Source organism: Channa argus, chromosome 3, assembly GCF_033026475.1.
Source record: "Channa argus isolate prfri chromosome 3, Channa argus male v1.0, whole genome shotgun sequence".
Taxonomy (NCBI): Eukaryota; Metazoa; Chordata; class Actinopteri; order Anabantiformes; family Channidae; genus Channa; species Channa argus.
The window spans coordinates 8956647-9234277 of record NC_090199.1 but is presented as its reverse complement, the minus strand read 5'-3'; the positions used below and the strand labels follow the sequence as shown (position 1 = coordinate 9234277).

The 277631-nt window shown below is 39.8% G+C and overlaps 12 protein-coding genes across 42 annotated transcripts; 7 read left to right on the top strand and 5 right to left on the bottom strand.

Moving 5' to 3' along the window:
- Positions 1 to 105024: 105024 nt before the first annotated feature.
- Positions 105025 to 109940, bottom strand: cyp4v2a (cytochrome P450, family 4, subfamily V, member 2a). Its single transcript, XM_067498702.1, has 11 exons — positions 109509 to 109940; positions 109237 to 109349; positions 108952 to 109037; positions 108216 to 108406; positions 108014 to 108083; positions 107793 to 107919; positions 107535 to 107708; positions 107034 to 107136; positions 106408 to 106542; positions 105697 to 105876; positions 105025 to 105556 (listed from the first exon to the last, which is right to left on the bottom strand). The coding sequence occupies exons 1-11, from the start codon at positions 109696 to 109698 to the stop codon at positions 105378 to 105380; spliced, it is 1548 nt and encodes a 515-aa protein (XP_067354803.1). The 5' UTR covers positions 109699 to 109940; the 3' UTR covers positions 105025 to 105377.
- A 1061-nt stretch (positions 109941 to 111001) lies between these two features.
- On the bottom strand, positions 111002 to 116082 carry tlr3 (toll-like receptor 3). Of its 4 annotated transcripts, none has more exons than XR_010913906.1 (8): positions 115958 to 116082; positions 115587 to 115808; positions 115144 to 115241; positions 114318 to 114779; positions 113855 to 114049; positions 111863 to 113718; positions 111399 to 111691; positions 111002 to 111298 (listed from the first exon to the last, which is right to left on the bottom strand). XR_010913906.1 is itself a non-coding variant. In XM_067498700.1 (7 exons), exons 3-7 carry the CDS (start codon positions 115159 to 115161, stop codon positions 111460 to 111462), a joined length of 2763 nt encoding a protein of 920 aa, XP_067354801.1. In that variant the 5' UTR covers positions 115162 to 115340; positions 115587 to 115808; positions 115958 to 116082; the 3' UTR covers positions 111002 to 111459. The 4 variants fall into 4 exon arrangements, 2 of the variants coding, with proteins under 2 accessions (XP_067354801.1, XP_067354800.1); XR_010913907.1 differs by having other exon boundaries at positions 111002 to 111295; XM_067498700.1 differs by having other exon boundaries at positions 111002 to 111691; positions 115144 to 115340.
- Positions 116083 to 127348: 11266 nt separating this feature from the next.
- On the top strand, positions 127349 to 176808 carry LOC137123558 (sorbin and SH3 domain-containing protein 2-like). 27 transcript variants are annotated; one of them, XM_067497482.1, is made up of 29 exons: positions 127350 to 127494; positions 127719 to 127829; positions 138226 to 138396; positions 146002 to 146063; positions 147298 to 147387; positions 148664 to 148690; positions 148821 to 148945; positions 150533 to 150964; positions 152771 to 152897; positions 153182 to 153357; positions 154614 to 154680; positions 158690 to 158740; positions 158848 to 159061; positions 159316 to 159430; positions 162007 to 162078; positions 163661 to 163717; positions 164495 to 164544; positions 165256 to 165431; positions 168470 to 168549; positions 168715 to 168812; positions 169225 to 169339; positions 169451 to 169579; positions 170807 to 171001; positions 171364 to 172377; positions 172715 to 173182; positions 173608 to 173691; positions 173976 to 174013; positions 174374 to 174480; positions 175191 to 176808. In XM_067497482.1, exons 4-29 carry the CDS (start codon positions 146054 to 146056, stop codon positions 175250 to 175252), a joined length of 4179 nt encoding a protein of 1392 aa, XP_067353583.1. In that variant the 5' UTR covers positions 127350 to 127494; positions 127719 to 127829; positions 138226 to 138396; positions 146002 to 146053; the 3' UTR covers positions 175253 to 176808. The 27 variants fall into 27 exon arrangements, with proteins under 27 accessions (XP_067353584.1, XP_067353583.1, XP_067353582.1 ...); XM_067497481.1 differs by having other exon boundaries at positions 158845 to 159061; XM_067497479.1 differs by lacking the exon at positions 150533 to 150964 and adding an exon at positions 149223 to 149876 and having other exon boundaries at positions 153182 to 153231.
- Positions 176809 to 179603: 2795 nt separating this feature from the next.
- On the top strand, positions 179604 to 191793 carry LOC137124217 (PDZ and LIM domain protein 3-like). Its single transcript, XM_067498970.1, has 7 exons — positions 179604 to 179778; positions 184199 to 184350; positions 184965 to 185049; positions 185170 to 185357; positions 186679 to 186806; positions 187137 to 187248; positions 188120 to 191793. Exons 1-7 carry the CDS (start codon positions 179686 to 179688, stop codon positions 188307 to 188309), a joined length of 948 nt encoding a protein of 315 aa, XP_067355071.1. The 5' UTR covers positions 179604 to 179685; the 3' UTR covers positions 188310 to 191793.
- A 2759-nt stretch (positions 191794 to 194552) lies between these two features.
- npy2r (neuropeptide Y receptor Y2) lies at positions 194553 to 195736 on the bottom strand. The gene has a single exon (XM_067498950.1). The coding sequence runs from the start codon at positions 195660 to 195662 to the stop codon at positions 194553 to 194555; it is 1110 nt and encodes a 369-aa protein (XP_067355051.1). The 5' UTR covers positions 195663 to 195736.
- A 5991-nt stretch (positions 195737 to 201727) lies between these two features.
- On the bottom strand, positions 201728 to 203611 carry si:dkey-30k22.5 (lecithin retinol acyltransferase family protein). The gene is made up of 2 exons (XM_067498834.1): positions 203125 to 203611; positions 201728 to 202270 (listed from the first exon to the last, which is right to left on the bottom strand). The coding sequence occupies exons 1-2, from the start codon at positions 203608 to 203610 to the stop codon at positions 202115 to 202117; spliced, it is 642 nt and encodes a 213-aa protein (XP_067354935.1). The 5' UTR covers position 203611; the 3' UTR covers positions 201728 to 202114.
- Positions 203612 to 203998: 387 nt separating this feature from the next.
- On the bottom strand, positions 203999 to 205488 carry lrata (lecithin retinol acyltransferase a). Its single transcript, XM_067499691.1, has 2 exons — positions 204816 to 205488; positions 203999 to 204497 (listed from the first exon to the last, which is right to left on the bottom strand). The coding sequence occupies exons 1-2, from the start codon at positions 205347 to 205349 to the stop codon at positions 204345 to 204347; spliced, it is 687 nt and encodes a 228-aa protein (XP_067355792.1). The 5' UTR covers positions 205350 to 205488; the 3' UTR covers positions 203999 to 204344.
- Positions 205489 to 211496: 6008 nt separating this feature from the next.
- fgg (fibrinogen gamma chain) lies at positions 211497 to 215310 on the top strand. The gene is made up of 9 exons (XM_067499076.1): positions 211497 to 211679; positions 211787 to 211834; positions 211952 to 212138; positions 212345 to 212429; positions 212930 to 213060; positions 213402 to 213535; positions 214075 to 214259; positions 214433 to 214710; positions 214854 to 215310. Exons 1-9 carry the CDS (start codon positions 211617 to 211619, stop codon positions 215027 to 215029), a joined length of 1287 nt encoding a protein of 428 aa, XP_067355177.1. The 5' UTR covers positions 211497 to 211616; the 3' UTR covers positions 215030 to 215310.
- Positions 215311 to 217101: 1791 nt separating this feature from the next.
- plrg1 (pleiotropic regulator 1) lies at positions 217102 to 222882 on the top strand. The gene is made up of 15 exons (XM_067498386.1): positions 217102 to 217261; positions 217486 to 217592; positions 218443 to 218579; positions 218695 to 218748; positions 218866 to 218959; positions 219271 to 219349; positions 219456 to 219554; positions 219852 to 219944; positions 220229 to 220378; positions 220481 to 220582; positions 221231 to 221333; positions 221446 to 221554; positions 221770 to 221909; positions 222079 to 222272; positions 222369 to 222882. Exons 1-15 carry the CDS (start codon positions 217253 to 217255, stop codon positions 222426 to 222428), a joined length of 1530 nt encoding a protein of 509 aa, XP_067354487.1. The 5' UTR covers positions 217102 to 217252; the 3' UTR covers positions 222429 to 222882.
- A 681-nt stretch (positions 222883 to 223563) lies between these two features.
- On the top strand, positions 223564 to 252077 carry dchs2 (dachsous cadherin-related 2). Of its 2 annotated transcripts, none has more exons than XM_067498385.1 (20): positions 223564 to 225981; positions 228502 to 228693; positions 228880 to 229111; positions 230053 to 230289; positions 232681 to 233709; positions 233806 to 233993; positions 234516 to 234615; positions 234713 to 234876; positions 235412 to 236255; positions 236857 to 237096; positions 238781 to 238915; positions 241495 to 241704; positions 242114 to 242974; positions 243062 to 243175; positions 243886 to 244097; positions 244213 to 244364; positions 245015 to 245145; positions 245301 to 245587; positions 247271 to 247412; positions 248777 to 252077. In XM_067498385.1, exons 1-20 carry the CDS (start codon positions 224236 to 224238, stop codon positions 251377 to 251379), a joined length of 9819 nt encoding a protein of 3272 aa, XP_067354486.1. In that variant the 5' UTR covers positions 223564 to 224235; the 3' UTR covers positions 251380 to 252077. The 2 variants fall into 2 exon arrangements, with proteins under 2 accessions (XP_067354486.1, XP_067354485.1); XM_067498384.1 differs by having other exon boundaries at positions 234710 to 234876; positions 248777 to 252076.
- Positions 252078 to 265185: 13108 nt separating this feature from the next.
- sfrp2 (secreted frizzled-related protein 2) lies at positions 265186 to 267854 on the top strand. Its single transcript, XM_067499304.1, has 3 exons — positions 265186 to 265789; positions 265986 to 266066; positions 266322 to 267854. Exons 1-3 carry the CDS (start codon positions 265288 to 265290, stop codon positions 266624 to 266626), a joined length of 888 nt encoding a protein of 295 aa, XP_067355405.1. The 5' UTR covers positions 265186 to 265287; the 3' UTR covers positions 266627 to 267854.
- Positions 267855 to 270856: 3002 nt separating this feature from the next.
- Positions 270857 to 274122, top strand: tnip2 (TNFAIP3 interacting protein 2). The gene is made up of 6 exons (XM_067499198.1): positions 270857 to 271566; positions 271859 to 272158; positions 272288 to 272377; positions 272512 to 272757; positions 272896 to 273012; positions 273145 to 274122. Exons 1-6 carry the CDS (start codon positions 271252 to 271254, stop codon positions 273409 to 273411), a joined length of 1335 nt encoding a protein of 444 aa, XP_067355299.1. The 5' UTR covers positions 270857 to 271251; the 3' UTR covers positions 273412 to 274122.
- Positions 274123 to 277631: the final 3509 nt, after the last annotated feature.

Sequence of the window (277631 nt, the reverse complement as noted above, 5' to 3'; positions counted from 1 at the left end):
GATTATTTAAGCCATTTTATTTTGGATGAAAAAAATGAATAAGTAATAAGAATTAATCCGTTTATACAAGGAAAACTATGTATAATTAACTGGACTTGTACTTAAAAGACACCTTGGCTGATATTGAACTTGCTTATTTTGGATTTAGTTTGAGTAGGACATGTAAATGAATTCCAATAAACGTCCCTCTGACTTCCCTATGTTAAAATATCTCTCATCTTCTAGCTGAAAAATGCCTCCAGACGACATCAGTTGGAGGTCAACCTGGTTTACAGAGCTTCTCCAGATGACATCATTTGAACTGTGATGTCATCTGAAGGAGTTTTTTTTTAATATATTTTAATACAGGGAAGCCAGAGAGAAGTTAAAAGCATTAATATACATATACATCTGAAACTAAAGCCAAAGAAAGCAATTTGATAATTGGTGACTTTGCCCTTAAAACCTATACGCTCAGCTTTTCTAATATGTCAGTATTTTGTACAAATACTTCATAATGTACTGTTCATAATGTACCTGGATTACTGCGGCTGATGCACCAATCCTTTCCTCAGTCTCATGGTCCAATTTACCCTCATTCGTTGATAAGACCCCGACAATATGTTTCAATCCACTCAGGGGCAGCAACTCACTCCCAATCTAAAGGGACCAATATACTGTTTTCCAGCGGACCATCTTGTCCTCATACTGTCATGGCTGTCATCTCAGGTGCTTCACCTGGCTGGAACCCCCGCAACCTATCTGGGCCTGGGAAGACCACGGCATCCCCGCGGAGGAGTTGATGAATCTAGCCGGGGAGTGGGACGTCTTTACTACATATAAAAATCAGCTGCTCTAACAGATTCTAGATCGTGTAAATAGGGTCAGTTTTAGTTGAGCCTATTCCATAAACACACTCAAATTGGCTCCTGTCCTCTATCCGTACTTCTGCCAAGGACAAACTCTGCTAAAAATCTGCCCTAGTAATGTCACAATGGAAGTGAAACCGGTAAATATGATAGGGCTTTAACGGGTTGTCAAGCTTTTTTTTTTTTCCTTCTGCATTATGACTCATGCTGTGTGTGTGGTAGCCCCAAAACAGAAGCTATCAGGTTCTGTCAGCAAACAACGGTGAGCATATAAAATGTGTTGGTGGGCCCTACATGGAGGACTGTGTAGTGCATAGGAGACAGCGCATAAGGGCAGCACGGTCCACTACATCCCTGCTCGCATGTGTGTTCCATAGCGTGCGTGGGCTAGTCAGTTAGTGAAATGCAGACAAAGGCATCACAGAGAAGGGCTCAGCTATGCATTTGAAATCCACTTGGCTTACATAACTGCCGCTGACCATCATCATCAAAGCAAAAGCTCAAAGAGCCTGCTCCCAGTGGACTCCCTGCCCCCTTCTCTATCCATTTAATCCCAAGAGCTGTGTGTGGTAGGAAAAGCACTGAACGGGTTGGGGATGAGCAAATGTAAAAATCCCAGGGATTTACACTGCCCCCAAACAGAGTTATACAGTAATCTGCGGCCAAAGATTTTTATAGCCCAGGGTGAACCAAATGGAAGAGAAAAGTCAGGTGATGAACCGATTTAGGCCATTTCTTTCCCACCGATTAAGTGCAACAGTTGGGTATAAAAGTTTGGATCCCCTTATTTTCAACTGGCAACATAACATCAACATAGCATTTAATGCACAGTTTTTACACGGGATGCCCTTCCTGACGGAACCCTCCCCAATTTCTACCGGGTTTGGGACCAGCACTGCACTATTATCATAATTTTTCTATACCTTTTTTTATATGCACTACTTGAGCATTTTTGTTGCTTCTGATGATTAAGTAACATTTGTACGAGTCAAATGTGCATTGATATACTCAAGATGGCGCCCGTGTGTGTGGCTCGCCATCTGTCGCCCCCAGCTGTGTTTGTGTTTGTGCTGTATTCAACACTTGTCTTTGTCTTTGTCAACTTTACTGCTGGTGTACAGCCGCCAAACTTTTCTGGATCTTAGGCCAAATGCCAACAATCGAGTGTGGATCACACAGGATGGACATAGAACGTTGCTGCCATTACTATCGGGAATTCTAGCGAAGTTTCCCTGCACTCCTGTGCCACCTTCCTGTAAGAAACGCCATCGTTGCCGTGGTAATCCCAGTGGGAGGCTGGTTAGCCTGAAGGCCTGCTTGGTTCATTGTTCTGTTACCTCTCTGGAGGTATGGAGCGGTTCATTGCTTCTTTCCTTCGCGGCACTCCCTGGAGCCTGTCAATGCTTGCTTGGTATTGATCGTCGTTCCTGATGAGCTCTCTGAACTTTGTTTATTCGAGCTTGGCTGCTCTCACCCTGTGCTATCTGCTGTGGTCTGTAGACCACCAAAATACAATAAGGATGTTATAAATGACTTTGCTGACTTCCTGGCAGAGGTCATGTCCAAATATGTGTCCTCCTTTTAATATTCCCCTGTGATGCCCAAACAAACCTATGGCTAATGACTTTTAAACCTTATTGACTCTTTTCATTTATTGCAGTGTGTGTCTGGGCCCACGTAAGAGCGTGGCCACACACTTGATCTGGTTTTATCGTATGGTCTGCCAGTTTTTAATTTGGAGGGCTGTGACGTTGTTTTCTCAGATCATATGCCTGTGGTATTCAATATTTCCCTGCCTTGTAACGCTTTTTAAAGTCACGCGCTTGCTCTCGTGTTTTCCACCCCTCCACTGCTGCTCAGTTCTCAGTCCTCTTCAGTCAGAACTGTGTCATCCCTGAGTCCGTGGGAAACTATACAGATTAGCTCAGCAGCTGCTTTGACTCGATCTGCCAGACTGTATTGGATGCCTCCACTCCACCTAAAAGCAGGCAGCCTGAAGCTAAATCTGAGTCCTGGCTGAATGCTGAGACTCGTGCTGTGAGGCGGGAAAAAGGATAAACTGCAAGTGTCCTTTCAAACGTTGAGACACCGTTGGCATCTTTTGAGTCCACAGTAAATGTTACTAAAAGGAAACACTTTGCTAATGTTATTATTTCTAACCGTCACAAACCCTTTGTGTTGTTTCAGTCTATTGACAAAAGTGTTTTAAGGTTCAGGAGATTGTTGGTTATTTGCAGCCCTTGAGTTCACCTTGTGATGCTCTTCCTCCCCAACTTATTTAAGAGGTTTTTCTAACTTTAGGGCCACCTGTTCTCCCCAATAATTATGGTAGTCTAACCTCTGGGTTGGTCCCCAAAAAATTTAAACATGCCAAAAGTTCAATCCCTCATCAGGAAACCCGTGCTAGATCCACACGTTCTTGCTAATTTTACTCTCCAGCTTTTTAGAGTTAATAGCGTTCTTTAAATGAGCACAACCTACTTGAGACTTTCCAATCTGGTTTTAGAACGTTAAGAAGTTATTCATCTAGTGGGGCTCCCCCTGTAGACTTGGGACCCTTGTCTGAATAATCTGAGATTATTAACCTAAAATGGATACTGACCTGACGCTCAAAAGCCAGATCCGGTCTGTTGTCAGGTCTACTTTCTTCCACCTGAGGCAGCTGACCAAAGTCCAACCCATTCTTACAAAGCAGCACTTTGAAATAGTAATCCATGCCTTCGTTACCACCCGGCTGGATTACTGGACTGCACTTTATCTTGGCGTCTGTCAGTCATCAGAGTTTACCAAAAACTAAATGTAAGCTCAGAGGGTTTTCTGGTAGCTGCTCCAAAAGTGTGAAACGAGGCCACATCCTTCCCATTTTTAAAAATCCCTTCTTAAAACCTACTTGTTTTCACTGGCCTTTGTCACAGCCTGAGTTGTATGTTAAATTGGTTTTATTGCATGCTTTCTGTGCTATTGCATACTTTTGTGCTGCTTTTATTTCTGTTCATTTTATGTTTTTAACCTGTACAGCACTTTAGTCAACATAATTCAAAAGTTAAAAGTTACAAGTGATATTATGGTTGGGGTTAAGTTTGCCTTCTCCTTACATCCCATTGTATTATAGGGGGATTCAAACTTTTGCACCCAACTGTATGAAAAGGAGAACGTGTCTTTCAGCACGACAAAGCCATTGATCAAAGCTCTAGTAGCTCCTCTGAAAAAATGTGCCTTTTAAAATAAATCATCTCCTCCTACAGGCTCTCAGTCAACTAGACCCTGCAGTGATACTCTGTGGAATATCTAAAAACAAATCAACAGACCACAACAGGGTTAATCCACCCATAACCTAAAAAACAAGAAATTATATTCCATCAATTACATTCAATAGTTCTTCTTTGAAAAATAAAATAAAAAGTAAAATAAAAGTTAGGGCTAAGAGACACGGACGGTTTTTCACCAGAGAGTCACGCTGCTGCTGAAAATTTCAAACATAGTTTTCACTGCTTTCAGTGTCATGAACCAATTTCTGCTGAGCTGCATTGTTCCGAGACGGTGGGAAACGTCTCGGAAACAAATATCTCAACATGCTGCCAAATAAAACCAAACTGCATTTTCGATGACTAGAATAAGAGCGGTGGGTGGGAGTGGGCCGTGTCTTCTACAGACCTTAGCAATTCATTCCAGAGTTTCAAAATTCAATATCGTAAGGCTTACCTGCTGTCAATCACATTATCATGTGACCAAGTCAGTCTCTCAGTTCACCAGAAGATTCCCGAGCAAGTTCAATAGGCTGAAGAAGCCAGTGTGGTGAGGTCAAAAGTTCAGAAAAAAGCTTATAATTTAAATAAACATTCATTTCACTCTCGTGTACTTTTACATCGTGATGTTGATTCTGTTGGTTTTTTTTGTCCTTGTATATATTTTAGTTGTTCTCTTACAGAAACTGCATTTTAGACCAGCCTGTGAGCTCCATTACACTGTGGTGTTATAGCTTGACAAAGGACTTTTTACCACATGAGACAAAGGTTTGAGTCCAACATGAGACACTGTGCACTTTAATGATGATGTTTACACCGTGTTACAAACATATAAAGTAAGGAAGTACATACAGTAATCTTCTGACTGTATATATTTTATTTTACCTTGAAGCTTTGCCTAATCCTAACCCAGTTGTGTTTGTGTGTAAAGTCAACCAAAATGTGAGGTTTAACATGAACTTTAATGGAGCATGTCATGACACAGCAGCATCATTGCTGTGACATCCCCAGGCATCCAATAGCGACGGCAAACAGGACCTGTAGAGTCCATAAGACATGCCAAAGGAGATAAATCATCCATCAATTATCTTTAACTGCTTATCCCGTTCAGGGTCATGGGGGGCTGGAGCCTATTAAAGCTGTCATTGGGTGAGAGGCGGGGTATATTCTAGACAGACAACCATTCAAAGGCACATTCACACCTACGGTCAATTTAGAGTCACCAATTAACCAAACATGCATGACTTCAGACTGTTGGAGGAAACCGGAGTACCTGTAGGAAACCCACAGAAGCACGGTAGGAACATGAAAGCTCCTCACCGAGAGACCACAGCCGCCCAGGGAATCAAACCAGGGACCTTCTAGCTGTGAGGCAGCAGTGCTAACCACTTCTCCACCGCGCTGCCCCCAAAGGAGATAATAAACGTCAGTATTTGAAACATTGGGAAGCATCATTATATGACACACATTTCATTATCATGTCTTCACTTGTCAGTTGTTGTGCTACGATTACTGAACAACTTTCTCTGAGAGCAAATATTAAAGCAATCTATTGTTAACTGACTGTTGGTAAAAAACCTCGATGGTGGATGCAGGCAGGAAAAAACAACCCTGAGGACTGTTTTGCACATTTTCAGCTGGCTCATCTGTCCACAGGTAACCGCATGTCGCTGTTGGACACAAGGTTAATAAAAGTAGCAAGTCAACAGCAGCCCAGTCCAATAGAGTAAAAGGTCAACACACACACACACACACACACACACACACACACACACACACACTCACACACACATCTACTTCACCCGGGTGCTGAGGCCAGAAAAAACACTCAAAGTCAATGAATTCATTTAAAAAAGACTTGCTACTGTATGCTGCAAATAATTTAAATGTTTTTTTTTCATTATTACATTTTAAATGAGCAATAAAGAAATGAAATAAAAATGCACTTTCAACCAGCAACAGACCCATTACATCAAAACAATAAACTAAAAGATATTAAAAAAAACTTGGTAATGAAGGGAGCATCCTGTTAATGGAAATAATAATTTTGTCACAACAAGCATCAAATATGACATAACAGATCATTAACACTGTACAGCTCTGTGAATGTGAAACTGTAATGGATGTAACGTGATCAGTCATCATTTCTTCCTTGTTTGTTGTCACTGCCTGTGAATAAAAAAATAAATAAATGCTAGAAAACACAGGTCTGTCCTCATTTGGATCTTGCAGAGACATAATCCACAGCTGAATTACCACAGTCACCTGGGCCCCTGGAAGCTCCTCAGCACTGTCAAAGCCAGGCATACAGTAACACTTCACAGTCCTAGAAAGACACAGCAGAGAGGAGATCGTAATGATCCTGCTAGAAGCTCAGTTACGTAAAGTGAGTTGACAAAGGCATGTGTTGAAAAGAGATGGAAAAAGTAGCAATCTAGGGTTTTGTACTCTGTACAAAAGTTACAAAAACCATTAACTCTATAATTTCAGGTTAAATTACATGCTTTTAATTTCAAAAAGGTTCAGCAGCATGACATTAAACCAGTCTTAAAGGTGATATATAAACAAGAGACCATTTTCACTTCTTTATCACTGCCCTGTATATTTATTTCACTCTTTCCACCAGGAGAGGCAGCTTCACTCATCCGGTCATTCTCTCCCGCAGGTTTTGTGTAGCTTTCTTTTCATTTCATAATGGAAGTTGTTTTCACATACCTTTTATCACCTTTTCCCAGCAGAGTATAGCATGTCAGCTCTGGTTTCTTTCTGACCACACAGGACTCATTAAAAGCTGTTCAGAGCACGGAGAGAGAGAAAAGATGTGAAAGAAAAACAATGGCGAACATACAGGAATAAGTGGATAAAAGCTTTTCAGTTTCTTTCAACCTTTCAAACAGGATGGTTGGATAGTGCATCTTGTGTTACTGTATATGTTTTCCAAATGGAAATACTTTTGTGATCCTCTTTTTCTTAATCCCTCTGTAGCAGCCACTTCAAATGTAACATACCTGTCAATCAGTGTTGTTATCAGCACCACAGCTTTGGCCCAAAAGGTACTGCACTTGCCTCAGATATGAGTAGGCTCAGCAGGTCGTATCATAGGATTTTATGTGTTGCTATGTTGTTTGGTTTAGCCACAGGATGATTAGGATTTATAATTATGGAAAGATGGCAGCATAATGGTGGAGTGCTTAGCGCTGCTGTCTCAAAGCTACAAGGGGCCCGGTTCCAATCCCTGGCCAGCTTCTGCCTTTCTGTGTGAAGTTTGCATGTTGTCTCCCTGCTTGCGTGCGTTCCTTTGACCCTTAACGGTTTAAGCAGTCACAGATACTGTATGGATGGATTATGAAAGATTGGATAAGGCCACTGACCGAAATGGACAAACTGGTGTCTTCATTTCAGTGTGTTTTGTTACCCTCCTGTCCACCACAATCCCATCCTCACAAGAACATTGTTGATTTTTTTGTTCATCAAGGAAGCAGAGATGGCATTTATAGCAAATTCAAATGGAAGTATGGAAAGAACAATTACTAAGTACAAGACAAAAAACTTGCCACAATAATAATAACAATAAAGAGAATTAGACTGAGAAATCTTTATGAGCCATCAGAAACCAATCTAATGGGAGTTATTACACCTGTAACTAAGCAGAGATAGTGGATTATGTACGTTTTAATTATCCCAAAATATTAATTATATATCATTTTATATTATTATATATTAATTATTATTAGTGATTAAAGATGAAGGTGAATGAAGAGGGAATTATCTTAAACAAGTGTTCTCTTATAATATTGGGATTAAAGTCCTTAAATTCAATGTGTCTTATCTTTATTGAACAGCAAAGTGTCACTATGCTGGTGATAATGCTCCTAATAGTAGCAATTTGTAAAAAAAAAAAAAGCAGCAGCAGAGGAAGAGAGTTGGTGGCCAGGCTAAGAACATCATATTCATGTTCGTAACTGAACACAGAAATGCGAAAGCAGAAAAGATAGTTAAGCAATAAAAAGAAATCTGCAACACTCACACAACGAGTTCTTTCTATCTGTGGATTCCCAATATGGTACTTAAGCACCTTGCTGACTGGTGAAGTAGCGAAAGCACAACTCTCCTACAGATAAGTTAGTAAAGCAAACAATGAGGAAACACATATTTGAAGTCAACATTAAGAGACTGAAAGAATAAGTTCATTTTAGAATGAATTCAGAGATGCAACAGAACTGGAAAAGTAGAACTAAAGGAACATTTACATACCTTATGGGTAGGCGTAGCAACGAGCAGAGGCATAAATAGGAATGAGCAGAGGAGCTGGTGATAATTAGCAGAAGGAGGAAACAGTAATCTTAACAGCACTGTTTTTATATAGAATAACACCCAAAAGACCAATGTGACCATTGGCAGGAGACTATGAAACTATTCACCGTGTCATCATGAAGAAATTGTTCACCCGATCAAGACAATTACAACAATTGCGACTGTCAGGTTGAAAAGTATATTAGAAAATGAAAGCAGTGATGGGGCAGATGATTTTTGTTGTTTTGTATATATAAAGATAATTGGACTAATTAACTGACTATAGAGGAACAATTCAAGGGACAAAGAAGAGGTAAAGAAGAAGAAGAAGAAAAAGAATTTTTCGGTTGCCAACCATTAGAAAGCAGGTTGAGAATGGTACGTGAGAACAATCATGACTAGAGGGAAAGTGATGATCACAGCAATGATTTTAACAGTAGTTTTTTTTTTTTAATTTTCACTTAGCTAAGAAGGTGAGATTGTATTCTAGCCAAGCTGACATTAATTATAACAAGCAACACAAATAGTGTTTATCACCATGAAATCTAATTTTCACACTTAAAAAAACTTTATTATTTTTAATTACTATCCCCTTGAGTCAGGATATATTTCTATGTATTTTTTACTAAAGAAAAACCAGTAGTTTTGGTTTGGTGATTAAACTTATTTCACTATTGTTCATTATAGTTCAGACCCATGTGAGGTTTCCAGGGAGGCAAGTCTGTGAAAGGTCAGTTGACTGGCACCTATACAGTAGTTGAAAGAATATTTTAGATTTTGACTTTGGTTAAACCCCCTGACTCCCCCTTTTTGTCTTTGATTGATGTGTGACAGTCTTTATTGCTACGGTGTGAATTAATTCCATTGGTGTCAGGGTTGAAAGCTAATTTATTCTAAAGGATAAAGGTGGAAAGGTTACCTGAAAATTAGTGTCAGTTCATCCACTTATCAGATAATCCACTTTCACGTTTACATTACATTTACTCACTTGGCAGATGCTTTAATTCAAAGCCACTTACAGTATAAGTGAAGGACCTACACACACAGGAGTAACTTAGGATTCAGTGTCTTGCTCAAGGACACACATCCAAATATGCTGGAGGAGCTGGAGACTCAACTGCCAACCCCTGTGCTTGGTATTCTGTATCATAACTCCCCACCCCTCACCCCTACCCGATCCACGTTTTGCTACCAACTTTTTCTTTTATTAATTTGAAACCTAACAAAGAAAAAAAATTTGGAAGTGGGAAAACTGACTTGTTTGCTAAGAGGCAGAGATGGAGACCAGTCCCACTAAGCTCGATTAAAACCCCAAATGGTCAATTTAAAACCTGCAGGCCTCTCAAGTCTCTAACACTGAAGTTCAGCTGTCCCCTGCTATATTTTTCTTTATGTCATGCTGCAGAATCTTGTTCATATTTCATGTAATTTAATCAATCAGTTTTGGTTATTAACCAATTAATAATGAACAAATATTTTTTCCGTATATCATGTTGTCAAAGGAAAATACTAATGGCTGTGCAAAATTGACAAAAATCATTGTCGGATCATTGTCCACATGTTGATTTGGCACAGTTTTTATGCCGGATGCCCTTCCTGACCCAACCCTCCCCAATTTCTGCCGGGCTTGGACCAGCACTGCACAGCTGGGGATGGGAATTGGCTGTTAGGGGTTCAGTGTCCTGCCCAGAGACACTTCGACATATATCGACAACGTACCAACTGAGCTACAAAATGGCCTACCTACCTATACTAATTGAATTTGTGCTTAAACATCAGGTGACCTACACTCTCTACTATCCGTGAACGCATCCAAACGCCACCACCTTGCTAGCAGGTGGCTAATGCTACGGCTACTGGTGACAAGGTGGTGCTCTCTTTTAAGGTCAAACACAAAGACACGCTAAAGAGAGAGGGAGTGGGATGTCATTTCCATATCACTGACGTAACATTTTTATTATTTTATGTAGTCACCTGCTGCGGCCGCCATTACTCCACCTTGTTAACCAGCAAAGCCGACGCGCAGTGGCGTCTCCAAGGAAACGGAGACAGCTCACGTTACTGTCGTAACTCCAGAGAACTGCATTTGCTGCAATTTGAGTGACGGCAGAGGAGAAGCTCCAAACTATTTCAACTATTTGTTTCCCAGCCTCTCTACAGCAGGTTTATTCGGACTGCCCATCTAGCGAAGTGGACTCTGTAAGTGCACACGGTTAAATCATTGTTTTCAGTTTACAGTAACATTTTGATGCCACAAACTTCCTAGGAATCAGGGTCTGAGTTAGTGTGGGTGGATAACGTGTCTTTGTTATCTCCTAACAACATCCAGTTCTTATCTAAGAAGATTATAATGTCAACATGACAAAACGGCATCAAGTGTATGGAGTTAGGGATCAGGGGCAGTCAAATTCCCTTTTAGCTGACACGTTTTGCTTGAAATGATTTTAGTATGACGCAGACTGAGCTACAGTGACATTTAAGAGTTTGGAGTGAGGAGATTACAGAGGAAAATTTGCTTTAAGAGGTATGATAGGTGTCAAACTGGAGTTATGTTGTGTAGAAGTGGCTGAAATAAAGTAAGAATAATCTTTTTAAAATGTGTTATGAATGTGAGCATTGCATTGTTTTACCGGGAGATACTGCAAGGACTAATATTTGAGGAACTGGGTTTCAGGTGGTAACATTTCTTCTAGCTCCATCTTTTATTACTTTGAGAATTTGAACACGCCTTGTGGTACCCTAGTGTGTGCACGTGCATTGCATGTAATGAAGAACCATGCAGCCACTGTTAGCGTGAACACTTGCCAGGGGAGCGTGAGGCCGATTTCCTAATAGAGTGAAATGAGTTGTCTGCGCCCTAATTAGTGTGATACCACTTTTACTTTGTAAGATATTTAGAATTTATATAAAAGTCACTTTGCAGGTGATGTCATTGTCTACCATGAGACGATGACGCAAGTGCACCACACAGACACACACACACCCACACACACACACACACACACACTGGTAGAAGTTTTTTTTAATCTAAAACGTCAAAATGTCTTATAGTGTTATCTAACACCCAGGATATTGAGATGGTTGTTTTAAATAAGTTTTATTACCTCATTAAGAACACGTTGGAATCTTTTTATAGAGGTCCACAATTGGAAGCATGTTTTCCAGCTATATACAGTTCTACTGTATCATGAAGACAGTCTAATGCACGTGGCTACACTGTGGGAGTCAGATCTACTTAGATCAACTGTGGATGTAATGTAAATCCCATGTAAATCCAGACTGACTTGATAATGTTTAGATAAGGATTCTGTGGGGACCTCTGCTAGAGGACTCTCTGTTCTTGTTCCTGAGTATAGCATTACAATGTCATGTTACAGAATGAACTGATGACTGATCAGTCACCTTTGTAATGATGTGTGATAGAAAATAATCTGAAAATATTATAAAACACCTGCATAGTAGCACATTTCTATGTGTCTGTGCTGCAGAGCGGTATCAGTAACAGGTCACACAGTTGGTTTAAAGAGGACCTGAAGACATACATCTCCTAAATCTAAACTTGTGTCGAGCAAGCTGATTCGATTGTTCTATCTAAATTCTGTTGCCAATGTACGTGTGTTTAAAACAACGTTGAATATGATAATAATTCATATCTCCATTTGACTGGCGTGCACATTTGGTTACGAGGGCTTCCTGTGCTGTTAATAGAGAGGACTAATCCATTAAGGAACCATAATGATAACTAATCCATGACTGCTAAACAAACAAAAACTATTTATATATCATAACTAAGTTGCTATGTTTTTTTGTGTTTTTTTTTATTTTAATTCGATTTTCCTAATTATCCTTATAGTCAATCCCATGTTTTTGGGGGGATTCTGGAGGGTGCAAACATCACTGGTATCATCCAAAGTAACATCAGCATTGATCAACACCCACAAGCAGAGAGAAGGCAGATGATTGAAGTAGGAATCTGGATGAAAGGAAACGTTTAAAAAAGTTTTCTTGATTGGGTTGAAGTCCATTTCAAAACTGTAGCGTGCAAAAAGTCGTAGTATACATTTGAAGCCACTCATGGTTTATTGCATTATTTACATTGATGTGCAGTCATATTTCATTTAATGTTTGAATCTATTTTTAGAAACCAGAGAGTAGTGTACGGACAGAAGGTTTTCTGGGTCGAATGTAATTCCGAGCATGTGTATCACTGTTTGTGTATGGAAGTACAGAGAGTGTTCAGCTCCGTACATTACAGATGTCAGTGCAGGATAATTAAGAGAATATGAGCAGAAATATTATTTGCAACCTGATGACATGCCAATGAAAATGATCATATTTTCCATCGCTGAAGTTGTCATAACATTGTCAATGTCAAGTTAATTTGCTAGGATGAATTAATTTTAAAATCCAGTTAAATGGATTGTTCACTTAATTATTTCGGGACAGTCCATCCATCCATCCATCCATCCATCCATCCATCCATCCATCCATGTCTTCATTATCTTTACCCCCTTATCCTGTTCAGAGGGACTGTGCAAACTCCAGACACGCAGTTTTTCCTTTAAAACTGCAAAGTCAGGTATCTCTCTCTTAGCCTATGTCCAAATTCGGAGGCTAGATTCACCCAAGTCTCCATTTTCAGATTAAATACATCATAAGAGGTGGACAAAGACTGTCCTATTTTTAGTTAATGTCCTATTAACATTTCACCAAAGGGAACCAAGAAATTCTTGCGTCATGCAGTTGATGTCTGTCTTGCAGTCATCAGTTTGGGACATCAAGGTGGTCGTTATGACCTTTATAAAGATAGTAAATATAATTTCCTATGGTATTGTATTACATATGCTTATTTTGTCATCGTTTTGTTAAATATGAAAATTATTTACATTGCAAAACTGAAAAATATTTCAGTGCACTTGTGATTTTAAAGTATGTGTCTTGTTTTTTGGACTGTTCGTTTATTGGATGTACCTGAAGCGTAAGTTCAGCTGAGTGCAGCCAGGACGTGCTGCCTGGAGAGGTTTTGCTGGTTGGGTGCACCCAGGAGTTTGTTTATGTCACAGTTGGTTGGTTGGGGTTTACAATGCCTACAATGTAAGTCAGTGAATGACACAGTACAGTTGCTCTGATTAAACAGGCCAGTGATTATCAACTGTGGGGCTCAGTATCAAATATGTACTAAAAAATACAGTTGGTACATCGATTTGCAAGTCATTTTAGTATTGGTGAGATATCACAAAATAAAACTTAATGCTCCACACTCTTACTAATTTGATTTGCAACCACCATTTTTTTCTGGAAATGTTTTTCTACTTTTCTTCATTATTCACGGTCGGACAAACCGCATAACCTGGTTTTCCTTGGTTCTACCATAATTGTGAGATCAGCTCTTGAAATCAGAAGAAAAGCATCTTAAATTTTTCCAAAAAAAGAGTGTTGTGGTACTCAAATTTATTATGTTGAAAGAAACTAGATTATACTTTCATTGTAATTTCTATTGACAAAGCCGCAGTGGGTACTGTATATATGAATGCAAAAAGAACTCAAACACTACATTTCTGTCAGTGTTACGGTTCAGTAAACCAAGGTTTGGACTAAAAGACACAACTTTTGCATAAGTTAAGGAGATTTAAGTTAAGTTTAATTTGTCAGAAAGGTAGGAAATGAACTACACCTTTCAAAAGAAGCAAGTTCAAATGATTATAAGTAAGATCTGGCAAGTATTTGCACTTTTATTAATGACACTGCCATTTATTTTAAGTCAGATTTAAAAACATTTTTACAAAATATGTTTAGATTTGTTTTGTTGGTTTGCAAATTTATAAAAACATCAGAACTGCAATTTGCTATATACAGTATTCAGACCTGCAGTGATCGTGCAGTGATTTTCCCATATAGAATCCTGTCGGTTTTTAATGCTGGAAGGGTCTTTTCTTTAGGGTCTTAAGTCTTTATTTTAGTAAAACATGTAGCCAAATATCATATATTTTAGAAAAAATTGTATCTACAAATTTTAAATATGCTTTAGAATATTATATTTGTATTGCTGCTTTTTTTCCATCATTGATCAGGTTCATTAATTAGTCATCATTATCTATTTATTTATTTATTAAAGGGCAACAACCAAATTTCAACTTGATCCTCATGGCTTTAGTTTAGTGTGTTAATATATACAATAATGCTTTTAAACTTCTCTGAAGTTAAGTAAATTCACTTTAGGTACCGTGTCGATGTTTTAACCACAAGTGGCGCTATGGAGCATTTTTAACCAGTTTTAAAATGTTGATTTGTCACATTTGCACTAATGATAGATAGAGGCAGTTCTAACTTTTTTTTTTTTTTTTGGTCCTTTCAGCTTATCCCGTGAGTTCAGGGTCGCCACAGCGGATCATTGTCCGCATGTTGATTTGGCACAATGTATTGGCCCTTCCTGACACACCCCTCCCCGATTTAGTTTAGAAGTTTAAAAGCAAGCTGCATGGGGAGGCTGTTAGGGGTTCAGTGTCTTGCCCAGAGATACTTCAACATATAGCAGGGACCGGGGATCGAACCACTGACCCTGTGGTCAGTGGACGACTGCCTTACCAACTGAGCTTATTACCTATTATAAGTCCTTAAATTAGAACTACATAATGTGTCAATGTGTACTTTGCAAAAATGAAGTTATGACAATGTGAATTAAAAGGTTGTTTTGAGGTGAATTTTGATAGCAGGGATAACCGGCTTAGTCAGCAGCCTTGAGTCACAACAGTCCTGCAGACTATGACATGAATAATTCCGGTCTATGCTGAGCCTCCACAGTTTGTGAGACTCTGGCCATCTCTGTCTACATCATGTCAAACTGTGGAAGTTGAGTGAAGCTTGCGTGAATTCTATGTTATTCATTCTGTCCCTGCCGGGAAGTTAACGCTATGTATCTAGCTGTCTACAGATATCAGGTTGATGTCGTTTCTACACAAACAGGGCAGATGAATTAGTAAGCAGACTTTCAGTTTCTGCCCTCTCTGTGCTCAAAGTGATAATTAAAGTGGATGTGCTGTACTTTGTTGAAACATCTGGTATGACAGTCCATGCATAGCTGTATAAGCAAGCTTTTCTTTTTTTTGAATTTGCATAATAATGATGCCCTTGCAAGTAGTTCAGGTCTTTTAATTTTGCACATGTAGCCCTTGAAATTTATAGATGTGTCCTGTTCATTTTGCATTAATCCAAGAAAATAAAGCCATATTCCTCAGTTTGAAAACTGCTCAAAATCTCCATCTTCTTTTCAGTATTCCTAACAAAATACACAACAAACACGCAGAAAGAAATCTTATTACCGCAGTACTTTAATATGCTGAAGCTTTAATGTCTTCATAACATGAACAGAAAACAAAAGTCCTGGAGGCCGCATTAAATGATTTCATGATATCATGCTATGATTTTAACTTGATGCTGTTTCTGTCAGTAGCTATAGTAGCTACTGACAGAATATAATGTTTTTTTTTAAATGGCAACACATGGACAGTTGGTTTTACTTTTGTAGGCTTTATCAAAGACAGCAGTGCAGCAGCCTTTGTGGGACCAGATCATTATGCAGCTTGGTCCATTTATGTCTGTTCAGTAACTGAAATAGGGCAATTATTTTTCAAGGCTATGTAACAGTGATGGTTTTATAATGTTTAAATTACACGGACCACAGACCAGTTTTACTGTAAGTTTGAAAGCCCAACCACCACCTTAAGCTGATAATAGGGTCATTTATTAAGATTGAGCAGTTTAAACATAAGCAAGTGGAAGTAATTAATAAATGATAAATTACCGGGAAAATTGAACACCTCATTATATCTGAATGTGTACAATTGAAGATAAAAGCTGAAAGGAAAGACAACATAAACTGATAGCTGCACTGAAGAAAGGTGTAAGTGTAAGTGACCCCCTGTAAGTGACTTGGAGAGTTCGTCAGAGGACATCATTTATTGGCACGAAGTTAGCAACTCTTTTGGCCTTTACACTTTATAACGCATGTGATCAAGGCAGGAAACTACTTTATGTTATGTTAAATTACGTTATGTAATATTGAGCTGTAATATAGGTATTGGTGTCTGTACAGAGTTATTAGTTAGTGTAGCTTAGCACGAACACTGGAGAAGTTGGAGACAGCTCAAGTTAAAAAATAAATTTATTAGCATATATAAAAGTTATGTGTTCAGGCAGGTTAATGCTTAAAACTTTTTGAACTCTTTATCTCAAAGTAAAGTCAAATGCCAAAAATGTATCAATTTTACCTACTATAGTTAACAACCTTTAATTTTTATGTTAAGTTAAAACAACCTGCCTGTGATCCTCCCTGTAATCGTGTTCAGTTCCTCCAAGAATTGGCGATATTGTAATTGCAACAATTAATTCAGTCAATCCTTATCAATTTTGCCCGACCTGGCAATTTAAAACCTCATAAAAACATTGCAACACACATCATAATTTCTTTAGAAAAGCTGTGGCAAAATGGTGTGTTTTAGGCCACCAAATTCTGGAGAGACTGATCGCTATATCATTGAATCATTGTAAGCCTCATGATCTAAGTGGTTTTTTGGTTGGGTTTGTACTATAAATTATATTTCATTAAAAATATAGGCAGTAGATGCACATATTTCTTTTATCGGAGTGATAATAATCAGTAATGACTCCACCATTTCCCCACCAGTTCAGTTCTCCCAAGTGCCTGAAGATTTCCCATTAAATAGATGGATACTGTGCATTGACATCTCAACGAGAATTAAGGAAGTCTTGATGGTTTTTCAAATGGATAAATCACTGTATTAAAAATGAGTGGATAGTTATTTTTAGCTCTCTTCATTATAAAGTGGCGAATTCAGACCATCAAGTCTGTTCCTTTGATGGAGGGCTGATGGCGTCTGAATGAGGTCTAAGCACATGTCTGCACAACGTCTTTGTGACTTTTTTAAACTTTTAATGACTGTATTAATTAAGACGTCCTCCTCTGGATCTGGATAAAGCGAAAAGGCAGTGATGGGGACAATGACAGAAAAGGAGTCAAAGACGGTAAGAGAGACCCTCGAGCGTGGCTATAGCAGGTCATAGCGGCCTGCTCTCTGTTTCAGTGCACAGCAGGGGTTCAATCTGTGACACTTTCTCCTACTGAAGAGGAGGAAGACAGCTATTTGGACATGCCACCGTTAAACTGTAAACAGGCCCACACACACACACACACACAGACTTACTGTAGACTGTACACCAACAACCACATGTATTTCTTAGCAAAAACAGAAAAATCTAATGCTGGGATGAACAGATGTGGCCATAGCTTCACCTTGACTTAACAAGGTCAATAAACTCTCATTGAAAAATCACCAAACAGAAGCTGGCATACAGATGTAGAATTACAGTGTGCTGAGTATAATTAGATACTCGAAGCCAACATGCCAGCAAGTTTTCAACATGTTAAAAATGAAAATGTGATTTTGAAGAAAACATCACCCTTAATGATTATTTTTAGATCTGTAATATTCTCTGGGGGGGGGGGGGGGGGAACAAAACACCCGATGGGGCTGCCAAATCCAAAGTCACCTTGTCTCAATTTGGCTGGATGTAACAGGACTTCAGATACCTTCAGTGTAATGTTGCTGCCTCCATATCTGCTGCTTGGACTGCTCATATTATCTGTCATGATAAAGCTGAGAATTAATTTCATTTTCTTTCTTTTTCCATCAAGCTCCTCTCACTGTATCCACTCCCTACTGGTCACTCTATGAAATTGATCACAATGGAAATGATGCACCTTAAAAACCTCAACTGTGAAAATGAAAGTTGGTTCCAAAGCTGACCAAGCTGTACATCTGTCACTTTTAAATTTCATCACAGGCTTTTCGTTTCTCTGATGAGAAGACTTTAGAGATTTTCAGCTTTTACTTTTCATCCCTTGCAAATCACGATGACATTTCACCTAGCTTTTCTTGTCAGAATTGTAACAACTTTTTTTTCTCAATCTTGTGAATGTTAATGCACAAAATCCAATTTTAATAAACAGTCAGCCACAGAATCCCTGGATTTAAGAGGGGATTGGCTTTTTGTCAATTTAGCTGTGAACAGTCTTTCTACCAAGGCTGCTCACATCAGAAACCTTTTTGGACATACTTGCTCTCCAAAGATATAATAAAAGGTTTTGCAGTGCTCTGTGCATATTCACAATCAGGAGGGAAGACATTAATTAATTTAAAAAAAAGTCTTTAACAAGGAAAAGAATGGCTGAGCTATTCTACCGTATATAAATGTGGACATTGTGGTGATGAGTGCTCTATGCAATTACAGTTATATTTGATTTTTTTTTGTAAAGAAGCTTTCAAAACAAATGTTGCAAAGTTCTTTACAAACAGCCTTTTAGTTCTTGCATCTTGCATAAGCGTCCAAAAGCTGACCTGAAACCCTAAAGTTTCTATATGGGCACAGTCGTTCAGAGGTGTACAGTACTTGGAGGGCTTCACCAAGTAGCGCCTAACACCACACCCATATTTATAATTCAAACTCAATAACACATTTAGGCAGAGACTCGTTCACACAATAGAACGGACACTAAAACACAATAAGACTAATATATTTGGAGACACCATAAAGGCTTCTACCGAAACGATGGCCCAGAACAGGAGGAGCAACAGCACAGGACTCAAATCAGCAGTGGATCTTCAGCTGAAGGACAAAGGACACTTATTTTTGGACTATAATGTACACAGAGAAGATAGATGGTTTTTCGAGAGGAGTGAAAGAAGCCATCCATGTTCAAGTGTAAAATCCTTTCCTTAACAGAGATGGGGGTCTCATGCATGGTCTGACTTATATTTTTCATACTGCTTTTTCATCTATCCCCTAGAAGTCTAAAGGCCAAGTCACACTTTCCACTCCGCATGTATCCATGATGTAAATGTTACCGTCACCTAAATCCTTGAGGGTTCTAATGGAATAGCTCTTTCCAAAAGAGTGAAAATTGCTGTATGTAAGTAAAAGTACTTACATTGGAATACTTTTTTGTTTTGTCAATTGTTTTGATTCTAGCATGACTTGTTGGACAGTCATCAATTCCCTGCACAGTTAAGCTAATGAGAGACACTGGCAGACACTTAAACACTGTTTCCTCTAACTGTTTGTCTCTTGACAGTTTAGAAAAGTGCATCCCTGATAATTGGAGGTAGACCAAACCTGCCAATCCTGCAAGAGCAGAAATTTCCACGTGTTCTTCTGCCAAAACAAATATGGTGGCAGCCAGCACTTTATAAATGGAGCAACCTTTGCTGAAAAGAACAAAAAGAAGGTAGATTTGTCACATTTATGTTTCCTATTGTCACTTATCTTAAAACAGCTCCAAACCCCTGACATTGTTCTACTTTGGTTAACATGGTAACAGGGGCAGTATCGGGGAAGATTTTCAAGTACAAGTACACAAGCACCAAATCAGACCCGATAGTTAGTTCTGGTATCAGAACATTGCTAGAATGGACTCTTTATAAATGTCTATCTGCAGTTCAACAATTTGCTTGCACAGACTTTTCAGAGTACCAGACAAGTAAACTAGATGCTCATTGCATATACTGAAGCTGTGTAATCTTTACTTCCACATCCTTGACAAAGTGAATGCAAAGAGACTACAAAACAAGTCAATTTGAGAAAACTTCAGGACATTCGTCAGCTTCCGGGTTGGCATTTTGTTTGTGTATTACTTAGATTCTTACCTTTCACTTACAAGTAAAGCTGAGTATCATCTGCATAAAAGTGAAAGAATTTTATCACGCACAGTTCTGTGCTTGTAACTTTATGATAGGAAAATGTAATAAAAGAGATTATAGTGTGACACCATCATCCATCCACCATCAGAAGCTACGATAACAGCACTAACTGTAATTGTAGCAGGCCTATTGGATCAGTGGTAGACCATTAGATTGGGATGCGGAATGCTGCGGGTTCGAATCCCACCCCACCAGGTGTGGCCCAGCCTATCCACTAAGGGCCACCTTGGAGCTGGTCCTGAGCCTGGGTTGTGACAGCAACGGTATCATGCCAAATCAACGTGCAGAACATGTTCTGCTGTGGTCAAAAGCCACTGATTTATACTATAGAACATCCTCAGACACTTCAAACCATAAATTGTCATGGTAGTAAAGTATTACATTTATCTCTCCTAGTTAAAAATGACCCCTGGGCCAATGTCACCCATTGGCTCCAGGCCCTCTGCCACCCTCTACAGGATCAGTAGAGGTAGGAGTCAGTCAGTTGTATGGGTAAATGATGTCTGGATGGATTGATGGTTAAAAATTACTCATTCATTTACATGTTCAGTTTATGTCCGGTCTTACATGCCCATATAAAATGGGATGGAAGTGACTCACATCTAACCAGCTTGTTCATTTGGCACTGACATTTCTTTGCTCTACTTTACTGCAGGTTTGGGGTGTGAGGACATATGGGGTTAATGAAGTGTGCTGTACCGGACATATGTCTTCTCCAGCTTGGAAGAGGGCTGCTCCTCTCTTCTTCCAGGTGGCTGTATCAACCATGGTACTGCGCTATAATATCCCACTGTGAACTGCGACACTCCAAAGGTCAGTGTGTTTTGCCTTTGAGTGTACATGTTTCTGTTTGTATAAAATACCCATTGATCTTCAGCGTTACTTAGTTGGGATGAACACATGTTTTATGTCTCTTCCATGTAAATTATTTTGAGATGATCATACCTAAGCACATGAAAGGAAATGACTTTTTAAAGGGCCTGTCACAGCCCACTTTTCCATAATATGTGGAAGCTGCACTCTTGATTTAGTAATTTGCCAGTCAAGTGATGGAAATGGTCATGACTTATTTCATATTTAATGGCCATAGATTACCACTGCTATCAAGTGAGCAGGTGTGATTTCAGTAAAAAGAGTTAGAAGATTTAAATAGTCATTCAGACAAAGAGTTCCATTGGTGTGAGTGTGATGGGGTGGAACACACTGTGAGTTAACTTGATATTATAGCTCATTATTTATCCACAGGGTGAGCTACTTAATGTCTGAGATTACACCATGATGGCGTGAAAATACCTTGTGTGATGACAAGGATGAGGTCATTCTACAGTGAAAGATTATAGCAGAGCATGCTAATTGTTCCCAAAGACAGAATCCTGTTCTCGCTTGGTAGTATTTCTTGGCTGTTGCCTTAAAACAGTTTGCATTTACATTCGCTTAAGTATTGCGGTTACATTTTGCTAAGCTGTCGATATATTTATGCAGAAATGAAAAGAAAACCATTTCCTTGTCTGATAATTTGCAGCCTTGCCCAATCTGGAAGCCCCACACACTGTAAATATTCTTAAAATAAAGAACTTTTTTGCATGTTATTTGCTTGTTTGACAAGCAAAGATGAGTAAAATATGCTGTGCTGCAATAGAATGTATAATATTTCAAGAAATTACCCTGAGACTCTCTTACCATGTAAAACATCCTAAGAAAGATACTAGATGGCTTGGAGACATAGCAGTACTGGAAATATTTATAGTTTCCTCCAAAAACTAAAATGCACAAACTATATTCTAAAATAAATTTTTTATAATAAGTTTTACAAATGTATAAAGTTTTTTTTAAGTTTTACAGATTTACTCTTTAAGTACTCTCCTTCACTGGGCTTTGAGACAATTGCTGCATTAAAATGTTAATACTACAAAATTCAGATTAGTGGAATTATGGGGAACTGACAGCAGACTAAACATGTGCAAATGTGATAAATAATATTTAAACAAAACACTATTCTTTCAAATGGAAAACAAACAATCATGAGTACAGGAGATCTGACCTCAGCTTCTCTATGTTAAGATTCATCTATCAGTATTCACATGCCTTTTCATATTTGTAGACACAACATACTCCTATGTCTTGTTAAATTATGGTGTCTACTTTTCCCATGATGCATGTGTGTATGAGCAGCCTCAAGCCGAGATGAGGAGCTCACTTCTTTCCAACTTCACATTTCTAGACGGTAATGGATCAATCTTGTAGTTTTCCGCCACATCTGACCCTGTGAAACTTTGCACTGTTCACCGTGGTGCTTTACAATGCTTTGACATTTTAATTAGTAACCAAAACCTATAATCAGACTTTAAATAAAATTGGCACATTTAACTTCTTCTCACAGAAAAGTATCTACTGTAAAGCTTTTGTAGGCAGTCATTGTAAAGTTCCCCCACTCTCCTGAGAAGACCTTAAACTTACAGCAGACAAACTGACACTGAATATGACCTTGTTAGAGCAAACGAGCAGCAATACCTGCTTATTTACTGACGGAGATAAAGAGAGAGATGGGATTAGAGTGTATTGGAAAAAGAAAGAGCAACTCATGAGCGAGGTAAGGACAGAGTGATAAAGGGTGCGTGCACGTGTGTGCATTTGGCTTGCTTGCTGCATGGTTGGCATATTCTCAGTTGGATGAGAGGACATTTATGTGATGTCAGCAAGCATTAACCTCTCTGAAAATACATCGGAAACAAACAGGGACACATGTGCCCAGATCCCACCAGCCCTAAGTAACAAGGCTCTGGAAGCAAAAGCTATGCTGGACAACACACAGCAGATCCAAAAATAGACATCGCAGGGAGATCAAAGTGGAAACATCTTGGAGGAGAGGAAACAGAGGCTTTCTAAGATTCATGACATGGTAGATCAAATTTTGAAGTCACAATCAAGATGGATTCCAGTATTTTTATGCTAAATCAGTCGAGTGAGTGGCCAATCCTAGGCTTTATGCAAAGAACAGAAAGCCATTACTACACATCGTATTGCCAAAAACATGACAGTCTGACGTGTTGCTCTGGCTCTGACAAAATATTTAACATATTTTGTTTAAAAGGTCACAATTTCCATTTAACCATGTTGGAATGTGTCAATATATTAGATGAGAAAGCAGCGAGACACAGTTGAAACATCTTCAACCAGCTTTTAAACATTGATATATTCTTGGCCTCAGCTAAAATGAATGAATGTAAATATCTGCACTAAGCAGTATTTGGTTACTGTACTTTAGGAGTAACTGGAGGAGCGGCTGTAGCTCAGTCTGTAAGGTTGTGGATCGATCCCCAGTTCCGGGGAAGAAATTGGGGAGGGTTGCATTGGGAAGGGCATCCGGCCTTGGTGCCGAAAGGACAAAAAAAAAAAAAAGAACTGTAACTGTAATTTTGCCAAAAACTGAAAATTTCTGCTTTGCCTCTTTAATGATGAGAATAACTAATGGACAAAATTGGCAATGCTTATGTGCGTGATTAGAAAAACAGACTAGGTTAATAATTAACCTGACCTTTTGAATGCTCAATGGATGTGATTGGCTTTTGTACAAATTGGACTGATTTTCATGCAGTGTGCAGTGTATTTTGACTGCAGACACACCTGAGAGTAAATGTGTGGGCTGTAATGTCTGTGAGATACAGAGGTGTGTTCTTTTCTCACATTAAATAATGAACTCAACTCTACACTTTAATTGTTACGTCCACCCCCTTGAACACCCTTGTTTTTCGCTTTCTTCACTGTAATGAAACCATCCACCTACTGCTTCTATCTCTCCCACTCACTCTCTAAAACCTTGAGCCAAAGGCAGCGAGGGCTGCTCTGGCCCTCTGGGCTTTGTCAGCTAGCTCCTGGCTCCCACGTTACAGACAGTCCAGTGTTTTCCTAGTACTGCCCTGTGGGCAGAGATGCTAATTTGAAGTGTTCCTAGATGAGACAGCTCTGCCAGAATATAAGCCGGAGTCCGCAGAGAAGGATTTATAATGCCTCCGTGCTTTAATGCTCTTCTATCACAAGCACAAACATGAGAGCTGGTTTTGGAAACCTAAATTATCCTGGCACTCTGTCCTACCCAAGGAAAGGTAGCTTTTGTCGGTTGTGGCTCCCAAAAATAGTTTCACAAGGCATTGGCTTGGTAAATTTTTAATGTCTGTGTCTGTCCAAATAAACAAGTTTCACAATATGTAATATTTATTACATGCTAAGATTAGATTAAATATGTTACCCGAGAATTCACAGGACTGTTAAACTGAACAGCTTTGCCTTCTAGCCTGTTGATCAACTCTGGGTTAGATGTTTAGAGTTTAACTATTGGAGAGGTTGTTTCTTTCAATATAGTGCAGCCCAATTATATGCTATAAAATTATTATTAAGAATAATAATTATAGCCAAGGCTGTATTATAATAGTCCAGTGTGGCAGACCAACAGCAAATCAGGTGGGATTTTCCGTTGAAAAGTCTGGAGTGAGTCCAGGTTAAGCTGCTATTTGGATGATAATTACTCTTTCACACCTCCATGACCACTGTCCAGGTGCCTGCGATTCTTTTGCCACAGCTTTTGGCACAGTTGAATGGAAATGTCAGAGGCTGTAAACAGTTGTTAATTGCCTGGAATTAATGAGCTTTTCAGGCATTCAAGAGCCCAAAACTCGTCTCCCTCGCCCCACTGTAAGGGCATCTTAAAGGGCATCCCCCTCTCATTTGCTCTGCTGTAAGGGCACCTTAAATTACACTTTATCCTGTTTGTTCTACTGGACAGACACTATAGTGGTCACTTCATTGCTTTAGTGCTACTACAGACCTGTACATATTTTACTTAGTAGCTACACACTTGTGAAGGAGAAATCGCACCAATGCACTTTGATACCAAAGCACACAAAAGCTCTCTGGTGTGAGTAATTCGAGGTGTTTAGACATCTTTTTCTTTTTTTCATAGGCCAGGTGACAAGACATGAAGCCAACATACTACAACATGTTTGGCAATCATAATGCCCAGACAAGTTGCCTGTGTGCCTTCTGAAAATCTTTAAAATAAAGGCCATATGGCCTATCCCTTCAAATTCTGAAAGTTATGGCCTGATGGTGAGATTGACCAAATGTGCATGTACTTAAGCCTCTGTCAGTGAGCATGTAGTCCATAAACAAAAATCATTCTGTCTATTTTTTGGTGCATTCTCAGTCAGAAATGATTTCTTACCTTAAGATTGGGCATAAAGTCAGAACTTAATTCAATAAATATTTTCCTGTCAGAGTTTATATTAAGCTAATGTATATGGTTCAGTTTTTATTTTGAGATGCACTCTAATTTTGAGTTTACATTTCTGATATTAATAAATGAGTGGACTGTCAAAAATATAGGCCACTGTGTGTTATGCCTGTTTTTCGCCGCTGAAATATTTTTTGGCATAAGGTGGTATTGCAGGTCTTTCTTCAAAGTTGGCAGGTCTGGTACGGAAAGGGCCCACTAGAGTCCACTTTTGCTATATTGGTTTTTATTCTTGTGGGCACCAGAGTGCACTTATGTCTGGCATATTAGTAGTCTGATTATGCAGTATTATGTAGTGAGTAAAAACTGATAGCACATAATAAGCCGGATGATCTCATTTCACTTTTCACTTATTACTCTACATAAAAAGAAGGTTTTTCTCTTTACAGGGACACTTTGTAAAGTAAATTTTCATTTTGTTCCACAGCAGGTTCTCATTCAGCCAAATATAAAACGTAACTGTCGTAACTGTGGCCAAAATCTCCTGCTAAGTGCTTAGCGGTAATGAGGATAGTATAACGTGTCTTCTCTGTCTGTAAAGGGCACAAGCAGAAGTCAGTAATGTAAAGTGCAACGTTAAAAAGAAATAATTTAGTAAATCTCAAAATGTAACAGAAATGTAGTTGTAATTTTTTTATGACTGTAATGCATTATGGATTACTAGAATTAAGGGAAACTTTGCACAAAAGATTTATTAAATTTCAGGGCCTTTATATATATATTTTTATATTTCAATAGAATAAATCTTCTAGCTCTTTAGCACTCAGACATAAGTCGTAGTGAAAGTGGGTAAAAGTATGTCCCAAAATATTGAACTACTTTTTTAATCTATTTATAAGCTGCCTGTTTTCTTACGGTATCTGATTTAAGCTCCAAAACTTGCAGAGACTTTGCTCTCCCAGTCTTTCTCGTTATCCTCTTTAAAACTGGCATCAATAGCTGTAATTGGTTATAACCAAGGTGCAAATAAATGAGCAGGGATTTAAAAAAGAGACTAGATTTCCAATTAAGCTCTGTCTGTAACAGCCTAGACCTCAGTGTATAATAACTTTAGCTCCAGCTTAGTCGTGTCCAAAACCATTCAGGCTCTTAGCAATACTGTAAATGATGGGGCTCTAAAGATGTCCGACGTTAATGGAACTAGATCCTTTAGAAACATAGTTCAATTTTTGTGGATTCACTTTACTGGAATAACTGTGCGAGGCCTTCTATTGCCTTTGCGTTTGGTGATACTGCCGTACACTCGTACACAGAGTAGCTCTATTATTAATTTTATCTTTAGCCAGCAGAGTGATAAGACCACCATCACTGTACCACGTAATCTCTTGATAGATCCAAGGTCACCTCATGCCCACTCTGTACTAACCACCTTGTGTCTCTAGCTCTTGTTTGAAGCTCTCAGTGAGGACTTTTTGGTTTCGTCCTCCAGAGCAGCAGAGGAGGGAAAATGCTTTGTATGCACTTTATGCACATACTTGGCACGTACATAGGTTTGTTTTTTTTTCACTCAAATAATCATTTGTTTGTAAGCTTTGCCAACTCGGCTCAGGGCAAGCTGTTGTCATGGAAACACTTGTCCATTTGGATTATAGGAGCACTGTCACTGCAACCAATTCAGCAAAAGGATTTTAGCTGCCTGGTAACATTTGCACCTATTTAGTACAAATGTAGAATCTTTTTCGTGAACCAATTCTAGAAAACTAATGAAGAATTTTTGAGTCATACAGTATGTCCTCGTGAAATGGATCGACTGCGGCATATGTTGCCCAGTCCACGGGGTCATGAGTGATGACCCACATCTGAATTGATGGCACCTGCACAGAACGACATAGGTACATTTGCAATGGTCACTGTGATTTTAAATGTGCACAGTTTTCTGAGAAAATGCAACAGAGTAATCCCATTAAATACATGACTGTGTATTAATAATAACGCAGTACTGTGTACAGTAGGCTTTCTGTCATATCTGTTTTCGTACCATTCACGTGTCATTCAGTCAAGTATAATTCATCTACACTGTAGTGGAAAAACAACTAATTTGAAGGCCTGGGTGAAAGGAGTTGATGAATTTGAAAACAATGCTTGTCACTCAATAAACAGTGGCGTCGGGAGTACTTAATCTCATGCATATTTAATAAGGAGATATTAAAAACGTGCTCACTCATATTGGGCACGCTGAGCTGTGTGCTGGTGCTATTTTTAGATCTTCTGTTTCTGGCTCTGCACGTGAGGCTTTGGGAATGTCAACAGAAGGCTGCAGATAAGAAGATGGAAAATGGGAAATGTCAGAGATGACAGAGCTGCTGCGAGTATCTGTGTGCATTTTTCTAAATATTGTCGCCACGATTAGCGTCAGGCTTAGAGGTGAAACATTGGCCTTTTGCCTGTCAGATACGTAGCTATTTAGATTTGACACTGTTTTTCCTTTAGTGAGAAGGTGATCGGGGGTATTGTTACTACTGTTCATAGTATAGTGTAGTCATGTGTGAGACAGTGAGATAAAGAGAGACAATTATAAGCGAGATGAGTGTCTAAGTGCTTTAGCCACTTATTGACCATCTTAAATCTTACAATGAAACATCCCAAGCCTTAAATTGTTTTGTTTTGGGTTTTTTTGGTCAAGATGCATAAAAGGAATTCACATAGATAACACCTTCAACCATGGTTTTCATGTTTACAGGTGTTACTTTTGTCATTACAAGGAAAAAGACATTTAGTTGTTCACACACTGAGCCACACAGCCAAACTACGTTAAGTAATAAAGAATAATTTAAAATAGACCACATATAGCGGTAGATTAAATGACACACTTTTATTCATATTGGGTCAACTGGCCTTTCAATTTTGCAAGTTGTTTTTTCTTGGTACAAACGTTACTTTGCCCACAGTGATCACTCTAAAATTTCACCGAACCACTGCGGTTGGTCCCAGTCCTCACAATTACCAAGCTGCATCTGGAGCAGGGGCCAAAATTTGGTCTCCATCTGGATATTGGTTTCTAATGCCTTTGAGGATTTTTGTTGTCCTCCCAGTGAGACTCCCAGGGACCATAATGCTTCGAATTTAATCCAAACTTAAATATTGCCATAAATCAGTCAATCACAGCTCACTTGGGATGCCAAGAATCCCCTGCTGCTTTTTTAAAAGTCGAACTTAGTGGTTGTGATCTGACATCATCAAAATATGGGACTGACAGAACCTGTTTGTTTATTATGAAAGTATATCCGCTGTAGTGAAAGATGAACGGCTTTCAGCTTGTCCCTTCAGGGGTCACCACAGCGGAACATGTTCGGCACGTTGATTTGGCGTGTGTTTTTACACCGGATGCCCCTTCCTGCCACAACCCTCCCATTTTTTTGTCTGGGCTCGTGACCGGCACCAAGGTTGCCCTTGGTGGCGGGGTGGGGCCACACCTGGTGGGGTGGGATTTGGGCCCGCTCCCTTCTGCATCCCAACCCAATGCTCTACCACTGATCCACCAGGCCCCCATCTAAAGTATATCGCTGTAGTGGTAGCTATAATCTCATTTGATATTCTCTAATGTGTCTAATTCTAGTATAGAGTGACCGATCAAATTGGAGAGACTTGACATTAAAACACTACAATCCAATAACACATTTCATGGATAGAATGCTTTAAATTTTGAGCTCCAATAGTAACACTTTTATAACGGTAACACTGGCAGTCAGGGTTTTAGGGTGTACTCACTCCATACTGTACCTGAGCATGTTTGACACATAGAGCCTGGTTTGTTTGACTAGTGTGCTCGTTTCATTCCGTGCTGGGGCCACAATATTGTGCAAGGTGAGCAGACCACTGGAGAGGTGAGGGGACAATAGTCATACTCAGGCATGGTACAAGGCAAGCATGCCTATAGGAGTTCAACCTTGGAGAAAGTCTCCAAGGTTAAAACTCATGTGAAAGTCTTCCTTAAACTCGCATACAAAAACCGGCATTGGAGAATCCTTGAATGCACAAACAGCTACTTGTAATCAAAAACAAAGCAACTTGTAAATAAAAAATTTAAATGCTTATGGCAATTAAAATCAACGGAACTAACTCACAAATGACTCAAAATGTACATGTCTGATTAAAGTTTGTTTTTCCTTTGTTACAATTATCACTAATACAACAGTGTAAGCAGATAATTTCTATTCTAAACAATACAGACAATATACATTTTTTGCCAATGTATGATGGGAATTATCTTCTACTCTTTTTTTACTTTCTAATCAACCTCCTTTTGATGTGATGTGAAATAAATCGACTGAGTGGTGATGTAATGATTAGTGTGTGGAAATCAGCTCAGCCCGTCAATCATCATGCCATCACAGCACCCATCAAAGCCTGAGAGAAATGAAAGCCAAGGGCACAATGATAAGACTGACAGAGGGGGAAAAAGGATGCTGGAGGTAAATATGAAGCTCAGATGGTGGCGGAATTTAGGAAAAGGCTTGTTAGGAAAAAGGGAAGGGGAGAAGCGAAAAATATAAATTTGTGAATATAAGAACCCAGACAGCATGGAAAGACATAAAAAGTGTGTTTGTACTAAACAGCCAATCAAGGGATATGGTGATTACAGTATTCAAAATCTTTGGGGCTTATTATACTGTCATTCACACTAGGCTTCAGCTCCTAACCTGATTCCCAATAGAACTGTAAATCCATACATCTTTATTCCTATGCTCACCAATAATATAAGCCAATAAAGAGTGGTTTACATTCTGCTGGTGCAAAACTTTCACACTAATTTCTGCGGTAAAGTTAAGGTCAATCCTCTAAAAACTCTATATACCTGCACAACTACACTACAAACCAGTGTAGCGTGTAGAGAGTAATGCTTGGCAAAAAGAGGCATCTACAGTACATGTAGTGTAATAGTTTTTTCATTTTAGATTCTGTTCATTCTTTAATGATTTGTTTTCCCTCTGTTGCTATGATAAATAAAATAGTTTGCTCTAAAGGTGTGAAATTAGTTTTAACACGTTAATATGAATGTGCAACTTTGAGCCAGAGAAGAAAACAAAAATGTCTTAAAATGTCATAAAATCAATGAGCAGTGAGATAAAATGGCAGCAGGCGAAAAACAAAGGAGAGAAAAAAAAAGGATTCAGCTTCCACGGATTTCTTACAGTATGACTCTTTCATGCTTGATGTGAAAATCGATTCCTTACTCGATCTTGAAGGACATTCGAAGAATTTAACTGTGCTTAAGAGTGAGGAGGGATGTTTGAGGAGAGAGAAGCAGAGGCACCTCTTTAGTGGAAACATGTAAAAAAGCTGGGGTCACTATAAATGTGTCTGTATGGTGAAAGACTTCCTTGAAGGCCAATCTAAGTGTATCCTTGCTCCCTCGCTCATTAAATATCCCTACTTGCTCTTTGGCCGTCGCCCCACAGAGCTGAAATAGGATGTTTGGGACGTCCTTCGACATGGCGAGGAGGCACAGTAATTTAAGTGTCTTGGGGTGCACCCTCTAGAATCTTTACAGGTGAATGACTTGGTACGAAATGGCAGCATGGTCGATGTTGCATGCAAGAATTTGTCAGCAGGCCGGCAGCAGGGGAAAAAACAAGAGTGGAGGTGAAATGAGGATCAAGTCCTGAGAGCCAAACACTAGTTTAAATACAAGAGTTTAGAAACCGGATGGGGAATTGCACATGGAGGCAATGAAACAGAACAGATAGGTAAATGGTTGAAAACTTGGGAGGGGAGGCTGAAGATAAGACCAACCTCGATGTATTACCACAATCTGTTTGTGTTTTGGTTAGATCCTAATTGCCCTGACTGGGCTGCAGGTGGTTATGGGTTTATCGAGTGGGACAGACGGGAACATATAACAAAGTAATAGTGGACAGGCTGGGGGCTGAGTTATTTTGACCAGCTAGGCCAAAATGGTTAGACAGATGCAGAATGTTGACCAGGCAGGAGAAAAAGACGAGCAGAAAATAAACAAGGGGCAAAACTGTGACACTGTGGTGGTAATTACCAAGGTCTGTTTTACATAAATGTGGGAAAGCTCCTCTCCATGTTACAGTGGCAAACATTTCCTCAGCATGCCTGAGGAAGTAACCTGCCAGATCAACAGCTCGACCCGAGCATTCTGACCTATGGTCGTCTAATTGTACAAGAGATAACACTGGACCAGGGTTTCCAATCCGCTGATACCCAGAGGGGATGTAGAGACAACATGCTGCAGGCAGATGCAGCTGAACAGATGCTTTGAGACCTGTCAGTCCAGGAGAAGATGCCTGAGATGAGGTCATGACTGTAGGAATAGTCCTCTAAATGTCACATTGCTTTTCAGCTGAATAAAAGTGGATGCCAACTTCCAAGGTGCCCCTTTCTATTTGGTCATGGGAAATAGCTGGGCTTGTTCTGATTGGCCAAGCAATGCACTTTCCAGTGTGGTTTGAATCATGAAACACACTTGTATAACTACAGTATCTGCTAATGTTGTTAAGGCCACAACAAATATGATGCCAGCAGCAGCATTTTTTAAACCTGGTTCCATAAAACTAAATGCATCACATCTCAGATTTCTGCAGTACGCACACAGGTCCACTGTTGTGGCCGTGATGGCTTCTTCCCCATATGAAATCAGTTTATTTCCTACAATGGCTACTTAGTCAGCAAACTGCAATAATGAGAGAAACGTATTTATCGAAATTAGTTAAGGAATGTTAAATGCAAACGGCTTCTAACAACTGACACAGATACTTTCATGTCATATGAAAATGAAATTAATGGGACAAGTAGGTTCTGAGATCCTGCTTTAACCACACTGGTCAGTTTTCCTATTGGTTATGAAGTGTTCGGTTAGAATAGTTTATTTACATCATTCTGTTGTCTTTGTGGATTTGCTGTTAGATTTTAGTTTGCTTATGTTGATAAAGTCAGACAAGGCAGCAGAGTGACACTGACTCAGAAACTGATGTTGTTCTGTCGGTTCCTAGTGCAGCAACAGTTTCTCTCCTTTTAATGAATTGTTTATTCAAGGTAAAGGTGAGAGTGCTGGCTGTTATTATCAGTAGTTAGATATCCTTCAGATCCTTGTGAATTAAAGCTAACTTTACCTGAAGCCGTAGAACTCCCTTGGTTGTCACTAACATCAGTGGTAAATATGAACCATGTTTGAAATGCTCATTGTGAGCTGGCAGCGACTGGATGTTAAGGTTTTAGCAGAGCAAAGGTGGCAATTGACTTTCCTTTTGTTCTCATCACTTTTGTTAAAATGCCTCCAAGCTGTTGGCCTTTTTCAACCTCTTTCTGCTAAAGCAATGTGAGGTTCACATAAAGTACAACCATGTGCTGTATCTGAGAAGTTTTAAGTGTACAACTACACAAAGGCAGTATCTGATCCTATACTAGTATCAGTGCTGGGACATCTTTACTTCCTTCAATTTTGTTCCCGCTTTTGTCAGTGAATTTAACCGTGAAAGCACAGTTACCCCTTTGGACGCTCTGGCTGAAGGACAATTTTAATTTAACACAAATTAAAATGAACTAGTTCAAAATAACTGTAAATAAAACATTTTGAATTTAAATTGCAGTGCCCCAAAATGAAATGAACTAGTCCATTTCTTTGAAATGAAAGAAAAAGTCCATGAGATACCTCTGTTGTTTATAGGGGCTTGGAGGTGGAGTTGCAGGGTGTGTACAGACCAAACCTTGGCTGTTACAAAACACAACTAAACGCATCCCTTACTTACACGTCAATGAACCGTGGCAGAAAGCTGGTGCCTGACCCGAGTGTTAAATGTATGTAAATGGAAGAAAGTTCCGTTCGGTTCATCAATAAATGAGCGTGTTCAGTGACCGGCTGTCTTTCAGCGTGTTCATGCACAACGCTGCCTGGCTGCCTATGGCCCATCCATAAAGCAGACCCTGACTTGGTCAAATACTTTCATGCCTGTTTAGAAAAGTCAAACTGACTGGTTATTACTCTAATCTATATCGTTATACCATATTTTCCTTATTATTCAGCTTTTGCTTTTTTTTTTAGTTCATGAACTATTAAGGTGGCACAGTGAGACTTTGATTTTTTAAAGTAGTATTGTTAAGAACAGGGAACAAAGGAAGTTGCAGAGACTGGCCAGTGAGGGTGGAATGGCTGCATGTGGAGTACGTAAGTAGAGTGCTACCCGCTTCCCGCACTGCCACCAGCTTCAGATCCTAGTAATGGTGTCTCCATCTTCGTCATACATTTCAGCACTGACAGATAGCGACAGTCTCCTGTTAGTCATTTGGGGCACCTTAAATTAGGTTGGTAGAATCTGTGGGTGGTGTGATTCTATTTAGTGGGGCCAGGCCATTCAAATATGGTACATTTAGATTGCTGTTGCTTTTTAGATCTTTGAAAGTAGTTCGGTGGAACAGTGGAGTACAGGTGTCAGAGAGTCGGTGTAGTCTTTGTAGGATGTTGTGACCTACACAGTATTACTGTTAGTCGTGGATGTGACATTGACTTCACAGGACGATAACAGCAGAGTTGCATGTGCCATGTGTCGGATACAGATAAATTTAAAAAAAATCAAAACTTCATTTGTTCATTTAAAAGATAACGCAACAATTCTAGTCAGCTTCATTTTTCTGTTATGATATTAAGCTCGATAATGGGCCAAAATTTCATGGTTGATTTCTTTGACCTTTCATTATACACTTGTTTGCCCCCCCCCCCCGTACCTTGTACATAGAGCTTGTGTTAAAGATTGTGATTTTAGAGGGTTTTGCATGTGGGCTTGGTTGATCGGCTCTTCTGTAGCCTCTTCCTGCCATTTTACATTTGCGCTTACATTCACCATCCCTCTGTGTATTTTGTTCTTCATCCTAATGAGAAAGGTTCGGCATCCTTCTCAGGCAGGTCATAGATCTGTCAGTCATCTCAGACCCACCTTGCTGGAGGTCGAGAAGGGTTGATAGTTATTATCTGTACAGTGCCACGCTGCTCTTCAGTGTCTGACCTCCTCTGTCCTTGATGTAGGTGTGACAGTGGTTAGCCTCTCCGAGGAACTGAATGTATTGTATTCAAAGTGACTGCAAAGTCTGCTTTTCCTTTAACCCTGCATGTTACATTTCTCCCTTTTACACTTTGATATTCTTAGGTTTTTTTTAATATGCAAATTGAAAATGTGCATAAAAACTAGTGAGTGGAAGCCCCTTCGCCCTAAGTGGAAATACTGTATGTGTGTCTACCGGTATAGACCATTTTCACAGCAGATGTTTTGATTTGTCTTAGTATAAAAAGTAGAGGTGAGATACATTTTATTAATGATGGTTTCTTAGTTACACCAAGTGTGGAAAGTCGGTCATTTTTAATATCATTCATCCCACTCTTCTATTTCTGCAATGACATGCTGAAATGTCTGCTCTGAAAATGATCCAATGCTGCGTCAGTCTAGAGCAAAGTACAGAACATGAGAAACTACCTATGCAAAGTGTTTGCCGTGTGTCTTTTCGTGTCACACCTTCAAGTAAAACAGCAGCACTTAATGCACTGAGAAGATGGCTCCTGTAGCCTGCCACATCAGCAATTCCAGCAGCAGGTTGTGGTAAATGAAAGAAACATGCCAAAGGAAAAAAAAAAAACCTTCTGCAGTGGCTTACTGGGAAGCTTTTATTTCTGCAAAACTGAGGCTTGTCCTGTTATCCTTATCTTTATTATTATTGTTTTATTGTGTCCCTACATTTTTTGGAAATTACTGTAATTACTAAAGGCTACTTTCGGCTAGTATTTAGATTTCAATATATTATACTCTTTTTTTTAAAATATTACCTTTTTCAGCAATTTCTTCTCATTCAAATGTATGGAGAGACTTTTCAGCTACTTTTCAGCTTTGTTCCCTTTCAGCTTTAACCAGCTGGGCATACTTCAGTTAGAGAGCCCATTCAACCTTTCAGCAAATCACAAGACCTTCAGCTATCAGCCTCGTATTCCGCTTATTAATATCTTTTACATTTTTTGAATAACCGCAGTTTTACTTTTATGCAGTTTTTGGAAATTTCTGCTGTCCTCCAGCAGAGTGGTGATGAGATTACACACTCTAACTGCTGCTCTTTAACTTGCTTCTTATTTCTATGAGACTTATGGTTTTGAAAGATTTGGCCAAAAGCACAGGCAGTGCCACCCAACTCCCCCATTAAAAGCCATTGTGAGAGGGCAGAATTTTCTGAGCAGACCCAGATGAAAGCTGTTCGTAACATGCGACTGTGAATTTATTTTTTTTTAGAATTTCTTCACATAAAGTATATCATTGTGTTTGCTGGCACCTTCTGACACTCCCGGTGAAGACATATCTTTTAAATATGACTTGTAGTTTTTTATTTATTACCCTGTTACAGAGGCAAAGTCTTTTCTGCCATGTGTCTGTGTATAAACAAATGTCTCTCACCCATGTCCTCTCTCTTTTTCATCTCTATGGAAACAGTATCAAACAAGCACAAACACAAAAAAGACAGAGACAGAAGAATAAGAGAACTTTTTTAATTTGGTGATCATTTTGACTGTGTTACAGCTCATGGCAGGATTTTTTTTGCAAGAACTTTTCTTTTTAGTACATTTTTTGAAATCCAATTTGTTTTATTGCACTTTACTTTTTTACATTTTTATAATAAGTTTCAGCTTTTTGGGCAAAAACAGTTCAGCTTTTTTCAACATTGCTGGTATAATCATTCCAGTGCTGAATCATTCACAGTGCATTTTCTTTTTGAAAATGCATTTTCTAGTTGTAAAATAGAAACCAAATGAAAAAGACAAGTTACAGTTTATTTAGATACAGTATGATTCAAACATGCATTAGTGTGAGTGCATGTGCATGTTAATGGTCATTGCAATAGTTATACGAGTTGTGTTGCTGACACCACCATTGTAGGTCTGATTTCAGAGGGGCAAAGACACTAGAAGGAGGAGGTACAGCAGCTGTTCTATTGGACTTAAAGCCACTGTTTATCCTGTTCAGGGGTACGGGGAGCTGGAGCCTATCCCATCTGTCATACTAATAGTATATTTGTATTTCCTTGTTAATATCTACTCAAGTAAAACATTTTGTTGTTGTATTAATTTGTCTGTTCACCTGCAATTTGCAGTATGTCATAAAATCATCTGATCTCACAACTGTGTGCTTAATAAAAAAAATAGCTCTCCATCTGTTGAAAAATTCCCATTGGAAGATGCAATACATGTCAGTGGATCCATTATTCACACAACACATTTAATATGAGAGCTGCTTAATTTGTTGAGCTGAATGTTCCTGTGAGTCGCTTCTGTGCTCAATACTAGCAGTTACAGTAGAGCAGATCACATGGAAGTGAATTGAGTTTTGTTGATTTGACAGCCAGGATGTGAAATGTTTCCTAAAATATATGTCCTGTGGAGATTACCAATAGGACAGGATCTGAAGTCTATAGACACTCATAGTGTTCGTGAAGTGTGATGCTAAAAAAAAATCATTCTAATTAAGTCAAAATTGTTGCTCCTCTCTGATTTGTCTGAATTTGTGCCCACTCTGCACTGCTGCCAGTGCTGTTCAGTGAGTCGCTGTCAAAATTTTAAAAATGTAGTTTTGACAAAAAAGGAGCCCACCCACCACTGGAGAAAGTTAAAAACGTGGAGGACCTTCCATTCCTGTGAGTCCAAATCACAAATAATCCTACAGGGAATGTAGGCACCCTCTAGGTTGTGAGACACACAAAGGAAAAAGACTACTTGTCTCGAGGAAGTTAAAACAGGCCCAACTACCCCATCTACTCCATATAAACGTCCACCGAAGTGCTATAGAGAGAATTGTCTCACACTGCTCAGATCTGTGGTAGACAGGCTGTACAGCAGAGAAGTGCAGAGACCTGTACAGGGTCATTAACTCAGCGCAAAGAGTCATTAAGTCACAGCTACCTCATTGTGAATGTAAATGTAAACAGTAAATGTTTACACTAGCAGTCTGAAAATGAGGGCTAGCAACATCAGTAAAAACCCCACACAGCCTGCTCATCACCTGTTTGTCCTTCTACCTTCTGTCAAAAGATGCGTAACATTACACACACACAGACGGCTAAACACTAATACTAGTGGTCTTAATAAGAAGGAAAATAAGTACACAAATTCAAACTTTAATATTTTACTCAAGTAAAAGTACTAAACACATTATCTACATTTTACTGAAAGTAGAAAAGTAAAAGTACTCTGATAAATAATCAATTTTAAACAATAGTGATTATTATGGCAAAGCATAAGTATATAATTATGGCAAAAGATGAATATTAAATACAAAAAATAAGGCTCAAAGGTCACGGTTGGTAAAGGTGGAGTGGATTTTAATCACTTCATCTACAGTGCTGTCAAAATTCACACATTTCTATATTTGTTTTATCTCCAGATGTCTGATTTTTAGTTTCTATATTGCAAGAGAAGCCAAACACATTTTCTTATAACACCTACAAATACACTGATAAATCTTACATGTAAAAATATATCTCTAATTTCCAAGGTCTGGATCTCACTGTCTGTGCAATTACTAAAATATCTGCAGTGAAATAACACTTTCTAGGAGATGAGAGTAAAGGTAGGCAGCAGAAGGTGAAAGAGAAGCTTAATGTTGAAGTTTCTCTGTTTGTTTTGCAGTTGAACAGAGTGGGAGCAAAAGAGATAAAGATGTATTAAGGGTTTATTTCCAAGCTCTGAGCTGAGTTCATTATCCCAAAAAGCAAAGCCACAAAGAGGAAAACACAAACACTGTGATCTGCCGTATTCCAGTGTATGGTGTGCAAATGCATTTGTCAGTTATTTAACCAATTCTATATTTTGATGTCTTTTTAAACATCTACTTGTGTAAAATTACTTTCTTTTCATTTTATTCTGCTGTCTATGAGCCTTTGATTTCCAGTGTCATAAAATCATCTGATCTCAGAATTTCTACTTGTCTGTATTGTGTGCTAAATATAACATTAGCACTCCATCTGTTGAAAAGAAGAAGAAATTCCCATTGAAGGATGGAATAAATGTCAGTGAATCCATTATTTAAACAATACCTGCATGTGAACTGCTTCATGCGTCTCACTTTTGTGCTAAATGCTAGATTTTAGATGCATTTCCAGTTACAGATCACATGGAAGTGAATAATTACATTTATTGACACTGGTGGTGTTGGTAAAGTAGAGGCAGTGAATGATTGAGGGGAACCTTTGCGAGGTGTCCTTGGAGGTTGTGGTGGTGACGGGGCGGAAGTGGGCAGTGCAATAATAGGTCTGAAAGACACATGGGCAGAATTGCAAAGAAATTTTAAAGAACAGCAAGAGCCAGTTATTTATTCGAACAAAGGTCATTGGTCAGATATGATGATATTGGCATTATGAATAGGGGAAATTGGACAGCGTGAGAAAGCAGAGAGGATTAGTTCATTGGACATTAACCCACAGTGGAACATGGTGTAAGGAAGCAATCTTCTTTATTGTACTTTTGGCTGAAGCTTAATTTTGTGTAATACTAAATGAAACAGAACCAAAAATGAAATGAGAGAGTATGAGAATATTCCAGAGAAATAAGGTGAAAATTTGAAGACTAAATGAAACACTCCATCTCTCAGATAACTGATAATATTTTTATTATATGAAATGCATATACAGTAATAAAGTGCTGTGAAAGCAGTGGACATTCAAGTGGAAACAGTTTGTTTCCCACTTCCAACAGACAAATGTTTCTCTAAAACTGTCCTTGATGGTTTTTGTGGTTAAATCTAACCACACAGCATCTGCTTTCAAGCGTTTAGCCCCTTCAAATTACGATTACATTAAACCGAATATTAGATAGCTGAAGCACTTAAAGGTTTTGTTTAATGAGACCTGTATTCATTTTATTTTATTCATTTATACAGGGAATTCATTGGGAATTATAGTCATTTGGCAAATGCTTTTATGCAAAGTGACTTAGTGAAATTCAAATCAAGTCAAAATTCTACCGCATGGAGTAAAGTATGAAAACACATTTTCTATTTCATGAGATGCAAGTGAAAGACAGGGCAGAGTGTCTTTGACAGTTTTTGGAGTCTTGGGAGTGAGGCGGCTAAGTTTACAGAGTTTGGTAGCTTGTCTCACTATTGTGGGACCACTGAGCTGAAGAGCTTTGCTCAAAATCTTTTGCTGTGTGGTGCAGGGATTACCAGACACCATTTGTTGCCACAGCTCAGTGGGCAGGAGCGATTGTAGACCTGGATAAGGGAGTTCAGGTAGGAAGGTGCTGTTGAGGTGAGCACACTGTAGTCAATGCTTTGGACATGATGCGGGCAGCTACCAGTGTCTATATTCTGTAGTAAAATCATTGTTAATTTTTGATAATTTATCAATGGGGATGCAAATTTCTGCACCAATCTGAACATAATAACAAAACCTATTCAGTTTTTACTGTTTTCAACTTTATTTAGCACTTTACTTTAGCACTTTATTTATCCCCCATGTGACATTGTGATTGTGCATACTATAGACAACTGACTTCAAACAACATCTCATGCCACAAAAAGTACATTTTGTTAAATGTTTAAAGGTGAAGCATCTTTAGAGGATCTCATATGAAGCAAAACAAGTGCATAGATGATCTGTGCTACATTAAATGTTTTACAGTGGGAATCAAAGATTCAAATTGGCTTAATTATTACCAATAGCATTCACTCATGTCGGCTATTTAGTTAAATGCCGTCCCTCTGAGCTTTAATACAGTACAGCTATACTGGATTTGTGCTTTTTGCATTTTTTTGTTTTAGTGTGTACTGACACAAGACAAGACAAGAAAATCAACAACAGATTGAAAGGAGAACTAATTGACTGATATAGAGCCAAACATTGTCATGAGATGATAGCAGAGCTTGACAGACGGTATGGTGTGAGGATGGGAAAATGTTTGCCAGTTCATATAAAAAGCCTCAATAGAACACTGCATTGACTCTGGGTTGTATAGATAAAGAGGAAATAAGGAAATTTCAATTTATTCTGATGTTTTTGATAATTCTCATTTATTCTAATTTCACGACGGCCATTTCCTGAAGCATTGGACAGAGCATTGTGGAGTGTAGCAGATTACGCTTATAATACCAAGGAAAGCTAGTATCTTTCTGTCTTTCTGCTGATCTGGTTGTGCAGGTCACTGCACGATGGGATTTATCACATTTTGGCTGCTTATGTCTGTGTTCACTGAAGCACAGGTGTGTGAGGGATATGTGGAAAAACCTCTCACTGCAACATGATAAGTCAAAAATAGTTTTCTAGAAGTGACACTGTGTCAGATCTATGGGTACAGCATTATTACAATGTAACACTCAGTCATTTGCAATGCGGTGTTATGTAAATGTGCACTGGATGAGAACAGCAAGTGTATTTGTTTTTTAAACAAAGAAACATGGATCAGTTTTGCTGCTTATTTATAGGCTCATCTTACCGTTACCTATAAAAATACATTGAAAAAAATACATGATTCCCATATATATTTTTTTGGTATTAGCATAGCTACACTATACAACTTAAACTAGCACTAATGTGAGAGGGAGAATCAGTCTGTTTTTCACTGCCCAGCCCAGACTCTTCCTCTCTCTGTGCTGATGCAGGTTTGCTTTGCTCTTCACACACTTCTATCCTCTGTAGTATGCAGTACTGCAGTCCAAACACAAAGAATATGTCATTACACAGTTGCACCTGTACAAAGCAGAACTGCAACCTAAGTACTGGTGCACAGATTTTAACCTTATAGTGGCCACTTTCTGATTTTGTGTGTGTGTGTGTTGCAGCAGAGTGACAGTGCGGGTGAGAAAGGAGAAACACAGCTGATCCGCAACGAGAACTGTCTGAACTTAAAAAAATCAGTGGGGGGAAAGTGACATATTTAGACTCCTACATGGCACTTTGAGTTAGTAAAAGTTTCTGCCAGACTTTGTTTGAAAAAAGAGGCGCCATTGCCCCGTTAATGATCTCCAGCCTTTCTCTCAGCTGCAGGTTCCTGTCTGCAGCTTTTTGTTACGCACATGCACAGTTGGAGAAAGCTGATTGGAAACCTGGTTGCGCATATACATGGCAAAGAAATCGTCAGACACAGATATGTTTATCTCATATTGGGCACTACTCCATCTAGACTCATCAAGGTCTTCATACAAGTGATTGACAAACACATCTTTTCAAAGCAAATCCCAATTCAAGTCTCCAGTCCTTGACTACACATTAACATTTTTTAGAAGTAAATGGTAAATGTCCTCCAGGTGTTATGGTCCGGGTTGGAATGTTTTGTTCATTGTCCTTTCCTTCGTTTCCCCGATATCCTGTTCTTCTTGCCCTTGATCTCCACTTTTACACACACAAACGTCTCTGTTTGCCTGCTCATCTCATCCGTTGTGTATCTGCCCACTGAGACACTGGCACTGCAACACACACAGAATTTGAGCCACCTCACACATCCTTGCTGGTTTTGTTTTGTTTCTGCTGGTGTCCTCTGCTCATCTTCAGAGTGCTTTCACCATTTTATTGTGTGTGTTCTCGCCTCTGGCAACTCTCCATGCTGGTGCGTCACACTTTCTTCATGTATCTCCTTATCAAAGTGGCACTCAGCTAGAACGGTACAGGCAATTTTTTGTGTGCTTCATGTCACTAGCAGAGATACGCGCTCTTAGAGTATTGCCAGGGCTTTCGTTTATGTTGAGGAAGAAGTGGCTTTGTTGGTCAGGGATAATCAGGCCTGAGTCTGCCCCTTGTGGCTGACCTCTTAAATCCTTTAGACATACACAAGAGCCCTCTGTAAGTTATTTGGGACCACTGGTGGGCACACACTTTTATAAACGATTTGTCAAAAAAAAATTGTCCATTTTATAACTGACAATACAAATTATATTTGCTGTTATATTTGTTAGAAACAGGCCTCTCCGCAGAGAGAAAAGGTATAATTACCAATGTTATTCATGAATCTTCTGCTTTTAATGGTCAGTGAGACAGCATGCACAACAATGCACCCTATCTGGTATACACAATTGCAGTACAGCCATGATTAATGTTACTAATTACGCCTGTTAGTGTCCTGCTATAAAATAAATAAAGTCTGAATATGTGTGCACGTCTGTGGTCACCACAAACTTCAGCCCACAGAGGTCAGTACTGCAATTTGTTTTTCTGCCTACATGCAATATTTAGGACTGAGGTACTGTTTAAGTGGCACATGTTCCAACAGTACTTTGGCCACACCTGTTTTCCCACAGCACTCGTAACAAGCTTTTGTGCCGTGTAAAGTTAATTAGCACTGACATATTCAGTCCATGCAATCATGAATGTAGTGTGCATTTCCATTCTTACTTTTAGTGATCTTGACATTGCTCTAAGCAACACTGCAGACATGGTCTCTTTCTGGACTGTGAAATTTTGCCTGAATTAAATTACACTCATGTCACAGTTTTATAGTTGCCTGTCTGTGTCTTCTCATTGCTGTGAAGGGAGTTCACGTTGAAAGGTCTCAATGTGTGTATGTGTGAGAGACACCGATGGACACACAGAGACAGTCTTGGTCATTCGTGGGCATGCATGCATACAAGTGGATGTTCCTGTCACTTCATCTTTTTTGATTGTCACTGTGATGTCTCAGAGCTGTCCATCAAGAAATCATGCGAGTTCATGTGAGGGACATATTCCACAACAATGCCTCAGACCACTGAGATGCTAAAGGCTTTTGCATAATGCTTCATCTCTAATGGAATGGGAAGGTCATTTTCAGTGTTGGACTCCTTACTTAAAAAATATATTAATCAATACTCTATTCAAAATTAATATTATTACTTTACTTTTTACTCCCTTACTCAAAAGTAAGTTGTTATATTATCTCTTCTGAAGGGCTGGGATTTAAATTACCTCCAAACCTTTAGCCATCAAAGGTTTTTCGCAGGGGAAATTTTATCACTACCTCACATTACTTTTGTGTCACAATGTTCTTATCACCTTTCATCCAAGCAAAAAATCAAAGTAAACATTTCCAGCTGCTGAAAGTAGACACTTCCACAGCAGCTTACTGCTTATGACGCTGATTTTAGATATGTGTGAAGCGAAGACTACGAATATTAGATGTGAGATTTGAAATTAGTTATTGCTGCGGTAACAAGTTGTTTTTGGAGCGAACAACTGCAATATTATTCCGGAAATTTTATTTGTAACTTTATACACTACTCATTATTGTGAGAAGACACTGACTCACTAACAGCCCATTCCCCATCTCCAGCTGTGCACTGCTGGTCCAAGCCCGGTAGAAATTGGGGAGGGTTGTGTCAGGAAGGGCATCCAGCGTAAAAACTGTGCCAAATCAACATGTGGACAATGATCCCCTGTGGCGTCCCTGAACTCACGGGACAAGCCGAAAGAACAAAAAAAAAAAAGAGAAAAAAAATTATTATCACAGTACTAGTAGCCTGTTATGGCCCAACACTGGTCATTTTAGGTCTTGTTACAATCTTCTGCAACAAATGTAATGGTGTCAATGTGCATCATAGGCTGATTTTCTTATCTGTACATTTATTTGTTTGCTACTGGGAGCAGAGAAAAGGGCCCAGAGGAGGTAAAATGATATCATTGTATCAATTACTCGATATCTTAGCTTTACAGTGATGCGTCTGTCTGTGGAACAAAACACACTTGAACAGTTAATAGTTTAAGCACTGGAGCTCTATGTAATGTAACTTTGAGACACTTTTTTAAAAATAGCTCCATGTCTGCAAATAATTAATAATTCAGTAACATATTGAAAAGCAGGAATGCATGTTTTAGAAATCCATGCTAATGCAAGTGTGTTAGTCACTATCGGCGGGTCGGTCAAGACAGGTCACAAGGGGACGGCTTGAGTATCACTATACAGTTTCACAAAACAGACAAATGTCACAAGCCCAAATGTACAGTAACAAAGAACTTAAGCATCAGTTTAATTTGCCCTAGGATGGCGAGACTGTGATAAGTAAATTTTTGTTATGAGTTTTAAATTGTAATGTTGCTATTATGTTTCCTTTTAAAAGCAGTTATGCCTCACATCTTACAGAAAACAATGGGGAAAAAATTATCATAATTTATTTTATATGGGTTAGATTTCAAATGATCAGGCCTTAAATCTCCGATGTAATAAATACTGGACTGGTTGCTCTCACACACACACACACACACACATAGATTAGATAGGCCTGTGCTATATATTTGTTCAAACAAAAGAAAAAAGGAGAAGACATGAAATTTGTGAAAACAACCAAGGCATACACACAATATAGCGCTGTGAAGTGTAGGTTTGGGGAACCTACTGCATCACCTGGGGCATGTGATATTTTGCATTACTGAACAGTCTCAGCTGCGGGTGTTTACACCTATGATGAGTCCTGAGGGGAAACATGTCAGTCAGTCCCAGCCTGCACTGCTGGTCAGTTTTAAAAGTGTGGCAGATACCCAGATTTCTAGGACTAGGACTTCGATCCAGAGCTATGGTGGGACTACGACTATTTGGCCTATTATTTAAAGTCTCTGCACCTACAACTGTTTGACCTTTGTTGTGTCACCTGACAGTAGCAGGTTGTGTCAAACAGCAGTACTTAATGTGGATCTGCTGTGCAGTTGACAGAGGCATTTTGTCCTTCAGACTGTTACACAGGTTGGTGTCAGAGGCTTGTGGTTCCCTGTCAGGACCCTGAACCTCACTGTCTGTCAGGACAGTCTGTCCTATGGAAAGAATGCGGGGAGCAGTTTTGGCCCCGTAAAAAAAAAAGCTATTGTGCTCTGATCGGGGTGAGTCACAGCTTTACTCCTAGACAGGTGTGAAGCCTAATAGTTCTACTGGCACCATCCAGCACATGTAGCACACAGATACTCTACAAATGAACACATTGAACTCCCATCAGCGGAGCCACTATCTCTCTTACTCACACAAAAGACTGTTCAGAGACTGCCATGCTTTTTACACACTGCTGCTAGTGAACTTTCTCGCCAATTATTGCTTTCCTGTGAACCGTCATCTGCACGATTGTCCGTTTCTGATGATGGCAGCTGAGCTGGTTCAGCTGTAAGTCAGACTTATTAAAGTTAGTGTTGTGACATTTAGACTTCGGAATTTGCCTATATACACACTCTCCAAATAATAGTTAGGATGCGCAGTTACCATAGTCAGCACAGTGTGTTCTTTCTTTCTGTCTGCCAGTGTTGTGATAAATGTGATAAACATCTCAAATTCTAAAAACCTGCATTTTGTATTTTGTTATGGTCGGATCAAACTACAAAGTGTAAATGTTCTTCCCTGAGCAGATGCTGGATGCACATAGGTCCATAAATGCCAGCAATTCATTTGTATTACTGCTGTTTATTTACCTCTGTATCAATTGTCTAAACAAAAAAATTAAAACACAATTTCTGGCGAAGTAGCAATTTTACTCAGTACTTTATTTGAAGCACCTTTGGCAGCAATTACAGCCTTGAGTCATTTTGAGTATAAAGCTTTTCACATCAGTATTGGGTGATTTTCTTCCATTCTTCTTTGCAAATCCTCTCAAGATCAGTCAGGTTGGATGGGACCTGTTGTTGGACGGCCATTTTCAGGTCTGTCCTGAGATGTTCAATCGCGTATGGTGACTGGGCCACTCTAGGACATTCACAGAGTTGTCCCTAAGTCGCGTGCTTCAGAGTGAAGGAGGTCCAAAAACTTTCCAAATGCACTGTATGTCTGCTTATCTCTACTAAGACACTGACTGAGAATATTGGTCTCTTTACCGAGCTCCTCTTTTTTTGAGATGGGAGTGACTTTATAGCATCTGTCCTTTGGTGTATGAGTAATATTTCACAGCAACATGTAGAGCAAGTTGTAGCCAGAGGATAAAAGAAACACGTACAAGTACTTTGTCTCCTGGTGACAATTACCTCAGGTAAGCCCCTTCAGTTAAATGGGAGGCAAATGGTGATCGTGGGCCTGGAGCAATGACAAACTTTTCCGTCTCCATAGATCTGCCCCCTGGCCCTCGAGAACCAACAACTGTCATTTGGAAAAAGGCAAAACACAGGACATGCTGCTCCAAGTAGAAAATATTTTAACAGCTAAATAGTTATTTCCAAGCAGTGACATTAACCAGCGGTGGAGTAGCTCTGTATGCAAATGGCTCAAAGCCATTTGATGGCGTACCTGCTGCTGTACAGCTGCCTAAGCTTCCTACATCTGTGTGGTTTCCTGCGGACATTGCATCTGTTCCTGTCGATTTTCCTGCACTGAATCGCACTGGTCACAAATAAACACATCAAATGAGCGAGACCGTATATACAGCCATTAATTTGTTAAACAAATAAATTCATGTTCTGCATGGGTCGTGTCCAGCACTTTTGGAGCGTGGCAACTGTGAAGCAGCAGATGCTTGTGTAACCACTGAATGCACTTTGCACTACAAAGCAGATTTCATACCGTATTTTTAGTCAGACTGATTACTCATGGCTGTTCAATCTGTCTCTCTTTTATACTGTTTTACTTTGTGGCTAGATAAGTGCCCTAGAACAACTGCCTTTTGGACTGAGGCAAGTATCATTTCCTTGCCTATTTGCTCCTCTGTTCTTTAGCCAGAGAGCAAGAAATTAATCAGCAATCACAGTCTTGAAGAATTTAACAATTCCCCCCCCACCCCCACCCCCCCTCAAAATAAAAGGCGTTGGGAAACTATTACTGACTGGATTTTGCAGATTAATTGGAGGCTGCATCTGATGAGACTGTCATAGCAGACTGGCTGAAACTAGAAACCTGGGTCATCCCCACAGAGACTACTAGTTAAAAAAAGCATGAGTGATGCAAGCTGATGGATAAACGGTTCTGAGAATATCTAACGCTGACTGTTCTAGCTGGAACCGAGTTCAGTCTGCTATGTGAGGATCAAATTTTAAATAATGACCTTCAGAGTGATACAAAGTGTCTGATTTACTAAAGAAGCAAACTATTCTTTCGGGACATTTTCTGCTTTGGTAGCTTCTCTGTGTCTGAAACACTGACACAGATTCTGATCTCGTACTTTGCAGAGGTCAAAGTAAAACACCCATTATACAACTTCCCATGAAAAATTGAAAACTGTATAGAACCCTTTTGGTCACATAATTAGAAAAACTTCTCTCTGGGACAAAACTTTTTTAAACCTTAGAGAACTACCAGTCTGTGACCACAAGTGACACTTCATAAATCACAATATGTGATTCAATTAACAATCACCTCAAATTTGTCTTCTCTGTCTGCTTTTCACATTGTGGAGGATAGATTTGAATAAAGCGGCAACTACTTCTACTACTACTTGTGTTTGTAAATTACAATGAGAAAGCTCTTTTATCTTTGCTCATCTCTTTCGATCTTCCTGTGGTGGAGAAGATGGATGATACCCCACTATCATCAATGAGGGTTGTTTAATACACTAATCCACTGGCTAACTCGTCTTTTGAGACGAGATGCTTGTGAGGCTCAAAGTTGTTGTCCTCATTTTTATATACTGTGTTGCATAGACTTATTTTATTATCATTGATTTTGTGATCAGCTTGTATTTATTTTTTATATTGACAAAGTCTTGACAAAGAATAGGTGTTATAAAGGGGAGTATCATCTAATAATGAGCAACCTACGTTTCTGGCCAATGCTACATCTATCACAACTCATTTGGATTCATTTATGTTGCATATATTCAGTATTTAAAGTCTAAAACTTTGTGTGTGTGTTTTTAAAATCTGAACTGAGGCTGTACATTTTGTAGTCAGGAGCTCAGCGTGTTCTGAATCCCCTCTATACAACCTCTGAACATCTGTTTTTCTTGTCCCACCCTCCTCTCTGTCCTTCTCAACATCTGGGCTCACATCTCTAAACACTATATCTGAGGATTGTTTGTACCTGTCAACAGGTCATTTAGGAAATGAGTAACATGGAAGACAGCGGGCTGTCTTGTCTTGCTCTTTGGTTCCATCAGCAGTTCCATGATGCTGAGAAATGCATCGACAGTTGTATAATTACTTGGGTGAATGAGGATGAGTCTAGATTCTTTCGACAGCATTATACAGACACGTTTCAGTTATTTCAACTATGTTGTCATTGACATAAAGAGGGTGGACAAAACAGTGAAGCCGCTTTGTCGGTATGAGCCAGCACATTCCAGCAGTACCACAAATTGCAGCCTGCAACATGAAACAGAATAAAGCATCATTGTCAAACATGTGAACTAAAACTGGATATTATCACCTTCTCTGTGCCTTCTAATGAACTCTAGATGTGTTGGTCTATATTTATAAACCATATATACTAGTATATGTCATGACAATGATGCAAAATTTGAAGGATACAGTAAGTTGTGCCTCATTTCGCCACAGATAAACAACACTTAAAGCCGCTACTGACTGTAGTAAATGAGGAAGTTGCCTTGCACCATTTCACACATTGAAAACTGCATGTGTCTGTCACAATGTAGACAGAAAGACACACACACACATCCTTCAACCATTTCAGATGAAAGAAGCTTGGGGCAACCCCAGGGATGAACCACGGGCCGGCACTGAACATACACAGCCATTCTTATCACCTAGGGAAAGATGCAGTGACAGTGGCAGGTAGGGTTACAGAACATTAAATGCCTCATAGCAACAACCACATTACAGGGCATAAAAGGAAACACTGGTCCATTCATTTAGCCCAAACTGTGAAGAATACAGCTGGATTCTGGTTAGATGCAGTTTACCACATTGTTTTAGAAGGACAAACTCAAATGATGTATTTGCACAGTTTCAACATAAAAAAATTCCAGGAAAAAATTTGTGAGTTGTGTAGAATTTAGAGCAAGAACATGTGTTTGATTAGGCCAGTATCCGAGCACAGGTTTTTTTTAAATACCTCCATGACAGGAAAATAATTTAGTCAGAAAAATGGAGAATAGACGGAACAGAAAAAGACACGGCACTGTAATACAAAACTGATTACACATTTGAAAAACTGTCCACCCGCGTTCTCTTTGCGTACATTACATTACATGCATACATATTCAAGTATTATGGCACTTTTAGTGCTGATCCATACTCATTGCAATCAAGTGGAAACTTTAATCAAGTTTGACATTTTGAGAAAAACGTTTCTCTGTGTGAGTTATATAAGAGGCTGGATAGCACTTGCATGTACGTCCGATGAATTTGTAGGTGGATCTAACACCCTGTTGTCTAGCATATAGATGCCCAGGTATGCTTATAGATGACAAACCTGTCTCTCTAAAAAAAGGGGGGGATATTTGACTATTTCATGTTTATTGCTTTTCTGTTGTTAGTTTTGCTTTTTTGTATGAAATAAATAAACAAGTGAGCTTTAGGGGTGCTGATATACTTATTTTGATACCTTCGGACAGGGCCAGGCTAGGTCATCTCTAATTTACAGCATTTGTGCCAAGCAGAGCTAACTTGATTCTGGCTAACTTCAGATTTAACAGACGAGGGTGTTGTATGCGGGTGGCACAGTGGGGGAGTGGTTAGCGCTGCCGCCTCACAGTTGTCTGCGCTTGCCCTGAGTTACAATGGCGGCCTGTCCAGGGTGTGTCCTGCCTCTCGCTAAATGGCAGCTGGGACATGCTTCAGGCCCACCTGAGATCCTTACCACAATGGATGGATGCTGTGTGCAAGTGCTATTAATCTTTTCATTCTGTCAGCAAGGAAACTCATTTTTTGTCAACTCAGAGACCATACAAAACTCTAGCTACTTTTTCATTCTTCGTTTCCAAACCTGAACAGCGCTGTGCAAGTTCACACATTAAACAAATGATTTTACATGACATTTATCATTCATAGTTTTTAATTTTAATGTAAGGCATGTGCTGGATGCCTACTTTACATGAATACTTTTGCCATTTACATTTATAACGTATCATGAGTTATGTATTTTAGCAGCATATTGTTGATATTCTTTGTTGTTCACATTCACCTTGTATATTAACAATAATCATATTTGTCAGTTTAAACAGTTAAGTTCACTGTTGACATGAGTGGCTTCTGTTATCACACCCTTTTAGCACATTGATATCCTACTTCTGGAGAAGTCATTGGTATCATTAGTATCACTCTGCTGTCCAGCATTGTCCAGTACCATTACAAAGTACTTTTACAGTACAGAGTACCTTTATAAAGTACCTTAGGTGTCACTCATTGTTTTTCTCATTCATCCATTGCCACAGTTCACACACACTGATGTGCATGTGCATGTCATGTTCGTTGGCGATGGTCTGTGTTGATCTGTGATGATCTGTTCCACAGCACAGCGGGGGGTCGGAGCTGTAAGTCTGATGCTCACTGTGCCCCAGGCATTCAGCACATGCAGTCTCTGTGGAAATGAGTGTGCTCAGACACACTCGGATTCTCTTTAACGCGCTTTCTCCTCTCAGTGAAAAATGCCTGTATCTTCTTTCAATGTGTGAATGTGACCAGGTTATTAAATTATTTACAAAGGTGAACTTAAACACAAATTTGTGTACTAATCTTAGTTTTGTAAGTGTGTGATTCACACCCTGCTCCTTGTGAAAATACTGTCTCTAATGTCGAAAACAGGTTACGCCCGATGCTGTAAAGGATATATGCTGCTGTATTTACTTTATTTTATTTTATCTTGCACTGCTCTATTATTTTTGCTCATTTACCTTTTCACTCACACGCTGCATTATTTATTATTATTACTTGGCTTTACTTATTCCAAATTAGAATTTCTTATTCGGAGAACTGAGACCTAATGCAGTTAGTTTTCTCATGTTTACATGTGCGAGTGTGAGAGTGAATCCTTGATTAACATGCAATATCCAACATCCATCTATTGTATTTTTTTAAACATTCACTCTTCTTCAAGAGATCGGTGCCTAAAAAATGGAACTTATTAATGCAACGAAGTTTTAGAACTATTTGATCAAATATGTACTGTATGTTTCATAAATAATGCTTTTGCTATTAATTTGTTTATTCAAATGTTTTAATCAAAATCATACATATTCACATTCCAACTGAGGTTAAAGGTAATGATACTTAAGTAATTATTTACAAGCAAACTATATTTAGGAAAGGTAGCGGTAAGTACTTCACCAGACGTACTGCAGGCTGGCTGAAGGCCACTGTATTGCTGGGGGAATCCCATATATGGAGAATTTCACCACGTCTTTGCACAGATGAGAGGTTTTTCACATAAAAGGGGATGCATCTCATCTGCTACTCTTAAATATGTCTCTGCTGTAAGTCTTCAGTCTTGGGAATAATCCAGAGAGTGTGAACTGAGATTGGTCAGATAATCTTGTCATTTCTGACATTCTTGTAATAAAACACTGCAGACCTTTTCACAACTCAAGAAAAATAGATTAAAACCTAATAATAGTCCAGAGTCGACAAATCAACATTTTATATATAATTTAACATAACCCCAATATATTATTGTCTAACAAATGTTGGAACTTTAGAATATTTTCGTGTTTTCAGAAAGTGGATATGGAAATGGATCCAAATAGAAAATCCTCAACCAGTGACTCAATGCATGACTGGTTATTTTAAGGCCTTGTTAATCGTATGAACGATGCCGCCAGTGATGCTGGCGTCGGCATGCATACACATTGGTTAACAGAGTCTCCATTATTATCTGGCTTACTGTGTTTTTTGGTGTTTGCTTGATGCTTGGTTGTGTTGATTAGAAGACAAGTCCATCAGCAGATATTGAGCGCATTAGTGTATAGCTGTTTTGTTTTGTTCACTCTGTGTTAAGTTAGCCCACATTTTATAGAGTTACTTTAGTTGGCTTACAGTTGTGTTTCTGTTTGTGCCAACTTTGACCAACACATATGAAGAAAACTGACTGAGCAGAGCCCCAGAGTTTTGTTTGATTAGTATGCACATCACATTTGACAAGATGCTTACAGAAAACCAGTAAGTCCTTGCTATGCTGCTGTTAGTGTTACTCAATACACAATATATACAATATAAAGCTATGCAGAGTCACATTTGTATAAAATGCTGTAATATTACTTTCCAGTGTTAGTCGACATTATTCTTTGGTTGCTGACACTTTTTTTTCTGGTCCACTAACAGCTTCAGCTTGTAAACAAATCCATGTCCCTGAGGAAGGGTCAGAGCGCAACACTGGTGAAAAAGTGAGTTTTATTTAGCAATGTAAGAGGGAGCCACATGGAAAAAGTATCAAATTCTGCTGACTGGGGCTTTAAGTAGCAGCAGGGTATAAAAAATATTTTGAAACACAGAGAGACAACATGTTGAGTGTATGAAAATTCAACATGGCCCATGAATTGAATTCATGAATGTTGGTAAAACCTATTAAAAGACGTCTGTTTAAACAGTTTTTCTGTTACCAATTTTTTTCCTCAGCCTTCTGGCATTAGTGGTGGACAGGCTAGTAATTTTAAAAGATGTAGTTTTCCAAGCTACTAACTTAACTTCTTACCCAGCGTAAATTAAACGGCCACTTATATAAGCACTTTTTTCCAAATGTTGGAAACCTTCTCGTGTCGCTTTTCATCCACCCATTCACACACACACTCACACACCGATGGTGGTGGCTGTAATGCCAGGTGCTCACCTGACCCATCAGGAGCAACTTGGGGTTCAGTTTGCTCCTGGTGGCTCACTTCGACACGTAGGTGGGACCGGGGATCAAACCACTGACCCTGTGGCTTTTATGAGGTTTTCAGCTCATGGGTTCTGCAAGCACAATGTCGTTATAGGTCTGAAATGTGTCTGTATACTCAAATATTGAACTTAAGAGATGTTTACCACTTTTTAACATAAAGCTAGCGGCATCCAGTCTGGAATTTTAATTAGTAACAATTAGTAATTTCAAGTCAATCCTTCTTTTTGTAGTACTATTTTCTTTCTTAGTGGAATAAAAAACTAGTCTTTGAACTATTCAGCACCTTATCTGAATTTCTCCTTGCTGTGTTGAATATTTGAAGACTGCCAGCCAAAGAAAAAAAGCCAATGCAAGGATTCTTCTGATCTTGCCAGCTATGACCTTTTTCAAGAGGACCTTTCATTTCCAAAGTGTTGAAGAGGATTGTCTCAGGACAACTCATGAAGGTCTAGGATAATAACATTTTTGAAAGCAGCACAGCCACAAACATCTTGTCAGGGTTGTAAACGCCATCTTGTTGAACGCTTGTGCTGGTGAGGACACTGTGTCGTGCTCCTTGACATTTCTGCAGCTTTTGATTTTGTTGACCATAACATTCCTATTGACAGACTGGATCCGTCGGCTGGTATCTTGGCAACAGTTTCTTCTGCTGATGGAGACATCCAGTGTCTTTGGATGGGTTTTTCCTTCTGTGAAGTGCATCAAAGTTCAGTCCTTTGGGTATATTTTGCCTAAATAAAAATTGAAATAAACACAATCTGAACGAGAATTACAGTCCAAGATCTGTCCATCCGTCCATTATCTTTACTGTTATGGATTATGGAGGCGCAGTAGCCAATCACAGCTGGCACTGGGCAAACAGTAATATATACCTGCACTGGGCTCACGCAGTCTGAAAACCATTCACACTTTTAGAGTTACAAATTTGCTTAACATACACAGCTTTGGACTGTGAGTGGAAACCTGAGTACCTGGAGAAAGTGCCATTATCACTGTACAACAAGGTTGAACTGGCATGATGCTGAGAATCACTTTCACACAATATCCATGTGTCAGTGTGCGTTTATTTTCTTTTAACAACGGATCTTCCCACAGTACAGCTGCAGAGAACATAAAACACCAAGATCATGTTTGCATGAACTTTAAATAGCGCTGGTACAGCGTACAATGTTGTGATTTTCCTGTTGGGATGAATAAAACATCTATGTCATAAAGCCAACATGGGGCTCCAAATTTACACTGCTCATATCAGATGGTGGCGACAACCTCTTTTGTTGTTTGACCTGGGGCAGCTGTCATGGTAGAAACAATAATGGCTTCACCTAAACAAACACTAATCTGACTCCTTATATGATCTTAATTGAGGTCATAAAGCTATAGAGAGAAATGTGCACATGTTATCAGCTGTTTTTTTAAGAAACTTAATGAGCTTACAGAAAGACCTACTGTAATAAACTCTATGCACATTTGATTTTGAATGTTGCCACTCAAAACCTAGAATAGTTGAAAGATGAAATATGCTGCAGAAAATGTTTAAACCATATTTAATAATGTTTTGGACTCCTTGAAACTGAAAACGGTGAGGTCTGCCAGTTATCCTGTTTAAATTTCAGGAAAGACAAACCACAGGTGAGTTGTGTCGAGATTTAAAACCACAGACAAAATACACCTCTTTTGTAAAAGATCGGTGACAAACCTGGTCAAAAAAACACCTACATGTTCCTTTAATTTTCAGTTTTAGCGCGAGGGGCTACTAACCATTTTCTTTTTCATTTTTTTTTTAATCCATTTTTAATCCTATCAACCATGATCTTTCCTTCTTGTAAACAATCTAACTTAAGAAGTGAAAGGTAAAGACAAAGGCCAAAAAGGAAAAGCAGTTTAAACATCTTCTGTCAACGTAATATATTTCACCCTTAGGTTGCATGTGTTCAGATGCGTGATGTCCGTGATGCCAGGAGCCGGGTGTCTAAAGTGTAGTATGAAAGCCAGAAATCTCATCATCTTGTTCAAGTAATTTTTTAATCATTTCCATTAAGGTAGATCATATGAAATAGGTTTGATTAATTATGTTGTGGCAGTTTTGTCTCTTGAAAGAGTAAAACTCTTGACCGGTTTCTATTTCGAGGCAATCTATTTTTAGCCACAGAATTTGTCAAATTGAAAAGCGGTACACGTGACAGACGTAGCTTCTGCAGTTCACCGCCTCCTCCTCCTCCCTGCATGCATCTGTCTTCGTTCTTTCCTACATCTCATTAAAGAGTTTGTTTTTCCCTTCTCCCTCCCTTACGTTTCGTCGCTCATTCTCTTTGTCTATACCTCCATCACCTGCCCCCTCATTCAAATCGTTTTCTATCTTACTCATGCTCTCTGTTCTCCATTCAGTCATGAAGCACTGACTACACAGTCACGTTTCGCTTCATACTTTCACAAACCCCTAAAGGCAAGCCATTTCAGGATATTTCACAGCAGAGCAACACACTAACTCTGTCACTCTCACAGACGTGGGCACACAAGCCAGCACAAACACACACACACACACACACACACACACACACACACACACACACACACACACTTGCTTCTTTTTGCTTCCCATGTGAATCCTTAACCTGCCACAACTGATAAGGTTTCACCGCACCAAGATGTTTTGTGTGCTGTGTAGGAATAACCCAAGCGGCAACAAAAGCAAGGATGGGATTTATTGAAGGCAAGAAACAGCACAATTAATACATAGCTTCATAAATGTATGAATGCAACTAAGCTAAAAATAAAGCTAGTTTTATTTATTTATTAAACCCTCCCTCCTTTACTCCCCCACCCCCCTCGCAAAATCATTCAGCTCATGCTTCTGGTTTGCTCCCAGAGGACATGTGCTAAAAATAGAGGTGTTTCCCGTGCACGTTTCCAGAATTATTTCCCTCAGCCGCTAAGCCTCATCCCCCCCCCTCCCTCCCTGTCTCTTCTCCTCGCACGCATTCACCACTCTCTAGCAGTCCCCTGCCAGCCACGTACACAACACACAGTCATTTCAGTTGGGTACTTAATGTATGCTGCCACATGGGCGGGGGTCACTTTTCCTTATCTAAACACACACATTTGTATGTATTAAATATCAATAACCCTTTGGTTAAAAAAAACACATAGGACATTGGAGGTTTATTCATTGTTAAGTGATAAACTGCCTGTCTTTTGTGCTGTGCTTCAAATTAGTTTGGTGATAAACATAATTGCCGCCTCCATTATGTTCAGTGAAAACATTTAATTTTCACTCTACAAAGTGATGGGTATGCATTAAGTCATAACAGGATGACTGTCACCTGGATATATTCCAGTTTGCACTAAACAATGATAAATCCACATTGATGTGAGCCTTTAATTCTATCTGCATTTACAGTCTGTGTGAAATTACATCTGATTTACATAAGCAGTTAATTACAGAGTCAGCTACTGTAGTCGTGCATGAAACGAGGTTAAATTCATTAGGAAGAAGCTTTAAGCAAATTTAAGCAAAAGGAAAAGAGGAGATGGAAAAACAAATGCATAAAAAACACAAGACACAGAACTCGCGTGATCACAGCAGATTATTAGCAGTGTGGCGAAAGTCAAACTTCTTGTTTACATTTTGGAAAGTGTTTTGATTGTTGGGCTTGATTCGAGGGGGAAATGTTAAGAACTGTTGTTCCCACAAAGTCAACATACATTTCTTCAAACTCATGTTCCCCCTTAAGCTGTGCAAACTGAAACAGCCACGATCACATGCTTTTCACATGTACCTTGCAGAAGATATACAGACTTGCATTATTATGGTCCCGTTTGACAGCAGATAGACGTCCTGCCATGGCCTCTCGCTATAGCCAAGCCGTGTATTAACTAATTGGTTCAATGCACATGCTGTCAAGCTGCAGACTACAAAGAAAGCACCATTTTAAATCTCTCTCTATGTGCAGCTCCCATGTCATTGTAGCTCAATCTCCGGGTTGCTGTTTAGTTCCTGTGTTCTCGTCTATAATTTTATCTAACACATATCGGCATCACTCTTTATGGATTGTTTTCCTACAACTGTACCGCAGCTGTAATTGCTGTGCTAATTTAAGGCTACTGCAAGATCAACATGCCTCCTGCTAGAAACCAGCAGGACATTTTATCACACAGGAAACTGCTCTGCCATTGTTGAATTTAGACACCTCCATGCAACTATTTTATCTTTGGATCAATTTTAAATACCGCCAAGGGTGGGAGGGTTATATCAGAGTAAGGAGTCTCAATAAACCATTACAGTAGATTGGGATGAGCAGTCAACAGCCTCTCTCGTAGTTTGTACGAACCAGCTGACCTATATCATTAAACAATACCTTTCACTTATCATCCCGGAAAACCGTTGGCGTTGTGTTGAGTAACAAGAGCATCAACTGTGGCTAAAAACTGGTGGTATTATAGACGAATATTTATCAGTTCTTGTCGGAAAAATCGAGAAAATGTTATGGTTCCAGTTTAATTATAGGTAAGTCACTGAACTGAATTTCATATTGCTATGCAGTCAGCGTTCTCCATATATAATTTTTCCTGAGCTTCAACTTCAGAGTGGCAAGACCTTTGACAGCCTGTAAAAAGTGAGCAGATAAAAGACTAGCTGCTGTCAGTGCCATGTAAGTGTGTTAAGACATGGTTGGCACTGCTAGCAAAGTAGTGATGCAGTTTCCCGACAACAGTGTTAGGTTGGAGCTAATGGAAAGTCTGTGTTATTGAAAGGCTGATGCCCATGAGGAGAAATTAGGTGTTGTAAATGATGGGACTGCATGAGCAGAAAATGGCAGTTGATGTGTTTTACATCAATATACCGTACACTGCCCGGTGCACCTCAGGTAGTTACTGAGTTCTTCTAGCCGGAGCTGAAAATGCAGCTTCCTGACTAAAAGCTGGTTCACCAAGGAACATTTTGGACAATCTTGTCTAAACGTCTTGGACTCTGGCTACCCACAAAGTCATCATTTTAATATTTCTTTCTAAATTTTAAAGGTTTTTCCTCCTCCAATATTGGTATTCTGTTTGGGTTTTTTTTGGTCCTTTCAGCTTATCCTGTGAGTTCAGTCGCCACAGCGGATCATTAGTCCGCATGTTGATTTGGCGCAGTTTTTATGTCAGATGCCCTTCCTGACCCAACCTGACCCAACTGCTCTGCAAGACAATCGAGTCTTGCGGATGCCATATCTTTCACAAATACTGATATGACGTCAACAAATAATGGCCAGAAAGCAATAGATCTGTGAAAACAACCTCAGTTCTGTTATACAGATCCTTCTTATATCAGTGTTGGCTTTCATCTCAGAAACTCAATGAGGGTGTTTACAGGAAGTGGTAAACCAGACGGTACACTACCATGTGGCTGTTAGGAAAAACAAGGTTTTTTCGCGTTCGTTTGCAAGGTTGAAAAGACCCAGGCAGTTGAGCCATAAGTAATTATCTTTATCTTTATTATTTTACCTTGATATCTGTCAAATATATAGGTTTAAATTTGTGCATAGTTGATTTAAATACTCTGAAATTAGGGGACAACCACATTTAACAACAAAGTGGTTTGACAAAGTGTTATAACTGTGTTATAACATAAATGATTTCTACACAGGAATCAAGTGAACTAAAGCATAACACGAACCCACTGCTAGTGCAACCAATCTCACGGAGAATCAACACCCATTAGTGCAGTTGTTTTTTTAGATTTTAGCTTTTTTCTTTTTTTTTTAATTTGCTGGTAATTGCGGTTGAATTTCAACCCAAACGTTAGAAAAGTGCTGGGATATCTGGTGATTCTGGAAAACCCCATGAAGCAACAGTAAAAGTTAGGAAGCAACGTTGTTGCACCATATGTTTCAACCCTGTCTCCTACACGGTTATTATTAATTGTACTTTCTCATACTAGATTTTATTTTGATATTGATTTTTTCATTATCATTTAGTTTTAGTTAGTTTCACTAGTAGTTTAGTTTAGCTTATAGTTTATGGACTTGATGAATGTTGATAAAAGTTGTCAAAAACCTGAGTACTGATCATAAAGATAAACTTTATTAGGCCGTAGGCTGCAATACATTGGTTTCAAACTGGCAATAAAGGAAGTAGTTTGATATGTGAACTACAACATCACGTTTCTTTCAGTGCTGATTTTAAACATTTGTTGGTGTTTCCACTTTATTTCTACACCACAGATGCCATAACCTGACGTGATGACTCTGACACAGACTGACTATATATTTTTTCTTGTACTTGAACCACATGACTACTAATTTGAAATAGTCCCACACAGTTCTCCCACATTTTCTCCCTGGCTTCCGACCTTGCTTCTTCACTTGATGTGATCTAGATTTAGATCCTGTAGTGCTATGTTACCATCTCGCTTTTAGCAGAACTTGTAGGTAAGAGCTACACAGACTGCCCTGTAGCCATGGGTGGGGGAGACACACTCAGTGATTTCCAATAGAACATAGCCCTGAACTATTATTTATTTTAGTAAAGTTAGATTTTTTTTTTAGAAGACTTTATAGTCCTACGACAATTGGATGTTATAATGCAACATACGGTTTGGGAAAATCATAATTATCGTTAAAGCAAATGTTAGTTTACAAATCTTCTACATTCAATTCACTCATTACTCTCTCATTTAAAAGCCAAGGTTACTGTGTCCTACTTTAAAGGACACCTAACACTACTTCTTGCATGAACATAGTCATTAGACAGAAATGGAGCTTTGTCCAATAGAAACACCGACAGGAATACTGGGCTGCTAATACAGTCTATAAATAAAACTGTCTCCTGGATGTGTTGTCAGTTAATTGATAACAGATCGGCCTTAAGCACTTGACATGTAAGTGATAAAATGAGGTTAACAGGGATTTATTCAGCCCTCCACTGGTCACACATCAATTATGGCAGCTGAACACTACTTGGCCTAAAGGCATTTGTTGTACTATTGAAAAACAAAGACCCAGGAAAACTCTTCCTCACCCAGATTTAACTGACTAATAAGTTCTTCCACTTAGCAACTATGTCTTTTAAATGATTTGAATCCTTTGTGTGTTATCTATACTATTCAAGTGTTCTGGTTAGTCTGAACTCAGACTGATTGTCTTTCCCCTACATTTAAATTATAACTCATTAGCACGATCACCAGGTTAAATTCTCTTTCTGTTAGTGTAACAATACCCCCCCCCCCCCCCCCCCCCCCCCACACACACACACACACACACACACACTTTTTTTTTTTTTGCTTTACACAGTGTATTATTATTCACTGTTCCGTTTTGTTCTCCAACTCATTAATGTCGGACAATAAGATGAAGGAGCAGTACACTGTAGAGGACACTTGCGATACTAAGACTGATCCCCTTATTTTGGATTCCAAATTAGTTTTTATGCCTTATGTGCCCTACTTGTTTGATGTTGCGTGTCTGTTAAGCTTCTTGAGAAATATTACAAGTTTACTTAGACAAATGGCAGTGACCCACAAAAAAAGAAGTGCAAATAATGAAAAACTGGAATTAAAGTTCATTCCAATAGATAGTATTTTAAGCACAAGATATGAACAGCATAATGCTTTACTAAAGTACAAATGACCTTATTCAACCTTTTAATGGTATTAAACATTTTTCCAACTTATATCAAGTCCAAGATCTATTTTTCTTTAAGTTAATGTATAATTGAGATTAAAATCTGAAATACTATTGGCCTTGCTATTTTTTTTATTAGTTTTTTTTAAAGAAATGGCTGAGCACTATGGGATATTTTCTTATTTGCTTTGGAGATTAGCAGATTGACACCACTTGCATGTTTGTGCATGAGGCAGGGAGCTTGACTAGCCAAACTTATAATAACATGGCAAGTTTTTTTATTATTACTTATTATTACTATTACTTATTTTTCTACCTATTGGTACCCAAAGCACTTTACACTGCTTCTCATTCACCCACCCGCACTCACGTGTCTTGCTCAAGGACACATGAGAGGAGGAGATGCCACAGTCCCCACTCTCCTAAAAATGTTGTTTGTATTTGGTTTTGTAAACCAAATGTCCCTTAAATGTCTTGTTTTAGCTACTAACAATGTTATACAATATTAAGTAAAAAAAAACTGCTATGATAAAAATGTACTTAACAATGTAGAATCTATGTTACAAAATATGTTTGATTTGTCTTTTTTCTTAGGCAGTGACACTTTTTATTTTTTTAAGTCCTCCAATAAAAAAATGTTTTCTTCTGGAAAGGATCAGCTCGCACAACTCAACACACAAATAAAACCTGTATAGTTCATCAAAACAGTCCTGTAGGTGCACGTTGTGCGGGCTGCTAGTTTAGAGTAACATTCCTATTCAAGCATTGCTGTAAGCCACTTAGCAACTTCTCTATTCTTTTTGGGAGACCAACAAAAAAGAAAAGCAATCATGACATGAAAAGTATCTTCAAAATACTACGACCAAACAACAGCTTATGTCTGATGCCATAACCTAGATATCTTCATTTCAAAGTAAACAAAGGTTAAGAATAAAATGCCTCACCTCATTCCATGATTGTTGTGCACAGGGAAAATAGAATTGTCAAGCACCGTCTGTCCAGCTTACGTTGAGCTGGTTAGTGTCCTCCAACTTATGGAGGACAAGTCCTAGCTTACTAGAACGGTAAATCAATATAAATAATAAAAAAGACAACGATAACCAGGTGGATAAGGCGTATTAGTGTATTTTGTTAGTGGTACTGCCAGATGTTTGTTGATTTTATTTAACGCCATTAATTAAGATTTAAGTGTGAAAATGGACAATGTTTTTTAATTGATATCCTTGTCTGTTCCGTCTACTTGAATCTTAGGAAACAGAGAAATAAATCCAGATAACTAATTTAATTCACTTCCATTTGTGGTCTTGTACTGAGTTCTGCATGGAAAGTTTGGCACCACAAGAAAGTTTTTATTACCCCAGGAGTCACTTGATTGATTTATAATTGCAGTAAACTCTCAAAGCAAACTGACTAAAAATAAGTTAGACATCTGACCTCAACTTAATACAAATACTGATTCCCGACTCTGCATGTGAACAGTCAAAATATTAAAGGAGTTATGCCAATTTGTGAGACTGTCCTTCTAAAAATATGACTCTCCAGGTTGTTTGTAAAAGTAAAAACTACCAAGAGAGACAGGTTTTACTTTAGGTAACATGTTGGCTGTAGCAGAAACAAGCTGTCCCCTAGTACTGAGTCAGTGGACTTTCCCACAGGAGACCAGAGATTAACTCCGGTGTCCAACACGTTTTTGTTGCTTATTGTAACTAATCATGAGACTTGAGAGCAGGAAATTCTCACATGTTCTTGTGACTGTTCAAATGGGAAATGTGATTTTTAAATTTTTTTTTTTTTTACTTAACAATTGTACGTAAAAGAACAAAAGAAGGAATAAAAGCAGCAGATTCGTGAATGTAAAGACAAACTATAGAGCCTATCGCAGGAATGATCAGAGTTTCCAACCTACCTAGTCATATTTTACAGGAGGGAAGTCTCCCTTTAGCAGAGCTGATATAGAAGCTGCTGACATTTGCATTGCTTTATATATGCATCCAAAATGGCTCCGAATGCAGCAAATTAAGTTTATTTTGAGGCAGCTAGGGACCAAATGACATTACCAGCACGTATAGGTAGGCAAAGCACTGCCTAACACACATGGAGTAAAACCATTGTTTCCTGTGTACTGGACAAATTGTCATGTCTTGAGCACGATAATATCGAGTGGTCACAAGCTTTGGGGGTCCATATACATGTTCAGTAGTTACACGCTGTAGCTTCTTTTTCATGAACAACAGAAAACAAAAACCGAACGGAAAACAATACTGTGCCAACCTGTTGTTGCAAATAAATTGTTTCATCACATACTAAAGCTACAAATGGTCACATTTATGTATTTGTGTTTAAAAAAATTGTTTGTACCTGATCTAGTTCATTTTAAATTGTATTTGTTTTTCATTTGTCTGCCACACGGTTGTTGACAAATCATCAAGAGGCCTCTATATTTAATTTACTGTACCTATGTAGTGTCAAGACATTAGGCCATTGCCTTCAGGTGAACGTTTATGTGTTCGGTCAAACATTTGATGAGACCTACAATCTTAACAGTAATAATTAGAGTTGTAATTTGTATTAGATTGTATCAGTTATAATTAAGTGGCTCTGCAGCAATTTGCCAGCAATCTCATGTGGGAATATCATTTATTATCATGTGACATCTGAGATGGACACGGTTATGCTCCAATTAATTAAATCGCTGTCACTGAGTACCTCTGAGTCGTAAGCAGACCCCGGCCATTTGGACTGAGCCTTAAGGATTAAGTCCTTTGCATAAATAACCAGCATTGTGCGGATGTTGGATCGTCGATGTTATATCTGCTTCGGTTCTAGTGAAATGAGGGTGTGCCTGCATTTATGGACAAACACTTCATTGTTAGTGCAGACAGGTTACAGTTGAATTAATTCGCAACCAGAGAAAAAAGATGAGCTAGAGACATTATTTGCACTAAAAGAAATGATTATATTTGTCCCCTCCATGACAATTGACATACAGTAATGAAAACAGAGTATCCAGTATTACGGGTCTGACACTTTGTATGTTTGTAATTTAGGAATCAATTATGAGTTATGAATCAAATTTTTAATCATGAGACAGACTTGATGAACCAGATTCTACTATGTGTGTATGCATGATTTAAGCACAATAAATAAGACTTAAATAAGACAATAAATAAGACCACCCAAATGTATTAAGCTGAAATATCATAAGAAGACTGACAAGACCATGTCTTCATTAGGACAATACAACTCCTAGTCGCTTTGGTGGAAAATTGGAGACAACAATGAACTGCAAACAAAGGAAACTGAAATCAACAGAGCAAACTGAAATCAAAGTGATTTGGTTCGCACCCAATTTCTCACAAGGGATTAAGGGGAATTCTGAGAAAGACCCATTTGTTGGAGTAATGACACTGGTTTCCTTAAATACATGCCTTTTTTTTTTTTTCCCAGAGTCCGGGTTTAATGTCATGTGCTTTTATTTAAACACCCCACTGGACTTTTTTTCAGTCCCTTTCTTCCAACCTGTCAGTTCTGTCATGATGTTTAGAATTCTTAGGTCTTGTAATAAGTTATTTGTTGGAAAAATGCAGATCGTGTTATTGACCCTTCACCTTGACTTGGCTTATTTATATGAAGTACTAGAGTTACAGAGTTGTTGTTTTTTTTTTTTTTTATATTGAAATGTATATTTTCTCACCGTAAGCAGCCAAGGCCACATTCACACACTGATTATTTATTCAACACATCCGATCTGAAATGGTAAGAAGGGATATTTTCAATAATATAAATATTACAGGTTCACACATCACTGAAAGGCAGAATATCATTAATGTCTTGCTGAAGTCCGCAGATTACTCAGTGTCTCTCAGATACCGCAGAAACTCCAGTCATCCTGAGATAATAGCACAACTCCAGGCCTTCCCGCAGAGCCTGGACCAAGTCAGCACCAGGGAGCTGTGCTGCACTGGAAGCTCTCATTATAATGACATTGGCTCCAGCTGTGTCGGGCCAGGAGAAGAGCTTTTTTTCCTACCAAGATAGACACCTTGACTGAATACCAAGGTGTCAAGGTGTCCACTTTCACACAGCGTCATGCAGTTTGCAGTGATAATAGTTACAGATGTACCTTTCGGAATTTGTAGTGAATTTTGACAGTGTGTTCTTGATTTCTGATACCTGTAGACAAAATCTAACAGTTTTATTTCTGCCAGAAACTGTCGGTTTTGTCAATGGTTTCATGCATTTTATTTATTTATTTTTGTTTTGATTTAAGACTTTGTTAGGAACAAATACATCAGGGCTAAGTTTAAGCACTAAATAGATATGATAGGAGGAGCATAAAAAGTTGTGGTTTGCTGTTTTAGAAATAATTATACTGCAGATAAACTATTTTTATTTTACACGTTTAATCAATTTTTATTATTTTTTTATTTTTTATTTTTTTTAGAGATGATGTTTAGATATTAGATTTTTGTTTTATTTTTTCCTACTAAAGCCCCAAGCAAATTGTATTAACACATAGAGGCGGCCTGTTGTGCTTTGTTTGGCCACTATGACTGAACAATCCTTGTTTGGGTGAGGGTTTTAGCAAATGTTCAGCATGAGAATCTAAAGGCACAATAAAGAAATAGTAAAGGAAATCAATAAGCTTGTTATCTCAGGTTTGATAGTATATTATTTTTTTTTATTATATCTTATTAAAAAGAGGATTCATAGAATGGGAAGTCTCAGCTGCAAGCGGTGCTAAAGATGAAGCAGCGGAGGTCATTGGTTGAAGTATACTCACACTCACACACACACACAGAGAAACACAAAAGCCTTTTAACATCAATTCCATCTCTGTTTCACCCTTAGCCTTCTTTAACTATTGAAGAGAGAGAGGTCAAGGATATCACAGAAATGACACAATTACAGTTAACTTTTTTGGCCAACAATGGCACTGCAGTGCACTTAACATAGTGAATCAGGTGGGCAGTACTGGTCTTTATCCTTTCAGTGGTGGTCACTGTGCCCTGATGCCAGCACTGTAGGAAGATTTGATTTACTAATAGGGATATACTAAAAGGATATTGATCACACGGTAAAGGTGACACAGTAAAGGCAATAAAGTAGTTTGGCTCAGTCAGAATTCATAGGAATGACACACTAAGGGAGGGGAGACTCTACATCAAGCCAGTTGCAATCAGCATCAGGCTGTAAATAAAGGAACACACTGTCTTTTATTATAGTTTCATTACGAGCAAAAACGCAGGAAGTTTAACATGACTTACTGTTCATAAATCTTTTCAATAACAGACAAAACAGATTTAAAAATAAATTACAGTGTGGAGCTTCAAGTGAAAATGCAGCTCAGTATCAAGGACAAAGCAGTCACCTCATCCATCCATGATCTTAAACTGCTTATCCTATTAAGGTTCGTCGAGCATGTTGGAGCCGACCTCAACTGTCACTAGGCAAACGGGGAGAAACTGTCCATGGACAGGACACCGGTCTATCTCAGGACTGAAACAGAGAGACAGACGGTCTAGTTACCATTTAATCTAGCATGCATGCATTTGGACTGTGGCGAGAACTTGCTAACCCCGAACAGAGACAGCCCTCCACCAGCCAGTCGAGCATCGAAAACCGGGCTCTTTCAGGAGGTAGCAGTGCCAACCCTCCCACCAGTAGAAGAACAGTAGAGGTTTGCACCAAGCCAGCATTCTCCACATCAGTCTGCTCCCCTAAATTCTGAAACCGAGACACAAATTGTTCAAGTGATGGAACATTATGTGGATCAGCTATATTTTGCCGATTAAACTTTAAATCGTAACCCCTTACACTGCTCAGTGCATGTAATAACATTACTGCAAGTATGGTGCACTTTTTAAATTTGGAGACAAGCTAACCCTGAGTACTCAACAGATAATAATGCTTTTAGCCATGTTTTCCGCTGCCATGATAGTACCTATAATATTATTATGGATTATATAAAGCAGTGTTGCATAGCGAGCATACATACAGCCTTGTAAACACACGAATACACAGTGTGTGTATTGGACCAAATTGAGATTCTAGATTTTGGTTTGGGGACCGGCGAGGGAACAGCCTTATTTGTCCTTTGTCCATGTTGCACTCCTAACACCTAGACAAGGGCGTAACACATGTGTGGAATAAAACTTGCATATTTCTTGACCTTCTGTTAACTACAGACCTTATTTCAGGCATTTAAGCAAAAACCCATTTATACAAAACCAGTAGACCTTGTCATGAGGTTAGTGGAGTAGAAAAATCGATTTTTGGTTTTTAGGGCTTGCTCATATTGCAATCTATAGCAAAAGCAAATTAATGAAAGCAGTAATAATAAAGAAGCGGAAGAAGTGAGAAGCTGATTACAGGTCATAAATGGTGACTGGAGTGTTTTATTGTTCTCAATCAACTCCTACTTATTATCTGCATACTTGTTGCGAGGATGTTCACTTTTACTAAGAGGTTTAACTTTTATGATGTGAGTTTGAAAAGAAGGGGCTGTAATTATGAGCTTTGGATAGTAGAACAGTTTTTCTTTCATCTGTCAGCAGCCATTAAGTACCACCATAACACCGCCGAGCTAAACAAGGTTGGCTCTTGGTACTCTCTTCTCACTCTATGCAAATTGGTGGCTTTGATGTTGAACCAACAGCACAGCGAAGGACAGCGTGAGGAAGAGAAGACACGAGAAGGAGGGGAGATAGGAAGATGACGAGATGAGCTTGTTTTTAATCAGCAACTGTTATAATGAGGACCTGTGTCAGCAAAAACAACCCGGCTATGCTGCTGACCGACCTAAGTATTTAAAATATTATTTAGAACCAAAGGATTTTATGTAAATGGCTGCTAGACTTTTTTTGTTGTTTTGGTTGTTATTCTTGCTTTTATGTTGTTTTGGGTTTTGGCTAAAAATCAAACAAGGACCAGAGTCCAGGGTGGGTTTAGGAACAAGAGCATTAGTTCTGGAAACTATAAAATATTTCCACAACAACACATTATTTAGAAAGTTGTGTAAAAAATTACTTCATTATCCTTTTGGTTCTTACCTCTTCCATGAATTAGGTGTGTTATATAAATACAATCTGTGGTTGCTTGTGTTCAAATGGGGCTTCCATTAGGCAGCCATAATTGTAATGGCAAAGGGTCGAACAATGAAAATACACACACACATACAGCACTGAAATCCCAACCAAAGCTGTATGTCCCTACACACACACACACACGCACACACACACACACACACACACACACACACACACACACACACACACTATCATTTCACCTTATCAGATGATAGTTGGCAGCAGTTTTTCAATTAAAAGTCACAATGATTTCACTGAGAACTGCTACTGTGGAACTGATACAGTGTTAAGTTATTGGAGTTTAATTGAAGAATTAATGAGAGGGGAACTCAATTTTCTCTTGGTAAGTAGAACATAAAGAAATGTGCAGCTGTGGGAAAGTAGAATCCATATATATGTCTTTGGATGAAAAGCTGTGGGGTGAGGTGGAGGTTGCAGAGAGACTCCTGGAGATGCAGTGAAATGTGCAGCAACAATCAGCTTGCACTGATTTCTAACAAATACATTATAATAAATTCCTTAGACTTTATTTAGATCTCCTCTGTTGTCTTTTACTCACCGGCTTTTATAGAGATGCACAATGAGAAAAAAACATTTTATTTTATCCTAGTATTTTTTGCTCCTGTGAGTTCAGGGTCGCCACAGCGGGTCATTTGTCTGCATGTGGATTTGGCACAGTTTTTACGCCGGATGCCCTTCCTGACACCACCCTCTGCAATTTTTACGGGGCTTGGGACCGGCACTGCGCAGCTGGGGATGGAAATGGACTGCAGAGGTTTCAGTGTCTTGTCCAGGGAGCCTTGGACATGCGGTCGGGAAGAGCAGGGCGCAAATCTCCAACCCTATGGTCAGTAGGCAGCCTCTCTACTAATAATGAAAAATCATAAAACATCCTACAGTATATGTTAAGGTGTTGGCTGCTCCAGTTGGGATGTCAAGGAATTTGAGACATATGATGTGTGTAAAATTAGTACTGATCATCGTGTTTACATTCAAAACTCTTATGTAAGTGCAGAGTGGGACACCTTAGGTAAAATTGTTTAATGTCTCTAACATTATGAAAAAAACGGAATAAAATAGTAATTAGTAAGGTACAACATGAACTGAAAACTACATGAAAATGCTAATTGAACAATCACGTACTGAGTCATCACAACACAGGATGCATAATAAACATACTCAGCACTATCATTGTAAATTGGGGTCCAACAGTCAAACAGTCAAAGTCTCAGGATAATGAAGACAAGATAGAGACAGAGATCCTAAGTACACTGCAACCACAGGAAACTCCCTAAAAATTAATATGTATTTGTCTCTGTGCATTATATATAATTTTTGAGGGAACCTTTTATTTTATTAATCTCTATACGCGACCTTTGAGCAGTCAGTGACGTCACTTTCTGCAGGGTCATGCTGATTTCCTCAGTTTAGGCCAGATGTCTTGCTGAGCAGAGGTGAGGCAGTGTGGGTGCTCTTGTTTTTATATTGCTAAAACAGGGGAAAAAAAGCTAAATAATGTCTGAAGGTTATGGCTCAAGTCTTCAAGCTATAGGCTGCCGAAGCAAACAGTTGATTTCTCGTGTGCTCTTTTTTTTTTCGAAGGTGCATGTAGGAGCCACCTCAAATGAAGTTGCTTTACTGATTTTTAAAAATCTTTTTAAATTTCATTTTACACAGGTATGTCAGCTTCCACAATGTTTATTTGTTCATATTTGTGTTTTATTCGAATTGAATTCCATTTATTACATTGTGCAACTTTTTCTTTGTATTCACTGTTGAATTTTATTTTGCCTTATTTAAAATTATAAAAATGCCACTATTAGGTGAAAATGAGGAAAATTGTTGCCTAAATGTTGTGTGTTTATATGATGTTATGCTGCTGTGGTTAATTTCGTTTTATTGAACTTTGATGCACTGTTTTTGGGCAGGGGTCTTGCTGAGGAGAGGTGCATGTAGGAGCCCAGTCAAATGAAGTTTTTAGAGAGTTTTTAAAATTTCATTTTACACAGAATTTTGACGACAGAGAATAAACTCCCTTCCGGTTGGCAAGACAGCGGTTGTCCTCACGTCATTCCACATTACTCATAACACAACGCAGGTTTTCCCACTGAAAGAAGAGGTTTCAGCTGAGGCCCGGTCACATCTGCATGTGCACGCAGGTATTGTACTTTAATGGTGCTGCAGCAAGTAAAACAAAAACCCATAGCTGTATAGTAAACTTTCAATTTGTCGATGTTTACCAAAAATGCTCACTATTAATTTAATAGCTAGAAAATGTTCTCATTTTTTACAAGATACTTTTATGTTATAATGAGATATGGTTAATGTTTTTCTAACTAAGCCATTTTTAGCCGTTTGTATTTATTTATGTATTTTTGCATTTCCATACCCTGTTTTTTATACTTACATCGCTGTAGTTTGCTTAATTCATAAGAATAAAGTGACTGCTGATAAAAATAACTTTACATGGAATACATGCCGTTACCTTGTTAAATGATGCTGGAGTGACCGTGATTGGTTAACCCAAGGATGACATTCTGGCGTGTCAGAGAGTGACTGAACCTACAAGAATGACTTTCTGAGTCGCTTTATGTCCTCAGTGTATTGTATTTCCATTAGTTCCTCTGCATCAAAACAAATGAGACAAAAACAGACACTTGGTCATTTTGCTAAACATTGTATGAACATATAGAGTCCAATAGGTGTTCCAATAAATGGGATGACATCTGGTGTGAGTTTGGCAGGCCCTGCCCCGAGAGAAATATCTTGTTCTTCACTTTCCAAATCAGATCTTGACAATACAGATTTCTAGAAGCATTTTATGGTTCATACAAAAGAGATTTCTAAAGACCTTAGAAAAAGAGTTGTTGCTCACATGGCTGGAAAGCGTATATATATAACAGAAGTGCCACTCTCAGGGTAGTGTGATCAACAAAGATCAAACCAATACCAGGAAGGTTAGAGTTTCATGTCTTAAACTGGATCATTGAGCAAGACAATGACCCTAAACACACAAGATGTTGTGTTGGTTAAATGTGTGAGTCAAAGTCTTGACCTTAATTCTGTAGAAATGCTGTGGAAGGACCTGAAGAAGGCAGGCAGTGCAAATAAACCATCTAATATCCTGAGCTGAAACTGTTCTGTAAAGAGAAGGGGAGTAAAATCCCTTCAAGTCAATGTGCAGATAGTAAACATAAATGTTATCTATCAAATTTTGGGATATGTTCATTTTTATTGTATAAATCTCACATACTTCTACTAGTGAAGGGCTTAATGAATACAGATGAACCTTTTTTCCCATAGCTTCATAAGGACCTATAATTTGTTCACTCCTATAACACTAGACAATGTATTCCATGGTGGAATAGATGGCCACTGGGAGCAAAGCAATTTCTATTCACAAAATAATTATCTAGAAGCGTTCCTGAAAGTCTCACTTGCATGTTACTGTCTTCTGCCATTCATCCCTTTTTAATGTTGCCAATTTAGTTCCTAGAAAATTGCTACTCTAGCTTAAAATGTCTTCATCATATGGAAATTTGTATGCATATCATATTTTCTGGTACCCTCTCTCCCTTGGTGATACTAAATTATCACAATCCTTTAACTCGTAAACCAGAAAGGAAGTCAGCACGAACAGTGTAGATTTTTGACCAGAATCAAAATGTCAACAGGGTGGTGATTTTCACCAGTTCTTTTTAAATTGCAAGACACACTCATCAAGTTGCAAAGAGTGTGTTATTTTGATGTGGAGGTTCGAGCACTGGTCGTTGAAACAGTCGAGTTTGGCTGTGTTCCCATTGGCAGGTCAACCTTCTGTGTGTTCTGTTGGATGGGGCTGTCACAAAGTCGACCCAAAGCAGCTGCCCATTGTCTGGAGCGTGTCTCTGGGCAGCTAGCATCAAACAAAACTAAGAGGTCATTTGAATCGGCTGAGAGACTGTCTGTGCTACAGCTGATTGCCTCAATTAAAGGCAGTTTGTAACATGGCAGGGACAGAATCCGCAGTGAACAGCCCAACTCTGGATATGCTCAACAGGAAGGGTTTGATAAAACAAATATCCTAAATGAGATTGGCAACAAATGTAATATTTTATTGGCTTCATTTTGCACACATGCTCAGAATTTAGGCTTCTAGATGAAATAGTTGTTCTCTATCATTATTTGTGCCCTATTTATCATTACTGCTTGTCCTAGATGGTGACAGCAATGCAGTCAAAATACTAGTTAACTTCAGTTCCAACACTACACTGCTCTGATCTGAGTGATATTCTTATTCATACAAATTATTGAAATTAAGATGTTAGGCTGTATCTCTTGCACTGAAAGGAGCCAAAGGAGGTGCTTGCGACATCTGATTAACGTAGTCCCCCGATACTTTTGCATTACCTCGCAGAAGAACCTGAGACCGAGCCAGAACCTGCTGGAGGGATTAGAAAGTTTATGCCATCTGCCCAAGGAATGTTGGGTAAAGGGCATCAGAGCTACTTTGCTTAGCCAATTCCCTTATAAAAAAGAATAAATATGACAAATAGCAGCAACGACATTCAATAAAAAAGGCAAAATGTTTTAGTCTTCAGACCAATATCAAGAAAAGATCGTATAAACAAATGGATGCAAGAACATATTGTATTGCAACCTTAAAATGGTAATAATAATAATAATATTTCCACTCACACTGACCAGTCCAGAGAATGAAAACTGATTTAAACCAGAGGAACGTTATCTACAATGTCTTCTTTCCTACCACCAGTTTTTAAAAAAAAAAAAAAAAAAAAAAACAGCCTCAGGCTCACAATCTGTTTCCCTGCTCAAATAAAATACAGAGCAAATACAAGCTATTAGGCATAAAATCTAAGCCACTGATAAAACCTTCACTGCCTGTGCCATGTTTGAACACAAAGCCAAGTTATACGACTGCCAACACTTACCCTCACTTTGGCTGTACTAATGGGGTGTGGTGGCATCTAGGGGCATTTGCTGATAATTCAGATCCTCCCATGAGCAGATTGCTGCTGCTTGCGTCTGTCAAATTATTCCTCACATCGCTAAATTTAAAGCATTTAAACGGAACTTCTGTGGAAACGGAAAGTGCACCAGTCAATCATCAAGCTAATGTATTGACAAGCGAAAGCTGTTATTGCTTTGAAGTTTTCTGTTGAGAAAAACTGCACAGCTTTAATGGGCATTCAACAAAACCATGTGTATAGATTTTCATAAGCCATGTACTAAAGCAAAGCTTTCCCTCAGCTGTGAGGTGGATACAAAACTGGCTTTGAAGCTCGGAGCTGTGTGGTGACTGAAGATGCTTCATAGTGTTACTGCAAAACCTGCATTAGGCTTCACACCTGTTTCATCATAACTTCTATATCCACTATCTGTTCTTGGAAAACTAGATAAACAAGACCTCCTAAAAATGCAACTTGCCAAAGTTATAACCAAAGGAGCTGTAAATACACACACATACGCTTTGTTTTGACTTGGGATGGGATGGATGTTTACGCACACGATTGCCAATTATCACACAGCGGGTTGACAAAAGCAGGCTCACACCTACACAATGCAGTCCATTAGCCTTGACATCAGCAATTAGATACATGTGATAGGAAAATAACATTAAAACATGTGGTGGAAATGTTAGTGAGCAGTTAGTATGAAAACAAAAATCACAAGAAAAGAGAAGCAATACAGTTTATTGTCTCTGGTTATGACATATGGTTCCAATATTCTATAAACATCTGTCACTGCAGATGTAATAATGCCTGTTATTCTTGAGGGACACTGCATCAAAAGAATAGCCCAAGCAGTACATGCAAATCATTACCCTAGTTGCGAAAAAAAACTTTGTCTTATTTGTCAAAGGCCTTGCATATCAAACAAGGGAAACTTTTGCTGATTCTCATAACAGCAGAAAGCCACCATGCTGCACTTTGAGACCACTCAGCAGGGCTTTGAAGCCTCATTCATCACAATGGTGAATATTTAAAAAGAAACTTATATCCCCCCACCTTACCTCCCACGAGCTTTGCCTTTGATCTGTGATTGACAGATGTAGTAATTAGCTAGTTAGAACAACAACTTGATGGACTGTGGAGCAGAGCTTCACAGCTGAGGACACGAAGCCTTTTTTGTCAGTGATGCACGTGACCACTTAGGCTGAATTATTCGACAGAAATTAGGCAGGAGTTGTCCTTTTAGCCGACAATAGAGGGCACAGAAATGTAAAGTGGTTAACAAATGTGCAAAGGTGTCATGTTCAATTTCAAGCTGTCTATAATATGGGATTTTTAAAAAATAGTTTGACAGCTATAGTTACTTGTAGTGCTAAGTGGATCTCAAGGCCAAATCTGAAAACCTTTGATTCTTCCTTACATGTTTTAGAATAGAATGGAAGCTTTACAGATACATTTACATATACATTTTACAATGAGATGTGTCTTCTGGATTTAACCCATTCCCCATTTGACCAAGGATACACCTGTTGTGTGAGCTGAGATTTGAGCCAGGAGACTTTTGCATACCAGCCAGATGTCCTTTCCGTTGAACCACCAGCACACTTGACATTTTTAATATAGCCGTATTGTAGCACCAGATGATTGTGTATTGCCCCAGATGTACCTTGGCAATCATCAGACTCACACACAGATCCATGCATAAAGGGCCCCTGTGCTTCAGGAGGCTGAGCAGGTCCTCTGCTAACTACAGGGTCAGTGGTTTGACAGCTAGCGTCTCTGGTTTACGAGTATCCTTGGGCCAAACACTGACACCTAAATGCTCCTGTGTGAGTGTATTTTACTACTTCTTTAGTTCCATTTGGACATAACAATGTTTTAAACCCAGATGTCCTCAGGACAATCCTATTATTTGCTATCTGCAATTGTGTATGTGTATATGCTGTATGTTCTTATTCATTTTCCTCTGCTGTGTACTCATAAGGTACCCAGGCAAATATGCATTAGCCTATGCTCCATATGCCACTAGCCAACTAACACCGTGATAATGCAAAAATGTTGTAAAAAGAATAAACCTGTAAAGTAAAATGCATAGTTATTGGCAAAACTACACAACAGTGTAGAAAGTCCCTCTTAGATTTTTCCAAATGTTTGGCATTGTTTTTATGCAAAACATTTTATTTTATTTGTCAGGACCCACAGAGGGCCACATGCTAGGCGAGCATCGGCTCAACCCGAGTTCTTTGTCGCGGTGAAACTGCTGTATGGATGGTATTTGGATTTTGGCTGAGCTGAGAAAGGAGGACTAGTTGACCCGCCACCAACGGAAGCTCTCGCGGCAGCTTATCTGGGACTTTCTTGCAACCAGGGAGTGTGGGGGACCACTCTCTTCCCATCCAAAACGCTGCATGCTTTTCTCTGCCCATCTCTACCCAGTTTGGATGTTCAGGCAAACACTGCCCGTGCGCTGAGCTTCGTAACCCTGCTCTGCCTGAAATTACAGTGGCTAGAAATCGTCCTTTCTTAAAAATCAAACCAAAGCTTAAAGGTCAGTTTAAAAAAAGTCAGACTGAATACATACCATTTCTTTAAATATATGTAGCACTACTACATGTCTGTATTGCAAGGGAACGAGTGTTTTCACCGTCACCACCACAACCCATGTTTCCGAAAGCCACTCGAGCCTGTGATGATGCACAAGATGCATGTAGTACCAGCTTCCTTTCTAGTGCCAGCTGAAAACTGGTTCCATCTGCTGCTACAAACCCACCAAAATACTGAAAATGCTACAAAAAAAAAACACTTAATCTAAAATTATGTTTGACTAATGTACTGTGTAATGGACCACTTCAGTCTCTGACATGTCATTCTTTCTTTAAGTCAAGGGCAGCTCATAATCCTATTGCATCGTTCACTCATCCTTTATATCTGCAGTGTGTGTTGTAAACCTCTTCCCATCCCCTATGGTGCCTGTTGTCCTTAGTGCTATGACAGTTACAATGACCACTTATCCTTCACAAAAGTCATGGATGTTATGAATCAGCAAACCAGCATCACGGCAGCGACTGCAATGACAGCATGCTTGCTATTTTTAAAGAAACCCGATGGTTATTGCACAGGTAAGCTGCAGGAGTAGGACAGTGAAAGCTAAGCACTTGGGTGTTTATCACATGTGCATCACTATGTTTGGCTCATGCTGACAAGTGTTTTGTGTTCATTATTTCTGTGACAATCTCATGAAGGTCAAGTGTTTCTACAATGTTTTTTCTCACAGTGAATGTAATGAGCTGCTCTGTCTTCTGATAATGTGAACAGGCTGCTCTATCTCAATAGCTGCATCACTGTGAAGGAGAAATTGGTCCTATAGTCTAGAAGGGTCTAAAATATTGACCTGGCCACAAAGCAATATATATATTTGTTGGACTCATGCAGCCACAGTGGCCTTTATGTCCTTATCAGACTTAACAGCTCTGAACTCCATCACATCATCTCAGTTCTGACAGTTATTGTAATTGATCTCAGCTCTCCCAACAACAGCTTCTTAAAATTGCAGCTACAGTGTAAATGGCCACTAAGTCATTCATTTGTTCATGTTCAATCACTCGTGTAAGTTAGTTGGCTGAATGGAGTCCAGAAGCAAGAAATGATAAAAAATGATTTTTAAAAACTCTGATGTTCTCAGTCAAGAGACATTATGTTTCTAATTTCTTAATTCCCTTTTTTTGTCTCCTAGGAATTGCAACTTAATGTTTGGATTATATTCATGTGTTGTATTTCAGAAAAAAACACCACAGTTTGCTACTGTGTGTCCCTGATAATGCATAACGTGCCCTGTAGCTGTGTCGTGTCATGTTCTGACTTACTATTTATTGGATCTACATTCTACCTTCCGTCGGTGTGAGACAGTGTCTGAAAGCAGACGTGTGTTTGAGGAGACAGAGCTGGGGGTGTGATGTAGATGTCCAGCTCTGCTCCATTTCACAGTGTAGCCCGTTTGAGAGCAGTGTCATTACAGAATATGGACCTTCCACTCAACTGCTATAGGCACAGTTGGCCACTAAACAATCCAAAATTATAGGAACACTGTGTCTCTTCTGAAGCCTTTTTCTGTTTTTTCTCACTTTGAGAAAAGTGTAGGGAGATTTCATACAGTGTGCTCCAGTATGTTGACACACAATATGAATTAGTACAAAATATTATGTGGTGGTGATTTGTTTCCCTGAACAACAACAGTTACAGGAGTCTTCAACTCATCAAAACAAAACGAAAGGACACGCTGTCTGTTATTGTCAGAGTATCGGCTAATTGTCTCATCAGGCTCCAAGCCGTGCAGTTGGCGTTGTAAATAGGAGCTGCTGTAAACAAACGTGAGTGTTTTTTTTGTTTTTGTTTTTTTGAAGTCACACACAACGCTTGTCCATTGCAAACAGAAACTCTGTCAATTTCCTTTTTTACCAAATATTATATGAATTTGCTCTTGCACTTTATGTTGATCAGCACGGTGGATTTAATCCTACTAAAAAGTAGGACAATAAAGAGACGCACGGGGGAAGAAAGCCAGCACAACTACCTGTCAGAGGATGGGGGTTTGCATTCATATTTAAATAAAATCGTCACTGCGATTCACACCAATTAGTGAGGCTAAGTTGAAGTTTGTTTTGGGGAATTTGTCACGACAGTAAATTTGCAAGTGTGACAGAACAAAAGCAAACTGAAAATGCTGACACACAGCTGCAGAGCTCCTGTATCTCCAACATCTGGTCAAATTTATAGAATTAGTTCGGATAAACTGCTAAATTGACATTTACTGCATGTTCAGGTAGGACCTGCACTTTTAAAGGTGATATGTCAGTTCAGGAGAAGAGAGAGCGAGAGACACTTTTTATAAGCCAAAGTGGTCTCTAACATTAGGCTATAGGGGGGGGAAAAAAGCATAACCAATTTGTTGTATAAATCATACGTCATTGCATGGGAAAATCAGTATATTCGATGTTGAGATGATGTTGAGGTGGACAAAACATGACAGCAGCCCATGATGAATACAAACTATAAGAACAAATGTTGTTCAGCCAATCTAAGTAATTCACTTAACATTTAACTGTGCAACATATACACAATGTGCTCCAGTGCACAGAATGTCCAACTGCGAGCATGTGTGTCAACTGATAACCTGGACGGTTACAGATTAAAAGAATTTAATCAAATATATAATCTAAAATACTTTAAAGCTAAATGACGGCTGATTATGGCTTAGCAGTGAAAAACATCACAGTGCTGGCCCGAAGTCCAAATTGAACTTACGCCTTTGGTAGCTCTGCATTTATTCTAAAAACAAGTTGCAGTGAGATATATTTTAAACATTACATATGTTCCCCACAAAATGATATTACCTTTGCGGTTTAGTTGATTAGAAACCATGTAGGGTGACAGGGTGACAACCGTGGAAAAACAAATCTCATCATGACTCGTAACACGAAGTACACACAGTATAGGACAAAATATAGGAAATCGTTTCCAACCCATTATGTGACAAGTCAGCACAAGCCAAGAAACTGTTTGTTCACCCACAGACACTAGAATACAGTTTTGTGACTGTGGATGAGGAAGCAATTTTATGACGCCTGGTGGCTGAAAGAAGAACTGTGGGTTGGATTTTATGAGGCTGGTTCACGAGTAAAACACACTGCATTCCTGACGCAATGCCATCGACATAGTAGCACAAACATACGGTGTAAAAGTAGGACACTTTTAATGCCTTCATCCGTAAATGAATTGCTTGCACTCATTTCAAAGTTGTTGTGTTTCAGATCATTTGAGCCAAATAAACTGGTTAATGTATTCAAATGAATTCAAGGCACAAAGATATCTCACAGCTCCAGGGCTCTGGCACAAGCCTTGGTATGGATCTGCTTCTGTCAGGATGCCCTTGTATTTGAATGTGTATGTATGTGACTGTGTGTGTCTGTGTTTCTCTCTGTGTGTACACTATGTGGGCATGCAATGGGCCAATGTGAAGCCCAGAACCGATAGAAACTTGGCTTCAGTTTTGTGCCCTGTTGTGCTGTACTCAAAGGTCGTTGAAGAGTCTTTCATCTCAACAGATGAAATGTAGCCACAGCTATAGTTTTTTGTATCGTATAGTATCTTGCTATTGTAAATACAGTAGTGTTTTGGTGTTTACAGATTTTGGAACAGTAATCTTGTAATATAACTTCATATGTATCAAACTGTTATGATTTTTGAAGCCTGAATTCTGTGTAAAACCTGACAGAATTCACAAGAAAGGAAAACACTTGATTGACACGGACACAGAAAATTAATTGATGCCACCGATTATCAAAATGAGAATATGGCTGACTCGAGCCTATTTAGGCGGCAGGTAAATGTGCTTTTCATGTGACAGTTAAGAATAAAAGTGGCCAAGGAGAGAGACAGGTTTTCTCACTGCCCTCTCATCTCACTCAGGACAGTGGACCTGGCTCCCTATTAGATAAACTATTTCCATGATGTGTTACTGTGAATGATGCTGAATTAAAAAAAATAGGATCAGGATTTTTTTAAATGTAATTTGAATTGCAATTTATGTATCTTTAATTTGTATTGTGGCAAAGGCTGCTAAATCCTAAGGATACACCAAAGTGAGTGGCTGTGCAATATTTAATAGAATGACCACAAAGGATTTCTGTGAAATAACATTGATCTTTGAGGCGGAGTGGATACTAAATTTGAATTTGAAGAAATTACGTTAAGGCAGGGCTGTGATATCGCGTTCACAGAAACGGGACAGAGATGAGGCCACGTTGACCTCAGCCACTGATGTTTGACCATCAAAATCAGATCAGTTCATCCTTGAGTTCAAAGTGGATGTTTGTTCCAGATTTGAAGAAATCACTTCATGGCGTTATGCCTCCGGCCATGACTGCTGCCAGCATGGAGGCTGAAATGCAGGAGCATGTGAGTCCTTGTAGGCTGAAAAAAACAAACTGCTGTTAACTGTTGAAAGCTACATCCTTTAAACAGATTTGGAGCTGTGTGGTCAGCCTGAATTTATGTCTGTTCCAGTTGTATCACTTAAAAAAAAGATCTTTTTGGTTCAAACACAAGTGCCTCATATTTGCATTTGTCTAGCTTTATGCAGGTTTTACAATTAGTTTATAGTTGATATATTAGTCTAATTCTAATCATATTTTTGAAACATACAACTTCGTTTTCACATTAATGTAGTGGATTCGCAATATATTTAGTAACTTGACTGAACTGGAGTTTTACAGGTTTCTGCTTTCAGACTTTTTTAAAGTGCTGATTAGGCTGATGTTTCTTGACCACTGACTATGCTCCCTATCTGAACAAGACCTTGATGTGAAGCCTTTATCAAAGAGGATAACTGAAGAGAAATCAAGCAGAATGCTTTTCACAGTTGATTACATGATAGAAAATGCCAAATGCTTCTCACAAGAGGGTTATTCAGTAAACAACTTTGAATGTGATAAAAGGCAGTCGGCTAAAATCGTAAACAACCACCATGTTGTAGGGATCATCTACAATATGGTAGATCTTTCATAGACTTTTACCCAGAGGTGTGAAACAGTTTTAATCTGAGCTGTTGAGAGGGTGATTTGACTGCACAGGGGGTTTCCTCGGGTCATGCAGGTACATGATTGTGTAGACTGTTCTTTGAAGCTGCAAAACTGATGTGGCATGAGTCAAGCCCTCCTAAAAACAATCACTGGGGGAACATCATTCAGGCAGTAATCTAGCAAATCACCCCAGACTTTTAGTCATTAACCATTTATACTGGTTGACTTTGTGAACTCCCACTGCGATTTCTACTAACTGTTAAAACAGCTGCACAGTGCTGGGCTTACAGGTCACGCCACCAATTGCAGGTTGTAGTGTTGGTATTGTCAGTTTTTCACACTGCATGCACGCACACACAACACACACCCACGTACCCAGACACATAATAGTAGGTCAGGAGAAAAGATGTCACAGCAAGTACAGCTTTATAAGGAACAAATTGGACAAAGATCAGCAAGGTGACTGGCAATTCCAATGGTGCTTTTCTGCTGAAAAGGTGTTTGTGCCGTATGTTTCAAAGACTAAAGCTCATAGTTATAGAACAACGTGAGGCTTGTGTTTGTGGAAATGACTTACATATCTGTTGATTGCCAAAATATCACTTTACATATTTATATATAAACTGCCATAATGTAGGACAGCGTATCTATACTGTTTTTGGCTCTCTCAGAGAATATGCATTATCTTTTAATATTAAGGATGACATAAAAACAAAAAAACCTCTTCTATATAGAAAGCATGTAGAAACATAGTCATTTTATTGAACTTTATTTGGTGCTATTACTTCCTGACCCTTCAGACTGATAAAAGACTAAAACACCAGGACCTACTGACGCCAGCTATCACTGCATAAATTTGGTCAGATTAAATATCATCAAATATGCAGCCAGCATCCAGGGGCCTAGTTGGCAAAACCACGCACCACATGCTACCTGGCACAGCAGAACATATGTCAACTCCCTGGGAATTCTGTTCATGTTGGATGATTCACCAGCAAGCAGTTTATGCTCAGTGTCGAGTGCCAACATTGAGAGCCAGTGCAGGAGGTACCTTTATGGAGCAACGTAAAAAGTGAGGTTATGGAAATGTGAGTAGAGCTTACAGCTTTCCTTGTGTCCCAACACAAAAGAAATTGCTGATCCTTAGGTAATTGTAAATGGTCTGCACATATATTTTGCTTTTCTACCTTATCGATACCCAAAGCCCTTCACAGTTCTCCCCATTGACACTCACACACTGCTGCCGTGCAGTTAGCTTGACCCACCAGGAATTTAAGCATCAACCCTGCGATCGGTGGACAACTGCTCTACCTCCTGAACCACCGTCGCGTGTGTGCAAATTATTTTTGTGTATAACACAAGATTTTCAGAATAATGTCAAAGAGCAGCAGTGAGAGTTGACATTAATTCTGACACAGGAGCTTTAACCAAAGACCCAGTAGCTTGTAGCAATACAGAGCTAATGTTAACAAGATGCTAACATTGCTGAGTTGCCATTAATTCTGCCTGCTGTGACTGACATCTCTTTTCATGTTTGTGCAGATTAATTTGCTTTATGTTGAAGTGGTCATTTTCCATTTTACCGTGTTTTGCGAAGTTTGTGGTCAAGCTGGGACGTCTGTGTCTCCAAACAAGCAACGCTTGCAGCCTGGAGCTGGCTTGTCACATGACTGACAGACCGATGTAGCCAGTTGTGTTGGATGTAGCAGTTCCAAAGTTGGTGAGAAGTAAGAAAATCCAGACTATAAAAGTATGTAGAGGCAACCCAACAAATCCCCCTTGAGCAAGCCCTAGGCAACGATGGACAGGAAACACTCCCTTTAACGGAAGAAACCTCCAGCAGAACCAGGCTCTGGGTGGGCGGCCATCTGCCTTGACCGGTTTGGGGTGAGTGGAAAGTGAAGAGAGAAAAGAAAAAGCAACAAAAAGCAACAACAAAATATCGGGCAGGTTGGTGGGACCAGTAGCTGCACACTGGAAAACACATGGCACATGGAGAGAGGGAGACAGAGAAGGAGAAAGACAACTACGGGAGAGAGAAGACACAAAGTTAATTGCATGCAGTGGAGACAAATAAATGTCTAGAGAGGAGAGGAGGGCGTTGGTGTCCCCCAACACTCAATACCTATAGCATCATAACTAAGAGCTAGTTCAGGTTCACTAAGCAGCTTTAACTATAAGCTTTATTGAAACAGAAGGTTTTAAGCCTAGTCTTTGAAGTACAGATCATGTCTGCCTCCCGAATCTGGATTTGGAGCTGGTTCCAAATAAGAGGGGCTTAAGAGGAGCTTAAGCCTCCGCCTCCCATTCTACTATTGGAAACTCTAGGAACCACAAGTAGGCCTGTATTCTGAGAAGAAGTGGTCTCATCGGATCATACGGTATTATGAGGTCTTTTAAATATGATGGAGCTTGAACATTAAGAGCTTTGTATGTAAGGAGGGTTTTGAATTCTATTCTAGATTTTATGGGAAGCCAATGGAGAGAAGCATTTTGAATTAATTGAATTACTAGGGAAACCTAAAAGTAGGGAATTACTACTATATACTACTACTACTAATTTCTACTATTGGACTAGTTTTTTTAGCAACACTTTGAGTCAGGATGCTCCTAATTTTGGCAATGTTCCGTTCTAGAGATTTGTCTTATGTATGAGGTAAAGGACAAATCCTGGTCAAAGATAACTCACAGTAGTAGTGGAGGCCAAAGTTTTGCCATCTAAAGTAACGATACAATAATTTCAGTTTTGTCTGAATTTAGAAGTAGGAAATTATAGCACATCCAGGCCATTATATCTTTTAGGCATGCGTGAAGTTTGACTAATTGGTTAATATCTTATGGTTTTACAGATAAACATAGCTGGGTATCATTTGCATAACAGTGGAAGTTTATGGAATGTTTCCTAATAATGTTGCCTAGAGGTGACGTATACAGAGTGAAAAGTATTGGCCCTAACACAGAACCCTGTGGAACTCCATATCTAACGTTTGTGCTTATAGAAGATTCATCATTAACATGAACAAATTGGTATCTAAAAGACATGTTGTTGGTTTTGAAAAAGCAATAGTAAAGTTAGCTCAGCAAGATCTATGGGTAAAAAGCAGCCTTAAGAGGGACTGGGGTCTTATTGGTGATTGTAGAGCTGTTGTACATAAAGATCTATCTGGGGAGGAAGTGATGATTTTTTTCTCTAAGGGAAACAATTTTATTTATAAAGAAATTCATGAAGTCATTGCTGCTCCGAGTTACAGGAATAGTAGGCTCAACAGAACTCTGGCTCTTAGTCAGCCTGGCTACAGTGCTGAAGAGAAACCGAGGGTTGTTCTTGTTTTCCTCTATTAGTGCTGAATCACATGCTGTTCTGGTGTTACAGAGGGCTCTTTTATACATTATTAAACAGTTTTTCCAGGCTAAATGGGATTCCTCTAAATTAGTGGAACACCATTTCCTCCTACCTTTCGTGATGCCTTCTTAAAGCTGCGTACTTGTGAGTTGTACCATGGAGGTCGTGTCCTCTGATTCACTGCGTTCTTTTTTTAGAGGGGTGACAGTATCTAGTATCATATGCAGTGAGGCTGCAGAATCATTACCTAGAGAATGAACAGGAGTAAGATAAAGGTGGCTACTCACCACTGTATTGACACATGGTGGTGAAAATGCTAAATTTGTTCACAGCATTTTTCACATTTCACGTGTTGTAGTGCTGTATAGTCCATTATTGTAAATTCAGATATTATTAGAAAATGGTCATGTGCAATTTTACAAAACTTTATTTACAGATAAAGTTAAAATAAAGTTTTCAGATACAAAGTTAAATGCAAAAAAAACTTGCTAATAATGTAGAAAATTGAATTTATAATTTAAGAATAAATTAGTATTCCATATTCCCCCCCCCACCCCCCCCCAAAAAAACACCACCAAAACATATTACAACAGCAAATTACTATGTTTTGGAAACAAGCAGAATTCTCTATTATATTGACAAGATGATGGATCATACAGCTGGGAGATGAAGTTGGTGATGAACCTAATTCATCTTGGTCATGGCAAATTTATTTACGGTGTTATAAACTGTCAACAAGAATTAATAACTCAAAGGAATTAACTTTACTCTGTGTCCGCATGAAAGATCAAAGGGTGATAACAGGCGGTCTTTATATCAATTATATGTTTTTGTCCACATGAAGACCATGTTGTATGAGGTCACTGGAACAACCACACGTGAGCCGAAATACTAAAGCCGCTGGTGGAATACCAGCTGTCTAAACACAATGTCATGCGCCTGGGCTCTGGATTTAACACTCAGGCGCTTTCCCAAAATGATTCCTAGCCTCTAACCCTGCAGTGTTACTATGTATGAAGGCTGTGGAGGGCAATCAGTATTAAAGAGGAGTGAATAAAAGCTGTTAAACTGTGGGGACACAGTTGTCACTCTTTGCCAGCATCAAGAAACATTAGTCAACATGGATACTCACATATAACTTGCACGACCGGGAGTCCTGCTCATACAGCTATTGAGTTACCTTATGTTATCTGCTGACTGATTAACTTATTTTACATCTCCCAAAACAGTCCACAATTGCTTTAAAATAAAAATACGTTTAATATTAATTCATTGTTAGGTCAGTCATAACTTTGGAAACAGCAGTTGACAGTGTTGGTGAGAATGTTGACGAAGTAGCAGGACTTTGGGGACATCCCACATTCTTTAATTGCATCTACATTTCTCTCACTTCCATCTTTTCATTATGTCTTAGTTGCTACCATTAAAGATGCATGGGGGGGGGGGGGGTGCAATGAAAAGATGCCAACAGAGAGACATGCAAAGAGAAATCAAGGGATTATGTTTGTTATGCAAATATAGGCAATCTCCATATAGGCTTTATTTCCTCATGGACATGAAGATGAAAAACCAAAATAGTTTATTGCTGCATCACATGCTCTGCATCTCATTGAGAATGTTATTCACTGTAGCGAAAAAAAAAAAATTCTTATGTACAATTCTATCTATCTGTGTATGTATGTATGTATATGTATATATATATGTGTGTATAGCGATTCTGAAATGATACTAAGGCATAAATGTGATACATCAGAAAAGGAAATAAGTGATAGTTGGCAGAACTAAACAATAAAAGCTATGGATTTTGAAAAAAGCCTGATAGGAAGGCTAGAGTGCATTCAGTAGAGTGCAGACCTTTAGCAAGGAGCTAAATTGGGTCAGTCAATTTGTCTTCAGTGTGGTACTTTTGCAGACAGACTTTGTAGTGTCCATTGATTCGCCTTGACTGTCGGCTCTATAAGCAAAATAATGCTGCATTTTGCTTTGTGCATCTGCTTTGTCTTCAAGCTGTGTTTACGTCTTGAAGAGCTCTTGTTCTTGCAGCTGCGTCTCTTATTCACCATGGGAGGCGCCTGCCTGCAGTGTACAGATGACAGGCACACCCAACACACCTGCAGGCAGGCAGTGCAAACGGAGCGCCGCTCCCGCACACTGTACCGCTGTAACACTTCAAAGCAACTCGGGGTAATAAAGTGTGATCAAAACCCTACTTTCAAAAATTGTGGCTTAATATCAATTTTAGCCACAGGTTAGAGCCATCGATAGATAAAGGGGTGTGTCTGTCCAGTGAAAGACTTCGGTGAAGGATGCTCTGGTGTATGAGTGCTTCTCCTCATACATTGCCTCTTGCTTCTCGGGACAGAATAACAAGGTTTCGGGACATCGTTCAACACAGAGGCACAATTCAAGGAGCAAGGAACAGTCAATTAAGGGAGCTGGGATCCACCAGGTGTCAGGTAAACAGGAACTCTCACAGGGTTTCCCACCTGTGTTAGCGACCTGAGCTCGCTCTCCACTGCAAACCTGTCCTTCATTACTGCAGCTATTTGCTAAAATGTAAATCCTGCATAGTTGTAATCACTTACGTGTTTTGGACTAAATGCCTTTTAACTTAAAGCATGCAGCTGGAATCAAATATGCTTTTTTTAAATTTTGTTTTTTTGGTAAAAAATCTCCTAATCAACAATGTATTATTTCAAATACGCCATCTGCAGCAAGCAAGCCCAATATTTCCTGCTTACGATGTAAATCTAATCTACAATTACTCACAAACTCACAACGCTCCATTACTTTCCAGAGCAGCCGGTCGCTGTAGGCTTTAGCTAACATTACTCACACTGCAGTAAACGGTGCCTTACTTTGGACAAATACGCATTTAATGTGCTAGAGATTATTTAGCACTGCCCATTTTCTTTGTAATAAACCAACGTGTCGTCCTCTGCAACAATGGGGCTCATAACAGACAGAATTGTTCTTTAATTAAGACTATAAAATCTGCCTGTCCCAAAGATATTATCTCCAACCCTTGAATGCATTACCAATAAAAACGTAATTTAATTCCAGCAGGAAGTCAGTGGAGTGTAGACTCTCTCTTTGACGTTTTTTACGTTGAGCTCATCTCCATCTTAGCCGGATGCGGACAGCCCTAAACATGACACGCCTCTGCCAAAATGAACACAGATGCAGAGCGAATAGTGTGTGGGCATCAGATTGAGACAGAGTTGCAGTGAAATACAGTCCAAGACTTGCTCCATTGCTCAGACAAACACATACAGGAAGATATTTTCCCTCCTTGAACACCTGTTAGCAGCGGGAACAGCGTGTGCCAAACAAACTTTCATATTCATGTGTTGTGCGGGCTTCAAGGAACACGACATATGCAGATGTTGTCATTTGTGCGACAGAGACAGACAGTGAGAGCAACTAGTAATATGCTCATTGGAAAGCGGGCGGCAGGAATCTCATTAGTTTTGGCCATTTCATAATTAGGCAGGGGATTTATTATTAACCAGGCCATTAAGCATGGAAGGGCTCAGTCTTGTCCCATGCCCCTTCCTACTCCCCATCCCACTGCTCCTTTTCACATGGGCTTGATTGACATTGCCATGGGTGTGACTGTATTAAAATGAGACCTCAGCTGCTCGACCTTGGCATAAACAGAATACTAAAATGGCACGAGGGAGTCTTTCTTTACAATCACAATGGGGGGAAAAGTTTAACTCGCGGTTACCTGCCTGTTTCATCTCAGCTGTCATCAACACTCATAAATACACATAAGCCGGCAGCTTTTCACCACCCTGCCTCCTTAAATCTCTTTTAGGTCTTTACCCAGAAGTCTGTGCTGTTATCCAGTTACACCACATTATGAATTAATCCTCCTCAGCTGTCTGACCCAGAATCTTCCCCCCGCTGTGGCAGTGTGCATGCGGCTTCCTGACTTCTGTCAATTATTCCATTAGTGACCCTTATTAGCCTAAAGTGGCCTTTCAAGTAGCTGGAAAAACTTGCTTTTTAAAGCATCTATCAACTGTAATTGTGCTGCACCCCTGGGTCAAGACTATGTACTATGTACTCAGTACACTCTCCAGTAGTTTTTCTTCCTTACACCTTTTAGCAAAATGTTTATAATATATCCCTGTTTTGTTTAATCTCTGCCTGGATATGTTTTTCTGTATAATGTTTTAGGAACACACACACCCCCCCCCCCACACACACACACACACAATTTCTTGTATTCTCTTTTGCCAACATTTGCTCTTTCACTGCTGCTTTTGTTACAGGTCATCTCAGCCAAAGGGGTTTAGTACATTTAGTAATAATCAACACATATTTCTCATCTACTTTATTTGTTTTCCAGAAACAATTTTTGAACTGAGCACCACAGGATGTTGTTTGCAATTGTGAGCTTTTACACAGCATTTTTTTTAAACCTTGTATATTTTTAAAAAATATAAATTTTTAAAAAATATTTTTTAAAGGTCCTGACTTCCATACCTGTGGAAGTGAGATGTGTGGGAGCTACTATTGTGATCCCTGTAGCCTTTCACACATGAACTGTGGACAGTGTCCAGAGAGTCAGGTCTGGACATTGTCTGAAGTTGTCTTTTGAGACTTGTAGCACAGAGTTGGAGATCGTCCGTGTCAGAAGCTTCCTCGCACAGAGAGAAACTCTGCTTGATTTAATGGAGGCATCAAGTACATCGAGGTCAACTCAAGACCATCTAACTTGGACATTTGCGTACTACCATTTACTGCCTCTGGGTAAAGTCTTCCAGCGCATATGTGGGAGGCTTGTGGCAGTTGTTTTGTGTTTATATGCCAAAGTTTAAAAGGAAATGAAAGGATTATGTTCAGGTAGTAAGGGCATCACTGTTTTGAATGTATTAAACTTTGTGTTTGTAACATTTGACATGTCATGTACTTTGGAGAATACAGGAGATACTGTTTTCCCATAATATAAATACACAAGCTGTTCCGGCCTCCCTTGCCGATTCCCCTCATTATGCACATGGCTTCCGACAAACGGGGACATTTCTATGTATCCATGTGTATTTTGGCCTAGTTGGAGTCATTTGCATTTAGATGAGGAGCAAAAGAATTCAAGCAATACCTCCTGTCAGATTTTTCAAGAGGGACCTTGCTGATGAAGTCCCACCTTCTTTTTCTTACACTGTACATTGTGGAAGCAAGCAGTACTATCATGTTTCCATTCAAAATAGGATCGGCCTGTTCACCAGTGTACCAGGGTGTCAGGGGTGTATGTGACCACAACATGACTTTGGTAAGAATCCAGATCAGAGATCTTGTTCCTGGTCAAAGACCCTTTAACAATAATTGTGGCTGATAATCATCTGCTCCAGTGCACATGTGGATCATAACACACCCATTTATAACTGTTTATTTGAATCAGTTAAATGAACTAGGACCCAAAGAGGATGGAAGTTCTGATACTTTTGAAAGTTTGTCATTATCATTTTTATCTAGTAACTTTTAGAACTTGCAAAAGGATTCAGCTGGACCATTTTAAAATGTTTAGACAATGTGTTTTTTGTATCCTAAAGAGATCCATACAGACAGAGCTAATTGTCATTGATTTATTTATAGGCTCAGTAAAAACCTTAAATTAGAACCATCACTTATTAAGCCCCCTCATCACTTGATTGAAGAAAAATAATCAAGGTTACTGCTGTGTGGACTCTCCTCCTCCTACGACACATATGCACATGCTCACATTTACACACAACAGACCACACACACTCCCACTATGTAGAGCTGTCTGATGAGGATTAGTGATTGAAAGGCAGAGGCGTGGGAACCACTTCCTCTCCCAGAATTTCTGTGTTGAAGTCAGGTCTCTTGAGGGAAATGACATCAGCACGGCTCAAAGAATGATCGGTTCTGAAACAAAGAGAGTGCAGCTCAAGGGCGAGCAGCAGGTCCATGTCTAATATACTGTAGGCAGGAGGTGCACAGGTCCTCACTGATGAGTGCAACAAGACAACTTTTCAAAGATAGTGACAACTCAACTCCATGGACCTGCAGATTCTCATCACAGTGTAGCCTGGTGGCAAATTGAACAGACTGTAGTTTTCCGCTGAGAAGACCTAAGAGCTCTTCCTCCGAGACACTGCCAACTAAGATTTTAAGGAGCGGCTTTAGATTTACATACAAGGGGAAGAGATTTCATGGAAAGTTCACCCAAGTGCCGTTAATGACTGTTGACGGCTGTGTTTCCAGTTGATTGGCAAGTGTGCAAAAAATTCTAAACATGCTGTTGTATCCAAAGAAAGCGTACTGGTCTTAAATGTGTTTATAGGGCAGTAAACGATGTGTTAAGTCGTGCAGTTACTGTGGCTGATTTGGAATATAAGTCTATTGGAAAGGTACTGTTCATGTCTGGGTTATTTTTAGGTCTGTGGACGGCACAGAATAAACAGAGTGAGGGCAAAATCATTAGTTGCGAAGGTTATTGGGCATAAACATGAACTTTAACCAGATGATTGCACATGTCAGGGGTGATGTTTCATTATGTTATTACTGTTTACGCTGATGGGGAACCCAGAGGTCCATCATTTCAAAACTGAGATATTTCGGTCTTGACCAGAGCACTCAACTGGACGACCAACATTAACTCCATTACATAAACTGTACTGTTGTTTTTCTGTAGGTGGACACTGAAACGGTTTCTTGAAAGAACATCATCTATACGGAGCATGTTACCCACCCTGTTGTCACATTGAGGTTGCCAGGTTTGTCTATAAAGATTAATACTTGTGACTTTTTACCTAATTAAGATGTCTCCCCTTAATTTTCTCTACTCTCTTCTCTTTCTCCTGAGGATTTTATGACCTACTTTGAGAAGGTTGCAAAGCTCTTTTAACCATCTGGGCTCTGCCATAATCAATCACAACCTCAGTTTTTCTCTCTACAGACTTTTATTCACTGGCAATGAAAAGGCTTTCTGCTAATTTCCCCCAGCATGGTTTCTGTCTGTTCCCTCAGCTCTCGCTGCTCCTCAGATAGGTGCCCACCGTTCTCTGATTGTTGCCAAATGCACTGGTTCAACATGGCAAGCACAACCTGTGATACATCTTCCCACACAGTGTCAAGGAAAAGATAAAATAAAACAAAATTCTTTTCTGGATGCACAACATCTTCTTAATGCAATACATTTTTTGGTTTTCCTAATTTCTCTGGCTGATGTGTAGCCACAATTTGTTTCGATCTGTTTTCAGGTCACTCCGGCTTTGATTCCTTTTCCCTCAAATAAAAAATAGAATATAAATAGGTTCCACCTTCAATAAATCCAATGTACGTCTAGGTAAGAGCAGTGGAATGTAATTGTAAAGTTAATATTACCCTAAAGTACTATAAAACTGCTGATCAGCGAATTGATTTCCTTGCTCACTAACTACCACTGCAGCTTTCTAGTTAGGTTCCACGTTTTCTTCGACCTTGACATCGATTTTTGCGGCACCATTTTTCAATTACTCACACAGCCTCTTGTTTGCCTTTTAAAAAGTAATTTCAACAAAAACAACCTTAACAAAGACCAGCTTCGAGATAATACTTGTAAGCTCTGTTCAATCTTGGCTTTTCACATAGCAATGAGCTGACACGGGAAATGTGAGGGAAACCATGGAGGGAAGCAAAAGTCAAAACGGAGACAGAGACGCAAGGGAGAAGTGATCCCAACAGACAGAAAGATAAATCTTAAGGAATTAGCAGTCGGTATTTTGAATCAATCTACCAGTATCAATAAGGGAGCAGGAAAGCCTCCCTCTTGTGTGACTTAATGATTAAGCCTTGCGGTACATCCCTGAGTGGATCTTAGATGAGCGGTCCAGGCAGAGCGAGACAACACGAGCGGACAGACAGAGGATTTAACGATGGCAGACAGTGAGTCACTGGGGGAAACGTGACAACAGCTATAAATTACAATTATGGCGTTAACCAGCCAGAGAAGTCCAGCACTGTGAAAGGTGATCAGAGCAGAAGATGAGCCTGATTCCTCTGGTCCACAAAAGCAAAGTGACACGATGGAACGGTGGATTGAAGAATGTGGAAGGGAGATATTCCCATGCGGTGCTGCATATCTGCTCTCAGCATCTTTAGTATGATCGACACACATGTTTGCAGCAGTATTTGCTTCTAATACATGTGTTTTTATTTTAGGTTACAGTAACTGTACTGTTCATAATTGCCATGGTCACATGCTGTAATACCTGCTATATAATAATACAGTCAAACTGTCTTAAAATTAACACAGTTATTACTTATTGGTTGAGGTGTTCAATATTTGATCTTCTGTATAGTTAAACTACATTGAAAATATCCTGTTAACACAAGAGCTTTCCCAGTTTAACATGGTCCAACATGTTTGGTGCGGACCTGACCGGGACTGCCACTGTGACTGCAGAGTGCCGATCATCAAACGTGGAAGTGGGAGTGTGCTGAATGGAAAGATGGCTGAGTCTCAAGAAGCTAGGCAGGAGAGAAATGTTTTAGCATGACAATTATGCTAAATGCACTGTGAAAATCAGACTTTTTATAAAGAAAAATCTCCCTTGAATGGAATAGAACACCCTCAGCTCGGTGAATTGTCTTTAACTTGCCCTTGTTTGTCCTCAACTCATCATTAACTGGTCTGGCAGCCACAGTAGAGGGATTGTTGCTATGTTACCTGAAATTTAATAAATCTGCGCAATGTACAGTGGTTTCACCTCCGCTCCTAGAAAGAGCTTTGAGCTGTGATAGTTTGTCGACATTCATTTTTGCTTTAAATGAATTTTAACAATGAACAAAATGAACTATTATTACTAAAAAATGCAATCCCTTCATTTGTTCTTGAATTTAAAACCATCATATAATGGATTTCTTCCCCGCTTTCAAATTTGCAATTTCAGTTTAATCTAACACAAGACTGAAATGATTGATGGGCTTCATTTTGATCCAGCATGAGTCTTCAATCTTTAACAGACTGAGATATAATCATCAGATAATCACAATCCAGGCTGAAATCTCCCTAATTTGCCAATAATTTTTGGTAGCTGGTTCAGCATATCCCTGATTCATAAACAGAAGCTCATGGAACATGGTACTTGGAGATATTTCAACTCATCCCAGACCATGAACAGTGAGAGTGTGGGGCCAAAGGCTGATTGTTAAGCAGGAAGAGTGAAGAGTAGCCGAAAAGTTTGGACTAGTCCAACAAAAGAACCACTGTAGCACAAAACCATAATTGGGCTTGGCTGTTGTCTTATTTCCAACCCGTCATTAATCATTTGAACAATCACTTACTGCCTTGTTATTTTGCTGCCACTGTTTAAACAGTGTCAATGCGCCTCCCTAACGCTGATTGATGTACTGCACTCACTCAAATGTATCAGGACGTCCCCTTATGTTCCCTGGGTTTCACAGCACTGAAACAGGTGTCGGCGGTGTTTCCAGGAACATGGAGGTGTCACATCTCCATTACATCCTATGATCCCTGTACTGCGAAGGTGAAGAGATGGACGCACAGCAGATGATTCTGAGGGCTGAGTCTCTTTCCCTCCTAATAAACTGTTTCCGAGCTCATTTCAGACTTTTTCATGAGCTAATCCTCTCCACTTGGCTTATACAGAACAATTCCACTCAGTTACACACTTCCCCTTTTTAAGTAAGTGTAGTGTAAATCCCAAAAGTAATTATGACATTTATATGGTGACTGCAATTACTGAGTCATTGCACAACAGGGGAAGCTGGTGGAGGAGGAGATACAATAATGTGACCTGGGTCCTGGTTCCTCAAAGCAACTTAAGGCTAAGATCAGTGTCTTAAGTGCTAAGATGGAAGAAATGGGGGATTTTATGATGTCTGTTAGAGCACTGTGGTCCATTTGGGATGGAGAGCCACAGCTCCAGACGTATTGATGTCTGTCCTCACTTTGCACGTAGCGGGACAGCTATACATTAGACTAAACACAATTCTTAAGATGTGTTCAGCAAAGCATCATTAAAGCAAAATTAACTGCTGAATCATTTGTGTTTAACAACCCTGTGTGTGTAGGAGTGTGACTGAAATTATATCTCACCAGACACTCACGTTCTTTCTGGGGTAAAAGGCAATGAGGTGAAACAACGGGACGTAACATAGAGAGGTTAAAGGGATTCTTACATGTGTATGTTAGATATATTTCCTGTGTGCGATCAGAGGAATGTGCAGGTACTGTATGTGGGAGGATGAAGAGGCAAAAAAAGAAGACCTACATAAATAGATGTTTGTTGTAACAATACGGCCAGCTCGGATTTTGCAGCGGTTCAGCGCAGCCTCGGAGCGAAGTGAAACAGCAAAGGGAATTTTAGGTGTCTACCAATTCACTGGAAAGACACTAATGTGCATGAGTATGCACGCTCATTTGCACTAGATGCTCATTTGCATCTAGCTGGCAACAGTTAACACCTGTACAGTTATGTTTCTGGCTGTCAGTGGTGGATAACCACAGGCTGCAAAAACACTAAAGCGGCCACATTCACAGGAAATTTTGTTTCATGTTCAGTCTGAGGTTCTATGTTTCGGTCAGTGTGGACATTAGATGCTTATGGTGTCCTGGGTCACGCTTAAACTTGGATGTTTGGCGTCATTTCATTTGTATAACTAGTACAAGCTTAGCGAACATAGTGAGAGACTTTTACTCAATCTATGAAGTACGTGTTCTCCATGACTCCTTGCATTATTAACACTTTAAATTAAATAAAACTAGTTGAATTAAACACACTATAAATGGTTGTGCTCTCAGTTTAGTCCGACCTTGAAGCCCAAAGCATGAGCAGATCTGTCTGGCTGACTGTGGGGATGTCTATCACCTATAGATATCTGTGAGGCCCTGGAGTCTTATTGGAATGAGAGATCTGTCGGCTTCATCATAGCTTCAGGCTCGAGTTGAAGAAGACACGGGCTGTTGCATTAAGCCCTCAAAGGATCAATCGGTGCGTGTCGCTCCTGAAAACTTCACGTAAAACATAAATAGCACTGGATCTTTTGCACACTTGAGCAAACTTTAATCTACGGTGCAAACGTCTAATGATTTTTTCAGTTTACTTACTGACATCACTTTGTCTGGTGCCTCTTTCACTGCAGTGATGACTAGTCTTTTCTGGTTTTTCTTCACACTGGCTGTCAAGGCACTTCCTCTGGATTCCTTCCAGCTACACCAGTTTCCTCCCACAGTCCAAAAACATGCAGTTAGGTTAATTGGTGGCTCTTAACTGCCTGTAGGTGCCCAGTGATAGACTGGTGGTGTCTACAGGTTGTACCGCGCCCGGATGACAGATGGGCGAGGCTCCAGCACCCCCTGCAGCCTTGAGCAGGGTAAGCGGGTGAGTTCATGGATGGATGGATAGAAATGTTTATTTATTTCATTTCATTGCAAGGGATCAGCAACTCAACACAAGTTGGTGCTTTACAGTAGCACCAAGCATTTCATAAGGTTTCATTTTATTAGGATTTATTTTGAGTCTTGACAATTAAATGAACATTCCTCGTGCATATCAGTGCATCTTTCTACAACTCACAGTATGTGTTCCACTTGATGATACTCGATGTCCTCTCAAATGAGACCGAAAGGGAGTAGGCTGAAGCCGAAGCTTATTTATAACCTACCCCTTTGTAACTGCCTACACATTTGTCGTTTTTAATCCTCTCAACATCCCCAGTAAGACAAACATATAAATAAGGCATAGCTGGAAATGGTGGGCCTCCTCAGAAAAGTATTTTAAATTATAGTATTTATACAGTAAGTTGTTCACTGTTTGCTACTAGTGTATATGAAAACAAGTGTGTGAAAGAATGTTGGTGTATGTGCAGTATAAGAGCTGTAATGTTTTTGCATACACTGTGCTGTTCTTATGCAAACGTATGTTATTTATGTCCAGGTATGTATTTATGTGAGCCAGTGAATCACAAACAACTTCTGGGGCGTGTGTTTTACAAGTGCAGATGCAGACTGTAAAAAACGTTTTTTCCAGCGTGGAGGTGTAATTTGAGTGTGGGTGTCTGTCTCCCGCGATGTTCTGATTGGTGTCATGCTGAATTGTTCGAGTTCCTGTGAGATCAGAAGTCCTGACGTCAGAGGAGGCAGTAGGATAATCTCCGTTATTATGTGTGAAAGCTCATCTTCACCTTATCATGTGCTGTGAGCTTATTTATAACTGGGAGACATAATCTGTCAGACCCACGCTTGTGCATGTGTGTGGAATACAGTACATTAAAAACCAGCTCGGATTGTAACACTGGCAATGCTGTGGACACAACAGTTTGTGGTTATAATTGTATGTTATGCACACAGTCCCACAGAATCGGTGTAAATTCAGGTTTTGGCACAAGGCCTTGGTCTTTCTCAGGCTTGCAAAAAGAGTAAATGGTCCACACTTTGAGTAAGAAGTGACATTGCTACCACAGACAATACAAGGTTCATCTACTCAGAGTCCTGAGTAGAATAGTTTTGCAAATCCACATTTTCCCCAACCTACAAAGCTTGATAGAGGAAGCAAGTGGTTTGGTTAAAAATCGTACACAAAACATTATTATTATTATTATACAAAAGATTTTTGAGCTTAAAGTCGAGCTGCACGATTTGGAAAAAACCTGACCCTGGACTCTGGCCACCTTCCCTTTTAGACCCTCCCTGCACCAGTCTACCTGCTGTCTGTTCCTAGACCTGCACTCTCCCTCTCTGCCTCTCCTCTTCTGTCTCCTTCTGTCTTCCCATCAGTCTCCCTCCCTTTCCTCTCTCTCCCTGTTTCCCTGACCGGCCTGACTGTGGTTTAGTTTATTTATTTATTTACTTAGTCCGTTGGTGTATGTTAACCTCCTAGTTCGCTTTACTCAGGTCTATGCTTAGTCTGTACTTTATTCTGCCCGGTTCCCGTTTAGATTATTTCATTTGTTTAATTTAATTTAATGTGGCCATTGAGTTTCCACCGTTCATTTATTTTTTACTTCTCTTCGTTTTAAGTTCATGTTGGTTCTCTCCTCCCTTTTCGGAGTGATTTTTTTTAGTTACCTTAGTTAAATTCTGTCTTCATGGTCCTTTTCTTGTCCTTACTATTATTGGTCCATACATGAATACATATGTATGCATAAACTGAAATTGTGACAACATTGCAAATTTTTTTCTTACTGCAATATATATTGCAATGTAAAGAATACAGGACGATGACTTGAATACCTTTGATTAGAAAGAAACGATTATGAGGATAAACAGACTTGCTTCTGTATTCTGAACATAAATGTATATAGAACTTGTCATTAGAGTGGCTCGAACACAGCAGTCAATTTTCACTTAGATTTTAGCCCATTTTGTGTCATTTTGATAAGCACCACAATCCAGTGGCAAAACCTTATTTCCTTTTTGATTTTGCCATACAAAACACTTATGCCCATTTAAATCCTGGAAATGACTGTGTAAACATTAATGACAGACAGCTGATAGACACACCATGAAAGACCAGCTAGTCTACTAGCTCTGTTGATCTTTGCGTCAAACTGTGATTGCCTTTTATGGTGAGGTGAGAGGACCGTTGGAGAGCTGGAATGAGAAACAGAGAGAGGGTAGGTGTGAGGTTACCGTGGGATAATTGAATTTTGATGTTTATTTAGCTGGCATATTGTTTCATGTGCAGATGAGCAGACACAGAACGTATCAACATCTTAAATCCTAATAAAGACATTTCCAAGTACAGTAATTTCCAGTGGAACGTGCAATATTTCCTTTATCAAGTGGCTTCAGTAATGGTTCCTCCTATTGTGTTCACACAAGGTGAGAAGGAGGTAGAGGATGATGAATTTGCATGTTTATCTTATACACGTCCAAACAGGGCACATTTGCTTTCCCATCATGCACGGTAAAGATTTGGCCAAACATAGCTCGCAGGATAAATATTTCATGACAGTTTTGGCTGTTTGGTCGAGCAAGTGACCCATCACACGTCATCCTGCATCTCTCTGTTGTGCAAGATTTTACTTACCAAACGCATTCTTTGAAATACAGGGAAGGAAAACAGAGTAGATACAGTACAGTGACTTAGCAGTAAGTAATATTATATTATTATTGTGTTTTGTGTGTGTGTGTGTGTGTGTGTGTGTGTGTGTGTGTTCACACAAATACCACAGAACATTTCCAGCACAATCCCTAGACTTAAGTAAACTCAACTGACCGTGAAAGAGTGGCATGGGAAGTCCAGCATGGGAGCAGTTATTTCAAATCAATCTCTGTGATTAAAGAAAAACAAATTGCTCGGCAGGAAAACAAAGTCACTGGTTAGAAGGACCCTCAAGCTAAAGTTTTAATGTCCATCTTTGGAGAAATGTTCATGTTTTGAAGGAGACTGTGTTGAAAAGAAGGAAGAGTGAAGGTTTTTTTTTTGTGACACTTAAACGAACTCTTAAAGTCTTTAGCTTTAACCTTGGTGAAGCTTTAACCTTGGCCCTCTTGTGCATGTCAGACCCCACTAATGATTAGGCCACGTTGCTTCTCCTAACACACTCCTCTGCCCTCCAAATGCTAATCACACACTGCTCTCTAGTTCAGGTCCATTTTGGATGCTGCGCTATCCTCTCTGCATGCAGTTCATCTCTTTCTTTCCCTCTTTTTCTTTGTGCCCACTGGGAACCCCGGGGGGCTCGTGAAGGGGCTGGTCATGGAGAGCCTGATAAGGTGCAGACTTTGAAAAGCATGTAAAAGCCATCACTTTCTCCCTGTCGGTTTCTCTCTGCTTCCTCTATAGTAGGGCGAACCTGCTCAGAGGTCACCTATCAGATGTCCTACTCTGCATTCAACTTGAGCTGTGTGGTGGGTTTGACTGATAACTAAACTGAAAGTGTGCAGAAGGCTTATTTTCTTTCCATGTCATCGCCCAGTTAAACAAGCTATTACGTTTTTGTGCTGTGGCCTTTTTATTCTAGTAATAGATGTACAGATCAGTCACATGTCACTGATCACTGATTTGATTTAAGTGGGTGTGATTTCGTTTCTGTCAGCCTCCTGCATGTGGTAAAAAAATAATTTTGTAGATTTAAGAATTATGTACATGTATCCTAAACCACAGTTGTTTCAACTTTACTGCACTGTACCTCTGTTCACATTAGTTTATAGGATAACAGGTTCCTTTATTGGCTGCACGTGCACTGTCTTGTATTTTCTCACAGTATGGAGGCTGGCTACATTTGGGTAATTAACTGATTCTACACAATTTATTTCCATCTCTGTTATGTGGATGATCAGATCGTGTGTATGCAGGCACGCATACCCATCAGCACACGCAGCTTTTGTGGACACTGTGTGTGAAAGACACCGTTGGGATGAATAAGGTTAGGGTTAGGCACTAAATGCAGCCTCTAGACGTCCACAAAGTGTAACGTGTATCGCTGCTCATTTTTGACGGCCACCACAAACCTGCTCGGTTGTAATTCACTGATGGACATCATCCTTTCAGCACAATATCGCAGTTCTGACCAATAGAGAGACCCCATCAAACACAAACGCATTCTCCACACACGAGAAAATTCCGTGTCACCAGTTAAGATAACATGCATGTCTTTGGAGGGTGGGAGGACACCAGAATACCCAGAGGACACCCACACTGACACAGTATGAACATTGAGACTCCACACAGAGAGGACCGAATCACACAGCAGGTTAGAGCCCAGCGACTGTCTTGCTGTACCACCACACTGTGTGCATCCATGATTTTTAAGTCTTTATCAGCCAAATGCAGGAGCCACAGATTGGCATTTCCACCTGCAAAATGTAGAGTTATTGGCTACAAGGCCGCGTTGCATCCATGTTAGCTGCTTATCTTGTTAAAGGTGATCGGGGGGTGTATCCCAGGCTACACCCGAAACAAGTCGCCAGTCTAGGTTATTAGTACATATTTGAATATTAAAATTTACTACATTGTAAGAAACAATAAATAAGAATGAGGCTTAGTAAATGGACAGTTCCTGGATGTGTCTTTGATTGACAAACAGAAAAGAAAACCATTAAAATGATTTTGTCCACACACGACCACCCTGTCTCCTAACACACACACACGATTGTTTTTTTGTTTTTTTTAATGAAAGTGAAAATACACTAACTTAACATTCACTTACATGAACATTCCTTAAGCTGCCACGTCCTTCTTTGGACGTCTCATCAGCAGCTTCAACAAATTGTTTCCGTCCCCGTCCAACACCTTTGTTTACCTGCAGGTGCTTATAATTGAAACTTGGCATGAAGCGTGTCCAGAAACTTCTCTGATTAATGAGAAATGGAAATAGAAGGATGTGTTGTGGAGTCGAGGTACAAGAGGGACTCAGCATTGATGTATTGAGCTGTGGTAGGTGTTTAAGTCTTACCCCACTGTAGTAAAATTGGAGCCATGACCTACATTTCAAACAATTTAGCTGTGAGATTAAGTATTGGTGTACTTCAAAGGAAATGAAGAATGCGTGGCCTTAGCGCCTTCAGCAACGTGCACCCTTCCACCTCAAAATTGCTGGCCACATGTTTCTATGGGAGCAGAAAAGATGGCAGGCAGATGGGGTTTAACCCAAAGAAATCCCTTCTTTGCTCTGACTGATATTTGGTTTGTGTGATTTATTAATTTTTTTGTCCTTTCGGCGTATCCTGTGGGTTCAGGGTCGCCACAGTGGATCATTTGATCGCACGTTGATTTGGCACAGTGTTTACGCTCAATGCCCCTCCCCAATTTCTACCGGGCTCTGGACCGGCACCGCGCAGGGGATGGGCTGTTGGGGATTCAGTGTCTTTCCCAGGGACACTTCGACATGTGGACTGGAAGAGCGGGCGCAAACCTCCCACCCTCTGGTCAGTAGGGGGCCACTCTACCAACTGAGCCACATTTTGTTTTTGTTGTATCTGGTTTGTGTGATCATTACTTCTCACTAATCCTTATTTTCAATTTGTCCTTCGTCAGTCTTCTCGTCTCACACTTTCACCCAGCCTGATATCTCATTTGCTCTCCCTTGATCACTTCCTCCTCGCCTCTTCCCATTTTCCATCCACATACTGTATCTGTACTCTCTTCCACCTTGGACAATGCGATCTTGATCTCTGTTTGGTTTCTAATAGGGGCACTCTTTTGATGTGAAAGTAGACTGAAATCCAGCCTGTAGGAGGAAGGAAAGTAAAAGGGAAAGGTGCTGGAAACAAGTGGGTGGCTTAAGTGTGAGTGGCGGTGTGTGTTTGTGCACGCATACGTGTGTGTGGGAGAGTGACTAAAAGCAGCCAATAGAGAGAGCAGTGTGTCATAAAGCTCCAGCATGGTGCTCAGTCAGATCCAGTGATACTGTCACATCCTATTTTCATCAGTGGTCTCTGTGCTCTGTGGGCCAGCAAAGTCTATAAGACATCGCAGAGATTTAGATGTAAAGATATCAATTAGCTTTTTATCTACAGTCCTAAGGAAACTGCAGCTTCAGTCTCTGGTACTGGTCTTAATCGTTGGTAAAAAACGGGTTTGACTGTTGTTTTAAGCAAACAGCATTGATGATTTGAAGATGAAATTTTAGATTTTTAGCTCACAGGAATATTTAGACTGCACTCACAAAAGAGTTTTGACTCTAATATTGTGTTCTGGCTGATAAGGGGATCGGTTTAATCAGAAATATTGTTTTTAATAGAATTTAACATTTTCAAATAGATAATCTTTTAAGTTCTCACTTAAATTTTCCTTTTCTCTATATTTTACTTATTGTCAACAAATTAGCACCAAAGCCAATGTTTTAGTGTCTCCGTCCATTCTCTGCCTGAATAATTGTCACTTAAGAAGTAGATCTTCTCTTGTAAATCTGAAAATTATGTATATTTTAATTTTTGATCCCCATTACTGAACAAAGAGGAGATTATGGCATATTTGGTGCTCTAATCCACAGTGGAATAAGACTCCTCAACATTGTTTGGATATATGTGTGAGTTAGTGACATATATTTTTTACAATTAAAGGTAAAATATCACAAGCCCAGTCTTTGAATTTTATGTTTTGCCTGGATTCTAATTTTAGATAAAAATATCTTCTATCCACATCAGGTGATTTTGGATGATTTTTTTTTCCCTACTGCCTCAGGAATTGGTTGAGACAATGTGAACCCATGTGCCATTTGCAAATAACAGCCAGTAGTTTGCTTTTTGCCTGTGGTGTGTTTGTGTCATTGTTAGATTGAGCATGTCATATGTAAATCACAGAGAGATGTGAAGCGTAACGGCATGAGAGAATCTGAACTGTAAATGTTGTGCATCTGAGCTACACTGTTCCTGAGAGTGGACACGTGTTAATTAAACTATTTTAAAAAAAGGCATTGCACATTTATCATGTGTCATTCAAGTGTCAGAACACTGCAAATCGGAAACTCACAGGCTATAAACTGTACACATGCTGAATACAGCTGTCACTCACATTAACGTGCAGCTCCCGGCAACTAAGACAGAAAAAAAACTGCAGATACACTCTGCTGTTTGTGCTGTTCTTTCAATCCCCTCACACACACACACACACACACACACACACACACACACACACACAAACTCATTGTAATCTTGCTCTACTGCACACACTTAGAAAAGCATACACTGCTGCCTCTGTCTGGACGTTAGTTTTCACTGCACGGTGTTTAAAAGCAGGTCACTTCACTTCTGGTTATTTTATAATCTACTGCTTCTCATTCTCCTATAAGACCTCCAGACCTCACTTTGGCTTTGGAGAGCGGGGGACTTTTAGTTTTGCTTTGGGCTAACACTTTTTTCTAATTTATTCAACGAAATGTCAATGGTGGGAGTAAAATGGGAAAATCTATCATCATTTTACTTCTCAAAGTGATTTCATTTAATTTCATCACATAGCCCAAGGCTGTGTGTGAGTCTCTGAGGGAACCTACTGACATTAAAATGTGACTGAAGACTTTCATGTTGTTTTTACTTACTTCATAGCATTTCATTTGTTTCTAGCAAACTTTATTAAAAAGGCAGCTAAAAGTATATTTTCAGGAGAATTGAGATATTTTAAGACTACATTGAGAAGACTTGTATTACAGGAACTTTCCAGTGACTGTACTAAACTCAGTAATACTCTCTTTATGTAAAGGCTTGTTCACTGACTTACTGGACGTACAGTAGAGTTCAGGTTGGGTTCAATGGGCAAACTGCTGGGTTCTGTTGAGGTGCTGTTAAGTAAGCCAATATTGTGAAATAAAATAATTTAAATATTTTTTATTCACTGTAACAGGCTTTAGTCCTGTTAAAATAGTCATTGTATGTCGTGTGTCATGCAGATATCTGGATAAACACCAAAGGCTTTAAACTGTAGAATGTAAAATGTTTTTAATAATAATAATCTTAAATTAATGTCTCTTCAAAAGAACCTGCAGAGATAGGAGATACTTTATTGGGATTCAAAGGAAAAATATTGACAGTTAATTGTCCGCTAACTGTGACCAGACTCACATTATTCTTCCTTCTCAAACTTAATTTGGGTATTAGTAAAGGAAATGGATCTTTTCATGATTACATTTGTTTTCTACCATTTAAAACCTCATTAGCCATCAGATTTCTCTTGTGGCTCCTCAGTGGGTCCTGATCCCCAGGTTGGGAACCAGTACTTTGTTAGTTCACCCAGTATCTGTTTTGACTCGGACTCGGACTTTGAACAGGCTGCTGTTTGACTTCCTGCCTACAATTGAGTCGTCACTGGTCCAACTCTCTGTGAATTATTCTTCTGTCTGTGGTGTGAACATGTTGTATTTCAATGGAAGAAACCAAAAAATTTCTTAATACATGGAATTTTGTCTTCAAGTAAATGTTGTTGAAAGTCATTTTGTAACTCCAACACAGTTAAATGATTGCCAGGAATTGCAGAATTGAAAAGCACCTTGAGGCATGAGGTCAAACATGAGGTCACCTCAGCTTCTTCCAAGAGGGAATTTTGTATTAAAGCACAAGAAAATTAGTAAATTGGCATGCATTAATACATTCTTCTATAAAAGTATAAGTCTTTGCATACTAACATTCAAATACTTATGAAACAGTCTCTATGAATATTATTATGAAGTACTTTTTTTAGCAAAGCACTCACTGTAAACAAACTTAACAGAGGCACAATGTCCAGAAAACAAATCCCATGCAAAAACACTGCTGACGTAGCTCTGCACACAAAGTTAGCAAAAGTTCCTCTGGTCAGTTCAATTCTGAGAGAATCTCAGATAAATGAAGTCTCAATGCTTTATTTGGAGCTCGGGCACTTCGGCTCCATCCAGCCATTGATTAGAGATGTTCTCAATAATTCAAATTATAGCATCGGAAAAGATCATGCGATACATCATCAGTCATGTCATTTTGGTGTTCGGCAATGACCCTCGCAGGCAAGCCAGCTAAATCATTCTATGACATTATGGATGGGGTCATTTGTAACTGTGTCATGCTATGATTCCTACTTTGTTACAAAGGATCCTTCTGACCTTAATGTGATTCGGTGAGTAAAGAGTTTTGCTCGTTATGATCATGCACTGACTGTACTTTCATGAGGGTTATAGTGACCAAAAGAAAAGTTTGAGTCACGCGAGTTTAAAACATGAGCTCATTAATCTCAAAGAAAGAAGAGAAAGAAATATTTGTCATTCACGCCTTCTTTTCATTACGCATCACACAGGGGGATCAGCCAGTTGACCACATCTCTATTATACTAGGGTAGTAAAGTAGATGGTAAAAAAGGAGAAATTAAACTAGAAAAGTAGAAATGGTAGTTTATTGTAAAAGGCCAGGTAATATTAATATTAGTGATAATGTTACCCTTTGCTGTTGTGTGTGTAAGTAAGCACTTGTTTGCTATAAAGTGTAGTTTGATAATAAAGCATGCAACTACGAGGATTTGTAGTTGGCCTAATTATACAATTGGTTTTTAACTTATTTGCTCTGGCCACCATAAAGGAAACCTAAGCGATGTTGAGCAGACTACAGCAAAGAAGATAAAAAATTAACATTATCGTTGTTGTGGTGTTTGTTCAATGTTATTGTAATGTAACATTTCCGTTATAGTGTTTGTTACTAAGTTCTTTTCTGCATTTGTGAGTTAGAAACTCGAAGCATTTGCGTTTCGTCTTTTAAAACTCTATGTCGAATGAGTTAAACTCTAATCCTATGGCTAGACTGAGTCCCAAAGGTTGCATATTGTAGCTTTAAGCTTTAAGATTTGGTCTAAATACAAACATATGTAGCCTGCATGAGTTTGCTTTTTCTTTTTTTTTTTATAGTCTGTTGGCTAGAAATGGATGGTATTGTCCAACTCCACCTCGCTTTCATCAGGTTAATGATCGATCAGATGTTTCGTAATGACTATTTAATTTTCTAAAAGTAATATGCTCTTACTTTGCTAAAGAATGTTTTTATTTTCTCATTTAATTCCCAAAGAGATTATAGCATTTTAATATTTCAAAATACATTATTGCATAATTGTACAGTTATTTTGTGTTAAAACATTTCTTGGTTCTTGATTCAGAACGGTGCATCATGAAGCCTTTCCCCCTTTAATTAAGCTATAAAAAATTCATCTCAATTCATTTTAAAAGCTTAGCTTTTGTAATTAAAATCAACACAAAGGCCACTACTCTCTGTGACCTCTGTAAAAACATTGTGGCGTCCACCCTATCAGACTCAATGAACTGTAGATAAAGACCATAATGAAAATGACTGGTGAAAAGGTGTCGACATTGATGCCAATGCTAATTTGACGAAGTCTGCGGCATCTTCTTTTCCAGTTTGATCCAGATGCCCTTCTCTGGTCGGAGGATGAGCTCTCCTACCGGACGTAGCTCTTCGCGTTGCTGACAAGCTTCCACATTGAAGTTGCGCAAAATTGACGACAAAATCACTTTTTCTTCCATTAGTGCAAAACGCTGACCTAAGGACCATTACAGACGAACGCACACACACTCAATGCTAGATTTAAAACACATTTTAACAGCCTCATCCAGTCGGTACTGCACAGTATGTATATGGAAATGGACAAAAGTAATGAAAGTTTATCAGCCTTGTTGTTACCTATACAGTTGCGAAGTCCAGCAGAGAAGGGGATGTATGCATATGGTGGCCTTCCCACCGAATTCTCAGGAAGAAAACGTTCAGGCCTGAACTCCTCAGGCTCAGGGAAGTATCTTGGGTCACGATGGAGAGCGTAGGTGATGATAATAGCATTGGCACCTTTGGGAACCTTATAGCCATCTACAGGTAAAAACACATCAATAAGGACCTTGTCTTTTCTAAGCCAATAGGAATCAGGATATTAAAAACTAAAATAGTCTTTAAACCGCTTTAACCGCTGGTACGAACTTGTTTGTAAGCACCTTATCACATTTACATTATTCCGCACCTGCAGATCTCGTGGAGTAAAATGCAAAGAATGAAGATTGATATTTTTTTTCTTAGGATGGACACTGTACTTGTATTACCTTGAACAAACCTAAAATGATTATCTATCATACAAGATTAATTTTACTTTTTCATGACACAAACTGACAATATTCCACATGATCTAATGCACACTGGAAGAAATCATTTAAATAAAATAGGGAGAAGATGGCTGCAATAACAGCATAACGAAGAAAACACTTTTTCAAAAGAAAATAATAGGGAGAGCCTGGATTCCCCTGGTTTCGTGTAAAAAAACTAAAACAAACAAACAAAAAAAACTACTTCTGGGATTTGCACTCAACAAATGAATGTTTCATTCAAGTGTCATCGACTGTAACTCACTTATATGGCAGTCTTCACCAAGGCTGCGGGCAAAGAAAGGCACAGAGGGAAACAGTCGCAGGGCCTCCTTAATCACACAGTCCAGGTATTTGAGCTTCTTCAGATCCTCTGTATTACTTGGGCGGTCAGACGTACCTTTGTGCATTAAACAGGAAACACCGTTTACATACAATAGAGAGTAAACCATAGGTCGGAGGACTGTTCCCAAGTTTGAGCTCCAGTTTCTTGCTGTTGCACTTTCACTCACTTCTATATCCTTGACATATTCCTCACCTTGCCCCAGTATCTACAGTACAGATAAGAGTTTAATGGTCCTGTTCGACTCGAGAGGTGGTCCTGTGGTTCATGCATCGATACGGCATAACATACACAGCTTCAGCAGTTCTTTACTGTTTCCTTTGATTTTACTGCAAGCATATACAAAGATAAGTTCCTTCTTCTAGGCCATAAATTAACAATTACTAATAGAACTATAAAACTATAAATGTGATTTTATTTTGGAAATAGATGTGCTGGGAACAAACTAAAATGCTCTCTGTGTATTTTTGCAAACATTTTCACATGTGTCCTGCTCCTCTAAAATGAACTATTTCACCAAAGTGAGAAGGTGGGCATGTTACTGTTACCGAACACCTCCTGAAGCTCTTGTTGAACTTTGCTGTGTGCCTCAGGGTGGGAGCCCAGCAGATGGAGGGCCCAGTTCATAGAAGCTGCTGTGGTATCATGACCCTGCAAAAAAAAAAAGCAGTCGAATACAGCTGAAGCAACTCCTTTTTAAATTTAAATGAATTGGCAGAAATACAGGTTTGTCCATTTAGAAAGAGTTAAGAGAACAATGGCCTACACCTCAAGCAAACATTAATATTCATTTGGAATTGTTTTTCTAGCACTAATTAGCAGGAAAAGACTGATATTCTTTCACCTTTTCACTCTATTCTGGGCTCCGATGCCTGAGGAAACTATCTAACCCTCAGCCTGCTGAATTCCGCCTCTGTGCCCCAGCTACCTGTTAACTTTGTCTGCCACGTCAAGCTTGTTGGTATAAAATATTCATTAGTGCGGTGTTGGGTTCTTTTTTTTTATTGCAGTTTTACATCTCTTGAATTACACTGCTTTTGACCACTAACCCTAAACATAAAGGTGTCCACTTCCTCCTGGATATCCTGGTTGCTCATCCTGTTGCCTTCCTCGTCTGTGGTCTTCAAGAGCATGTCAAGAAATGCTCGTCTTTTCCGTGTGCCCTGGTCGGAGTCGCTGTCTGAATCATTACAGGAAATATTTTCTGCTCTCTCACTTATAACCTGAGAAGGAAATGATGGTAAAAGCAGAATGTCGCCTTCAGTTGCCTCTGATGAGCCCCAGTGACCACTGACCCCTTTACTCACACTTTCTGTAAAGGAATGGAGTATCTTCAGTGTCCTGTCATGCTCCCGCCCATCCCCAAAGTAATTGTACACAAAGTCGGGCCAAAACCAAGGTGTCCTCTGTCTGCGGCTGACAATGTCACTCATTCTGTGCACAATGTTAAGTAAAGGACAACCAATGTGAAATAAAAATATATATGATCATATACTGTTTATAGTCTGTAAAAGAAAAAAAAACTTACCTGTACACACATTTAACATATTCTGAATCAGAATTACTCTGGGCGTAAATTTTTCTTCCCATTGCAGTTTCTGAAAAAAAATATTTAAAGTGTATTTTCTTTAATGGTCAGATGACTCCATAATCTACCACAGGGCTTTGAGTTTTTCTTCTCATCGTGCAGATACATGCAGACATTTTGACGTTACAGTACATTTGCTTACCACAGATGATGTCCAAGGCACAGAGGGTGATGTCGCTGAAGCAGTTAAATGGACCCTTCCCTGCCTGTTTTTCCAGCTTCTCCACCAGAATGTCTGCCTGCTCATTCATTACTTCCAAGAAGTCTGTCAGGATGGAGAAGTGGAAGGTGGGAGTCAACATCTTCCGCCGCTGACGCCACTTAAGCCCAGTGCTGATGAAAGGAGGAAAACAAATGCAGAAGCACAACATCTCCTTTACGTCCAGCTGGTTTAGTCGTCATCAACTGAATCTTTATTGGAAAACACATTTTCCCTGTGACACTTTGGCTACTGCTTCTTATCACAATACTGTTTTTAGAAATAAAATCTACGTAGAACTCATTCAACTTGTCCAAAAAAGGACAAATTATGTCTTTGTCGGTCTTTCCTTTAGCCAACCACTGAGACATACATAATACATTTTATTAAGTGAATTTCATGGTAAAATTTAACATCAAATTCAAAATGAATAAATTGTGAATAAAATATTTGTTAATGAGACTGTACATTTTTCCAACTTTTACAGATTAACTTCATAAAATCCACTTTTTGTACTTATATTCACCCACAGGATATTTCATTACCTTTCCTCTACCAGTCTGTCTTAATGCACTATTGTATATACTAACAACTCGATTTAGGGAACAGTATGCATTTCAGACAAAGTTATGGCATTTGCATTCTTGCAGTTGTATTGATGCAGGCTTCAGGTACGTACCTAGTAAGCAGACCGGTTCCGAGCCAAGAATGGAGGAACTTGTAAGCATACGCTTTGTCCATGTGGACAGGGTTCGTGAGGACTGTCTGCAAAAGAGTTTTGAGTTTTTAGAGGAACAAAAATCTCTATATATTTTAAACAGAAATATATAGTCAATCAAATCTGACTCTGTGTACATAATTCAGTGTGTTGTAATGTGGCTGCAGGCTGAGGTTGAGCTCTCTGACAGAATATACAGTAGCGTGAGTGTGTGTGGATTTGAATCTGTGCAGTTAGTCAGCATACCTCAACAGTTTCAGCATGAAACAGAACCACGAATGGCACTGGTCCAACCCAGAGTTTGAAGAGCGGTACATTATTGAACTCACGGGTATAATCCTGAATTTGGCGAAAGAAATCTGAAACCAAGAAAACACATTTACCATGTAGAACTTTAAACAGCATTAATCTACTAAGGTGTTTATGTCAGTTTTGCAGCACACAAGGTCCCCCACTGTGCCCACAACCCAGTCCATGCAATCTCATGTAGCTGTACACTAAATGACTTCCTCTCTTACCTCCTGCGTTGGTTTTGAACTCAAGTGCGTTTCCAATAAAGGGGTAAGTTTGTCCCAACTCAGGAATGGGCTTCATCTCAAGCCACTTGTGCAGGTAATCGGCGAGCAGCTTGTACGTGATGTAGGTCAGAAGTGCAACGAAGATGCTGACTCCAAGTAAAGGTATGTAACTACCAAGTAAAACTGCCATCTTGCCTTTGCCGTGTGTATGAAGAGTTTGTGCGTATGTTGAAGTAGCAGCACCAGGCTGCTCCCCGTGTGCCTTGACAGTAATGTAGCTGTTGCCTGTGTTCTGCTTTTAAAATGAGCAAAAACAGAGGGAGTGTAAGTATTGACATATATTATACAATCAAGATGTTAATTATTTACCGTATGATTGCTGACTGTTGTAGACCAAGGCTAGTCTGACCTATTCTCTCCTAGTCTGGTATTTTTTATTAACAATCTTTCATGTCTTGCCCAGCCTAATGGCTAATAAGTAACAGCCTTATCTTAGCATTGGATATACAGTATTTTATGAATTGAACAGTTTTCTCTTGTAGCATGTTGTTACTTTTCACTGTGATAAATTGTCTATGTACAGTAGGTGGTTATTTTACAGTTGGGTTTTTCTTAATTTTATTTCATTTTTTTACTTTTACTATATTTAAAAGTAGGTCTTCTTTCAAGCCTAAAACCTACTGGTTTATTGAGGCCATGGATAGTTTGTGATGCCATTAAATGACCCTGTAAATCAATGCTTCTTTGACACTAAACACAAGCGCATAGATACCACAAGTAGATTTAGGTCATGCAGACATTGTGATTTTTACATTTATGTTTACTGTATATGCACATTAATGGGTCATTAGACAAACCTTTAGAGCAAGAAAAGTTGATATAAAGGCCTCACAATTCACCAGTATGACATGAATGCACATTATAATAACACATTTAAATGAATGAAGAAGGTATGCGACCTCCTAACCTCAACTGCAGATAGGGGGACCTGTCTTTTTCTTTAAACGCTTGCAGTCAATGCCAAAAAATTTATCAAGACAAAGTTAATAGAAAAAGGAAAAAATCATTGCTGTCAGAAAACATTGCATACCTTTTATGTGGCACTTTACAGGAACCCTTTTCCTAGGCAAGCAAACCGCAGCCCTTGAAAATTGAATATGTACTGTCTAAAATGCACCTTTTTGTTTTTTTGCTTCTCTTTTAACATTCAGAGAAAAGTGAGAAGTTCATTTGGAAAGACAGAAAACGCTGTAGTTTCTTCCTAGAATCACTAGATGTCAGGATAACTGTAATCTAACATCAAATACCAACCTATTATGAGCCAACTCTTTTTGCCCCCTGATTTGTCACTATATTACAAAGTTAACTATACTACAAACCTTTAGGAAAACAGTCTATTAAACCCTGAGGAACAATATCACATTAAAACATGTTTTGACATGACAAGAATCAGAATCAGACACAAACTCAGCACTCGAATAAAAGCACCAGAATTTACCTAAACAAACACTCCACTACAAGCAGAAGTAGCATTTAATTTTGCTTTAGAAAACAAAATGCCTTATTAACACTATTGAATGTGATGCTGTTGATAACATAAATGTCAAAATCTCATCTAGATTTATTCAAGGATCTTACAACAGTTATTATGGTAGCTAGGAAAAATAAAAGCTTTCCCATCCCCAGCTGTGAAGAGCCGGTCCCAAGCCCGGGAGAAATTGGGGAGGGTTGGGTCAGGAAGGGCATCTGGTGTAAAAACTGTGCCAAATCAACATGCGGACAATGATCTGCTGTGGCCAAAAGGACAAAAAAGAAAAAGAAAAGCTACATTTAGTAAGCAACAAAAAAAAAAAATGTATTGTTCAGGCTGATTCTAACAACTTTGCGTACCGACTGCTTGAACTATATTGATACAGTAAACACCAAAAGTAGAAAAAAAGTTGGTTCAAATTCAGTCCTGCAATCGGTTAGTCATGCCAAGTGCTATGAGGAGCTTCTGGTGAAAGGCAGGCACCCTCTCTCTATGGACAGGCCAGTCCAGGATGCAACACGGGCGCAACATGCCCCGGCGGAGGAACAGTGAATGAGATAACTTGTAGTCGTGAACATCCTGCAGGAAAACCAGAACCACAGAGTCCCTGCTGGCTTCAATGACCTGGTGAAGAGCATGATGGGCTTTAAATCTGCATCGGGGAAGACACAAGGTAGAAGGACAGAGACAACTTTAAAAGTTCATTCTACTGCAAACAACTCAATTTATTAAAAATTACATTTTGATTTATTCTAATTTTATCGTTTTTAACTTGATGTATAATCTATGAAAATGTTTATGAAGCAGTTGATGTTTGTTTTACCGTCTACACCAGGAATCCTTGAGAAGCCTTTCGGTGATGACAAACAAGATTTTCCTAGAATTTCTCATATTATCGACAATAGACTCCAGCTTCATTGTGCCTGGGACTGAATCTCGATCCTGCAAACAAAACTTGCACTTGTCATTCTCCAAAGGGAGCAACCTCCTTTCCACCCAGCTGGTGTCTTCTTCTGCGTGTATGACATAAGCATCATAATTAAATTGCCTGCCCTCTTCGACACTGGCGTCACTAAAGCCTAATGTGCGATTGATCAGTATGGTCCAATAAAATTGGATCCTCCAGCCATGGAACCGCACCAAAAGTGCGGTCACAAGCAACATCAGGACAGCTGTGCTGCTCAGTATGTAAAGAGCCTGAAATGGGGTCATATCTTTGCAGGAAAGGGGGTCAAAATCCACAATAGAGCGATTAAAGTAAGTCAGTGGAGTGTTGCACCTGTAATGGTCCCTGACGTCTGGCACACTGGTCATATTTGTGTTATTCAACCACGTGACGAACCATAGGATGCTCTCACATGTGCAGTCAAATGGATTTTTGTCCATAACAAGCAGGCTGAGGTTGCTCAGGGGGGTTTTGAACACTTCAGGCCTTACAGTTGTGATCAGGTTCTTCTCTAAACGTAAAATCTGCAGCGATTTAAGATCATTAAAAACTGAGGGCTTCAGACTGTTTAAGAGATTTTCTGAAAGGCTTAGTTCGGTAAGGTTACTCAAACCTCTCAGAGCCTCCACTGGGATCTCATCGAACCCATTACTGTCCAAGTGTAAGTTCATCAGGTTCCTTGCCTCTTTGAGAAACAATACTGGCCCACCTAGGTTTGCACTTTTCCACAATCGAGCTAAATTGTTGTGCTCGAGCTTCAGCACCTTTAAGTTTACTAGCCCCTCCAATATATTCTCTCTGATGTTAGCAATGTTGTTGTTGCTGAGGTCAAGGACAGTAAGTTGGGACAGGGATCTGAATGGAGACGGATCCAGGTTCAACGCTGTGGCTCGAAGACTTTTTCCCAAAGTCAGAACCCGAAGATTTGGCACATAATCAAACGACGTGGTGCTTAGGTTGACTGTCTGGTGGTTGTTAGCCATGTGAATCTCTTGAACCTGAGACAGACCTTCAAACTCTTTGCCGGTGAGAGTTTGCTTGATGTAGTTGTTATCGAGAAGAAGTTTGGTGAGGTTTCTCAAAACAGAGAAGCTTCCAGGATTAATCTGTAATATAGCTGTTCCTGCCAGATTCAGTTTGGTGAGAGGGGATCCAGCAAGTGAGGCAAAGGTCTTATCGGTGATGTTTTTGAGTGAAATGTAACTACTCCAGCTCATGTCCAGTTCGCTAAGACTTGTTAAGCCTGTGAACGTGTGCTCAGTAATGTCCCGAACTGCAGTATTCTGTAATATCAAACTTTCCAGGGCACCTAATGGTTGGAAAGAGAAATCATCAATAATAGGGGTGGCAGAGGTATGACTCTTCACCAGAGCTCTGGTCAGCTGGAGTTTTTTCAAACTTCTGAGGCCCTGAAATGTGACATTTGTGAGGTGCTTTATGTTGTTGTCAGCCAGAACTAGAGTCTGTAGTCTGGACAACCACTGAAATGAGCCTTCTTCAATTTTACCCAGGCCATTATGGGAAAGGTCCAAAAAAGTAAGGCTTGTTTTCTGCAGTCCGGTGAACGTTGTGTTCGTGAGTGTGACCAGCTTCATCTTGCGAAGAGACAAGTATTCAATGGATGTTGCTGACAGCTCTGAGCAGAGTTTGGAAATGACCAGAGTGCCCATATTGCTCCCGTCCACGATTAAAGAGCGTAGGCCTGAAATGGGCTTAAAGCAACCGGGCTCCAACTACAACAAAACAAAGCAAACATTACATGCAATGATACAAAAAAATGGGAAACAAAACCGATAACTGAAACCAAGGTGCTACGATAAATGTATTTTCAGGTCAATTTCACTTCTCATTTCCAGGTAAGCTTCTTACTGTTTTTAGAGACACTGACGATAGGACGAGGACTTGTAGAAACGAGGAATGGTTAAGGAAAAAGAAGTCATCTTTCTTCAGAGTGGTGAAGTCATTGAATGCCAGACTGAGGTTCACCAGGTTGGGCAGCTGGAGCTGAGAGCCGAGCTTGGCTGACAGCAGTTTGTTTGAGGAAACATCGAGATATTTTAGGTTCTGTGAAGTACAAAATGTTATTAATGCAAAACATGGGAGGGACATAAAACTAATTAAGTGATACTTTTGATGTGTAATCCTCTTAATGTGAGGCTCACAAGTTGATACATTATATCGGTTTTGTTTATTCTGTACAAACAAAGTGTTTTTCTAAAAAGAAAATGTTTGCTATAATTTCAACACTGCACCGTAACTCATGATGCTTTCAATCTGTTTAGGTCTCAGGCTGTTGGCGATCCAGCGGATGAGTGTTGAGGAAAACGTGTACCTGTAGTTCCGAGAAGGGCTCTCCTTGAAGCTTTAGTCTGTTACTAGCCATATTCAGCTGGATTAGGTTGCTGCACTGGTTCAGATCCTCCTTCTTCAGCAAATGCAATTCATTGTGCGCCATGTTCAGCATCTGCAGAAGAGGCAGGGTCTTGCACAAGCCCGCATCCACCCCGCTGATACTGTTGAAACTGACATCAAGCCAGATGAGGTCTGGGTATGGTTTTAGTGACGCAGGGGGAATCCCCGCCAATCTGTTGTGAGATATATCCAGGCTGGTGATGTTCCTGGGAAGGTCTGGAGGCACCCCGCTGAGGCTGAGGTGGCTACAGTCAGCTCTGCCGTTGTGCACATGACAGGAAGTCTTCTTCTGGGAGGCCACACAATGTCCCGTCATGATATAACACACGATCAAGGCCCATGTTAAGTGAAGAGAACCAGTAGCGCGCATTGCCTCAAAAACCTTAAGAAAAAGAAAACCAACATCAATTTTGGACATTTTACAGGCCAACTACATAAACAATATAATCTGGATCATTGTCCAGCTAGTCACTAATTTAGTCGGTCTGCTGTTTAGTGCCGGACCAGTATTGTAGTGCAGCTTAATCTGAGACTTTTTTTTCTAGAAACAACTACAGGTCGCTGCAGGAAACAAGGATGGAGAGTGCATCAAAACAGTAAAGACCATCCGATCAAAACCCTGGTGTGAAAGGGAACTGAGTTGTGTAAAGAGTTAATTACATGTGAGCTTGTGCAGAAGTCACAATGACCTTTCACCCTCTGAGACTGTGTTTTACTTTGGATATAAAAAGCAGTAGAGTTCTTACCCAGTGTTGCCTTTGCATATTTTCTGTTGCATCCAGGCTTCCTCACCGTCTGTAGTCCTCAGAGAGACGAGTCTCACGGGAAGCCTTTAAAGCAGACGCTGTGCCAACAAAGCATGAAAAGAAGGAAATGGGAAACTAGTAGATCCGGTTTCACTTCCAGATGCACTGGAGAATTCAGTACAGTATAAAATTTCATGCTGGAGGAAGAGCACAAGTAAAAGAAAGTTTGAATGACATTTTTACTCCATCCAAATAACTGGATGGAAATCAGTCAGATTCACACATCTGGACCACAGGCCACGTGTATTCTTTTAATCTGTGTTGGACGTGGCTGTTCTCCTCACACGGGCATGTGGGCCGAACATTCAGCTTCAACAGGAGCAAAGCAAAAAAGAAGAGTCCTGTTAACAAGCTGCACAAGATGCAGCAGCACTTTTACACACCTTTAAATTTCTGGTGGTGGAGGAACAAGGAGAGAGTGGAGAGGGAGAATCAGCTGAGAGACAAACAGCCGAAAACGGTGTGATAGTTCAGGACTTCACTTAAAAGGAGGAGGAAATGAAATTGAAGTATGACGAGTCAGGAGTCAGATGCGAGACAGGCGACCACAACACGAAACTGGTCCTGTTATACTGACATGTGGATGGGACCAGCACTTTGTCCTCCTGCAGTGAAATAGTAAATAACTTTTAGGTCTGATCAGATCCGGGACACCAAATGCTAAATATCCATCATGAAGTATCTTAATAATCATATATCTGTCAGTTGCAGTATAAACTTAAATGAAGCCACAAAAATAAGTATGTGGACTCACCTAAATGAGCCTGTCCGGTTCTTCATTGGCTGCTGTCAGCAGCCTGTAAGTATTTCCGCGATCCGGATGTTTGTATGACTTGATAATTTACTGACGCACCTATTTTTAAAAAAAAAAAAAAAAAAAAAAAAAAAGGGACTGGCACCGTAATGTTTAGTCAATAAGCGCACTTGATTTCAATTGGTTCACGTGTTTCCAGTTGCGAAACCTGTGTGATGTGTTTGTTAAACGAGGTGGGAGCGTTTAATCAATGGTGACTTAAACAGCACACGCTGTTTGGCGAATGAGTGTGGACACAGCACAGCGCTGTGTGGCAAAAAATTTGATTTTTTAATATTTGCACAAGACATGATGAGACTGGAGCGCACACGTGACAGTGAACGTAACCTGAAACGCGAGTTACTCCAATGCGCACAGACAATTATTTTTGAGATTTCTACATATTGTTTTGCCCTAAATACAAATACAACAAATTATTATTTCGATTTTCATGTGCCAATCCCAAATATTTACACAATAGATGGATTAGAGATTTGATTCATGAAAATAGGACTATGAAAATCCCATGGTAGGCGTAGGTGCTCACATCAAGAGAGTCGACGTGATTGGTTAAACCATATAGCACATAAACATTTTAATTGGAATGGACTAAATATGAAAACTAATGTTTAATTAATCAATGTTTTAATTCTTTCTATGACTTGTCACGTAATTGTAACACAAGAGAAGTGAAACCTAAGTAAAAAAACAAAACAATTCCAGGTGAGTTACAAATAACCACTAGAGGGCATTAAAATACTACTATTCTCAGACATATCTGCCAATAAACGTCACTACTTAAGCCTTGTCCACTTTTTGGTTGTAGATACAGCATATATATATATATATATATATATATATATATATATATATATATATATATATATATATATATATATATATATATATATATATATATATATATATATATATATATATATATATATATATATATATGCTGTATATATAATAATAATATAAAATTATATATAACAATATAAACATATAAACATATATATATATATATATGAGTCTTAGTGGTGTGAAATGTCAAGGTGACTCGTCATTATCATATCATTATACAATGATTTATACAGAGAAAAAGAACCGTATTAATTTGATTCTATATAAATACTGTAAGTTCCTCTGTCCTCTGTTGTGGCATGGTCACACCTTCACATCATTTGTGAGCGATAATGGGATTTAGTATTTTGTGTCTATTAAGACAATCTATCTATCTACAGTATATATGGTAAATTAAGAGTTAGTTATTAACAATTATAAATCATTACTTAAATGGTTTTCTGAAGGCATACATTGTAAGTAGATTAATGTTTTTCCAAGTAAAGAATGCATGCAAGTAAGTGTTTTGCTGAGGCAGTCTGTCCTGACACTAATAAATCTGAAGTTATAACCATATGGCCATTTCAGTTTGGAGAGGTCAGCAGTAATGTACCAGCAGAAATGACCTCCTGCTGGTGTGCTGCTTGTCATAAATTTCAGCAACACTAGCTCAACAAAACCTGCAGCAAAAGCAATAAATGTCTTGTTATTGCGTAAGTGATATGTCATTTCACTATTATTAACATAGATCAATGCTTCAAATTACATTCTAGTTAGTTTCAGTAAATTGCACTTCTTGTGTTGTTTATCCCTGTTGACAGGTCACTCATCGAGCTTTTTGCCGATGGGAATATTCCCCTGTAATTTTAAAGCTTTATTCATATCTAATTAGCTTGACATCAGCTGTCACACAACAGAGCACATGTCCCATCACTGGTAAATGTTCTTTTAATATAAACTTAACACAGCTGCACCCTGTCAATGTGCTGCAGAAATTAAGCATTTCTGTCTCTGAAATGGGAAATGTGGATTATAAGTCAGCCTGTATTTTAGGAAGTGGTGAAACTGTATCAGGGACTGCAAACAGAATGATTCTGTCACAGATTTCCCCTGATCTTTTATCACCAGGTCTAATTTTAATTCTGCAAAGCAAATGACAAATGTTTATCTTGTGAATGTGAGTTAGAATGCTGATATAAAAAAATAGCTCAAAGCCGGGGGCAACTGTCCCCCGTTCGAATACCCCTTTGTTGCATGTTATACCCCTCTCTCTCTCTGCCCTACTTACTGTCTCACTATATTGTCTGCTATCAAAAAAGTGAAAAAAAAAGCAGAAATATACTTAAAACAAAAAAGCACAGGGCACCACAACCCCACTGGGCCTGGGTATAGACTCTTATGGTTATCTTACACAGTACATGCCCACAGTTACATTATGTTGTACACAAACACATCATTTGTTGTGAAGTGCTAGTTTTAAATAAACACAAATCACCGCAGCATTGTCACTGTGCCGTGTAGGAAGTAGGTTGTATGTTCGCAATGACACGCTAGTACCTCCAATTTTATGATTGTGTTTCATCAGCACAGAGCTGGTTGAGTCCCAGTTGTGTTCACAAAATCCACTACAGAACTTTTCCAAAGAACGTGTAACTTTAGTCTTTATGACTATTGGTTCTACAACATAGCTAGCAATAAATCTTTCCTGGACGTATCAGTATAGATATTGACATTGTTTAAATGTTTAAAAAAAATAACCATTTTATTTGTCAAATATTTATCTAAACTCATTTATCTCTTGTATAGTTCAAATCGTATGTGCTCCATCCCATTTAACCTACGTGTCCCAGGAAGTGGGAGGTTCCAAAGGTCTTTAAAGTAGAGGAAAATTGGACTGTACCAAGTTTAGTGAAAAGAGAGATTTTTCGGGCACATAAAGCCCAGAGTAGAGGCTCTGTGAGAGACAGTTTTTGTAGTAGTTCAGATGCACACCTGCTACCAGTGCCCAGAAGCAATGGGCTTAGCCTAGGTTTTCATTTTCTATAGAACTGAGTTTCTTTATGTTCTTTTCAGCGGCCTTAAGTTTCTTTGTGTTTTTTCTCTGAACTGCTTTGTTTGTGCGGTGCACTGGAAATAACCAGGTGACAAATATCCCTCCCTCTCTGAGTGTGTTCCTCCACTACTCAGCCAACCTTTACATGCATCTTGGGTTTCTCCCCTGATTCCCGCTCCTGTGCACACTCCCTCCGCTAATAATTCTATTATGCGGAGGACGAGGGAGGACACTGACCCCGCTGTGACTTTCTCTCTCTCTGTAGTCTCTGAAATAATTTGATAATAATTGTGTTGCATCTTGTTGAGTCCTGTGGAAAGCACAAAAAGAAAAACTGCTCATCCTCTGTAGCCGTACAAGCCCAGACACATGGTACATATACACCTTCCCATCCCCTCTGTTTCCACTTTTATCCCTCAGATTAATAGAGCAGGTCTTTCCTGACACAGACCTCAGGCCACCTGATTAGTTTAGCTCAGTGTAAGCCAAGGCAGCTTACAGGGCTTTATGCCAGTGGCTAGATTGCTGAAGACCTGTAAAAAGTGGGGAGAGCTAACATGGTCAGCACTGAAGCGATCAAGTCAGTAACGTGAAAACAAAAGACAGATGAGATTCGGGAGTTGTCTGGAGTAAACAAAGCTATAAAAATAAAACGAGTGCGTGGATCAGAAAGAACCTGAGCAAATGATGCAGCAGGGAATTGATGCAGCTCTGTTGTGCTGTAACACTGGCTGAATCATGAAGTGCACTGTGAAGATCCCAGGAGGACAAGAAGACAAACAGAGACATGAAAGCTGACAGGAATCAGGTCCAGATCAGGTTTGTGCAGAGGATACAACTTGGCACTCAATGAGGGATTAAGAGTAATGAGAAACACCCCGACTGTTATGCAGACTGACGGACGGGTATTGCTAAATATGTTCTACTTACTATAGCTGGAGACTGTGATTGAATGCACTCATGCAGAAGGGATAACAAGTGGGTGGCAACGGCTCCATCCATGGCAGTGCGTGTGCCACATTCTTCATCTTACCAGCTTGGGTAAATCTCCTCTCCCTCATTTGCAGGCTCCATCCCGGGAGTGTTGGAATGCACCGAAACAAAAGGTGAGTGTGCAGTCCTGGCTCTTCACTGGTACACACGGTGAATGTTAGCTGACGGTATGTAATTAACTCACCTTGTAACTGAAATCTTCACTAAACACTGATATGCATCAAAAAAAAAAAAAAAAAAGGTCAAATGCCTGCGAAGCTTTTTCCTGATTTAACACAATACATGCCATTAGTTGTATTATCATTGTACTTGTGGGTCTTTGTTATCTTAATTTTATCTTGATATTTTTAGAAGAGAGGAGATAAATCCTGTTTTTTTTTTTTCACACAATGGTGACAATGAAGAATAAATGAAATAGCTGTGAAGGAAGAGTTGCAATCAAAGGCAAGTGGAGACGTAGAGCAGGGGAAGCCTAATGCACATCCAAGGAGGGGGTGCAGGCAGCGGCGGTGATGTTGTAGCATGTTTTCACTGCCCTCTGCAGAAGGAAATACACTGCAGTACATCTCCCCCTCCCCACTTTGCTGACCAATGATGTTTGGAGGTCAGACTCCGAAGAGATCAGCTCATTCACAAACATGGCAGGTGTTACACTGATTAAGAGAGGAAGAGGAAGGGAGGGGCAAATGATTATTTCCTCACCTTTTCGTCTCAGTTAGGGAGAACACAGCACATCGCAGAACTGTTCCCCATCAGATTTTATCCTTTGTTACAGACATGAGTGCGCACAGACACACACACACACACACACACACACATTGTATGGATGACTTCACCATGTGTCACACTGCACACAAGATGACAGTCATGTTGGATACAGATGTCAGTGTCAGGGAACAGAGATTCCAGCATGATGACATTAATTCAACCCACATGACAGAAAAATACATCTTCCAGTACATTTCTTAAAATTATGTCGTTGAACAAATACTCTGCTTTCTGCAACTGCTGTGCAATTATCGACAGTCACCGTATTGTTTTTATAGGAACATTAGCTGATGCTTCTCATCACTGTCTAGTGTTCACTAAGTGCTGACTCAGGTCTTTTCTCACTAGAAGTGGTCCCCAGTGGCGACAGAACATCAATACTGAACTGAAATCAGCAGCACGCATCTACTACTGTACTGTTAACTCCCTGCAGTGCAGCTCAGTAAAATATAAGCAGAGACAATCCAGTGTGTCGGGAGTGTGGCTGGAAATGTGGCAATTCAATAAAAAATGATTTATGGCTACAACTTTTCATTACATATAATTTTTGCTAACGCAATCCCTTAGGGGTTAAGGGATTTTGAAGAGAAATGGTTTATCGAATTAAACATAAATAAAAGGAAACAAGTAAAATATTCCGCCTTAAATGAGAGTATAGAGGGAAAGGCAAGAAAGGCTGCATGTAAATTAAGTGTAATGGTGTTTAAACTGAACCACCAACACATTAACAGTGTCATTCCCATTCATTCTCTTTATTTACTCTCATTGCAGTTGTTTTGAGCATCTTTAATAAATTCTTACATATTACAACAGATTTTTGCTCACTCCATGCTTTTGTATAACATAACTGGCGGTGACATTTAGCTGTGTGCTGCATGTGTGTTTCATTTTGAAATCCTTATTATTGGACTGCACATTACCATTGTTCTCTCACTGTAACTACAACTCAAATTTCAAAAAAGTTGGGAAGATGTGTATATGTAACTAAAAACAGAATGCAATGATTTTCAAATCTCATCAACCCATATTTTATTCACAGTACAACATAAACAACGTATCAGATGTTGAAACTGAGATATTTTTCCATTTCATGGAAAATAGCTCATTTTGAATTTGATGGCAGCAACACATCTCAAAAAAGTTGGAACAGGTTGATGTTCACCATTGTGTAGCATCCGCTCTTCTTTTAACAACTGTCTGAAAACACCTGGGAAGTGAGGAGACCAGTGGCTGGAGTTTTAGGAGAGTAATATTGTCCCATTCTTGTCTGATGCAGCATTCTAGTTGCTCAACAGTCCTGGGCCTTTGTTGCCGGACTTTTTGATTTATGATGTGTCAAATGTTTTCTATTGGTAAAAGGTCTGGACTGCAGACAGGCCAGTTCAGCACCCGGACTCTTCTCCTGTAAAGCCCTGCTGTTGTGATAAATGCAATATGTGGTTTAGCATTGTCTTGATGAAATATGCAAGGTCTTCCCTGAAAGAGACGTTGTCTGGATGGGAAGTTATGTTGCTCTAAAACCTCTATATATTTTTCAGCACTGATGGTGTCTTTCCAGATGTGTAATCTGCCCACGCTGTAGGCACTAATGCACCCCCACACCATCAGAGAAGCAGGCTTTTGAACTGTCCGCTAATAGCAAGCTGGATGTACACTAGATTTAATTGAACCTGTTTCTACAAAGCATCATTTTTGTTCTGTTGTTCCAAGACAATTTACATTTCTAGACTAGATACAAGAAAATTTTGTTTGAAACCATACACCTTATGGTTATTGTATATAATGTAAAACAGATATTGATATATACTGTGTCTAACTTTAGGCTAGATAGATATGACATCATTTTTACTTTGACAGTGCAGTCACCAACTTGTTTAACCGAGCCAAAAAGTGATGGTTTACCAAGACACTGCTCATCATTGAGTAATTTCCAAAAAAAAATTAAAATTCAAACTAAATTATTACAGCAATTGTACTTCAGTATCTAAACCTGAATCAGAGAAACAAGGTCCCATATTTGACCACATTTCGTAATATAATCTCAACCATACAGCAAAATAACTACCACTACAATAAGTAAAATGTTTTTATTAACTTTTTTATTGTCAGTATTTGAAATGGATGGACATTAACAGTCACATCTATTAGAATGAATTTAGAGTAGTGGGAAGAAACTGGAGCACCTGGACGAAACCCTTGCGTGTCTCCCTCAACCATTTTGTCGACTTACAATGGCTGAGAGGGTGAAGTCAGTGAGTAAAATTGGTCAGCTCAGCTGGGTGCTCCTTTCTGTTCTTTTCCAAAGACAAAAAATTGCTGAACTCTCTTCCAGACCGACTTCTTACTGGTTTTCTTTGGGGAGATGTCCGCAGAAACCTCCTCTGGGGGATAGAGATCTGGGATGGAGTTTGGGCGGGAAGATTCCTTCCTGCACTTGTCATTCTTGTGCTTGTTGTCATCTTTTTCCACAGACTGATCTTCAAACCATTTGTCCTGCTGTTCCTTGCACACAGTGGTCCTTGTGTCTGGAAAATCCTCCCCAGTTTCAACTGTGACCTCATTGCTGAATTCAAGGTTCAGTGAAGTCTCAACATCGAGGACCTCCACAGAAACCTCCACATTAGGGACTGATTCCTCCTCAGCGCAAAGTTGATTCAACTCATCTTGACGCCTGGCGATCTTTCTTTCGGCTTCAAGCTCAGCTTTGAGCTCCAGGTTTAGTGAAATTTGGACTTCAAGCATAGCTTTCAGCTCCTGCAGCTCTTTCAAAAAAAACATTTCTTTATCAGCTTCATTTAGCTGCAGGACGTCGATTTCATCTGCCGTCTTTTGACGGAGCATGTCCATCTCAGCCATCAAATTTTGTATAAGATCACTGTCATTTCCCACTCTGTCAATAAAAGTCTTTCTTTCCTTAGTGAACTCCTGGTGAAGGGTGACTGCCAGGTTCTTCGCTGTTGTGACAGTAGTATTATGCTGTACACTGACCTCATTGTATGCATCCCTGATTTTGTCCAGTTCCTCTTTCAAACCCTTGTTTTTATCCACTTCCAACTGGAGCTCAGCAGTTAACATCTCCAGGCTGGTTGTATGTGCCAGATTCAGTGACATTTGGAAGTTAAGCTGAGTTTTCAGCTCCTGTAGCTCTTTCTGAAACATTTGTTTATCTGCTGCATTTTGCTGCAGAACATTGATGTCATCTACCATCTTTTGAAGGAGCGTGTTTATTTCAGCCTTCAGGTCTTGGATAAGCAGAGTGTCTTCTGCCACTCTGTCAGTAAAAGTCTTAAGTTCCTTAGCAAACCCCTCTTGTACGGTGTCTGTCTGCTGCTTGATTTCGTCCTTGTTCTGGGCCCTATATGTGGAACTTGCCATTTCTTGGCTGGTTGAATCAGTCATTAAAAACATTTTGAAGGGTTATTACTTGTTTCTGAACAGATGTTGTGTGTGAAAAGGAGACCTCACACTACAGTCCAACTCTCAGCAATGTCTGAAATGACACTGTCTGACTGTGTGGATGGTTGCAAACCTACAGCTGTGATGATGCCAATGTCTAAAATGACACTGTCTGACTGTGTGGATGGTTGCAGACCAATAGCTGTGATGATGCAACAGAACATTGTGATGGTGAATTTGTGCTTTGATGTTGAAAGACTTCAAAGTTAGATGTCTGCAGGGGTGGAGCCAAGCGGAACTTCCCGCCCCCAAAATCTGATTGGTAGAACTTTAAGTACAAGGACAAAAGACTTTCATTATAAATGGATAACATATCATTCTTATGTTAAGGTAGTTTTTGTCACATTACAGTTGTCGTAAATAATCCCTGGATGGATGTTTCTCCCCAACTGTTTATCGTTTATTTACTTTACTATGTTTTAAGATTTATTATTAAATGATTTTTACATATATATTTTCACACAGGTTGGCAATATAATATATAATGATATATAACATTTTTAAAGGGTTTTGAAAACAGCAAAAAATGTTCCAATGTACTTAAATATATTGATCAGTTGCAGACCTCACAATCTCCACAGCTTCTTTCTCAACCATTAGCTAATTTCAACAAGGACAGCAGACTTTGTTCCTTAGTTTCGCAGGGACGTTTAAAGCTGAGACCACTAGGCTTTGACCGCATGCTTAATGCTTTTAGGCAAGTGACCCTTTCAATTGGAGATTTTGTCACCTTTCTAACACCAGATTGAATCCATGGCGGGCAGGCGGAGCTTTATGCCAGGACCTTAAGCTTTGGCTAAAAACGTCTGGCAGTACCAACAACCCAGCTTGTCAGTGATAATTACCAGATGGGACTTTTTATTTTCTTGATTAAAAATACCACATGAAAGGAGGGAGCGCTAAAGGTTTACTTCCTCTGTTGTTGTGACAAAACAAAAATATCAGAATCAAACCAATTTAATGACAGCACAGTTGGTTCAAGTAGAAAATACATTAAATGTCTCTGTCCATCCTGACTGTTCAGAAAAGGTTAGAGACGGACTATTAAATGCTGTAGAGCTGGCTGAGGACTTTTACCATTTCCCCATGTTGGTAAAATAGTGTCAACAGTGCCCAGTGGAATATTGTATCTTCAAATCCTACATACAAATAAAGCCAAACTAAAATACACAATCAAAGCAGATGTGAGCAGGCGACATATCCTTTAACAGAGCACTGGTTAGGCTTCAGCCAGTAAACACTCGTGACATTTTTCTTTCCTTCACTCCTCTATAAGAAGTTCATCCCTCTTTGGCTAAAAACACAAATATTTCCCTGGGTCATGTGGTTAAAACTGATTTAGTGATTTAGGTCTCGTTTGATGTAGCAGAGCAGTACTCATACCAAAGAAGGACATTCAGGGATCACATTCCTCCTCCTAAAAATTTCTGAGCCTGAACAGATTGCTTTGACCCAAAGACAGCAAAACCATTAGCTACTGTACATTACCATTATTGCCATTTCCTGATAAATGTTTGTGCTAAAATTATTCTTAATGTGACACAAGTATTTTAATAGCTTGACGACCGTGAATGCCACAGTTTTATAGCAGTTTTTTCTCTGCCGTTCACCCCATTTAGAGAAAAGTAAACAGTGCTGTATACTTCCCTCTTAAAATTATTCCGTATTCTTCTCTGAACACAAACATCTTGCTAAAACTCTATTGGTTGGCTATTCCTTAATGTAGACTTTATAAAACCCTTCAGAAATTGCCATATTGTGTGTCAGTACTATTGTCTCTCTTGGTTTGTATTAATCTGTTCTTGGCTCTTAATGAATGTCCCTGCACCCCTCTCTGGCGATTCAGGTTTGATAAGATTAACAGAGCCATTACTTAATTACAAGCTCGAGAAGAAGCTGAAAATCTATGAAGAGCATTTACAGCTTCACTAATAAACCGAAAACAGAACTGGGATGCATTTTCTTCATTAATACTTTCTACTAACAGGCTCTTCAGCAAGTGGATGAAACAAAGAGCTGCTAATGCTGTTGATCCTGCCAACTCTGTACAAGCATCCCCAGCTGCTTTCTCCACTGCTGTTATGGAACATCACAACAATTACTCTGTCAGTGTGTGAATATAGTTGTGGGAAGAAATGGGCAAAACGACATAAACGTGTGCTTTTGCAAATTAGAAAACAAATCAATGTGCAGTAAATAATGTAAATGTAAAGAACATAAAAATGCTGTTAATAATTTACCTATTAGAATTACAGTTTTAGCTTTATCTGAAGATAGATACGATTTGTAAGCATGGTGGCGTACATTTTTACAGTAGTAAGTAACTAAGTACATTTCCTTACGGTACATAAGTACAATTTCAAGATATTTCCATCTTCTAATTTTTCATACTTTGAGTTTCCAGAGGCAAATTTTGCACTTTACCATGTTGATTCTTTTCAGAATCAGATAAATAAAGCAAAAGACAGTATAATCATAAGACTTTATTGAACTGTATTGTAAAGTTCACAATAAGCCAACCAGCAGTATGTAAAGCTAATAAAATAAACTGTTACCAGCAGCAACATTAAAATGATGAACGCATTAATGCATAATTAATCCAATAATATCATATTACTTTAAAAAGTATTTTCACTTTTGAAAGTTCAAATATTTTATTTTTTTTTTTAGATTTTTTACTTTTATATACCTTAAAAAATAATAGGTAACATTTTGAACGCAGGACGATGTGTGTGTGTGTGTGTGTGTGTGTGTGTGTGTTTCGAAGCTGTGTGAACTGCGATAAATCTATTATGTGTTTAACATTATGGTCATAGAGGGCGATGGAGCCATACTAAAGTGCATTATATTAGAAGGTGGTCCTAATATTGTGGCCCCCCTATTTAAAATGACATCACATCAGCATCGAGCTATGCAACATTTCATCAGCCATAACACCACTTATCAAGCCACTTGACAGTCTCATAGAGGCCTGGCTTGCCCACAGTGACGGATATTTTGGGTTGATGAAATGCAATGTGTTCCAGAGACTGTCTATCAGTAATTGTGTTGGGAAGACACACATGGGAAATATGAAGAGGTGTGTTGCGTAATGAGCTTCCCTTCATGCCCTCATAAGGAGAATAACTGAGGTGGATGATGTAGTGAACTCCAAGAATCAGATCAGGTGTTCCATCATGACATGGAAATGAAGGGATGGACAAACTGAGTGGGTAACAGACCAGAGTTGTCATCAACACAGCCATGCTGCTATTTATAAAAAACTCACACTGAGGCTGAAAGCCGAACTTTATATTCTTTACATATGACACCGCAAGAAGTTTGAATACTATAGAAATTGTGCATCCATAATGCTCTGTAGATTATATCAGACTGAGAGTAAACCGTAAGTGGAATTTTATTACCATGTACTGTAATAGTCCTCACACCGAGCACATCAGCTGCTTGTGGGTTTTAGACTATTATAACTATTATCCCCTGTGTATTTTCACAGTTGAGAAAATTGCAAGAGAGAGAGATAGAATAATTAGCACTCTGGTAGCCTAGAAGCATCCTTGTGTCCCGCTGTTGTAATTACAGTGTTTCACTCTGTTCATTATACAACTACAGCGTCTGCTGCTCTGTTGGTGTGAGCTGCCTGTGAATGTTGAACAGCTGCTGAATCCTCACTTAGAGGGAGAAAAAGCCCCAGCAAGGATTGCTTTGCATTATGCTATACAGGTAAGCATGGCTCTTTATACCACATTATATCTGAAGAGAAGCTGTTTTTTTTCTGCTTGACAGTGAGTTAGTGTTAAATGCTGGTGTAACGTTTGCTCGCTCTTGACTCTGGGAGACCACGTTCTCAACTGTTGTCACTTCATTAAGGAATGCGTATTGTGTACTGTACCTCACGCTGAAAGAAATGTATGTGAATGAAAATTAATGAAAATCCGATTTTGCTTCTTTTAGTTATGTTTTATTCTCCATTTACTCCTGAGAAAAATCACCGTCAGCCAGTCAAGAACTTTATCTGTGTGAATTTTGTTGCAGAGCAGGTGCATACAGTGTCGTTTTTCTGCTGGAAACAGCTGTCTGATATAGTTGCAAACAGGGGTTTATTACAATACAACCAAAACAATGACCTAAGGCTGGTTTGAAAACCGATTCATTTTATGATTTTCTGTAGTGTTGTCACTAGGAGCATCAGTTTCAGCTTACACAGTCATTTGGTCCATTGTTATTATAGAAACTATTGATTAGCGGAGCTTTCGACGACGCAAAAACATCAGGCAGACCACAGCACCACATCTCTGACTATTAAACCAGCTATTAGCAAATTTATGTGCAAGATAAAAAAATATGTGCATTAGACTTTTACAGACAAACTTATTCTAACCCACCAAACATCTTCAGCATTATTGGAAAAATATATAAAGATAAAAATATAAAAAGACAAGTATGCAGATATTATCAACATTGAGTAGGCTCAGACATTGAGTTCTTGCAATATGCCATAGAACGCAATACACGCCTTATTTACTAAGAGCTGTTAAATTTTTTATTAAAGTCTGTCATTCATTATTGATAATTTCACAGCTTGTGCAAAACTACAATTGAATTTAAATTATTTTAAATTATGCATATATATATAGATAACTGCACACTGGTGTTACAAACATGTCTATAGAAAGCATTTATAAATTGGAGCTGCATGGCAAAGGGAAGAAGCAAAATAGGTTCATGGAAATTTCTGTTAGCCATGAAACACGTGAACATGCTGTTAAGATTCCATTGGGTAATATCTATCAGAATTACCTAATGGTGATGTCAACTTCTATCCATCCATTATTTTTACCATTAATGTTGTTAAGGGTCACAGGGGTCCTAAAGCAAATAACAGTGGAGATTAGGCAGGAGGCGGGGTCCACTCTTGGCAGGTTGCCAATCTATCACAGGGCTGATGTCGACTTGTATAAGCTAAATGTTTGCCTGTGGCACTATGTCCTTTGAATTGCTATTTGTTATTCTATTACTCTTCGTCTTCTCTCCTCATACATTTTTCTGCAGCCTCTCTACAGCTTCTGTCAAAACACTGCAGTCTCCGCTGTTTGGAGAGCTGCGAGTGACATTGGCATTTTCCCTGTGTAGTGCTATTTCTGATTCATACAGCTCCAAATGAACTTGGAGGGTTAGGGTTAGATGCAGGTTCAAGTTTTGTCTTCTTCACTGTCTCTGTCTATGAGAGATGGATTCTGTTAAAATTGCAGCATCCAATTATCTTTAATTAAGGCAGACATGTGAAATAAAATGGGGTCCAGCAGGGAAGTTAAACAACACCATTGGCATGAAAATATTTTACATGCTTAGAGCCATATAGAGAAAGTCAAGGAGTGATATTCACTTTATTCAGTGACACTGCTGAACAGACAGATGACGCAGGACTCTCCAGCAGCAGCCTGGTTCTCACAGATCTGCTTATAGGCATTTCATCAGGTCAGCTCTTAGACATCAAAGCAAGTCTGAAATGTAAGTGGAAGTGGCATGATGTCACTGCCAGACAATGTCTTGTTATTATTCAGCACCACCGTTTCTCCTTCAACATTGGCCAGATGAGTGAACCTCAGTATCAGCTGTTCCAAATGTGGATCTCTTTGGAAAGCAACAGTGGAAAGATGGGAGCATGCCACTGCTCAGATAAAAGAGTTTATTTTTTTCAACAAGAGCCAGATGGCAGTCTGCTCCTCTTTATTGCAGGTTATTATAAGAGAGGCTGGGAGTGTGTGGGGGTAGTATTCCCTATGTTAACACTTGGGTAAATAGACATGATGTGGATGAAGATGTGTGACCGTGGCCATAAAAGTTTGACACCTGGCTGATAATTTCACACCCTCTAAGGTTCATGTCACCGTCCTTAAAGGGAAATACTATGAAGGGAAGTATTCTGATGTATGCATTTGGATGAAAGGTCAGCTATTGGTCATCACTTGACCTGACTCCAATAAATACTGCATGGTGGTGGCCCCCTCTTCTGCCTAAAGTTGATTCTTGGCTTTCAGAGGGGTATGGGAAAGATTCCTCTATAGTGACACAGTCCAGGAGAAACTTTTCCATTATGTGATGTATTACCCTAAGCTTTGCCCTTTAGTATGCCCGCAACTATACGATCATAGGTCTACTGCATACCCCACATATGGCGCTCCATCATCTTGCCTGGTTCTGTTGAAACAGAATGCTAATAATATGTCTCTGGATAGCATATCATCTATAAAATGCACCCACTTGACAACAATAAGATCCAGTAAGGGCGGCCTATGCTGCACATAAGAGCTGGTGATAAAAGACCAAACACAAGCATGCACATGTGCACAAAAGAGCACACGCTCACAGATGTGGTCTTGCTGACACCTCACAAAGGTCATCTATCAATAACAGTCTAAATCTGTACGCCTTTCATGTTGAGAGAAGAAAGGGTTCTTTCTGCATGGTTTAAAAGTAGCTTTAAAACCGTTGATTAGATATTTGTTAATAATGTAAGATGAGGAAATATGTATATGTAAGATGACATTCAGTTCAATTACAATTGAAGCGTATTTATATAATGTAAAGATTCATCTCAGGGCTTGTTACAATGTAGGGTCAAAACCTAAGAGAATTATAGCGAAAACCTATTAAGAAAATCAGCAAAATTAATTTATCAAAGTAAAAAGTTTCCCTTTCCCGTTAACATTCAAACATGGCCTGTTACAGTATTATCCACTATTTTACAGTATTATCCACTACTATTTATTAGCAAATAGGGTCAATAATTTGATTTCGAATAAAGCTCATATGAGCTAGCTTTGTCACAGTGCTATTAATGCCATTTTGTTTAGTAAGTGAAAACATACTGGCACTACTAGCAAGATAGTTCATGTTCAAAAAGGTTTTGACTATATTTGTCAGATATTTACATATAATTACTGTATCATTCAGCCACATCATGCTAAGAATTCCTGAGCAATAGAGAATTTCTTCCAGGCTTGCAGAAAATAAATACATTAAATAATAATAAATAGATCTAAACCAAAAAAAATGTTTTTTTTACTATAATAAAGTACGGTAGGTAAGCTGTGTCACAGGACACCTAGCACTGGCTACAAGGGGCTACTATGCAGTCTGTAAATAATTTACCAATGTGGTGTGTGTGTGCAAGACAGAGGGAGTCAGACAGACACAGATGGGGAGAATTCCACAGTTAAGTCATCAGAAATCAAAACATGGATCGGCCGCTTTGTTAAATGAAGCCAGCATTAAAACAAAAACAGGGAAACACTCAAAGATACAGGAAATAATCCTTTTTCTAATGTTTACCCAGCAAGGGCAGCAGGCTTTTCCGCTAAAGTGTCAGCTTTAATTTAAACACCGTGTGTTAAAACCAACATTGTCGATATAAATGCACACATATAACAGTTAAACACTGTTCATGGTTGCAGGATGGATTTGCTGTTCCAAAAACATGCCAGATCTCTGTTAGCAACTCAAACTTCAACACTTCACGATTAATGATTGACTGCAGAATGTATTTATCCAAAACACCTCACGACACAGTAGTTTTAGGCTACTAGTAAAATCCTGCAACCGCATTTGGCAGATTGTCTCTGCAATATTCTACATGAAAGATTACCAACTAACTTAGTGTCTATAATAAATCTAAGGGAGGAAGGTAACCAGTCTTCCTCCATAAACCCTCCAAATTTTGCTAGAATTTCAGTGATTTCTGCTTGATTAAAAGTGACGTATTTTACTGAATGAACTTATTTTGAGTCTCATGTCTCTAACTTAAAGGATCAGTAACACCCTGGTCAGTTCTGAGTGAAACGTTTTCTTCAACTGAATCTCTGGCCCTTCACCCTGGTTCTCAAAGCCCAATGCCCTGCTTGTTTTCCTATTGTCATTCTGCCGATCACCTCAATCAGGTGTTTTTAGTCAATCAGATGCTGGAAGATACCACATCACTTTGTCTTCCCCCACTGCACCCTCATGTGAGATCTTTCAGCTTTTGATTGAATAATTACACCTGATCCAGTCAGTCAGCATTGGGTAGTGCAGGGTTATTTGAAAAGACCAGGATTGAGAACTACTGCTCTAGATGACCCTGTTAAATGCCCAACAACAGCCCCCTACCGTTATTACACCCCACATCCCCAATTAATTTTCCCTTAGGATTAGTCAAGTTATTTCAGGTGTGAAGTCACAGGTTGGTTTCTGTGTGACTATGGCAATAATGGAGCTGCCATTTACCATACAATGTCTGAACAGTATTTAAACTAAAACTGTTTTACCTTAGGCTCCCTAGAGTAGGGGATTTTAACCCCAGTTCCTTCTCTTACCCCAGGAGATTTGGGTTGGGTGAGGTGGGGTAAGACAAGGGGAACTGGTGTCTTCCGGGTTCGGATTGAATGCACACACCTGTTCAAGGTAATGACCAGTGTGTAAGTTAGAAAACAAGCAGGGCAGTGGGCTTTAAGGGTCAGGGTTCGGAACCCCTGGCACTGCACATAGAAACTCTGCCAGACTAGCTGTTCCCTGCATGGGTGCCCCTTTCCTGAGCCCGACTTTATTATAATGCCACTCAAACTGAAGTAAATAGTGCAGATTTGGTTGGTCCTATTTTAAGTTGTGGATTTGGAGCAGCAGCACTGTGTATGTGGAATTGTTTCTAAATAAACTACAGCCCCAATGTTTGGTCACTATTTGCAACATTATATGACTCACGGTTTTTTCATGGATGTTACTGACCGGATTTATCCACTGACACACAGCCCGCAGCCTCCACAAACTGATCCTGGGTCAGTGTCACCGTGTGTGTCTCTGCCCGCACTGACTCAACCGCGGGCGTTGCCATGGCTACACGCAGACCCAATGAGAAGCTCGCGGTAGACTGTTGCTGAATGAAAAAAAAAACAGAGGCCATTTTGCGCACGAAGCCGCGGCATCATTCAGTACTAATCAAACGGAAACGGGAGGCAGGTTCTGGCCATTTCTGGATGGTCGCGAGTGCTTTAGAGACACCGGCGGGGTCGGGTTGGACGGCGGTGCGACGGTAGCGCTGCAAAATGAAAGGCGCGCGGTAAGTAGCTGTGCCGCCGCGTCAGTCCTTCGTTTACGGGTTGGGTCGTAAGTTTTAGCGCATTAGACAGAGGGAGCAGGCTTCAGTTAGCCGAGCGACAGCGGCAGCATCCGTGCGCATCGAATAACAGGTGTATACGGTTTCATCACACAGACACCGCGCCAGCTTCCGAGATGCTGTTCTCCAGTGTGTGTGTGTGTGTGTGTGTGAGCACTAGGGAAAGGCAGACGATTACCTGGCGACGTGCTTGCAGAATGTAATCGAGTGACGCCACAGTCGCTTTCAGGTAAGGTTCCCACGGCGTTAGCGGTGTCAGCGTTCTTGTTCTTGGGTCTAATGTCTCTCCCTCCGCGGCACTGACCTAGAGCCGAATTCCGTGGGGCTTCGGGAGGCAAACATGCTATTCTGAGATTTTATTTTCTATTTTCTAAGTGCACCGCAAGCAAAAATGCCCCAGGAGGTTGCAATGGTCCAAACCAAGGCTGATGAATCAGCGGTAAGGTGGCCTCTGCTTCAACTAAAGTGCATTCCGGTGGACCGCTGTTTCCAGTACATTAAAGGAAGATGCGGTCAGGGTTGCAATGATGTTAAATACTGACACCACAAGCTTTTAAGCTGTGGGATAAACATTAGTTGTAAAGACGGTCAGTATGAGCGGACTGTGTGCAGTCTGCATGAGAACAATAAATATGAATTGAGATATCCGTGTTTAACCTACATTACCAAATGCTTAGGATAATCTCTATTGTCAGCTTAAATTTACACAGTGGACAACTCAGACAGGGTAATAATGCAAAACATAAGTACAAAGTTATCCTCTCCAGTTCCTTAGGACAAAAGAGAGAACTTACTGAGTTTACTTTTGTGCCCAGTGGAGATACTTTATTTATGATGCTAATATTTGCTGTATAGCAGCACAATAAATTTTCCATACCTTTTGAGTATGGTGTATTATGAGGGCCAGTGGCTCAGAGGGGAGCCTTAAAGTCAATAATGACTTACAGGTTTTCCTCCTTCTTGCTGCTGGTGTGTATGTTACATTCCCCTGCCATCAAATATTGAAACCAGGCAGTTGCTACTTTGTGGAGAGATGGAATGAAAATCCATGGCTATAAAGCTGGGGGGGCTACTGCAGGAGTGTATTTAATATTTTAAGGCTAATATGTTGCTGTGTAAGGAACCATCTGTTTTCTTTGGAGCTTCTTGTTAACGTATATAAAAGGATGATGTAATGAGGAGGAAAAAAAGCAGCGATGTATGGTATCTGTAAGGCCCATTTGAATACTGAGTGAACAGGGAGACTGGGGAGGTGTCCTGGGAGCGACGAGGAGTAACAATATCATTCCAGGACATCCTACCACTGCCAGTGTGGCTGATCCGGAACGTGTGCTTGTGTGTGTTGTAGGTTTTAGAGGTTTGTATTTTTGACTTTTGGTTTTTGTGTATATCTATTACCGCATAACTTGTGACTTGGAGAGAGGAAGCCACACAGCAGGATGCAATATGATGAGCAACAGTTGGCTGCTGTCTGCCTCAGGGCTGCTGTGCCAATAAACAGCCTGCCATACAGGCTTATATATACACACTTTATGGGTGGTCACAGCATTTTCACTTGATTGATGACCAACGAGCCATAAAGTGTGCCTTTATATTTTGTATTTATGTTACTGTTAACTCAGTTGCACCTGCCAGTTTAGTTACTGAAATAGTATGGTATGCGTGATGGTGTGAACGCATATCTGAGGGATGGAGGTGGAGTAAGAGAGACGGAGAGAGAAAAGGGATAAGAGCAGCCATCAGGAAATGAGAATGACACGTTATTTTCATGAAAGTACACAACATAACAGGAGCTTACTTTCATCATCTCCTCTTCTCTCTCTCTCTCTCTCTCTCTCTCTCTCTCTCTCTCTCTTTCTTTCACACACGCAGACATTCCTTTTAATTTTCTTTTGTCGTGTTTATTTCCTTGTTTTGGTGCCCAGTCTTTCCTCATTGTCCCTGTGCTGCCTTTTATCCCTTCTCTCCGCCTTTTATCGAAGGCTGATGTCATGGCTCTAGTGGTGTGCAAAAAAGCTTGCCCAATTCTTAGTCTCACTGATAATAGGGGCCCCCTGTAGGACATGCTTACTGTTTGAGTGTTCTAAATGACCAAATACTTCAGAGTTTTCCAAGCTGTTTGGTACTCGTGACTTTGCCTAAACTGCTGAGCTAGTTCTCTTTTCTAACCAAATTGGTTTGCTTTTAATTGGGATCATCAGGGGCCCAGGTTACTTAATTAGACGTTAGCTTAACTGTTCACAATAATGCTCTGTGTATCTAAAACTATTTGACAATAAAAGTGGCTAACAGCATCAACTTATGCTCAGTTATATAATGCCGTGAACTTTTATACAACCCAAGAAATTCTGAGGTTTTATTTTTTATTTTTTGCTAGTAATCTTCCTAGTAAATTTAGCAAACAATATATCTTTTTAAATACAGAGTATTTAGTAGTGTGATATTCTAAATTGTAGACTCTAGAACAGTTTTTCCATAATTGTGTCTATTTGTGCATTCTGCTTTATAAAGGTTAGTGGGGCATAAGATTTTGTTTAGTTTTTTCCCAGGTACAATAAACATTTTTACAACTATGTATATAAGGCATATAGCAAAAAAGGTAATTTGTGGCCCCTGTCCCACAAAAAATCCTGACATACAACATTTGAATTTCTAGCTCATATTCTTCTGCACTGTGTGCCAGTTAAACAATATAGATGTGGATTTGTTCAGGTTCATGCATTTTACAATTACTGACACTTACTAATGTGTGCACGCACAGCTCTTCTGCTTTTTATATCCTGCCACTTACTTAACTGGGAATGGCAGGGCCTTGCAGAAGCTGATAATGAATTAGGTGTTGAAACTGTTTGGTTGAGACCGTGTCGACACGGCTACTGTCCAGAATGGCTCACAGGTCAAAGTATCGCTGTGTTTGAGTGTGAGCACATGTCACTTGCTATAAAAATAGTTTGCTCTGGTACTATAATGATATCATTTATTTTGATTTTAATTGTTTATACAAATAATTCCTTCAAATGCAGAATTTCACATGGGTGTGATCCAGATTTGTTTTGTTTTTTTGTTATGTGTTAATGAAGATTTGTCCGTCAGTCGGGTTAAAATATAAAGACTGTGGTAAATACATCACAATCATAAACTGGGTAATACGCATAACTCCTTCACTACTTTTATTGGTCCCCTGATACTCTGATGCAGTCCCCTAGATTTCATCATTAGCACCCTTCTGTTGTCAAATTTCCCCACACCTCACTGAACCTTGGCACGGGACCAGAAAATTCTGGGGGCTTACTGCTTTCTGATCATGTCTGTATACAGGCTGTAGTGCACTGTGAGAACTCCAATGTCTGAGGCTTGTGCAGGAGTGCTGCTTATCATTGAAGCCTTCTTTGCCCAATTAGGTGAATTGTTACATTACCACTTCATCACTGGCATGACGACAACCCGACTAAGTCCATCCATGCTCCATTTAAAGATTGGCAACAGGTTGATTCTTGGCTGAGCTTGTTCATGTGTTTAGCATTTTGATTTTGTGCCTTTATATCCTTTTAAAAATCGTACTGATGACCCGGCTAAACTCTTTTGTGTGCACTTGCTATTCTAGCACAATGTAGAGTTCTTGCACCCATTTAAAGAAAAACAGGTGAACTAAATTGATATCAACTCACAGTCAAAGAGCTGAAATTAGGCAGGGCAAAGCAAACCGGAAGCAACAGCAGCAACTGTAACAGTCAACAGTCTGAATTGCAGTTGTTTTGACTATCTGATTTTGTGGGGGAACATAAGTCACCACTCAGCAATCTTATGAGCATTCACTCTCCACTAATGGAGCTGCATTACCATAAGTTAATGAATTTCCTTTTGTGGTGACTGTTGCACTCTTTCTGAACCCTATTACACAGTAATTTGTTAGTTACTGATTTTTTTATTTATTTTTGTGGCCATTTTTGTTTGAGTATGGGTGGTAAGGAAGATGGAAATGGTCCAGATAACTTGTTGCACAGCAGTTGCCTGTCAGGTTTTAGGTATCCAAGCTCTAAATATGAGATGCTAATAGCAGTAGTTACATCATCATTCTGAGAATAGCAAGGAGTCTGTGGTCTAGAGGTGCTTCTGGCTGACCTGTCTCCTGTGTATGTTCCGTACATGTGCGGTCATTCCCAAATATACATTCCCATATGTATTACACAGCAGTGAGATTATTATTGACACAGGTAAGTGGACATATAATTAGCTTGTATATATTTGCAGCCTGATTTGTCACTTTGTGACTGCACATGACGTATTTGTGATTTCATAAGAAAAGGGAATGAGGGGATGTTAGTGCTTCTCCTTGCTTATGCATGGACATATGCACATCTGTGAAAGACCCCTTCCACCAACCAATCAAAGTGTCAGCAACAGAAACTGAAAGGAAAACTTCATGTGAGAACACTGACACTCCTGTCAGTTTCTGTGTGGGGTAGGCAACTTTACATAGCCCCACACCAACAACAATGGCTGCTGTGTGACTTTAAGGGAAAAAAAGATAGGCGTGCAGAGGCTCTCTGACACCCCTCTATCTGTTGATATCTTTACTGCTGTCTGTATAACCTTGCATAGCTTTCCAAAGGTGTATCTACCTGTGGTTACGGAACCATAATATGATAAATGCAAATGACTGTGGTTCTTTGCACAATATGATATGTATAGATGCACTTTTTGTGCATGCACGAGAAAGCATACTGTGTGGTATACATACATGCAAACGTGTGCGTGGGATAAAATAGAGGTAGTCAGCCCTGTCACTTAGCCCCCACCCATCTACAGTGGGGGGTAACTTTCCAGTCTCATAGACGAGCATGCCTGAGTCTGAAAATAGCCGTATCTGATCACTGCTTCACCCAAACAGGGAACTCTGTATCCCGGTCACTCTCTCTCTTTGGCTGTCTAACTTTCTTCTCGTTCTGTTGTCTCTGTGCTTCCCAGGCATTAAACTAAGAAAGATCTGGGAATAACGCTTGACCAAGAGGACAGACTTATCCTGAGCAAAGGGACAAAGGAAAACAAAATCAGAATAGAAGAAACATCTGCATTTTACTCAGACATCACCTACACCTGACCCTTTTTTGCAAGTCTCCAGGTGTTTGGTTTATGACGGTAAGAGTTCACTTTTGTCTACTTGATGAACTGTTGCACCAGCACTGTGCTGCTTGAGATTCAGTTCATCTTTATTTATATAGCGCCAATTCACCACAAAGTCAGATGTCGCCGATAAATGTAACATATCATTAGTAGATAATGTGCATATGTGCATTTTCACTCCAAAACAACTTTGTTTAAAATTGGTTTAAAATAACTTTTGCCAATCAAAAAAGACCCTTTGTATAATATTTCACATAATGTATGTCTGACTTCAGTATTTTTTAGTCGTGTTTGGGTACAGACTAACACAGATCTTATTGCGTTGTCTATTCATTTGTGATGTATCTATATTTACTTAATATGAACACATCAGTGAGAGTGCAGATTAGAAGAGGTCTGAATAGCTTTTAAAACCCAAACACCAAAAGGGAATTGTATGCTTCCGTTGTGCCAAAACCCGCAATTATAGACTGAGTGTAGAATTTTTGTATTGTGACACTGGACACAGGAAAGGGTGTCAAATAAAAACAGCGGTTTCTACCACGGTCACTTCAGAAATAGCAGCAGTAAAAAAACGTTTTGAGGATTTTCAAGATTATATACATGAACTGTAGCAGAGCTTTTAAAGCGTCAATGGGAAAAAAAGACCAAACAAAATTGGACAGAAGTGAACTGCAACTTTGTCTTATCTTTTGCATCTTGATGGCATAAATGTGAAGAAGAGTTTCAGTTTAGCTCTACAAATCTTCCTGTTCTTTTTACCATCACCTCTTACCTTCCCATGATTTTGAACTACAATCTCATTTTCCTCCCTCTGTCCCTTTTTACATACTTTCATCTCTTGTTACAGGTCTTTCCATAGTCTCTTCTTTCCCACTCAACAAAAGACTTGCACCAATCCCTCCATTAGGCCAGTCTCAGAGGTGTTGTGGAATGTTACCTTGACCTCTTGGGTACATAGTAAGGGGTGGTTCCCAGCCTTGGTTTGTAGCATGGTTCCTTTGGTTCTCATTCCTCTGGACCTGACTTATACAGTAGTAAAGCACCTCACCTTTTACAGGTAACTGTTAAAGAGCATCATATTTTTCCATGGGAAATGTATGGGATTCTCCAAGTCTAACAGGGACAGAAACACCATTGTTTTACTTTACAGTTCCTTTGTTAATGTCAGCCTGTTTTGACGCTCCTCCTCCTCTTCCTCATTCCTTTCTAAAACTGGGTATCAAAGCGGAGTACAATAGACAAAAACAGTTATAAGTTACCTTTACAGAATTCCAGTTCCGTGTTTGATACTCTTTTCTTTTCTTTCTTCTTTTGGTGCCAGGTCCATTGCTCTGGTCTGTTTATTTTTACGGGAGTATGGCATATCGACACTGACTGACAATGACAGGCAATATGCACAGATGAGATGCTGAAAAGAACAAACAAAAAACGTGTAAATTGCAATTGGACAGTTCTGATGCCTGTCTCATTCTCAGAGATCGGATATAATTCAGATTTGTAATCACATAGTAAGGTGGCCCAGATCTGATTAGAAAAAAACTGATTTTAGCTACTTGAGGGCAAAACGATTGGACTTGGGCCACTAAAATGAACCCAGCCTTATTATAGAATATTACTTTCTGTGTATACAAAGTAGTTGACTTGCTATTCCTTATTTTCAAACTAATTAGAAAGGGATAGATTGTTGCCTCTCTGAGACATTTGCTATATTGTCTAAATTTGTCTACTGAAATTAGACAACTTTTCTTTAATTCTGTGTTGAATTAGGAAAAAGTGTAAAATAAAAAAATAAATGTCCTCATGCCTGACACATAGAACCCATAAAGATTCTTCAGATAGATTTCCCTGCTCCCCCAGACCACCTAAGAGGGTAAAGGGTCCCGTCCATTAGCAGTAAATATAGCACCCCCTGCTAATCGAGTTCTTCTTATCTTCATGCACAACACTTTACCCTGGTACCTGGGAATCCTGACTATGCATTGGGAATGTAATCTTATCCACAGCTGATAACCATTTTGCTTTAGTCTATCACTTGCTTCAAGCATTTAAACAACTTATTTGTTCCATTAGCATTCTGAAATGGTACAAATGAACATCTAAAGTCTTTTTGAAACCCAAGTCTTAAACAAAATATCAATAAGATAATAAAGTGTCACTATCCACGATGCTTCTTCGTTGTAATGCTGTAGTTTAAACAAAACTAACTTGCTTATAAGAGTAATACACTTTGAGGGTTTATCTGGAAGTGCTAAAAACAATGCTAAGATTATGTGTTTCACTACCATTCACATCAGATGAAAATCTTCATAAGCAAATAATGCCACATATTGTCAAAACATTCTAGGTTTTATGTATTGGGCAGACCACTATACTATATAATCACCAAACCCCCAGTTGCTCCTGGTGTGTAAATGTTTACTTTGCGTAAAAGTGTCAGGTAAATGACTAAATGTATTTTTTTGCTGTAAGGCAGTTAAATCAGCATTTGTTTTGCATAAACATCCATTTATATTGCAGTTGGTGGTAGTTACGGGCAAACACCTATGGATTCCTGCACTTGTATAAGGAGTTTATAACGATTCCCATAAAATAGTATGAAGGGATAGTTTGTTTTTATAGAACCTGTGCTTCATAATTCGAATTTGTAAAATGTTGGTTGTCTTCCTGGGAAATAAGCTAAAGCTACAACTTCATTCACAATATCTAGTTGGGCAAACCTCAAGTTTCATCTTTAAAATTGCTTTGACATCAGCTCCATGGAATATTGTCCTTCTGTTTGTTTGTCCTATCAACTCATTGTAGCTGTGCGTACATTAACTTGTTGTGTAGCCTGGGGCCCTGCGGTAATCACTGGCTTTTATTACTGAGCTCTATTCGTAGTGCTCTAATCTTGGAGAAGTGGAGATGAAAACACTGGCAGCTCTAGAGGTGTTGTTTACTGGTGATGTTGGGTGTCCCCAGATGGCTTTAGCCAGACAGCTTACATAATACTGCATCCGAATATTACTGTAGCTTTTTTTGTATTTACAATGTCATTTTAGTATTGTGTTTTCAGACATTATTTCATGTACCTTCTCTATAAAATCTATAGTTTTTTTCCTGTGTTCATATATGTTTTTATTTCTTTTTGTTAAATTTCTGTCCATGCTCTTTTTGTTTCTGCATCCTTTTGCCTTCTCTAACTCTGTCCCTATGAACCCCAGAGCAGTATACAGTGAATGCATCTTTAGTTCTGTGTAGAAATGGTAAGATAACAAACCCACAACTTGTCACATCCAATTCATTCTTTTCCCATAGCCCTGACGCACAGTACCAGGGCTTGTGTTGCATAATTGCATTAGAGCTCTCAGGCCAATAGCTCTGCTCGTTAGTGAGTTGTGATGCAATCTGCAAAACACATGGGCCTCTGTTTGCAGTATGGGCAGCGAGTGGGCATGCAGGGTCAGTGTATTGACCTCTCCTATCCATTCATACAGCCAGAGGGGGGTCTGCTAATGAGTGGCAAGGTTGAACAAACAAGGTCGATAACGGAGACTTTGTTGGAAGTAGCTGTTGTTCAACTAGTGGGAGTTATGGGGTGGTAGAACAGTTACATGTTGCTGAAAAAAATTATAAAATGACCTACAGCTAACGAGTAGCTTTGTACTTGTGTAAAAAAGATTTGAAATAGTCCTTAGCATGAAAGAGTCATTTGAGAGGAATGAATAGCTCCACACTATATCAGAAAAGAAACATTTTTCCATGTTTTTTAGCAATTCATAAAAGCCCTTTATTAATTTTTATTTATATTATTTAATTCATTTTAACCATGATTTGGTTAAGTACTTGTCTGTCTGGAGAGTGAGGCCTAAACTCATAATTATAACTGCTATAGGTCCCAGTGTGGTAAAAAAAAAGGTAATGCACTATAGAAATTGTAACTGCTGTACCTAAGTTTATTCTATTGAAATGATTGGTTTTACGTCTACTGTATAACGGAGTTTGTAAACTAATACTCCCTAACAGAACTAGAAATACTGGTAGCTGTAAAAAATGTCCACAGAATTCACACTAGGTAAATGTTTGACTCTTACTTACTTAACTTCTTGTTTTTCTCACTATATTTATGCCCTCCGCACATTTTACCACAAAAATGCACCACTAAAATAACTTGGCTGCAATTCAGTCATTAGGAATGGAGGAATTCTAAATTCTGCCTTTTTTGGAGGGGTCATTCTCCCTGTCACTTGGGTTTAAGGCTAGCAATGTCTTGTCTGAGATTTATGTTGGATCTCCAGGGACATTCTGTTGCTTTGTGGGAGAGGGATTTGTTCTCTCTGATTCTTGCAGTGTGACTTTTACAGATGGCTCTGCATTGCATCTTCAGGTTTATCCTAATCAGTGTCCTGAGCTCGGGCATGTAAGCGGCATTCACTGCAGAGCATTACTGTAGACTGTAGACTAGTTGTTTTACACTGATTTGACACCTGTTTCTTCCACTGTGCGTGGGCGTGGTTTATTGTGAACTGTTCCTATTTAGGAGTGGTCTCAACTAGTGACCTCCTGATGTACAGGGCAAAACTGGGAGGATTGTTGAGCTTGAAAAAAATGCAAACTATAATTTAGTATTTGCCAGTAGGCACAAGATCTAAGAACACTGTCATGTTTTTAGTGCTGTTCATTTTTTTCATAAAAGGATATTGACATTTTCTCTAGACCCTTGTTTTGTCTGTGCCAAGGCAGAGTGCCAGCGAGTGATGGCATCCTGGGCATGAGGTCATGTTTATGCTTTTCTTTCCTTTCTTTTGATAGTCACACTGTCTGGCTTAGGTTTTCCTTTGTTTTCTTTTTCCCTTCATTTTAGTCTGGACCTAGTTAAATTAATCTTCCTCTGTTAAGGACAAAGCTAATAGTTTGTTCCATTTTTCAATAACCCCATCTCTATTGGCATTGATTGCACCCAGCTTTGTCTTCAAAACATTGTCTCTTAAATGGTGCAAAGGAATTTATGAAAATAATTTATATTGAAATCCCCATGGTCATGGGAAATTTTGTTTTATTTTTTTCTTCAAAAATGAATTTGTGTCTGCAAGGGTTTTGTCACTGCCAGCAATATTAAAACCCATGTCATTAAGGTGAGGAACATCCTTCTGATTAAAAAAATTAAAAATAAAGAAAAATAAAATATAGGACAACAAGGTTCCTGTCACAGGTACTACAGGGTCTGATGTTTGAGTTTTCAGTCCTCAGACCATGTTGGTCCACTGATACATACCAGATTGGTCCCAGTAGGTCATTTACCAGACTAATGAGACTTGATGGGCTTGTGGTGTTGGACATCACAGCATCTTGCAGCTTATAGCACTGACTTGTGTATTTGCAGTCCCACATCTATTACACTCAGTAATTATATACACACTAGTCTCCAGAGTAATCCACCAGTGCCTAAATTACAGTCCGTAGATAAACCACAGCAATGTAAAAAAATAAAATGACTCGAAAGAAACTTAAGATACCACATGCTTTGGCCAGCAAAACAAGCGCAACAACCAAAACCGCCTGGAAAATAAGGTCTTGTTTATCATAAATTTTTTATCAAATTTAATTTTCACATCAAAGTTAAAGTAGAATTCTATGTAGCGATTTCGAGAATTGACATTCACAGTGTTTATTTATTAATATAATATCATGGGATAAGTGTTTGATCTGACAACATAAATTCCCACCACTTCATCATCTATTACATTAGATGTTGCATTTTAGAGAACCACTTAGTGAATATTATTGGAAAGATTTTGTGCTCCCCTGCTATACATATTAAGCATGCTGAAATACATACAGAACTTTAAAATACACTATATGCAGCAGTATCTATCAGGAAAGATAAAGCTATTCTGTGTAGAGCCTGGTGTGTTTTCTTCCTGTGCCCAGCCATAACATCGCACTATGGCCACAGCTGCTGTGCTGCCGCCGAAGTGTCCCAAAGAAATATGATCCTGCTTATAATCTGACTATCGTTTGGACGAAGACAACCTGCGACGCCAGACACATGATTTATCCCAGTGCATGTGTATGTGTTTCTCAGAAAGATTTATGAGGGTGCACTAGGATTAGGTCTTGGGGGACTGAAAGTATCCCATGACCCCTGGCTTGTTGTAGTCCTATACGCAATAGTACTGCACTTCATATTAGAGATTTTTGTCTAGTTTTTAAATATAAAAAAAACTGAAATGTAGTGCAGTATTATCAACATAAAATCTTTGGTACATGCATAGGTTTATTGTTGTCTGTTTGTTTGTTTGAGAAAGATTTTGTCACAATATGAAATGGATCTTAGAATTTACTCTTCTCATTTGTGGACACTGTGTGTATACGAGATATGTATACTTTTGCTATACTTTTGCTATTAATGTGTCATGAAGTATGCGTTTCAATCATGCACCATACTGTAAACTTTTTCATATAGCAAGAGGTAGCCATCTCATGGGTACATTTAAGTAAACATGGAATTCTGTATTATTTATCATCATCATTAGTGGTATTTATGTTTCATCTGTGTGCTGTAAAACATTTAAGGTCATTAAGCCACTGACTTAGCTGGAAGAATTTATGTTCCGAAATTTGGATTCCAGGGGTTTAGACTTTGGAATAAACATCTTTTTTGAACATGACAGGAAGTATGTGTGATTTACATTATCTTTGTTGTACAGTGTTTCAAAATAAATCAGATGTAAGAAAGTGTTTGACAGAGCTACCAAAGCTTTTCCCCTTTTTAGAAGATATTATGAACAGATATGAACATTTTAGCTACTTTAGTTTAACAATTTAATTGATTAATTGTAGCAGTGGATTAGAAATGCATAATATTGCTGATGCATTCCTGATTATTTGATCATCCATATCAAGTACATCAGTATCTTATCAACTTTAGTACAGTTCTCCTGGTGTATTCAGGGTTCATGACATCTTGTGTCTGTTCCACCTCCAAATACCCTTTCACTTTTGTGAGGGAGGGGAAAAGGCAACAAAAAACTGACACAACCCCTGCACATATTAAGCAATATTCAGGCTATCAAAGCTCAACACCGCGACAGTCCAGCTGAATTGCCATTTCAATTCGCTCACTACGGATCCCTGAACAACTTGGAGATGATGGTGGCGGTGGATCACCTTACTTTGCCTTTTAATTAACGTGCCGTTTATTCATTTCATATATCAGATTGATATTCACCACCTCAGCACATGGGTCTTCTCAAGATGGGTAAAAATGAATTGTGTCTAAGAAATAAAAATCGAGCTGACTTGCAGTGTATCAGCATACAGCAGTCCTACTCCCGAACTCCATTATTCTGTCAGCACCCTTTCTGTACAGAGGTTTTAGCTTTTAAACTGTGTGATTAGAATGAAATTACATTGGCCTAGTAAGCAGCAAGAAGCTGGTAGTTTTCCAAAATATTTGCTTTACATTATATTTGAGATTAAATACAGATTTAACACAAAAGCTGATTTGGATTACAATAAATTAATTATTCATTGTAAGAGCCTTGGGAAAATTATTCTGTACATATAGATCATTGGAAAAGGAAAAAGCAATAGCTATTGTGTTACTGTTTGTGTAATACTTTGTTTGTTTTCCAGGTGTATCAAAGTGTATCCCTCTGCAGTCGATCAGTAAGACACACTCTTCAATATGAATACAGGTACTACATGTAGACACACAACCACCCACACGCCTTTAAAGGCTATGTGAGTACATTGTGGAGCCCTCAGTTCATGCCTTTGAATTTTGTGCAGCAAAGTTAAACAATTGTTAGTATTTGTTTATTCATTGAACATAACATCATTGTTTACATTCATTTTACTCTAAAGTGAAAAAAGTCAGTGTGTTCATACATTTCAGGCTACCTAGCTATTTTCAAAGTTGCTCTGTGTGCTACTTTTTCTCTGCCACAGGCATGAGTCTGTAACTCTAACCCTGACCCTGTTTTACCACTTTGGTGCTGATCCATTTTGAGCCTTAGTTATTGTGACTAAAAGCATCAATAAGTATAGTAACCCTGTAGCTTTTAACCACAGTGACGTATTGCACCCTCAATACAATTCCAAAGTTCTGTCCTGAACTTGGCAGTCATCCTGAGCTTAGTGTGTATTTCAGCTATAGAATCATTGATGAGTAATCCATCTTTGAGCCCTCTCCACACCACACACCAACACCGTGTGGCTGCCAGTGGTAATGTGATTCATCTTAGTCATTTGACCATATTTATAATACTGAACACAACACAAAGTTTGACATTTGTTGAATCAACTTATTTATATAAAAACCAACAGCAAAAATGTCTGACTATGATCACAATAACTGTCCAGTAGCTAAGCTTGTGCAGAACTGTTCTAAGTGAATTAATTTATTAGAGTTCTTTTAATAATTGTGTTTCAAAACAGACATTTTATGATATTTTTTTAAAATCCACATTAAAACTTGAATTCTCCACAATTAACAAATGTCCACCATGTAATTTCAGGTATTTCATGTATAGCCTATTTGTGATTTCTAATTTTTATTTTTTTATTTTTTTAAACTTATTTTCGAAGTATCCAGGCTCATTTTGATTCAAAATTCTCTAATACCTACCATCAAAATCATACTCTGACATAAATTATTAGGCTACAATATTATTAACTAATGTAATATAGCACTTACTTTATTTAACTATAATTTTTTTAATTTTGCTGTGCACCAGTTTCCGTGTAAACTTTGAGATCATTACCATTAGTCACCAAATCTGCCTCAGTAAAAATCAATGCATGTGCTTTGCCTGGTTCTGGCTTGATGCATTCGTGCATGTATGCATATCCATGTGTTTGTATATATGCATGTGCATGTGTGCTGCTGCTCCTGCCTCTATGATCACCTGCCTGGCTGTGATTCTTCAGATAGCGGAGGATACACTCGCAAAAGTGTGGCTTTGTCACTCATACTCTCACCCATGAAGAAGGTCCAGAGCTCACCAAACCTAGCTACAGGTACTAACACTAACAGACACACAGCAAAATAACATTTGTGCAAATAAATACAAATGCAGGGCACTTAGGTAAGCTGTAGGTCAAAGCATGAGGGAGGTTTTAATAAAAGTGGCTCATGTTTGGGCTTCATCAACCTCATCTGGTTTAAGCATTTTTGAAATTCTTTTCAATAGGGCTCTGTTTGCTTAAACAATGTTTGAACTGTGACATCATAAAATGCTAATCCATTCCATTCATATTTTGTTTTTTTGTTGAAAAAACTACAGGGGGGCTCTCATACATCAAACACCTAATACCCATCTCTCCTCTGTATATTGTATACAATGTATTTTGCTTTTCTTGTTGTTTTTGTGCTTTTTCTTGACTCTGTTTTTTTATTTTTAATTTCCCAGAAATTACCCGGTTCTATATAGACTGATTAGGCATAACATTTCTACCACCTGTGTTTTGGCCACCCTGTTTAAAATATATGAGGTGGCCAAAATATTACAACCACCTCTTCTCATAACGCACTCCAGTACGACTCCACTTTCACCTCAACAATAAACACATAGTTGAATTATCACCTTTCTGACAGTTCTGACCTAAAACGTTATAAGTCATGGCAGAACCACTGTCTTGGTTTGCATTTAAATTGCACAGGTGGTCATAATGTTATGGCTGATCGATGTATATAATTTAACGATCTGGCAGTGAACTGAACGCCGATCGGGGTGTAAATTGACAGGAGCACAGGTTAAACTAATCAGAGCTGATGATGAGAGGTGGAGCTGTCAGGATAAAAATCTAAAAAAACAGAAATTGGGAAAGAAGACTACAAAATAAGAGTTCAGAAGTGAACACAGGTGGTGTGACATAAAACATTTTCCAGGGTTTAGGAGCTTGGTAGGTTTGATCACATCACCTCCCTCAATAATGTACTGTGATCCTTATGCTCCATAATTTTCATGTTCGGTAACGGGCCCCTCATTGGCCTCCTGTCTTTTCTTGTTCTTGGGATTAAAATGGTCTTTTAAAAGCAGGTGTAGATTTTCTTTATACTGGTACTGATTTGTCAGTTTTGTTGTTAGAAATCTACAGCATCTTTTCCTCGTGTCTTTTAATGTCATGCTAAATATTCAGAGAGATGCAAAGAAAAGATATTAAAAAAACAATTATGTGTTTTCAAATAAATGACATGTAATCATGTGAACATTCATTTGAGGCATTTGAACATTTATTATTATTATTATTATTATTATTATTAACATATCTTTATCCTTTCTATGATCTCTAGGGACTGAATCTCACTCATCAGAATTGGGTAAGTCTCTTTTGCTCTGTTTTGTTAAATCTAACAGAGAATTGTGACACTTCAAACCACAAAATAAGCTATGAAATATCCCACTGGACACCATAAAACATTATCAAAAGAAGATTAATTTTATCTTTAGATTCTTGGCGGTCATGCAGTGCCACAGACGGCCTTAAGAATGGAGATGCCAGCAGCTCATCTCTTGCTGCCAAAGGCTTTCGCAGTGTCAGACCCAACCTACAGGACAAAAAGTCACCAACACAGGTAAATATCACATAGCACATTGACAGATGTTGATTTTTAGTATTTCATAATTTTTTTACTCCTGTTTGGACTTTAATACAAAAAAATTAATTACCAAGATTCTCTGTGAATAAGAAGAGTATGAAATGCATGAAACAAACCATATAACAATGCTTAGTTTCCACACTATGTCATTTGAACAATTTGTTTATAACTCATATGAAGCTTTTCGCTGATCATTTGTTGTTGTTGTTGTTGTGAACTTATTCTGGCTGTTCCTGTCTAACTGACCAACAAGGATTACAGTCATGTCCCATTGCCACCCCCAAGGAGGGAGAGTTTCCCATTTTCACCGACTAGCACTAATCCACCAGACTACAGCTCCCTTGTTGCCCTGGATAATAATTTTAACCTGGGTACACTAACATTTACTCAGAATGAAAAATCAGTTTTAAAAGAATCCTACAGTATAAGTAGCAAATCTTCTTACTCCTACTCAGAGACCAATAAAAACCCAGTCCAACAGGAACACCAGTCCACTGTCCCAACAGATAGCAGTTGCAGTTCATCTGTCACCAATAATACAAAGGCTCAGGAACGTAAGGTGTCTTCCCTCAAACTAACCCCGGTGACCATCCCAGACCCACCTGCTCACCTCAACTCCTACCTTAATCCCCAACCCAACACTGACATCGCAGGTTCCCCTCTGCCTACTGCCCAACCTCAACAAAGGAGTCCCATTGTATCTCAGCCCCCGACACAGACAACCTCGCTTTCTGTCCACTTGGGCCTTGAGAAACCAAAGCATCGCGAGCTTCAGCCTCCAAATCCCACAATGGAACTCAAGGAACCAGATCAAGCCCAAGATCAAACTTCAATTCCAACTCCAGCCCAGGTGGAGATGAATGCTTCTCCTGCAGTTCCACCAAGACCTTCTCCCTCAGCACTGTTGGTACATAACAGACTACATACTGTAAACACAGAGCTAAAAAGCACAATGATTGTGTTCACTTTCAGGTCACTATATAAATCACTAGTTGTTTCCTTATGCTGACATCCGTGATTAAAGGGTAAAACCAGCTGTAACACATCATGATGCTTGCTTATGGTGCATACTGGGCATGCCACACAAGCACATATGCTATTTGGTGTACTGTAGTCAAGATGTGCAAAATTTTTAGACAAAGTCATCTTAGACTGGTGTTTTATCAAAACAAGCTTATGTGCTTTTCCCTTTAGTTGAGCTTGGTGTTGCCATCCAACCAACAACACTAACTGTGACTCTGTATATGAAGCTATATGTGTGATAAGTGTTTTATTTATTGAATGTCAGCATTACTGTCTCTATATTTTGCTGCCTTCCAGAGTTTGAACTAACAGTCTCTACAATTCACAGCATTAATCATGTTTCAGGGGAGGATGCTGCACAAACAAAGTGTGTTTTCACAGCATTAGGCTTATGTGTTACTTCCACACATCCTCTGTGAGAAGGTGGCTTATGCGTTACTTCCACACATCCTGTGTGACAAGGTGGCTAATGAGTGATATCACTAAGTACTCTTCCCTTTCCTCCTTTTTCAATCAACTCCCCCTCCCCCCCAACACCAGGGGCTTCCCTTTCCTGACCCCTTAGCACAGCACTCTCCCTATCGCTGTCACAGCTCAGATTCACTCAACTACCTGTCAGGCTTAATGCCCAAGGCTCTGTCGCCTACCCCGTATGTTCCATATGCCAGTGGGGCTGGCAGCACAGTTGGTGTGGTCAGCGGGCTGAGCCTTACTACAGTCAGCGGAGTGAGCGTCGGTGGCTGCTTTTCACCCTCGGCTTCCCCTGTGACGGTGTCAGCTCTCAGCCACTACTCATCGTCTACAGCGGGTCTGCTGGACGAGCTACAGATCTGTAGCCTGGACTCACCTGGCTCCTCACCCACGCCATCACCAACCCTCAGCCATGTCTCTGCCTACACATCCACTGCTGGCCCCGATGATGTGCTAACAGCCTCTTTGGCCTCCACAGCTGCACCAGCCACTTTCACTAATGTAATTATTCCAACGAGTCACTGCTGTAACACACTAAACCAAATGGGTTCCTCCACCCAGATTATTTGGATGGCTGAACCAAACCTCCACAAAATGTGTGATTACCACAACTTTTACCTTCCACTAACAATCACCTGCAACCTACCTGTCAAATACCAAAAGTAAATCAGTCCACTGTGTTTCCGCATTATGTTATTGTGTCTTTAATCATTAGAGCTCCATGTCTATGTGTGCTTGTCTGTTTCTGGTTAAACCTTTTTTGCCATCCAAGGCAATTGCACAGTCTCTTAAGGCCAGTTCATGCCAAGAATTCATGACACAGCCATTTTTCTGAGAAGTCACAGCAGGGTGAAATGCCCTATTGGGAGGTGTTATTATCTTGAGAATGAGCTTCTTGAGTTGGTAGGGTTTATAATGTAATGTCCGAAAGGACCAAAAGTTGATAGCAGTATCACTTAAATTCTACTATTCTCTATATGATACCACAGCAAACCCAAACCAATGAAATCAGGTTTTTGTCACAGTTTATTTGCCTCTAAAAACAAACGAACAAACAAACAAAAAAACTTAAGAGTATGCGTCTACTTTGCGCCTGTCTCTGCGGCTCAATATCTTTTTTCTCTTGATTAAAAAGACAATTGGGAGATCTCATTTATCAAGCAAAGCACAACCAGAGGCTGCTGCACAAACACTGCTATACTGAATATTGACAGTGTCATGAAGCAATGTCCTGATACCAGTATGGGGTATTGGCTTTGATACTGCTCTCGTGTATTGGTACTTCTACTTGTAAAACCTCTCAAACGCACCACCCATTGCTGCAGTACCCTGCAGGTAGACGGAGGTGGAAATTTTTTATTGTTTTAGAAAGTTAAAACCCCAGTTCCTGCCATATTCGTTTTGGCAGAAGTACACACACAATTTCCATTCTTGTGGGATTTTCCTAACTGTGCAGGGGACTGACGAGGGTCATACTGTACACTCGTACTAGAAGCAAAACAGATTAGTACTCATATTAGTACTCTGTAGTACTTGAATGTAAGTATATGTGGCATTAGGACATCCCCAGTCTGATGCGATTTATTACTTTATTGACAGTTTAAACTTAAAAACTAAATATAAATCATAACCATGTAAAAGTAGACTTCATGGCAGAACCACTCTATTGAATTGCACTACATTCGTACAGTTGTACCTAATTAAATGATATTTGTTTGTCGCTCTATTGTCAATGGATCAGTTTTAATTGCTGTGTTGGCATGTTGCAAAGTAGTCATTGGTTTTTAAGGTAGCATGAATCTTTGGTTTGAGCACAATGGCCTTTTTAATTTAAATGGCGTGTAGGGTTTCCTGTGTCATTGTGTTGAATGAGAGAGAATTTTTCAGAAGAGCCTTTCGAAATAACTATAGTACACCATGCCCGTTTTGGTTTATGTCGCAACTTATTTACAAAGAAATGACTGTGTGTTTTGAGGAATGGTGCGGAGTGATTCAATGTCCCTTTCCCTCACTAACTTTTCTTACATTGTACATTCACTTCAGATTCAGCACTTCCTGTGAGTCGCTTTAGATTCAGTATCTACCTAAATGTAGATTCCTATATGAAACCTGGATCTTCTGGCACTATGGATGTCTGTAGCAATAAGCTGACTAGATTCTTTTGTTTTGGTAAATGCTTTGTGTTGTTTTAACAGTAACAGTTAGTGATTTATAGTAGATCTACAAGATTGTGCGCCGTTGTACATTTTGCTGACATTTGTGATTGTGTCATAATGCCTGTGTTTCTGGTTTGTGGCTCACTCTTAGGGCCAGGTCCTGTCTCATGCTATGAATGGAGGTGCTAGCCATCCACAGAGGCCCCTCTCTCCTCCATCCTATCCTCCACCCCCCACCTCACTCCACACTGGGCTCCAGAGACAGAGCAGGAGTTCAGGTGAGTCACTTTTCTTTTCCTTCCATTTATACTGCAACCTTAGCAAGCAATTATTTGATGATGTCTATGGTCACTAAGAAAATGTAAAGTATCCATATGTCATTCTAACGCATTGCAGATACATTAAGAATACTGTAGACATGTTGAAAGTCCAGCTGAGTCTACCCTACAACCTACAAATAAATAAATAAATGGATACATTACTTTGTAGAAGGCATGTTTCAAAGCATTTTTAGAAACAACTGTCCTGTCATTTTCTTGTCTCTCTTCCTTTCTGTGTCTAGAGGGCAGTGAATCCATCAACAGAGAGTCTATGGTGTCAGGACACACCACTGTAAGCAGCACTATTCCTATTGCCCGCTTCTCAGAAGAAGAAAAAAGGGTGTCAATTATTAAAGCCCCTCATTACGAAGGCATTGGCCCTGTGGACGAGTCTGGCATCCCTATTGCAATCCGCACGGTGAGGTCAAAAGTACATGGAGCTAAAGCGGCAGATAGGTAGTGTAGTCGAGCACCGTGCCTGTGGGTATGTGTGGTGTTTTTATTAATTTGTGAGCAGGCACATGAGGGCATTGTTGACGGCAGCTTTTGACCCTGTTTAAAGAGCATTTTTCATGCTCACTATGTCAGTATCCCTTTTTTCTGTTTTTCTGTGTGCTGTTAGTGCTGCAGCAAGTCCTTGCTGCTTAGTCCTTGCTGTGTTAGCTCCGCTAGGGTTTTTTATATTAATACGATAAACAGGAAGAATGACAAACAAAAATAAATGTAAAAAGCAAAGAGAAAAGGTGTAAATAAAAAACAGCAGGAAAGAAGAAAAAAAAACAGACTCTCCTTATTGTGAGCAGACAAACATTTTTGTGGCCACTCAATTTGGTATCCTTGGAGAGTGAAGTGGTAATTGGCCTGTATCTTGGCTGTGCAAGAGCTGTATGCACAGTCAAACACACTCTTCTGTGCCTCCTCTCTGACCAGATTCCAGACACTGTTTAGTGCTACTGAATAAAGAAAGGATTAAGTCTCCCTGCCATTTGATAGCTCTTTTTGAAGTGGCTGTTAGATCTATATTGTATACACAAAGAAACACATACCAGGGTTTCTCATGATTTATCCTGTACCAGGAGCTTAGGATTGTTGTTGCAACTTGGCCTCCTCCGTCAGGAATCTGAATCTGCTGACACACAACCATGTTCATACTAAAACAGCATGCCATATTAGTGATTGATTCATAATTTCATTTTTGTAATTTTTTATTTTTTTTATATTACCAGAAATTTGAAACACAAATGTTATTTCTAGTTTTTGGTTATGTTAACTGGGCGGACCTCTGGAGAGCAAAAAAAAATGTTATTTTCCAGCCGTTCTAAGCAAGATGTTCCGATCACATGTTGTATTAACAAAAGAAAAATATTGAGGGCTGTTGCTTTGTTGCTTTATAACAATACTATTAATAATAAAACATTTCTAAACAGCATTTGCTAAGAGCACAGTGTGCACAGTGTCTCCTAAATAGAATAAGTCTTTAGAGAATGTATTCATGTCTCAAAACTATTTAAGTTCTGAATGACATATGGAAATCTGAAAAGGCTGAGTGTTGTTTCTTTGCTCAGTGATGTCCTATAAAACACTGGGAGCCCATTCCAGTTTCTATCTTCAGTTATCTATTTTATGTTGTATTTCACGGCACATAAATCTTTATGATTATTTCCTTCTCCACAGACGGTGGATAGGCCTAAGGATTGGTACAAAACTATGTTCAAACAAATCCACAAGGTTCACAAAGCAGGTAAGTTTGTACTGAATCACTGAAAATTTGAGTTAATCAGACATCATGATTGGACTTGGGGTTGCGTGCATGCTGATTGAACACGGGTGTTTGTGTGTGTATCTTTGTGTGTCTGCATGCCTGTTGTTGTTAAACCAAAAGACCCAAAGCACATCAGAGCCAGAACTCATTAGACGAGAGCAAGAGAGTGTGGAGAGAAGGAGGAATTGAGAGAAACCTCTAATACACACAGTGCTGTCCTGGGAAATCTGCTCCAATTTTGTGGGCTTGACAGAATCGCACAGTTAGTACAAGGCTTGTTTGTTCTAAAGAGCTCAGGCATTTTTTTGTTTTTCACTGCAGCACACATTTTCATGATTGCCTACATCATCTACAGGCTTAGGTTGTTCTGTTAAATTTATCTCAGAGAATGTTCATGTCTTACCAATAATTAATATAGTGTCAATAAAGTATAAAGCACTATTCCGGTCCCACATATAGTTTTTTCCTGCAGAAAACGAATATTATCAAAAACTCGTAGTTATACCAAAATCCCTATGCAGCTAATCTGGGTCACCCTTCTTAAAGCCAAGTAACTTAGTTGTATTTGGAAAAAAAAAATTCTGGAAGATGCTGAGCTTGTGGACAGACACAAATGGGGTTAATGGTCTAGATTGGTTTTTCTCTTTTTTTTTGTCTTCCACTTTGAAAAATGGTCACTTCTTCTTTTCCTTTCGGCTGCTCCCTTTCAGGGGTCGCCACAGCGAATCATGTGCCTCCATCTAACTCTGTCCTCTGCATCCTCTTCTCTCACACCAACTAACTTCATGTCCTCCCTCACTACATCCATAAATCTCCTCTTTGGTCTTCCTCTAGACCTCCTGCCTGGCAGCTCCAACCTCAGCATCCTTCTACCGATATATTCACGGTTTCTCCTCTGAACATGTCCAAACCATCTCAATCTGGCCTCTCTGACTTTATCTCCAAAACATCTAACATGAGTTGTCCCTCTGATGTACTCATTCCTGATCCTGTCCATCCTCGTCACTCCCAAAGAGAACCTCAACATCTTAAGCTCTGCAACCTCCAGCTCTGCCTCCTGTCTTTTCTTCAGTGCAACAGTCTCTAAGCCGAACAACATTGCTGGTCTCACCACCGTCTTGAACACCTTTCCTTTCATTCTCGCTGATACTCTTTTATCACACAACACACCTGACACTTTTCTCCACCCGTTCCAACCTGCCTGCACTCGCCTCTTCACCTCTTTTCCACACTCACCGTTGCTCTGAACCGTTGACCCTAAATACTTAAAGTCCTGCACCTTCTTCACCTCTGCTCCCTGTAACCTCACCGTTCCACCTGGGTCCCTCTCATTCACACACATGTATTCTGTCTTGCTGCGGCTAAGCTTCATTCCTCTGTTTTCCAGAGCAGACCTCCACTTCTCTAGATTTTCCTCCACCTGCTCCCTGCTCTCACTACAAATAACAATGTCATCTGCAAACATCATAGTCCAGGGAGATTCTTGTCTAACCTCATCTGTCAGTCTGTCCATCACCAGAGCAAACAAGAAGGGGCTCAAAGCCGATCCTTGATGCAGACCCACCTCCACCTTGAACTCCTCTGTCACACCTACAGCACACCTCACCACTGTCTTACAGCTCTCATACATGTCCTGCACCACTCTAACATACTTCTCTGCCACTCCAGACGTCCTCATACAACACCACAGCTCCTCTCTCGGCACCCTGTCATACGCTTTTTCTAAATCTACGAAGACACAATGCAACTCCCTATGACCCTCTCTGTACTTCTCCATCAGCGTCCTCAAAGCAAATACTGCATCTGTTGTACTCTTTCTAGGCATGAAACCATATTGCTGCTCACAAATGTTCACCTCTGCCCTTAGCCGAGCTTCCACTACTCTTTCCCACAACTTCATTGTGTGACTCATCAGCTTTATTCCTCTGTAGTTGCCACAGCTCTGCGCATCTCCCTTGTTCTTAAAAATTGGTACCAGTACACTTTTCCTCCAGTCCTCTGGCATCCTCTCACTCTCCAAGATCTTGTTAAACAAACTAGTCAAAAACTCTACTGCCTCCTCTCCTAGACACTTCCATACCTCCACAGGTATGTCATCAGGACCAACTGCCTTTCCACTCTTCATCTTCTTCAATGTCCTCCTCACTTCACTCTTACTAATCTTTGCTACTTCCTGCTTCACAACAGTCACCTCTTCTACTCTTCGTTCCCTTTCATTTTCCTCGTTCATCAACTCTTCAAAGTACTCCTTCCATCTTCCCATCACACTACTGGCACCTGTCAATACATTTCCATCCTTATCTTTAATCACCCTAACCTGCTGCACATCCTTTCCATCTCTATCTCTTTGTCTGGCCAACCTGTACAAATCCACCTCTCCCTCTTTAGTGTCCAACCTAGCATACAAGTCCTCATATGCTCTTTGTTTGGCCTTTGCCACCTCTATCTTCACCTTACGCTGTATCTCCCTGTACTCCTGTCTACTCTCTTCAGTCCTCTCAGTGTCCCACTTCTTCTTAGCTAACCTCTTTCTCTGTATACACTCCTGAACTGCCTCGTTCCACCACCAAGTCTCCTTGTCCGCTTTCCTCTTTCCAGATGACACACCGAGTACCCTCCTACCTGTCTCCCTGATCAAATTAGCTGTAGTAGTCCAGTCATCTGGAAGCACCTCCAAACCACCCAGAGTCTGTCTCAGCTCCTCCCTGAAAACTAAACGACATTCTTCCTTTTTCAACTTCCACCACTTCGTCCTCTGCTCTGCCTTAGTCCTCCTTATCTTCCTCACCACCAGCATCATTTTACACACCACCATCCTGTGTTGTCTGGCTACACTCTCCCCTACCAATGCTTTACAGTCACTGACCTCTTTCAGATTACAACGTCTACATAAGATGTAGTCTACCTGAGTGCTTCTCCCTCCGCTCTTGTACGTCACCCTATGTTCCTGCCTCTTCTGAAAGAAAGTGTTTACTACAGCCATTTCCATTCTCTTTGCAAAGTCAACCACCATCTGACCTTCTGCGTTCCTGTCCTGAACACCAAACCTGCCCATAACAGTCTCATCACCTCTGTTCCCTTCACCTACATGCCCATTGAAATCTGCACCAATGACAACTCTCTCACCTCTGGGGATGCTCTGGATCACTTCATCTAACTCACTCCAGAATTTCTCCTTCTCTTCTAACTCACATCCTACCTGTGGGGCATAACCACTCACAACATTGAACATCACCCCTTCAACTTCCAGCTTCAGACTCTACAGAATCAACCTGTCTGATACTCTTTTCACCTCTAGAACATTCCTCACAAAATCCTCTTTCAATATAACTCCTACTCCATTTCTCTTCCTATCTGACCCATGGTAAAACAACTTGAACCCTGCTCCTAAGCTTCTAGCCTTGCTACCTTTCCACCTGGTCTCCTGGACACACAGTATGTCCACCTTCCTTCTCTGCATCATGTCGATCAACTCCCTAGCCTTCCCTGTCATAGTACCAACATTCAAAGTCCCTACTGTCAGTCCTACATTCTTAGCTTTCCTCTTCTCTCTCTGCCTACGAACACACCTTCCTCCTCTTCTTCTTCGTCTTCGACCAACAGTAGTCCAATTTCCACCGGTACCCTGTAGGTCAACAGCACCGGTGGCGGTCGTTGTTAACCCGGGCCCCGACCGATCCGGTATGGAAGCCTTTGTCACGATTCGCATGTTTGATTTGGCATGTGTTTTACGTCGGATGCCCTTCCTGCCACAACCCTCTGCATTTATCCAGACTTGGGACTGGCACAAGAAGACACTGGCTTGTGCCCCCTTGCGGTTGCATTACTTTGAAAAATGGTCACTACTGGAATGAATTTGTAACCGACTGCATTTATACACAAAAAAGCTGCTGTTTTCTCTGAGGCAGAATCCACAGATGGATGTACCTTACATGGATGTGCTGTATTTTCATGCATGTGTTCCAATCAGTGTTCCTTTCTTCTACAGATGATGACTATTCTGACACATACAATGCGACTTATGCCGTCATAAATAATGGTAAGTGCTACGTTTTTTGCAACAAGTTGGTTTTCATGTCCATTTTTCTCATCCTCTCTGAACTACTTTGCCTCATGTACATTTGATGTCTTTCCTGTACTCAGCAGATGACTACAGCCTGTCATCCAACACTACCATGGCCCACCCTCCCCCCCGCACACATACATATAGGCCCCTGTCAAAGAGCCCCTCAGACAGCGGAGGGCATCTTGGGCCTCGAGAGCCTTCACCATCCCCTGTGCCACCACCACCTCCACCCATGCCATCCCTCCTTCAGCTGCGGGCCAGAGACAGTGACCGTGAGAGAGACTCCCCAGACATGTAAGAGGAACTTATTGTTTTTATTGATTTTATGTCATTATTAATAAAGCTACAGCACAAATCTTAAAAAATTCAAAGTAACTTTGAATTAAGCAATCAATACAAACTTCATATGCCTCCGTTTTGTATTAAACTATGAAATGTGTTATTTATGCATCTATTTATTGTTTATTTTTCCAATTGACTCTATAAACCCGTTTTGTGTCTGGTTTTGTCCTGTCATATTGTTAATATAATTTGTTTTCTTGCTCCAGGAATGAATGGGGTCCTCCTGACAGGAAAGTGGATACAAGAAAGTACCGCGCAGAGCCCAAGAGTATTTTTGAGTATGAGCCTGGAAAGTCCTCTATTTTAAAGCATGAAAGACCAGTGAGTATTTAAAAGGATCTTTCTCTGGATTATATTACATTTTGCTTTTTTCCTGTTAAAATCCAATGACAAATTGTTACTTACCTCGTTACGGACTTTCTACATGTTTGACTAAGCTGTGAGGCCTGTACAGATAAATCTGAAATCAGTTCAGGCTGTGAAACTTACTGTGTTGTTTATAATTTGTTAATGATGCAATGCTTTGCTGCTGTAGATGTAGATCACAACATCATCTTGGAGAAATATCTAAACTACTGCGGCAGTGAAGTTTTTGACTGTGCTTCTTATGGTTCAGAAAAAGATGACTTCTTTTGCTGCTCTGCTACATAATACCACTAAATAGAAGTAATCCTTCTTTTAATAACAATGTCTTTAAGCTTATACTGTCAACAAATCTCTTATATTAAAGCTGACAGTCTACAATACATATTATGATTATTTGAATGTAAAGCCATTCTGGTGGTGTGCAGAGCCAATACGAGGAAAGTTGTGTCACTATCCAAATATATAAAAACCAGACTGTATTTATATATAATGTGCTTTCGCTTGGACTTCTCTCTGTCAGAGATGATGTGGGCGTTAAAATTCAAAAGTTTCCATTGCCGCATCCACTAGTGACTGCACTGTACTGGCTGCTCACTCTGTTTGGGGTGAATGACAGAGCAGAGAGCAGATCTAATTATGGTGTTGAGGGAAGGCAGAATTTAATAGACATGGGGTATCTGAGATAAGAACAGAAGAGTGTGTTCCTGATGAGGCGTTTGTTGTATGGGAAGAGTGAAAAGCTTTTGTGATGGCTTCACAGATGTTTAATGTGATGTCTGCAGAAAGAGCTCCCAGGGCAATAATGCATGAGTCAGCCCTAGATAGACATAGGCAATAAAAGGGAAAAGTAGAAGTGAACCCACGCTTGCTAATTTGCAGTCTGGGTCTGGGTCTTATAGATCTATTTGTTCTACACTCTCCAGGCTAAGACATGGCACCCAGAAAAAACATCCTGCTCATTGGTGTGATGCCCCTCAGGGCAATTATTAGCCAAAGCAAACAAAAATGGCCCTCTATTTCTTTAGTTCTTTTTTATCATGTGTGCGTCAACAGCATTTGTGTGAGTGTCAGTCTCTCCTCCAGGCCTCACTTACCTTCAGAGTGTCTCAAACTTCACAAAGCTAAATTCTCTTTTTAGCAAAAGAAATTGGACGTGATAACACAAAACATCACCTTGCAGTTTTTCCTCTGCTTCAAAAACTCTATTTCCATGTGGGATGGTAGAAAGAACAGACAATAATAAACCACTGCACCACCACTGCAGCTAGAATAAGATTAAAAACTCTTTAAATGAATAAGGCTTTTTCTGTAGTGTATGCTAAGTTTTACCATTTGACAGAAGCTGAGTTGTTTTAGATAGGAAATAGATTATTAACATATCAACAATTACCTGTCTTTGTTGCTGCATGTTAATATCTCACATCCTAGCTGATTCAATTATTTGGACATTAATTCTATAAAAAAGATGAACATGTGCTTCCATAAGCTCCCTCTTTTTAAGTTTACCCTTATGAATCATGGTTGGGTGTGTTGTACTGATGGGCTAACTTTGACTATTGGGGTGAATGTGGCAGATCTGTGCGATGGCAAGACTTTTTCATTTGTTTTTGATCTAATCTCTAATCCCTGAAGCAAGTCACTGTGCCTTTCAAAAGAGCTAAAAATGTGTTATAACAGGGTATTAAAGAAACACATATCTGACACAATACATTTTGAGAATAAAAGGAAAAAGTAATTATCTTAGTATTTTAAACTGCAAACAATTTATTAGTCCTCCATTGATTGTGATCTGTTACGTAATTAATAATAAAAGCAGTCAGCACCTTTCAATATGTCAGTTACAATTTACAAAATATTTGACATTGTGCATAGGAATCAGTAACAGCATGCATTGTGTAGGACTTGGGTCCATATGATAAAACACTGGTCTATCCGGTGTAGAAGTGATACGTGACCACGTGTGAACAATTTTTTAAAATGGCCCTCTGAAATATGATTAGATCTTCTGTCAAATTTTGCTTTTCTCTGCCACTCTGACCTGCATTGTTTAGTATGCCAGCCTAAAGGTGTGGATAATGAGTTTAGGTTATATAATGCTCAAAGTTACACATGAAACCAGTGAACATCTAATGACATTGTTGCTTAAGTTGTCTATAATGGAATGTGCACATTTTATTATTTAGTTGCATTACAAGTTTATATGAGTTTCTGAATGAATTTCTGTTTGATAATGTGTCCTTGTACACTGCAAATATTATAGTTTGCATTGCCTGAAGTTTTAGAAGCAATATCCAATCAGTGAAAGTCGTGGAGAATTTAAGGTAGTAAATGGGTTTTGCATCTTCAATGTTGTTCCCATGAGCCAGTCTAAATCATCCTGGTTCATCCTGTGCCCATCTCCCCCGTGCCACCGTTGCTCACTCCTAACCATAAGGTCCATGTCTCTCTCTTTGTGTGTGATTTCTTTCCACACTTGCTTTCTTCTGTCTTTTCTCCTACCTCCTCTTTCTGTCACTGTCATGCTTTCCCAGACCTATGATGACATAGATTTAGAGAACGAGCCTTGGTATAAGTTCTTTTCCGAGCTGGAGTTTGGGCGGCCGGTAAGTCAGGGCCATAGCTACTCCCTCAACCACAACCCTGCCATAGGCATACATCCATTTTCTCCACCCATTATTTTTTTTTTTTTAAATGTATCTATCAATAGACTGGGTGGGGCTAGTTGTTTGGGCATGTGATACTTGTTGGGTGCTGTGACCTCCCCTCCCCCAACCCTTGTGACAGGCTGTGCTATGTCTTCGTGTTGCTGGGTTTTTTGGTCTGGTGGCTAACAGGCACTGAAAAGTCAGATACAAAATTTGGTCATTTTTATTTCACTCGGTTCTTTATTGCATTGATCCCATTTCCCACCCTCCAAAATAAATGTAGGAAATAGGCTAAAGAGAAGTGTGCTCTAAAGTCTTTTATATTGGTAGAACTGCACTCAATCAATCAGAACATTATTAAATGTGCAGTAGATGAGTCACCTGTTAATAAATATTACTCTTATAATAACAGTCCGGGTCTGTGCAGTTTTAGTATCTCTTGCACATGTTAACATATCAGAAAATGAGCATTTTATTTAGCATATTATCCATTTGGTCATGTATTTGTTCTTTTTTCACTTAGAGAAGAATGATCTTCTCTACTTAGAAGCTAAGTGACTGTAGAGCCCCCTGCTGGATATAGGTTGTAACTGTGCCCTAGTGGCTCAGAGCAGGGGTTGCCTCTAGCCACAAATGTCAGATCAAATTACCCCAGTTTAACTGATGTACGAAGTGTCATAAGGACATGCCTATGTCCATGCCAGAGCATGACATCAGGTCATGATTTGCTGGGCTTATTTGAAATGTTCAGGTGAAAATGTCACATATGGAGCATGATTATCTGTCTTCCAGAGTCATGTTGGGCTGTGTGTTGAGATTTCTACCTGCAATATTCTAAATGTCACATAACTAAATAAGCCCCTAGATTGTGGATGGTTTTCCTAATTGCAATGACCAGTCCAGCAGGGACAAAGTCTCACAGTATGTAAGAGTGTTATGTGAGTGTTTATTGAGGTGACAGGTCACAAGAGGTTTTGACTGACTGAGTGAACCATAGTTTATCTGCACTAGAAAACCAGCACTAAATGACAACATTTGTTGGTACAATTTATTGCACCTTCAGATTAACACTGCAGCTTGTGCTTCACTCTGCTTTTCTGCTTTAGAGCTTGTTCTTACACTCTGCATGTGTGTGTAGTACATGGGCACATTGCTGTGTGTATGTGTGTACATAGTAGGCCTTAACTCATTTTTATCATTGGCATACTGTAGGTTACACCTGCTGTTTTGAGATTAGCATAATGTGTAGCATTATGTGTAGGTTTGTGTTTGGCAGTAAAAGCATTAAATGTGTGTAGCGTGTGTGCACATGCGTGCATCCTTTATATGCAAGTCACATGTGCAGTATTTGGAAACTAGTCTGTGTTTACTCGGATTCTCTAACAGGGTGTCACTCTCTCCACATGTTCCTTGTTTTTCCCCATGATGTCACCACTGCTTCTCCTCCTTCACCTCATGTTCACCTTCCTCCTGTTCCATCTCCCCCTCTTCCTCTCCTCCCCATCCTCTATCTGCTCACTGCTGCTGCTTGGGGCTCAAGCCTCCTAAAAAACGGCTGGATTATAATCCAGACATCTCCGCTCGCCAGCTCATTGAGGTAATCTCGCATTCATGAGAGTTTCAGTAGTATTTTTAACCACACACTTTCTAACAAATCCTAGAAATGAGAAGCACAATATGTACATATTTAGTAATGGGTTACATATTATCCCTTAAAATTAAGGGATAATTAAGTGTAATGTTGCACAGGTGCAATTTTCTGATATAATTACATTGAACATCCTTTACAAATTGAGAGTGATGCTAATTAGGAAGACTTCAGAACACATAGTTTTGAAATAGTATTCATCCTGTTGTTTGGAATTTTGTCAAATCTGCTATATGTACTGTACACAGATATCTTTCCCTGTCTATCATCTCTCTGCTTGGATAATTAAGAACATCTAGACTTTCCTATTTATATTTGGCTGAAAAAGGATCTAGGATTTTCTCTGAGACGTTGAGAAGTGTTTCATTGTTTCAACATTCTTTGCCACCTAGACCCATTCCAGCCAATCCATGCCATGATTTGCAGGGCAACATTTACCCCCTGGTCTTAGCTCATAGCATTGTTTGCTATATCACCTTTGCATCATCATCCAGAGCACCACAAGAGAGAACAGAAAGGTATCCTCATAGTTTACCCTGGCACGCCTCTTCTAAGCCAGGTGTGCCAACTATGTGGAACCAGCATCCATCGCAGATTATGTTGGGGGAGCATTTTGAGTGTGGCACAGCAACAACCGCATGCAGGCTGTGCATTGTGAACTGCTCTGCCTCAAGTCTTTGTTCTTGTGGAGCTCACTTTTCTCTCTTGTTCTCTGCCTTATTTCAGACATCCCTGCACATCACTCCTGCTGACAAGACTCCAGATAGACCTGCGAGGTAACCTCGGTTTCTTTTGTTTTTCTCTGCATCTGGCTCTCCCTCCTCCCCCCTCCCCCATTCTCTTAACAGCAGTGGTCCGTGTTGTGATTCTGCGCGGAATCAAAACTCTGCTCTGTATAGCCCTGACTCTGGTGCAAATAGCCTCTGTATCTGCTACTAATGATGATTTGTAGGGATTACTGAGAGTCTTTATTTGCTTTTTTATTGAAGGCAGGGTGCTTTGCATTCCCTCCGTACTGAGCCAGAATAAATTAACCCAAAAGCTATTGATTCTGCCCTTCACCTCCTATCCTTCCCTCACCCCTTCCCCCCCCCCTTTCTTCCCTTGTCCTACTCCCTTTCACCAATGGCCTGCTTATTCAGTTGCATTCTCTCCGGTGAACAGAAAGGGCAGAAATGGGATGCGATGAATAGCCCATGTAATTGGTGTAAGTTACATTTAGCGTGTTTGTTTTGAATAGAAGGTACTTTGGATTTTAAAATATTTCAAATGATAAACAATCTTTGGATCCTGAATGAATTTTGAATGACCATGATTGTTCAAGTTTACCAGGAAATTTTTTTTTTTTGCAAAATCTAATTCACCTTAAGTGGTGTGGAAAATAATAAATGTTAATACAATGTGTAAACAAGGAATTAATATTGCAGAAAGTGATATTTCATATTATGGTAATCTGAAAACAGTTGTCATATCTGACTGTATTGCAGCACTGCCAGTGACTACAGAAAAAGAAGGAAATCTGAGCCGTCAAGTTCCCAAGTGAACGCTCAGTCACAGAGCAGAGCTGCAACTTCCCCTAAACCAGTGGATGCCTACAGACCCAACAGCAGCCTAAAGAAACCCGTCATTCGTTCATCACCTTCTTCACCCTCTAGAGCCAAAGGTACACACACATATAGACAAAGTTCTCCTTCTTCTTGAAAATTGTTCTCTCCATCATTGTTTTGTTGTCCTTTGTTTTGTCAAAGTCTCATAAATGTGTACTGTATTTACTACATTGCATCAAATTAAACATTTTTATTGTGAGTTTCTTTTCAAAAATGTTTTTGTGTTGTGCTCAAAACTTTCCTTGACTGGTGTTGGTGGAACATTCAATAAAAATTTTTTTTTTCTCCACTCAGTATTTTCTCCTAATACATATACCTCTCTCTTGCTTTTCCACCTTTGTGCTTAACCTAATTTCCTCCTTCTCTTTCATCACGCTGCTCTTTATTGGACAACTGAAAGGTGGGGACGCATGCAATATGTATTCAAACAATTTGACCTCCCCAGGTCCTTATCAGCCCCCCTATGTGCCCCTTGTCCCCTCTGACGCTCTCAATTGCCATGAGGATGCCAGCCAGGAAGACAGCTCCTCCTCAAAGCAGTCTATATGTTGTAAGAGTAGTTGGCAGACAAAACGCCAGGATGCTGAGACATGGAGCAGTGCAGAGGAAGTGCCACCCTCTCCCGCCAAGCTCAAGTCACGCAGTTGTGATGACTTACTTAATGATGAGCATTCTGGCTCAGGCGGGCGCAATGCCACTCGCTCAGAAAGTGCTGGGTCACTGGTGTGTGATGTGAATCCCTCAGGTTCAACTGGATCCACCTTCACTCGCTCATTGCCACGACTCCATCGCCGTCGGGCACATGATTCTCCAGGGTTTCTCCAGCTCTATCGTAAAATGCATCACATTGACAGAGCTCAGCTCATCCCATCTGAAGTAATTCGCTCAGTCCGTGCTCGCATCCTTGAACTAGAGCGTCAACCTCACTTGCATCGCCTCTCTCCTTGGACACCGTCTTGGGGTGTGGATGTGCCACGTGACATGGTGCCACACCGTATTTCTGAATATGAGCTCCTTATTCAGAAGTCCAAATCCATGCCCAACTTGGGTGACAGTGAGGTGCCTTCAGGCACTACCACACCAGGAGGCTCGTCATCTCGAGCCAGCAGTGGTGGTGGTGGTGGTGGGACACCCAATTTTCCAAAACGCCGTTTTTCTATAGAGTCTTTGCTAGAGGAAGAAAACAATGGCAACAATGGAACAGTCCCTCATGCCATAGATCACTTGCATCGACCTCGTAGCCCACCAGAGGGCCAGCCTCGAGTTGGGCCAGAGCCTGGCCGTGGGCGGTCCTTTCCCACTCCTCGTATTTCCCAGGGTCAACAAGCCAACCAAGATTATTCTGACAGTGAACAAGACGCTGTTGCGTCAGACCTCAGTGACTTCATTCAGGTGGAGGGCTCCTCATTTTGCAGTGAGAGTGACTTTGACCATTGCTCACTGACCTCCTCTGAGAGCTTGTATGGCTCCTCCACCCTGCACCACCACCACCTACGTCATCACCACCACCATCACCATCACCACCCTGCTCACCAAAGTGTAGGCCAGAGCCAGGGCTACCAACACCGCCACCTAATCAGTACCTGCAAAGGCCGCTGCCCAGCCTCTTATACCCGTTTTACTACCATGCTTCGCCATGAGAGAGAACAAGCACGTCAGGAGCATCAGAGACCTTCACAGCAGAGCCGCAGTAGTCATTCCCAAATTCACAGCTCACAGTCCCAGCAAGCGATGTCCAAGCTGGCCTTTCTGGTCAGCCCAGTGCCTTTCCGCAGGAAAAAGGGCTCACCACCTACCTCTAGGAGAAGCAGTGGTGGCGGAGGTCATGGTAGCAGACCCAAATCCAAACAGGCTATTTATGAAGCACTAGATGCAGCCTTAAGGGATATATATGAGCACATTCAAGCAGAGAGAGGCCACATAAGCACTAGGGCACCTGATGACAGCATCCTGAGGAGAATACTGGCTGAACTGCTGCCAAATGTGCCTGAACGAAGCTCCTCTTTGCGAGGGAGGAGGGGGTGTTGGCATGGGGGTCACTCCTCTGCATCTTTGTATCCAGATGGGAGCGTCACTGGGTATGTCTCTTATGGAAGGGATTCTTCCACACCACGGGTACAGTCACCGCGGCTACAGTCACCAGTCAGTGCCTGTTACGGACGCCACTCTGACACTTCAAACAATAATGAATATGGAGAGGATCAGGGCAATGGAAATGGTCTGTGTTATTCAGGTGGAGATATTACACACATCACAACTCAAATTTCCACATGTTCACTTCATCATATATTCATTCTTACACCTAGTTTCTTTGTTTCAGTATTGCCTGCACTCGTTGCCCTATTCCCCGCACTTGCCAACCAGTACAACCGTTATTTATACAGAGATTCAGCAACTGTTCACTGTCAATTCTCAAGTAAAACCTGATTCAACGTTATTCCTATATATTTCTATATATATTTGTGCCACAGAAACTCTGGCAGTACCTTAATGTGGAACAAAACAAATGCCAAATAGAAAACAAACCAATAATAAGAGGGAGAACTGTATTTCTGACTGTCATTGCACATATGGAAATAACAAACAGGAGCAGCTCAGTCTTCAATTGAAGTAAAGAAAAATTTGAGAATTTACAGCATATTGCTCTGGTTGTAAAGTAAATAATTGTCAATATTTCTCTTTTTCATTCAAGTGTTGTTTTGATTGTATTTGTCTGTTTTGCCAATTTATTTATGGAGTCATTTTGCTCCCCCCAAATCATTTTTCTTTTCCATAAGCTTGTATGTTTGTAAATGGGTTTTGTTGTATTTTGAACTGTATTTTACTTTTGTCTCATTACCATATATTTTGTAGAATTGCATGTGTCTCTTTGTGTCATATTTGTGGTAAAAGTCAGAAGTCAGAAATTTCCTTTTTCCTATGAAATGGAAATAAAACGCACGGATTTTTTTGGAAGTCTTGATTCCCTATATCCCATGTTGGAAAGGCATCATCACATTACCATTCAGCACCTTCCCGAAGCACATGTTTTGTATTGTGAGCCTTTATGTGGTAACTCATGTGACCTTTTGTCATATGTCTCTACGAATCACAGACCAGGATGTCTCCAGGAGCTATTCCACCATTGATGGACGTCACACACCCCAGAGCAGAAGACCTACTCCTGACAGAGAGGTACACTATAACATTTAATCAGGTTTCTAGTGTTCTTAGAACCAGGCTTCAGTTGAACAACATTGGCACAAGCTGGAGCCTATAATAGCCTATAATCCTCACAAACTTTCAAAGCTACATGTGGTAATGCTTTCCGGCTTTCTTTTTCTCACTTTCATCTTGTAGGTCTCCCATAAACAGATGACACAACTTATTCTGTTCTCTCTCCTCCATCAGAAACAGCCCGCGAGAGCCATTTATGATTTTAAGGCACAAACACCTAAGTGAGTACAGTAGATCTGCAGCTCAAACACAAAAAAACGCTTTGAAGCATGAATCGACATATCTCAACTGAGTGCTTTAAATATTTTTTCAGATTTTTAATGTTTGTACATTTCTTTTGCTTTTTAAAGCAACATCATGTTACTGTCACACTTGAATGGCTTTTTAAAAAGAAATGTGTGTGTGTATAATTTTATATAATTCTTTTTTTTTTTTTTTTTACAGTTTTAAAATTTTTGCATGAATTAAGCTAATTTCTGCTGTGCTAGATCTCACCTGGGCTTAAGTGGCTGACATTCTGCACATGCATGATGCTGTTACACACGAAAATAAGTGTTTGTATCTTGTTCTGCTCATGTCTTAACGGAGCAACAATGCATGCAAAGGTGCTTGAAGGCTGTGACTTTGTTACAGGGAGCTGACATTTAAAAAGGGCGATGCAGTCAACATCATCAGGCAGATAGACAACAATTGGTATGAAGGAGAACACCGTGGCCGGGTGGGGATATTCCCTATATCATATGTGGAGGTAAATGCAACTGATGCGTGAATCTGTTTTTGCTGTGTGAGTGCACTTTTGTTGTTTAAATATATCTTCTTCCCCTTGACACACACATTGTTTACACGCACACACACACAGAAAATGCAAACCACAGAGAAACAGCAGCCGATTCGTCCTCCTCCACCAGCACATGTCAAAGACATCGGAGAGGCAACGGCACGCTACAACTTCAATGCTGACACAAATGTGGAGCTGTCTCTCAGAAAGGTAGCCCGTTGAATGTTTTGATCTACTGTATTTTTGAAGCGGCATGCATCATGTTTTTATACAAGCTGTATGCAGCCAATAGTAGTGAGAGTAGTTTGTTTTCTGAAATCACAGGTCCAAACATGTGAATACAGTGTCTATAGGTATAGGTATTCTACTGGTTTTTAGAAATCAATTAATTTAAAGGGATCGTCCAAGTGCAGTGAGTACGGCCAATTACCGGTGAATCAGTGTCCTGGACAAAAAAAACATAAACAAAATGTTGTTGAAAAGCATAAGTCAGGGGATTGATACAAGAACATTTATAAATCCCAGAATATCCCTGGGAGTACAGTTATTTGATGTGATGTAGAATGTGGGAAATCCTTAAATCTGCCTCGACCAGGTCATTCTGAAAACCTGAATGACTGTCTAAGAAGAAAGTAGTGAGGGAGGTCACCTAGGCTCTATTTACTGTTTCAGAAGAGTTAAAAGCTTCAGTAGTTGAGATGGGAGAGACTCTACAGACGGCAACTGTTACCCAAATTCTTCCACAGTCAGTGTCTAATCCAGTGGTCAGAAAGCTCAACCTAGGTCTTTATTTAATTTGTATTTTTTTCTTGTTGCCACTCAGATATGGGTAGTTGAGTCACTATTCCCCATCCTGCAGATTCTCTAGTCATTTTTAATGTAGTTGGGTTCAAGCATTTTCATAACCTTATTTTAAAATCGAGTAAAACTCATTTGTTAAGTCAAAATTTAATGCCTGTTCAACTGATGCAAACTTTTATTTAAACAGAACATTAAGTGATTGGTTTTATTTATTAAGGGGGATGCAAACTTTTACAGATGTAATTACATTTTTATACACTCCTTGACCATTTTTATCCTTCTGTTGATGAAAAAAATGTGTCTTGCTAAATGTGCATGAACATTATGTTGGTTTTAGAGTTAGGTTTGGATCCCTCTATATGCCATTTCAATGTAAGGGGACCCACTGGTAGTTAATTTAAGTTCTTTGAGTTTTTTACTCTTGGAAAAAAAAACAACATAAAGATTTGGGCTGTCGAAAACCTGTCATTTTCCACAATTTTGGAACAATTACTGAACTAATCCTTAATTATTCAATTGTGGAAAAATACTCTAAAACATATAAATCTAAAATAATTGTATTTGTAGTCATGGCTTACGCTAAAAGGTGTGTGTGTGTGTGTGTGTGTTTGTTTGTGTGTGTATTTTTGTTTGTAGGGTGAGAAGGTAATTGTGATAAGGCAGGTGGACCAGAACTGGTATGAGGGGAAGATTCCAGACACAAACAAACAGGGCATCTTTCCTGTTTCTTATGTGGACCTTGTCAAGCGTTCCCCATCCAAGAGCTCCACCCGCCACGTAGATCCACACGGTTACCCTATCAGCAGGACACCAAGTGCTACACCTGTCAAGGTAAGGGAATCACTGCATGTACAAACGGTTTTAAGTTTGAAACACCAAAGCACATTTAAACTGCTTTAATGAATTGATTAAATCTGTGTTTTGGTGATTGACAAAAATTACAAACGATAAGAATTTTACATACTTAAGGTATAATTTTATTGTGATAAAGTCTCCAGTTTGGAAAAAGTGTTTATTTAATAATAAACCAAATACATAAACCATTAGATCATCAGCATAAGGAACTAAATGCATCTTCTGTTTTCTAATAAACACTGTTCAGCCTTGAGTAGTCAAACTAACACAAAAGACTCTTTCCTCTCTGTTTTATAAATCCCTCTCTGTTCCTTCCTCTTCACTTTATCTTCATGGAGTCTCTCTTCCATCTACCTCCATCCTCCACCACCCGTGACCTCCCTTCATCCCACCCTCCGTTGACAAGGCTACAATCTGTCACCAGCGAGTGGCTATCCCTCACAATGGAACCATCAGCATTCACTCCAGCTCACTCCCTCGCTTCCACCCCTGTACCACCCACACCTCCTCCTCTTCCAATTGACATTGCACCTTTCCCAAAAGCACAGGACCCTAAGGCGCCCTCACCTGCACCAACACAAAAAGGCTTTGCTCTTCTAAAGCAGACGATTTGTAGGACTCCCCCATTTAAAGAAGGAACGCTCAGTTCAAGTCACACCCCAGATGTTGAGCCCTTTTCCCAGCCTGTTCATCCACCTCCACCTCCTGACCTTCATTTCTCAATGATCTCCCCACTGCCTGTCTCATCTGACCAATACAGCAACAACAGAGGATACACTAAAACAGCCCAAATGTTACACAAGTCAGACATTTTGTCCTGCACCGAGCCAAACATGCCATCCATGCCAATTTCACAGAGTCAAAAGAACAGTGTGCCAGTAAACAAAAGTAGCATAACCCCTCATGTTACACCACAAGTAAAAGACTTTTATCACAAGATGTTACCGAGTATTCCAGATGGATTTACCAGTAAAGACGATGCAGAATCTGCCGGATCTCCTCTGGTTGATTCGCCACCTGCTACCCTAAGCAATGAATCTAATAGCATATTCAAGCTAAAAGCAGACAAATCACATCAGTCAGCAGTGAAACCTCGAGTCATCACTCCAGCCAGTGAATCAGCAGGCGGTGTTCAGTTACAGGTGCAATTTCACAAGCCTGTGACAATGGCGCCACTGTCTGTCATCTGTGGAGGGCAGTCAAAAACTCTAAATGATGAAGCAGTCCAATCTCAAAGGCCTCAATCAGTCAAAGAGAAGGGATATACTGAGTTGTTCATTGAGGAAGAGGACGAAACTTTACAAGACAAAGAGGAGACTTTTAGAGTTATCGATAAAAGACTGAGTCCACAGGTAGAGCATGGTGTGAGCTGCATCTGATGAGTTTGTAAATGCTGCAGGGCCCTGAAAGGGACACTGAGGAAACTTTTAGAAAGAAAAAAATCTCACTTTAGCATTATTACCAAAACCTCGCACAAAACATTTTCAATTGTTATCTTAAATTTCTCCTTTTTTCGCTGAGTCTTGCTCATAAGTGGTTCATTTAATGGATGATAATGAACTGAGATTGTTATAGAATCTTTTCCTCCACATCCCTTCTGGGGTATTATAAATTACAGCAACACAGTTAAAAGTTTCTCAAGTTTCTGTGATTCAGCTTCAGTATTGATGTGTGTCATTGCCTCCTTAGGCTGATGTCTCTCCTTCCACCCTCAAGCACCCTGGCCTGTCCTCACCCTCCATACCACCACCCCTGACCTCATTATCTTCACCATCATCTGCTGCTGCTTCTCCATTTTCAAACTCTTCCTCTCGCTCACAGCATCATGATCGTGACACCATCACTCGCTCTCCCTCATTCTCCCCTCGGCCCCCATCCCTTCCTCAACTTACTACGTCACCCATACCCCGAGCGTCTCCCTCCGTACCTGTCTCACAAACTGTCCATTCCTCTCAGCGTTCTCCAAACGTTCCCCCACAAATCTCCCAACCTTCCAGCTCTGCCTCTCTTTCTCTTCCAGTCACATCCTACGCTGACTCAAGATCTCCCATTTCCCCACCTGTCCTATCTCCCCCTAAACCCACTTCTCCTCCCCTTGCTACTCCACGCTCTCCTCCCACCCCACCCCATCAAGGGCGTAGGTCTCCCAAAGTGAAGGTAAAGGTGGAATGTGCAGATGATTGCATTGACTTTAATTATGATTGTGGTGTCAGGGATTATGTTTTCTGAAACCATCAGATAATACCCTTTTCCCATCAAGGAAGATGTTGGTGGCATTAATACGGGCTTTTTATTGACCTAATTAATCCAAATTATAGAATAATTACTCACAAGCTGCTTCATGTTACACTAACATTCATTAAACATTAATGCTAACTATCCAGCTGTGATGATTTATTGATGGTGGTATGCCGGTTGTACTGTGGTGTGTCTTGGAGGGTATTGGTTGGCATGTTGCTGGATCATGTTTTACAGCATGTCTTTCAGCAAGAGCTTGTGTATTTAGCGCAGGGTGCAGATTGCCGACTTGGTTACTGTTGAAGATTATAGGTGTGTTGCTTCTGGTCTTTCTGCCCGTTAAGCAGGATCCAGTTGTTGGTGGTAAACCTCCTCGTAGCCCCATCTTGTCCCGGAGGTCCTATCTGTCACCCAGTAGAGGTCGAAGGGTAGGGGGGCATGTCTTCATTCATCCATGCTCTTACTGTGCTTTACAGGAAGGAAATCTTTAGAACTGGTATAAGTCACTGCTCCTCTGTATTCTGTATCATGCTTGGTAAAGTTACACTGTAATTCCTATAATGGAAAAAGAAGAAATCGTCATCTCTCAGCAAAGAAATTACACAAATGATTCATTCAGTCTCCTCAGACCATAGACAAAACCTCACAAATCCATTTATTGGCAGCAAATTTTGATTTAACTCTGTCTTTGTTTCTCTTCTCTCTAACTTAGCGATTGCTACAAGATGCGCTGCATGGAGGAGGAGACCCGTAAGTAATATTTGTTATCATTAATATCATAAATGTACTTTTATTATATCCCTATGACAGTTTCCTCTGAACTGCTACAGTATTTAGGAAGCTGGAAATAGGCAGATACACGATGTAATCAACAATTGTAATCAACCAATTTTTAAACTATAAAATTGTATCTATACAATGATTATATTTTTTAAAAGGGCTTTATTTTGTATGACCTGTAAACAGATATGTGTTGCAACAGATTTTCCAATATTCTCTTTCTTTATAAAGAATAAAACGTCAACAGTGATACACATGAGATACGTTGTTCAGTGCTATTAGTGCAGGATGTCATGGATGTCAGCTCACAACTGGTTTTTCCAAACACAGGTACCAAGCCTTGTACAACTACTCGCCTCGAAACGAGGACGAACTTGAGCTAAGGGAGGGCGACATTGTTGATGTTATGGAGAAGTGTGATGATGGCTGGTTTGTTGGTAAGAGTCGGCAAAGTATCAACTTCGATTTGGTTGAAAAAAATTTTTTGTTTTGTTTTTTTTTTAGTTCCTTGACTGCCAAAAAAAAAGGCAATGCCAGAATGCCCTAGTTTTATTTACTGCCCCTTTAATTAGATTATCTCATTGACCCTTACATTTATCGTGTGAGGTTGTGAACTACCAAACTGATTACTTTAAAAAACCTAAAACTAGCTTTGCCTTGACCAGCTCCAGCTGTAAGATATTACTTGCGTATTGTTGGATTAGTAATCTGTTACATACATAAATTTTATTATGGAATCTGACTTTTGATACTTTGACTGATAATACTTAAGTATTTTTGCCGAGATATAATTTTGACTATAGAATGGAGCATAACGGAGTGCAGATTAAATAACATGGTATTCGTGTCAAACTGATAGAGTATCAATTGGTGTCTGTTTGCTGTGAAAATATTTTGCAAAAATTAGCAGACTGCGGCCACTAGATGGCAGTGAGCCCACCACACATTAATATTTGTTTTGTCATGGCCATGTCGACCTTTACTTTACCCAGCAAATGTTTTCATGTTTCTCAATTTGGGTTCAGTCTTCAGACTTGGCTGACTTCCAAACTGGAGCCAGCTGGGGTAGATTTATTAGCAGCAGCTGCCAAGTTTCAGCCAGTGTTTAACGCAGACAATCTCATTTTATTGCTCTTTGTTTGTGAAGGGACCTCTCGAAGGAGCAAGTTGTTTGGAACTTTCCCAGGAAACTACGTGAAGCAGCTATAATGATGATTCCAGACTCCCTCACCCACCCTGGGCCCTGGCTCTTTCTGCGGCACGTTCATCGCCCTCAGCACAGCACCCGCAGGATACCACCTCCCAACAGTGGTCAACAGAGACCTGTCGCACGCGTTTGTGTGTATGTGTGGCTTGTCAGCTTCACACAAACAGAACATTTAGCTCTAACTAGCCATCTTTTAATGGAAGACTTATATAATATAATGCTGTTTTTTATCTTTTTATTCTTATTTTTCTATCATGGAGAACCCACAGTTTGTGCTCCAATGAGTGACCTTTAACTTTTGACTGTGATGGAAGGATATCAAAGGATTTGCATTGATGGTGAACAGTGTGATTCTTTCTCTTTTAGCTGTCAAAGGGCAGAAGGGCAGTAATATTTAATTTTATTTTATTTTTTTGTATCTCAAGGTTGAATAAACCTGATAATCTTCATTTCAGTGTTCAGTTAGAAACATGCCCAAAGACATTCAGTCTAGAGAGTGTTGCAAAAGCAGTATTCTGTCAGCAGATCTGTTGTATGAGCTGTATTTTAGGGATTGCAGGCAACCTGTTGCATCACCACGTCAGGTAAAAGGATGCTTCTCCCAAAGTTACAGTACATGTGAAAACGATTGTGCATGTGTCAATGTTATGTGTTACACCCAAGGTATTGAATGCTGCATAAAAATTTGGGAATATTGTTAATCATCAAGCAATTAATTCAAAAGCCGTGAAGCAAAACGTTATATTTAAAGTGTAAAATTAGAAAACATTTTGACTTCCCTTTATTCTTGACAATAGGACTTATGCACTTTAACAAAATATTAACATCATTTAGTGTTTATTTCAAATATGGCTCACACAAAGAAAGTGTATGCAGGACGGTTACCACCCTTTTAGGTATTATAGTTATTAAAGGACACTGTGGTCAAATTATGGTATAATTTAGAAAGAAATAACATTCAGTATTTTAACAGGAGTAAGCCCACATTTGAAGAATTGCTATTTTATTTTCAGATATTATTGTCCAGATACTGTAGGTTCTGAGAGTGGCAAGGTACATAGTTAAAGGGTTATGATGAATTGCCAGGGGTTGTGTTTGGTGATGAATTTATTTAAGCGAAATACAGGATGAGATAGCATTTTATCAAGCACTTCAGTCATGTAAATGCAGTTTTTCCACTAGACTTTGGTGGCATCTTTCAACTCTTGTCAAAGTAAATTGGTAGAATGTCACTGTTCATGTGTTTCTGTACTATTTCAAATCATTGGCAACTTCATCTTAGCTTGCCATGCTCTACAAATATGATCTGCGTTTTATATTCTGTTTGCTTTTCATTTGTATCTCAACCAATGGACACTGTTAAAGCACCTTAAAATATGTTTTATCATTCATTGCCATTCACATCACCCTGTCATCCACGGTTTATCCAGTGTGAGAACACCTTCTGTATGTGTGCGTTTGTGTGTATGTCTGATATTTTTGTAAGCTTTTTGTATGAGAGTTATAAAGTGGCCAACATCTACTTGCTTTATAAAGTCAGTTTTTTTCTCACCCACCATCACATTTGGTTTTTTTCTCCTTCTTTCTGAACATGTTCATCATCAGTGGTGCTAATTCCCACTTTTTTAAAAAGCTGTTTATTGTAGGCTGGCAGGTTTTGTTATGCCCTCCCGAAATTAATTGTAGGATTCAGTGACCTATTTTAACTGGGGTTATACTCTAGTTAGGTTTAGCAGAGTTGGTGATCGCTGCCTTTAATCCAACTCACTAATTAAATAGCCATGTATATATAAACCTCTTCTGTGATGCAAAAAACAATTTATGCATATGTAGTTTAGAAAACATCAGGAACGTGTGCACATAACCTCTACAGTGTTGAAACATAAAGCTTCTAGTTTGCCTTTGATACAACAGTAGGAATAGATTTGGAGCATAGGCGTGAGTTGGACTCCTGATGTGTTTATACATGTACTGAAAATGTAAATCTTATGTTATTCATGTTACTATCACAGTCGATGCAAACTCTGTGACTTAAGTATTTCTACCATATCTTAGCAAACGGTGGATGATTTTATGGGGCTGTGTTGCTAATAAAAACTAGTTGGTAGATTAAATATTTCTTTTTTTCCCCTTTCAGGAAAACCAACAACAATGTTTCTTAATGACTGACAAGGAAATTTTAGCTCATTTATTTTTTGCACCTCTAACCTACAATTCTACACTAAAGTGATGCAAACCTTATTCCTCTATGTCACACAGTTCCACATATGAGCCGTGGTGGTAGTGTTCCAAGTAACAAGAACACTCCAAGGTTTTAAAACATTAAAGCTGTGCTTTGTTTTTGTTTTTTATCAAAAATATCTTTTATAGAAATAGTTTCCAAAACTCCAAAATGTCATTGTGGAAAGTAAGTGTCCGCGCCTCGCGTGAAATTACTGCCTTATCTTCTCTTCAACATTCAAAATCCTGGAGGGACTAAAAACCATTAGTATGTCAGAGTCTTGTTTTTGGTGACCTCCATTGACCTAAAGAATAAGAACATGAAAAAGCTAGCAGTTACCTTTGCCATCTCTCAACATTTGTGACCCCCCACCCACTCCTGGTGACCAGTTTGTGGGAATGTCTAGCCCGGTAGTGTTTTAAAATGTTGTGACAGTATTTTCTCCAATTGCTAGATATAGGGAAATAGGGCATTTTTCAGTCTGTATGGGAGCCAGAAAAAAAGGTGGTGCTGACTCCCACTCCCCATCTGTTTTTCCCACTGCATTTTTAGACGCTTTTATTAATCCTAATCCATCACTTCAAATAAAACACTGGACTACAGTTCGTGTAATGTTTAGAGTGGCTGCAGCAGCTGTTGTCTTAAGTGTGTTGTCCAGAGTCAAGCCAGGGGAGGCCATTAACTTCTCCCTCTGTCATGGTGTGAGGTCACAGCGACATCACATTGGGACGACGTGTGTGATCCAGCGTTCGGATTGGAGCATCCCGGACTTATACATTTTAATCTTTATTTTATTCTCACGTTTTGCCTGTACTGAGTTTCACCTGCTTACCCCAAATCTGCACAGGAGTGCGCACAGTTAAAGAAAAAATCCGCAAACATGTCCCCCTCTCCTCTCTGTGCCATGCGCGCAGGCAGAGATGATATAAAGCTCTCGATGTTTCTGCGCTGGGATCTCAGGCGGAGCGGTCCCTGTTTATTGGTACTTTGAGATTTATCCACAGCATTTTGTGCTGCACACTATGAACCCTTCCTCCATCGGAAGGCAGCATGGCTCCTGTGCGAGTGCGCGGTGGGCTTACGCGCGACCATCCCTGTGTTCACCTGGATTAAACCAGGTCCAAATGACAAAAGAATGCAAAAAGATAACAGTGCAGCTTTACAACCATATTTTCTCCTTGTTATAGGATTTCTGTGACTCACGTTTGTGTGCCCAAACCTAATGCCCAGCTTTATCGACGTTTTCTTATCGTTGATGGGATTTTCATCATAGTACACATCAAAGTGATCATATACCCTAAATAGCTTCGATACATTATCGATTGCCTCTTATTGTCTATTATAATTAGGTAAAGCGTCATTATGTTCAGCCCATTAATGAGTGGAACATGTAACACACCTGCTACAGTATCTCTGTCCAGAGAGAAATTCTCCATGAGTTGTCTTACCCACAGTCTTTGTTTATGTAGTGATCTAGCCATATAAAGCCCATTTCTGACAGACATGAAATGTAGCAGGCAGAGAAACTACCCTGACTTTCCTCTTTGACAGACAAAAGGTGACTTTTTTTAACATGTGGCACATTTTAGTAGTTTTGTGAATACAAAGCAAAGAGCCCGTGTGAGAGCGAAGAGTCCTGGGTTCCATCCAGATCAATAGTGGCTGGAATGTGTCTGTGGGACCTGTAGGGCCTCAGAGTGGAGCTGCTCCTCCAGACCAAATAAGGAGAGGAGCAGCAAGACCCGTCAACCAGGCTGAGATGAGGCCAGGATCTTTCTAAGCTGCCCCGGCATGAGAAGCTGTGAGGGCTGCCGGAGGCTGGTTCACATCCCCACTCTAAGTCAGCCTAAAAATGTCCACCCAGGTGCTCACAGTGTGTGATCCACAACAGGCTGAGTGGAACATAACAAAAGCTTGAACCTGACTGACGAGCAGAAATGTTGCTTTCTTGTTTGGAGAGAGAAGTGCTGAGCACTTCTCAACAGAAATGTGAAAACTGACGAACATGTGCTGCTACAACAGACCGACAAGTCAGTTCCCAAAGTTTGACCAATAACTTCACCCATGGGGAGGGGTCTCTCAATTCTCCTCCCCCCTGCATGGTTTAAAGTCTTCATCACTCTGATATTCCTTTGCTTTTAAACTGTGTTCCCCACAGCGTGCAGTTTTCTGCCTGTGCAGTTGTTATCAAACAGCAGGAGACCTTAGAGGGTCATGCCACTCAACGTCGTCTTGGACGGTCCGGCCCCTTGGGGGTTTCGCCTGACGGGAGGAAAGGACTTCAACCAACCCCTCACCATCTCCAGGGTGAGTGAGTGACACGATGTTTCTATTAAAAGACCGAAAATGTTCTTTCAGTTTGCAGAATCCGTTTCCTTCTTTTTTGTTTGAGTTGTTTAATTTCTGTTTCTCCTTTTAAACAAAATAGTCATTTGTTATTCCACGATCAGTTGATTTGACAGCATTTATACAAAAAAAAACATCAGACAAATGTGTAAAATGTGGACGAATGTGTTTTGAACCCTGGTTGGTCTGGTCCACACCAGCCGACTAAAATGTTATCCTGCCCGGGTGCTGATAACAACAGGCGATGACCATCAAATGGCGTGATAACATCTGAAGCTGGTGTCCAGTAGGAGCTGGTCTTTGTAACGTCAACATTGTGTTTCCAGGAGGATCCTTTCTGGAAAGATTGTGGACTCAGTTGGGTATGGTGCTTGCACCTGTGCCACAGTAAATGCAAGAGGCTTAGATACAAATAGCAGCTTACATTGTACTGTGACATGTGCACATGTGCATGTCTCACTAAGTGGATTTCAGCCTGAGGCATTCAGGACCCAACACTGTACCCAAGGCCTGCACAGTGTGTGAATCATTTCAGACTAAAACCTGGCTAAAACAGGAAACTTGGAGTTGTCCAGATGTACAGTGAACTCATTATTTTTATTTAAATCCACATGCAGGTCGTTTGTGCTGACAGCTGAGTGAACACAGAGTGGGGTGTACACAGTGCTACACGTCCCATTGTAGGATGGCTGGTATAGCAGGGCAGCTGCTCCCAAGATTGTAAACCTCAGCGTGAGGTCAACACATGGCATCATGAAGAATATCATTCCCATAAACTCCCCAAAAGGATTGTTTAGCTCTAATTCATTTAATAGAACATAGAGTTTGCCGAAACAAATGATTTATTAGACATTTGGTTAACAAACATAAGGCCAAACAGTTTGAACTCAGTCAGATGTATGAATGTCAGAATAATAGTTTATCTTCATCACAGATTGAACTGATACTTCCAGTAACTAATATGGTATTTCCTGTTGATGTAAAGTACAGGAAAACATTTCAATCGTTTGGCTATAAAGAGGGAAGTATCTAAGTTAATGATGAATGAAAGCCTATTTAAAAGTTTAGTCTGGCTTTTTTTTTTCCAAGTCAGATTGAAATCATGCCTATTTGTGTCGCTGGTGACTGGTAAATGAAGCACAAAGTCTGGAGATGAACAGTGGAGTCTTTTTTTGGCATTTAGATTCATTTGTGGGCAGTGACCCCGGTGTCACATGGTATCAAATGTGAGGTGATCCAGTAATCCTTCTCTGTCGGGGTTACGCGCATCTATATTTAGTGGAAGACCTCAGAAACTGACTGACTGACTGAAAGTACTGTCAGGTCTCAAACCAGCGGCTCTGTCCAGTAACCTCACAGCTGTTGTGTTAGTGAACACTTAAAGCTCCATATGAGAGCAGCAATGAGAGAAGAACTGCTGGGACGGACGAGGAAGGACAGGAATGAAAGTCAGAGTACGTGAAGCCAAGCCAGCCGGTGAACTGGGCCTGTGAGGTGTGTGGAAGACGACTCCTAACCAAGTCGTCGTCTGTGTGACAAATTAAAGGCATTGTTGGTGAAATCAACCAAGTGCATCCAGCGTCTCCCTCCACCTCCATTTTTGGGCAGGAACATCCTCCTCTGTATGTGTGTTCCCAGCTGGTTGAGGAGAGTAAACACATCCCAGCTCTTTCTGCAGCAGACAGAACCCTTAAAGGGGCATATTTAGGGCCACTAAATTTACACTTGGAGCTGCACTTTATTTCATCTTCATATCACGAGGCTGCTGCCGGGCTGGTAAAAAACAGTTGTTTAAATTCTTCTATGGCTCTGGAAGAGCTTTGTCCTGGTTGCAGGACACTGTAAAGGTAGTGGACCAGCAGGGCCACTTTGCTTTTGCTGAAGACATTTGGGTTTAAGAAAAGGCAGGAAGGCTGTAATGAATCACACAAGCAACGCTTGTCATTGGAAATGACAATGATGCAAAAAGCTGTTTTGTTGATTCAGACAGGTGCCATTAAAGCAGTCAGGCTATAGGGGGAAACAATGTAGAAAAAATGATGAACATAGGACATGATGTTTCATTTATTCCCCATAAGCATCCTTCCACTCCACACAGATCTCATGTTTTCATCTGCTGCTACTTTCCGTTACATCAGCGGATATTTACGTCACGTTCTTCATGTACATCATGATTTATTGCTTTTCCACCATAGCCTACTGTATCACGGGAGTTTTGAAAATATCCTTCTTTCACCAGGTTCCAAGTGTTTTTTCTTTTTTTTTTTTTATGCTGAGTTGCATTATGGGAAGCAGGTGATCCAGAAGTGTTGGAGCTATGACATACATGAACTAAGGCAGGATAACTTTGCTTTGTAGCATTCATTTTAACATTTGAATACAAAGTCACCCAACTTCAAATATGATTTAAATTGTTTGTTTTGGCCACTTGTTCTAAAAACCCTAACTAATCAAATTTCAACTTAAAGATATAATATGCAACTTTTGGTAATCAAGCCAGTGACCTTCTCTGATAGAAACCTATAAAAAACCTATAGAGTGGAATGTGTCATGGTAGACTTTTACAGCATCTCTCCACATATATAGAGATGTTATGGAATACATAACTACTAAACAAATATTTAAAAAAATTACCCAACATAGATTTTTTGAACTTTTTTGAACCCGACGGGGACTCATGGTGACAGTGTGGATATACGCAGGAGACAAGGAAAGATAAAAGGAAGCGAGCATTAAAAAAAAAATATGCCAAAGACAAATGGAAACAAAAGGATCCAGTAAAAAGCATATTTGTGCAGGTAAGAAACATCAGAGCTGTAAAACACACAGTCAGACAGAGGCACTTCAACAAACGCACCACTGTAAATTACTGGGCCCTTTCTGGCAGCTTGAAACATCCCCTCAGCACTTTCATCCACTGTTATTTATAGCCAGATGATCTAATTCAAGTTTCGCTGCAACTTCCCAAGTTTCCTATGTCTCGAAATGCAATATGGCTGAGCATAGGTCACGGCCCGTGTAGCGCAAGTGAGACACTTCGGCTTGGTTTGAAGCTGGTATTTACTGTGACCCCGAGAGCTTTATGAGACTCCTTCTTCATCTTGATCTCTTCCTGGCCAGCGCAACACATACTCCATCTGGATGCTGTCACTTAGTGGGAAGCAGCACAAGTTTACTTTATCTCCATGACAAGGGACAGACAGTTTACACACTTTCATACCAGGCAGGGCACTGGCTTCCTGAAACGGGAACCCTGGCCCTGTGTCTGTTCTGCTGTGAGTTTGACTGAATCGCTGGGCTCCTTAGTGCAGCCTTTTGTAGGACTATTTAGGCCAGGTGAGAATCACATAAATCCCAGCAGGGGGAACATGATCAAGGGGCTTCGCAGCTGAGTACTGTATTGATAGATGAAGTGCAAGCGATGGAGAACAGACCAAACATTTTCACAAGGCCGCACCATCTGTACATCATGTTTTTCATCAAGTTTTATTTTCTCTGCCTGGTCAAACTAGAAGACGTTGCTCTTATTTTATCGAAGCCTTGCCGAGCTTCCTGATTATGTTTTTGCAAACTTGAAGGATACAACAATGTGTTTGATGAGCTCAGTTATGCTATTCGACATGCACATACTACAGTGCAGCTCCTAAAGTGTTTTTCCTTTTTGTGTCTAATATTTGAACTTATCAAGGTTTTTAAAGCAAAACTTGGATGCTGTGCAGTATCTGTTCCTCAGTGAAAACACATTGATTGAAACTTTACAGACGGTATGCAGGCCCAGAAACCCCCAGCATGTAGTGTGTGCATTAAAAAGTTCGGCTAACTTTTTGAAATGAGAGAAAATCACTGATCAGAAGAACTCACCTGTTTGTGGTAGTTCTCATAAAAATCTGAATATAAGATGGATTATAATAAACCTATTTAATAGAGAACATGTAAACCATAAGAATATACTAAATTCCCACCACCTTCAGTGATTGCTTGTTTAACCTTGTCTATGCCCTGACCCGGTGTTCAGGTCCCAAAGTTCTCATGACCTCCAGCAACTACTGTTGTCAGATGGATTTGAGTAGGGTATATTTTTGTTTGTGGTTAGAGCCCAAAATGTAATTTTACAGGAATTATTTATTTTAGGGATCTATTTTTCCACAGATTGAACACATTTTATGCTGCTGCTAAAAAGGGGAAATTAAAGCAAACAAACAGAACTCCTATCTGTACTCATCTCCTCCTCTTGTGCTGAATTTAACAAACCTTCAGTTTTCTAATGGATTTGAAAAAGCAAGATAAAATAACTCCCATTCTGCCAAAGTAGACTCCCTCATGTGGTGTTTTTATCGTGGAGAAGAATACGGAGCATTTCAAATTTCTTCTTCTCTTCTAGATCACTCCAGGCAGCAAAGCCTCCGTAGCCAACCTGTGCCCTGGTGACATCATCCTGGCCATCGAGGGAGTCCCAGCCACAAACATGCTGCACTGTGAAGCCCAGAACAAGATAAAGGAGTCCACCAATCAGCTCTGTCTCACTGTGGAAAGGTTGTTTGAACACACACAGGAACAACTGCACAAACTAGAAATAGACTCAGAATTTAGATTTTGTACAGTTTTCCCACTTTTTGGCACTCGAAAGGGCAAATTTGTTACATTTATATTCAAATTAGAGTAAAACAAAGACAGAGGAAAAATAAATGCAGTTCGATTTGCCACAAATGGATCTCATAAGCACTTAGATTTATGGTTTGATCCTCTATGCAGGCCCCGACCCAGATTACAACAGGAAATGATACAAGATTGATGCTCTGTAGTTGCCAATAGTGAGCATGCTCATATGTTTCTTCTGTGGTTTGCATTTTAGGATGATAGCGTCCAAAGGCACATTGAAAAATCGAGTTTGGTGCTAATTATTGTTACTTTAATTTAGTTTTTCAAATTTTCTCTGTCAATACTTTCAAAATCCACTTTTGAAAAGTTAAAAAGTGAAATGACAGGAAAAGTCCAACATATGAGCAAAACTTTAAAACTTCTCATGTTTTATGGGTTTGGAATATAGACATTTCACAGACACACACAGACTCAGAGAGTCGTTCAACGGTGAGGTCATCAGCCACGTTGCAATGACCTCCTGAACACGATCTGTCTTTAATTCCCAGGAATGAAACAAGGTTGTGGTCACCACGTGTTATGGACCAAGGTCGCGCTCACCCATATAAGATCAACCTGGAGGCAGAGCGACAGGTTTGTAACGGTGTGTTAGAAATAAATTCACATTTGTTAAAGATTGTGGAAACCAGTCCGCTGCCCATCTTCATCTCATGTTCTCTCAGTTCAGTTCTCGTTCTCTTCTTCTCTTTCCAGGAGTATAAACCTATTGGTGCCGCTCACAACAGGAAGGCTCAGCCGTTTGTTGCAGCAGCAAACATCGACGACAAGCGTCAGGTGGTCAGTACGTCCTACAACACTCCCATAGGTCTTTACTCCTCAGGCAACATCCAAGACGCCATGGAGGGTCAGGTCCGAGGCCTTGTCCACCAAACCCCTAAGAGGTGACTGATCACTGCAGCTAATCGGTCAGATTCTTTCAAAGTTGTCGCAGTTGTAAATACAGTCACTAACTCAGTCAGACTGTTGGTCAGTGTCCTTAGCTTTAATCTTCTCTGGTACAAGGAAAAATTTGGTATCTTGACAGCTATTAGAGGGGCCACTCACAAGTCAAGTGATGTCATATCACATTGACCATAGTGCTACAGTTGATGACTATTTTCGTTATTGATTGTTTTTTCAAAAAATCTATTCATCTCTATGAAACTTCCTTCCCTTTGCGACCACCCACAGGCTAAGCAGGACACAAACATCCCACCATCGGTTTTGTGGTGGACTATGTCGATACACGTTCAGCCTAACTAACATTATTTAAAGTTTTACTTTTTGTTTTCTGCTGTGTGGACATTATTAAAGCCTCACAGGACTGTGACTGTGCCTGTTCACCTGTCGCCTTCATTTTGTTCTGCTCTGCTGTTGTCACATTTACGCTCACCCACCTGCTCTTTGCACCACTCACCTCCTGCGCTAAGCTGCCACTCAGTCGCACCGTTTGTGAGGAGGTGTCGGCTGAACAGCTTAATGTGGCCACATCTGTGCTGCACTGGGCTCGGGCCTTCCTTCGCGGGCATGTGGATTTCATTAGGCTACCTGATATATGGTGTGTCATGCTGAGAATATATTATCACTGCACACAGGAATGGATCTTTCCATGCCTGAAACATGATTTCGGATTAAGACAGGATTCATTAAAAAACCTGGGTCACACCAGCTGATTCAACACAGAGTCACTCTGCTAATTTAGGGTTATTTATCCAGATATCATGGATGTAAAGTGCTCACAACCACGATTATCAGCAAACTGTGTGAATGAATAAAATTTATTGCAAATTGCATGACTAATGCCTGTTTCCAGCATGCTGTAAATATCAGGGAAAATGTTCATTAATGCACATACTTTCCAGTCCATGGTTTTTTTATAACTCCTCCAGCTCTTAACACGTTCTTCTTTTTCTCCTTTTAAGGTTGACTCCTCACACTTGAGCTATGTAATCTCCAGCTATTTGTTCTCACCTGATCTGCTGCCCTCACTAACCAAAAGCTCCAGGGGAAAAGCAGTTTAGACCTCATTTCTGCCACCAGCTGGAAGCAGTTTCCTCTTCACATGAAAAAAAAAAACAAAAACACTCTGGAAAAAATGAGTTTAATTTGTCAGAGTCATGAGGGGACCTGTACTGTGGCTCAGAGCGCTGCTGTGTTGTACCTGGAGTGTTTCTTTATGTTTGCATTCTGACAAGCATTGTGTTGTATGAATGTGCTGCTCAGTCCCAGGCCTTTGACCAACATCGAGGACTCTGACGTGTACCGGATGTTACAGAAAGACCAGGAGGAGCCCGAGGAGCCTCGGCAGTCTGGCTCATTCAAAGCCTTGCAGGAGTTTATTGACAGTGATGGTGAGCTCTTCCTCTTCCCCCCAGGCCATAGATTTCCTCCACAACACAAAAACATTATGCAATATACAAAAGGTTGTTTTTCAGGTTAAAAGTCTTAACAAATCACGTATTTATTTTATTTTATTTTAAAACGGCCCAATATGCACCATGTCCCCCCCATGTCTTACCTTTATTATTCAAGTAATGCAGCAACTCCACATCACATCATTACAAAACACCAACAAATGTGATTCCTTTATCAACTGAGTGGTAAAGAACCAGTCCTGATACAGCCTGGTTTGGTTTTTACATTTGCTCCAATTACTTGCTGTTTCTTTCCCATGTGGGCAGGCACTTCTCCCATTGTAACCAGGACAGTAAAAGCCCCCACAACCAAACCAACTACACCCACAGGAAACCTGCAGAAACTGCCCATCTGCGACAAGTGTGGGAATGGGATTGTGTGAGTAAAAATAGAACAAATCATCTGTGATTCCCATTCAGACTCTACAACGACTGGAGAAAATGACAGAGACACAACAGACTATAGCTTGGACATAAATAGTCTAAACAAATTGTTCAAACTTTACACTTTACAAAAAACAAACAAAAGAAATGCGACTTTATAAGCCACTGTGCAAATACATTATTCATCATGTTTACCGTTGACGACATAAACCTAAAAGGAAACAGAAAAAAAAGGGAAGTTATTTATATTTTATTTATTTATTTAACAACAAAAGTAAACACTGAGGAAATTCAGCCTCTGTGCATCATCATGTTGTAGTTTTTGCAGCATAGTAACATGAGAGCATCTCAGTCAACATCTGTGAAGTCTGTGTGCTGCTTTTCCTCCATTCATTCTAGTGTCTTCCGTTGAAATCTGTTATAGTTTACTGCCTCATCTGAAATCTTAAATGAACATAAAAGAGCGATTTACTACCAGCTGAGAATCTCGGGTTTGCTGTCCTCCAGTAGTTTAACTTCTCACCTCGCTGCAGTGTATGTATGATGTAGTCTCCATGATGGCGGAGTGGTAACCACTCTTGCCTCACACCATGAAGTTCCCAGGTTCAATCCCCAGATTGTACAGGGCCTTTCAGTGTGGAGTTTGCATGTTCCCCCCCCCCCCTGTTTGCCTAGGTTTCCTCCAGTTTCCCCTTAACATGTCAGGTTGGCCCATATAGGCAGCTCAGGACTGAGAATCTCCACCTGACACAATTTTGTTGGACACCTTGCATGTTTAACGACAAATAAAGCACATTCAGAGGATTAGAGAACACATAGCAAAATACGGTTCTTTGACATCTTTGTCTATGTCTTTTATGTTACAGTGGGACAGTGGTGAAGGCACGGGATAAACATCATCACCCCGGCTGCTTTGTGTGCTCTGACTGTGATGTCAACCTCAAACAGAAGGGCTATTTCTTTGTGGAGGGACAGCTGTACTGTGAAACTCACGCTCGTGCCAGAATGAGACCACCAGAGGGACATGATCTAATCACAACTTATCCTTCTGCATAGAGCCCCTGCTGACAAGCACAAAGACATGCACACGCACACAGTCAGACATACACACTCTCTAGCAAACACTCATATTTCCTACAGTGCATCTGTTTAAAGTTCGCTTTGATGTTGTCTTTGTGCAGAAACATTTGAGAATACACTTTTGTCTGAACGTGACAGAATGATCATATGAGCACTAAATTTGGGCAAAAAACATTCTGCAAGTGATAACTGAATATCTGTGGTGTTTAAAGAGCCCTGGCCCAATCTTCCTCACGAAGTTGTTCTCTTTCCAGTAAAGACGTGTGTGTAAAAATGACACGTGTATGTGGAGTGTTGAGGTGAAAAGCAAAGTAACAGGCAGAATTATCGAGCACAGAATTAGCACTAACTTTATAAAAACACGCAAAGGGAATGTTTCCAAATTATGACTCCACCTTAAAGTCAATTTGGACATTGCTTTAAACCAGATGGACTTTTGTCTTCTCAACTGGCAATGTTGGCTAGGAGACCCAGTTGTACCCAGTGGAGGAGGTGGACAAACAGTAGAGCAGAGTCACTGGGATGCAACGATCATAATTCAACACCGCCACCGTCCTCCCTGTTGAATTCATGCGGTGAGTGAAAGCTTATACTTCCTGGATCTTAATCTTCACCCAGGTGTCATCTGCTGTACACAACTAAACCAGTGGTTAAGAGCTGTTTTCCGTGATGGAGTTGATTTTGCTTTAATCTACTTCCTCCATGTGTTGGTTGATCACAGTAGGTGACACTGGGGACCCCATGGCACAGGGACATTTGCTCGTGGTGAAGAGACTTTCAGCCAAAGTTGTTTTTCCTTCACAACTGGGCCTATTGTTGTTTTGGATGGTGGAACAACAGTCTGCCATGTGAGAAACAAGGGACCACCCTGGATAACTGGGTCCCCCAGCCAACTTTCCCTAAGATCATTAGTTAAAAATTTCCTGTCCACATGACTCAACTTCCAGACAACCACACATCCAGGTGTGGTTGTCTGAGGACCTACACTGCCATAATGCCTTAAAACATTTTAGTTTTTAGTTAAAACTTTCAAAAGCTATTGTATAGTTGGATCTAAAGAGAAGCAGCTCATTTAGCAGGAGTGATTTAAAATATTTGATCCTGGCAGAATTCCATTTAGCTGCTTAAAAGGTATGGTCCTTGCTCTTCATTTCCTGTCCCAGCTAAATGGGACACCTGAATCCACTTTTAAAGGTATCAGTAGCACCTGTGCTTATAATGTTAGGAGAGGAAATTGCAGTCCACTGTAAGTGAATTGAATTTAAGCTGGTCAAAGCTGCTGTTCTCTATGGATACAACCAAAAACAAAACAACAAAATATGGTATGTTAAATTCAGATTCTTATTGCTTTATGGATGTGAAGTCTGAGGTGCATGATGGCAGAATCAGAACATTTAATCCTCTTCTCAGTGATTCTTCTGTTACCTTTGTTGCACCCCGACAAATTGCCCCTTTATCATAATATCTCCTCTTAATAGTACACAAAGCACTGGTAACTGCTGTGCAGCCTGCTCTGCGTCATCTGGTCTTTTTTAAGAGAAAATAACATCAGCACTGGAGCACAGCAGCCAAACTGTCAAACCTGATGAAGTGCAGCAATGTCAGTGAGTTTAAGATGATGCAATATAACTCACCAGAATTTCTTCTCTGTAGCTTAAAGGTTGTTTTTAGTCCATATATACATGAGTAAAGATCTCATTAGTTATAGCAAAGAAGTGTAGAACATTTCCAATCGTGTTTCTGCTACAGATTGACAGAGTCAGTGAAGAAGAAGCAGAACAAGCCAATGGGTCCATCATCTAAACCACAGAACTTTGTTTTGTTTTTTTATTCCAGTTTAAATCCAGTTCCAGTTTCCAAAATCACAGGTTCAAACTGAGGTTCACAAAATCAAAATATTTCAAAATAACAAAAGAACAAAAGGTTCTGTTGGATCCCAAATTCAGGTCTGTAGTGACACAACCTAAATGTTCATATAGACAAATCCAATGTTAAACAATCAGTCCTTGAAGTAATTTAGTCCTCTGTGTATGTGTGTCCCTGCAGAGACAGTGGGGGGAGCTACAGCATCATTCATTGCGTCTGTGACCATCTCACATTGTAACAGAACAGACTGTAACCTTACTGAGGTGTTGATGTAGGGGAAATGGCCACAGTTTACACCAGATACTGTATGTAAAACTGTATATTCAAACAGAATATAAAGATAAATGAGGTTATGGTAACAAGCCAAAAAAAAAAAAGCACGACTAATGCACATTACGAGTTAACTAAACCAAAAGTGATATCTTAAACCCGTCTGCATCAAGAGGTGAGAAACACACTGGGGGCATCAACCAACAATCGTGTTTACTCTTTTATGGCTCCTCTGTCTGAGTAACTTGGATTAAGCCCATGGTGATTTTATTAGGATTACCAAACCAAGGAGGCAAGGTTGGAGCAGCAGTTTAAAGGAAAGAGAAGAGAGAGCACCAAGCCACGGCTATAAATACTGACTTTTCATTTTTTAGGTTGGCCACACTAAAGCAAAATGAGGGCTAACATTGTTCCATGTCTGCTGGTGGACGATATGCGACTCATTTCTTTTAGAGTTCTGTAAAAACCTAATACTACTTTTCAATGATCAGGGTCGTCTGTCCAAAAAATATAAAACCCAGCACACGTTTGCTAGTTTTACTCCCTAACATGGCACAAGGGTGAATTTTCTCTCATTGAGTCATTTTATTAATACAACAAATCTTTAGTGTATATTGAAATATTATTTAGAGTAACAATATCCAAGAGGTCACCATCACCAACAAGTCCCCCGTGCTCTTTGTGTGAGCATCTCTGATGAATATGCTGTCACGCTGTTTTTTCCTTTTGGCCTCCATCTGTCTACTTCACAGAAATACATTTAATTAATAAAATCGAAAGTTATTTTGCAGATTAAATCATATTAATCAAATATATTATGGCATGTGGAGGAGCCCCACAAGACATGACTTAAGTGCTTTCTCTTCCGAAAGCCAAAAGACAAGACCGTCAGCAAACAAGGACACATTTAATTAGATTTGTCGCCATTGTTAATTTTACTTAACTACCAAGTCTCTTCCTCCTGAGGACACACTTTGTGACTGCATTGGCTGTTCAATAACATCAGTCAGTAAAGGAAACAATTATTGACATAATACTGAATACACCACAAGTAGCTTACTAAAAATGGAGGAGTAAAGCTAATAACCCAGTCCCTCAGCTCCTCACGTCCACAAAAAGCAACACAGTGAGGACCTGGTCAACAGGAAGAGCTCCGGTGCTATTAGTGCAAAAGCAAAGAGCGATGCTCACTTCAAACAAAGACAAGTTGGGAAGAGGCAAGACTCCTCTTGTCTAATAAAAAAAAAAAGTATAATTCAAACACACAACAAATATCTGCATGTTATACACTGTAAAAAATAATAAACATCAAGGCTGAAACAAAGTCAAATGTTAATTTACTGGTGGTGTTTCATGAATTTATATTTTTTACTTTGTTTATTATAGATGCTGTAAAGTTTCATCAGCACTTAGCTTCTAGTGTGTGTGTGTGTTACCTGTCCAATAAGATTTTTTTTTTATTTTTTGGGGGCTGTCTCACTCGACCATTCAGTAGATGCCACTGAAAGTCAACACACGACCCCACAGCTCTCTGCCCATTTCTGAACCATAGACAGCACGTCTCTCAATATATTGTATCGGCCCATCGTTCGAGGTCAGTTACAGCGTCATATGATGGAGTAAACATGATGCCTAAATGTAACACAGGCCCAAACAAATCCTGGTTTGTTTTTTCATCAAGTCATGGTTCAGTCTCACTGAGCAGATTCCACAGTTTTATTGAGCATTTAAGAACAACTGACTCCGTGGTCGAGGTTTTTCCCATCAACACATGTAAGAGTAAGTGTGCTTCCCATACATTTCGTTTCTAAGGCTGAAACTAATCTTGATTAATGAATGAATCCATGATTACAGTCTATATCACGGTTTCTCAGCCCTCAAAGAAACATCTTCAAAATGCTTCTGTTCAACTCACAGTGTGAGAAGCTAAAAACAACCCATGTTAAGCATTTTAGCTTTAAAAAGTGACGTATTATGGTTCATTTTCTGTTGATTGACTGGATGTTTTATCATCAGTGTATTAACATGTTGGCTATAAGCACTTAACCAAGCGAGTATCAAAGCTCGGATGCCCAGTAATACTTCAGCTGTAAAGTTGAGGATTCACTTATTTTCCTTTCTGCTTAGTTAGTTCATCAGCACAATCATATTCATCAGCACTATTATTATCAACAACACGATAGCCATAAATGTTGGTGGTCTGCGCTCAAAAAGCTATTTCAGTGTTTTGTTTCTTTTTCCTTCCTCTTTCTTTATGGCATGTGGACGCTCATGCACCTTGACTTGACAAATTAAATGAAAGTCCTGATGTCTTTTGATAAATGCAGTAAGTTTCTGCCTTCTATAAATTTAATGTTAACTCTGAAAATCCTGAACAATACAAGTATCATACCCCCAATAAAGGCTAATTAAATACTTACTTATAGGATTACTGTTTACAGACTATACTGGGTAAAAAGGGTTAGTCATGGTGTCATTTTATGTTAGTAATCTTTTATGTTAGTTATCTTTTCACCGTGGTGAGAAAATGCCATAAACAGTTACAAGACATATCAACAATCTGATTTAAAAAAACAGCCCGTTTCCTAAATCTAACTCAAGTGGATATGTTCTTTATTACACAGAGGGGTCAAATATTGTGGTGACTGTCTAAGAGGCAATTTAATTGTTAGACATAAAGATGCACTGTGCTAATGACTGATGTCAAGGTGTCACCGATGCTGAATGCTCCCAAACAATATAAGGGTGTTAGAGTGCGACCATTGTACAGGTCCATTTCTTATCAGCATGAATGTTCCAACATGCCAGAGGAGACCATGGAATCTCAAAATGCAGGAGGTTGAAGAGTAATCTCACATCAGGTCCAGGTTTGAATGATCCTTTATTGCTATGGACCATCATTCAGCACAAAACCGAGCCTCATTTGACCTTGTAACTCGATTCTCCAGTTAGAAGGCAACACGCAAAATAATGTGAACACGTCATAGAAAAAAGTCTGTAATCCCTAACACAGTCACATTTATAAACACTGCTGCAAAAGTGGGAACACACAAAAACATTTGTGATGCGTATATCATTTTTTTAGAAAAGACATAAGAGAGAAGGGCATCAGAAAAGAGTGATACATAGTATTTTTAACTTTGTTTAAGCGAGGATCTATATTTGTTGGGAGGGAAGGAGAAGTATTCTAGAATTATCTATTTTACCTTTAAAATGTTAGTGCATGGGCCTCAGTCTTTGGCTGAATAATTTTACAGCGCTTTACTTAACTGAGATGCACAACTTTGCTGTTTTTGATATCTGGGAGAAATAAATTATCCTAGACACTGGAGGGAAACTTATGCAGGTGGCCTAAAATTAATTAATGCCGTCCCACTTCAATGTTTTTTTTTTTTTTCAGTCCGTAAAGCAAAAAAACACTGTCAGGACTCATCAATGCTCACATTTAAGTTTTAATCATTTAATGCACACACCAAGCACAGACACTGTGTGAGCAAAGAACATTCAGCACGGTTTTAATTATAAACACTTAAAGCTACAGTGTGTAACTTCGAAAAAAAAAAAGTTTTTATTTGAAATATGTTCCAAAACTTATCTTAATGTAGAAAGGTGATGTCAAAGCCACATTGCCACCGGCAATGCAGAGATATTCGCTTCTAAACGTTACGGAACAAGGCTTTGTAGTTGTAACTCATTAGACCATTTGAAATACTGTATTTCTCTTGATTATTAAATCTTGGGCAATTTGCATTAATTGTAATATCATAACAACGACCAGCTGAAGAGCTGGACAGAGCATAGTGGACCGTAGCAGAGCAGAGGAAGAGGGAGGGGAGAGTACAGCGGATTATCTTGAGTCTCATACTATTTGCAGGTTGCAGCTTTGAGCTGACAAGGACTTTTTTTTGGAAGTAGAGCTGGTACAACCCACCTTTGAAGCAGTGTTAGAAAATGCCATTCTACTGTTAACCCTATCTCAGCTTTATCCCTTTCATTTTGAGAGTTCAAAAAGCCAACACCAAATCAAATGCAAACATTTTTCCACAAATGATGATCAGTGAACTCCCGCCGCAGATGTACACGTTAAACGTTTGTTGATTTGCAATCTGTACAAACCCTCTCTTCCTCTTTTTGTGTGTATCTGCCTTTGGAACTTTTTGACCTAAGCCTGAACGGCCAGTAACACTTACACACGGACAAAAAGGCCGTCCTGTAGTTGTTGTTCATCCAGCCGTACAGGATGGGATTGACAAAGGTCGAGCACATAGCCACTATGTGGAACACAGTGTAAAGCAGCTTGAAGTCCTTCATGTCCGGCACAGTGCTGTTGATGTCTACAGCCAACTGGAATGCATGGAAAGGCAGCCAGCTGACAGCAAAGACCACCACCATGGTCAGCAGCATCTTAGTGGTCTTCTTCCTGCGCTGATGAGGGTCACTTCGACCTCCACATGTCATGTGACTCTTCAGCTTATTCCAGATCCGGATGTAAGCCACAGAGTTAATGGCTAGAGGTAAACCGTATTGAACCAGGAGCATTGATATGCTGTAGATGCTTCCGTTCATGCTGCTCCCTGGCCACTTCTCCGTGCACACCTGAAGAGACATGTCCGGCGAAAGATCGAATGTTCCATACTCCCTAAAGATGGCGAGCGGGCTGGCCAACAGGGCGCCGCCGACCCACGTGGCGACAATAACCACAGCGCACATGTCTTTGGACATCTTGGTGTCCATATGGTAGACGATGCTCCTGTGACGGTCCAGGGCGATGATGTTCAAGGTGACGGTGGACACGTGCACGGCCGTGCCTTGAGCGCAGGGCAGCATGAAGCACAACACCTGACCAAACTTCCACTCACCATACAGAGTGTAGACGAGGGTGAAAGGTAAACACAGCGTGTTCACCAGCAGGTCTGCCACAGCCAAGTTCACTATGAAGAAATTTGTCACGGTTCGGAGGTTTTTAAACTTGTAGACCACGTATATGACCAAGGAGTTTCCAACGACTCCAAACAATATGATTGTGCTGTAAGCAAAGATGAGAATGACTTGCACTCCGAGCAACTTGGTGCTGTCTTCCAACTTCAAAACGTTCTGATTATTTCTTGTTGCTGGAGTCGAGCAGCAGTTGGAAGACAGTTCAAGCAGCGAAAAATTCGCTTGAGTCTTGTTTAGTTGGTCTGTTGCATCCATGGCTAACACTTCCCATATGGCAGTCTGTCAACAAATGGACATGACAGAGAAAGACACTTATTTTCCTGTTTTATGAGACAGTGATCTGACAAAATGCTGCTTAATGAAAACAACAGAAAATACAAATGATTATTTTCTTATGAAGCAAATTCAAAACGCATCATATTTACACCATTCAGCCACAACATTAATACCACCTGGTGGGTTTTAATATAAAAAATATGATTTTTATAAAAGTATTATGATATAATGATTGCTCATGTTTTATTATAGGTATACGTGTCAGCACACAAAGTGGTTACCAATCTGCTCCACCTTTAGCAACATTGACCTTTGACCCTTCCTTTTATTAATTACTGTACGTTTTTTACATAATTACCATAATCAGTATTGTTTACAATTTATTGTTCTCTTAGTGAAATACTTTTGTACTTTAGGTAAAATGTAGATAATAAATAATCTGTTTAGTATTTTTATTTTTTGGATAATTTTTAGGCCAATACTTGCACTTTTACTTGAGCATTGACTCTGTGTACTTCTACCATCTCTGCGCCCAGTGTGTCACATTCTGCAGTTCATGTGTCTGTGTAGCAGCAGACTTTTGCACCGAGCAGTTTTAATGTTGTGGCTGATTGGTGCAGATATGAGTAATACTGTAAAAGCACTATTTTCAACATGTGAACATGCTGAAACTCTTTTCCCCCAATTATGACTTCACTAATGTGAATATCAAACTTTCAGTACACTGGAGGATCAGCAGTGATTTACCTGCCTGTTAATATTACAGAATGTGCACAACTCTGACATGCTGCTCGCTATTTGAATTGATCAAGTGTCAATCAAGTATGGATGTTTCTCAAGTAGTAGGAAACCTTATGCATTTTTAGGGACCGATTGCTTCTGTAAACACACAACATACAGGTTTTACATTTCTTGAAATGTGACAAAAAAAAACAACAACGCATGAGCCACATTTTCCACATTTTTCCTTGAATGACAAATGCTGCAGTGACTTTTGTTCATATTTAACAATATATTTTCCACTCACGGGACAAAAATATCTGTGATTTGAGAAAATAGCGCCAAGCTGTCACCGTCACAGTCAACAGGACGATTTCTGCGTTTAACATGTTTCCACTGTGTGCAAAAATGTTCCTACATTAAAATGCATCTCTCAGTGAGTCTCGTGGATTCAATCTTGTAAAGTACGTAACTCAGAAGGCTGGAAACCTGTCTGGATCAAAAAAACCTTGATCCTTTTTTACTCGGATTGATAACGTCTACTCACCTCAGTCGGCAGAGTGGGATTGTTTTAGGTCCCTCTCATTGTCTTTCCGTCAGGAAAAGTTTAGAGATCGCTATGAAAGTGTGTCTTCTCGTCTCCGTGATATTTAGACGAACAAAATCTATATATAAACCCATCGAACCGCGACAAGATTGTCTTCTCTCGGAAGCGAAGACTGCGCGCAGCATCTGTCAGTGCGCGCTGCTGGGGGCGCAGTACCTGCAGCGTCTGGACGATCGACAGATGTGGCGCGTAGAGTAGCAGGGAGGAAACGCGTCCTTCCCTGACAAACATCCTCACATTTGACTTTACAATAGGTTGCTGTTGTTGTGCACCTCATATATTTGTACAGTATTTGTCTGTCTGCTCGTGCTGAAATGATAAATGCCATATTTCTTTTTGTGCCACTGCAGAGGAATCTAGAAAAAGGCAGTGAATGATATTTGAACCTTTACTGAAAGCCTCTCAGTTTTTGAATACCCAGCATTAAAGTTGAAACCATTAACGTTTCAGGTTGAACCAAAGCATTAATGCAATTCATCATGATCTACTGTCGGCCTTGTACTGAGTGGCTCAGGTGGTCTGTGTCTCTGCAGACCAGTCAAGACAAGTAAAGAACTTTTTCTAACAAACATTTTGCAATTTAGGGCTTAAGAGTTGGATCATTATTCCTAAAATGAATTAATATGCAGACTCCTTTGCAGTATAAACACAAAGTATGGCACCTCAAATCTCTATAGCAGCAATCAAACCGCCACTGAAACGAACATCCTCACAAACCCATTATGCTTTTCCCCATTCGAGACCAAACTACACACATGGAGCTGAAGCCTAGAACACGTCCCACTGCACAATAGACCAGGCGAGCAGCTCGTTTGTTGTACACTTACACACCTAAGTAGCTTTTAGTTTGTTTGTTTTGTTGTTCTTGTTGAATCAAACCTACCAACAGGAAACATGGAAAAGCAGATCAAAAGTGTCTCACGAACTAAAACGCACAGTCAGTCTAAACGGGAGCACAGTACAGGCATGTTTCAGTCTCACTGCATCAATTCTTTTCTGCACCGACAAGTGGGATTAGAAAGGGACACTGAAAGTCTCATTGATGAGTCAACAAATAAAGCAAACTGCCACTTTGCTATGACACTAAAACGATGACGCTTATTGACTTTTACTTTACTCCACAACCCACAAAATAGATCATCATTGGGAGGCAGTGATCCAAACATTTTATATTATGATCAATGACAGTTTGCAGCTAAACCAATTCAAGCTGTTTACCTTCTGGCTGGGAATTGGGCTCATAATTTGATTACCACTGTTACAAACCAAGCTATCGCAAGGCCATTTGAAATTGAGTTACTGTTCCACTGTCTCCTTGGCAAAAGCGCACTCTGACCATAATGCGGCCACACAGATGGTGAAGCAATGACAAAACCAAGGAAACCCTGAATCGACGGGCACGTTAGTGATTCCCCTTTGACTGTCAACGATCAGAAAAACCAGCAAAGGAAAGATCTTCATATTACCGAAGGATCCTAACACTGTGTTTTAGTGTTTATATTATTCCTGCCAGAGCTGCCATTGTCTACACATTTTGGATGTAATTATTCTTCCATCTCAGGCTGCGATTTTTTCCTGACCTTTATAGCACAGTAAAGTGTTGTTGATGTACACTTAATGTACAAAGGCACATTTATAGACATCATTTATAAACATGTAGATTGTTGGGAGGGAACAGAAACACTCAGGTTATGGTGTATATACTAAAAGCTTGTAGGGTGAATGGGAAAAGTTGAATCAGATGATATTTCTCTGCTGGTTCTTTATTACAAGCAACCCCTTTAATATTGCACAAAGTTACAGTATTGTACACTGTTGATACAAAAGCATTACTTCAGCTGCTTTTATCATTATGAAAGGATCATAACTAGTATGCCAAGATGAAATTACCTCAAATGAAGTTATATTTCAAAGGGATACTATGTCTATTGTGTTCTAATGTTTTCCTTTTTTTTTTTTAATTTCCTAGTTGTTTATGTTGTATTGATCCTATTTGGAGTAGATCATAGAGCTGAACCATATACGTGACCTAGTAACTGAACATGACAGCCCATAATACTGACTGACTTTCAGCCTTCTTGATCTAAATAAAATCATGTGCCAAAGATTTCTGATGTGACTGACACATACCTGAAAACCTGCGGGGGGTTTTGTGGCTTACGGCCTTTGTCTGTACAAGACAAAAGGACATTCATCATTGTGAACAGCAGAGACATTATTATGCTAAGCTACGCAGGGCCATTATACCGGGATACTTAATCATGCCTAATAAATACAATTATTGACCAAACGTCATCTGTTCTTTACAGTTCTGCAAGCCCCTGCATGATATCAATATCTAAAGATGAAATGCCAGTCTGAAGGTGAAGTGGTTGAATAGAACTTACACTTAGACTTTCTGTGTTGAGATCCTGTATTTTGCCCAAATACAAACCAAATGATATGACTTATTTCCAAACACAAAACATTTTGTAAAATATTTTTAGTTTTTTTTATTTCTGTAGTAATAGTAGAGAAAAAAAAAACGAATAGTTTCAGTAGAACTAAACAGGTTTTACTTGAAGGCCACCTCCTTGATTGTTTACTTCGATATTTTACAAACCTGGTGATCGTGAGTCAGCTCCCAATTTACATTTCTACAAAACTAGAACATGTTCATGTCATGTTTAGTTTAAAACTGGGGGATGAGATACAGCTCAAGAATAAACAAGGTGATAAACATTAGTTTGTTACCAAGATGTCATGAAAATTAAAAGTTATGTAATTGATTTAGGACTCTTTACTTTTGAGGCCAATAACTTCAATCTACTGTTTGCTACAATTAAATATCATAAAATTCGTGTTTGTATATGTATTTTTGATTTTTTTTGTATTTTCATCTTACCCTGTGAGTTCAGAGTCGCCCCAGCGGATCATTTGTCCGCATGTTGATTTGTGCAAACCTCCAACCCTATGGTCGGTAGGCGGCCACTCTGCCAACTGAGCCACTGCTGCCCTACACAAGGCATGTTGGTATGATTTGCATAAATTCAGCATTTGTGAGCAGTTGTTAAATCTGCATGAAGGTTTAAGGTTCATCTGCATACGTGAACATGGAGGGCTTTGCCAAAACATACAAACATGCAAAGGTAACACAAAGGGAGAAAAAAAAGGAAAAACTTGCACTGAATCTTGTGGGAATCCAAAATTAAGTGCTGCCATCAAATTGCAAGGTTGCACAACCTCAGAGTGTCAAGCTACGGACGTGCTTGCCGCATCGTTCTTATACTCGCACTTAAAGTGCGCATGACGGGTGTCACTGCTGAGAAAAAGCACAGTCTGCTCTGCTGGAATATCAAAACAAGTAATAATGAATAACCAATATGTCCTGTAACATGAGATGGTTTTTTTAAACGGCTTTTGTGTCTGTAATTACACTAACACTCCCTGTCATTTCATTATTAGCTGTGCATAAGTCCTTGTGTCTTGCATTTGCAAGTAGTTGTATGCACATCTGTTTTTCCTCGCTGGCCAAAACACAACAATACAACCAGCAGTCGTGACATCAAGTTTAAACCAAGCTTCAAGAATTCATTCGTTTTATTTTCCTAAATTCAAAGCCCATTGACTATCCAGTAAAGCAGCTTTTTACCACATTCACCCCATCGATAAGTGCACCTCATTTTCATATATTTGAGTGATTCTTTGGTGCTCTGGAAAAACCATGGCTCAAATTGAAGTGCTTCAGCCTGATGGAGAAATTCTCTTTGGAATGTTTAGACGCTAATATCCCATGAGACTGTGGCTGAGGATGTTCAATATCATTTTATGCTTTACCTTAATGTCCTAATGTTTGTTTGTGCTCAAAGATTAGATGAGAGCCATCACACAGAACCTTTCGAAGGAACCATGGGATCTATATGTTTGATTTATATACTGGTGGCTAAATAAGCAAGACCTCAACATGTATAACTACAGAATTGGAAATGTGATTTCCTTCATCCTATAAGCTGAAAGGTGTCAGTTTGGGGGCAATTTCTGCTTTTGTTCACTGGTCATGCTCCAAAATAAAATGTTCATGGGAAAGTGCAAAAAATGTCAGCTCGATTTTGTGTGTCCATCAATCAGACACCTTCCTTTCAGAAACTAGGGTTCAGGTACCGGGACTTTTATTTGCCATTTTTTTCGCCTTAAAGAGTTTGTGGAATAAATGTGGACAAATCTACCACATTTATGCTATTAACAGCATTTCATACAGGACTGTTTATAATACAATGTAGAGCATGAACATTTGTACTTCTACTTGAATAAAGAATTTACAGTACACAGTACTTGGACAAATAATTCTACAAACTTCTACAAGTTACCGAGCTTGTGTACTTTTACCAATTTTGCAGATATATGTTAACTTCCAGTCCAAATTCTGTATTGTAGAGGCCATTGCCATTCCTTTTTTTAAAAACTTTATAAAAGCCCATTACTTTGTGAATAATAGTACTGCGTATGCACAACATTGTGAGAACTCACTCAAAAGACTTTGCACCTATGTGATGGTTTTAACTCATACAACCAGGGTTATTGTTCTAACATTATGTAATGCATAAAGGGTCTAAGACAGATTGTTGATTGTTTAATCTGTTTAATAAAGACATTTACAGGAAATGTATTTTGCGCACTGGTACTAGTACATCACATTTATATTACAAGAAATATATTGCACTTAGTCCAAGCCAACTACATAATGTGAATATTCTATAAAATGTATGACTTTTTTTCAGTCTCTCTAAATTAAATAAAAATAAAATAAAATTACATCCATAGGCCCCTCTCCTTTAGATTTTTCTTTTTTTACATTTATAACCTATGAGTTGTTCTTGTAAAATTAGATCAGTGTGGAACACTATAACCTGATGAATATTAATAATAAATAACAAAAAACATATGAAATCTTTATATGACACCTTTAAGAGAAAGGCAACACCTAAAATAAAATAATTAACACATCGTAACATTTTATTGTATAATTTATATCCCAGTTCCTTTAGTCATACAGCTAATCCACGGTATTGCATTCCAGCTTCCCCCATCGTGTTAAATTAGAGCCTGACTGTCTCACCGGAGGCCATTAGGCCGCCATCCAGATGGTGAATGAGATGAGCAGGGTTGGTAAGAGTGTCAGTGGCGTCACACAGCCCAGATACAGCGATGTTCCTACACCACACAGTGCAGTCAGATAGGCACTCAACCTGCTAAAGACTATCGTCCGGATTGTTGTGCAAAACTGCAAAGAAGAGTGAAAAAAACAGTGATTTCAGGCACATGAATCATAAGATTGGTTAGTGCAGTGAATTTTTGAGTAGCACTAGAGGGAGCTACTAGCCTCATGAACAAGCAACGTAAATTTTCACTGCTGTAAAAATATCCTCACATCCCTAAGTCTGGATTTCAGCATTAAAGTTCCACTCATGGTGAAAAAAGATTGATCAGTCACCCACCTTCTTTGAGATTAACACTGCTTCTCACACGTTTTGGCAACATTTCCTGTAATCTCTTCATCGCTAAATCCAAAGACATTTTAAATGCTACATGTGCAAATCCTCCAGCTCTGCATGTGACCTTAGTAAAGCAGCATTCCTCAGCGTACAAAGAAACAATTGTGGAGAATTAAAAGAATTAAGGATTCTTTTTTTCACTGTGATATGTTTGGGAAAGACTGATCAATAAAGACTTTATCTATTAAGAATAAACCACATTGTCACAATAATTCCATGAGAAGAGGTAAAAAATATTTTATTCCAACTTTACTGGCAACAGTGTTTATACTGCTCCAAACAAATACAAATAAAACTCAAGCAGAAAATTTGCAAACCACATATTCAAACCTACTAGATGGAATGTTCTTTAACTCATCTGAGTTTCAAGAATAGTGTAATATTTCTTTAAATCAGCGTCAAAACAAGACTTGCAAGATTTACTGGTTGCTGCAATTATTTTTTTCATGTCTACGCTGGTCATTAAGAGATTCTTTCCAAAAAAGAAATCCAGTATAAGAGATGGGGCACAAAGTCTAAAGTCCTTGTTCTGAGCTAAACGTTCATTTTAAAGTTGAGTTTTACAAGAGGACAGTAACTCTACCTGGTACGTCTGGTAGCTGATAGCCATGCCATATCTGCAGTACATCACAAAGTGTTCACAGTTGTACCACAGCAAGCTGTAGGTGACAGATCCCAGGAGTTTCTCAGCCCTCCGTGCCACCTCATCCCCATCCAACGGAGGCCGGTTACACACTTTGTCCATGTGGTTGATCAGAATCTCCGAGCCATAAGCAAAATCTGCCACAGAGTCCACTCTGATGCTGGCAACCTTGGTGATAACCCCCAGCAGCAGGCGGTTATTTGTTACCATCTTGGCAATAGCAGATTTATTCTTGGAAATCACGGGCAGGATGTCCGGAATGAGATGAGCCACACGGTTGTCACCCAAATAAATACCAAAATGGGTGAATAATGTCCTGGGGACTTCTAGCAGATCCCCACGCTTGTAAAGAGACAAGTCATATTTAGAGTCGTCTTCTTGTTTGGAAGCGACAAAGAAAAAGTTAAGGAGCTGGCAGAGAAACATGATGGCGATGTGCAGCAAAGTGCTCGACACCTGAGCGTTTTATTTAAGGTGGAGCTGGGAGGGACTTGAGTGGTCATGAGGATTAAACATCGGTCAGACCTTCGAGTGTGGTTTTGACAAGGAGCTTTCTCTAATCACATTGCTATGTGGCTAGATTTTGAAACTCGGGCCTTGTTCGTGCTGTATTGAGGCCGAGGGCTCTCATTAGGGAAACTGGCTTAGCTCAGGTCAAAGCTAAATGATTGAGCCATCGTTCCCAAATATAAAGCTTTTTTTTAAGTGCCGTTTTCCCTCACAATCTGTTATAACAAGCAGTATCACAGCTAAGATAGACGTAGAGCTCTGTTTTCACTGCCATACGGTTGGACACACACACAAGGCACACAAGTTAAAATAAAATGTTTATTTAACATTTGTCTTATTTACAAAATTATATTAAGTACATTCATGTCGACTGTATATACAATAAGATATTTTTTAGTCAGTGTAAAACTATACTGTGATGTTGGCAAAAATAAAACTGTGTTTCTTCGCGGTTACAGTGAGACAACAGTAAGATAGATACTAACTGAAACTATATGTCTGCAATAACACGCTTTATTTTCAATGAAGTGAAAGCTTTCCTGCGAGCCGTACTAAGAAAAGTATCACATGTCAACAGTGCACGGCTCTGAAGAGGTCTCCAGTCTTTCATAAAGGTCATCTTGTTTGCGGGGTCCGTCTGCCGAGCTCCCTTAGCCCGCCATCCACAGAGTGAAGGGGATAAGAACTGTGGGTAACGCAGTCAAAGGTGCCAGACGGAAATACACCACGGAGAGCATTCCAAGCAGTCCTGCAGCCATAACGCTGCGCTGGTCTCTGATGGCTGATTTCAGGCCCTCACAGAACTACAAAGGAGAAATAAAAAACAATAGTTATTGTGGTTTTGTTTGGAATTTTTCCCCACAGCTGGAGAGAAGTTAAACAGGTGGAAGCCAAAGCAACAGTGCTCCTCGTATCAGTGCACTGGTGAAATAGCTTCATGCACCTAGATGTTGTTAGATGTTGGATTACTAAGGGGCTGCACCTTGGCCCCCATACTCCCTGGGGCCCTAAAGCACCTGGATTCACCCAATGTTGCTTCATTAACCACATTTGTTTTAGAATATGTCTGCTGCTACAAAGTGATGCTTTTGTTTTTTGTTTGTTTGTTTGTGGGACTGCACCTTCTCGGTTTGCCGGCTCACTGCAGATCCGTATTTGCAGTGTGTCACAAAGTGTTCACAGTTTTTCCACAGCAGACTGTACGGGGTCGCTCCGACTTGTTTTTCTGCTCTCCGAGCCACAGTATCGTTGGGAAGTGCGTGCGCGTTCCTCTTCTTATACATTCGGCTGATTCGTACCGTGGCGCCATATGCAAAGTCCTCCAACGTGTCCACGCGCACTGAGGCGCACCGGTAGATGCAGCCGAGGATGAGCCTCGTGTTTGTCACGACAGAATTGATGAGCTTCTTGTCGTTTGTAAGCGTGGGGAGGATGTCAGGGATCAGATGAGCCACTTTGTTGTCGCCTAAGTAAATGCCAAAGTGGATGAAGATGCACCTGGGGACCTCCAGCAGGTCTCCTCTGCGAAAAGGTGGTTTGGCGCCGCGCTGCGCAGGGCGTCCTCGGTGCTCACTGTGCCACCAGCTGGGCTCAAAAAGCTTGAAGGTGGAGAAAACAGAGAGCTTCTCCACCAGGAACGTCAACAGCTGCAACATCTCGAGAGTTTTCGATGGAAATGTGTGAAAGCGCTGCGGTGCAGCGCGCCTTTTTATCCCCAGAGAAAGCGCGGAGGAAACGCCGAGGACACGATTGGCCACAGGTCACCTTGTCCACGTGCGTCTGTTCCTTCCATCTTTAGTTCTTTATCCCTCAGCTGTGCAGTGATCTCCACTAAACCACTTTGCTTTCAATGAAGAGCAGAAAGGAAAAGAATCAAAAAGAATACATCAATGTAGACTATCATAATGCTCACATTTAGGTTTATTACTTTTTATGACGTAATACGCTTTTTATTATTTGTGCTGGGACTTTTTTCAGCTCTTAGACTTTAAATTACACTATAATAGCACCATGAAATAGAGCACGTGCTTTATGAATTATAGCAGATTTCTAAAGAGATTCTTATGTGCCATTTGGCAAATAAGTATTGAGATTTTCTACTTAATTAAAGATGAAATTAAATGCATTTTAATGTAACTCTTACACATAAAAGTCAGCCTTTAGGTACAGAAATACTTATTATGCAGAATGATGATAAACCCTTTGACATGGATCCTTGAACTGTATCAGGGTACAAGTGTAAAGAAGTGCAATACTAGAAAAGTACTGGTTCACCAGAATAAATGTACTCAGTTACTTTCCAATAATACAGACTCATTTAAACATGTTTTGGTGTCAATCTTCTAACTTTCTTTATGCTTTTCTCTGATTTCACCACTTTGTGAAACAAATTTCTAAGTAGACATTTAAGCATATACTTTTGCAGAGGTTTTTCTGTTCTGTCCCATCCTCAGTCCAGAACCAGCCTTGTTGTAGATGGAAGATCCACATCATGTGATAAATCGTTGCTTTGGCCTGATTACCTTAATCCTGAAGGTGTCAGTTGTGTTTTGACCAAGAAAATACCTTGAGAAACACTCGGTCTTGTTTTTCTCGTGTCTTGGAACCATCTTTTACAGTATTTGCTGACCTAGATACTGGTAAAAGGAACTGTTGGAATTATGCCAGCAGCATTGTTGGAATTGGGACGGCTGGTTTGATGCAAACAGCATTTGGAGGAGTTGTGAGTGTGATTGCTGATTATTTAATACTCTACTGCTCAAACACTGAACTTGTAGCATTAAAAATAAATATATAAATAATAAAAATCTACTACTACTCTCCTTTCGGCTTATCCCGTGAGTTCGGGGTCGCCACAGCGGATCATTGTCCGCATGTTGATTTGGCACAGTTTTTACGTCGGATGCCCTTCCTGACGCAACCCTCCCCAATTTCTACCAGGCTTGGACCGGCACTGCATCGCTGGGGAGGGGGAATGGGCTGTTAGGGGTTCAGGGACTTGGGTCTTGCACAGGGACACTTCGACATATAGCCAGGGCCGGGGATCGAACCACTCACCCTGTGGTCCGTAAGCAACTGCCTTTACTGCTATAGCCGCCCATATAAATAATAAAAACAATAAACAGAAATTTATGAATATCATAAATAAGCAAAGCTACAGAATTAACCCTGTTTTTGTAGTAGTGTACAGGTGTCCGCAGCTCTGCCATTCAAATATTTGAAAGTTTAATAAATTATTAAGAGGATTTTAAACTGAAATATTATTCCAAATGAATTTGAGTATAGAAAAAAAGTTGCAGAGTTGGAAATATTCTAGTAAAGAACTTTGAATGTACTGTTGTGCAAAAGTGAGTAACCCCTTATTTTGAAATTTTGAAACCAAGAACTTCTTTCATCATCACAATTTTTATTGCACAATAATCTATTGCAAGCATTTCCTCCATAGAGCTCATTTTAATATATCAAAAGGTGCAAACGTTTGCATTCATTTATTTTACTATCACTTGTTTTTTGTCCTTTCGGCTTATCCCATGAGTTCAGGGTTGCCACAGCGGATCATTGTCGGCATGTTAATTTGGCAGAGTTTTTACTCCGGATGCCCTTCCTGAGGCAACCCTCCCCAATTTCTACTGGGTTCAGAACTCCACTGCACAGCTGGGGAGGGGAAGGGGGTGTTAGGGGGTTCAGTGTCTTGCCCAGAGATACTTCAACATATGATTGAGCCACTGACCCTGTGGTCCGTAGACGACTGCCTTACCAACTGAGCTACAGCCCCCTCCATTGTTTGTTTGTTTTTATACACTCATTGATCATTTTTGTTCCCTCTGATGAAAAAAGAACATCTGTACCAGCTGAATGTGCAAACTCCAACCTAAACCTAGTTTAATAACAAAGTGCTAGTTGTGCTAGTTATTTTACATGGTAAATGAGTAGTTGTGTAAATGTATTGACTTTTCCCACCGGTCTTACAGTATGACTTTTTTTAAATAAACTTTTAGTAAAGTTAGATCTTAAGTGTTTTCTTACATTTACTCAAATGTGTTATTTGGATATTTAGTCATTTGTTTTGGAAAAATGTGTATAAAGATATGACTGTTGATTGTTCTTAGTGTTGGGCCCCTCATAAAGGTCCAGGGTGAAATGCTGGGCCTTTTTTTCATATGATGTTTCTTCATTAAAGGAGAAAAATAAATTAAGTCTATGTGTGGCTCTCTTTTTTATGTCTTAAATATGAATTTAACAGAAATATGGTCTAAAATATATCTTTTTGTGGAGAGTCCGTTTCACAGAACAGCACTGACAATGATTAGTAAGCTTATTGTAATTTGATAACTACTAACCATTGGAAGAGTGTGTGTGGGACGACTGGATGGAGCAGAGTGGATCTTATGGCTACATAACTTTAAGTTGTATATTGGAGCTTTAATTACACATTCATACTGTAGCCAAAATAAGATGGTAAGAAAGACCCTTGAAAGCGATAAAGCACAAATAAGCAGTGAGCACACAGATGCAGTGTAGGACAATTATTAATATAGTTGTAGTGTGAATAAAATGAAAGATGTGTGTAACTATAGTGGATAGTTAAACTAAGTTAAAACTGAGGTAAACTCAGTTGTAAATAACACAATGAAAACAGCATCATGTTCATTATTTTTCATCCACGTTAAGATGATGAACACCAGATTCATGCAGCAACAAAGTGCACGTTGTTATTTCACACCACTGAGACCCTGACGAGACTCCAAAAAACGTAATTCCTGTTCAGACGACCTAAGTTGGACAAGCGGTAAACAATACTGACTCTGTTAATCTAATTACTGTCTTACACGTTTCCTAAAGATGTGAATGAACAGCCATTCATTTGTATATTCCTATGGTTTAATTTACAGGTTAAATGTGATGGAAGTGCACTTGTCTCCTTTTATAAAGAAAATTAAGCAATGTTTTACCTTTTATGTGTTGTTTTCTATACGGATGAAAGACAGACCGTGTGAATATCAGCTTGGCATCACCGTCTGACTACTTCACCGACAGCAACAGTGTTTCTCCCACGTCTTTGTGAAAGTTAAAAGAAAGAACAAGACACTTTTCATCTGTTCAGCAGACTCTCAGTGGGGTTTAGGGCCACGGGCCTGGCAGTTCATTCTCAGGTCAGTAAGGCTTTATGTGTGTCCCGGGCTCATTTTGTCTTCATTATAAAACCAGGTCCAACAGAGGTAGTTTAGGTAAGATTTATCATCAAATGTCAACATGGGGCCCATATATGAAGCATTATCAAGCTTTATTTTGTCACATGTATCTCTACTGATTGCTCTGATTTAATAAAAGGAGGTGTGTACCCGGGAGAATAGACACAGATTATCAATAACTAGATCTATTTTAAACTCTACATCCAACAAAATATTGGCGTGATACGACTACTGTACGGCAGCCTTTCGCAACATGGAAATAACTGCAAACAGTCCTCACAAAAAACAGAAAAACATTACACAAGCATAAGGCTTGTAACTTTGAAATGAACAGCAGAGAAAGATTCCCATTTTGAATGTGGGCCATGATAGAGAAAGATGATTCGCACTCATCTGCTAATAATGACAACAGGGTGACAGTTGTTTTTTTACTGTCTTGGACAGATAGTTAAATGAAAACATTTAAATACACTTTGATATTCTGGAATATACCAATGCATAGATTGTGGCATCAGTACATTTACATCTATCAGACCCTATTCGTAGTTCGCTGCACTGGGGACTAAGGACGTCCAGTAGCCTCTGTTACAGTTTTGCATTAAAACAGACAAAAAGTTGCTTAAAAATTTCAGAAAAATCTAAATAATCATGTTTGCATATTTATGCCTAATTTCAAATAGCTTCCAAACATCGATGGTCTAAATTGTGGCCCTCTCCACACTGCTAGGATCTGAATGATAATATTTATTTAGTCATTTACTGGCCTAAAACTAATCCAAAAACATAACTATTGGGAGGTTTATGACATTGTAGAATATAAACTGCCCTAAACTTGTGTTTGCAATTATTCATCCTTCATGCAGATTAGCATAGCTTCACTGATGAGATTATTCCAGATGGATTAAGGAATTAAATCTGCACAAAAGGACACATAAAACACCTTTAAACCACCACCAGTTACAAACAACTTTATAGATTTTTTTACAGTCTGAGAGAAATATATCTATTAGCTTCCTGCATCAGTGAATGATTTGTTAATGTCAAACACGTGCAGACAGATGTCGACAGGGGAAACAGTGCCCTGCTCATTTCTGATCTAGATCTAGAGTTTGGCTCCAATTTGGTCAACAACAGCTCAACGACGCACATGTGCGTCTTACAAATTAAGCCTGTGAAAAAGGGGCTTTGTTTTCTCAGAAAATCACATTTTCCCTGCAGACAGGGGGATGAAAATCGTTAATACCCTTGCATCTCCACGCACCAATGGCCCCATGGACACTGGCATTTGTTTTTAGACACAAACATGATGTCCTCTTTCTAATTTACAGTTTGTTTGAAAAATGGATCAAAACGCTTTTCCCAGTGCTTTTATTGAGGCTAACATTATGAGGACTACCAACATCTGGCGTGAGCAAAATCATCTCCAGCTCAATAAAGCTGAGACAAATAAAGTTGTTTGAATATTGAATCTTGACATTAATGGATTCAAAATCTTCAGATTGAACGCGTTGTCCTAATAAACCCTGGTTCCTGAACTCAGAATTGTCAACATTTTACTTGAGTGGTGCTATAATGGTTAGACCAGGGCCACTCACCACAGACAAATTGTCTTTAAACTATTATCCATATTTAAAGTTTGTTTGTAGTTAGTTTTAACAATCCTGCATCAGTGTAACTTAGAATACCTGGTAATAAGTGCAACTATAATAAATTCAGTTACCATTCTAGTCTTGAAACACTCTACTTTGACCTTAATATATAATTGTATATGTACATGGAAGCCCAACTGTGCCAACAAAAGAAAAAATCATTATTATGAGATAATAATTCTAAACCATGTTTTATAATTTGCTAAGCTATAGCATTTTTTTTTTACTAACATGAACATAGTCAAAATATGGACTAGCATCTGGAGTTCCTGGAGTTCTGGATATTCAGGCAGACGTATGTTCCGTACAAATATACCATTAAACCCTCCACTTTAAAGGACAAAGTACACCGCTTGCAATTGCAATGCATGTAAACATACCAGTGTTTTCTGATCTGACTCCCTTTTTAGCGAGGCAACAACGTTTGCCAGTGCCGTCCAAAACTGTTTATAACCTCAATGTGTTGTGACTCAAATAGTCAAATGGTTGACTTTTAAGGATACACATATATTTCATATATTACTTTTTATGTTGCCTCCTCTTAACAATTGTTTATATGTTGAGATTTAAGACAACTTAACAATACCATTGTGCCTCTAAGAAATGCCCCATGCTGTGATCTGTATTTGATTTTTATGACAAGATAAATATATAAGATAAATAAACTGTGCACCAATTGTGCTTCATATCTGGATTAAACTCTGTTTGAATAGGAGCCCAAGTCCAGTGAAAGCAGTGACATTATGTACTTGTTAGAAAAGATACGGCTGGACAAAGAATGAATCACTATTTGTTGAGAGTTGATTCGTCATCATTACCACCAGTGGGTCAGGATATCCAAAAATAAAAGTTATGTCACATGTTCTGATAGTTCGGCTCCAGCTGTCAATTACAGACTGTCAAATCTGGGAAATGACTGCAGGTGGACATTTGAGTCACAGCTTTGTTCCAAGGGAGATGTTTACATTTGAGGCCCTTATCAAACAGTGAACTCAGGACCTTGTTCAGATAAATATCCCAGAGAGTCGAGCTGCTTTTTATTCTCCTAGAAGACAAGATCATAACCGGTGGTCACAGCAACATGGCTCCATCGGTTCTTGCAATAGCAGGAGGACTACTATTACTTGTCTCCTTCTCATCAGCAGTAAGTCACTGAATTTTTATTATTATTATTATTTTTACCTTCTGCAGATTTGTGGTGCACAAAAAATCCAAATATTTCTTTTCTTTTGTGTGTGTATGTGTGTGTAGCAAACAAGAGGAGACAGCACTGGATCATGCACCCCAAATGATGGTTTTGTAAGTAAACAGATAATAAATAATGTTACTCTTTTGCTGTGTGGGCTGCTTATCTGGTGTATGGGGACACTATTAGTATTGTTTTTGTTTTTTTTTACTTGCTCATTCTGTATGTAGGGAAAGTATTGTCCCACTACATGTGGAGTGGCTGATTACCTGCTCAGGTATATGCCTGGAGTGAACAGGGATTTGGACAATTTGCAAAGACAGCTGGAAACAATCGCTAATTTGACCCAGGGGGCTGAAGAACAAGCTGATTTCCTTAAAGATTCCACTAGTTCATTTCAAAAGAGTTCCCAACAAGGTAACACACCTAATTTGCTAACACCCATCTTCACATACCTGCTTTTGAGTATTAATATGATCCTTTTGTCAGTTGGTTTTCTTGTGAATTTGAGTAAAATCCTCATTAAAATAATTTAGTCAACATTTATTCATATATTTTTTAATTGTCCTCTAGAAATAAGAACATCCATTGTTTGTGACTAAAACCGATTTTTTTTATTTCAGATGTACACTTGAAAAAGTCTTCAAGTATATTAGACGATATTCGCCGATTTGAAAGTACCATTGTTGTACACGAACAACAAATAAAGTAAGTTTATGCCGAGTAACTAAAGATTTCTTTAAATGTATAACTTTAAAATACTGGTACTTTTGTCCTCTACATTAATGGGACAGCCGAATAAACTACACAGAATAAACCTCTCATTCAAAAGCAGTTTGTAAATAATTGTGGGTTTGTGTAGTATATAGTACTATAAAGTATCAAATGCTTCTACTTAGTTTTGGATGTAAACCTTTTCTTGGAGTAGAGTATTTTGAGATAGTAACTCTGCTAACCCCAACTCCTACGCCTTTCGGGTCAATGCACACCAGACTTCTCACCCACACAGTTGGGACTGAACTCAAGTCATGGGGCATTTCTCTATTACCCAAATACTTTGCGTCCTGTAGAGACCCAGTGCTGACATAAAGAAAAAAACTAAATGAAAATTAAACTGAACCTAGATCACTTATTAAATACTGTTAAACATCTCCATCTCTCATTAAGACATGAAATAGGATGCATTAACTCATATTCTCTCTATCCAGGGAACTTCAGAATGTACTTTCATCCAATGAGAGGAAAATGGCAGACTTGAAGCAAATCTCCGCTCAGTTGCAGCAGAAGTGCAGTGAGCCCTGCAAAGATACAGTTGACATCCAACCTCTTACAGGGACAGGTAAAAAAAAAAAAAAAAAAAAAAAACATTCGAGTGTGACCTTCAGGCCATTCCCATTTCGTAAGAGGTTTCTCAATCCTGTCTCATCTGAACATTTGTCCCTGTTCAGTGTTTAGTCAGAGACTAAAATCAATATTCTGCATCAATAAAATGTAAACAGATGTATTTGTAATAAGTTGTGAATGTATTATAAAATACTTCTCTTATCAACTTTAGATTAGCTTGAGTGTATTGCAAGCAGCACCAGTCAGCCCAAGACAACACGATATTTATTCAGCTAAACTTTTTTAGCCATATTTAATAATGTTTGGCTTTGATTTTTCGTCTTCTTCATTTATCAGACTGCCAGGATGTTGCAAACAAAGGTGCCACTACCAGTGGTCTCTACTTAATCAAGCCAGTGAAAGCTACTAAGCAGTTCCTGGTCTACTGTGAGATCGACAGCTTTGGACGTGGCTTCACAGTCATACAGAGGGTAAATCCCACTTAATCAAAAGGTTTTTTTTATCTTGAACTGAATGATTCCGATATTTTATTTCATAACCAATGCAAAACTTAATGCTCACTAAAACTTTTGTCCTTTCTAATTTGCTAATCCTGAAAGCTATCAGCCATTAATACTATTAGGGACAGTACAGAAATTATCAGTGAGGGAGGGATGGAAACGACGTGCTGAGCTACAAAAACTAAATTCAAGAAACTCAATAAAGGTTTAAACAACATTAGTCTTAAATTTTAAAACAATATCAAAACGTGTTGCAGTACATCAATTACCTGATAAATGTGATACCTTAAAGTATAAAAATACAGTTAGATTAAAAAAAAAGATGTCCCTTCACTCACACTACACTCTTTTTTTTTAGGGACAAAAACACATAAACACAACCCTCACCATTTTCATTTTCCTTACTAATACTTTTGATACAGTTCCTTAGCAAATCACTCTTGGCTACATGAAACAATCATGAATATATTGTCCTGTCTTAAATATTAATGAATGAACACTTTTCACAGAGACGTGATGGTAGTGTGGACTTCAACAAGAACTGGATCCAGTACAAGGAGGGCTTTGGCTATCTCTCTCCAGATGACACCACAGAGTTCTGGCTCGGCAACGATAAGATCCATCTTCTGACTACGAGTTCAACTGTTCCAACTGTGCTGAGGATAGAACTTGTTGACTGGGACGGCCAAAAAAGGTACATGCACATCGATGATAACAGATTATGTAATAAGAGAGCAAAGAGCCTCATTGATAAGGCAAACATGACCCCAGTCATGGGGTTTTATTTGAAGAAGAAAAATAACTCAGGAGAGGTACCAGAAGCTAACGCTACATTCCACATTCCTCTTTGTGGCCTCCTTTCTCCAGGTATGCAGACTACCATACGTTCAGATTGGGACCAGAGGCTGACATGTACCGCCTGACGTATAGTTTTTACCTTGGCGGTGACGCTGGAGATGCATTCGATGGCTATGATTTTGGAGATGATGTCAGTGACAAGTTCTACACATCACACAATGGAATCCAGTTCAGTACCCACGACAAGGACAACGACAAGTATGATGGCAGCTGTGCTCGGCAGGACGGCTCTGGCTGGTGGATGAATAGATGTCATGCTGCACATTTGAACGGCAAATACTACCAGGGTAAGACCACGAGGTTAATACCAGCGTCAAACTGGTTGTCATTTGCATGGTTAGTGGCGAAGACAAAGCCATTATCCAAGCACATGCATCAGTTTAAAATCATTCGAGGTCCACTATAAACTGGTTGTGTTCTCTTCATACAGGCGGAAGATACACAGAAAAGGATGCCGGGGAATTCGGCTTCGATAACGGCATCATTTGGGTCACATGGCACAACCGCTGGTACTCGCTAAAAGAGACCACCATGAAGCTCATTCCTCTCAGCCGCATCACAGCTGGTGGACAGCAAGCTGGCGCCAAAGAGTTTGGCGGACTTTGAGAAGGATTGCAGACCACAAATTCCTTTGTTCCGAGCATTTCATAAAAGTCTTTTCCTTACCAAATATGTTTGATTACTTTATTGGACAGTCTTTGGACACAGTTGCTGCCAGTCTAAGAAGCACAACCTACTGAAGCCCATATGGGAAGCAGCTGTTTTATTAAAAATGTTGAGATAAAACTTAAATATTTGATTTGTCCTACTACACCATGTGACTAGAAATGTACACCTGCATGTAATGGAATGCAGCAGCCATGAAATAAATGCCATCACTAATGTAATATTGTGTCCTCTCTATTGCTTTTGTTGTCTAATATATCTGTGACAGTGTCAGCTACCGTTACAATCATCAATGTGTCACAACTGTAGTGTACAATATATCACAGAACGTATTTGGATTTCAATATAACCTCCAGAGGTTTCAAGCTATGACAGCACACTCACAAAGCCTAAAAAGCACAGGAAAATAACAGAATATTCAATGTGCATTAAAATGAAAACTTTTGATTAATGAGCAATTTGGCAGAGGAGGGAACCTTTTAAACAAATCGAGTCAAATTGTGCAAGTTGGTGTTAAAACTTCTACCTAGTGTTTCTATTTGCAGTAAGGACTATTTATATTTTCCTCACTAAATCCTCACGTTTACACTTTATTTGTCCACAGATAATGTAATATTTATGATTTTTCGCTTTAAATATTGGAACCACCTATTGTAAGACAGATGGCAGGAATTATATTGTTACATTTTAGAGTTGCTCACCAAGTGACGAAGCTCATATCGGAATGTCACAATCACCATGTATATTTTGATCCGCATTTGGTTTATTTACTGTGCATTGTGCACTAGTACTTGTACCCTGTGTATCATCCCACTCACCTGAGTAACCGCTTGAGTCCAAATTCCATCCAGTTTGTAGTTAAATGACAAATGCACATGACGCCCACCTCACTCCCTAAAATCCCAAAAGTAAATACATTTGTTTGAGATACCTGTAACTTGGAAGAAGAATTGGTAAACAGGAATGTTTGGGTATAGTGCTACTATGCCAAAATATGGCAACTCAAACCTTTTTCACAAACTAGGTAGATGACATTTTTTGACAATCAGGGACTGAATAATCATTAACCCTAGTATGGTATTCTATTAGGCAAACATAGTCTAAAACGCAAGACAGGTTAACCAAACTGCCCTGTGCTCACTGCAATTTACATTCAAGTTTTCATTATTCTAGTTTCTGTTGGTGACTTCTGCTTAAGAAAGGGTTTTTAGGTAAATCGATCAAAAATGTTTAAGCTTACATTTGAGAATTTGGGTCTTTTAACAAAGGCAGACACAGATAGATGCTCAGTGACCTTTGTAACTATTGCATCATATGTTGTTTTTAAGAAAAACCCCCAAAAAGCACATTGTGCTCTGATGGTGATTTTACAGATCACGCCAAACATGGATTAGGCTACGAAATCAAGGCCACAAAAAGGAATGGGGGCATAATGTTCTATTTAGATATCTCTGCTGTGTATTTTCCTCTTCAGAATCTATCTATTTATCTTTCTATCTATCAAATGTTTGTATTTTTAGAAGCAAGAGCCACAGTTATAAACATTTACTACCATCTGTCACTGCTGTTCAATGAGCTTCGGAGCATATTTTTAAGAAAAACTATTTCAAACGGTTACATACATTATCTTTAAAGGAGAACTTCTGTCATTTTCTGCATTCATATTGTCCACAATCACCTCCATTGTTGTCAAAAAACTGATAACAAATTCGCCAGATGCCCCAGTCCAGTCCTTTTTTCTCCCAAAACATGTGGACAACATAAATACAATACAATAAAGCAGGATGGGACAACCTCCAACTCCACAGAGTTTATATGCCTGCCTCTCAGAGACAGAAATAATCAAAAATAATGTACAATTTACAACAATTATAATAATTAATTATTAGAAAAAAATCAAAGCGCTGGCATTTCTATATTTTATTATCTTGATTATCTTAATATTATACGATGCAGTGCATATGTTGGCCGGGACGCGGCGCTCTAAACTTCCAGGCCGCTTTCTGTGTGTTGTTTACTTCCGGAGCAGCAGGTCGTCGGTTTGTGGCCGCGGTTATCATGTTTTTATGTTCGTGATACATTTTCGACTATTGCCAAGCGATATATCTAGTAAAAGAAATACATTTTAAGTGTCTGTGTCATATCTGGATACGGGGAGCTACCATGACTGAGGTAAGCCGATGTTTGAATCCTTTTCGTGGATCTTTCTTTCTTTTTCTAGCGCTCAGGCGTTAGCATTACGTTACACATTGTCGGGCCCGGCTAATTTCTGGAACGTCCTAAGTTAACGTTGGGATTTCTCCTTACTTTTAATTACACAGTGACGACTATTGTGACATATAAACATTGCAGGTTTTAATACAGTCGTGTTTTTACATAATTGTGCTCTAATACAGGACGTGCAGAAGCACTCGGTCCACACGCTGGTCTTCAGATCTCTGAAAAGGACCCATGATATGTTTGTGTCCGACCATGCGAAAGCCATCCTTCCAGACGATGAAAGGTAAAAAACAAACTGTTGAAGATCAGCTTATACCGCAGTGTCTTTGTTTTTACATGTGGTTTTTAGTTTCTACAAAACTTGAGTTTGCCGTACGCGTTAGTCTTGTGTATATTTATTTGATAACTGGGGACGGTCTCCTTACATTACAATACTTTTAATTTTGCTATTAAAAGTTTAGTTTTGTTATTTCTGAGGTGGTTCTAAGGTTTTGGCCATCATATTTTAAATGAAGGAGGTAGACAAAACATTAGAACCACCTCTTCTTATAATAAACTCAAGTACGGCTTCACTACCCACTTTGACTTCAATAATAAACACATAGTAGAACGATCAGCTTTCTCACAGTTTGAACCTAAGAATTGAGATATTACCAAATATGAGCCTATGTAAAATGAAAATGAAAATATATGGCCGTAATGAAATATGTGATGACACTTACGTGGTATTATACATTTCTTTTTAACACCAGTGTGATTGTCAGGTGTTTTAATCAATGGATTAAATGACTTATGTTTAATGTCATTTACTTTAGACATTTTTTAAATTCTGTCTAACAATGAAAACATGTTGGTTTCTGAAGTGGAGAAGAATTTTGTTGATTTCATCATATCATAGAAAAGTGAAGGGAAAAAATAGGTTGGGACAAAACATTTGAAAGCTTCATTTTGAGCTCTTTGAATTTTTTTATTTTTTATTTTTTACAATATTCTGCCTTTAAAGGGTTATTCAGTTATTGTTAGAAAAAAATGCGACCAGCTCATGTTCACTCTTTACAATGTTTGTGAATGAGAATAATCATGTGTGATTTCTGAGGAAAAGACATTTGATTCATTATCTCCTGTATTTGTAGCCACAAACTGAAAATGGGAGTGAAACTAAAAGCGGATTATAGTGCAGTGTTACACATGCCCGTCCTGAAGGAAGGGAAAGACAGAGTTTTACACCTTCCAGGCATCATGCAAGGCCCCCAGAGTTACACGCAACCAGGTGAGCTCAACACTGCAGCATCATAACAGTAGATTTAGAAAAACACCCACGGAGGAATGTTATTTTTATGGCTGTGTTAATTGGTTGTAGTTTTAAGATAACTAACATGTTTCAGGAGATGACCCAGAGTATCTGGTCACTGGGACACATGCTTACCCCTCTGGACCTGGTAAGAAGGATACTTATTTAATCAAGTTGCACAAATGTACTTACTCTGAGGCCAATAACTGGGACATTCACTTGTGCCCTGGTCTCAGTATCACAGCAGTATTGTTTTATTCTACAGGTGTAGCACTGACTGCGGACACAAAGATGCACAGGAACCCAAGTGAGGCAGGGATCCACTCCCTGGCATTAGCTTTGCCCCCCTCAAAGGCCAGGTAAACAATTGTGTCACTCCAGAGTATAAAAAACGTAAATTAGTGCAGTATTGGCCCAATATAAGATGATCCGGCTGTAATATTTCACCCAGAGTAGATTTAGGGCCTCAAAATAAGGGCACATATTCGGTATACAATGCAAATGCATTATAATTAATCTGTCCTCAAATATTACTGCCTTTGTATTTTAGCTTTTTTCCAGCCTCTGTTGTAGTAGTGTTTTGTCTTAAACTGTTTTTTCAGACCCTTTTCCAGATTTTGACGCAACTAATTCAAATCTAAACAATTTTTACTTCATCACTGATTTTCAGGCTGGACACAAGCCGCACTGCCGCCAGTGTCAGTGACATCCACCGACATGCTGGCGGAGCAGAGAGGTCAACTGCTGTGGTGAGTCACAGCGTATTTCCACATGCACTCCATTTAATTTCTTGCTTGTCCTTGTTGTAAAGACCTTTACGAAATGCAGAACTGATGATGCATTTATTTATTTTAGTCACTAATGGAAGGAGGCGGCACCAGAAACTCTGCGCTCATGAGGAAAGCTCCTACCATGCCCAAACCCCAGTGGCATCCACCATGGAAGTTGTTTCGGGTAATGACATCAAAATACCAAAACTTTACGGGTTTTTGCTATTTACATTTACTGCTTATAAAGTGAGGCCTGCATCTAATTTGTAAATGTATGCACTTGATTAATGCTTTACACTGTATCTCATTCACCAGTTCACACATGCTCACACAATTTGGGGTTTAATGTCTGGGTCATGAACACTTTGGCATATAACAAGAGAAGGAGGGAATCAAGTCACAACCATGCAGTTGAAGTGATTGAGCCCCACTTGTGATGTCTGCCATGTTATTTTTAACAGCAACATGTTTTATATGATAGGTCATCAGTGGTCATCTTGGCTGGGTGAGGTCTATCGCTGTGGAGCCTGGAAATCAATGGTTTGTCACAGGATCTGCTGATAGAACCATAAAGGTGAGTAATGCTGAAAGTAAGTTCTTTCCGTGTACAAATACTACTCTGTGTGTCTTTGAGTTTCACCCAATAGTGCTCAGTGATTGTTGTTTTTGATAGCTGCCACGTATACATGTTTTGGTTCCAGCAATGTCAGAAGCACTTCTTTCAGTATCCCAGGAAGCCGACTGTAACCTGGTTACTTCAGTGCATGTAAACACAGTCTATGATTATCCCCCTGCCGCCTCGGGGTGTCGCGCTCTGATCTGACCCGTATGTGACAGGAATGTGATTTGTCTTGGTAGATCTGGGACCTGGCCAGTGGGAAGCTAAAACTCTCTCTGACTGGACACATCAGTACGGTGCGTGGTGTAGCGGTCAGCAGCCGCAGCCCATATCTCTTTTCCTGTGGCGAAGACAAGCAAGTCAAGTGTTGGGATCTGGAGTACAACAAGGTGTGTTATAGATGGCATCAGCACGTCACTTTCATAACAAGAATAACCGTTTTTGTTTAGTTTTCTCTGTGCTGTTTTTGAAGTCTGGTTACTCTCTTTTAGGTCATCAGGCATTATCATGGGCACCTGAGTGCTGTTTATGATTTAGACCTGCATCCAACTATTGATGTGCTGGTAACGTGCAGCAGAGATGCTACAGCAAGGGTACGCTCTTACTCTGCAAGCCTTGTTTTGGATGTTCATCCACATGTAAATAAATCCGGTCAGGTTCAGGGGAAGAAAAGGGGATCACGCCTCCTTTTTGTTGTCCATATCAAGGAGAAAAATCTAAATATTTAATTTTTATAATTTTGTCCATTTGCATGCCTACTGCAGTATAAAGAATGAACCCAAGCATGTACAGTAATGTCACATTGATACATCAAACTAGTTACTAGTCTGGTGTACTCTCCCTAGTTTGTTAGGATCTGTAAGCACAGAAAATTAAATGAGATGTTTCCACTTTACACAGCCTGTACCCCTTATTTAAAAATGTGACTTTAATTAAATAATACAGTCATTTTATTGGGAACTAAACAAAAGAACATTTTACATTTGCACGTTGTTAAGTCACACGTTTGTACTTTCGACTTTGTTATATTTATCTGTCCTGTTTGATAAAAGAGAGACTGCTGTGTTCACATTAGCCATGATTTCAAGTTTATGGGTGGTTTAAAATAAGATGTAATGTGAAATGGACATGAACAGGTCGTCATTGCAGCAAAGAATATTGTTTTAATATAAGGTTTTAGTAATTGAGCCTTAACAGATGAATTATGTGGCACATATAGAATTTCCTTTCTGTGCATGCAGGTGTGGGACATCAGGACCAAAGCTAACGTGCACACACTAACAGGACACACCAACACTGTGGCCACAGTCAGATGCCAAGCTGCAGAGCCCCAAGTCATCACTGGTATTTAAACTCCAATCTAACATCAACCACATCATTGTTTTCAGATTTTTTTTCTAGATAACTGCTTCTGTCATTATTATTCCCAGATTGACAACTAGTTATTTTCTTGCAGGTAGCCACGATTCAACCATCAGGCTGTGGGATTTGATCGCTGGAAAAACCAGAACCACACTGACCAACCATAAAAAGTCTGTCCGGACCCTGGTACAGCATCCCAGACAGTAAGTTGACATATAATGTGCAGTGGTGAAACCGTTGGCTGGTAATGCAGGTGATCTCTGAATAATTGTTCATTTATTACTTTCATTTCTCTGATTTCGGTCATTCTAAATAGGATAAATTTGAGATTGTCTCTCTAGATCTCTTAAAACGTCGTATGGCTAAGATGCCAGTAAAGAGACAAATGTACAATTGCTTTATTTCCTCTGTTTTACAGATACACGTTTGCTTCTGGCTCTGCTGACAACATCAAACAGTGGATGTTCCCTGATGGCAACTTCATTCAGAACCTGTCAGGTCACAACGCCATTATCAACACTCTGGCTGTTAATTCCGATGGTGTCTTGGTGTCTGGAGGTAATTATAGCCATATATGATGTTTCTTTTTTGTCTCATCCACTGATAAATTGTGAACATTAGGACTTTAAAAGAGAGTGAGTTCATTTTGACTGAAGTGAATATGTAATTACAGCGTAGAAACCTGTCGAGCCTTGTGATTTACCGTGCACATTTATGGTTTCACTAGCTGACAATGGAACCATCCACATGTGGGATTGGAGGACCGGCTACAACTTCCAGCGGATTCATGCAGCCGTTCAGCCTGGGTCTCTGGATAGCGAGTCGGGAATCTTTGCCTGCATGTTTGATCACTCAGAGAGCAGACTGATCACGGCAGAGGCTGATAAAACCATTAAAGTTTACAGAGAGGATGACACCGCAGTATGTTTTACAATCAACTTAAAATCAGTTTATATTTCTTACTTTACTTACTTTATAAGTCTTAAACTGCTTTCTCTCTCTCTCTCTTTCTTGCAGACAGAAGAATCTCATCCGATCAACTGGAAACCAGAAATCCTCAAGAGAAAACGTTTTTAATTTTTTCTTCTTTTTTTTTTTTTGCTGTTCCTCTTGTCACAGTAACAATTCTGAATTTGGTTTCTACCAAAACACCAGTTGTAGATACTCTCATTATGTGTTGCTAATTTGGGCTTTTTCATCAGGCAAACTTCTTCATAACCCATGTTTCTTAGACAAGATGCAACAACAACTTGAAACAAATTGTTCACTTTATTCTAAAAAAAAAAAACTGTAGTTCCAAAAACTGCCACTTTGGACGGACTTCCCCGAATGTTTGTTATTGATAATGACTGTTCGACCCCATCCACAGGAGCAGCTTTTCTGACTAGACTCAATGGGTAACGACTGTGTGACAAAATTGTTATATAAATATAGTTTTTTCCAGTTGTACAGAAACAAACATTGCCCCTTTTCTGGCCTGTAATGTGAAGCTTGTTTTGCTCCATTTATTAAAGACCACATTTTTCACATATTTGCTGTTGCTTAAGTTCAGCATGCTTTTGAGATTTTGTTTTAACGGAGGTTCTGTACCTGTACTTACAGCCGTACCTTTAATCTCCTTACAGTGACAGATCAGTAAGATCTGCAGACGTCTCGCTGTGTTTCTGCTGTCGCCATGTTGGCTGGATTATCTGCTCACGTGAGAGTCCATCACATTGTTCATCAACACAATGCAGATAAGCTTTTAGTGCTCAGTTATCCTCATGGATTGATTCCAGGAAAGGCACACAGGTCATTTAAAAGATACAAAATGACAACAAAAAAAAAAATAAAAATATCCAAAAAGAGACACGTGATGGCCAAAAGGAGAAAACATGATTGCCAGAAAGAACTAAATGAGCTCAAGGCAGTCAGACTACCACCGAGAATAATCACTCATAGCAACAACACGTAGACCAAACTCGACAGTGACTACAAACGATGTTACATCTTCAATTATGGTAATTTGATGTCAGTTTCGGGGTCCATGTAAATTAGTTTACATTTAGTAGACGCTTTTATCCAAAGCCGCTTACAAGTGAGGTACAAGGCAGCAAAAATCAAGTCAAGGAGAAAACATCAAAGCAAAGTCCTGTCGGAGAAGTGTTTACATTTCACGAGACGCAAGTGCGAGAAAGAGCAGATTTATTTATTTATATAGATGATTTAATTGCATAGGAAGATGCGGAAGAGTTCTGTTTTCTGAGCATCGTCCCAGTCCGGTATGTCCAGAAAATAGTTGCACTGAAATGTCTTTACCAGAAGATGGAGCCACGCAAACACCAAAAGGCGGTTTGCCAAACTAGACCGTCAATAAAATGCTTCCTTTTCATTCCTTTTCTGACAACTTCACCACAGTCGGTAAACTGAATGACCTCTGACGTTTTCGACGCGTTTCTATTTCAACTGCAACACTTCCCGGCTCACTTTCTGATCAGGTCCTACCTACACCGGCACCTGTCAGCACGCGGCGCCCAACGTAATCTTCAGTCCTAATTAAGTCTTAAGCGCTCAGGGCCACAGATGGAGCCGCGCAGCGCGCCAAGAGGTGTGTTCACTGTGCACGGACGGAGCTGCGCGGTCACTCAGTGTCCGTGATGCGGGGAGAAGCCCAGGGGATTTGCGTGACTTTGTGTGTGGATCTCTTCTCTCCAAAAATCACGCAACAGGCTGCAGAAACATTGTGATGGCGAATGACTGCTGGGTGCTTTCCTGTGCGCAAATGTGTGCGGTGCGTTTGCCTGTTTTCACTCGGGAAAGTGCTTTAAAACGTGAGTGAGGGGTGTTAATTTGACACGGAAATATGTAGCCTGACATTGATTCTCAGGGAGAAAATCTCGAAACCATGTGGAAAGGAGGAATGGGTCGCAATTATGTGTCCTTTTTGCTTCTCGAGACGCTCGCGCTGTCTCTGTTTTGCGGTCAGTCTCTGGGACAGGTGTTTAATTTGACAATGTTTGTTAAAGAAGGTTTGCCCTCTAAGACCATCATTGGAGACCTGGGAGCGGGGTTAAGCAGGCCAAGTACTGGATTCTTCATCTCTGAGAGCAGAGACTCTGATGTCTTCAGAGACCTGGAAATAGACGCAGACACGGGGATTATCTCCACAGCTGTAATTCTTGACAGAGAGAGCAGAGACAAGTATGAATTTGTTGCAGCCACGCTCACGGGTGAGATGATCAAAGTGAAAATTGAGGTGAAAGATGTCAACGACCATTCACCTGTGTTTCCCTCAGAGGATGTTGACTTGGAAATATCCGAACTGAGCCCCCCAGGAAGTCGGTTTCAACTTGAGGGTGCTGAAGACCGGGATGAGGGTGAGTTTGGTACCCAGGGATACAGGATCACAGAGAGGGAGATGGCTGAGATATTCCACCTGGATTATCGCACTGGGTCAGTCAACCACATGAGCCTGGACCTGGTGCTTGACAGCAAACTAGACAGAGAAACACAGGACTTCTACTCCCTGACCATTGAGGCTTTTGATGGCGGCATCCCTGCCAGGACAGGGACTCTGTATCTGAATATCCACGTCCTGGATGAGAACGACAACCCACCTGTGTTCAACCAAACCGAATATCACACCTCAGTGCCTGAACATGCTCCAGTCCTGTCTTCAGTGTGTCAGGTCCACGCAACTGACCTCGACCTGGGGCGCAATGGGCAAATCACTTATATGATCAACAGGCGACAGAGTGACCCAAATGAGTTCTTCTCCATCAATGAGACCACCGGAGTGGTTTACCTCAGCAAACTGCTCGATTGTGAAACTCAGGCTTTTCATGAGCTTATTGTCATTGCCAGAGACAATGGGGCTCAGCCTGAATACAGCAGCACCTTTGTGGGTGTAAAGGTGCTGAATATCAACGATAACAGTCCCACCATCAGTGTGCTGTTTCTCAGTGAGACGGGAGATGCAGTGGTGTCAGAGATGTCAGCGATTGGGGATTATGTTGCTCGAATTTCAGTGTCAGACCCTGACGTTGGGGAGGAGAGGGTCACTGTCACGCTCGAGGGTGGTGATGGGAAGTTCAGTTTGAAGCAGACGGATGATTTTCTCTACGCATTGTGCGTTAATGCGGACCTAGACAGGGAAGAAAAGGATCTGTATGAGTTAAAGGTGCAAGCATCAGATCTTGGGAGCCCCCCTCTGAGTAGTACGATGGTGTTGTTCTTGAGGGTGGCTGACACTAATGACTGCCACCCTGTTTTTGAGAAGGATGTATACATTATACGAATCTCAGAGGACGCCCCTCAGGGGAGTTCCCTGATCCAGATGCAGGCCCGAGATGCAGATGAAGGCGTTAACGCAGACGTCAGGTACTCCATCCTTAAGTCGAACGAGGACAGGCTGATCAGCATCGACCCGGAGTCGGGCCTGGTCACCACAGCTGCAGCTCTGGACAGAGAGACCCAAACGGAGGTGTGGTTCCTGGTGGCGGCGGTAGATGGAGGCGAACCGGCTCTGTCGTCCACAGCAACAGTCACGGTGCTGGTGGAGGATGTCAACGACAATGAGCCAGTGTTTCAGCAGCAGCTCTATAACGTGTCCATTCCAGAGCACCGTGACATCGGAAGCTGCTTTCTACAAGTACGTTCACTTCATCCAAATTACAAAATAAATAAAAACATTTTACATCCTTTCTAAGGTATATGAGCATACAGACATACAGACACTTACTAACATGAGAAACGGTGGCGTAGAGTAATGGTCAATTTTGGTCATTGTCACTTAAAAGTCAATTCTTGATTTAAAAAAAAAAATACTATTTTGAAGGGGTTATGGGTTGAAAACCAGTCCATTAGATAGTTTTACTTTCAATTCTCTGTTTCCATGGTAGACATACATTAGAATGGTCTTAGGAGCAGATACAAGTGTTAGGGAAAACTCCACTACATACGCTTGACATCTCATGTTTTCTGTCCCGGCGTCTCATTAACATCTTCTGATACAAACGTGTCCTTTATTCTGTAAGCACAACGCCCTCAGTGTTCCTTGCTAATCACAAACAATACACATCTTTTCCAGATTTGATGCCTCGTACCACACTGGTGTAGCCTGGCACAAGCTGACGCCAGTTACAGTAGAAGCTTTATTTACCAGTTAAATATCTGTGAACGCAATAACGTAGAATTTAAATAAGCACTAAAACATATTTTAGTAGTTGGGTTTCTGTGACGTGGCTGTACTGTCTAGTGATCTAGCACCAGGTTCAGCTTGATGTCTTCCTTTTTAAAATACTAACAAAAGTAAAGAAAAATCTCAAATGAGACAGTCAGAAGAAACCTTGATTAGGAAGAATAGATTATACACATCTAGTCACATTGGTTTAACATCGGGCAGTGTGTTGCAGCAAAGGGACATCAGTGAATCAGTGAAGAGGTCTCATATATGAAGGCAGAGAAGGTTGGGTTTACAAATGGGGTTGATGTGTATAAATCAAGTTTAATCTGTTATGTTTGTGTGAGACTCGTTGGGTGTGTTTTAAGTCGAATCAGACTTTGATCCATGTCTTTAAAACGTCCTTTGATCAGATCTCATAAAGTCTGAGATGAAATCATCTTTATGACTTGATAGTGAGCGCTCTATCTGTGTAATGTGTCTCTTGGCACGATCGCAGTCCGGCACGACAGAAGCGGCTTTGCACGGTTTTCGTCCGTCTCTTTTTCTGTTGCAGTAAAACTACTGGCTCTTTGATTGTTGGGATTTTTTTTATGGTTTTATTATGTTGATCCTCTTTGCCAGGGCCATGACTAGTATAATGATTCACAATTATGTTAAAGGTTAAAGGTAAATGCATTTATAGAGACCATTTCCTGCCAAGATGCACCAAGAGTTCTTGACATGTGCATAAGCACAATAGCCAAAACTCAAGTATATATGCATTCAGAATAAGCCGACAAAAGCATAACCGTAATAATCATGGACGGATGACTGAATTGCCTGAAACGCCTCTATGTGAAGTAACTGTTAATATTTCCCAAACCGAGACACAAAATGATACTAGACAAAATTACTACAGATAATGTGAAAAAGGGGATTCTTTTAGCTAGTAGAAACGTTTTTGTGTTAAATGTGAAAACAATTTTTGCTGTTTCAAAGTACAGGGAGGTAAATTTAACTCTTAACATAATATTTATTGCTCGTTGAGCTAGAAAAGAAATTACCAGATATAACAAAATAGTGAAGTGTACCGAAAAAAAACATTATAGGACAATAATCAAAACTTCAAAAGTAAACAAAAAAACTGCAAATGTAAACATTGTGTGGTTTTTGAAAGACCTGTAATCTAAAAAAGGTGGGGGCTTAAGCCTGTGGGTCGGACAAAACAAGCAGATGTCACCTTGGGCCCTGGAAAATATCTTGATTATTAATGAAAGTAACTGTGAAGTGAGAGACCGAGCTTTGTGCCATTTTAAGTTGTTGGTATTCTGTTATAAAGACAAAATCCAGCAAGTTGCAACTTGACTTGCAGTACAAGTACATCTACCTGCTATATGCATGTACTGCAAATCCTAACAAAGTGGAAGAAACGTTAAAACTAGTGCTGTTGGTTCAGAAACAAACTGCTGGTCTTCTTTTGCTAATATTCTTTTGACACCATCTTGAACTGGTGAAGCACAATCCCTTGCAATTAGTGGAGATTAAATACTTAATAAGATTATGGCTGCCATAGATTAAAGCTTTGGTAGGAGGCAAAGGCACATACAAACAAAGGATTACCATCAAGTAAGGCTTTACACTTTTAAATCTTTACAGAAAATGTGTCTGCATGCAAATTACTGCCCATACTCTTCTTTCATTACGTCTAAAACTCGAATTCTCATCAGACTTTTGCTCAAATCAACTGTGTTGCCTTTTTGACCAGATAATTGAAGTTTTCCATTAATACAAATAAGTAAGTTTCAATCTGAAGGGGTGATCAAATACTGCTCCAATTTTTATATGAAAGGATTTATTTTATTTCATTTATAATATTTTATGCATTTACTGTAGGATGTAGGAACTTTTGAGAACCTGTATTTTTCATCATGGCTTATCAGATGGTTTTCCCAGTGTCCTCATCACTTAGGATCTTCTCACGTGATGTGATCTATCTCTTCTGTCTAGGTTGTTGCCACCGATGCCGACAGCCCTGTGTTTGGCACACTGCTCTACTCTCTTTCTGATGGCTTTGACAAGCAGGACAAACACCCCCTCTTCCAGATCAACCCACAGACCGGAGAGCTGTGTGTCTCTCAGGACATCGATCGAGACACGGGACAGACAGTCCACGACTTCCTGATCAAAGCTGAAGATCCAGTAAGTGGTACTTAGTTTATATATAATCTGTTTTGACGTACATTGTGCCTGACCATCACAAATGAGGCGCTGCACTGTGATCAGAACAAAGCACGTTTGGCTCACAAACCGCAAGCTTTTAAAATTGAATCATTCATTTCAGTGTCCTTAATTAAATTCCTCCTCATCGCACTTTTTAACCTGCAGGGAGGCCTGAGTGCCCAAACCTACATTCACATTGAGATAGAAGACCTCAATGATAACGCTCCAGTGTTTAACCCTGGCGAGTACACCATGAGCATCAGCAGCCACGCACAGCCCGGCACAGACGTCCTCAACGTCATCGCTGTGGACCAAGATTCTGGCAGGTTTGGACAGGTCACCTACGACGTCCTTCCGGGTGACATGTCCAGTTTGTTTTCACTGGATAAACAAACAGGTAGGCTGACATCAGAAATTTAGCTACAGACAGAACATTGTGATCAGAACAACAGCCGCCCGAGGGGATCATCAAAAGGACAATGACTCAGTGACTCCAAAGAGTTTTGTCCACATACCTAACTAGTCAAACAAAACTGACGAAGCCTTCTGGGTTAGAGGTTTTTGCAAAGTAAAAGCGAGTAAAGTTGCCACTTAGCCTTTTTAGAGATACAGACTTATAACCATCTGTATTGTCTTATCAAACAAGGAAAAAAGATTATCAAGACAGCACAAAGCCATTTACACCTCATAGATCTGCTGTACCTTTAGATGAGTTTCTCTCATTTTGTTTGTTTCATCTCAAGGATGGAAGCCTTGAGGGGCCAAGCACAACAACAATATTTTAGTTGTGACTTCTGCATTAAGCCACACCCCCTACTCTTCATAATTTTACTGTGTTACCCTGCCAATGAACCAAAGTCCATACCTAACACTGTAGTAGCAGAACACAACATTTAGGCCATATGTGTTAAGGTAACTTCTCAATCATTAGTCACTTGTCACACAGATCCAATCATTAATCTTTAGGTGACCAGTGTGACTGGCAGATGAACAACCACCTACTTTGTGTAAGCCCCCATGATATGATTGCCAGTGTCACTGCTCAGCAAGGTGGCACCGAAAGCCCAAAGCTTTATATCCCCACATGGCCCTCTGTAGGATAACGTTTGAACATATATTGTAGGGCAACCATTTTAAAACTCATGGTTTGAAGTTGTTTGAATGTGTTTTTCTCTGTAAAACTATCATGACATGACCAATCATTCAAAATAGTTACTGATTGTTTTGTCAACTAGTCTTAGCTGTTGTCATAGAGAGGTTTTTAACAGGTTAAATTAAAAAAAGAATCAAAGAAAAATTGACTTCCAGAGTTTTAAAGCTTGTAATTCCTTTCTATAGGAATGCTCTTTTTGTCCTCCACTCTGACCCATCTGGGTGCAGCCAGTGTGAAGCTCTTAATAACCGCACGAGATGGTGAAGGCTTGACATCAGCCCGACCTGCAGAGGTCACTATCAATGTTTTACCCAGCGCTCAGGCCCCGGCTGTGTTCCAGAGGTCACGGTACAGCTTTACAGTCCCTGAGGACACACCTCCAGGGACGTCTGTGGGGACAGTGGAGGCGGTAAACCCAGCAGGTCAGTGTGTATTTGCCGACATCCTTCTCTACTATTACCAGAGGAGCTGGGGATGTGGGCGATTGATGAGTAGGTTCATGTAAATGGTAAATGGCCTCTTTACAGTGTAGCTTCTTATTCACCCATTCACACACACTCACACACCGACTGCCATGCAAGGTGCTCACCTGACCCGCCGGGAGCAACTGGAGGTTCAGTGTCTATGAAATATAGCCAGGAGACACCTGGGAATCTGACCCCATGGTTCCTGGATGACTGCCCTTCCAACTGAGCTATAACCGCCTACATGTATGTAATTACTAAGTCTGTAGAGGAAAAATAGATGTCTCTGCAACTTCTTACTTACCATATGTTTTTTATTATACAGGTCAGATTCATATTAAAATACTTACAGCTCCTGTGAATTTGGGAACAATCAAAGTATGCCAAATTAGCTATTAGCTGTTTCTGTTTACAAGATGATTATGGATGTGCTGACAGGGGTTACTTGTTTACTTTGATACTGAAGGTAACTTAAAATCGTGATGATTCTCAGGCTTGTTCTGGAGTTATGAGGAGAAACATTTTTTATTCTGGGATATCAAAGATCATTTATGGATGGTCAGCAGAGATGATGACATTTAAATTAAATGGCAGACGTTAAATGTTGTCTATATTGTAAATAGGAAGCGAGTACAGGCACAGAAATTGTAATTACATTTTTAACAGTGTTTTCAAACTTAGTAAAATTTTCACAAACATAAAATGACTCAAAGTAAAGAGGAGCTGTATAATTACAGCCTGTTGCTGTGTTACACAGAATGCTCTGAATGATTCCACAAATAAAAATCCACGTTGTCATTTAGAAAAAGAGCATTTGTATAGCATTTGATTCATGTCTGACTGAGGCTCCAGAATTTGGAGAGAAATCTTCTCTTTTCTTCATTTAAATGAAACTGGCTTCTTGCCTGCTTGTGGTGTAACGAGTTTAATGTAGACAAAAAGTAGAAACAGAATTAACTAGATGGTGTAAAGACCAAGAATGTCTATGATACTGGACTTGATTGTTCGATTTAAGCAGGATTTGTGCCGACAGATGACTGTGAACAAAACCATTGAGTGATCTGATCTCCTTCCAGAGGAGGGATACAGTTTAATCTTTAATCCTCCTTAGCGACATAAACAGACAGCAGATGATAAAGGGTCAGAGACAGTTGTACAATATTTTTCAAATTCTTAGAAGTTCAATTTGCAGTTTTACAGTAAAAATGCGTTAATATAGGTGCAATGCTCATTGTCTGCGTTAACTATGTGTCATTATAATAGCATTACTAAAATAATTATTGACATTTCATTACTACAACTAGTATTAAAATCAAATAAGACACATTAGCTTGAACTCTTTATATTATTAGATCTGCAATAATTTAAACTATTCTCGACTTTCCTAGCTTCCTGGTTTTTGAGGATTATTCCCTCATAGTCCTCTTGTTGTGTGCCACTGACTTTACTTTGGCAGTTAAATCCCTCTACTACACTAGACAGTCATATAAGGTTTTCCAGTTAATTAAAAGATTAAGGTTTCAACATCAAGAGGAAACAACAGAACTGGGCTTGTTTGAGAGGGGGCTGGGTACAGTTAAGCCCTCTGCTTTGTTTATTACTTTGTAGTTACTGTTGGAGTAAAACAAACACTTGGAGAGGATTACTGAGATCTTAAACCTGACCTGTACTGTAATTATGTATTGCTGCTTAGTGTGTGTGTGTGTGTGTGTGTGTGTGTGTGTGTGTGTGTGTGTGTGTGTGTGTGTGTGTGTGTGTGTGTGTGTGTGTGTGTGTGTGTGTGTGTGTGTGTGTGCTATCTAATTAAAATTGTATGTTTGCATTACATATTTTGTGTGCCCATACACACACCAAAAACATTAAAGGTATTATAGTATAACCCATAAATACTTTCTCCTCTACCATCGGACACAGACATACTCCACTAGATACTAACGCTAATAAGATTTTGGGTGTGTGTAATGAGTTTTCATGAACATGCGCGTGCTTACTGAACAACATTTGCTTTGTGAGTGAGCTTTTAAAGGACCTTATTTCCAGTTTCCCAAGTTTTACATTTTAGAGTCCGGTAGTTTACTTATTATAATTCGTGTTAGCATTAAATAGCAAAGTTTGTTGATTTCCTGTATACTAACTACAAAAACTGTGTACTATGCAGATTAATGTGCATTAGACACTGTGTACAGGTACAGTAGGACATTTTCTGTGAGCACCACTAACAAAATCCTATACCCCTCCATTATTTTGGGAATAGAGGCTGAAACGTGAAACCCTAAACTAAAACTGTCTGCATGCCGAACACTTTGGGTACATCTACATCTATCAATAAAACTCTTCTTCTCTTCGCAGACTCTATGGAATCTGTATCCTACCGAATCTCTTCTGGAGACCCCCAGGGTTTGTTTTCAGTTCATCCGAAGACCGGTCTGATAAGCAACATCAAACCTCTGGACCATGAGTCGCAGCCATATGCCTTATTGGTTCTTCAGTCCTACACAGACACCTCTCCAGTTTACAGCATCACCCAGGCCAACATCACTATAGCCGACGTAAATGACAACGCACCTGTTTTCCCCAAACACAGTGAAAGCATCACAATTTCCAAAAACACTCTTCCAGGAACTGTGCTGTTCATCGCTCATGCACATGACTATGACAGTGGCTCTAATGGGAAGGTGCAGTATTTCCTGAAAAGTAGCAGAAATGGCACCTTTGTTGTTGACCCCAACTTCGGGACAGTTGTGTTAAATCAGAGTTTACAGGCAGATCATCAGCAGAGGTACAGTCTAGAAGTTGTGGCTAAAGATGAAGGAGAACTTTCCTTGAGCTCCACGCTGACCCTCACAGTCAACATAGACCACACCGCTGCTGAAGACAGCCTGACGTTTGAGACTTTGGTCTACCAGGTAGAGATAGGTGAGGGATACCGCAAAGACTCTCGGGTCATCCAGGTGAGGGCGCACCTGAGCAGAGGAGCGCACATGTCGAACTCGGGCCTCACATACTCCTTGGAAGTAGAGGCTGGTTTCCCTCCTGCTCCATTTCGGGTTCACCCAAAGACGGGATGGTTGTACCTCTCCCACAACCTTGACTATGAGGCAGAATCAGTGTATCGTTTTCGAGTGTTGGCCACAGCCAGTGAAGCCTCGCTGGCGAACACTACAGCCACAGCCACAGTGACAGTGCTGGTGCTGGACATCAATGACAACGCCCCAGAGTTTAGCAGTGAGGTTTATTACTTCACTGTGTCAGAGGGGTCGTTGCCTCAAGGCCTGGTGGGAACAGTCAAAGCCGTTGATCTGGATTCTGGGAAAAATGCCCAGCTATCCTACATCCTCCTCTCAGATGGGAAGTTCTTTCGCATTAACGCTAAAACAGGTAAAGGAGTTCACGTTAAGAATAATTCCGTCATATTGTGCTTCACTGTGCAGCTGATCACCCTTAATTTGCTTTGCCTTATCTGCACCAATGCAGGTGAAATCATCAACTGGGTGGCGTTGGACCGGGAGCAGCACAGCCAGCACAGCCTGAAGGTGATGGTTACAGATCAAGGTCACCCACGTCTCAACGCCACTGCCACCGTTCACATCCTAGTAACTGATGTCAATGACAACACACCTCAGTTTACACACCTGCCTGCAAACGGAGAGCTCAGTGTGCAGGTAAGAATGAATCCATTCAAAGTGTCCAGTGAAACTTTGCTACATTTAGTTTGTTGCTGTTACTGTCACAATGCAAGTTAGGTGATATTTGCTTATCCAATCGACTTGGTCAGAATGTGATTAATGATCTCCCTGAAACCAATAGGGTTTAAGTGTTGACATTGGCCTCACATCCTCCACCACATACTCATCTAGAAGCCATCTTAGCTCCTTCCAAAACAGAGTTTTTACTGACAAAATGGGTTTTCAGTTTACATCCTTGTAATATGAAAGTTAATCAAAAAATAGAAATTATTGACAGCATTGTTTTCTGGATGGAAGATGCTACTGCGTGACATAGCAAAATAACCTCTTGAGTCACAGTCTTAGGCCAAGGGCAGCTTTGTTTAGTTCCCAATTCCTGTTATGTCCTCTTGGTGAAGTGTCCATGAGCAAGACACTAAACCCCATTACAGTGACATTACAGTGTCATTTTAAAATCCAGTGTTATTCAAACTTTACATGTTCCTGTCTTCATTGCAGATATGGTCTGGTTTACCATCAGGTGCCTTGGTAACAAACGTGTTTGCCAAAGATTTGGATGCAGGAGAAAATGGAACAGTTACCTTCTCCTTGCTCACAGGTAAGTAAAGCTGCACAGAGTCGTTCGTTTTCATGTGTAACCTCCCCATGAGTTCCTGAGAATCATCACTTGTTATTTTTCTTACTCGATCTAGAAGATGATGAAGATGGTCTTTGGCACTTTGAGATTGACGGTGAAAGTGGCGACATCAGAACCACAGAGCTTTTCACCTGGGACGCTCGCCCCTATTACACCCTTAAAGTAACTGCCAAGGACAGCGGAGCCACACCTCAGCAGGACACTGCAGTCATTCATGTACAGGTACTGCATTCACTCTACTGCAAACTATGATTCTAATGTTATTATATGAGATTCATGCACAGATTATTTGTATCTGCTCACTGAATATTGCAAGCTCCCAAAAACTTTAAGAGGTTTTGACCATGAAAGTCTTTTTGAAACATCGCTGAAACAACAAAAACATGCCACATTTTTACATAGATAGCAGAAAATAAATCATGATGATGCATTATTTATATAATAACACAAAGTGATGATTATCATGCGTAAGCTAAAGTTTATTTTACAAAGTACATTGTATATAACACATTTTTACAGCTACAAAAAAGTAAGCTAAATGTTTTCATGTACCTACCTTTTGCACTAGGGGGAAACATTGTTTTTTTTTTTCAAAGGGTTTTATATGAAAGTGTTAAAACATGAGGTGACACATAATGTGTTTCATTTTTAAATCTTTCGCGTGTTTTGACTTGTTGTAATTTGTCGTGAACGAGTTTATGTTCTGTGTGATATTGTACAAACAAACAGTAGAAGCCTGCACTTGTTTAATCTGCAGGTTCATGGAGTTGAGGCCCTGTACGGACACGCTGACCAGCAAATTGTGAGGCGCTTCATAGTGAGAGAGGACACAGAACCGGCAACTGTTATCGGATCTGCCAGTGTGTCTGATAAAGAAAAATTCCACTATTCAATCTCCGAGGGTGACGGGAGCGTTCACTTTGGCATCAACAGCTCTTCTGGTGACATATACATCAACCAGCCGCTGGACTACGAGTCTGCCATGCAGTACATTTTCATGGTTCGAGCCGAAGAAGTCGGCCTCGCTCCAGGAGCGAACATGTCTGTGTTGGTCAGCGTGATGGTGGAGGACGTAAACGACCACACGCCCTGGTTCCCTGATAAACTGGTGACGTTTGCACTGAGGGAGGATGCCACAGTCGGATCACTGGTGTTTGCTTTCCATGCACGAGACGCTGATGGGACCTTTCCTAACAGTGCCCTCCACTACACTCTGACCTTTGACCCGGAACTCAGTGGGTCTTTTTCACGATTCCCCTTCCAGATCAACCCTCACACTGGGAGTCTGACTGTATCAGCACCGTTAGACCGCGAGACCACCCCGAGCTTTGCGTTCACCGTGACAGCCACCGACCAGGCAAAGAGAAAGGACAGACAGAAACAGACATCAGTGACGGCTCAGGTCTTTTTGCTGGATGTGAACGATAACCGTCCAGTGTTCATATCAGTGGTCATGGTTCAGGTGATGGAGGATGCAGAAGTGGGAATTCTGCTGCATCATTTTGTGGCCATAGACAGAGACCAAGGTGAAAACGGTGTGGTCTCCTACGCCATCATAGCTGGAAATAAGAAAGGATTTTTCTCACTGGAGGAGAAAACGGGTGAGGTTTTTAACTATTAGTCAAAAGATTTTAAGATATTTGTCTACGTTATTAACATTACAAAACAAAATATTACATTGTTGTAAGTGTTTAAGGAGCAAAGAGGAGCAGAGAAGTCTTTAGTTATTTTTTGTTGTCTCACCAGTGAGGTTTGATTGGACTTAAGCAGCAATTTGTTGGATATTTTACTCCTGTAAATGTCATATTCTTTTAATAGATGTACTTTGTCACCAGTAGCTCTCAGGGTCGTGTATATACTTTATATTAAATCTTATTGAAGCCCATTGGATAGAAATGGGGATTAAAAATCTATATCGTTATGCTAATAATGCTAATATGTAGTTTACTAATGGATGTGAAGTTTACTCATTAATGAATGTACAGATTTGAGGCAATTTTAAAGCGTATTACTGTGATGTGGTACCAATGTTAACTCTACTTGTACAGCACTTGTGTTACTATAATTAGTGTTTTTACACACGCTACCTGAGACTGTAATAATAATAATACAGTAAACACAAACTTAAATGTATTATCAAATTATTTGTATTGTCCAAGAAATACAACAGCCTTCATATTCAAGCTTTGCCATATTCTTCAGGCCGCTTGTTTCTCTCTGCCCCTCTGGACTATGAGACACAACGCTTCCACCGTCTGACCGTCCGTGCAGTGGACCACGGCCTGCCCTCACTCTCATCTACGCAGACTCTGACAGTAGAGGTGGGGGACGTGAACGACCAGCCGCCCGTCTTCAGTCAGGGCGTCTACAATGCCAGTGTGGCAGAGAACAGAGACCCTGGAGAACCAGTGGTCAGGTTATCTGCCATTGATAAGGATTCAGGTAAAATCAATGTGATTTTTTTATTTATTTATTTTTTTACTTTGCACTGTTCCGCAATGATTAACTAATCTCAAATTTTTAAAAAAAATATGCTTTTTGCATCTGAAGGGGTTGCCTGAAATAATCTCCCGGTGCACATGCAGATGGTAGTATCCCTCCAAAGTGCCTAGATGGCAGCACTGACATGTGTCTGTAAAGCCTGACAACTTTTACACAAATACTCTTTGAATATTCACCGAACAATGCCAAATAAAGCCAATGGGCAAAGCCTTTGAGATGCTCAAGGATGCTCTAGGCTATTAAAAATATAGAAAAGAATTGAATAGTCTTGTTTTTTCACAGCTGTCTTCTCTTTTTGGGCAGAAGTAGAGCAGTCCTCTTTATTATTATTTTTTTAAAGTCTTAGTACTGCATGACAAAATGCTGTTGAGTAGCAGCTCACCCTGCTGTGTTTTGGTTAAACTTCACCAGTGCATCAAGGTTAGCGTCTGTTTTGTTTCACTCTGTTAGCGGTTTGATTAAAACCAAACCCCTGCTTTTTTTTTTCCCCCCCTCAAGTGTTGTTCCATTTGTGTCTTTCTCGTGTGCCACTTCCACCATAACTCCCAGCAAATTCCATTCATCTGAACCCTAATCACATTCACAAATCTACACATCGGTCCTGTTTATTTTAACACATGGTGCACGGGGCCTCCTCAATCCCATTTCGTCTCGTCATGTTGACAGTACGAGTCCTTTTAAACACAGGAGGTGCGGGACATGTGGTGGGAGAATCCGTACAGGAGTGGTTTTGATATGAACTAACATTCTTGGGGGTGAGAATTGTCCAAGAACAGCAAGCACACAGCTCCTCTGGGAGATTTTAAAGGTCCCGTCTCATGATGATTTCCCTAATCCGAACCATCTGTGCCAATAGGCCCCGTGTTTTCATCTGCCTCCTCAAATCACCTCGTCTGGCAGCTCAGCCTGCTCTCCCACCAGTCTTATTTGATTATCATTTGTGCTGCTCTTCCCCCAATGCTCCCCAAAGATGGCCGTTGTTTTGTGCCTGTGTTAGTCTCTGTATCCAGTTTCCATGTGTTGGAATCCGTCAGAGGACATGTGCAGTATCAGCGAGTGTGACAGCTCACCTTTGCATGTTCTGGATTTCACTTTATAGAGCAACATATTCCCATGTTAAGGGGGATTTTTAAAAGAAAAACTGTTCTCGGGAAACGGTTTTCATAGAATTTTACGTTAGGACTTGGCGAGCACAACAAGATTTCGTCATGCAATAAACTTAAATGAAACATTTCCTGTGCACAGTAACAATGTACTCGAAGCACAAACCTTTAAAATGTTGCTAGTGCTGAGATTTCTGATGTGTAACTTTTAAGGTTGAATTTTTTTGCATACCAATAAAGAAACCAAGGTAATCCAGTACATATAACATAATGTAATATAATATAGTTTTTCTTACATTGCTCATTAGCTCTAAAGCTAAATTAAAGGATTTAACATAAAATCCTAGTTAGTGACGATATTATACCTGACTATAATACATTAAGCGATATCTCAAACAGTGAAAATTTACAGTAGTATTGCACATGTGGGTTTTTTGTTTCCCTCATACTCTTTAAAATGAAAAAAATTATTTTGCGGTTTATAAGAGTGTTCAGATTAACTTCCCATGACCACCCCTCAGAGGAGAATGCAGTGGTGTGGTACAGTCTGCTGCCTGGCCCCGGCTACGAGCTCTTCAGCATCAACCCTTACACCGGGCTGATCACCACCACCTCCTACCTGGACAGAGAGCAGCAGCAACATTACACCCTCCGAGGTAAGACGCACAAACAAGCTCACTGCAGACTCACAGCTTAAGTCTGTAGGAAACCTAGAACACTGATAAGGTGACAACTTCAATATCTGTGGTGTTCCGTACACTTGCTCCGGTGAGAAATAAAATAATACAACAGTTTTCATCTCATTTCAGAAACACGGTTGAAATGCTCAAGAACAAATCGACATTGAGATGAAAGGCTTTCACAGAGCGTTTTTAGTGGAACCTGCCCACCCTGCCTGAAATTCCTGAAACTAAACGTTTATGAATGCAACTACAAGCTAAGCTGAAATGAGTAGTGGTGCAGGATCGCACAGCAAAGACCAGATATTATAACCTTTTTTGTGAGAGAGATCAGAGTTGAACATACTGTAAACTCATACAAACAGCATTATGTCTCTAAAAAAGTTATTAATCCAAAATGAGTCTAGTGTAGTGATCACTAGTAGTAGGTTGAATCTGTTTTGCTCTATGATCTGATGCTTTTTTTATTTTATTTTGACCCTACTCATGTAGCAGCATTTGCGAATTACTTTCAAGAATAAAACGCATACTACATACGACAATTAGTCCGGGGGGTTTCGATTTAGCTGTGTCCACTGCTGCATCTCAATTGTTTGAAGTCTTTCTGCCACTGCTGGTAATGAGGACAGTGCTAATGTTTACAGTCATGTGTTCTTACTGAGTATTTATCTTGTGTAATCGAATTACTGCCTAAGGATACCGCATGAAAAGTAATACTAGAAATATGCTCCAAAACTTCATATAAAGTGGAGAGGTGCTGTGGAAACTCCTATGTACAGGTACTGATCATCACATGCCACATTCAGCTGGCAGTGTTTAAAGTTGGTATTGACTAAGGATTTGGACAAAAAGTTAATAATAAATAATAAAAATGTCACTTAAGTGACACTGGACATAAAACCACTGCTACAAATGATATTGTAATAGTCTACTTGGCTACAATTTAATGTTCCTGCTTGGCTGCACTTTTATGTCAGTTGTTGGCTCAGGTCTTCCTACTGCAGCGTTATATAAATATCTAATATCTAAAGACATCAGAAGTAGCTCAAATAAAACATAGACGCTGTCATTTATGGTCTCAATTAAACAGAGACATTTCCCTCTACCTTCTCTATTGTTGTGATTAGCAGCCAGAGTCATAAAGAATTCAAGGTCTGCTTTTTGCATGAAGCAATATCCATCAGAGTGATTTATGCAAAAGGTAACAGTAGACTTTTACAGGGCTGAGGTACAGTATGTGTAACCCTTTTCTGACGGCGCCGCTTCACCCCCAGCCTTTTTGAAAGTGTTTGCTTTCGCTCCTTTATAGGCGAATGCAGTAATTACGTTGAGTCTATTGAACATTTATTTTTTGTGATAAACTGCTTTCAGATGTTTTATCCTAATATTTGTACAGCCCAGAGTGTAAGTATAACAGTTAAATCTAATATCAAAATGTAATAACAGCAAAGCCTGAAAGTCTTGACGTTGTGCCAGTATCAAATGGGGTCTATTAAGGGGGAAAAAAAACTAATTATGGGGATTTTCTCTGGCTACAGATGAATTTGGAAGAAAAAGAAAATACCCACTTTCAGCGAATATTAAAAGCTGTCACAGTATACTTCATGTTGACAGGATTTGTTTTCATTCATCAGTGTCGGTACTGCTGCAGACCTACTGTAAGCAGTTGTCAGACAGGAGGAATGGAGCCAAGAACTTTGGGTTATTGTCTGAGCAAAACTGTATTGTATTTCCATACACTTTGCATTGTTTTGAAGTTGTTAGTGGAGTCATACTGGAGTGAACCACCCCTTATTTTATATCACAGTATGATTCCACTACCCACTTTGAGTAGAATTATCACCTTTCTGAAAATTTTAACATTGTAAAAGCTGAATTCATGGCAGAGCTGCTGTATTGGATTGCATTAGATTGTGCAGGTGTACCTAATAAAGTGGCCAGTGAGTGTTTATAGTAATAGTATTTTGTGGTTGAACTATGATATTATTTCCTGGTCCCTTTAAGCTGTGTAACAGAACTCCTTCACTTTTAGCCAGGTCCAATTCTCTGATACCCTCTGAAATCTCTCACCGATTATTTAATAGATTGACTTGATATTTAGAAGCTGTGCTGCTTCCAGAGGATCAATCCCACTGATTTTGGGGACCCTCTGATTATCCATCCAACTCCACCATTTAACATTGTTGCCTTTCAGTTAAATAGCTGCTCATGCTTTGCTACAAACACACAATTTGTGTTGAGACATTCATGTTTCCCAAATTGCTGTTATGATATTCTTCTGGTTTTCATTCATTAAGTTGGTGAACTGAGTAAACATTATCTATGAAATGTCAACAGGTTTCACCATGTTAGCGTAGACTCGTAGTCTATATGAAAACAGCCCGTCATTACTCATCGTTGCTTAGCAGTAAAACTTTACATTTTTATAAGTTTGTGCCATTATATTAGAAGAAATAAGATCACGGATTTAACACGACCGTGACGGTTTAAAGGTTATCATCTAAAATTCTACCAAAATTAGTAAACCGCAAACCTTTTTTGTTTTCTATCCCCAGTCCAAGCTCGTGACAGCAGCGCTCGGCCTCTTTCGGGCACGGCCACGGTGCTGTGCTCTGTACTAGATGAGAACGACAACCCTCCAGAGTTCATGCAGTCCTCCTTCCAGATCAGCCTGCCAGAAAACTTCCCTCCGGGGGTCGTCCACAACGCTCAGGCCTCTGATCCAGATCACGCAGAAAATGGAACTATACACTACTCCATAATGGGTAAGAACATAGATAGTTTGTTTTATGTCTATATATTTGTATTGCATTTTGTAGATTAGCTATAATTCACGTTAGTAATAAAGGTTATGCTCATGTTAACAGTGTAGATCTGGAAATAAATGAACATTGTGAAAATAAAGACCAATGAGGCAAGACAAACTAATTCACGCCAGGCTAACCAAATGCTAACATTTGTCCCCGATTACATAAAGTTGATTGTGTGATTGCTTATCTTAAACTTGACCATAGCAGTGACGGTGGGTTTTCTGGTTTCACTGCTGCCTTAGTACAGTTTTATCATAAGGGATGAAATTATGGGTAAATTTGCAAAGGTATTGATTAAAAATCTTTATTTTTTATTTTTTATTTTATTTTGTCTGGTGACTCTTCATCTCTTAATTGTCATCAGGTGAGGACTACAGAGGTCGCTTCACCATCAACAGTCACACAGGTGCTGTCAGCACGACACAGGTCCTTGACCGCGAGGAACAGCAGAACTATACAATCATTATTCAGGCCCGCGACTATGGTCCCACCCCACTCAGCTCCACCACCCAAATCCAGCTGGTGGTGCTGGACCAGAACGATAACATCCCCTCATTCACCCGTAAAAGCTACCACGCCTCCGTCAGCGAAGGCCTAACTCCAGGAGCTGAGGTCCTACATGTTAATGCCTTTGATCCGGATGAGGGATCAAACGGGGACATCACCTATTCACTGATGGAGGAGAGCAGCCAGGGAGTCTTCTCAGTGGACGCTTTCACAGGAGTGATCCGCACCACCAGGGCTCTGGACAGAGAGCACCAGGCTCAGTACACGCTCAGAGTTGTGGCGACTGATGGCTGCTCACAAGGACCACTGAGCTCTGTGGTGTCTGTGACCATGCAGGTGGAGGACATTAACGACAACGTGCCACTCTGCGACCAGAATCCCATAAACACGTGGGTTTCTATGAGGACTCTTCCTAATGAGATCGTTACCACAGTGATGGCAACAGATGGCGACCAGGGTGAGAACGGGACTATAGAGTTTACCTTGTCTGATGAGGAAAACTTGTTTGACATAAACAGCGAGTCAGGGGAGATTTCACTGAGGAGACGAGTTAGAGCAGGCTTCTCCGGGAGGAAGCTGCATGTGGTAGTTTCAGACAGAGGGCATCCCGCTCTGACCTCCACCTGCCTTGTTTTTATCCACCTGAAGGGAGAACGTGAAGGACTGCAGTTCACAAACAAAGCCTACAACGCCACTGTGAAGGAGAACAGTAGAGCTGGTACAGTGTGTTTTAGTGCTGCTATTTCTGTTGTTTCACTGATACTGTGAAAAACCTCATCCACCGTTTCACTTTCTCTTCCTCAAGGAACTTGGATTGCAAAAGTGGAGGCCAATGATCAAACCAACAGCCGACAAAGAATCACATACACCATATTTAGTGGCAACGAGAATCAAATTTTCTCCATTAACCGTCACAGCGGTAAGAAAGTTCAGTTTACTGGTTATGAGCTAAAAGTAGTCACATATTTGCAGGAACATGATTCATCATTTAAATTATGCTAAAAATTTGCTTTCACTCATTGATTTCTTTTGATTTTTTCCTCTAAGTATTGAGAAAAAACGTTTTTATTTATAGGCCTCATTGCCGTTATATCCAGTGGGCGGCTGTAGTGCAATTGGTAAGCCAGTCGTCCATGGACCACAGGGTCAGTGGTCGATCCCCGGTCCCAGCTATATATCAAAGGGTCTCTGGGCAAGACACTGAACCCCCAACAGCCTATTCCCATCCCCAGCTGCTCAGTGCTGGTCCAAGCGCGGTAGAAATTGGGGAGGGTTACGTCAGGAAGGGCATCCGGCGTAAAAACCTCACGGGACAAAACAAACTCATGGGATAAGCCGAAAGGAAAAAAAACAAAACTGTTATATCCAGTGCATTTGGTTTGTTTTATACAATTATTTGTATCGTATTTCTGATTTTACCCTCTTCTAGCTCAGCTGCCACTGGACAAAAGACTTAAATACTTTCTGAGAAGTACCTCAAAAGCTTGAACCTAGAAGTGTCCCTGTGTACACACTTTCAATAGAAAGTTGCCGTCATTTATGAAGTACCACTGTCCACTTTAGCTTTGAAAAACAACAGGCTACAAATTTTGTTTGCAGTACAGTTTAATTACTTTTTGCTTCATGCAGGCGAAATCCGGGTGCAGAAAGACCACTGTCTGGATTTTGAGGTGAACCCACACATCCAACTGGTGGTGCTGGCTGACAGCACGCTGCAGACAGCTCACTGCAAGGTTGTCATCACCATGCTAGACATCAATGACAACCCACCACTGTTTGAACACAGCAGCTACAGAACAGCTGTCTTGGAGGGGCAAGTGCACAACACCTATGTTATGCAGGTATAGACTTAACTTTTAAGTCCTCTTTGACACTGGAATCATCACTGTATCATATATTTCTATTATGATAATAGGTGAGCTCCCTAATAGTGACCACTTTCTCTATTTTCTGCAGGTGTTTGCAACTGATGCTGACAGTGGGATGAACGGACAGATTGAATACTCCATTGTGTCCGGTAACCATAATAAAGCATTCATTTTGGACTCGGTGCGCGGGATTCTTGCTACCAATGTTTTTCTGGATCGTGAGATCACTCCCTCATACAAGTATGTTTTTTTTTTTTTTTAGTCTGCATACAATTTAAGAATGGCTACTTATGTAGTAAGATTAATATTGTTGCTTCTAACAAAATAGTTCATAGTTAGAAGTCCCATCCTTTAACTTGTGTTATAGCATTTTATTGGGGTTTTCTTTCCAGTTTCTGCATTCAGTATTTTAATCCTACTATTCTAACACCTCATCATATCAACCTATAGTAGTAATTGCTTTGTTGCCATTTAACAAAGTTGTCACTGGGGTTGTAGTTAAATGTTAATAAAATAACTGTTGTTTCCTCTTTGTTATAAGTTATACTTGTACATTGGCATTGATGTTCTCATGTTGCAGCTTGCAACTTCCAGATTTAATTAATTTTACCATTGATCCTAATACTGCAGTCTCATTATGGTCATGCACTGACTTCACTTTATAAGAGAGATGTTTGAAATATTTCCTGACAAAGGCAAAAAAAAAGGTAAAAATCAAGCTAGTATAACTTTCTTACCAGTATTTAATATGGCTTAGCAAAACAGTCAACAGCTTTTTAATCTTAAAACGAAACAAAAATTTGACAATCAAGTTTTTTTTCCCAAACTGGCAACATCAATACACTATGTCCATCAAGTGCCATCTTTTGTTCACTTCCATGATACTGTAGGCTGGTTCTTCAGGCAGCAGACAGGGGGAACCCTCCACTTAGCAGCACGGCCACTGTCAGGGTCCAAGTGGTGGACATCAATGACAACAGTCCTGCCATCCCCCCCATGGAGCCTGTGGTTATAGCAGAGAGTAAGATCAAACCCGGCTTTTTTCTGACTGCTTTCTATCAGATATTCTGAGACACCTGTTGGTGAATAAGACTGAAATTTAGGAATTTAGTTCTGATGAAATTAAATCAGGTAATCAGGTTTTTTGAGCTCCTGTCTTGTCTCCTTTCTCTGTAGATCTTCCAGCAGGCTACATGGTAACTCAGGTCACCGCAAATGACGTGGACCTGAGCTCAACAATCACATACAGCTTTTCAGACAACAGTAGCACCAATGTTCCTTTTGCTATCGACCGATATACTGGGGCGGTCACTCTCACACGAGCCCTCGACTATGAGGAGCAGACAGAGTACACTCTGACAGTCTGGGTGTCTGACTCCCTCCACCAGACCAGTGGACAGCTCAGTGTTCAAGTGCTTGATGTCAATGACAATGCTCCTGTCTTCAGCCAGGTCTCCTATCAGGTATAGATGATTCGTACAGATTTGGAAGTACAGTCTATACAGTAAAGGACCTCTACTATATACCAACTGCAAATCTCATCAACCCATATTTTATTTACAATAGAACATAAACAACATATCAGATGATGACACCAAGACATTTTACCATTTCATGGAAAATATTAGCTAATTTTGAATTTGATGGCAGCGACACATCTCAAAAAAGTTGGAACATGGGGATATTTACCATTGTGTAGCATCCCCTCTTTTAACAACTGTCTGTAAATGTCTGGGAAGTGAGGAGAACAGTTGCTGGAGATGAAGGAGAGCATTGTTGTCCCATTTAAGTCTGATGCAGGATTCTAGCTGCTCAACAGTCCTGGGCCTTTGTTGCTGGATTCTTTGATTTATAAAGTGCCAAATGTTTTTTTTATTGGTAAAACGTCTGGACTGCAGACAGGACAGTTCAGCACCCGTACTCTTCTCCTCTGAAGCCATGCTGTTGTGATGGATGCAGTATGTGGTCTAGCATTTTCTTACTGAAATATGCAAGGTCTTCCCTGAAAGAGACATTGACTGGATGGGAGCATATGTTGCTCTAAAACCTCTATGTACATTTCAGCATTGGTGGTGTCTTTCCAGATGTTTAAGCTGCCCACGCCATAGGCACTAATGCACCCCCATACCATAAGAGATGCAGGCTTTTGAGATGTTCATTGATAACAAGCTGGATGGTCCCCCTCCTCTTAAGTCTGCAGGACAGGGCATCTGTGGTTTCCAAAAACAATTTCAAATTTTGATTCATCTGACCACAGTTTTCCATTTTGCCTCAGACTATTTTAAATTAGCTTTGGCCCAAAGAACACAGCAGCTTTTCTGGATCGTGTTCACACATGGCTTCTTCTTTGCATGATACTGCTTTAACTTACATTTGTTGATTGCACAGCAGTGATTTCTGGAAGTGTTCCTGAGCCCATGCAGGGATGTCCAGTAGAGAATTAGGCCTGTTTTTAATGCAGTGCCACCTGAGGGCCTGAAAATTGAGTCCATCCAGTTTTGACCTTTGGCCTTGTCCCTTGCTCACACAGATTCCTCCTGATTTCCTGAATCTTTTGATGATATTATATACTGTAGATGGTGGGATGTTCAAAGTCTTTACAATTTTACGTTAGGGAGAATTTTTCTGAAATTGTTCCACAATTTTTAGAAGCAGTTTGTCACAGATTGGTGAAGCTCTTCCCATCTTTACATTTGCTCTGCCTCTCTGAAATGCTCCTTTATACTCAATCATATTACTGACCTGGTGCCAAATAACTTAATTAGTTGTCAATTCTGCTCTGTTTTTTTTTTTTTAATTTAAACCAATTACTTTTCCAGCCTTTTGTTGCCCCTGTTCCAACTTTTTTGCTCCCATCAGATTCAAAATGAGCTAATATTTTCCATGAAATGCTAAAATGTCTAATTTTCTACATATGGCATGTTGCTTATGTTCTATTGTTAATAAATTATGGGTTGATGAGATTTGCAAATCTTTGCATTCTGTTCTACATTTTTCAAATCGTCCCTACTGTTTTTAAATTGGGGTTGATACTACAAGGGGAAACTTTAGTGACATACCTTATTCAGAATTTTTACGCCGTAAAATCATGAGTGACTGGATGTTTGTGATGAATGAGGATGTGACTGTTTCTTTATTTATTCAAGGTGGAGCTGTCAGAGCTGGTCACAGCAGAGACTCTAGTTGTGTCAGTGTCTGCCGCTGACAGAGACTCTGGACTCAATGGCATCATCAGCTACAGACTACTTTCATCTCCTTTACAAGGCTTTTACATCCAGGAAGAAAATGGTAAGAACAGCTTGACTGATGGAAAAGAAATACTCCAATAGCTTCGATATAAATGCCTGAAGGAAAAGGCTGAGAAGTCACTGGAGGAAAGAAAAATAAACTCTAAAATATTTTATATTGTTCTGTAAAAGATACTTTTAAGGTTTGAAAGATTCGTGACTTATGACTTTCTGGTGGTCCGATTTTTAAATTCATCGCTCTTATTCTCTCCATTAAAATCATTTTTCTGGCATCAGTTAAGGCGCACAAGCCAATGAAAATGACATGAGGAAAGTATTTGTCCTGTTACGAGCAGCTCAGCCTACAATATGAGAAGTTACTGGTAGTTTCCAATGGCAGTGTATTTCTCCATTGCTTATATTTTTAAAGTCTTAGATGTGCAATTGAGCCTCTTGGACTGAGAGAGAAGCAGCAGACAAGGCAATTAAAAGTGCTTGAGGTGACCCATGCCTAGCCTATTATCTTACTTTTAAAAATCCCTGAAACCAAGAAAGAAGACACTGTAGATCCTACAGAGCCGGAAGCAAGCCATCAGCAGGGGCCAGTTTTTTTTTACCGTATGAGTCCCGCTGTGCTTGAAGACCAATGTTTAGCATCAGATATGTATTTGCCCTATGTTGTGGTGATGGAAACGAATGAAATTTGAATTGGCATTTACTCGCACTCTCTAACTAAATTTCCAAATTTTAAGTTGGTGCTTGTTGCTATGTTTTTTAATGCCTATATGTTCCACAATCAATGAAGAATGCTGCTTTTGAACAAACCCACAGATTTAATAAAACCATGATGGAGAAACGCTTAAGTCGCAGTAAAGTGGAATAATAAATTGGTCAGACAAACGGTCTGCACATGGAATTCATTTAAGTAATATGACAAAGGAAATGATGTTGACTGCATTGTCTGTCGACAGAGGAATTGTGCTTTAACTCTCAACATTTTGCCATAGAAGCAGACATGTTTAATAGTTCTTATGCTGAAGAGAAACACATTCAGGGACAGTTTGTGTATTTGTTAGTTGATGTAAAGCTGTAAAACTAATTTCTATTATTCAGACCAGATGTCGGGTTTTCCCAAATTTTCTCTAACTTGTAAACAATTTATTGTAATATGAGATCAACATTAAGCGTTTATTGTCTGACTGGCTGCAAAATCAAGTTTTTATAACCGTTATCATTGTCAACTACATAAATGTGCTTCTCAAGAATCAAAGTTCAACAGCTGCAGCAGAAAAGGGTGGAAGGGAAGCGAACAGTCAGTTGGTTCCTCAATATGACAATTCCTCAGTGAATCTGTTGCTAAAATAAACACATTGATCAGTGCAGCTAAAGAAAGTAATTTACTTATGAGCGTATTTTGTTCTACAGGGTCTGTTTTTACCAATAAACCTCTGAAGGCCATCACAAACGGCAACCTGGTCCACTTGCTCGTCGAGGCCAGAGATGGAGGCGATCCTGTGCAGTCCACCGTCACCTCCATCGACGTGCTTATTCTGGACTCCAATGACCACGCACCTTTGTTCCACCAGGACATCTACACCCTCACCATCCCAGAGGACACCCCCACAGACACCTCCCTATTGACGCTCTCTGCGGAGGACCAAGACTGGAGCCCTGAGAACACCTATTTCGACTACGCCATCCTCAGGGGAAATGAGGAGAAGCGATTCTGTTTAGATGTAAAAATGATTCAAGTTGACAATCAGATGCAGAATGTGGGAAAGCTTGTTCTGTGTAACCCTTTAGATCGAGAGACCACTGAGAGCTACGCCATAACAGTGACCGTTTCGGATCGAGGGACGCCTCAGTTGAACAGTTCTGCTGTTGTTATGGTGACTGTGACAGACTGCAATGATAACGCTCCTGTCTTCTCTAGCACAGAATACCATGCACATGTGAGTGAAAACAGCCAAGTAGGTGCCATGCTTGTCCAGGTCAGTGCTCAGGATCCTGACCTTGGAACCAATGGCCTGCTGCAGTACGACATCATCTCTGGGAACAGCAAAGGCCACCTCAAGCTCGACCCTCAGTCTGGTCTTTTGGCTGTTAACCACTCGCTTGACTATGAGGAGGACTCAAAATACACTCTTACTATTCGAGCATCAGACGGTGGCGTATCATCTGAAAAACGCAAAGTCGCATTTACAGTTGTATTTATCACAGTGCTGGACGAAAATGACAACACTCCATACTTTATGTTTCCCACCATTTACTGCTCTGTGTCTGAGAACCTCCCAGCTTTTACCCACACCTGTTCTATCCATGCTGTTGACAATGACTTAGGCCCCTATGGGCAGCTTACATACTCGATTCTGTCCTCCTGCTACATGGACTATGGCAGTGGCAGCCCTGAGAGGAAAGAGGCATTTGCCATTGACACCCTAACAGGTGACATTCATACCAGACAAATCTTTGATTACGAACGCGAGAGTGAGTACTGCTTCGTAGTGGAGGCCAAAGACAAAGGCGATAAAGCAGCTACAGTGAAAGTACAGGTGAGCGTCAAGGGAGTGGATGAGTTCAGTCCTGTCTTCACACAGAAGTTCTACCACTTTCTACTGCCTGAAAACATCAAACCTGGAGAGACCATTGGTTATGTGATGGCGATGGACCATGACAGAGGGGTAGATGGGCTAGTGGAGTACTCCCTTGTGAACTTGTCACCTTCTTTCTCGATAAACAAAACAGTGGGTGCCATCTTTGTGTCAGGTCCTGTGTTTCGCAGGAGAGGCCATGACAATGATGACATGGTGGAGCTGGTAGTGTCTGCAGGTAGTCCTCGATTAGGGTCAAAGACTACTACTTGCCTGGTTTACGTCAATATCTCCAGCTCAGCAGAGGCACTTACTGGGGTACCTCTTAATGCTCACATGCTGAGTTTGAGTGTGTCACTAATTATATTGGTCCTTGTCCTCCTCATCTTTGTGAGCTTGGTGCTCAGGTTCAAGATTAAAGAAGCAGCGATCAAAAAGGCCGCTGCCATTGCTGCGCACTTGAACCATGGCACAGGCTCGTTTGGTAGATCCAATAGTCAAACACAAAGTGAGATATCTCTGCAGGAGATGAAACGGCCCAGCATCTTGTTGACCAAGCGAGACATATCAAATCCATGCAATCAGTCACAATCAAGTGGCCGTGGATCGGCCGAAGGCGAGACAGCTGAGGACCAGGAGATTAAGTGGATTAATCAGTACCCCTGTCGTAAAAGGGAGAAATCCGTGGAAGGTATTGAGACCACTGAAATGCCAGACTCTGCCTTACCTGGGGATAATGTCTCCTGCCACTCTGTTAATGTAGGGCCTCAAAATATTTTATCAGCCAATCAATGTTTCGTCTCAGAGATGGCCAGCATAGAAAGCCTCCACCACTTTAAAGAGGAAGGAGGAGGTGAGGGACTACTTCCTGCTATACTTAGGGTGAGGGATTTAGAGGAGAACATGGGAATAAAAGGGTATGCTCCCCTTTCTGAAGCATCCGCAGATTCTCTCTCTTCACTGGTGTTTGTGGAGGAGCAGCTGCAGGGCAGCTACAGCTGGGACTATCTTTTGGATTGGGAGCCACGCTTCCAAACTCTGTCCTCTGTCTTCAATGATATTGGGATGCTCCCTGATGAGGAGCTCCAAGGCGGCCGTGAGGACTTGGCAGTAGAGTCAAACTGTCTGATGTACCCACCGCCTCTTATAACAGGTGTGGCTCAGCCTGGCATCAGGACAGTACCTCCACGAAAGCTGGGGCGTATGCCAAACCTCAGCAGGAAGCCCTCTTACCGCAAGTATGCATATTCTCCGTTAGCGAGGAACACAGGACTCACCCCTTCAGCAATGACACCCACATTCTCCCCCTCACTGACTTCTCTCACCATAAGAACCCCCAGTGCGTCACCGGTTGTCTCAGAAACAGGCGTGGGCGGTATCAGACTTGACTCGGGACCCCCAACAGCAAGCCTGTTGGAGTCAGAAGTACATGTGTAGACATGGTTTATCCATATTTATCTGTGACTTTCAATTCTGTGTTAATCATCTAAAGTGTTTTTAAGACACTTTGAAGGACAGTGGACAGTGCACAGTTTGGTCGTGATTTGAGTTTAACAACATTCTGTGTCAATAGAATACAACGTCTCAGACTTTTTCAGTTCAGTGAAAGGTTTTAGTCCTGGACTTGCGTATCTCTGTGTTTGCCCCTGCAGGGGAGCGTAGGCAGAATTTTCATATGAAGGTAAAATGATGTTACTACTCAGACAGAGTGTGATTTTATAACTCTTCTGTAACAAAACTAATATTGGAGAAGCCTGAACTCAGTTTTTTATTATATTCTTAAAATACAGCACGTTGAATAAGAGCAGATGTTTGAGTCGGCCATTAATTATTGAATGTTTTATTGTAAGCATGTTTATGTGTAAAGTAAATGAAACACTCTGTTATTGCACTTGGTTGCAGATTCTAAATGGAAACTTTTTCAAGGTTGATTTAACTTTAATAACCAAAGAAAGGCAAGATTTTTTTGGTTAAGTATCTTCATGGAATAATAAAAACCAGCTTTGTGAATTCAGGCTATTTTGTGCTTCTCTCATTTTTAATATATTCTGCCAATAAAAGGCCAATAGAATCACATGACGAACATTTTTTTTTTTTTTTATTCCTCCAGACGTGGACAGATCCTAATTTCAGTCGCATGCCTTTATGCAGACAGTATTTCCTGAGTTTTACCGTGCTTTGATTTGACTTTAGAAAAATTGTAATACTGATGAGCTGTCTCCTCTGATTAGTAACAATGACGGAATCAGTTCATCAGTGGCTCAAGCAATGTCATATCCAAGGATTTTGTCCGTTTTAAAACCTGTTGGTGTTCAAAAACCTCATTCTCAATATTCATCACTGCTTTTCTGCCTCTCATTCATCGCCCACATCTTACAGTCGATGTGTCTGATGATTCTAATTTGTATAAATGAAGTAAATCAAAAAGCCAATTCTGTATACATATCAGACTAGCAGTAAGAGTTGCTTAAATTGGAGGATTTTGAGAACTTTTAACATTCCTTTCTTTAATTCTTGAGAACAGTGATCTGAGCATCTAAGAATTTTGCTTCTCCGAAGAACTGGCTCCACTTGGTCTGCTCTTAATCCAAATGTGCTACCCTCAGGGAGCATATGAGCTGATGAAGCTGTGGAACTAAAGTCTTTATCAGATAGTTTCATTAAAGATAATAAACAGCTAGGCCCCAAACCATACCAGCCAAGTATGTCCTGCATATAGTCACTCATAGGTGAGTAATTATTTAGTGAGTCAGTCCAGGCGCTCCTCTCCGTGCAAATGGCTTTCGACAGGCTCCACACTATTCTGTGTTTGTGATTTCAGTGGTCCCTTGGCCTTCCACAGTGATGGCAGAGATCTCTCCCTTTATATCAGGTGATCTGACTGAACAAGCTTCTGTGTCTCAGCTCTCAACAGTTGCCGTAACTCAAGTAAAGACCAGTGTGGTGGATGTATATCAAGTACTGCCTGTCACTCAGTCAGGTAACTAAATATGGCAACTTCAAGTACAATAATATTATTTTGCACTCATACAAAGGCCGAGATTTTTGTTTTGGCAAAATCAGTTCATTTTAATACCTACTTTAGATATTTCGCTGTCATTTGAGGTTGACAACTGAAATGCTCAACATGGTAAAATAAGTCACAAGTCCCCATTAACCCTAAATTCCTCTTGGTCACTATGTTGAATATTTCTTTATTATGTTAATATTATATTTCCCCAGAATTGTTCAGTGGTAATTTAATTGAAGACAAATTTATAAATAAGTACATTAATTTATGAATATGCAACAGAGAGAGAGGTTAAAGGGGGTTTATTTTAAACCAAATGATCAGTAGTGACTCTATTTTGCCAACTGACCTCACATTTCTAGTAGCAGCTAACCCCTGTTGTGTTGACCTGAATAATTTTCGATTACACAGGTGCACATAGTTGTCAATTTCAGAGAGATGCAGAAATATTAAGGCAAACAATGATTTTCAATTTTTAAAATTTATGTCTCTGTGTGAAATCAACACTTGTCAGTCTGGTTAAGGATGAGATCTCATCAATCCCTTAACGTCTTTTCCGCCAAAACAAGAAGAAGATTATCATCTGATGATCTAGTCTCTTGGTAGAGGAGGCATGGTGACAAATAAAACACAGCTGTGTTCCCATCACGGCCCAGGTTTCATGTTTATCTGCATTTGTGTTCTACTGAGATATGTACTGGCCTCTAAACAAGCCTTTCTGTGGTTTCTGTGTTGCATCTCAGGTGACATGAGCCTCTGGAGGAATTTAGGTTATGTTTACTTGACACAGGAAAAGCTGAGCACTCAGGTCTGGTTTAACAATAAATTGATGCTTAAGCTGTTTTCAGATGCAGTGTTAAAACATTACATCGCTTAATTTACCAATTGAGTATACTGAATTTTAGCAGAGGTAAACTGGAAGTTTTAACATGTAAAATAATTTAGGGTTATGTTTAATACATGAGGTACAAAAAAAAAAAAAAAGGTGTAAGTAATGCCGATTTGTAGAATGAGATTTCCAGTACAAATTCCACATATTTCAAGTAGAGCTACACCAAAAGGGTCTTTTGAGGTCTTCTTTACATGAAAATGGTCCCAATTATAGATTGATGAAAATATATGCAGCTCATTCCAGTAATTCTATTGCATTTCACCTAAGCATATTTTTCATATTCATTCACTCATATTTTCATGCATTCAAAAATTATATTGCTAAATACCTGAAATCAATATGCAGTATTTTAAGTGTCTGGTAACATTTACAGATCTGTTACTAGACTTGCTTAAAAATATTTGTGTCACTGGTAACAAGTTGCTTGTTAGGTAGTTCGAGACTTAAATCTATGCTGATCAAGTTTTGACTGAATGTAGATGAGTTTTGGGTTTAAATGAGAGCCAGAACATGTTTACAGTTTTGCTGCAGCATTGTGCAAAAGCATAAATCATCATCTTCAGTGTCATAAATCACTAGTTGCCCCTTTGACTCCAGACAATCAACATATGTGCAGAGCCTAAACCTGCCTATAAAGTTAATCTAAGCTGTGCTGCTGAAAGATTATATAAATATTTTCGCACTAAGGACGTACTTCATGCTTCATTTGCAAGCTGGAAACAATCCAAATGTTCCCATTTTCTCTCCCAACACAGAGTGGGGCGCCTTTGACACCAGAAGAAAGAGAAGTCAGTCATCATAATTTATTAGTAATAGTGGCCAAATTTATCACTTATCTAATGGAGACATTTTTCCCGCAGTCGTTTATAATGCTAACAAAAAGATCCCAATGCAGTTTATATAAAGAATTAATCACAGAACAGGAACAAGTAAACTGCGCTCAGTGACCATAGCTCACCTCTCTGTTTTTATCAGAACCATGTGGAACATCCTTTCTATGCTTTTCAGATGTTTGACAAGTGTGCGGTCCGATGTATACCAGAGAGCAATTCTGTGCCTGTTCCTAATGGAAATTAATACAAGCATCATGTTGGATAGCTGAGGAGAGCCGGGAACAAGGGTTTTGAAGTGGGGATGGTAACATGGAGCATATTGCTTTGTAAATTTTCTCCAGACTCTTAGTGAGGTTCATTTTTTTTATATGTTCAGCAACTGATTTTTCATTGAGGCAAACAAAACAGCAGCTTTCAAATATATCAGGCCAAGTTGGTATAAATGAGCAGTTTATAAATTTGTATAAGTGTCAGTAACTGAACACATGTAAAATAAGTGTTATATCAAGGTACTTGTACTTTGCAGTATTTCCATTTAGACCTCTGCTCACAGATCACACAATTTAGACTTTTGTTATTTTAGCATTTTGTTATAATGTTTTTTTAAACAATTCAACGGTTACATAGCTAGTAATATTAGTTTGAACCCTTACGTGAATTCATAGTAATTAAAACTTAATTGTAATATATATATTAGAATATAATACTATGGGGCATTTTGCCATAAAGTGTAAATGTGATTATATAACTTTGAATGCAGAACTAATAAAGTGCTTTTATACCTCGGTAACTGCATTAACTTAATTAAGCAATTTTTTAAAATTTCACTTTCTCCAACTTTCCTTTTTATAGGACGGGTTCACAATTTTTCCAAATGTGTCCTAAAATAACAGTCAGGCTCCCATATGGTAACTGAAGGAGGTATTTCTTGTTGTAATCACTCCTCCTGTTCAGATTTGACATCAAGAGATCTGCTTTTAAGTTTTTTTTTAAATAAAAGGTTTTAGCAGTGTCTCAGTCTTCCAAAGTTAAGGTCTACTAAATATAAAATTCCCTTTTTGTGTTTCACTCAACAGTGTGTCACAGTGTGTTGAGTTGCACTGGAAGGAAAGCAACAAAAACAGGAAATTGAAATATTGCAACAAGAGGGTTAGTTATAATCCTCAGCTGTACATGGTTAAGCACTGGACACTAAACTTAGATGTTAGCCAACACTCTAGAAAAAAGTAATTGGGTTAATTGGGTCTAAAACATTTCAGAGCCACCTTGATACTCACGTAGCTTTTTTCATAGAATTTTCATCAAGGAATGGATTTTCGCTGGGGCTACGTAAGATCAACTCGAAATGTGCTACAACATTCTTGTTTGCTGTGCACTGCTGACTGTACTGGCAACTATAATTCAGATATCACAAAGAAATCTGGAGTAAAGCTTAAGTGAAAACTACACTGACACAAATGGCACAAAGCAGTAGCATAACCTATGTAAATCAATTTTAACCTGCCTAATGAAGGAAAAAGTAGCCAAATTGGGCAGAAAACCTCACAAACTGACCAGGATAAGACTCATTCCCACACACACACACAAACACATGTTATCAGGCCTGGAGCCCCTTAAACACAAGTGGGGAGAGGGGACGCAAGGCTTGTTGGTGAAGGGCAGGAGAAGGAGGGTCAACAGGCTTTGGATGTATGAAGGAGCCTCAAGCGTCACATTTGGGACCAATCAAATCAGCGATGCTTTTTAGCCACAATATATAAAACAGATGGACCAAAAATGGGAGGAGTATGATTCTTTTGTATAAATGTTCGCATTTAGTGCGGGTAGTGTTCTTTTTCTTTCCAAGGGGATTGATTTGTTCTTTGAAGGTTTCCTTTTTAATTTTCATCTATATTCATGTTTTAAACTGATGCATTTAAATTTTTTATGTTTTGACGGTGTTTTGTTGTTTTTGCTACCGTCACTGTGTCATTAGTTTCTTGTTTCTGCCTAACACAGCAGTGTTTGACCCTCCTTTAATATGCAGCCAAATAAATGTAAGCACAGACGCGAGCATGAATGTCAGACTAAAATAGCGTCTTTCAACATGCAAAGTTGTCTCATGGCCTCAACTGACCTCTACCCTCATAGAGAAACACTTTGGGGATGAAGTGCATTTAGGGGGTGGGGGTTGTTTTAGGCACAAGGTGAAAACACAAGGGCAGGTGTTCCTGCAGGGGCCTCTGCTCCCTCTATAAGAGGTCTGATTCTCTCTGATGGATGGGTCCTGCTGAGATGCCAGGCCCCTTTGGGGCTGAGTCCACAGCAGGGGAGGCCCCATCTGGGAACAGAATGTCAAGGGTGACGGGAGGGTGGAGATTTATACCCCAACCTCAGGTTCAAACTCCTGTGTCTGACACAAAGTAAACGAGGTGGCAGTGACAGCGTTCCTCCCTTCTATTCCAAAAAGAGCCCATCCATTTCAGGAGGATGAAAGAGGTCAAACAACTTTAGGGTCAAGTTTTTCCAACCTAAACATGTTTCTTCTTTTTTGTTCACTGGGTGTCTGTCTGTGTGTGTCAGGTAGATAAACGTTACAGGACACACAAGTGTCAGTCATCCTAGTGGTGCCAGCTCTGTGTACATGTTTGCTGCCATTGAAGGTATATGTACAGTGCAGAAGAACAGCTTGAATTTCTTTATGTCCAACTTCAAAAGGATGCATTAAATAAGGACACACAGATTAAACAAACAGACCCTAAAAGGAACCACAACCAAACCACTACTGTTCTGTACACACACTCTCATACACAATTCAGCCACACTGACCATGTGGAATAAACACAGGTGGTAAGTAGCATGAGTTCATCCACTGACCAGTAAAATCTGCATAGGGGTAACAAGATTCAGAGGCCCCAGCAGTTTTTTTGATGGACCTATTAGTGCTTTGGCTGCACGGGGAAGTTGGTATTAAACAATTAGGACCATAGACAGAGATGTGGGAGATAGAAGGGTGCAGTGGGAAGGGAAGCAGTGTGTGTGTGTGTGCGTGTGTGTGCGTGTGTGTGTGTTTCCCAGGCTCATGAAAGTGGTGGTGCAGGACTATGTGCAGTGTCCCATGTGGAGCTCATTTTATCCCTTCACTTTGAGGATAGTCTGCAGAGGGTAAAAGCATAAAGAATGCACTTAAACCATTTACTTTACAGACATGTGCAAAGAATGTGGCTGCATTTGCTAATGCATGAATACACAGTGCATAAACATAGAGAGCTACAGTACATATGCAGCTGTTATATAGAAGGAATCTACGGTAGGTATAGAAGCAGGCAGTGACAAACATGAAAGTAAACAGCATTAGTCCAGGAATTACAGATAAAAGTTACTTCTCTTGATTTTTTGAGTTAACAAAATGTACCATAAAGAATGGGAGTAAACACAAATACAGTTTTTAAATAATAACTGTATTTTCTGAAGCATAAAAGCTATCAAATACTTGAATGAAAAAAGTATTTTCCCCCCCTTTAAGTGGCACTAAATGTATCCAAACACATCAGACTAACTGGAGGTCAGTCTTTCACGTGGCTGTGGTGGATTTTCACCCACTCTTCTTTGACAAACTTTGGAGGACTTGAGCTTCTGCTGCCTAACAACAACCTAACCTTGATTTTGTTTCATTAAGACATGCAATGCCAGACTTGTTCTGAAAAAGACTGACAACCTGTCCAGGGGGTATCTGCCTCTCACCCAGTGACAGCACAGATGGGCTCTAGAGCCTTGTGACCCTGAACAGGAAAGGGTTAAATTAATGGATGCATGGATGGATATTATGCTAGTGTGTGCGCAGAGCAAAATGAGACAGAAGGGACCATCAGGACACTGGCCGAGGTTTTTCACATCTCGCTTACTATTCCAGTGTCTTAATGCAGATTCATGCCGTGAATTTGTGAGTTATATGCGAACCTGTACTGGATACACTGGATGCATCATCACATAGTGTCTAGGTAACATCTGGCGGTATATGAGGCAGAGACACAGTGAAGGGGAATGTTTTTCTTTTTGGTCGTGTTTGAGAATGGAAAAGCCCTCGACGTGAAAGGGGAGCCATCATTTAGTTAATGTGAGGGAAGTGTTTAAGTGCAGTGGTGTGTCTCCCAAAAGAGTTTAGGATAACTCTGGGTGTTTTCCTCCAGCTCACAGCAGGACTCTGCAGGTTTAATGTGCACTGCCTCCGGCGTGTTCCATCTGCCTCTGCACACATGCGATGTGCTGTAGTGATTGCCACTGTAAGTCAGTGCTAACTCACTCTCTTCTGGGAGTGTGTTTAAGAATAATAAAGGGCTTGGCTATTCCCTCGTTTCTTTTCCTGTGTTACCACAGTAGGAGAATTCAGCATGTGGGGGTTTAATGTTGCTTTTTTTTATATAAAAACAACAGGAAAGCAATGATGACGTGTTTGTTGGTCAATTAGATGATTTAATGTAACTGGATGACACTTTTACAAAAGCATTTACTTCTAGGATGAAAACGTCGACTTAAAACAGTCAGTGATATCCCAGACATCATACGATGGAAAACACTGAGTAGTATGAAATTATGTACACAGCACAGGTTTAGAGGTGAAATATAGCCTGTATGAGTGTGATGAGTTTCATCTAGTTCAGTCTTTTCAATTTGGGCCAAAGAGACTGGGCTAAAAGGAAAAATGTATTGTTTGACCTTATTCAGTTTTCTGCCTTTTGCCTCTGACATGAATCTGTGCTCCACAAGCTTTACAGATCTGCATTATTACCACAGGGTTATTAAATACACCCCCCATTTGTCACATGATTGACTGTTTGGACGGTGATCATTAATGACAGTATACATCAATGTAACTGGTGCATTCGTATGAGTGTAACAGGATGCACTGTTGTGGATTCTTATTGAGTGAACAATAAGATCATTACAAACAGTAGTAGCACTGAACTGTAATATATCACTCATTTCATTCTTGTTATATTCCAAAGTTGTTACATATACTTTATTACCAAGGCAACTGCATTTTCAGCATATTTGGATTTTACTTTTTTGTCCTTTTGACTTATCCCGTGAGTTCACGGTCGGCACAGCGGATCTTTGTCCGCATGTTGATTTGGCAGTTTTTACGCCAGATGCCCTCCCTGACCCAACCCTCCCCAATTTCTACCGGGCCTGGACCGGCACTGCCCAGCTGGGGAGGGGAATGGGCTGTTGGGGGTTCAGTGTCTTGCCCAGAGACACTCATATAGCTGGTACCGGGGATCATTCCGGTAAATCATTTTTTTCTTCAGATCTAATATGAACAAAACAGCAAAACATTTCAAACTAAATGTAGATGGAGATAACTTGAATTCCGCTGGACACTGAAATTTCCTGGAAAACAAAGTGTATACTAAGTGCATTCATGCATATTTGTAATTTTTGGTAGGTCAGGGGTATCTGGGTAAAATTTCCCTAAATTACATTTACTTAAGCTACATGGACTTATCAGTCTTACTTGTAGTAGTGAAACAAAAACATTTTGCTGTGACGGATCAAAACAAATATTCCACAAACAAACAAAAAAATGGAAAAAGAAAGATTGTGTTGGAGTAGTGTTGTCTGTTTTAAGCAGATTTCTGTCTGAGTGAGTAATGTTTTGATGGTGGTGTTCATTCTTCAGTGCTTCAGCCTGCTACATGTCACTGAGTAGCTGAAGTTTGGACTGAGCAGAGGTTGTTTGTGGAGTTTGGGCTGAAAATGGTATAAAGTCTGCTCCTGTTCTGCTTCTACACAACCTACAAACAAAATGTGTCCTTGTTGTGGTGTAACAACTGTGAACAAATACCAAGCCTTTATTTAAAATTGTGCCCGTGTCTGGTATGTGAGGGGTCACTGCGGGTCAGTTGCTATCCCGCTGCCACCATGTCTAAAAACAAAGAGGGGGAGTTTTTCTGTTTTCTACCACAAGATTCCTGCAATGAAGGTATGTGCGATTCTATTTCAAAAGCCAAACTGTTAAAAAGGAAATGATCCATGACTTATGCCACGGCCGTAATTTGTCCATGTAATGAAGAGCCTGTCTTTAAAGAAAGTAAATGGATCTGAAGACTCAACTTCATGAGAAAGCAAACACTAAAACACACGATTCAAGACTGAGATCATTTGTCTTCCTCTGTGTTTACATCCCATTAACAGGTAATTCGTTTTCTCATTGTGCAATTAAAAGTCTCATCAACGGGGCATCAAAAGGACATTAACATGCAATTAGAGCAGAGTTCAGGCATTAAAATAAATAAATGTAGCTAAACTAATTTAATAGCGTCAAGGTCCAACTGCACAATCGTTTAAAAATGCAGTGATCTATTAATAAACTTTTGCTGGAGACAAGCTAGGATGGAAAAACAACTCCTCTGTGTAAAGAACAAGAGGTACTTTATGCATCAAGTGACACTTTTATATACAGCGCAGTATAAGAGCAACTAAGTGATCACATGATTGATGATTTCATGTGGGCTGGGGGCACAAATAGCCAACCAGAGATAATACTAATTCTGCGAAATAAAAATCATTTGTGCAAGCTGTAAAGCATGTCAAACAGCATCCACTTATGAACAAGTTAACAAAAACCTAATATAAGTATGATATAACTAGAGATTATGGCCTACAGATGACTAGTAGACATTAACTAAATATGTTATCTTACTGTCTTCACTGTCTCTCTCTTTTTTGCTTTCTACATGAACTCAAAGCAAAATACGATTCAATATTATAATACTGAATGGTATTTTGTTTTGAATTCCATGAACTTTTTACATTTTATAAAAGTTCCCTAACTTTTTGTGAGTTGTGTATATTAAAACTACATGCTGGTGCCCAGTAACTAGGGCTATGTGTGACATAATGGTAAAGAAAAACATCATCAGCAGGATTCTTCTCTTACATTTTCTGTCCATTCCATAGTATTCACGATGAAAACTTTCTGTATGTCTCATCTCATGATAATAAACATTATGGTAATCGTGATGATGGTTGGTGTCGAATTTAATCCAGAGACATTAAAGAGCTGGTATCTATAAATGTAAAAAAACAAAATAAATGAATCAGAATGACCACGTGACTAAAAGTTGATAACTACATTTAACTTTTCTTCTCCAGGTCAGTTAACTTACTGTAACTGAGCTAATTAAATAATTGACATTTTCAAAACTCATATTAAACCCAGATTCAGTTAAATTCTGTTTTCATGGCAGCAGGTGAACAAACTTGAACTTATTTACAGTGTAGTGCTTTTGTCAAACTTCTAATTCTAAAACCTTTTAAAACATTTTCTGATTGATTCATAAATGATTGAGCTAAAGCTCATGTAGAAAGAAAAAAGTACAGCATCCCTTTTAAAAGGAATGTGCAGAAGTGTCTGTGAGTTCCCTTTCTCCATGTGAGGTGGAGATCAGGTGATTCGAAAGCACTTATCCAACAACAGGGCTGCTTGTACTTTAGTCTGAGTTGTAAAACACCCCTGAGAGCCCGTCACAGTGTGAGTCCTCCAGCTTCAGTACCAGCCAGAGGTCAAAGAGCAGGATACTACAGAAGGATCTGCTTGTCACACTGATCCACAGACATCCTGCGAGCGTAAACCTGCCTGGCTCAGCGCTGAGTTATATGGTACAGTGACACAACTTTTTTAAACACTGAAACACAAATCTGGATGCGCATTTGTCAAAAGCGGGCTCACGTTGTTTAGCTCAAAGTCTGCCAACAGCAAAACAAACTGACCGACTCTGAATCCACATTTTAGCTCCGCCATGCTTTATTTAGTAATACACAGAAAAGTTTCTTTCGCTCCACACAGTGCACATATTTCTGCTTGAGCGTCTATGTGTCCCACAGCTGCTCTGAAACCTTACTCTAAGCCAATTAGGCCTGTACAATAGGAACAACAATTAAGCCTATCAAGAACAATATATATATGACTCTGGAGCTCTAACGAGATTAATTCCTCATGGATGAGTTCAATCCCTTTCCAACTGTCAATGCAGAAGGAATGATTCAAGTTAACAAGCTGATTAGTGCACTTCAGGACAATCTGCAGAGTTCTGTAGTTGATTCTCAGCTGGCAGTCAGGGGGCTGTGGAAGACAAGTAAAGGCCTTTGGTTAAATCCTTGTGTATTTTCTTTAGTTAGGATCTTCTAAATAATTAGTTATATCATTAAATACCATCTCTGTGTTATGTTTAATGCCCACATGTACCACATTTGTAGTAAGTTTAATGGAAGTATTGGCATTGTTCTACAATTTTCAAGCCGTAAACTAATTTTTCCCTTGATACTAAGATCCTATACGGGGCCTAGTGGACTGCGAAGAATCTGCAAAGACCCAGAATTCTCCTAAAGCATGGTCCTGGTTTACATTACAACAATCCTGATGGCTTTGATGTTCGTCAAAGTGAGGGGAGTCTGCATGAACATTCAATAAATTGATTCCTTTAAATATTTCCACTGGGGTTTTGACTTTCATGTGAACTCGGCCCATACACTCCGTGATTGTTTTTGACAGTGGTCTAACCATTGATTCTTTGTGGAGAAAAATAGAAGGAAAATGTTGGTAGGGAAAAGAGTAAGAGTGAAGGGTTGCCGAGCTATAGACGGACTAGTAGGTCTGACAAGCTGTGTCTCAGTTTCACACAGAGTTGTAATGAGAACCTGCTGGGGTGGCTTTGAGCACGACCTAGGATCAGCTTACCTCTCTCCCAAACCGACTGTCTGTGAAACTCTATAGTTAATAGAAGCTGCATTTGGACACAAAAAGCCTTATGCTCAGTGTGATTTGTGTGTGATTAGTGTGATCAAATGCTGCACAGCCGGTGTGTATGTGTATGATGAGCGTGCGGCCGATCACACGGTTAACATGTGACCTGCCACACCACAGGTACAGTTTAGCCAGCTGTCTGGCAGGTTATTAGGGGGCTCGAGACCTTAAATGGCCATCAGTGCCCCTACGATTTCCACTCTTTGAAGCACAGGGAATACGAGGGGGGAGTCGCCCTATAAAAGCAATTAATGCCTGTTACATCTCTGTTCCTTCAAGCTGTTAATCCCGGTAGACAGGGACAGTACAACACACCTCACTGTCCACTGTCTTCACAAGGACATCAGGACATTATTCAGGGTAATCAGCAATTGACCTCAAATTTATTTACCCCTAATTTGTAAAATACAATTGTGACTGAATGACATTTGGATACAGTATTAATAAGTATTAAGCACTATTCATAACTATTTATACATGTCAGTTTCACCAAATTGTTTTTTCAAATTCTGCCTTGTTCTGGTTTGAAAGAATATCAATTGAAATGGGACGTCTTGCCAAAAAATCCTGCTTGCTCACTTCTGCAAAAAAAATAAAAAATAAATTGGCACAAGCAGAGCAATAAACTCTTATGACAGATCTAATTTAGATCAAATAAGCCATCAGTGTTTTCCATTCACATTATTTTTATTGTATTTAAAAAGTGACTCGACATTTTTGAATGATTGAGGGAGCTGTGGAGTGAGGAGGGCACTAGATTGTGAAACACAGAGCAGTGCTGATACAGGAATGAACAAGTGGCAGTATGCACACCAGATGTGTTTTGGCACAAATTAATGTTCATCAATTCATTGCTTTTGGGAAAAGACATTCTTCTTAGTGTGTTGAGCAACACAAATTCACTGTTTGTGGTGGCACCACAAGCCGTGGTGACAGATATGTCAGAGTCTGAGTAAGAGATGCCACAAGCAAACTGGAAAATGTGCTTTTGTAAATGGGTAAGTCAACCCTTTCAGCAAGAAACTCCCCAGGCCTTGCACTCAAGACTTGAAATGCTGATTTCAACTTCTTCTGTGGAGGAAGAGGAAGGTCAAGTCTGAGAAGGACCAAGCTGCTGTGCACAAACCAGACTGTAGCTCAAGGGGGTCTGAGAATGGATGTGAGCCAGAGCTGCAGAGCTGGGGAGGGGGAGTAGATTTGGTTTCACCCCTGGGTGTGCTGGGTATAGGTCTGCTTCTCACACCATGGCAAACCATATTTCACTTCTGGTATGAACCTGCAGACCTGCCCAGAGGATTTCCCCCGCTGGACCCCTAATGTTGGAAAATGAACGCTCTACTGAACACAGCAAAAGGCCCCAAAAGGCTGACAATACTTCCAATCTATTTATTTTATTTACAGCACTGGTCTAAAACAGCAACTTAAGAAATCACTTTGGGCATATTGCTGTTGGTTTGGGCGTACAAGGAAAACCCGGAGACATGTTTTATTATGGTTTTCATAAAAGTCAATAGATGAAATATAGACGACTGGTGATAAAATATTGTAAATGATAATTAGAATCCAAAAATCTCTGAGGGGCCACAAGAAAGAGGTTGTTTTTTAAGCTGGGGGCCAAATTTATCTTCATGGTTTACCTGAGTGTGCTGAATGGAGAGGTCTCTATGCACAACATACAGACTCCTCCCAAACATGCCTAGAAAAAAAAAGCTCCTGTTACAATAGGAGCTGGCCAGTGTCAAAGGCTCAGTCCACGCGGACTGATGCTCAACAGCCCCTAACAAATCACCCGGTTTATACTTTGCAACTTTTACGCGCAAACAAAATGAGAGCCGTTATTTCTCCACTGACTGTCTTGTGCATGATAACAATATCCTGCATGGAAACCATCCACGGGTTGTACAGCTTTGGCCAGCATGAGTTATTTCACAAAAAGAATAACTGCAAGCCGATCCCTGCGAGCCTTCTCCTGTGCCACGACATAGAGTACACGGACATGCGCCTCCCGAACCTGCTCGGACACGAAACCATGAACGAAGTTCTGCAGCAAGCTTCGTCGTGGATCCCGCTGATTCAGAAGCAATGTCACCCAGACACAAGAAAGTTCCTCTGCTCCCTTTTCGCTCCTGTCTGTCTGGACGAGCTGGACGAGCCTATACAGCCGTGCAGGTCGCTGTGTGAAAGCGTCAAACTCGGCTGCGCGCCCGTCATGTCCGCGTTCGGGTTTCCCTGGCCGAAGATGTTGGACTGCGACCGATTCCCGCTCGACAACGACCTGTGCATACCTCTTGCAAGCATCGAGAGCCCTGCGCCAGTCACCAAAGAAGGTGAGCTCTTGCAAAAGTTAAAGTACTATTTCCAAGGTCATTTAGAAAGTGCGTGCGTCATAAAATGCATGAATGAACTATTCATGTGCTCATATTTGGCACAAGAAGAATGTATACAACAATCTATAAAAATAAAATTCATTCTAACATGGTTCTCTTAAGGATTTCTTCACTGAATGTTACCTGTTTGCTTTAGTGCCCAGAGTATGCGATGCTTGCAAGGAAACGGATGAAAACGACAACGAAATAGTTGACAACCTGTGTAAGAATGACTTTGGTAAGTCCACCCACACTTCCTCACGAGTTTTAACGAGAGTTTTATTGCAATAAAGTCTCATGAGATGATTCATATTGTGATCACGGTTTCTCACTATATTTCCTTTGTGGTGTTGCAACATTTTTAGCACCGAATCCTGTTTAAATGGGCTTTGAGTTCAGATGTCATTAGGAAAGCTCCAAATGATGCTCTGTAAAATCTCTGTGAAAGTGATGCTATTCCCCAGTCCTTACTCTATCTTCTACATGCCTTAAGCTCTGAAGATCAAGGTCAAGGAGATCTCCTACATCAACGGGGACACCAAGATTGTGCCAGAGAACAAGAGCAAGACCATCTACAAGATGAACGGCGTGACCGAGCGAGACCTGAAGAAGACAGTGCTGTGGCTGAGGAATGGCCTGGCGTGCATCTGCGATGAGATGAACGACATCAACGCTGCCTACCTGGTCATGGGCCAGAAGATGGACGGCCACCTGGTCATCACCTCGCTGAAGCGCTGGCAGAAAGGACAGCGTGAATTTAAGAGGATTTCCCGCAGCATCCGCAAACTGCAGTGCTAGGAAGGATAAGCAGAAGAAACTGCACCATCACTTTTAGTTGAGCTTTTCACGGTTGGTTTGCAGGTTAGAGATTATTCAGCTAAGATGTTTCCCCGGCCTTCAAAGACACATCACTTCCAATTCCTTCCATTGGTTTATCATTAGCAATGCTTAAACTTGCTCCAATACATTTATTTCACTCGAAAATTATAATTCTTGTGGATTTCCAGTTTCTGCAGGGCGAAATGCTCTGAAAAAATCACACAAAACATTAATTCTGTAAATCAAAGAGTCCAGAAAGAGATTTTGTGACTTTTAAACATTTACTCCCAGTCATTTTGCACACTGGGCATTAGACCCCCCCTAGTGGCCCATGTTTTTCAAGTGATGTGTCGCCCCCCCCCCGGAGGAGCTGTCTTCGCTGTCACCTCATTAATTGCAGTTAATTGCACTCAGCTGGTGTCCAGGTGCAGAGGAATCACTAATTGCATGGTCAGAGCGAAAACTAGCAGAGCCAAGAACCCAGGATTAAAACGATTGACTCTAAAAATCATTGGCAGATGTGGCCTACTGTTCAACCCTCCAGATGGTGTGAGTTTGTCATACTTTTAACCTGTTTTTTGTTGTTTTGTTTTTGTTCTTTTATCTACTGGTATCAGAAATTAATGTTCTACTTTAAGGAGGTGGCCTCTGAGAGTGTGTGATGGTCAGCAGCATTCAGACTCCAAAACTCACATGAGGGTCAAAGAAGAGTCTTGCAACTGGGCTTTAGGTGTTTGGATTTTATCACAACGTTTGTGTCACAGTATTACAACAAAATGATGAATTTTGGTGTTTTGAGTGAGGCTGTGATGTGTGTGCGTCTGCGTGGGATGTTCAGAATGAGTTTGTCCTACTGTTTTCTCAAGCAAAAATGAGAGATAGCTGGCTATATTCTCTTCCCGTTCAGTATTTTAATATTCTTGGCAAAGTTTTTGTACGTAAGTCACTGCATACTTTTCTACCACAGTATGATATTTTTCTACTCCAGACTTTTCATATTTCACTTAAACATTTATGCAAATGACTCATTATGTTTTGGTTTGCATCTTCATAACGTGAGTTGGCTTTTAGGTGCTAATCCCAAATAATCACAAGCGTGTGCGTTCGTGTGCAATGTAAAGTATTACTGTGTAAATAGCAAATACTGTTCTTGTATAATTTTTTTTTTTTTGATGATGATTAAAAGCTGTAGACTCGTTTGATATGACTTTGCAATTCAAATTTTCTGACAGTTAAAGTTCACTATTAAGATAATCAATGAAAATATTCAAAAAGAGAGACACTGTTTAAAAAGAAAAAAAGCCACAGATTTAAGATGGAGAAATAAACTTATAATAAAGCGTGTTATCGTTTAAACAACGCCACCAAGTGGACGTTGATGATGAAAGCTTGCTTGTGCGCGCGCGCGTGTGTGTGCGTGTACACGTACACATGTACGAGCAGTTTCTTTAACTGGCTTAGAAACCTTTTGGCAACGTGAGGACCATTTGCTGGTCCTAACAAGTTTAAAGACCTGTTTGAAGGTTAAGTCTTAAGCTTAGAATTAGATTTAGTCAGTAAGTCGTGATGCTTGGGCCAAGGGGCTATGCAATACAAATAAAAGTCCTACGGGGAAAACCATGTTGAATATGTCTCAGAATTTGAGACCTCCAGCATTACTCATTTGATCATGGATGTGTTGAGCTACTAAACGGGGTCCAAAACACATTGACTAGGCTTTTCACCGCAGACCGATATGTCTGTATTTCTATTAAAATGTGTGTTACTTTTGACCCCACACCGTTTCTGAGAAGCATGTGTCACTTGCTGTTACTGTACAGTAACTGTGCTAGTCAAAACACTTTTGACTGATTTTTAAAATACCCCAACAGGTAAATTTCATCCTGAAAAGGAGACTGAAACACACATCTTTTTTCCCTATGCATGTAAAATTAAAAATAGTATAAATGTGACCTTCAAATTGCTTGTTAGTAAAAGTACAAAAACCCAAATATATTCCTTTGGAACAGTAATGCAGAGAATTGCAACTTTTGTGGTATAATGTTATGCAAATAGCTACAATTGTGTGGACATCTAAAAATTAAACTACCTATTGGATTGTAAGACCTGTGATGGCGAGTCCCTTAAGTACAATTTTGGCAATTTCTCCCTTATTTGAGTATTTCATGATCTGCTACTTCAATCTTGATTTTTGCTGCACATGCAAATATTATTTTACCATAACATTAATTAAAAAACCTAATTCTGAAGAGTAACTATGGTTATTAACCAAAATGTAAGTATGTATGCAAAGTATAACTAAGACTATAGAAATTTAGACGCTACCTACCAGTTTGTTAAATAATTTAAATTTATAATAAATGTTAAAGGTGATTTATATACAGTGTATAGGTTAGTCCGTGAAGATGTCTATGGTAACCAGCGACAACAATAAAATGGCGACCACATTTGTGCATCATTAAGGCTCCAATAACTTCATATTCACTGATGTGAAATGAGCCGTTGTACACTTAAAAAATACTTTGCATTTTGGTACTTCGTGTGTTTGTTTTTAGCTAACGCTCTTCGAAGTGCCACTTTAAGTGCAGTATTTTTAACTCACAACCATGTTTTTTACTTTAGTGATCTGAGTTTTTAGGGGCTTTATCAAATCAGCTAATTAGCAGGGGGGCCTGGACATTTTTACTTCTCTGGGATGTTCACACTGTCACATTCACTGCTGATGAATTAAGGTGCGACATTGTGGCAAACCAAAAGAGGGGGTGTGTAGACTGGAGTCTAAAATAAATCGTAGTGTCCCACAAGGCAGAGGAATCGTATTCAAGTCTCTCGATTGTTGCCCTTTTGAAGAAATCAAGTTTACACCCTGACCCCACTTCACACCTTGATTCATATGATTCTGACAAACTGTCACATGACTATTACTAGGTGGTTTGAATGACTCACCTGTCATGTGACATTACATTGTAATTAACTTATAAAAGCCAGGGACTCCCCAGTGGACAAAATAGGTGAAGCTTTGAAAGTCCACTCCTACAGTTTAGACACTAGTTTGGACTTGATAATGATCAGCACCTACACAGTCCACATTCCAGCCCTCAAGCAGGTGATGTTGTTGCTTCTGTGCAGTGGGACTGACTACTTTTAAAAAGGGTAAAATAAACCACATTAACTTGGTGCCTAAAGCAAATATTATCTCATCAGTTACAGGGATCAATCTTCCTAGTATTTTTTTTTTTCTTTCTTTAAAATGTGAAATAAGGCCTCTTTTAGGTATGGTCACATTACTTTAAAACGTGAATACTTCTTTGACCATACGTTACATCTTTTTACAATTTTATTTAACACTGGTTTATACAAAGAGTCAGACTAATCTGTAACTTACTAAACTGGAACACAAACCCATTGTAAAATTATCTTGTGATGATTTAAAAAATAGAATTGTCTCTGTTTTGAAGCAGAAATCTTGCCCCAAAAGTCTGGTTGTTCCAGGTTCTCAAAGGGCAGGATTTTTTTTTTAAATATAATTTAAAACGGATTTTTTTCCCCTTGATTGTTGATAAACCAATGGAAACGTCACATTTTCTGGCAGTACACGTTTTCTGATTACATGAATAATTGATTATGAAATTTTGGAAATTGTCCTATAAACTGTAAATGCCCCTAAAGGCGTCTTGAGAGCCATACAATGATCAGATATACTGTACTGTATGAGTCATGTATTAGTCTGAATGGCTAAAATCCAGCCATACGCTTTGGTGTGTGCCCCTAATTGCGACTGCTCAGAAAACCATAAAATTACATTATAATTAAAGAGAAAAAGCAACAATTATGAAGCCTTTACAGATGTGGGGGTAAAATACCCTGATGAACAAAGCTAACAAAATGACTGGAGGATGGGGAATTTGATATGACACTTTAAATGCCCCCATGCGACGTTTGAGGGGCGGGATGTGTGGAAACCCTGTAAACTACCGGTGGGAAAATTAATACTTTTGAATCAGTATGTTACTCATGTTGGCAAATAGACTCCCGGGGCGGGAGGGGGGACTTCCTGTCGTGGTTGTCCCTTTTTTTAAAAAAAAACTTATTGATTTCTATTCTTTGAGGCCCCAAAATACTTGTTTGGGATTAAACAATGCTGCAAATGAGAAGCACGATGAGCTGCTTTGTTTCTGCGTTGCCGCTTGCTTCGAGAGTTCCGGTTTCCGATGGTTATGAATGCAGCACAGCTATTTTTTTTTTTTCCCCAGGTGTTCGTAGGATTTACTTTTCTGCCTTTTTTAGTGTTAATTCGTGCTTGTGGTGGTTTTTTGTTTGACTGCCCTCTGCACTGACAGTGCAAAGGCATCTTAGCCCCCCAGTGACGGTGACTCTTTGAGAGCAGGCAGGGCTCAGTTTGACGAAGCTCAAAAAAGTACGCGGGGAAGTTCCCTAGGAAATCCCCCTAGACTTCGGGGATATTATTCTCGACACTGATGCGCCAAATCTCCGACAAAATTGACATCCTCAGTCCATTTGTAGAGACTCGGTTCCAGGAGCAGGGGCTTCAAATGCTGGATTATTAAAACGCTGGTCATTCTGTTCGATCGTGGAAACCTACAATGGATAACGTCAGTATAAACACGAACGACATGCTAACGGAGAAAACCCGGAGTCACAGCACGCTGAATACTCTTTATCATGAGACTCGGCAGGAAGTTGAGCTTTTGAACAAGCAGATCAATGTGAAGGACAATATCATCACAGATTTAAAGGCGAGGTTGGGGAAATATGAGAGGATCTACATGAATGTGGGAGATAAGGAGTCTGTGGTCATCGGGCCGTCAAAGTCGCTGCTGGAGAGCTTGTGCAAAGAGATATGCAAACTGAAACACAAGAGGAACGAGATGGAGTTCCATGCATCTCGACAGGAAGAGGTAAATATATTGAAAGTTTGAATGTTGACATGTTGTCCCATGCAGGTGTGTGTGCGTGTGTTTGTAGATACTAGGCATCTACAAACATTGACTGCTAAGGATAGTGGCACTGGTCTGTCCCATATGGGTACATGTCCATTAGCAGGAACTAATCAAACCCTCCAGTGATTATGTAACATGTAGTAGTGAAACACTGGACTATGAAATGATAGCTGTGTAGCATCTTTATTAAATAAATGCACCAAAATATTACACGACCAGCTCATCCATTGCATCTGTGTGTTCCTCCCAGGAGATCCAGAGGCTGAACGTGCTGCTCCGGCAGAAGGATGTGGAGTTGGAGAACATCAGGTGTCAGCCTGAACACGAGAAGGACCAGGAGATCCAGAGGCTGCGATTGGCCTTAGATGAGAGGGAAAGGTCAGAGGCTACGAGAGCAGTCCTCTGCACCTCCCTGGAGGAGGAGGCCAACAAGCTGCGCAGCCAGCTTGCCGTGACTGTGAAGGTGTTCCAGGAGCTGCTGGGAAGTCTAGGGAAAGACAAGAAGGGGGAAGAAGTGGAGGAGCTGCTCCAGCAGCAAAGAGCTAAGGAGGTGTGTGATTATGAGTGACTCCTGGATGTGTTGTTCTGCAGGCTTCATAGACCGTATTACAGACTCAGTTGTGATTTGCATGTTTTTCGAGGGTCCTGCTGTAACTTGCATTCCACCATCTTCCCACAGACATTAGAATCTTCAGACACGAGTGACGTTAACACACAAATCCGCCAACTTCTCGCTGAAAATAAACAGCTAAAGGAGCGAGTGGCATACGTAAGTTATTATGCTCTATAACAACTATTTTGCCCTTACATTCATTACCAGCTGCGCACTCTGATAAAGATGTAAAGCAGATTATAGCATATGTTCAAATAATCCAACTGTTGTTGTAATTTCTCAATTTTTAGGTACAAAGTTTGAATTCTCAGTGGCAAAAGTATGACTCCAGCAGGGAGGACTATATCAGAGGTTTGTGTCAGCGGCTGAAGGAGAACACTGGGCTGGGCTCTTTCAGCAGTGGGTTGCTTCATCAGGAAATTTCCAGACTCAACACCTTACTGGAGGAAAAGATAAGGGAGTGTGACAGGCTGGGTAGAGAAGTGGACAAGATAAGGAAGCATGGCAAAGAGTGCATCCAGACACTGGAGCAGCAGGTCGGTACTAGTTTATAGTCTGTGTGTTGCTCCTACATTGTATCAGCCTGCATGTTTATAATGGGACACAGCTCTAATTACTAACCATTAAGAAGAAAGGTGACCACTTACGTTTTTTGTTTTTTTTTCCTCCGTCAGGTACTCATCTACACAGAAGACTTTAAGTCAGAGCGAGCCGACAGAGAGAGAGCACAGGGCCGCATTGAAGACCTCAAGGAGGAGGTTTTTCAGTTAAAACAGCAGCTACACAAACAGGTAAGATGGCAGCCCTGCAAAGAGGTGGATGAGTACCTCCACAGAAACCTTCACTCATTAATTTGTAGCACGTTCCCATATGTGTGACTCGTGCAGTCCATAACTCTGTGCATACCTCACTTTTTACACCAGGGAACTAGCAGAGACTTGGTTCCCATGTGTCCTGTACACATAGGACACAGGATCTCCTCAGGGCGACACAAGGACTCTGCAGAGCATCAACTGAGGACTACTGCTGAGACACAGCAGCAGCCTGTAGCGGCAGCAGCAACACCGAACCCTGAATGGAACGAATGCCCAGGCCTGTCAGAGTTGCAGTGCCCTCAGTGCCAAGCAAAGTTCAGCGACAAGGACGCTGTAGAATACATGAACCATTGGGAAGAGTGTGCCAAACTATAAATGGAACAAAACTCACTCAAAAGACAAGTTTCTCTTGCTAGAAACTAAACTCTGACGAGCAGCACTACATTTAAAAAAAAAAAAAAAAAAAAAAAAAAAAACCCTAAATGGAGTTTCCATTTCGGAGAGGGTTGACTACAAATGAAACAACTGACTTATAAGATGTTTTGTAAATAGTGAAGCGAAGCTGTATAAACAGGTCGCTAGAAAATATCATCAAGCCTTTCTAAGTCTGCATAAGTTAAAAAAAGAAAAAAGAAAAAATCCAGTGCCTTGTTCTAGTCTGTCTTCTGGCAAGAAGATTAATGTGGGGGTGAGGAGGTCAATGCAATATAGCAAATTTAATATACCTCAAAGTGTCAAATTAAAACCTGTTGCACTTTCATTTAGCCAAAAAAACTAATCGTCAGAATGTACGATTAAGATTCATGATGAATAAGCTTATTTTGGATCCAAACATTTAAGTTGATGTGGTGCTATTAGTGTATTTTTACCTGAACTTTACATACTTCTTTAATTATATATTCCTAATAACAGATGAAAAGTATATTCTATTTATTCTTTTTGCTTGTATAATCCAAAAAGGCTCAAAATGGGATCAAAATGTTTAACAGCTGGAAAAAATGTTTGTGACCCACATTCTGAAAGTTTATATAAAAACTGCAGCCGAAGTGGATGTTATTTTTGTAATAAAAACTGTTTGCCCACAAATTATCTTATGGTGATTTTATATAGCTTGAGATATTCTTCATTATTGCCTGGTGTAAATGTTTCTTTTTTTTTTTTTTTTAATTTAGTCATTAGACAGTTTGCAGCCTCAAGCTAAAACCACAGATCACAGCCTACCCACGGAAATGTTGGCACTACTTAATCTAAATTTGTGCGTGTCTTTTAGTGCGTTTGTGTGTCGAGTTATGTCACGTGTGTTTGCGCACAGTGGAAAACCCCTTCCCAGCGTTGCCTGAATGGGCTCGCTGTACTGTGACAGCCAGATTCCCAGCTGTTGTGTGGCTGAAGCAAAACACTGCTGGGGTACTGAGGGGTCTATGACTTAAATGGTGTCTCATGTTACGTCCAAACTATCAACAACTGGCTGCAGATCAGTTGGTGACCGAATCGTCCTGCAGTCAGACGCTTGTCTGAAACACACAGCCCAGCGGCGCTGCTTGTGAATCAGTTGTCATGGGTTTGATGTAGTAAGCACAGGAAGCTGGACATCCCCTGGCTTTTTAAAAAGGAAGTAAGCAGTTGCAGTGCATAGAAAAGGCACATTGGTGGTATTTATGTGACTGGTTCTTGCTGCATTGAAGAAAGAAAACCCATTCTTTCTACAAGTTGCATTCATAAACAATGGAAGGCAGTTTTGCTCATTTCAGTATTTTTTCGGGCCTTCTGTCACTACAGCCTTAGTCAAGATAGTCGGACTATCCATATGTTCTGCACCACTGTAGTTGTTGGTGTCGACTACATTTGCCCCAACTTGAAAACTGTAAATGTGGCTGCTATTCAGCAAAAAAAAAGTCAAGCTGTTAAAACAGTACAACAGGTACAAGTATATGTTTTAGAAAACATATTGTAGATGGAATAAAAGCAGAGATGTACAGTTAGTTTTGGCTCTGCCCAAATTTATATCCTCAGTTTATCCACGTGTCCATTTGCTTAGCTAAACAAATCCAATTGCAAGTGAGCATTTCATTTAAATTAAGACATAGATTAAAAGCTAGGTTAATGTTGACTTTAAAAAACAGTTCAAATATAAACTAGATAATATTTAGGTTTTATGGTCAAGTTTATATCAATACCACTTACTAGAATTGAGGTTATTACAGCTTAAAATCAGAACAGTGAAGTCCACTTTGGAGAACAAAATCAATAAGGTTTTACAGTAGGTACATTCAAATGACACAAAGCAGCATCACTTGCACACTTACTCATCAGCTAAATGGGGAAGATGTTTGTGGCTAAATTAACATCTGATATCTTTATTTACATTTACCAGCCTGGCTCAAATGTATGGGCCTACTGAATGACTGCTTACAATTTCTGGCTTTAAAGGGCAACTTCACAATCTGGTTTAAAAGCCAACCACATACGCAGTGGTAGAAATACACAGAGGATCTAAAAAGGCCATGAGCTGTCTGCTGGGGATTGTCCCCCTCCACCAGCACACACCTACAAATTTACAACAGGGTCTATAAGTGACATAACTTCCACACACAAATCGCTCTACCCACTGATCTGAGAGTGGAAAAAATAGGTCACAAGTCCCCACCCGAGTGTCTGGGAACATTTCTAAGAAACACAGAATTATTGAGAAAAGTCAGGTGACAGTGTTAGATCAGTTCCTGTTGGAGACAGTTTAAAAGCATCAGGATGTACTGTCATATATTTTAACTGAGAGGGAAAACCTCAGCTTGAAACTTAACCAGACAAATACATAATAGACACATACAGCCTTTAATCTTCTGAGTATCCTAAAAGAATGGGAATTTCCCACTTTCGCAAGGGAATTCCCAAAAAAGTTTATTTGAAAATGGAATGATATCAACTTAAGATTATTTTATAATAACATATTTTGGCTGAGACAGGTGGTATTAATGCTGCCTGATTGTTAAGGTCTGCTTGGTAAGGTAAATCCAAGGTTTTGGCCATCAAAGAGAGCAGTGTGTGGACAATTGCAGCCAGGAAAGAAGGGTGGGGGTGGGGGTGGGGGGTTGAATCCCTCTTTGGAAATGTATGTGATCCCAAAGAGCTCCAGGCAGTTGACAATGAAAAGATCAGCGTTCTGATTACAAGCTACAAGGCAGCTCTGATCCTTTTTAATAACGCTATTGGCACTTGTCCCTGTCATTGTGAAACGGCTGCATTGTTTCCTTTCATCACCCAAGAACATTTTCACAGCAAAATTCTATGTTTTTTTTAAATTACTGTACAAATTAATGGAAAGTTGATTTTACACATAAATTCATTACTGATGACAAGAGTTGAATCAACGGTCTCCTATCTCTTTTATCAAAAAACGCAAATCTGTGCCATTCTCGTGTTTTATTCAGATCACGACCTACGTTAGTCTCTCAGACATTTCGCTCGGTGCTTTTGACTTGTCTACATTTGCGTAGCTTTGTGGGGCATTTGCTTAAATGTGGTAGATCCGATCTTACATCACCAGTGACTGAGAGTGAGCACGCTCTACAGACAGACATTCATACCTGAAAAAAACTGAGTCATATCTGCTGGTGGCTCTCGCAAGTCAAAGCTTCTTTTTGTTTCTTACATGAAGCGCCCCAATGTCCTCATTCATTAAATTTGAAAGAGTGGTAATTTTTTGCAGTGAAACCCCTCAGCCTTAAGAACTAAGTACTCTTGGAAAAGTTGAGAGGAAGCAGTCACTGTCAAAACTATTAACTCACTTCCTCTTCCACAGTATCCATGTGCCTCTAAACATAAAAGTATATGTTTACAGCCCATTTTAAAACATTTAAACTAGAGGGCTGCTTAAAATGAATTTTAAGAATATTGGGCATTGTGAAAGGTTTGTACTGTGAAGCATCTTTTTGTCTTTGTGAAAACAGATGTGAAAGTAACTGAAATGAAATGTTAATTGAAAATAGTTCTCAAAGTTTAAAACTTAAGTTGAACATAAGTTAAGGCCAATACAGCAGTGAGGGAAGCTCAACATTCTTAATAGGCTTTTTTTTTAATTTACAGAAATATCAATGAGTCTCTTCAATTGAAAACAAACTGCAAAATTACTTTAATGTTAAACTTTAAACATTGCTGTTAAGACAGGGAGTTGTGTATTAACTCATCTACATCTTGATAAGCCACCGCATGACCTAATTTCAAGCTCACTTTGCCCTAAGGAAATGTACATGATTTCATAACCCTCAAAACTACTTTCCCTAGAGTTTCATGCGCATATAAAATAGTGATATGTAAATACATTTACTAGCCCAAATGGCAGATGCATTTTTTTTTTTTCCGAGTATATTTAAAACCGAAACTGAAGCTCGGGATCTACATGACTCACATTACATGGACCTCCTAGATTGATTATGAGTAGCAATTAGTGATTTACCAAAAGGAAGACGCATCTTAGGGTGTGACTCACCCTGCAACCTTGCGTAGCTGCAGAAGGGCAGCGCCGCAGCAAGGTAAAATTCCTGACATAGTTCAAACAGTATGTCATACTATCAATCATTCCGTGTATGGGACCAGTC

What these genes read in the sequence shown, in the direction of transcription:
- cyp4v2a (XM_067498702.1), bottom strand. Translation starts at nt 109,698, where the DNA reads ATGGCAGTTTTACTTGGTAGTTACATACCTTTACTTGGAGTCAGCATC. An exon ending in TTCATGCTGAAACTGTTGAG is followed by an intron (nt 109,038 to 109,236) that starts GTATGCTGACTA and finishes ACTCTTTTGCAG; the next exon opens with ACAGTCCTCACGAACCCTGT. An exon ending in AGAGCTTCAGGAGGTGTTCG is followed by an intron (nt 106,543 to 107,033) that starts GTAACAGTAACA and finishes TAATGCACAAAG; the next exon opens with GTACGTCTGACCGCCCAAGT.
- tlr3 (XM_067498700.1), bottom strand. An exon ending in CGTCAGTGTCTCTAAAAACA is followed by an intron (nt 113,719 to 113,854) that starts GTAAGAAGCTTA and finishes GTTTTGTTGTAG; the next exon opens with TTGGAGCCCGGTTGCTTTAA. An exon ending in AAGGATTCCTGGTGTAGACG is followed by an intron (nt 111,692 to 111,862) that starts GTAAAACAAACA and finishes TCCCCGATGCAG; the next exon opens with ATTTAAAGCCCATCATGCTC.
- LOC137123558 (XM_067497462.1), top strand. An exon ending in CTCACCAAACCTAGCTACAG is followed by an intron (nt 147,388 to 148,663) that starts GTACTAACACTA and finishes TATGATCTCTAG; the next exon opens with GGACTGAATCTCACTCATCA. An exon ending in CTTCTCCCTCAGCACTGTTG is followed by an intron (nt 149,877 to 152,770) that starts GTACATAACAGA and finishes GCTCACTCTTAG; the next exon opens with GGCCAGGTCCTGTCTCATGC.
- LOC137124217 (XM_067498970.1), top strand. Translation starts at nt 179,686, where the DNA reads ATGCCACTCAACGTCGTCTTGGACGGTCCGGCCCCTTGGGGGTTTCGC. An exon ending in GTCCACCAAACCCCTAAGAG is followed by an intron (nt 185,358 to 186,678) that starts GTGACTGATCAC and finishes TGTGCTGCTCAG; the next exon opens with TCCCAGGCCTTTGACCAACA. An exon ending in AAGTGTGGGAATGGGATTGT is followed by an intron (nt 187,249 to 188,119) that starts GTGAGTAAAAAT and finishes TTTATGTTACAG; the next exon opens with TGGGACAGTGGTGAAGGCAC.
- npy2r (XM_067498950.1), bottom strand. Translation starts at nt 195,662, where the DNA reads ATGGATGCAACAGACCAACTAAACAAGACTCAAGCGAATTTTTCGCTG.
- si:dkey-30k22.5 (XM_067498834.1), bottom strand. Translation starts at nt 203,610, where the DNA reads ATGTTTCTCTGCCAGCTCCTTAACTTTTTCTTTGTCGCTTCCAAACAA. An exon ending in TCAGCTACCAGACGTACCAG is followed by an intron (nt 202,271 to 203,124) that starts GTAGAGTTACTG and finishes TCTTCTTTGCAG; the next exon opens with TTTTGCACAACAATCCGGAC.
- lrata (XM_067499691.1), bottom strand. Translation starts at nt 205,349, where the DNA reads ATGTTGCAGCTGTTGACGTTCCTGGTGGAGAAGCTCTCTGTTTTCTCC. An exon ending in TGAGCCGGCAAACCGAGAAG is followed by an intron (nt 204,498 to 204,815) that starts GTGCAGTCCCAC and finishes TCTCCTTTGTAG; the next exon opens with TTCTGTGAGGGCCTGAAATC.
- fgg (XM_067499076.1), top strand. Translation starts at nt 211,617, where the DNA reads ATGGCTCCATCGGTTCTTGCAATAGCAGGAGGACTACTATTACTTGTC. An exon ending in GTACACGAACAACAAATAAA is followed by an intron (nt 212,430 to 212,929) that starts GTAAGTTTATGC and finishes CTCTCTATCCAG; the next exon opens with GGAACTTCAGAATGTACTTT. An exon ending in CCAACCTCTTACAGGGACAG is followed by an intron (nt 213,061 to 213,401) that starts GTAAAAAAAAAA and finishes TTCATTTATCAG; the next exon opens with ACTGCCAGGATGTTGCAAAC.
- plrg1 (XM_067498386.1), top strand. An exon ending in CTGCTGATAGAACCATAAAG is followed by an intron (nt 219,945 to 220,228) that starts GTGAGTAATGCT and finishes TTGTCTTGGTAG; the next exon opens with ATCTGGGACCTGGCCAGTGG. An exon ending in GGGATCTGGAGTACAACAAG is followed by an intron (nt 220,379 to 220,480) that starts GTGTGTTATAGA and finishes ACTCTCTTTTAG; the next exon opens with GTCATCAGGCATTATCATGG.
- dchs2 (XM_067498384.1), top strand. Translation starts at nt 224,236, where the DNA reads ATGTGGAAAGGAGGAATGGGTCGCAATTATGTGTCCTTTTTGCTTCTC. An exon ending in TCGGAAGCTGCTTTCTACAA is followed by an intron (nt 225,982 to 228,501) that starts GTACGTTCACTT and finishes TCTTCTGTCTAG; the next exon opens with GTTGTTGCCACCGATGCCGA. An exon ending in TTCACTGGATAAACAAACAG is followed by an intron (nt 229,112 to 230,052) that starts GTAGGCTGACAT and finishes TCCTTTCTATAG; the next exon opens with GAATGCTCTTTTTGTCCTCC.
- sfrp2 (XM_067499304.1), top strand. Translation starts at nt 265,288, where the DNA reads ATGAGAGCCGTTATTTCTCCACTGACTGTCTTGTGCATGATAACAATA. An exon ending in TGCGCCAGTCACCAAAGAAG is followed by an intron (nt 265,790 to 265,985) that starts GTGAGCTCTTGC and finishes TGTTTGCTTTAG; the next exon opens with TGCCCAGAGTATGCGATGCT. An exon ending in CCTGTGTAAGAATGACTTTG is followed by an intron (nt 266,067 to 266,321) that starts GTAAGTCCACCC and finishes ACATGCCTTAAG; the next exon opens with CTCTGAAGATCAAGGTCAAG.
- tnip2 (XM_067499198.1), top strand. Translation starts at nt 271,252, where the DNA reads ATGGATAACGTCAGTATAAACACGAACGACATGCTAACGGAGAAAACC. An exon ending in ATGCATCTCGACAGGAAGAG is followed by an intron (nt 271,567 to 271,858) that starts GTAAATATATTG and finishes TGTTCCTCCCAG; the next exon opens with GAGATCCAGAGGCTGAACGT. An exon ending in TAAAGGAGCGAGTGGCATAC is followed by an intron (nt 272,378 to 272,511) that starts GTAAGTTATTAT and finishes CTCAATTTTTAG; the next exon opens with GTACAAAGTTTGAATTCTCA.